At 44.2% G+C, this 288,358-nt stretch overlaps 4 protein-coding genes, 2 long non-coding RNA genes and 1 pseudogene across 54 annotated transcripts; 4 read left to right on the top strand and 3 right to left on the bottom strand.

Annotated features, from left to right (window-relative positions):
- Positions 1-67,034: 67,034 nt before the first annotated feature.
- Positions 67,035-89,960, bottom strand: CASP3 (caspase 3). 10 transcript variants are annotated; one of them, XM_078366179.1, is made up of 9 exons: positions 89,018-89,094; positions 87,725-87,823; positions 79,994-80,102; positions 78,170-78,237; positions 74,811-74,935; positions 71,816-71,944; positions 71,372-71,547; positions 70,960-71,080; positions 67,035-68,828 (listed from the first exon to the last, which is right to left on the bottom strand). In XM_078366179.1, exons 3-9 carry the CDS (start codon positions 79,997-79,999, stop codon positions 68,599-68,601), a joined length of 855 nt encoding a protein of 284 aa, XP_078222305.1. In that variant the 5' UTR covers positions 80,000-80,102; positions 87,725-87,823; positions 89,018-89,094; the 3' UTR covers positions 67,035-68,598. The 10 variants fall into 10 exon arrangements, with proteins under 10 accessions (XP_078222305.1, XP_008990637.2, XP_002745227.3 ...); XM_008992389.5 differs by lacking the exon at positions 79,994-80,102; XM_002745181.6 differs by lacking the exon at positions 87,725-87,823.
- On the top strand, positions 89,715-134,733 carry PRIMPOL (primase and DNA directed polymerase). Of its 20 annotated transcripts, none has more exons than XM_078366171.1 (16): positions 89,715-89,778; positions 89,949-90,196; positions 91,961-92,052; positions 96,784-97,019; positions 98,900-98,997; positions 101,070-101,186; positions 102,013-102,160; positions 107,821-108,108; positions 112,802-112,964; positions 117,430-117,518; positions 120,292-120,378; positions 120,456-120,564; positions 120,716-120,763; positions 131,715-131,797; positions 131,882-131,928; positions 134,334-134,733. In XM_078366171.1, the coding sequence occupies exons 8-16, from the start codon at positions 107,961-107,963 to the stop codon at positions 134,580-134,582; spliced, it is 1,023 nt and encodes a 340-aa protein (XP_078222297.1). In that variant the 5' UTR covers positions 89,715-89,778; positions 89,949-90,196; positions 91,961-92,052; positions 96,784-97,019; positions 98,900-98,997; positions 101,070-101,186; positions 102,013-102,160; positions 107,821-107,960; the 3' UTR covers positions 134,583-134,733. The 20 variants fall into 20 exon arrangements, with proteins under 20 accessions (XP_078222297.1, XP_035148430.3, XP_078222294.1 ...); XM_035292539.3 differs by having other exon boundaries at positions 100,978-101,107; XM_078366168.1 differs by lacking the exon at positions 91,961-92,052 and having other exon boundaries at positions 101,070-101,107.
- Positions 134,734-134,792: 59 nt separating this feature from the next.
- CENPU (centromere protein U) lies at positions 134,793-174,598 on the bottom strand. Of its 2 annotated transcripts, XM_035292544.3 has the most exons (13): positions 174,475-174,598; positions 171,450-171,495; positions 169,448-169,565; positions 167,914-168,019; positions 159,700-159,760; positions 158,963-159,199; positions 154,925-154,994; positions 148,245-148,350; positions 141,929-142,007; positions 141,338-141,385; positions 140,076-140,137; positions 137,613-137,769; positions 134,793-135,202 (listed from the first exon to the last, which is right to left on the bottom strand). In XM_035292544.3, the coding sequence occupies exons 1-13, from the start codon at positions 174,528-174,530 to the stop codon at positions 135,089-135,091; spliced, it is 1,260 nt and encodes a 419-aa protein (XP_035148435.1). In that variant the 5' UTR covers positions 174,531-174,598; the 3' UTR covers positions 134,793-135,088. The 2 variants fall into 2 exon arrangements, 1 of the variants encoding a protein (XP_035148435.1); XR_013532765.1 differs by lacking the exon at positions 140,076-140,137.
- On the top strand, positions 139,903-151,885 carry LOC118152132 (uncharacterized). The gene is made up of 4 exons (XR_008479951.2): positions 139,903-140,041; positions 143,934-144,040; positions 149,011-149,108; positions 151,758-151,885. It is a non-coding gene; the product is annotated as an uncharacterized LOC118152132 (long non-coding RNA).
- Positions 174,599-188,831: 14,233 nt separating the features above from the next.
- On the bottom strand, positions 188,832-261,725 carry ACSL1 (acyl-CoA synthetase long chain family member 1). 20 transcript variants are annotated; one of them, XM_054252641.2, is made up of 22 exons: positions 260,890-260,942; positions 257,559-257,699; positions 237,641-237,867; positions 221,842-221,956; positions 217,412-217,476; positions 213,884-213,985; positions 210,527-210,626; positions 210,129-210,307; positions 206,935-206,967; positions 206,753-206,804; positions 206,178-206,251; positions 203,907-203,984; positions 201,822-201,956; positions 200,027-200,161; positions 199,310-199,405; positions 197,963-198,035; positions 195,839-195,927; positions 195,091-195,207; positions 193,101-193,244; positions 191,028-191,129; positions 190,844-190,915; positions 188,832-190,488 (listed from the first exon to the last, which is right to left on the bottom strand). In XM_054252641.2, exons 3-22 carry the CDS (start codon positions 237,833-237,835, stop codon positions 190,348-190,350), a joined length of 2,097 nt encoding a protein of 698 aa, XP_054108616.1. In that variant the 5' UTR covers positions 237,836-237,867; positions 257,559-257,699; positions 260,890-260,942; the 3' UTR covers positions 188,832-190,347. The 20 variants fall into 20 exon arrangements, with proteins under 20 accessions (XP_054108616.1, XP_035148220.2, XP_035148219.2 ...); XM_035292329.3 differs by lacking the exons at positions 257,559-257,699; positions 260,890-260,942 and adding an exon at positions 261,685-261,725; XM_035292328.3 differs by lacking the exons at positions 203,907-203,984; positions 257,559-257,699; positions 260,890-260,942 and adding exons at positions 203,761-203,838; positions 261,685-261,725.
- LOC100386846 (ring finger protein 181 pseudogene) lies at positions 225,171-225,744 on the top strand (annotated as a pseudogene).
- LOC128931528 (uncharacterized) lies at positions 241,317-257,146 on the top strand. The gene is made up of 2 exons (XR_008479952.2): positions 241,317-241,365; positions 252,215-257,146. It is a non-coding gene; the product is annotated as an uncharacterized LOC128931528 (long non-coding RNA).
- Positions 261,726-288,358: the final 26,633 nt, after the last annotated feature.

Raw genomic sequence — 288,358 nt, 5'->3', positions numbered from 1 at the left:
TCTGTTGCCATGCTGGAGTGCAGTGGTGCAATCTCGGCTCACTGCAACCTCCACCTCCCGGATTCAAGCAATTCCCCCTCCTTAGCCTCTGAGTAGCTGGAATTACAAGCGCCCGCCACCATGCCCAGCTAATTTTTGTATTTTTAGAAGAGATGGGGTTTCACCATGTTCATATTTCTCAAACTCCTGACTTCGTGATCCACCCACCTCAGACTCTCAAAGTGCTGGAATTACAGGCGTGAGCCACTGCACCTAGCCAATTTTGTTTGTATTTTATTGTAGAGATAGGGTTTCACCATGTTGCACAGGCTATTCTCCAACTTCCAGGCTCAAGCAATCTGCCTGCCTCAGTTTCCCAACGTGATGAGATTGCAGGCCTGAGTCACCATGTTCAGCTCAACAAATGTTTTAAATCAAAATCATATCAAGTATCTTAGACTACAATGGAATCAAGCTAGAAATCAAGAAAAAAGAGAAACTTCAGAAACTGTGCTGAAGATCAGAGAACCATTAAGAAAAAATTTTAAAAATTTCTTGAAACAAATGAAAATATAAACAACATTCCAAACCCTGTGGCATACAGCAACAGCAAAGCTAAGAGGGAAGTTTATACCAAGAAATGGCCACATCAGAAAAGCAGAAAAATGTCAAATACACAACCTGATGATGCATCTCAAGGAACTAGAACAGCAAGAACAAATCAAACCCAAAATTAGTAGAAGGAAAGAAATGATACATATCACAGCAGAAATAGAAGGTTGAAGATTATATGGCATATATAAAGTCAATAAATTTAACAAGAAGCCCTTTTTCCTTTGCATTAAACAGAAGGATCTCACAAGAGAGGAAGCCTACTACTTAAATAGAACGTAGTTAAACCAGTTATTGGGACTGTGCTTTAACCTAATTAATCAACTCCTTTAGGGGAGGGGAGGAGTGGATTCTAATGAGACAACCACTTGGGAATTTAAATCTACAATCGAAGAATATATAGTTGGAGCCAAAAGATGAGGTTATTAATCAGAGAACTTGGATAAAACCCAGGAAATTCAGAGAAGGGAAAGCTGGAATTTTCTAAAAGTTAGGTTTAAACAGGCAAATATGGAGTCCAGCATAGAACAACTTTTTTGTGATTTTGTATTACTTCAATTATTTAAGATTTGACTGTGAGTGTATTTATATTATTGATATTATCTTTATACTATTATTTGGTTTATATGGATGTATTGGAATATTATATTGATTAAGATAATGCTACATAATAAATAACAAAGAAATAAAATGGTAACAGTCAATTCTCAATTATCTGTACCAAGTAGGGGAGGGGAAGTCTGAGTACAAATCATTAAGAACAATTAATCCCTCTGGGGGAGGGGGGGCAGCGCTGGCCTATGCTTTAGTTGAAATGGCACTTCAATCCTGACCCAGCTGTCAGCCAGGCATCTGAACTGCTGAGATAGTTTATATCACAAATAAAATATCTAGTGAAAAAGGAACTTCACGTAAAAACAGTTACGTTTTGACTATATCAACAGCAAAGTTTTTGGTCTAATATAAATACTACTATTATGGTCAAGTGTGTTGGCTCATGTGTGTCATCCCAGCACTTTGGGAAGCCAAGGCAGGCAGATTGCTTGAGGCCAGGAGTTCGAGACCAGCCTGGCCAATATAGCGAAACTCCGTCTCTATTAAGTAGAAAAATTAATCCGGGGATGGTGGTGCAGGCCTGCAATCCCGGCTTCTTGGAAGGCCGAGGCACGGGAACTGCTTGAACCTGGTGGAGGTTGCAGTGAGCAGAGATCAGACCACTGAACTCCAGCCTAGGCAATAGAGCAAGACTGTCTCAAAAAATGCCTACTGCTGTGGTGCTTTTGCCTTTGAAAAGTTCAGCAGACACGGGTGAAATGCGTACTACGGGAAGGGGTTGTGTGCTGAGTGCCAGGTAAATGCAACTACCAACCAGTGCAGCTCAGACCTCATGAGTGAGGCACCACTGTACAGGGTTGAAACCCTCCTGTGCGTTGATTTCCCATCCAGTGGATACTTAGAAGACAAGTATTATCTTGTTCACATTTCATTTTTGAAGGTGTCATCTCCTCAGAAATGGCATGGATCACAAAAAAATGACCAGGGGATGGTCTCTGCCTTTGGGAGCCCATCATCCACTAATATATATTCTGATTATCATAATGATGCTATTGAGCAAATTAGGAATGATTTTTCAAATTTAACAGAAGAGGAAACCGAGGCACAAAGAGGTTAAATAATTTTATCATTTCCAGTGTAACTAAATTATCTTTAATAACTTACTGTAGCTCGGCTGGGCACGGTGGCTCAAGCCTATAATCCCAGCACTTTGGGAGGCTGAGGCGGGTGGATCTCGAGGTCAAGAGATCGAGACCATCCTGGTTAACATGGTGAAACCCCGACTCTACTAAAAATACAAAAATTAGCTGGGCATGGTGGCTCGTGCCTGTAATCCAAGCTACTCGGGAGGCTGAGGCAGGAGAATTGCTTGAACCCAGGAGGCGGAGGTTGCGGTGAGCCGAGATCGCGCCATTGCACTCCAGCCTGGGTAACAAGAGCGAAACTCCATCTCAAAAAAAAAAAAAAACATACTTTAGCTCAGTTCTACTCACTGAAATCTAGTGTTCCTTTCTTCCACTAAACTAGTCAGTGTCTTAACCTCATGGTGTCTCAAGAAATCAAAGCACTTTGATTACATTACCTGATCCTTTTTTGCTGTGCCTAGTTAAATTGTATCTCTGTGTTGGAGTGTTTCAAAACTAATTTTGCACTGAGAAGTTTACTTCAGTGTGTTTTATAACAGTGAACTCTGCTTAAATGATTTCCACTTAACCAACACTCCCAGTTGACCTATACTACCCATAACGTCAGTAATATTTCTGACTAGTGCCATTGGCTCATGGAGGCTTTTCTCCAATAGGCCGACTTCCTTTTTCTTCCATTAGTTGAGATGTTAGTTTTCCAGAGTCAGTTGTTGTCTTCAAACCCACTGGCACCATTTGGACTTACTGTTAACATGTAATGTAATTAAGCTTCCAGAGAGACAATGAGAGATGAGTCCAGAAGCAAAGAGACTCGCTGTTTCAATGATAATCAGACTGAGCGCTTTGAGGAAAGGCAAGAGAGTTAACGGACTGAGAAATGCTGTTTGATTAGACGAGACACAGAATACTTTTCAAATACATTCAGGTTTTTGATCTTTAAAGAAACAGACCCTGGAATTTGGAGATGATACATATAGGGATGATTTATGCAAGAAAGACTTGATAGAGCCAGGCGTGGTGGCTCACACCTGTAATCCAGCACTTTGGGAAGCCGAAGTGGGCGGATCACCTGAGGTCGGGAGTTCGAGACCAGCCTGGCCAACATGGTAAAACCCTGTCTCTACTAAAAATATACCACAAAAATATTAGCCAGGCACGGTGTCAGGCACCTGTAATCCCAGCTACTTGGGAGGCTGAGGCAGGAAAATTGCTTGAACCTGGGAGGCAGAAGATTCAGTGAGCCGAGATCACACCATTGCACTCCAGCCTGGAGTGCACAAGAGTGAAATTCCATCTCAAAAAAAAAAAAAAAAAAGACTTCATAGAAATGAGGTCAACAGATCTATACAAAGAGCAAAGACCTTGGCCCTACCATTAAAAGATGGATAAATGAGCATATTTTTATTTTCAGTTACAATGTTTAACATGTTTTCTATTTTTTAACTCTCCACTTAGACTAACTTTTATAATTATACAACTACCTAGGAATGTCAGTCACATCAGTTAAGAGAGCTTCTGCTATATTCTTTGACACAATTGAAAATAATCTTCAGGATTTTAAAATTTAGGATTGAAATTCCCTCTGGATTAGACAGTGAAGCTGATTATTATTTTGGATGATTTGCTTAATTTTTGATTCTGTAGTTGACTATGCAAAAATTTTTTCCAGGATAAATTCTAAGTTAACGATTTTTTAAAAAAAACCAATCCTACTTTTTGAAATCCTGAGACACTATCACACCTCCTTAAAAGAGCATTTGTGGTAGAAATGGACACATTAATAAACTGAGAGACAACCTTAATTCAGATGAAACACTAGCTTTATTTCCACAATGCACCAATTATTAAATATATGAAGTTTGATTTCATAAGCCTGAGTTTTAAACCTACTGCAGATTAGGCCATTAAGAGGAGCTGATGGGTTCTATATGTATGAAGACCCATTGAAGTTGACCGAACTGAGATATATATTAAGTAGCCAAGAAACTCAACCTCACTAGCAATCTCTTAAAAATGCAAACCAAAACAACAACAGGAAATGCCGTGCTTTGCCTATCTAAAAGAATATAATATTTGTATTGGTTAGGATGTGGAGAAGTGGGTATAGTGGAAAGGATTATTGGTATTGTTTTAAAGGAGATTTGGCATGATAGTAAAATTATAAATACTCTTCAAGTCCAAATTTCTGCTTCTTTTTTTTTTTTAAGACGGAGTTTCGCTCTTGTTACCCGGGCTGGAGTGCAATGGCGCGATCTCGGCTCACCGCAACCTCCGCCTCCTGGGTTCAGGCAATTCTCCTGCCTCAGCCTCCCGAGTAGCTGGGATTACAGGCACGCGCCACCACGCCCAGCTAATTTTTGTATTTTTAGTAGAGACGGGGTTTCACCTTGTTGACCACGATGGTCTCGATCTCTTGACCTCGTGATCCACCCGCCTCGGCCTCCCAAAGTGCTGGGATTATAGGTGTGAGCCACCGTGCCCGGCCTAATTTCTGCTTCTTGTTATTTATCCTAGAGAAACATTCGTACATGTGGCGAAGAGGCATGTAAAAGGACATTCATTGCTTTATAATTGCAATCATGAAAGATCAAAACCAATCTAAAAATCAGCAAAGAAGAGAACAATGACAAGAGAATTCCGACTTATCTGTAGGATGAAATACGTTGCAGCAGTTAAAGAGAACAAGATAAATCTCATATGAAAAGCTCTCAAGGACATACAATTTAGTGGGTGAGGGGAGGAGTAAACTATGGGATAGAAATACGTCATATGATATGGTTTATGTATGATCAAAAACATTAATGCATAAAATGCATTGTAAGGGTCTGCAGAATCCACCTGAAATGAATGTGTCTGCCTCCAGAGGGAAAGACTGGGATTGAGGCGGTGGTCAAGATGGGTTTCGCTTACCTTACAGTTTTAACTGAAAACGCATTCACATATTACTCGTACATTTAAAATATGTATAAAATAAAAAGCATGAAGAAAAAAAGCCAAAGTTCTCAAACAGGTTAAACACAAAAGGAAAAACATAAATGGCAAAAGAAAAAGTGAGAAAAAGTTTCAAAACTATTTTTGAAGAAAAATTTTCAAGGATTATTAATAGCTCTCTCCTTGGATAATGAAGCTACGAATTTTTTTAACTTCTCATTGTACTCTTCCATATTTTTTAAGTTTTTTACAATGGAAATACATATAATAAATGTTTAAAAGGCTAAGAAATGGCTAGTAAATCCTAACTAGCACGTTGCCACCTTTAATTCTTTTTTTTTTTTTTCCGAGACAGAGTCTCACTCTGTCGCCAGGCTGGAGTGCAGGGATGTGATCTCGACTCACTGCCACCTCCAACTCCCGGGTTCAAGCGATTCTCTTGCCTCAGCCTCCCAGTAGCTGGAACTACAGGCGCATGCCATCATGCCCAGCTAATTTTTCGTATGTTTAGTAGAGACAGGGTTTCACCGTGTTAGCCAGGATGGTCTCCATCTCCTGACCTCATGATCCATCCGCCCTGGCCTCCCAAAGTGTGGGGATTACCGGCGTGAGCCACCGCGCCCGGCCACCACCTTTAATTCTTGTTCTGACAGAGAGAATATAGTCCATTTGGAGTATGTGGAAATTTCTGATAAATCCCCGTGGAAAGTGACATTTGAGGTGAGTGGCCTGTCTGAGGTCATGTGACAGACCACCACACGGATGTGTTAGAAACCAGTTCTAAAACATTTTACGTTTTAATTCTTTTTTTTAAAGCCCCGATTTGTAGTGCTTGCTGATTTCCATAGTGTTATAATTTGAATTGTGTCCTCAAAAAGATATGTTGAAATCCTAACTCCCAGAAGCTCAGAATGTGGCCTTATTTGGAAATAGGGTCATTGCAGATATAATTAGTTAAAATGAGGTCATGCTGAAGTGGGATGGACCCTTAATTCAATACAACTAGTGTCCTTATAAGGGAGGAGAAGAGACACAGACAGACACACCCACCAAGAATGCCACATGACTCTGGAGGCAGGGATTGGAGAAACGCATCGCAAGCCAAGGAGTGCCAGGATTGGCGCCCCCGCCCGAAGCTAGGAAGAGGCAAAGAAGACTTCGGCCCAGAATCTCACAGGAAGTAGATCCCTGCTGCCCTTCGTTCCAGATTTCTGGCCTCCAGAACGAGAAGAGAATACATTTCTGTTGTTTGAAGACACACAGTTCGTGGTACTTTGCCATGGTAGCCTAAGAAACTAATACACGTGGTATAAATAGAGGTTGAGTATCTCTGATCCAAACATCCAAAATCCAAAATGTTCCAGAACCTGAAACTTTTAGAGTGCCAACGTGACACAAGTGGAAAATCTCACAGCCGACCTCATGGGCTGGGTCAAAATGCAGTTGATGCGCAAGAGCAAAGATGGAGAATCAACCTGGGCGTTCATCAGTGGAGGACTGAACGAAGAAAATGTGGTGTATCCTCCATGGAATACTACTCAGACATTAAAAAAAGAATAAAATTATGTCTTTTGCAGCAACATAGATGGAACTGGAGGCTGCTATCTTAAGTGAAATATAACAGAAACAGAAAGTCAAATATCACATGTTCTCACTTCTAAGTATGAGCCAAATAATGTTTACAGATGGGCATAGAGAGCGGGATAATAGACATAGGAGACTCAAAAAGGTAGGAGGGTGGGAGGGGGTGAGAGGTGAAGAATTAATTACCTATTAGGGGCCGGGCGCGGCAGCTCACGCCTGTAATCCCAGCACTTTGGGAGGCCGAGGTGGGTGGATCACGAGGTCAACAGATCTAGACCATCCTGGTCAACATGGTGAAAACCCGTCTCTACTAAAAATACAAAAAATTAGCTGGGCATGGCGGCACATGCCTGTAATCCCAGCTACTCTCAGGAGGCTGAGGCAGGAGAATTGCTTGAACCCAGGAGGCGGAGGTTGCAGTGAGCCGAGATCACGCCATTGCACTCCAGCCTGGGTAACAAGAGCGAAACTCCGACTCAAAAAAAAAAAGACCTATTAGGGACAACATGCACCCTTCGAGTGAGGATTTCACTGTAAGCCCAGACTTCACTGCTATGCTATATAGCCACGTAAGGTAACTACAGTTGTAACCTCCAAATCTATAAAAGTAATTTTTAAAAAACTTTGTTTCACCAGGTGCAGTGGCTCATGCCTGTAATCCCAGCACCTTGAGAGGCCAAGGTGGGTGGATCACCTGAGGTCGGGAGTTCAAGACCAGCCTGACCAACATGGAGAAACCCTGGCTCTACTAAAAAATACAAAATTAGCCAGGTGTGATGGTGCATGCCTGTAATCCCAGCTACTCAAGAGGCTGAGACAGGAGAATCACTTAAACCAGGGAGGCAGAGTTTGCAGTGAGCCGAGATCACACCATTGCACTCCAGCCTGGGCAACAAGAGCGACACTCCATCTCAAAAAAAAAACAAAAACAAAAAACAAAACTTTGTTTCATGCATGAAATTACTAAAAAAAATTATATAAAATGAAGCTTGAGTCTCTGTTTAGAAGGTGTAAATGAAACATAAACGAATTCGTGTTTAGACATGATCTCTCATTATGCATATGCAAATATTCCAACGTCCAAAATCCCAAACACTTCTGGTCCCAAGCATTTCAGATAGGGGATGCTCAACCCATCCATCACCAAGTGACACGACTTCCCTGAAGGCAGGGTTGGGTTGGTGCATATGCGTCTATTCTCATGAGCCAGGGCGAGCTGGCTGCAGCACAGTGAGGAGCAGAAGACTGCTAATCTAAGGCATGGAGAGTTCTGAGTTTGTCCAGAGAAGAATCTGACACAGGTTTGACTGAAAACCGTGGGTACAGAATTATCATCAATGGAGACTGTCTTATTTTGTATGCATTTTACCTTTTAAAATCTCCATGTTGGATTCCAGGAATATATTAACCTAATTCGGTTCTAGAGACACAAATGAGATCATGAACACAAACATGCCAGATGACTACTCAGGATCAACAAAACTGTGAGGAAATACAGTTCCAGTCGCTGTGCTGAGACTAATTCCATGTGTATTTACACCGTTCCAGTTGGGAGTTTTAAAGCCACTCAGCATTGAAATAGCCTGGATCAAGACAGACAGACACACACACAATGAAACTGCACACAGAGTGGCGTCAGGACCCTGCAGTCTGTCTCCTGAACCTCTCCTCTCGTTCCCATCTACCAGGGAGTATTGGGCTTTGAAGTCAGTCACACCTGGGTTCAAATTCCAGCTCTGCCACTTACAGTCTTTGTAGCTTGGACAAATTGCTTAAGCTCTAAAGCCTCAGTTTCCTCATCTGTGTAAAGGTGTTAAGAAGACTTAGCTCCCAGGGCAATTATGAGGATTCATAGCATTGACATAATCCCTGGCGTGTGATAAACACTCAATAGACAGTAATCAGGTTGTGGTGGCCACTCCCTGGCGTGGAGCATTGAATCAGGAGGCTGAGGGCAGTGTGCAGAGTCCAGCAGCAGAAGCCTCTTGGCCAAGCCTGACTGCAGAGACAGCAGAGAAGGAGCGAGGGAGGTGCTGTGGTGCTATGTACCCCAGGTCTCTGCTGAGTGCGCCTTGAACTGGGGGAACTCCTGCCTCCTCTCTGTCTGGTGTGAACTCTGCTTCCGCCCAAGGAATTTGAGGCCTGAACTCACCCATGGTTTATTCACTCTTGACCAAAGCAAACATACAGTGTTGAGAAGAAGCGACACTGAAAGATCAGGACAGAACACAGAGCATTTCTGAGGAAGCTGGCGGCGCCCCCTGTTTTGACAGGCTCTGGAGGCCTGGCTTTGCCTAGCCCCGGGGGCAAGCACAGTACTCTAGGAAGTAGTCCCCCGGTGGGGCTGTTGGCAGCAGGGCGTGGACATCTGATTACCAGGGAAGTGCAGAGTTCATTTTATCTGATTACCGGGGAACCGCCTGAGAGGCTTCATCTGTCATAATTCTAAACATTGCTGAGGAGACTTTCTCTTTGCACTTTGAAGGGTAAAGGCCAGAGGATGCTGGTTGCTGGGAGTGGTGAGGGGAACGCAGGCATATATTTTTGTCTAATTTTGTATACACTTGAAAATCTCCATAATAAAAAGCAGCACCAAAGCCAGGAGCGTTGTTTGCACCTGTGGTCCCAGCCGCTCCAGAGTCTGAGCCAGGAGGACGGCTTGAACCCAGGAGTTCCAGACCAGCCTGGGCGCCATCGTGAGACCACCACCTCTAAAAACCAACGACAAACAAAAAACCAGAAAAACCAAAACGAATAATTCAAAAAAAACCCAAAAATTTCAAAAACAGCTCACAACCAGGAATGACCCCCGCCAGCCATGTCTTTTGAGAGTCCAACGCCACCTCACAATACACATAACGGTGAGAGTCTGTATCAAGGGTGTTTCTCGGTGCAGGAAGATGCCGTACAGAAGGAAGTGTGCAGGCGTCGCTCCGGGTCTCTCCAAGCTCCAGGGTTTGTAAATAGCAAAGAGTGCTCTTTAGACTGACACCTCCGGTTGCATGCCGTCTCTGAAATGGCTCGGTAGTTTTTCAGGGAAGTGTCCCCTCCTTTGAAAGGAATACCAGTTCCTTTATGACCAGGACCATCTCCCCGTTGCACCCGCCCACCTCCTATGTGCCGGTCTTCTCCCTCCAGCCCTAGGGAACAATGTGGCTTTTCCTGGCATTTGCGCTACCTCTCTTTCCTGGGTCCAGGCATTTCCACTTCCTGGAAGGCTCCCCTCCCCACTCCCACACCCCTGCCCATCACCTACTCATCCTGCAAATGTAACCTGAAGCCTTGTCTCTTGTGCAAAATCTCCAGACCGCCTCAGCAGACCTCCTTCCAGGATCCTGTTGCAGGACTGTCCCTTACTTCCGCTAAAGACAGGGTCCTGGCTGGGGGCGGTGGCTCACACGTGTAATCCTAGCACTTTGGGAGGCCGAGGTGGGCAGATCATGAAGTCAGGAGTTCGAGACCAGCCTGACCAACGTGGTAAAACCCTGTCTCTACTAAAAATACAAAAATTAGCCAGGCATGGTGGCGGGCGCCTGTAATCCAAGCTACTCAGGAGGCTGAGGCAGGAGAATTGCTTGAACCCAGGAGGTGGAGGTTGCAGTGAGCCGAGATCATGCCACTGCACTCCAGCCTGGGCGACAGAGTGAAACTCCATCTCAAAAAACAAAAAAAAAAAGATGGGGTCCTTGTCCGTTCCACGGCCATGAAAATTTAGGCTCACAGATGGTTTGAAGGGTGAGTAAAGCAGGGTTTTATTGGGCGAAAAAGAAAAAAAGGAGGAAAAGGGACCCTCTGCAAAGCCAGAGTCGCTGCTCCTGCCTTTCCTGTCTAGCAATTAGAATCCCAGTTTCCACCCAGAAAGAGGTGGGGCCGGGCTCCTCCCCGCTGTGAACGCAAGAACCTGCAGAGGGTCCACCCCGGCGCACAGGCAGATTGGAGTTGCAGGGACTCCCTCCCACCTTGCTGTCTCATTCCCACTGTACATAATCATGACCTCTCATTGTTTCTATTTTTCCCTCCAAGAGACGCGAGCCTCTTAAATGCAGGAGTGATTTGGTTTCTCTTTTTGTCTTCCCAGAGCACAGCATGCAGTTGATTTCTTTTTTCCTTAGACAGCTCTGTTGCTCAGGCTGGAGTACAGTGACACAATCTTGGTTCACTGCAGCCTCCACCTCCAGGCTCAAGAGATCCTCCCACCTCAGCCTCCCAAGTAGCTGGGACTACAGGCACGCACCACCACCCCTGGCTAATTTTTGTATTTTTAATAGAGGTGGGGTTTCGTCACGTTGCTGAAGCTGACTTTGAACTCCCGACCTCGTGATCCACTCGTCTCAGCCTCTGAAAGTGCTGGGATTACAGGCATGAGCCACCACACCCAGCCAAAAACAAAGATAAGTGAATTAATAGTCTGAAGCATTGCAAAATATTGCTGAGAATACAGTTCATTAGCACCATCACTGGAGAAGACAAAATAAATCCTGGTATTATTAAGAATATCATAGCTCTGTCTAACACATACACAGAAAACTCATTCTATCAGAAATGAAATTATACTAATACTATTGACAATCACTTTCATAGCTGTCATCGTAAACTCAAAGACAAGAAATAAATTCATCACCGGAAAACATAGAACAAGTACTTAGCCTATTGTTGAGGAGGCTGTAGTTACCTTTTACCGAACGGCACCTCAGTTTTCAGGAGAAAGTTTGAAACAGCCGCTGGAAGGGCAGCTTTAACTTGAACGGTTTTATTTCTAGGGTTGTCGTGTTATAAAAGCTATTCTCACACAGCTAAGCTGTTGGAAAGACACCAGGTTTTGTGAAAGTTTTTCATTAAGGGTTTCATGTTGTCCTCATAAGCTGCTGTAACACTGATTCAGCGGAGAAATTAATAAAACTCCCTTCTTTAAAGTCCTAAGCCAGAAAGTATTTGTTCACATTGTTACCAGGAATGAATGGAGATGGATGGACCACCCAAAGATTCTCCTATTCCAGGGTAATCTTCAAAGAGAAAACGTTTATCTCACTGTGTTTCTTGCTTACCCGGGTCAAGAGTTACTGATACTAAGACATCAAACTGCACAGAGATTGGACCTAGAGCAGCAGGAGGTCGTATATAAAACACAGATACTACAGGGAATTGGGAGACAGAGCAGAAAAATGATTCATCTGTATCAGGTGTGGTCTGCACGTTGTAGGAGGTAGAATGTAGCTCGTGGAAAGAGGAAGAGAATTAGAAAAAAAGTAATGCTCCTTCAAGTTTATTTTCTGAACTAGCCAAAAAGTCACACATGAATATTCACAGTGGATAGAATGATCAGAGCAGAAATATCACTTTTGGCACAGTTACTGGGATTGAGGGGGAATTCATTTTAGCTTTAATTTTAGAATAGATTTAATTACTTTTATTTTAATTAATTCTTTTAAAGCTTTTAATTTTAAAGTAGCTTTTAATTTTTATTGTGGCAAAATTAATTTTGCATAGCATAAAATTTGCCATTCAACCATTTTTTTTTTTTTTTGAGAAGGAGTTTCGCTCTTGTTACCCAGGTTGGAGTGCAATGGCGCGATCCCGGCTCACCACAACCTCCGCCTCCTGGGTTCAGGCAATTCTCCTGCCTCAGCCTCCTGAGTAGCTGGGATTACAGGCACGTGCCACCAAGCCCAGCTAATTTTTGTATCTTTAGTAGAGACGGGGTTTCACCATGTTGACCAGGATGGTCTCAATCTCTTGACTTCGTGATCCACCCACCTCGGCCTCCCAAAGTGCTGGGATTACAGGCGTGAGCCACCGCGCCCGGCCACCATTTAACCATTTTTAAGTGTGTAGTTCAATGTCACTGAACACAGTCACCTGATTCCACAACCATCACCACCATCTGTCATCTCTAGAGCTTTTTCCTTGTCTACTTCCCAAACTGAAACTCTGCAGGCATTAAACAACAGCTCTTCAGTACTCTTTCCTCCCAGTACCTGGGAACCATCATTCTACTTTCGGTTTCTCTGAATCTGACATCCTAGATTCCTCATAGAAGTGGAATCATGCAGTGTTTGTTTTTTGTATTCAGCTTCTTTCACTTAGTATTATGTCAGCGTTCATCCATGTTGTAGCATGCATCAGAATGTCCCTTTTAAGGCTAAGTAATAGTCCACTGTATGTCTGTACCACATTTTGTTTATCCATTCCTCTGTCAATGAATGCTTCCACTTTTTGGCTTGGTGGATGATGCTGCTGTGCACGTGAATTGGCAGATATCGGTGGAAGTCCCTGCTTTCAATTCTTGTGGGCTAAACCCAGAAGTGGACTTGCTGACTCACACGGTGCTCTGTGCTCCGTTTTTCTTTTAGGGACCACCATACTCTTTTCCATCATGAACATACCATTGTAGAGTCCACCAGCAATACACAAGTGTTCCGATTTGGCTACGTCCTCGCCAACACTTATAATTTCCTGTTTTTTTTGCTAATTGCCATCTTAACAAATATGAACCACCATCTTATTGTGGTTTTGATTTGCATTTCCTTAGAAATCAGTGATGTTGAGTGTCTTTCATGTGCTTGATGGCCATTTGTACATCTTCTTTGGGAAAATGTCTGTGTAAGTCCTTTGCCTATTTTTTAGTTGGGTTGCTTATTGTTGAGTTGTAGAAATTCTTTATATATTCTGGATCAAATATCCAGATAGATCAAATATCCCTTATCAAATGCATTATTTGAAGTACTATTTTTCATTCTGCAGGTTGTCCTTTGATTGCACAAAAGTTTTACATTTTGATGAAGTCCAGTTGACTCGTTTGTTTCTTTTGTTGCCCACGCTTCTGGTGTCAGAAAGCTCTTAGTTTATCATTTTAAATATATCATGTCTCCTGCCTCATATGTACCACTGGACAAGGTCCCTTTTATGTGCTCAGCTTCTGTCAGAAGTAAATGTATTTTGAAGTGGAGAACAAAGATAATTGCAAAATTGGCATGGAGAACTCAGGTAATCATGAGAGTTCCAGATACAAAGAGAGAGGCTTCAATATGCCAGCAGTTCTCTACCAATCTGTCCTGGAAGTCTTCTTTTTTTTGAGACGGAGTTTCGCGCTTGTTACCCAGGCTGGAGTGCAATGGCGCGATCTCGGCTCACGGCAACCTCCGCCTCCTGGGTTCAGGCGATTCTCCTGCCTCGGCCTCCTGGGAAGTCTTCTTTTAGGGTTACCTAAATAATGCAGGGGATGGATGCAAGACACATGAGTGTTGCAGGAGCATGTCAACCAGGTCCAGAGAAGAGGACAAATAAAATGAGATAAGAATATTAGGGAAGTCCCTGTTCAGAAGGTTGCCTACGGAGGTACAAGGGACAGTTTTACTTTGCTGAGGGAAACGGTGTGGTAAGAACCGTTGGCAGGAAGACCCCCCCACTTACCCTGACACTGAGAAAAGGTGTGAAATAACCTAATGGGAAACTATTAGGCCAAGATGGCTCCAAGGGCCTGTGTTCCCACACAGATAAAATGAAAGAAGCTTAGCCCATCACAAGTGACCAGCTGAGTGTTACCTCTGTAATGAGAGACCTTCCACCAGGTTAGTTCCAATAATGCAACTGCCCACATTTTTGCCAGTCAAATAGTTTCTCTACTTTACTCCGACATTCTCTCTATAAAAGCCTTCAAACTCCGCCAGGGGATCCACCAGCCACTTTCAGTTTGGAGCTGCCTGATCCATGAATCTCTGTTTGCTCAAATAAACTCTTTGAAATTTTAATATGCTTAAGTTTATCTTTTTTGTTTTTGTTTTTAAAAATTGAGATGGGATCTTCCTATGCTGCCTAGGCTGGTCTTGAACTCCTGAGCTCAAGGGATCCTCCTGCCTCAGCCTCTTGAGTAGCTGGGACATGTGCCTCCACACCCATGTTAAATTTATATTTAGGCTGGGTGCAGTGGCTCACGCCTGTAATCCCAGCACTTTGGGAGGCCGAGGCGGGTGGATCATGAGATCAAGACCACCTGGAGGATCGAGACCAACCTGGTCAACATGGTGAAACCCCGACTCTACTAAAGATACAAAAAATCAGCTGGGCATGGTGGCGCGTGCCTGTAATCCCAGCTACTCAGGAGGCTGAGGCAGGAGAATTGCCTGAACCCAGGAGGCGGAGGTTGCAGTGAGCCGAGATTGCGCCATTGCACTCCAGCCTGGGTAACGAGAGCGAAACTCCATCTGAAAAAAAAAAAAGAAAAAAAAAGAAAAAAAGAAATTCAAGTGAACTTCACGTTAGTTTACCCTCTGCTGATCAGGGAAAGTTGCTCTAAGTACAAGTTCAAGACAGGCACTCACACCTTCCTACCAACTCCTCCAGAGATTCAACAGGACAAATCTTGCCCTCTTGGGGCCTAGGACAGAGCAAGGCCTCCTCCTGTGGTTGGGTCACTTAATTTCTTCCCAGGTCTATTCCCTCCCTATATGAAGACACAGATGCTGGATAGACACTCGTCAAAGACACGTCTCCTCTAGTGTCTGGTCCCTTCACTACGGATCTCCCGGTCATTTCTGCTGTCCAGACTACCCCCTCTCTGAGCTGACCTTGGAGAAGTGAAGGCTGCTTCCAAGGTGCCTAGACTTTTTGCTGCTTCACAATCACGCAGTTTCACCTGGGATAGGAGATGGCAGGAAAATCATCCATGATGACTGTTCCCCTCTGAGGGTCTCCAGATAATTTGATCCTTGCCTCCCAAGGCTTTATTACCTGGCCAGTCTCCTGGAGAGATGAGAAATATTTCCACTGAGGACAAGACCCACTGCCTGACATCAGCTTAGTGCAAGTTAAGTCTCCAACCTGGTTGAGAAGGGCCACTGCCTGACATGAGCTTAGTGCAAGTTAAGTCTCCAACCTGGTTGAGAAGGGCCATCTACCTTCTGCTCAGACCTGCTGCTCATGGGTTGGGTGCTCATGACAGGCACACAAGTCTTCCACTCCAAAGCCCAGATCAGGAGAGGCAGCTTCACCAGGGGAGGGCGCCAGACTCTGTGATGTGCCGGCAACTGGAATGCAGCCGCCTGGGCCGAAGTGGTGGTGATGAGGACGCTGAGTGGCAGGGAGAGTGATACCCTTGGTATGAAAAGCATTCGTCATGGTATTTAAGTGACAACACCTTGAAGCCATGAAATTTACTAAAATCAATCTGTTGTAGATTATCTGTGATTTGTAATTTTGTAATTTGATTTTTGCTTTTTCCTTCTAGCAAAACTTCCTTGTAGCCAGCATGATTGGAACTGAGGGAGGTAGTGCCACCCTAGGAAACCATACAAGTTTCCAGTTGAGAGTTTCGGCCAAATTTTCATAAATTAGCTATATGAGCCTTTATAAAGGGTCAAAATCCAAACCTCTGACCTGTCTTCTCCTGACCCCGTGTCTCTCCCACCTGATTCTTCCCCAGAGCTCTTCTATTCTATAAAATTTCAACTAGTGTCTGCTTTTCTTTAATCAGAGTCCAGGCCTGTGGAGAGGGCAATAATACAGCATGAGAAGGGAGAAGAGCGTGAAGTTTGGCTGTATGGTTACAGAAACAATACTATGTCACATTGCATGCGAGTGAGTCTACAGGAATTGGTGCTGCATTTGCAATAATTTTAGGAAGGAAAAAAATAAGTATGTACTATGATTTTTATTTTACAGATAGAAAACCTAAGATGTGTATTTTTTTTCCTCAAAGTCACACTGTTAAATTGAGGCCAGGTACAGTGGCTCACGCCTGTAATCCCAGCACTTTGGGAGGCCGAGGTGGGTGGATTGCCTGAGGTCAGGAATTGGAGACCATTCTAGCCAACATGGTGAAACTCCATCTCTACTAAAAATACAAAAAAAAAAAAAAAATTGCCTGGCATGGTGGTGCACACCTGTAATCCCAGCCCCTTGGGAGGCTGAGGCAGGAGAATCGCTTGAACCCAGGAGGCAGAGGTTGTAGTGAGCCAAGATCATGCCATTGCACTCCAGCCTGGGCGACAGAACAAAACGAAACAAATTGAGCAGTATAATATTAGATATTTGGGGGAAGAATGTGTAGAATAAACAAACTGTTCATGGAACTTGAGTCTTCTGACTTCCAGATCAGATTCCATTAAAAACACTATTCCTTCTACATAGTCCTCAGTCTTTGTGTCAAAATGGAGATGCACTAGCCTGGGCAACATAAGAAGACTCCGTCTCTACAAAAAAAAAAAAAATATATATATATATATATTTTATTATTTATGTATATATATGTATGTATATGTATATATATATATTTATTTATTTATATTTATTTTTTTTATTTTTATTTTTTTAATTAGCCAGGCATGGTGGTGGTCAGGCTGGTCTTAAACTCTTGAGCTCAAGGGATCCTCCTGTTTCAGCCTCCTGAGTAGCTGGGACTACAGACATATGCCTCCACACCCAGCTTATATTTATCTTTAGACAAGAATTTGACCCCTTTCTGTAATTTACTTGAGATAACATATGAACCCTAAGTAATATTGCAGGTTCATTTTAGACTGTCTAACACTCTGGTCTCTGGACCTATAGTCCCAGCTACTCAGGAGGCTGAGGCAGGAAGATCACTTGAGCCTGGGACATCCAGTTTGCAGTGAGCCATGATCATGCCACTACACTCCAGCCTGGGTAACAGAGCGAGACTCTGTCTCAAAAACAAAAAAAAAAAAGTAGATGCAGCTGGAGTCTAAATACACTAATTGCTAATCTGTGCTGTAGGCAGATTTATGATTCATTCATCTTTGAAAATCTTATCTACTTGTTTAAGTCAGTTGATTTCCCTGAAACCTGATACTGGTCACCTAATACCCACAGTTGCCATTCAATATCTTTTTTTTTATCAAGAGATAGCAGAGAAAACGACCTTAGCAATTCAGGGTGGGTTTTATTTGCCCATACATAAACATTTACATCATACATTGTTTAATCTAAAAAACATTTGCCAAATAAAAAGCACACCATGCTCATGGATCAGCAGAATCAATATTGTTAAAATGGCCACACTGCCCAAAGCAATCTATAGATTCAATGCTATTCCTATCAAACTACCAACGTCATTTTTCAGAGTAGCAGAAACTATTCTAAAATTCATATGAAACCGAAAAAGAGCCCAAATAGCCAAAGCAATCCTAAGCAAAAAGAACAAAGCTGGAAGAATTATATTACTTGACTTCAAACTATACCATAAGCCTGCGGTACCCAAAACAGCACGGTACAGGTACAAACAGAGACCAATGGAACAGAATAAAGAGCCCAGAAATAAATCCACACACTTACAGTCATCTGATCTTTGACAAAGTCAACAAAAATAGGCATTGAGGAAAGGATCCCTGTTCAATAAATGGTGCTGGAATTACTGGCCAGCCATATGCAGAAGAATGAAACTTTTACTATATTAAAAAATTAACTCAAAATGGATTAAAGATTTCAATGTAAACCTCAAACTATAAGAATTCAAGAAAACCTAGGAAATGCCATTCTGGACATCAGCCTTACAAAAGAATTTATGACTAAGTCCTCAAAAGCAATTGCAACAAAACCAAAAATTGATAAGTGGGAGCTAATTACAACTTTCTGGGGCAGGGTACTGTCTCATGCTGTTTCCCAGGCTGAAGTGCAGTGATGCCATCTTGGCTCACTGCAACCTCTGCCTCACCCCCACTACAAGGGCATGCCACCACGCCTGGCTAATTTATTTCTTGTTTTTTTCTTCTTCTTTTTTTTTTTTTAAGAGATGAGTTTTCACCATATTGCCTAGGCTGGTCTCAGACTGCTGGACTCAAGCGATCCTGTCACCTCTGCCTTCCAATGTGCTGGGAATACAGACATGAGCCACCACGTTCAGCTAGGACCTAACTAAAGAGCTTCTGCACAGCAAGAGAAACTAGCAACAGAGTAAACAGACAACCTACACGATGGTACAAAATATTCAAAAACTATGCATCTGATGAAAGTCTAATATCCAAATCTATAAGGAACTAAATTCAATAAGCAAAAAACAATCCCATTAAAAAGTAGGCGAAAGACATGCAGAGACACTTCTTGAAAGAAGACATACGAGAAGCCAACAAACATGAAAATGCTCAACATCACCAGCCATCGGAGACAGGCAAATCAAAACTGCAGAGAGTGTGTGATGCAAAATCACACACCAGTCACGATGGCTATTATTAAAAAGTCAAAAAATAACAGAGGCTGGTGAGGCTGGAGAGAAAGAGGAATACTTATACGCTGCGGGTGGGAATTATAAATTGGTTCAGCCAGCGTGGAAAGCTGTTTTCAGACTTTCCAAAGAACTCAAAACAGAACTACCACTTGACTCAGCAATCCCATTACTGCATATATAGCTAAAAGAAAATAAACTATTCTCCAAAAAAGACATCTGCACTAATATGTTCATTGTAGCACTATTCAAATAGCGAAGACATGAAATCAACCTAAATGCCCATCAACAGTGGACTGGGAAAAGAAAATGTGGTACATATACACCATGGAATACTATGCAACCATGAAAAGAACTTTGGGAGGCCAAGGCAGGCAGATCATGAGGTCAGGAGTTTGAGACCAGCCTAGCCAACATAGTGAAACCCCGTCTCTACTAAAAATACAAAAAATTAGCTGGGTGTGGTGGCACACACCTGTAGTCCCAGCTACTTGGGAGGCTGAGGCAGGAGAATGGCTTGAACCCAGGAGGTCAAGGTTGCAGTGAGCAGAGATCACACCATTGCACTCCAGCCTCGGCAACAGAGCAAGACTCCGTCTCAAGAAAAAGAAAGAACAGAATCATGTCCTTTTTAGCAACATGGGTGTAGCTAGAGGACACCATCGTAAGCAAACTAACGAGGAACAGAAAACCAAATAGTGCATGTTCTCACTTATGAATGAATGAGTACTCATGGACATAAAGTTGGCAGCAATAGACACTGGGGACTACTGTGGGGGGGGCAGGGAAGGGGGAGGGGGTTGAAGAACTATGGGGTGCTATGCCCACTACCTGTGTGATGGGATCATTCGTACCCCAATTCTCAGCGTCACACAATATACCCATGTAATAAACCTGCACTGTACCTTCTGGAATCTAAAATTAACGTTGGAATTGCTTAGAATGTTAATTTCGTCTTATTTAAAAACAAAATAAATTTACTTCTTTCCAATTTCAATACACATCATACTGACATACATACTGTATTATCTGGTGAATTATATTGATTGAATTTCACTTTTTAAACTAACACTGAGTTACTGTGAAAAACTCCATTGAATCATAATGTATTATATTTTTAATATATTTTAATATAATTTGCAAAAATTCTGTTTTAAAATTACATCTGTGTTCCATAAAAAAAATGTAAAAAATTAAAAATGTTTGTATTATTCAAGTGAAGACTGTAGAGATCGTTTTGAACATCTGCTTAATCTCAACTCGCTTTAAATTCAGAAGTAGCAGCTCATAGCAATTGAATTTATTTCTACTTTATCAATCATACGGGTCACCTTGAAGAAGCTTCATCCCTATCATCCAGTTTAGACTGGATGTCACAAATCTCTACACTGAGTAGTGCAATACTCACTGTTCAGATAAAATCAAATTATCGTAATGTTATGACACTTCCGAATACAAAAAGCAAACCCGTGGATGTGAGATTAAGGAGGAGAGACAAGAATTCCTAGCACTATCTTTTAGGGCAGACATAGCGCAGCCAAGATGAGCAAAATGAAATGGAAACCATATGGTAGAAGGGACTTGAGAATCACACAGATTGGATTTTCTTTTCTTTTCTTTTCTTTTTTTTTTTTGAAACATAGTTTCACTGTTGTTACCCAGGATGGAGTGCAATGGCGCGATCTCAGCTCACTGCAACCTCCGCCTCCTGGGTTCAGGCAATTCTCCTGCCTCAGCCTCCTGAGTAGCTGGGATTACAGGCACGCACCACCGTGCCCAGCTAATTTTTTGTATTTTTAGTAGAGACGGGGTTTCACCATGTTGACCAGGATGGTCTCGATCTTTTGACCTCGTGATCCACCCGCCTCGGCCTCCCAAAGTGCTGGGATTACAGGCTTGAGCCACCGCGCCCGGCCATCAGATTGGATTTTCAGTCCAACTCTTACATATACAAGCTGCCTGACTCTGGGTAGATTGCATATTCTCTTAGAGTTTCAATTTCCTCGTCTGTACAATGGAGGTTAATGCCAGCGTGTTATGGCTGACATGCAGATGAAAGAGAACCACACTAGGCCGGGCGCCGGTGCTCACGCCTGTAATCCCAGCACTTTGGGAGGCCGAGGCGGGTGGATCACGAGGTCAAGAGATCGAGACCATCCTGGTCAACATGGTGAAACCCCGTCTCTACTAAAAAAGAAATACAAAAAATTAGCTGGGCATGGTGGTGCGTGCCTGTAATCCCAGCTACTCAGGAGGCTGAGGCGGGAGAATTGTCTGAACCCAGGAGGCGGAGGTTGCGGTGAGCCGAGATCGCGCCATTCATTGCACTCCAGCCTGGGTAACAAGAGCGAAACTATGTTTCCAAAAAAAAAAAGAACCACCCCTTGGGAGGCCGATGGGCAGATCACCTGAGGTTGGAAGTTTGAGACCAGTCTGGCCAACATGGTGAAACACCATCTCTACTAAAAATACAAAAATGTTGGTGCCCGTCTGTAGTCCCAGCTACTCGGGAGGCTGGTGGTGTAAGAGAACTGTTTGAACCCATCAAGCAGAGGTTGCAGTGAGCTGAGATCAGGCCGCTGCTCTCCAGCCTGGGTCACAGACCAGGACTCCATCTCAAAAAAAAGTTATTTTTACATTATTGTAGTCAATTAAGTGTCTAAAATGTAAAGTACATACCTTACTTTGAAAATACCTGATTGCCAAAAAATGCTACCCATCATCTGGGCCTTCAGCAAATCATCATTGTTTTGCTGGTGGATGCTCTTGCCTCGGTGTCAATGGCTACTGACTGCTGGGAGTGCTGGTCGCCAAGGCTGCAGTGGGTGTGGCAATTTCCTTCAGTAAGATGATAATGCAGTTTGCCGAACTGATCAACTTTTCCTTTCACAAAACATTTCACTGTAGCGTCCTGTGCTGTTTGACAGCATCTTACCCACAGTGGAATTTATACCGAAATTGGAATCAGTCCTCTCAAGCCCTGCCACTGCTGTATCAGCTAAGTTTGTGGAATATTCTAAGTCCTCTGTTGTTCTGTCAACAATGCTCACAACATCTTCACCAGGAGTAGATTCCATCTCAAGAAACACTTTCTTTGCTCATTCATAAGCAACTCCTCACCCATTAAAATTGCAGCAATTTGGCCCTGTGCGGTGGCTCATGCCTACAATCCCAGCACTTTGGGAGGCCGAGGTGGGCAGATCACCTGAGATCAGGAGTTCGAGACCAGCCTGACCAACATGGAGAAACCCTGTCTCTACTAAAAATACAAAATTACCTGGGTGTGGTGGCGCGTGCCTGGAATCCCAGCTAATCAGGAGGCTGAGGCAGGAGAATTGCTTGAACCCGGGAGGCAGAGATTGCAGTGAGCTGAGATCACGCCATTGCACTGCAACCTGGTGACAAGAGTAAAACTCTGTCTCAAAAAAGAAGGAAAAAAAAAGATTGCAGCAATTCACTGCCGTCTTCAGGCTCCACTTTTAATTCCAGTTCTCTTGCTGTCTCTACCACAACTCTGGTTACTTCCTCTGCTGAGCTCTTGGACCCCTCAAAGTCATTTATGAAGACTGGAATTGATTTCTTCCAAACTCCTATTAATGCTGCTTTTTTTTTTTTAAAGAAAAGAGAAAATTTTGTCAAGGCCCACCCAGGTGCCAGACCCACTCCCACCAAAGAAAAGAGGTCAGGAGACACGGTGCAGCACACTACAGGCAGTGTCCAGGGCCACACAGCAATAAGGACCTCCAATGACACTTCAGATCTGAAAAAAAAAAAAAAAGAATAAAAATTCATTAAAGTGTTAGGTCTGTACTATAAAAACTTGCAAAAGTTTTATAGGAAAATCATATTTAGGCTGAGCATGGTCGCTCACACCTGTAATCTTAGCACTTTGGGAGACCAAGGCAGGTGGCTTGGTTGACCCCAGAAGTTTCAGACCAGCCTGGGCAACATGGCAAAACGCCATCTCTACTAAAAACACAAAAATTAGCTGGTCGTGGTGGTGCGCACCTGTAATCTCAGCTACTCAGGAAGCTGAGACACGATAATTGCTTGAACCGAGAGGTGGAAGTTGCAGTGAGCTGAGACTGCATCACTGCGTTTCAGTCTGGGTGACACAGCAAGACTCTGTGTCAAAAAAAAAAAAAAAAAAAAAAAAACAAGATTAGCATTGACTTCACTTTCACCTTAGTTATTTTTTTCTATTAATACAGCCACCCAAGTAAAAAAAAAAAATCTTGTTGAATTAGCTCAATGGTGGAATGGAGATGATGAAGATAAGAACAGTGAATAGAAATGACTCAGTCTGAACAGAAGGGCATAGGCTGAGAAAAATGAATAGAGTCTCAGGATCCCTTGAAATAACAAAAGTTCTAGTGTTCATTTCATTGGAGTCATACAAAGAGAAAAAACATAATGAGACGCTGAAAAAAGCATTTGAAGAAATAACAGCTGAACACATCCCAAGTTTGGTGAAAGATGTAAGTCTTCAGAATCAAGAAGATCTGAGTGAACTCCAAGTTAAATAAATCGAAAGCTACCCCACCAAGACGCATCACAATCGAACTTACGAAAGCAAAAGGCAAAGACAACAACCTTATAGCAATCAGCAAGAAATGAAATGTTTCCTGCAGGGGAACACCAACCCAAATAACAACAGATTCCTCACCCAACATCAGAGGCCGGGGGGGCGACATGACATTTTTCAAGTGCTGAAGGAAAACATCAACTGTGCATTCTATATCCAGAGAAAATACTCTTTGGAAAGGAAGGGGAAATAAATGAGAACGTCCTCATACCAACGAAAACAAAGAGAATTTGTCACTAACACACCTACCACTGAAGAATACCTGAAGTAAGGTTTCCAGACAGAAAGGAAATGGTAACAGAAGGCGGCCTAGAAATTCAGAGGAAGAGAGCATGGAATGGGTAAAAATAAAGATTAATACAATAGACTCTCCTTCTTATGAATTTCTCTATTTGACAAAGCAAAAACTGTAACAGCATATGTTGGAGTGCTCAATGTAAAAAAAGAAATATTTGATCTTGGTCAACATGGTGAGACCCCGTCTCTACTAAAAATACAAAAAATTAGCTGGGCACGGTGACGCGTGCCTGTAATCCCAGCTACTCAGGAGGCTGAGGCAGGAGAATTGCCTGAACCCAGGAGGCAGAGGTTGCGGTGAGCCGAGATCGCGCCATTGCACTCCAGCCTGGGTAACAAGAGCGAAACTCCGTCTCAAAAAAAAGAGAAATATTTGAAACAATTATATGTAAAAGGTAGAGAGGATAAAGACCTAAAGGAAAGTGAGTTTTCAATGCTTCACTGCAAGCTGTTAAATGTTGATAGCACCAGGCCAAGTGATAGCTACACACTGTAACACCTGAGCAACCAGCAAGAGAACTGTGTCACGTGATATACTCAAATACAGTGTGAATTAACCCAGACGGAATTTTGTTTTTTATTTTTAAGATGGAGTCTTGCTCTGTCACCTAGGCTGGAGTGTGCAGTAGTGTGAGCTCAGCTCACTGCAACCTCTGCCTCCCAGGTTCAGGCGATTCTCTTGCCTCAGCCTCCAGACCAGCTGGGACTACAGGCACATGCCACCATGCCCAGCTAATTTTTGTATTTTCTAGTAGAGACAGGGTTTCACTGTGTTAGTCAGGATGGTCTCCATCTCCTGACCTCGTGATCTGCCTGCCTTGGCCTCCCAAAGTGCTGGGATTACAGACATGAGCCACCGTGCCCAGCCAAGATGGAATTTTTTTTGAGACGGAGTTTCGCTCTTGTTACCCAGGTTGGAGTGCAATGGCACGATCTCGGCTCACCGCAATCTCCGCCTCCTGGGTTCAGGCAATTCTCCTGCCTCAGCCTCCTGAGTAGCTGGAATTACAGGCATGCGCCACCATGCCCAGCTAATTTTTTGTATTTTTAGTAGAGACGGGGTTTGACCATGTTGACCAGGATGGTCTCGATCTCTGGACCTCGTGATCCACCCGCCTCGGCCTCCCGAAGTGCTGGGATTACATTACAGGAGTGAGCCACCATGCCCGGCCCAAGATGGAATTTTCCAGCCCAAAATGGAATTTTAAAAGTGATCAAGTACCCCATGGAAGACTAGAAGAGGGAAACAGAAAACGAGCAGAAAACATAATAAAACGGCAGAATGAAGCTCTTCCACATTAAGAAACACTTTAAAGGCACATGGTCTAAGTACATCAATTTTACCTTTGATGTAAAGGACGGAGACGGCAGTTTAAAGAGAGTAAAACATAACCCAACTGCACAGCATCTCCAAGAACCTCACGTCAAACACAGCATAGCTAAGTTGACAGTAAAAAAAAGAAAGAAAGAAAGAAAGAAAGAAAAGAAAAAGATATATCGTGCTAACATCAGTAATAAAAAAGCAAGAGTGGTTGTATTGATAACAGATAAAATAGATTTCCAAAAAAAGTTAATTAGGACATTACATAACGCAATGAGATACATTACACAGTAATTTAAAAATCATGATTACGGAGACACATTACATAATGATTTAAAAATTATCAGGAAGACACAGAGATACTAAATGTGTCCAACAGCAAAGCTTCAAAATGCAGCAAACGCAAATTAATGTTTCTTATGCAAATGAGCACCACAGTAGTGTCATTTACACAGGATTATTTTAGTCTATCCATCCTTCATCATCTGTTTTTTGTTTTTGTTTTTGAGATGGAGTCTCATTCTGTGGTCCAGGCTGGAGTGCAATGGTGTGATCTCAGCTCACTGCAACCTCTACCTCCTGGGTTCCTGCCTCACCCTCCTGAGTAGCTGGGATTACAGGCACCCACCACCATGCCAGCTTAGAGAAAGGGTTTTACCATGTTGGCTAGACTGGTCTCAAACTCCTGACTTCAGGAGGTAATCTGCCTGCCTTGGCCTCCAAAGTACTGGGATTCAGGGGTGGGCCACCGTGCCTGGCCCATCTGTCTATTTTCCCATCCTTCTATCTGTCTGTACATGTGCCCAGAGGAGAGAGAATGGCATGATATTTTCCTGTATTGATGACAGTTATTTCTAGATCATGGAGGTGGGAATGTTTGCTGATCATCTTCTTTGTTCTTTGTTATACCGATTTATTTTTTTTTAACAAGAATTTTTATAACAATAAAGTCATAAAAATAGGTAACTAAAATAAAGTAAGATAATCTAAAAATAATTGAGTTGAATATTTAAACTTTAATTGACATTTCAAAGTAGATTCTTTTTTGTTTGTTTCTTTGAGACAGAATCTCGCTTGTAGCCCAAGCTGGAGGGCAGTGGCACGATCTCAGCTCACTGCAACCTCTGCCTCCTGGGTTCAATCAATTTTCTGCCTCGGCCTCCCAAGTAGCGGGGATTATGAGTGCTGCCACAATGCCTGGCTAATTTTTTTTGTATTTTTAGTACAGATGGGGTTTCACCATCTCGGCCAGGCTGGCCTTGAACTCCTGACCTCATGATCCACTGAAGTTGGCCTCCCAAAGTGCTGGGATTACATGCATGAGTCACTACACCACATTCAAATTAGATTCTAAGTAGATTTAGAACAGCATCTCATAGAAACAGATGTACTCAATTATGTTAAGTATGTGGTTTCATTTAAGCAATATTTTTGCAATGGGACACAAATCGAACCAGATTTTAACAATGTATAATACTTATTTATTAATTCAGTTATAATTACAATACTCTCAACTCCTGATCTGAATAAAGAAGAGCATCCAATCTCTGTTCTGGGGCACCATGCATTATTGTGTGGAAATACCAATGCCCTCAGCCATGGGGTAGGCGCAGTGGAAGTGGAATGGAGCCCCTTGTCACAAAAGCTATTGTCCATTGACTCCCAACTGCTATAGAAATATTATTTTTGGCTGGGTGTGGTGCCTCATGCCTGTAATCCCAGCACTTTTGGAGGCTAAGGTAGGTGGATTACAAAGTCAGGAGTTTGAGACCAGCCTGGCCAATATGGTGAAACCCTGTCTCTACTAAAAATACAAAAATTAGCTGGCCATGGTGGCACGTGCCTGTAGTCCCAGCTCCTTGGGAAGCCAAAGCAGGAGAATCGCTTGAACCCAGGAGCCAGAGGTTGCACTGAGCTGAGATTGTACCACTGCACTCCAGCCTGGGCAACAGGGGGAGACTCCATCTCAAAAAAAGAATAAATAATTATATAAAAAGTGAAAAGATAAACTATCCAGCCTGGGTAACAAGAGCGAAACTCCGTCGCAAAAAAAAAAAAAAAAAATAGTAACCCAACAGAAAGTAGGAAAAAGACACTAATATGGAATTCACAAAAAGAAAACAATCCCAAAAATATAAAAATTTTCTCACCCTCATTAGTAATCAGGAAAATGCACAAGATACCACATATGTATTCTCTCCACAAATATTAAGAAGTTTGACAATACCAAATGTATTAGTGCATTTTCACACTGCTGATAAAGACATACCCAAGACTGGGAAGAAAAAGAGTCTTAATTGGACTTATGGTTCCACATGGCTGAGGAGGCCTCAGAGTCATGGCAGAGGGCGAAAGGCACTTCTTACATGGTGGCAGCAAGAGAAAATCAGAAAGCAGCAAAACTGGAAACCCCTGATGAACTCATCAGATCTTATGAGACTTATTCATTATCACAAGATTCGCATGGGAAAGACCAGCCCCCATGACTCAACTACCTCTCCCTGGGTCCCTCCCCCAACACGGGAGAATTCTGAGAGATACAATTCGAGTTGAGATGTGGGTACGGACACAGCCAAACCATTTTATTCCGCCCCTGTCCCCTCCAAATGCGATGTCCTCATACTTCAGGGCCGGTCGTGCCTTCCCGACAGCCTCCCAAAGTCTTAACTCATTTCAGCATTAATGCAAATGTCCACTGTCCAAAGTCTCATCTGAGACAAGGCAAGTCTCTTCTGACTGTAAGCCTATAAAATCAAAAGCAAGCTAGTTACTTCCTAGATACAATGGGGCTAAAGGTAATTTGATTAAACACAGCTGTTCCAAATGGGAGAAATGGGCCAAAACAAAGGGGTTACAGGGCCCATGCAAGTCCAAAATCCAGTGGTGCAGTCAAATTTTAAAGCTCCAAAATGATCTCTTGACTCCATCGTTCACATCCAGGTCAGGCTGATGCAAGAGGTGGGCTCCCATGGCCTTGGGTACTTCTGCCCCTGTAGCTTTGCAGCGTACAGCCCCCTCCTGCCTGCTTTCATGGGCTGACGTTGAGCGTCTGCAGCTTTTCCAGGCTCACAGTGCAAGCTGTTGGTGAATCTACCATCCTGGGGTCTGGAGAACAGTGGCCCTCTTCTCACAGCTCCACTAGGCAGTGCCACACGCCTATAATCCCAGCACTTTGGGAGGCCAAGGCAGGTGGATCACGAGGTCAAGAGATGGAGACCATCCTGGTCAACAAGGTGAACCCCCATCTCTACTAAAAATACAAAAATTAGCTGGGCATGGTGGCGTGTGCCTGTAATACCAGCTACTCGGGAGGCTGAGGCAGGAGAATTGCTTGAACCCAGAAGGCGGAGGTTGTGCTGAGCCGAGATCGCGCCATTGCACTCCAGCCTGGGTAACAAGAGCAAAACTCCGTCTCAAAAAAAAAGAAATTGAATATAAGGTGCTATGGTCGGAATGTGCTCCCCTAAAATCAATCACCAATGTCACAGTATTAGGAAGTAGGGCCTTTAGGAAGTGATTTAGTCATGAGGGGAGACTCTTCACAAATGTGTTAAGGTTTCTTACACAAGTGTCAGAGAGAGTGGGCCTCCCCTGTTGGCCCTTCCACCTTCTGCCATATGAGGACACGGCGCATCCCCTCCTGAAGACACTCTGCTCAAGGCGCCATCTTGGATGCAGAGACCAGACAGCAATCCTACTGGCACCTTGACCCTGGACTTTCAGCCTATGAAATTGTGAGAAATACATTTCTGTTCTTTAGAAATTGCCCAGTCTAGGGCCGGGTGCGGTGGCTCATGCTTGTAATCCCAGCACTTTGGGAGGCCGAGGCGGGTGGATCACGAGGTCAACAGATCAAGACCATCCTGATCAACATGGTGAAACCCCGTCTCTACTAATAATACAAAAAATCAGGTGGGCATGGTGGCACGTGCCTGTAATCCCAGCTACTCAGGAGGCTGAGGCAGGAGAATTGCCTGAACCCAGGAGGTGGAGGTTGTGGTGAGCCGAGATCGCGCCATTGCACTCCAGCCTGGGTACAAAAGTGAAACTCCGTCTCAAAAAAAAAAAAAGAAATTGCCCAGTCTAGTGCATCTTGTTATATAGTAGCACAAACACTCTAAGACATGGTGCTTCTTGTCATTTTCTTCTTATACAGTTTTCTTTGTTGTCTCTTGAGCAGTGTGGCATTTTAAATTTGATTCTTCAGGATATCTCTTACTTTTGGTTTTTCACATTTCTGTTCCTCGTGTATTCTTAAATACGTATTTCTCACCACTTGTTAGCATCCAGTTCAGGAAGTCCAGAATACATTCTTTTAAGGATTCAGTTTCTACGACGACGTGATGTTAATGCGTCCTGTATATCAGGTACTTCCTTTCCATTTGTAACTGCCATCTGGAAGCACAGTGGCCTCACAGTCTACACGTGTGGGGTTGGTTTTTCATCTCTGTGGGGTGTGGTTAAATCCTGGTTTCTATTCACACAGACTCACTGATGGCTTGGCACGCTGGGCTATCTGTTGCTAGCTATCTCTGTATTTTTCCCTGCTGTTAGAGAGGGAAAGTACAGACTGTGAATTTGGACCGGCTGTCATGCCCACAACATGTGGGGAGCTTGGTTGTTTTTTTAACCTTTAGGTGCTTAACCGTCACACGTAGCGGCTCAGGTGAAAGGCACTTGTAGTGTGGGGACTTTCCCTGGTGCTCTCTGGCGCAGGAGAGCAGCCTCATGTCGACGCATCAACAGAATAATGAAAGGAACACAGGTTTACTGTATCTTTAAGTTCCTGAAGACAAAACCACAGTGATAGCACCTAGGTTAAGGCCGTGTATTCAGAGAGGGTCAGCCTTGGTCTTTGAGAGTGAGTCTCCTTTACCCTCCTGTCAAGACTCATTGACTAGACAGGAAAGTTCAGGTGGAAGACGCAGTGAACAGCAGACACGGTGGCGGGTGCTCACTGCCACGCACTGCCATGCCTGCCATGGTCACAGACCTGTCTTCTTGCTGACAACAGGTAGGGTGATAAACATCTTCTTGGAGAGTTTCTTGATTCTTCCCAGTTGTGGCAGGCTGGACTGACTTAGAGGAGCTCAGGAAGATCACTGAATGACAGAGCAACACGGTTGAACTGCACTCCTCAGCAGGCCTGGGTTAGAGCAGCAGGTCTATCATCGACCACTCCTGGGACATTGCATAATGCCCCTAATGATTTGACATTTTGTGGAGAGTGGGTTGCTAATCCCTGTGTCCACGGACAGAAAGAGGCATAAAGAGCAAAAGGTTATAAAATAAGTGGGATAACATCTGCTTATTGTGGGAGGTAGGAGTTTAAGATATGAGAATTTAGCTGTATGTGGTAGCTCATGCCTGTAATCCCAGTACTTGGAGAGACCAAGGTGGGAGGATCGCTTGAGCCCAGAAGTTTGAGATGAGGCAGGAAGTGAGTCCCCATCCATACAAAAATGCTTGTAAAGAACAGTAGTTAAGTGTGGTGGCACATGCCTGTAGTCCCAGCCACTTGGGAGGCTGAGGCAGGAAGATCACTTGAGACTGGGAGATTGAGGCTGCAGTGAGCTGTGATCACATCACTGCACTGTAGCCTGGGCGACAGAGAGAGACCCTGTCTCAAAAAAAAAAAGAACTTAGTACTTGACACGAGGTACGAAGCCATCTTAGCAGTGAGGTTTAAACAATGTTTTCCACTGATGGACCCCATGAAACCAAGTCACTTCCTGAGTATGCAGACACATGGGCAGAGCCTCTCTTGAGTTGTGAATGAAGTGTCACGTCACATCCCATCTGTATTCTAATCCAGGGCTCTCCAGTCCCCAGGCCACAAACTGGTACTGGTCCACGGCCTGTTAGAAACTGGGCTGCACAGCTGGAGGTGAGTGGCGGGAAAGCAAAGCTTCTTCTGTATTTACAGCTGCCGTCCATAGCTCACATTATCACCTGAGCTCCATCTCCTGTCACACCAACAGCAGCATGAGATTCTCATAGGAACTCAAACCCTATTGTGAACTGTGCATGGGAAGGATCTGGGTTGTACACTCCTTATAAGAATCTAATGCCTGAGGATCTGAGGTGGAACAGTTTCATCCTGAAACCATCCCCTACCCTTCCATCCCCCTGTGGAAAACTTGTCTTCCACAAAACTGGTCCGTGGCCGGGTGCGGTGGTTCACGCCTGTAATCCCAGCACTTTGGGAGGCTGAGGTGAGTGAATCATAAGGTCAAGAGATCGAGACCGTCCTGGTCAACATGGTGAAACCCCGTCTCTACTAAAAATACAAAAAATTAGCTGGGCACGGTGGCATGTGCCAGTAATCCCAGCTACTTGGGAGGCTGAGGCAGGAGAATCACCTGAATCCAGGAGGCGGAGGTTGCAGTGAGCTGAGATCACGCCATTGCACTCCAGCCTGGGTAACAAGAGCGAAACTCCGTCTCAAAAAAAAAAAAAAAAAGAAAAAAAGTTTGGGGACTGCTGTTTTAATCCATAATATGCCATTATGATCCAACACAATACCATTTAGCTCCTGTATACTCTACCAAAAGTATCTAGAAGCCCATAGTCCTAAAAATTAATATTTCATGCAGGGAGTGTGCCAGTCTTTTAAAGCTATAAATTTCATATTCATAAGCTATGGGCAGGACTGGCCTAAGCACATACCATGGTAAGTTTATTTCTCCAAATGCCATTTTGATATTTTCCTGGATGACGTGAGTAGTGGAAGCATTGTCGATGCTACAGGGCTTTAAAATCCCTGTTCGTGGCCAGGTGCGGTGGCTCACGCCTGTATTCCCAGCACTTTGGGAGGCCGAGGCGATGGATCACCTGAGGTCAGGAGTTTGTGACCAGCATGGCCAGCATGGTGAAAGCCCATCTCTACCAAAAAACACAAAAATTAGCTAGGCATGGTGGCAAGCACCTGTAATCCCAGCTACTCGGGAGGCTGAGGCAGGAGAATCACTTGAGCCCAGGGGAAGGAGGTTGTAGTGAGCCAAGATCACGGCACTGCACTCCAGCCTGGGCAACAAGAGTGAAACTCAGTCTCTAAATAAATAAATAAACAAACAAGCCCCGTTTACTTCATCCTATAAAGAGCCCCCTCTTTTGACACAGGGTCTCTGGAGTCGCCGGCAATCCTCTAGGCAAGCACCATCATGTCCAGCCTATTCACTCTTTTTTTTTTTTTTTTTACTTTCTTTTCTTTTTACTGACCTATTTACTTTTAATAACAAAGTATTTCAAATACAGAACAGTCTTCCTGGCGTTAACGACAGGTGTTTGTGTCTGAGTTGCTTCTATCCATCCCAAAAAGATACAATTATTAAGCACACATTTGTAAGGATAACATTCTTACTTGAGTCGGCTAAGTCTGAATAACTAGAAATATCCCTTAAGGAGAAAGATGAGCTGCATTCTCTGTCTTTAAAGTTTCTCCCGTTCCGCGGGTCTGAAAAGCAGGGCAGTTGTCCCAGTACCATTGGGCCACAGCTGAAAAGCTGTGGAGCTTCTTAATCACGTGTAATTATTCTCAGAATCCATCTTCGTTCCTGTGTGCCAGGCCACAACTTAAATTAGTAAGAAGCACAAGTAAAGCCTTTGGCAGTGCCAAGTGGCCTTCTAAGTAGTGCCAAGGAGAATCTGGATACTAAGTTAGCCTGACAGTTTGCTAAGTATGTTTCCCCCTGAATTTGGGGTTGCTTATTTTTTTTCTCTAAGTCTAGGGACCAATCTGAGACTGTGGAACAGTAAAGCCTTTAATATAGAGCTAGCAATAGAGTCATAACAGAAGAACTCTTATCAGGGCCATTTGGATAGATTAGCTCCCCCAGAAAAAGCCACGGTTACTGTTTTATTATTGTCATTAGCCATAAATGACCCCAAAGCATAGCCTGTGCCACTGAAAATGTTCAGTGTTTCTTAGGAAAAACAGTTCCCACTTGAGGAAGAACAGGCTCCATTGCTTGGGGTGCCTCTGCTGAGAGCGCGGAAGTGGAGCCAGGGGTTTATTCTTTGTGTGGTGTTTGGCTGGAGTAGAGTAGTTATTGTCTAAAAGTTTTCCGTCGTGCCAGGCTGCCGATTCCCTAGTCCTTGGCTAGACACAGCAGGCTTTCTCTGGAGTTTGTTTTTGTAATCCACGCCGTTGGCGTTTCTGGGTTGCCAGCTTCTCCAGTGTCCAACCCAAGACACATGAGACAAAAAGGAAACTCAGGGACGCACTGACTGCCATGCCATTCCCTGGGTTCCTAGTTCCCTGTACAACCTTCCTCCTTCCGTCCACTGTCAGAGCCTTCTCACATTTCTCTTACAAATAACGTGTAGGCTTTCTAGCTACATTCAGCGGAAGGAATCGCGAAAAAAAGCACATATTTCATTTTGGTCCTTGTAGTATTTTTATATCAATTAAATAGGAATTTCACTGGAGGTGGGAAACACAGCATCAATTTCAGTTCTATCTAGAGACTCACTCCTGTACTTTGGGAGGCCGAGGTGGGTGGATCACAAGGTCAAGAGATCGAGACCATCCTGGTCAACATGGTGAAACTCCGTCTCTACTAAAAATACAAAAAATTAGCTGGGCATGGTGGCACGTGCCTGTAATCCCAGCTACTCAGGAGGCTGAGGCAGGAGAATTGCCTCTTACTTTGGCTTGGTTTTTTCCCTCCCTCATATCAATGAACTTCTAAATAAACAGATGAGTAGAGTATGTCTTCTTGGGTCTCTTTCATTCAGCCACATGGTTCCAATATCCATCCACGCTCTGTGTATTAGTATTTTATCCTTTCGATTGGTGAATGCTATTTCATTGTATGACTAGACCTCAATTTGTCCATTCTCCCGTGAATGGACATTGGTGGTGTTTTCCTTTTGTGCTGTTATGAATGAAGGTGCTTTAAACGTTCATGTTCAAGTCTATTTTCATTTCTGTTGAATAGCTCGGAGTAGAATGGGCGGCTCATCCAGTAAGTGTGTGTTTCACTTTAAAAGAAACAGCCGAACGGAATTCCCAAGTGGCTGCCCAATTTTGCATTCTCAACAACAGTGCCTGAGCATTCTGATGACTTTGTATCCTTGGGGTCTGGCTCTGGTCCCAGCACTGCTGAGAATCCGTCTGAAGCCAGCCAGGTTTCAGTGCTCAGCTCAGCCAGAGGCACCGCTTACTAAAATGCGAGCACACTAACACCATCTCACTCTCCTATCCCCATGCACTGGAGGCCTGGAGTAGGACAGGCTATGGGATCTGCTCTGCCATGCAAAGAGCCACTCTTCCCACTGACTTTTAAAATCTCAGTTTTTAATCCCACAATTCTTTCTCAAGTCTAGCCCTACTTAGTCAGTGAGGTGGAGTTTTCCCTAAGAGAAAACTCATGTTACCAAATTTCATTAAAAAGCTTAGCCTAAAAGAGATATAGACATCCTTGGGAGGGGTGAGGGTAGTGAAGAAAAGCAGAGCCGTCAGATGTCAGTAATCTGGACACAGAATAATGAGCAAGATCATTTTGTAGCCGTTTTAATTCAAATAGACCTTGAGAGGCTTTGTAAGTTACTTACCTTCAAAATGTGGTGTACCCCATGGAGCTTATTAAGATAAATACAAAATTTATTTTTCTATTACAAATTAAAAACATGGAGCTAGGTGCAGTGGTTAACACCTGTAATCCTAGCCTTTTGAAGGCTGAGGCAGAAGGATCACTTTAGCACAGGATGTCAAGACCAGGGGCAACATAGCGAGATACCATCTCTACAAGTAATTAAAAAAAAAAAAAAAAAAAGCCTGGCGGCCAGGCATGGTGGCTCATACCTGTAATTCCATCACTCTCTTTTTTCTTTTTTTAATTTTTATTGTTTTTTTTAAAGACAGGGTTTCACCATGTTGGTCAGGCTGGTCTTGAACTCCCGACCTTAGGTGATCCACGTGCCTTGGCCTCCAAAGTGCTTGGATTACAGGCGTGAGCCACCATGCCTGGCCTATTCCAGCACTCTCAAAGACCAAGGTCAGTGGGTCATGATGTTAGAAGTTCGAGATCAGCCTGGCCAACATGGTGAAACTCCATCTCTACTAAAAATACAAAAATTAGCTGGGCGTGGTGGTGCATGCCTATAATCCCAGCCACTCAGGAAGCTGAGGCAGGAGAATTGCTTGAACCTGGGAGACAGAAGTTGCAATGAGCTTAGATCTTGCCACTATACTCCAGCCTGGGTGACAGAGCAAGACTGTGTTTCAAAAAAAAAAAAAAAACAAACAATAGCTAGGCATGGTGGCAGGTTCCTGTAGTTCCAGCTATTCGGGAGGCTGAGGCAGGAAGATTACCTGAGTCTGGGAGGTTGAGGCCTCAGTGAGCTGTGATTGCATTGCTAGACTCCAGCCTGGGTGACAGAAGGACACCCTGCCTCAAAAAAAGAAAAAAATAAAAGGTTTTTAAAGATTTTATACTAAAGACATTCTTTACGATTCAATTAATTAATTCAACTTCAAGTAATTTGAAAGCAGTTCTCACCAATGTCTCTTCACAGCCGTAGACATTCAGGAATTTAAATGTCATGTGGAAAATGTCCCAGCCATCCACCCTGGCTGGTCTGTTTCCCATTTTCTAGCTCTTGCCCAGTTCCTAGGAATCTTAATGAATTGATACTTCTCTCCTCTGACAGCCAGGCCCAACCAGCCCATGGAAATCTTAGTCAAGACCATACTACAAGAGACCCAGAGCAGGAGGTACATGAGCTTGGTCCTGTCTGGGCCTCAATTTCCCCATATTTGGATTGAGGGTATTTCCAATATTTTTTTTTTTTTTGAGACGGAGTTTTGCTCTTGTTACCCAGGCTGGAGTGCAATGGCGCGATCTCGGCTCACCGCAACCTCCGCCTTCTGGGTTCAAGTAATTCTCCTGCCTCAGCCTCCCAAGTAGCTGGGACTACAGGCACGCACCACTGTGCCCAGCTAATTTTTGTATTTTTAGTAGAGACAGGGTTTCACCATGTTGACCAGGATGGTCTCGATCTCTTGACCTTGTGATCCACCCGCCTCAGCCTCCCAAAGTGCTGGGATTATAGGCGTGAGCCACCGCGCCCGGCCTGGGTATTTCCAAGATTAGATCTCAAGCCCTGTGCCCCATGTCCCTTCGGCTGCATATTACCACTTAAGATGTTCTGTAGGGCAGACAGAAGGGAAGGGTTCTGGGATGGTGAGATGCTTTCTCAGGGCATCACATTTCCCAGGAAGACAATGTTCTTGGAGCGTGTGACATCTATTATTTTTGCCAGAATTTTGTAGAAAACGTAAATCTGGGAAGAAGAAAATTCACTGGTGAATTTCCAAGTGAATCAGGAACTGATTCCCAGGCATCTTCCCAGCACTCCTCCCTCACACATCCTTGAGGCTTGGCCCCCAGTCTTCTTGTGCGTGGCTAAGCAAATCTGAGAGGCAGAATTCAGAGATGGCACCCAAATCCCTGCCCCCAGTGGGCATTCCTGGTGTATCTGCATTCCCCTGCAAGTGAGCGGGACGTGTCAGTATGATGGGGTCTCAATCCCATGATTAGGGTATTCTGAATGGCAAAAATGAAGAGATTTTGCAGATGGAACTAAGGTCTCTAATCAATTGACTTTGAGTTAATTTTTTTAAAAGGAAGTTATCTTAAATGAGCTTGTCCTGGTCAGGTGAGCTTTTTAACAGAGTCCAGGCCTTCCTGGAAGAAAGCAGGTGTTTGAAGTGAGGAAGATCCTCCTGCTGAGCTTTGAAAAGCAAATTGTCTCGTTGTGAACTACCCGTGCGGGGCCAGGTGGCAAGGGTGAGGGTGACCTGCAGATGCTACAGTGGGCCCTGTCCAACAGCCAGAAAAGAGGAACTTCAGTCCCACACTCCAAGAAATTGAATTCTGCCAACAACCTTTATGAGCTTGGAAACAGTTTCTTTTGGAGTCAAACCTTCAAATAAGAACACAGTCCCAGGGCCAGGCACAGTGGCTCAAGCCCTGTAGAATATGTCAGTCTGGCAAGAAGAAATTCATTTGGTAAATTTCCATGTGGATCAAGAGCTGATTCACCGGCTTTTGGGAGGCAGAAGTGAGAGGATTACTTGAGGCCAGGAGTTCAAGACCAGCCTGGACAACACAGCGTAACTCCTTCTCTGCAACACACACACACAGCCCAGCCAGAACCTTGATTTCAGCCTGGCGAGATTCTGAGGAGAGGAGCCAATTAAACTGCACCTGGACTTCAGGCCACAGAAACGGTCAGAGGCTAAATCTGTGTTATTTTAAGTGTGTGGGGTAAATCGTCCGCCATTACTAGAATGAAACACAGCAGGGATCTTTCACGGCCAGCACTCCCCCAGCCTTGATCTCGCCACTCTAGCACGTAGGAGGGCAGGGAATCCAACCTCTCATGAGCTCTAAGAATCTGAGGGACACCATGGAGGATCCCTCGGGAAGTAAAAGAGCCTTACAGCAGGACCGAACTGATTGCCTAGGATGTCCTAAACCATGTACTTCATTCACAACTGCTCTGCAAGGATGGAAATGATGTTATTTATGGTAATCATTTTAGAAGGAAGGAACCTGAGGTTGACTAAAATGCCCGAGGTCACGTAACTATGTGCTTACAATAATGTAAGCTAGAGAAAAGAAAATATTAAGCAAATCACAAGAAAGAGAAAATATGTTTACTATCCATTAACTGGAAGTCAATCATCTTAAAGGTCTTCATCCTTGTCACTTCATATTGAGTAGGGTGAGGAGTAGGAGGAAGACGAGGGACTGATCTTGCTGTCTTGGGGGTGGCAGAGGCAGAAGGAAATCCATGCACAAGTAGACCCGTGCAGTTCAAACCCATGTTGCTTAAGGCTGTAGCTTAGTGCCGTGGTTTGAGTATGTCCCTGCCAAAACTCATGTTGAAATCTGATTCCCAACGTGGTGGTGTTGGAAAGTGGGGAAGTGTTTGGGTTGCAGGGGTAGATCCCTCATGAATAGATAATGCCTTCTCTTGGAATAAGTGAGTTTTCACTCTTGTGGGGCTGAGTGAGTTTCTGAGAGTCAGATTGTTATAACGTGAACTCCACCTCTCATGCCTGTCTCTTTTGCTCAGGCCATGAGTTGATCAACATGAGGTCCTCACCTGATGTGCTGCTCAGTCTTGGACTTCCTAGCCTCCAGAATCATGAGCCAAATAAATTACTTTTCTTTCTTCCTTCCTTCCATCCTTCCTTTCCTTCCTTTTTTCCTTTCCTTTCTTTCTTTCCTTCCTTCCTGCCTGCCTTCCTTCTTTCTTTTTCCTTCTTTCTTCCTTCCTTCCTTCATTCCTTTCTTTCACTCTCTCTCTCTTTCTTTCTTTCTTCTTTTGATGGAGTCTCTCTGCTGTCACCCAAGCTGGAGTGCAATGGTACTATCTCAGCTCACTGTAACCTCTGCCTCCTGGGTTCCAGCAATTCTCCTGCCTCAGCCTCCCGAGTAGCTGAGATTACAGACACCTACCACCACACCTGGCTAATTTTTGTATTTTTACTAGAAATGGGGTTTCACCATGTTGGCCAGGCTGGTCTCAAACTCCCAACCTTAGGTAATCAACCTGCCTTGGCCTCCCAAAGTGCTGGAATTACAGGTAAGAGCCACCACACCCAGCCAATTTGTTTTCTTTATAAATTACCCAGTGTTAGATATTCTGTTATAGCAACACAAAGCAAATTAACACAATAGCTTTCCCACTGTATCCTGGGACATGGTTACCTGTTGAGTCTGACCCACAGAGTTGACCGAGTGATGGATGAAAGACGTACCCTGACGCAGGCTTGCCAGTCAGCGTGGCCGGAGGACCTCTGCCAGAGTCAGCAGTGGCTTCACGGAGCTGGTGATGCCCGCATTTATTTAGTACAGATTAAATGGCAGAGGTCTCGAGTAAATACCATTAACATTGCTGACCCCTGAGTAGAGAGCAGTTCTCCCATGAATATTCAAAGGTCTGTCTTAATAAACAAGCTATTTAGATAAACTCCTCTACATTCCCTTGTTATTTCCTTTTTGCTGTCAGCTCAAGCTAAGAGGATTCGGCTGCCTTCAGCCATAACCTCCTTTCGAGGCTTTTGCAAAATCTCCTGGCCTTCTAAGAAGGTCTGTGTCTATTCATAATTTCTCCCACCATCCTGACTGATCTCCTACATCTCCCCCTTTTCTGTTTTTTGCCTCAGGTTTTGACTGAAGAGTACAGATGTGTCAGGCACAGCAGCACTAAGTTATGTTCTGGCTTTGCATCCTAGAATTGGCAAATAGCATAAGACGAACGCGAGGATAATCAGTAACATCCTAAATCTGCCTTTTCTTCCGCCTGTTACTTGGCCAGACACTTCCCTCCCAGCCTCTAATGATGCAACGGCTTGGCTAGGAGAAATTAACACCCCCCCAGTGCGGTTCCTCTGTAATGGCACACATTGGACTGAGGTGCCAAGCAACGCTACGTGTCACTCCTTGCAGGTTGTCTCCTTGGTTACTTTTGCTGGCATAGTTCTAACGCTGACCTCTTTGTTACAACTAGAAAATACGCTGCTTTAACCCCCCTCTGTCAACAGTTGAGCTAGTGGTGTCCAGGCAGTGGACTGAAACAGCACACCAAGACAAAAGTGACAATCGAGGCTTTAGTCACCTCCTGCAGTGGCACGAGCAAGAGGCAAGTAGCGAGAGTGTCGCCTCCTCCACATTTTATTTTTCCCCCCAGAATAGCACCAGAAGGAGGTCAGATGGATCAGCACAAGTATCGGGTCATCTCACCACTGAGGGAACCCAGCAAAAGTCTCCTGCAGGTTTGTTGAGCAGGAAAAGGAGGGTGAAGGGCTGGGTGTGTGAAAATGCTGAATGCTGAGTCAGAGTGATGAAAATCGTCTTCAAGGCCCCCAATAGCGTGGTCTCGGCAGGGGCCCCGAGAAAGACCTCAGCTCACAGTCTGCAGATAAGGAAGCCTCTGAGTGGTGTGCTTGAGCTAGGAATGCGGACACAGGCAGGGTCGGCTGGCCCGGGGACCCAGACTGTGGGCCAAGTGTACGGTGAGGAGGGCAGCTCTCCCTGCCCAGGCCTACCAGGAAAAGTCTTCAGAATTGCGTAGGGTTGAGCCTGAAAGATCACATATAAGATTTTGGCTTCCTGGCCTTTTGGCCAGATGCCTTACTCCTCAGCTTGACTCTCCTGGGTTGTAGACCCCAAGATGTAATTGGATGTGGAAAGCTACTTATGTCACTATACAAAGGGATTCAGAATGTCTTACTGAGTATCATTCTGAAACCGCCTTTACAAAAATTATACCCGAGAAGATTATGACAGTGAAAGAGGTCTGAACTAACGACTTCATCTTGCTTCTGACCTCCAGGCTGCCCTTGTTCATTCCTGGACATAGGCCGGACTGACTTTGAGAAGACTTTGGGTTATGGTTTGACTTTGAAGCAAAAATATAACAGCCCTTTCGCCCCTTCTTGCCTGGGGACTAAACTGTCTTTATAGGACTGATGCATTAGACACAAGATTAGAAATATGGTTCAGGAGCCACTGTTGAAAAGCCTGGGGCCGGTTCTTAAGATGTTTTGCAGACCCTGCATTCCAGGGCACCAAGTGGCACCGCCCAGATCAATAAACTGGCTCATCGGGTCTTGTGGCCACCTTCCAGGAACCGACTCAGTGCAAGAGGACAGCTTGGACGCCCTATGACTTCATTTCTGAGCCAACCCATCTGAGCCAACCCATCAGCACTCCCCAATTTCCAATTCCTACCCACAGAACTATCCTTACAAACTCTGATCCCCGAATTTTTGGGGAGGCTGATTTGAGTAATAATAAAACTCTGGTCTCCCATACAGCCAGCTCTGTGTGAATTAAACTCTTTCTCAGTTGCAATTCCCGTCTTGATAAATCAGTTCTGTCTAGGCAGTGGCCAAGGCGAACCAGTGGGGTGGTTACAATTCTGTATCCTAGACACACATTTACTCATCTGTTGATTTTTTCCACAGATACTTCCTACAATAGAAGTGTTTTCCATAGGATCTTGATCTTTTTTACAAATATGATTTTTTTTTTTTCCTTAAAAAGCAAGCCAGGTGTGGTGGCGCATGCCTGTAATCCCAGCACTTTGGGAGGCCAAACAGGCTGATCACAAGGTCGGGAGTTTGAGACCAGTCTAGCCAATATGGTGAAACCCTGTCTCATCTCTATTAAAAATACAAAAAAATTAGCCAGGCGTGGTGGCGTGTGCCTGTAATCCCAGCTACTCAGGAGACTGAGGCAGGAGAATTGCTCAAACCCGAGAGGCAGAGGTTGCAGTGAGCTGAGATCATGCCTCTGCACTCCAGCCTGGGCAATAGAGCGAGACTCCGTCTCAAACAACAACAGGAAAAACACCACACTATGAAGTTGGTATACCGCTTCTCTCTAAGGCATTCAATCTGTTTTGCAGTGTTAGCAATGGATACGAATGTTCAAAAGGGAGGCATGAAACTAATGTCCACCAAAAATAAGACGCTGAGCCCTCCTGGCTGACTGAACAGGAGGGAGACAGGCAGGTTGGTTTCCTGTTTTAAGATGGTCTGGAGGAAAAGCAAAAGGAGCCCCTCACTCATGCTGTAGCTATCTAACTCAGCCAATCAGCAGCTAAAGACCCAAGAAGCCATTAACTGCAAGTTGGTATTTCAGGGGCCTGGGGACTTTCCCAGAGCCCTATATGTAAAGTTAGACTTAAACTCCAGACTAGTTACCCCTTTTTCATTGCAGTGCTAAAACGCACGCCCAGGGATGGAGACTTAAAATGCTAATGCTACATACAGCGTATAAAGAAACAGGTTGAATTGCTGTGTGTTAGAAAAACCCCTTCTGTAGACGCCAGGATGTAACCCTTCCTTTTACGACGGCCCTATAAAACTAACCCGCACAGTACTCTCAGGGAACAGCACATTCTTTGTTCTTTCTTGAGCACAGGCTAAAATAAACTTTATTCGGGAGGCCTAGGCAGGCAGATCACCTGAGGTCAGAAGTTTGAGACCAGCCTGGCCAACATGGCAAAACCCTGTCTACTAAAAATATAAAAAATTTGCCAGGCGTGGTGGCAGGTGCCTGTAATCCCAGCTACTTGAGAGGCTGAGGCAGGAGAATCGCTTGAATCCAGGAGGCAGAGGTTGCAGTGAGCTGAGATTGCACCACCAATCTCCAGCCTGGGCAACAGAGTGAGACTCCATCTCAAAATAAGTAAGTAAAGTTTCTCTTTGCTGCTCTGTCTGGTGATCGCTCTTGATTTCTATCCTGGGACGTTACAAGAACCCACGGCATTGTGAAGAGTTTGACCTGGAAAAGCAAGACATCTGGAAGCACAGGCTTACAGGTCATAGGGGAATTCAACGATTTTCTGGCTAGCAATTGGTTGAAAGTGTGTGCCTGTAATCCCAGCTACTCGGGAGGCTGAGGCAGGAGAATTGCCTGAACCCAGGAGGCGGAGGTTGCGGTGAGCCGAGATCGCGCCATTGCACTCCAGCCTGGGTAACGAGAGCGAAACTCCGTCTCAAAAAAAAAAAAAAAAAAAACAGACTTGAAGTCAGTAGAAAGAAATACTTGAGTTAAGGTGAGGTGAGTAAGGTGAGTTGCGGAAGCCACACTTCTTATGTAGATGAAGCCTCCAGGTAGCAGCCTTCAGAGAAGACAACAAATGTCTCTTTTCAGAACTTAAAAGGTGTCAAACTCTTAATCTCCCCTAGATCTGCACAGGTCCAGGCTGCGTTAACAGAGATTCTCTGCAGATACAAATTTCCCTCACAAAGACGGCTTTCCAGCACCATTTCAAAATATGTCAAAGAAATATATTTAGGGGTAAACTATTTTTATTTCCTTCAGGGTCTGCTATCTGCCATGTGATGCTAACCAGAGTCAGGTTGAAACTTGGAATCTTCTTGCCCCAAGAGTCTGTTCTGTCAGTCTTATGATCTGTATTTTCATGTTAATGCTGGTCAGTTGTGCCTAAACTCCAAAGATGGGGGAGGGGTGGGGGGGGTTACAGTGAGGCTTGTCTGACCTCCCTTTCCTTCATGGCCACTGGGAATTCAGTGTTTCAGTTTTCTCTGGGGTCTCATTGGCCCAGAGGGAATACATTTGTTACCAGTGCCCCCTGAGTTTGAGTCTGCCTTTGCAAAAACCATAATTGAGAAAATTCTGACAGTGAAAGAGATCAGATCTTGCTTCTAATGTCAAAACTGCCTTTGTTTATTTGGGGCGTAGGCTGAACTAACTTTGAGAGAAACTTACTTGATAGTTTAACTTTGAAATAAAGATGATAATAGCCCTTTCCCAAAACAAACCCTTTCTGCCTGGGAACCAGACTGTCTTTGCAGTAGCAACAAGTTAGCCACCAGATTAGAAATTAGGGTTTAGGAGGCATGCAGCTGGAGGTTGTAAGATTCTGAACCTCCCCCCAAATTCCTCCTGGGGATAAACGTCACCACTGTTAAACATAAGATCAGTGCTTGGAATATTTTGTAGACCCTGCATCAGTGGATCCGCTGGCACGACCCAGATAGATAAAGTGACTCACCTGATCATCTGACGCCCCACTCAGGAACTGACTCAGAGTAAGAGGAGAAGCTTCACTCCCTATGATTTCATCTCTGACCTGACCAATCAGCACTCTTCACTCTCTGACCCCTACCCACCAAATTGTCCCTAAAAACCCTGATCCATGAGTTTTCAAGGAGACTGATTCGAGTAACAATAAAACTCTGGTCTCTCCCACACCTGCTCCGTGTGAATTAAACTTCCTTGCAATTCCCCTTCCTTGATAAATCAGCTCTGTCTAGTCAGCAGGCGAGCGGAACCCGTGGGGAAATTGCAGGTTCAGGTAATCTCCAGGGACAGAAGGCAAGCGAGATCACCTGACATAGCAGCAAAGAGAAAGTTTGTTTTAGCTCGTGCTCAAGGGAGCAGCATTGAGAAAGTAAAAAGAATGGGCTGCTCCCTGAGAATGGTGTGTGGGTTAGTTTTACAGGGTCTTTGTAAAGGAAAGGGTTACATCGGGGCACATGTAGGAGGGGTTTTTCTCATGCTTGCACAGTGGTTCAACATGCTTCTTCATACATCACATGTAGCATTAGCATTTTAAATCTCCACCCCTGAGTATGATTTTTAGTATTAAAATGTTGGAGTATAACTTTACATGGAAGGCTCTGGGGAAGTCCCCAGCTCCCCTGAAATAAGAGTGTGCAGTTAATCACGTGGAGTCTTTTGCTGATTGGCTGAGAGTTAGATTAGCTACAGCTGAGTCAAGGTCTCCTTAGGCTTTTCCTCCAGACCAGCTTATAGTAGGAAGCCAACCTGCCTGCCCATCTCGAAACGGATGTACACTTCATATGTATTTGTTGAAAAACGTGCGCTTTGAATGAAGAGACCTTCTAAACAGGCTTTGTGTGAGCAACAGGGCTGTTTATTCACCTGGGTGCAGGTAGGCTAAGGCTGAAAAGGGCATTAGCAAAGGGCAGTGGGATAGGAGTTGGTTTTATAGGTTTGGGTAGTTTTTTGGGGGGCGGGGGTGGGTTTGGGTGACAGGTAATTACATTATCATAAGAACAGTTCAGATGGCAGGGTTGGCTGAGGGGCCTGTGGGAAGCTCGCTGGGCCATCTGGGACAACAGTGAATGCAGGCAGAGGGTGGGAGACTTCAGCCGAGGCAAGCAGGACTTCCGACTTCCAGGCTCAGGCTTGCACATGGAGAGCTGACAGTACTGATTTACATCTTTGCTTGTAGGTAACTCCTGTCTCCCTCACATGTATAAAACCAGACTGTAACCTGCCCACCTCAGGCACACTTTCTCCGGTCCTCATGACATCTCCCTGGGCCGTGGTCACTCCTAATGGCTCGGAGTAAACTCCATTAACCCTAAGGAATGAATTCCAAGCACAAACCTTTCACCCCAGATCTGTCTTTCTACCACTTCCTCCACCGTGGTGGCAGTCACTCCTCTCCACACCTGCCCTCTCTGTAAAAACCCAAGGAGGAAATCAGTGTTCCTTCCTAGAGCAAGGTGGAACCCAGGATCCCACGTGAATGTTAACAGCAACGCCTAAAAAGCTGAGCTACGCTGGCTTAGCTTGGCCCGGTCCTTGCGTAGTCTGTGAAGTAGGATGTGCCATCTCCTTAAGACCTTTATTCCCCAGGGCACTTGGGTCCAGTTTGATGGAGTTGAATGTAGCCCTCACACTGGCCTGCCTTGGGATTGACCAGAATCGTGTGTATTTGATTAGGCTTTTGAGACACTAAGGTTTCTTTTGCTTTCCTTTTTGACAGGGAAGTAGAGTTTAGGAGCTGAACAATCCATTATCTAGGGTAACGCAGAGGTTAGACTTCTAATGCTCTGGAATTTTCTTAGACTCAGTTTACTCCTGTTGACCTGAAATAAAGAGAAAGCCTCTTACCAGCTTGAGAAAGGAGAAACTCAAAAATATTTTCCCTCAACTTTCCCATCACACAGAATACTTCTGTGCCCAGATGTCTGAGGTTTCCCCACCCACCAGGCAATTCTACAGCAGCCAACAGCAGCTGAGTGTCCTGTGATTCAGTTGTGACACCATCCACCTGGAAATAGTGTCAGACCCCACAGGTCAAGTACTCCATCCAAACACTGTCCTCTCCCCACCCCACTTCGGATGGCAATCGGAAGCCTCAGATTGTTTTGACATGCTTCTGACTGACTCACTGTTAACTGGGATTTGTACATCCGAGTGTCTCACAGGACTCAGGGAAACACCTCCATTAACACATTCATTATAAAGAATATTACAAAGGGGCCAGGCAGAGTGGCTCATGCCTATAATCCTAGCACTTTGGGAGACTGAGGCAGGCAGATCACTTGAGGTCAAGAGTTTGAGACCAGCCTGGCCAAGATAGTGAAACCTCATGTCTACTAAAAATACAAAAACTCGGTGGGGCATGGTGGTGAACGCCTGTAATCCCAGCTACTTAGGAGGCTGAGACAGGAGAATGGCTTGAACCCGGGAGGCGGAGGCTACGGTGAGCTGAGATCCCACCACTGAACTTCAGCTTGGGCAACAAGAATGAAACTCTGTCTCAAAAAAAGAAAAAGAATATGACAAAGGGTACAGGTGAAGATATGCATAGGGCGAGGTCTGAGGAAATTGGGGGCAGCTTCCACGCCCTCCCTGGACACCACCCTACAGGAAACTCCATGTGTTCAGCTCTCCAGAAGCTCCTCAAACCCTGTCCTTTTGGGTTTCTATGGAAGCTTCATTGAGGAGGGACACCCTTAATCCTCTTAAGCTTCTAGGAGCCCTTCCCCCTAGACGTCTACACCGCATTTCAGTAGGAAAAGTAAAGGCTGGCAGACCCGGAGCCACCCCTACAGCAGTGCCCCTACAGCAGTACCAACTGCTGTAGTTCACAGGCGTGGTGTGGAGGAATCTTTCGGGAAGGCATTGTTTTTAAACACGATCAAACCCCCACCTGGTCACCTACCCCACGCCTACTTCATGTCGCAAGACCCTTTCGCATGTAATTTCTAGGACTGTTAGCCTTTAAAATGACAAGCGTTTTCTTTGTTGAGGAGCTCCTGTTGTCAGCGTATTTTCACCTGCTGCAGCTCCCGGCCGAATAAATCACCACTTCCTGCCCCGTTCAAAAAGACAGCACTTCGGAGTTCTAAGGATTTTAGCTGTATGCCAAGAGACCACGGAAGGCCAAATATATATTTTCCACGATCATGTTGGTGTTCCTTGTTTGTCTCACTCTGACGGACTCCTCAAGGGCCTGACAGGAGTCTTTCCACTGTGTAATCCCAGCACCTAGCACGGTCCCTCGCACACTAATTGTAAGCACTCTGTAAAAGCTGAATGAAAACTTTAGATGCCCCAGGGATTGTCTGTACGTTTAGGGCCAAACCCGCTACCACGGCTGCGACAGTAACACAGGATATCTCTCTCGAGGTGGCTTAGCATGGGGGCTGAGAGCACTGAGTCTACAGTAAGACTTTTGAGTTCAAATCCCGAGCCTGCCATTCCATAATACACTGTGACCCTGGTCAGGTTACTTCGGTTTCCCGCTCAGTGAATTGAGGAGATCTCTTAAGGTTGATAAGAGGATTATATGAGTTAATGTTTAGAAACCACTTAGCATAGAGGCTGGCCCAAAGCTGAGAGCTAAGTAAACAGAACAATTGACCTTCCTGCCATCCTTGATGGCACCAGACTGGGGATATTTATAATAACTGACATGGTTCTATCGTACTTTAACTGCTTAGACATCTTTCCTGCCGTCATCTTTCTAAAAATTCTCATGTCACTTCTACTTGAAGGAAGATTATTAAATGAAGTTTATGGGAGGTCACCACTTTGGACTGAGCTCCTGCACTAGGCCCACCAGACCAGATCAAAACAAACCAGTGTGGAGTTCCTCATGCTAGATGCCACGTAATCAGACTGAACTGTGAATGAGCCAGTTTTCAAAAAAAAACCAAGATTCACAGCAACCAATCAGAAGGGGCCTAGTTTACCTGAGCTAGCATGACAAGGAGTCCGTCTGTTTTAACTTTATAAGGAAAGTAACTTGAAATGACCAATCCAGGCTGGGCACAGTGGCTCAGGCCTGTAACCGCAGCGCTTTGGGATGCTGAGGTAGGCGAATCACCTAAGGTCCAGAGTTCAAGACTAGCCTGGCCAAACCCCATCTCTACCAAAAATACAAAAATTAGCTGTGTGTTGTGGTGGGCGCCTGTAATCCCAGCTACTTGGGAGGCTGAGGCAGGAGAATCGCTTGAACCCAAGAGGCAGAGGTTGCAGTGAGCCAAGATCATGCCACTGCACTCCAGCCTGGGTGACAAGAGTGAAACTCCAGCTCAAAAAAAAAAAAAGAAAAAAGAAATGACCAATCCACTGTTTTTTCCATTTCAGCCCTTTTTGCTTATAAAGCTGTAAATAAAAGGTCTCAATTGAGACAGGTCTCAATCAATGCAGAAAGTTTATTTTGCCAAGGTTTAGGATGTGCCTGTGGCACGGCCTCGGGTGGTCTGACAACATGTACTGAGGTGGTGGAGCACAGCCTGGTTTTATACATTTTGGGGAGATGTGAGACATCAGTCAATACATGTAAGAGGTACAGTGGTTTGGTCTGGAAAGCTGGGACAAATTGAAGCGGAGGCTTTCAGATCACAGGTAGATTTAAAGATCTTCTGATTGGGCATTGGTTGAAAGAGTTATTATCAATAGAAAGGGATGTCTGGGTTACAATAAGGGGTTGTGGAGACCAGGGTTTTATTATATAGATGAAGCCTCCAGGTGACAGGCTTCAGAGAGATTGTAAATGTTTCTTAGCAGATCTAAAAAGTCTATTCTATCTGTAATTTCAAAAGGGAGGAAAGTATGATAAGGCATATCTGGTTCCCTCTTCCCATCATGGCCTGAATTAGTTTTTCAGGTTAACTTTGGAATGCTCTTGCCAAGAGGAAGGGCCTACTCAGATAGTGGGAAGCTCAGCATTGTTTTGTTTTTGGTTTTTTTTTTTGGTTTACAAAGCCAACCTCTTCTGCTTAGCCCATCAGGGCACCTGTCTATTTTTACAGAGATGGAGTCTAATTCATGAATTGCTAATTAAGCCAATTAGATCTTTAAATTTATTATAATTTCGTCTTTTGAAAATATTATTGTTCCTATTTTAGGGAAGCAATAACTGGAGTTCAGACTTGGGAGGTGGCAGCTAGCTAGAGGATTCCAGAGCTCTTATTAGCCAAACTACACAAAACCCAATGGAGAAAAGGTAGATATGGGAAGTGGGGCAGGCTCCCATATCAGGGGAGGATTCTGAGTTGAAATGAACTGTGATTGCATTCTGCATTCTGTGAAAAATATTTATATATTTCTTTTTTTTTTTTTTTTTTGAGATGGAGTTTGACAGTTGTCACCCAGGCTGGAGTACAATGGCGTGATCTCAGCTCACTGCAACCTCCACCTCCTGGATTCAGGTGGTTCTCCTGCCTCAGCCCCCTGAGTAGGTGTGACTACAGGTACGTGCCACCACACTCAGCTAATTTTTGCTTTTTTTTTTTTTAATAGTAGAGATGGAAGTTTCAACATGTTGGCCAGGCTGGTCTTGAACTCCTGACCTCAGGTGATCCACCTGCCTTGGCCTCCCAAAGTGCTGGGATTACAGGCATGAGCCACCACACCTGGCCTGTGAAAATTATTTCTTAGTCATAATTTGCCTGTGAATTTCACATGCTGAAAAACAAGGTACCCAACAAACTCCAAAGAGAGTGCAGATGTTCTGGAACTTACTGGGTGCAATTTTAAATTATGCCCCTCTTCATGGAGGTTTCACAGTTGGTATCAGTGCAGTGACGTGAGGGACATTTACACAGGGCTTAAACACAGAGTAGATGGGCCTATGGCTCATAGATAAATGTTCACAATAAGCTTCCATCAGTGACTTGGTCGGCGGGGCGGTGGGGGGTGGACTTAGGAGAAATTTATGAAGAGAATCCACGGAAATCGTGTTAATATTTTAGTGGGACAGCTTTAGGGACAGAAACATATTAGAGTGGCCCTGAGTCTAGCCCATCTTCCTTCTCCACGAGCTGATTGAATAAATGAAATGTTACCAGAAAGGGGTCCTGATCCAGACCCCAGGAGCGGGTTCTTGGATCTCACGCAAGAAAGAATTCAGGGAGAGTTCATCAAATAAATCAAAGCAAGTTTATTAAGAAATGAAAGGAACAGAGATTGGCTACTCCACAGGCAGAGGAGCGGCTTGAGCTGCTTGACCAAGGATACTTACTGTCACTTCTTAATTCTATGCCAAACAAGAGGTGGCTTTTTCATGAATTTTCCAGGAACTGAGAGTTCCTCCTCTTTTTAGACAATACAGGTGACTTTCCGACATTGCCATGGCATTTGTAAACTGTCATGGCACTGGTGGGCGTGTCTTTTCGCATGCTAATGTATTATAACTAGTACATAACGAGCAATGAGGACGACCAGAGGTCATTCTCGTCATCATCTTGGTTTTAGTGGGTTTAGCCGGCTTCTTTACTGCATCCTGTTTTATCAGCAAGGTCTTTATAACCTGTATCTTGTGCCGCCCTCCTATCTCATCCTGTGACTTAGAACGCCTGACCTCTTGGCAATGCAGCCCAGAAGGTCTCAGCCTCATTTTACCCAACCTGTATTCCAGATGGAGTTTCTCTGGTTAAATACCTCTGAAAAAAAAAACACTGTTTTCGTTCAACCATTTCAACCTTTCGATCCCACTCTATTAGGATGTGTGAGGGGCTGGGCTGGGAAAGGGAGTGAAGAGGAATAAATCAACTTTCCAACTTTGTGTGATTTTTGTACTTACACTAGACATTCAAATAAAATATAAAGGATATTTAAATGGAGGGAACATCAGAGAGATATGTCTTGACAGTTCATAATGTCAATCTAAAGAAAAAAAACAGAAGCAGCATTAATATAGAGTTTATTTGGGCCAGGGTGGATGGCAGCTGCCCAAGACACACTTCCCATTTGCCCGGGAGAGTGCTTCATTCGGCCTTGGTTACAAGCAGGTTTTCAAAGGCAAAGGGGACAAGTAGTGGGCTGACACAAAGTCGTATGACAGGAATTCTCATTGGTTTACAGAAATAGCATTGATTAATGATTGGCTATACATTGTTAAGCTATGGGGAATGAGTTATAGTATTAAGTACATTATTATTAGGTTAATTTATATGTACTATGGCAACAGCAAGACGTTTCATGAGATGAATATAACGTAAGGGGGAAGTATGACATGATTGCTGGCTCATCTTAATGTCTCTCTGGGCCGGGTGCAGTAGCTCACTTCTGTTACCCCAGTAATTTGGGAGGCTGAGGTGGGCAGATCATCTGAGGTCAGGAGTTTGAGACCAGCCTAGCCAACATGGTGAAATCCCATCTCTACTAAAAATACAAAAATTATCCAGACATGGTGGTGCGTGCCTGTAATCCCAGCTACTTGAGAGGCTGAGACAGGAGAATCGCATGAATCTAGGAGGCAGAGGTTGCGGTGATCCGAGATTGTACCACTGCACTCCAGCCTGGGTGACAGAGCAAGATTCCATCTCAAATAAAAAAAGAAATGTCTTTCTGGGCCTGATCATTTTAAAGGACTCACCTTCCTCAGATAAAAGTTATTTTCATCAGATATGGTGGCTCACACCTGTAATGCCAGCACTTTGGGAGGCCAAGGCAGACAGATCACAAGGTCAGGAGATCGAGACCATCCTGGCCAACATGGTGAAACACCATTTGTACTAAAAATACAAAAATCAGCTGGGCATGGTGATGCATGCCTGTAGTTTCAGCTACTCAGGAGGCTGAGGCAGGATAATCACTTGAACCCAGGAGGCGGAGGTTGCAGTGAGCCGAGATCATGCCACTGCATTCCAGCCTCATGACAGACCAAGACTCTGTCCCCCCCCAAAAAAAAAGTTATTTTCTTTTCTCATTTCTAAAGACAAGATTAAAAAAAAAATTTCAGGCTACCAAGTTGATTAACAGAGATAAAGTGTTAGAAAGTAAAATAGAAAGAACAAATCTGTCCATTACAAGCAGATGCTTCTTATTTATTTACTTACTTCCTTTTTTACATGAGACAGAGTCTTGCTCTGAGCCCAGGCTGGAATGCAGTCATGCAATCACAGCTCACTGCAGCCCTCAAGGGATCCTCCTACCTCAGACTCCCAAGTAGCTGGGATTATAGGCACCACCTGGCTGATTTTGAAATTTCTTTTGTAGATATAGGGTTTTGCTGTGTTGGCCAGCCCAGTCTCAAATTCCTGGTGTTATATGTAAATTTTCAGAGCCACAAAAGAAATAGCACTCAAATATAAATTTTCTCAGCAAGGCAATTTTTACTTCTATAGAAGGGTGCATCTCATGGGTGGAGCAATGGCAAGTGCACACCCAAACAGGGAAGGAGAAGGGGAAGGGGTTCTTATCCCTGACACAGGTAGTCTCTACTGCTGTGTCATTCCCCTATTGGCTAGGGTTGGACTGCACAGTCTAAGCTAATTTTGATTTGCTATTTTAAAGGGAGCATGGGTATGAGACAGAGTAGTGTTGTGACAGCTTGGGAGAAGGACGGTTACAGAACAGGTAACTAAAGGTCACTTAGGGGTCAAAGCAGGTGACCAGGGGAACAGATGTGAACTACTAATTAGAACTGGTGGGAAAGTTGTTTACTAAAACTAGGAGTTGAGACCTAGGAATTCTCTAAAAAAAACAACCAACCAACCAAAACAAAACAAAACAAAAATAGTGTAAGGGGCTAAGAGAACCAGGAAGTTAGATTTTAAAATAGGTAACAAAGAATAGGGGAGCCGAATGTGCTGATACACTGGCTCTTTGGAGAGGATCTCAGAACTCATTGTACTTGACCATTTACAGGCCAAAACCTTTGAAGAGAAATTTATTATGTCCTACACTGGGCTCAAGCAATTCTGCCTTTATTTTGGGACTCGCCCCTGCGAGAGGCTAACAACTTGGCCTCCCCCATTACGTGAGCTTGACTCCTTACACATTTTCCCTGGCTGGAGGCTGTCCAGCTATGAGTGGGAGGAAATTAAGAAGAGAATGAAAGAGGAAATTGAGAATGATTAAGCAGGACACTATCCTCAGCCTTCTTGGCCATGAGATAATGGCCAGGTGAACGCTGAAGTGAGTTAATTGGGTATTGTGTTCCCCTTTCTGGCTCCTGATCTAAGACTTTGTTTACCAGGCATTGTTTCAGCCTAGTGACCTCCCCTGGGGTCCTTGTCTCTCGCAGATGCACGGTTTACTGCTGAGCTTGTGACTTCTAGTTAATTAAAGATTGTTATCCAAGTTACTGATTGTTCTGACAATATCGATAATCAGCATCACCTATTTCCCATTGATCTTTTAAATTAGTATTTGTTCCCTTTTGACAGTTCCTCAGAATCATCCCCCAAGGAATTTTCTGTTCCTTTTATTGTTTGAGTAATGACCTGCATTGAGGTAATGATGTTAGAGAAAAAAGTATATAAGGAAACCGACTGCACAAATAAAATCGCTGTATGGGCATAGCCCATCCAGTCCTCCAGACCCCTCCTCTTTCTGTCTCCTTTCTTTTCCGTGCACGCCCTCTTCCAGGTTTGGGACCCCCTCGCTGGACGAGATTCCCAGTCTCGCGTTCAGTTCACAACATGCCTTGACCTCCCAAAGTGTTGGGATTGCAGGTGTGAGCCACTGTGCCCAACAACAGCATACTTTAAAATATGTACATTATCTAATTTTTGTATCAGCCTGGTTTAGGGTAAAGGGATTGTGGGGGCCAAGGGGAAACTTTCCCTTTGCCCACTGAAGGTTCACTGGAAATCAATGAACAAAAGGCAGATTAATAGGAAAAAAGGTATATAAATATATTAATATGTATGGGAGTCTCACAAAATATAAAAACTCAAAGAAATGACCAGATGGTTACCTTTTTATTTATTTATTTATTTATTTTTGAAAGGGGGTCTTACTCTGTCACCCAGGCTGGAGTGCAATGGCTTGATCTCAGGTCCCTACAACCTCTGCCTCCAGGGTTCAAGCAATTCTCTGCCTCAGCCTCCCAAGTAGCTGAGATTACAGGCACCCACTACCACACCTGGCTAATTTTTTTTTTTTTTTTTTTAGAGATGGGGTTTCACCATCTTGGCCAGGCTGGTCTTGAACTCCTGACCCCATGATCCACCTGCCTCAGCCTCCCAAAGTGCTGGCATTACAGACATGAGCCACCATGCCTGGCCAGTTGACCTTTTTTATACTGTCTTGAGGTTACAGAGTGAATGGGGCCTCAGATCATGGCCAAAAACAAGTTATGGTGGTAGATGAGTTTATAATGGCAAAACGGGTTGCGGGAGGGAGAGAAGCAGAGGCCTGGCCTGCAAAGGTGGTCTTGTTATGTAGACGAAACCTTGCAGGTGGCAATCCTCAGAGAGAGTAGCTGGTAAATGTTTCTTTCAAATCTTTAAAGGTGTCACTCTCAGTTCATCTTTTCTAGATCTAGATAAGGGAGGGACTCAAAGCCTGACTGTATCGCTGCATATTCTCTTTGCAGAGGCAAATCTCTCCCACCAGAGGCCTTCCCAGGGCTGCCCATGCCTGCAGGCCCTCTGAAGAACCATCTCAAAATATGTCAAAGAAGGGTATTTTGGGGTGAAATAATTTGGTTTCTCTTAGGATAATGAGTTAGACCACAGGTGATAAGCACACGCCAGACAAATCTGAACCGCTTCTCATTTCAAGGTCTCAAGTTCATAGCAGCGGGCAGCAGCCATGGGGGGCAGGCAAGAAATGGGGAGGGCAGGTAGAAATTCAGTGAGATTTTGGTGCCCGCTGCTTTTCTCTCTCACCTTCTGCTGTAACGTAACTAATTCTCACAGACTTATAAACAATAGAAACTCTCAACAGAAACCACTTGCCAATTTTATTTCTCACTCCTTTCTGTTTGAACTGCCTCAGCAACGATCACTCTGGAGGCAAATGTTCGAAACAGACACAGCTGTGTTGGCTGGAAGCAGGGAGTTATTTCTATATGGTGCTTTTGACTATTTCTATATGGTGCTAAGTTCTGGTTATTTGGAAACAAAAAACATATTTTTAGCTTTGGAGTAGAATCATCAGTTAATTTTGAAAGCCTTAAAAATGGGCAAGGACCTTGAAGAACTTAAAGGTCAAAAAATAAAATACTATCGTCTACTGAAGCATGCTGACATTTATAAACCCGGAAAGGAGACCTTGCTTTCTCCTGACGGCTGCTGTCTGCAGTCAGCCATTCTGACGGGCTGAAAAGCATAGCCTCTGGCCAGAAGCTAGAAACAGGCACTTCAAAGGAGGGGTAAAGGGAACAGGAATTTATGTTGAGCAGGTTGGCAAGTATACATATTCAGCAGGTTAGAGGAGGAGCTATGAATATTCATGAAGAGGAGACTTGTGAATGTATAGTAGGCTAACGTGTGCAACATGTGTCCCATTTCCCTTAGGGTGGAGACTTAACATTTTAATGCATTAAATTAGGCCTTACACATCAAAAGGCTGGTGTGTGGGGGTCTCTTCTCAGGAGGGAACGCTGGTTAATTGCTATGCGGAAGGTGCACAAGGGAGGGAAAGCCTCAGGCAGTTGTTATCAGCAGTGGAATCTTTTGAAAGAGCTGGTTTTGGCTGCCAGAGGCTCACACCTGTAATCCTAGCACTTTGAAGGCCAAGGCTGGCGGATTGCCTGAGCTCAGGAATTTGAGACCAGCCTGGGCAACACGGTGAAACCCTGTTGCTGCTAAAATACAAAAAGCAATTAGCCACCAGAGCGTGGTGGTGTGCGCCTGTAGTCCCAGCTACTCAGGAGGCTGAGGCAGGAGAATTGCATGAACCTGGGAGGCAGAGGTTGCAGTGAGCTGAGATTGCACCACTGTTCTCCAGACCGGGTGACAGAGCAAGACTTTGAGAAAAGAGAGGAGAGGTGGGGAGAGAAGGGGTGCGGAGGGGAGGGGAAAGGAAGAGGGGAGCGGAAAAGGGGGGAGGGGAGAAAAGGGGTGGGGAGGGGAGGGGAAAGGAGGAGGGGAGGAGAGGAAGGGGAGAGAAGGGGTGAAGAGGGGAGGGGAGGGGTGGGGAAAGGAGGAGGGGAGGGAAGGGAGGGGAAGAGAAGGGTGAGCGGGTCTGTTTAGAGCTCAGGGAAGAAAGCCTAAGGGCGGTTATTGAGGTGGAGACGTGCAGCAAGGTGTGTGACCTCCCATCCCCTCACAGCCTAGAACTTAGTTTTCAAGGTTCCTTGGGAGTCCTCTTGACCAAAATGGTGTTAACCCAGAAAATCTGAGACAGGTCTCAGTTCGTTTAGAAAGTTTACTTTTTCAAGGTTGGGACACACCCGTGACACAGCCTCAGGAAGCCCTGACAACATGTGTCCAAGGTGCCCCAAATCTAAAAGTTGAAATTATATTTTAAAAATATGAAAAATTATATATATATGTGGTTTTTGTCCCTGTTCCTGGCACCGAGCTCCCCTGGTCACCCGCTCTGACCTGTTCCATAACTGTCCTTCCCACCAAACTACCCACTGCACCACTCCGACTCCTACCCCGCTCTCTTTAAAATAGCCAATCGGAATTAGCTTAGACTGTGCAGTCTAACCCTAGTCAATAGGGGAACAACACAGCAGTAGGGCTACTTGCAAGAGGAATAAGAACCCCTTCCCCTCCCTGGTCCAGGTGTGTGCTCGCCATTGCTCCATCTGTGAGATGCAACCTTCTATAGAAGTAAATTGCCTTGCTGAGAAAATTTATATTTGAGTGCTACTTCTTTTGTGGCACCATTACAGGTAACACCTAAGTGATGGGAGTCTTTTTCTTTTTTTTAAATTAGGCAACTCGACAACCATTTTTATTGTTGAAAAAGAATTACATTTTGTGTGAGGAAAGTTTCTTTATTTCTTTTTTATTTTTTTTTTTATTTTGCTATTGCATTTTAGGTTTTAGGGTACATGTGAAGAACATGCAAGATTGTTGCATAGGTACACATGTGGCAGTGTGATTTGCTGCCTTCCTCCCCATCACCTATGTTTGGCATTTCTCCCCATGCTATCTTTCCCCAACTCCCCACCCCCCGCTGTCCCTTCCCTATTTCTCCCTGACAGACCCCAGTGTGTGATGCTCCCCTCCCTGTGTCCATGTGTTCTCATTGTTCAACACCCGCCTATGAGTGAGAACATGCGATGTTTGATTTTCTGTTCTTGTGTCAGTTTGCTGAGAATGATGGTTTCCAGGTTCATCCATGTCCCTACAAAGGACACGAACTCATCGTTTTTGATGGCTGCATGATATTCCATGGTGTATATGTACCACATTTTCCCTGTCCAGTCTATCATCGATGGGCATTTGGGTTGGTTCCATGTCTTTGCTATTGTAAACTGTGCTGCAGTGAACATTTGTGTGCATGTGTCCTTATAGTAGAATGATTTATAGTCCTTTGGATATATACCCAGTAATGGGATTGCTGGGTCAAATGGAATTTCGATTTCTAGGTCCTTGAGGAATCGCCACACTGTCTTCCACAATGGTTGAACTAATTTACACTCCCACCAACAGTGTAAAAGTGTTCCTATTTCTCCACATCCTCTCCAGCATCTGTTGTCTCCAGATTTTTTAATGATCGCCATTTTAACTGGCATGAGATGGTATCTCAGTGTAGTTTTGATTGGCATCTCTCTGATGACCAGTGATGATGAGCATTTTTTCATATGTTTGTTGGCCTCATGTATGTCTTCTTTTGTAAAGTGTCTGTTCATATCATTTGCCCACTTTTGAATGGGCTTGTTTGTTTTTTTCTTGTAAATCTGTTTCAGTGCTTTGTAGATTCTGGATATCGTTCCTTTGTCAGATGGGTAAACTGCAACATTTTTTTCCCATTCTGTTAGTTGCTGATTCACTCTAATGACAGTTTCTTTTGCTGTGAAGAAGCTGTGGAGCTTGATTAGGTCCCATTTGTCTATTTTGGCTTTTGTTGCCAATGCTTTTGGTGTTTTGGTCATGAAGTCCTTGCCTACTCCTATGTCCTGAATGGTTTTGCCTAGATTTTCTTCTAGGGTTTTTATGGTGTCAGGTCTTATGTTTAAGTCTTTAATCCATCTGGAGTTAATTTTAGTGTAAGGTGTCAGGAAGGAGTCCAGTTTCTGCTTTCTGCACATGGCTAGCCAGTTTTCCCAACACCATTTATTAAACAGGGAATCCTTTCCCCATTGCTTGTTTCTGTCAGGTGGTTGTGGATCAGAAGGTTGTAGATGTGTGGTGTTGCCTCTGAGGCCTCTGTTCTGTTCCATTGGTCTACATCATGTTTTGGTACCAGTACCATGCTGTTTTGATTACTGTAGCCTTGTGGTATAGTTTGAAGTCTGGTAGTATGATGCCTCCTGCTTTGTTCTTTTTGCTTAGAATTGACTTGGACCTATGAGGGCTCTCTTTTGGTTCCATATGAAGTTTAAGGTGGTTTTTCCCAGTTCTGCAAAGGTCATTAGTAGCTTGATGGGGATAGCATTGAATCTGTAAATTACTTTGGGCAGTATGGCCATTTTCACGATATTGATTCTTCCTAACCATGAACATGGAATGTTTCTCCATCTGTTTGTGTCCTCTCTTATTTTGTTGAGCAGTGGGTTGTAGTTCTCCTTGAAGAGGACCTTTACATTCTTTGTTAGTTGTATTCCTAGGTATTTTATTCTCTTTGTAGTAATTGTGAATGGCAGTTCGTTCTTGATTTGGCTCTCTTTAAGTCTGTTATTGGTGTATAGGAATGCTTGTGATTTTTGCACATTGATTTTGTATCCTGAGACTTCGCTGAAGTTGCTTATCAGTTTCAGGAGATTTTGGGCTGAGGTGATGGGATCTTCTAGATATACAATCATGTCATCTGCACATAGAGACAATTTGGCTTCCACCTTTCCTATTTGAATACCCTTTATTTCTTTTTCTTGCCTGATTGCTCTGGCTAGAACTTGCAGTACTATATTGAATAGGAGTGGTGAGAGAAGGCATCCTTGTCTAGTGCCAGATTTCAAAGGGAATGCTTTCAGTTTTTGCCCATTCAGTATGATATTGGCTGTTGGTTTGTCGTAAATAGCTTTTATTATTTTGAGATACGTTCCGCCAATACCTAGTTTATTGAGGGTTTTTAGCATAAAGGGCTGTTGAATTTTGTCAAACGCCTTCTCTGCAGCAATTGAGGTAATCATGTCGTTCTTGTCTTTGGTTCTGTTTATGTGGTGAATTACATTTATAGACTTGCGTATGTTGAACCAGCCTTGCATGCCTGGGATGAATCCTACTTGATCATGGTGGATAAGCTTTTTGATGTGCTGTTGCAATCAGTTTGCCAGCATTTTATTGAAGATTTTTGCATCTATGTTCACAAGGCCGGTGGACACTGCCCCTCCCCCTCCTAGGGACTGGGGGTGGGAGCGCGGGGGGCCTCCCACTTATTCTACACCTCTCATGTCTCTTCACCGTGCCAGACTAGAGTCAAGCTCAACAGGGTCGTCTTTCCCCACTGATTCCGCCAAGCCCGTTCCCTTGGCTGTGGTTTCGCTGGATAGTAGGTAGGGACAGTGGGAATCTCGTTCATCCATTCACGCGCGTCACTAATTAGATGACGAGGCATTTGGCTACCTTAAGAGAGTCATAGTTACTCCCGCCATTTCCCCGCGTGTCAGTGAATTTCTTCACCTTGACTTTCAGAGCACTGGGCAGAAATCACATCACGTCAACACCCGCCACGGGCCTTTGTGAGGGCATCTTTATTTTTTTTTGACACAGAGTCTCTCTCTGTTGCCCAGGCTGGAGCACAGTGGTGCAATCTCGGCTCACTGCAACCTCTGCCTCCCAGGTTCAAGCAGTTCTCCTGCCTCAGCCTCCTGAGTAGCTGGATTACAGGTCCCTGCCACAATGCCTGGCTAATGTGGTTTTTATCTTTAGTAGAGACAGGGTGGCACTGTGTTGTCCAGGCTGGTCTTGAACTCCTGACCTCAAGTGATTTGCCCGCCTCAGCCCCCCAAAGTGCTGGAGTTACAGGCGTGAGCCACTGCACAGTGCCTGATAGGAGTCTTTTGTTATTCATAATGACTTTCTTTTGATCACACCTATGTTTATGCTAATAAGGTGATGTAGACTGTGGCCCCTAGATACTGAGGATGGGGCTTGTCACCAGAAAGACTAAATACTTTTTTTTTTTTTTGAGATGGAGTTTTGCTCCTATTACCCAGGCTGGAGTGCAATAGCGTGATCTCGGCAACCTCTGCCTCCTGGGTTCAGGCAATTCTCCTGCCTCAGCCTCCTGAGTAGCTGGGATTACAGGCACGTGCCCCCATGCCCAGCTAATTTTTTGTATTTTTAGTAGAGACGGGGTTTCACCATGTTGACCAGGTTGGTCTTGATCTCTTGACCTTGTGATCCACCCGCCTCGGCCTCCCAAAGTGCTGGATTACAGGCGTGAGTCACCATGCCCGGCCCAAAGACTAAATACTTAAATGGTTGTGTGACATGGTAAAAGCCCCATAAAACTGCATTCCTCAACCATACCTTGGCTTTCTGTTGAAACTGCTCTCTGTAACCCTGATGTGACAGGCAAGCAGTCCAAACCCACGCCATCTTGGCCCCTGAGACTTGTCATAAGTAACTAAGGTCTGTAATTTCCACCCTACCCAGGCAGTGTGTTAACTAACGCTTATCTTGACTTCTGTGAACCACTTAAGTAATAATCGGAATGTCCGAAGCCGCTCACCCTCACCTCCTGCCCAGGAGGTGGTTTACAGAATGCCCAAAGTCCACTGGCCCTCGGAATTTCCAAAGCCCCTCGCCCCCACCCCCACCCAGGTGGTGTTTTATGGGCATAAAAGGTCTTGACACCCTCGTTTCGGGGCCACGGGTTGGAGACACGTGAGCCCTCCGTGGCCGCCGGCGATAAAGATCCTGCAGCTTGGCACACTTTTGTCTGGGTGACTTTCTATGCTTGCTCTGGTACGACAGCTGGACTTTCACTCTGCCCCAACCTCTTTGTCTTATGCAAGAAAAGGGGAAAGCTGGAGATAGAGCTGTATAGAAACTCTTCACCAAAGAGACTCAGAGAGCTCCCAGGCTGGTGAACACATTGGCACTGGGAGGCTGGTGCCCGGGAGGTAGCAGAGCCACTCTGTGCCCCTCCCCCACACCTGTCCTCTGCCTCTCTTCCATTTGGCTATTCCCTACTTGTATTTTTTATTTTATTTTATTCTTTTTTTTAAGATAGAGTCTCAGTCTGTTACCCAGGCTGGAGTGCAATGGCACAGTCTCAGCTCACTGCAACCTCTGCCTCCCGGGTTCAAGTGATTTCCCTGCCTCAGCCTCCTGAGTAGCTGAGATTATAGGTGCGTGCCACCACACCCAGCTAATTTTTTGTATTTTTGGTAACAACGAGGTTTCACCATGTTCACCAGGCTGGTCTCCAACTCCTGACCTCGTGATCCACCACCTTGGCCTCCCAAATGCTGGGATTACAGGCGTGTGCCATGGTGCCCAGCCTGGTTGTATTATTTATTGTGAGTTGGTAAATGTAAGTAAAGTGTGTTCCTCAGTTCTGTGACTCATTCTAACACACTATGAAACCTGAGGGGCAAGTCATGATGAAGGCATCCCCACTGCATCGACAAGAATGAAATGGTTATAATTCAGCATCTATCAGGCTGCGTTCTGGCCCCTTCCTCATTGCTTAAATTCTCAAAGCACCTGACACTGACCATTTGTATTCCCCTTATCCCTATAGAAAGGATCTCTGACATTAAATCAAAAGGCTTTTTTGAGGATTGCTTGAGATGTTTTTTCAGATCCTGAATTCCAGCAAAGCAGCTAAAGTCAACCACTTTGAAGCCCCCCACAGAGGAACCAAAGCAGTGTGAGAATACAGCATCTTCCTCTTCCTGTCCCGTGGCTTCACACTGCGCCACTCAGCCAATCCAGCATCGCCACACTTCGGCCCGCGCCCCACACTCCCTTGGGGGATGGATTTGAGGGTTCCTCCTGTCTTCTTGTTTGGTGGCCCCACAATCATACCTCTTTCTCTGCGCAACCCGATGTCTCGGTGTACTGCCTTGATGCCTGCGTCGGGCGGTGGACCTGTTAGGGTTATAGCAGGAATCCCTAAGTTACAGCCAGTGGGTCAGAAGTGCAGGCGGCCAGGCCTTGCAACGAGTATCTGAAGTTGTGGGGGTCTTGTGGGGATGAGCCCTTAACCTGGGGGGGTCTGTGCTACCTCCAGGTGGACAGTGTTAGAACTAAATGTAGGACATCCAGTTGGCGTCTGGAGAATCAGAGAATTGGTTATTGGTGTTGAGAAAATATTCCAGACACCTTGAAAGTAGGAGAGAGGCAGATGAAGGTTTGAAGTCCAAACCCAAGTTGAAGAGAATTAAAACCGCTGGCCAGTGCTGTCTTCTCACTTGGTTCATGGGTAAGAGAGAAAGAACTGTGAAACAGACATCAGCAGCGTTTCTTCAAGTGTGCCCTAGGAACAACGGCATGGGGATCACCTGAAGTGCTTGTGAGACCCTGGCAAACATTCTCTCCCTCGCCTGTCTCAGCAGGCACCTCTCAACTCTTCTCAACAAGGCTGTGACTCTGACCTTCCTTGTTCACCTTTGCCTTGTCCAGCTTTAGCCAGAAGCCTGCGAAGTCAGTTTAGCCAGAATGCCCCAACCTTGATATCTGATTGCGTTCCTCATTCTCCACCAGTGCCTAGGTGACATCTCCTCGCTCTAGACTGCCTTCAGCAAGAATCCCGTTTGGTCGATTTAGCTGGAATCCCCCCATAGCCCTGATGTTTCCCCCGAACCTCCCGCCACCCCCACCAACTCCTCAGCTGTAAATTCCCACATTTCCTTGTTGTATTTGCAGCAGAGCCTAATTTCTTGCCCCGACTGAATGCAAAACCCCATGTGGCATTCCCTACAGCTATGGCGATAGTCTCCCTGACCAATGTCTGCGTGGCCTCCTTTATCACGTGTCCTGAGCAATTTGTTTCTTTAATAACACGAAGATTCCTGGATCTCTGCATCTCTTTAACATGAAGAACCAGAATCTCAGAGCATGAAGACTTGGCACTGTCATTTTTAACATGATGACTATGACGTATGCTAAAGTTTGAGAACTCCGGTCTGTCAAAATGAAGAGTTGTTGCCACGTGTGGTGGCTCACACCTGTAATCCTAGCACTTTGGGAGAAGGAGGAGGACACCTTGAGACTAGGAGTTTGAAACTAGCTTGGGCAACATAGCGAGATCCCATGTCTACAAAAAATTTTTAAAAAATTGGTGGCTGGGCGCAATGGCTCATGCCTGTAATCCCAGCACTTTGGGAGGCTGAGGCAAATGGATCACCTGAGGTCAGGAGTTCGAGACCAGCCTGACAAATGTGGTGAAACCCCACCTCTACTAAAAATACAAAAATTAGCCAGGCATGGTGGTGTGTGCCTGTAGTCCCAGCTACTCAGGAGGCTGAGGCAGGAGAATCGCTTGAACTTGGGAGGTGGAGGTTGCAGTGAGCCAAGATTGTGCCACTGCACTCCAGTCTGGGCAACAGAAGGGAAACTCTGTCTAAAAAAATAAAAATTAAAATTGGCAGGGTGTAGTAGCACACACCTATAGTGCCAGCTACTCGGGAGGCTAAGGTGGGAGGGTCACCTGAGTTTGGGAGGTTGAGGCTACAGTGAGCTGTGATTGCACCCCTATAGTCTAGCCTGGGCAACAGCAAGATCCCGTCTCAAAAAAAAACTTATGAACAGTCTCTACACACTCAAAATGCCTTTTACTTTTACATACAATATTAGAGCTGCAAGGGCGTGAGTCTTCAAACGTGGACGACAGAAATTGTAATTTGGCTGAGATCACTTGATCAGTGGCCTGACAGACCGGAATCCAAATATCCCTCGGCCACACACCCACATGCACGCTACATTTAACTTGAATCTTTACCCATTATTTCTTATTGTCTATGCAAGGGAGCCACAGACTTTCACACGTGAACATTCACTTCTTCTTGCTCAAAATCAACTGAAATTTAGACAAATCTGAAGAGAAGTGACTTAAATTGGAGTATTTTACCTACGGAAAGTTCTGACATCTTGCCGATAACGATGACATCATAATGAGCACAACAAACATGTTTTGTGAAAAGGTTTCTAAGGGACAGCCCAGTGTCATTTCTAGTCATGGCTGTTTCTCACTGCCCACGTCTCACCAAGGAGGGAGGTTTTTTGAGTTCATTTCAGGTGGTAAGTACTATGTTATTTTCATGGATTAGAGTATTGCTTCCCAAATGCAATTTCGAACTGCATAAGGTTAGATCCTGAGGAATGTGTATGTGTGCGCATGTGTGATAAGCCTTTCCTTGGAAGTATTATCCTTTAACCTGGGATTATGTCCCTACTTCGGGGTTGAGAGGGAAATGATGAGGTTGGAGTTAAAATGTCTTTCTTGGGCCGGGCGTAGTGGCTCAAGCCTGTAATCCCAGCACTTTGGGAGGCCGAGGCGGGTGGATCACGAGGTCAAGAGATCGAGACCATCCTGGTCAACATGCTGAAACCCCGTCTCTACTAAAAATACAAAAAATTAGCTGGGCATGGTGGCACGTGCCTGTAATCCCAGCTACTCGGGAGGCTGAGGCAGGAGAGTTGCCTGAACCCGGGAGGCGGAGGTTGCGGTGAGCCGAGATCGCGCCATTGCACTCCAGCCTGGGTAACAAGAGCGAAATTCCGTCTCAAAAAAAAAAAAAAAAGTCTTTCTTGTTATGAATAATGGGTGATAACTCTAAAAAACGTTACCTGGCAAAAATGAATGATGGATTTTTTTCAAATCCATAAAATGGGAAGTTTGTAAACACAACTAAGTTATCTTATTACTCTGTTCCCACATAGTGAAGCTCATTTTAGCATGAGATCAGTGTTCATACAGCAGAGCACACACCCAACATCCTCGCCCTTAGTTCCACATTTCCACAATGGTCTCTTGCATGCCACTTCATTCTTCTTAGTCTCACCATTTTCATGACCAGATTTGTGGCCCCTCCAACTCAGACAACCTGTTTCTGACCACAGCCTCCATCATTCAGTGCTGGTGTTCCAGTCCTCCCACAACAGCGGATCTTCACGTCCATCAGGGCCTCAGGCCATGGATCACACGTCTTATTCCCTATTAGTCCCTTTTCATTTCTGTCTCCCCAGCTTAGAGTCTGAGTTTACCAATTCAGAAAGTTATTTTGCAGTACCCCAAAATGTGTGCCTCCTCTGCCTTTTTAAAATAAATGTGGGCAAAAGCCCAAAGTGTTACTGGGTAGATTCACACAGCAGCGCAGCCTGGAACACTGCACATTGCTAATGGTTGGTTTCAACTGGGCACCTACACATGGCCCAGCGACCTTTCTAATTTCTGGTCAACTCCCACTCCTGACAATGATTGTTTCAAGCCTCTTCTAGCCCTCGATCTCACTATCATTTCCCTAACTTTTAACAGAGTTCTTGTCTTCTGCTTCACAGAAAATGTAGAAGTTACAGTAAGGGAACTTCCTGCCACAAAAACTACAAATTTAAGTTCATTCACACCCACCCTCTCATACTTTCCCATTTAAAAAAAAAAAAAAAAAAAAAGTTTCTTTGCCTCTTCACACCCCACCCCCGGCTATGCTCGGATTTACTGCCTGGGGCTCTTAGGAACCTTACACTGTCAGTTACCTTTGCCTCTAGTGTCTTCAGTCTTTCTCTTAACTGGATACCCACCATCAGCATTAAACCTCCTCAAATCTTTCTCACTTAAAAACCCCAAATCTTTTAACTCACCTTCCCCTCCAGCTCCAACTTTCTCTTGTGTGGAAGCTGCAGTGTATTTAACCTGTCTCCTTCACAGTTGAGTTGCTGTCATTTTCTAACACCGAAACAATGTTGTGATGAAAAGCTCGTATGTAATTTTGTACACACATAGATGTATGGGTAGGCTGGATTCTAAGAAATGGGACTGCTACTTCAAAGAACAAATAATTTCATAGGTATTGTCAGATTCCCTCCATAGGGAATTTCACCACATTGCACTTCCACCAGTGGGAGAGGATACATTTCCCACATCTTGCCAACAGAGTATGTTCCCAAACTGGGGTTTCTGCCTGTCTGACAGACGACAGATGATACCTTAATGTGCATTTCTCCTATTATGATGCAGATCAAGCTCCTTATTGAATTTCAGGGACATTTGGATTTTCCTTTTTTTTTTTGAGACGGAGTTTCACTCTTGTTACCCAGGCTGGAGTGTGATGGTGTGATCTCAGCTCACCATAACCTCAGCCTCCTGGGTTCAGGCAATTCTCCTGCCTCAGCCTCCTGAGTAGCTGGGATTACAGGCACACGCCACCATGCCCAGCTAATTTTTTGTATTTTTAAGTAGAGACAGGATTTCACCATGTTGACCAGGATGGTCTCGATCTCTTGACCTCGTGATCCACTCGCCTCGGCCTCCCAAAGTGCTGGGATTACAGGCTTGAGCCACCGCGCCTGGCCTTGGATTTTCTTTTTCTGTGAACTGTCTGTTCATGTCCTTGGCTCATTTTCCTGTTGGGTTGCTGGTCTTTTCCTTTGTAGTATGACACTGCTTTACGTAGCAAGGAGACAAGAATAAGCCAGATTTTCCTCAATGCTTTATAGAACCACTGCTTTCTTACGGGCTTAAAGAACTCATTCATGCCACTCTTGATTCCTCGGAAATGAGGTCCCTTTTCCTAATTAGGACAATTTTGTTTCTGATTTAAAAGTAATATATGCTCCTTATGGAAATACTGGAAGAAATTTACAACTACCCACAACCCCACTTTCCTATATTCCTTTTCTAAGCATATGAAGTAAAAAGACAGCAGATTCCTCTGTCAAACTCCCGGTGCCCAGAGGAGGCCATCAGTAAAAATCAACCGCTTGCTGCGTATCTCCTTAGGCTGCTCTTCCCATTAGACACATTTAAAATATACCTCCTTGAAGAAGTTTCAAATTCACAAATATGGTCACATTTAAGGCCTGAGATGTATGGACACAAAGTATCTTCCTGGCACTGTGGTCATTTCAGGGTCAGGACCTTCTGTGAGGACCTGGGAAGCATTAGGGATCTGTCTGCCCCGTTCAGTCACTGCTGCCTCCTCAAAACACCCGGCAAGGGTTCTGGTGCCTCCTCTTTGACTCTTCCAGATCAAGCTTCTGGTGAAAAACACTTTAATTTCCAACTAGTAGCACAACATCAAAAACAACAGAACAAAAAACTCAAAACACATCGGTTATTTTAAGTTTGAATCTATATTTTGAAAAAAAAGGAAAATTTGTACAAAGTTGTCACACAGGAAAACACTTTAAGATATCATTACCTGCTACGTGTATTTACAAAAGTTACAAATTTAGTTAAAAAAAAAAACCCTGTCATTAACAAATGCGAATTCATTTTTTGAGCAACAAGAAATCTCCTGTGAAATGTCAGACTGAAAGCAGGTGAGACTCGGTGTAGTGAGGGCTCAGCACCTGCTGAGTGGGGAGGCCTAGAGTCTGCCTCCCGGGCTGGGTGCGCAGCTCTGGCCTCTGGCTGGAAGCCATCTAGAGTCCTATATGCCACTGTCGTTTTCTTTCAGTAAACAGTATAAAACATTACTATTTTCCTTTGATTGTAAACATCAACAGAATATAACATGCTTAAGAATTTTACTACAAAGAGTGCTAAGAGTTTTATTGTGACTCACCACCTTTACATTTCCATTTCAGAAGTTTCTGATTTGGTTCACTTTCTTACTTGGCAGTGGGGCCCTGGCGGCAACTTCCAGACACACCAGTGTATTAAGAAGCGAGCTGCAGGCCCTTCCTGAAACCATGGTCTATGGTTCTGCCTGCATGGAACAGGCTGTGCTGTGTCTCCGCTCAGGCTCAAACCATCTGCTCTCACGTTACAGACAGCTCATCCCATGCATTGATTGCTTTCCTCACATTCTACTTTTTATTATGTAAGCTGTATTTTCATATGTTCCTATATAATTTATTCACATGATCAGGCTGGTAATCAACAGTTTGGGGTTCTTATACAATAGCTCTTCAGATCTATTGCTGGTATGTGAAGCTCAACTGATTTGCGTAGGGACAAATCAGAAGGTATTTCTGCTGGTGGATCAGCTGCATTGTAGCACCTCACAGTTAAAACTCCACCCCTACAAATGTTATGTTTTAGCCTTGAGAGTCAACCTAGCTTCCTCACACTTTCTCTCACATAAAATACTTAGTGTCTTTCTCAATATTAAACAGCATTATTAATTTTTTTTTACAACAAAGGTGTTTAGGACAAAAATTACAAAACCATTATCCCAGGTAAATGGTTTAAAAAGGCAGTTGACTCACATTTGCATATCAATTCTAAAGAAAAGTTCGCGCTTTTGAGCACGCCCACAGATGACTAAGTTCTTCCACATCATTTCTACAGTGTGACAAAACCAGATTACACAGTCTTAAGTGGGAGGAATATCCTAAAAATTCATGACTTCAATTACTTCTTCACAATTCCTTGAAAATGCGTAGCATAGCATCACTATAACTTGCTAGTCATGGAAGCTACAAATCAACAACCATTGCCTTTCATATTGACTGCACCGGTATCCATTTTTATTTACTTCTAATTCAATTCAGTTGCAACTACCTGATTGTACGTTTGAGGTAGCTTCATAGTGGATCTACCTGATGGAAGGAGTATGTCTCAAAGTACCCTCTGCAGCATGAGAGCAGGTTAAAATGAGAGAGGAAGACAGCAGCAGGTATACTGTCTTCTCACTTGTCATACAAACTAAAAAAAAGCACCAGCCAACCATTTCTTTACTGATAAAAATACAGTTCTTTCGTGAGCATGGAAACAATACATGGAATCTGTTTCTTTGCATGAAAAGTAGCATCAAAGGAAGAGGACTCAAATTCTGTTGCCACCTTTCGGTTAACCCGGGTCAGGATGTGCATGAACTCAAGCTTGTTGGCATACAGCTTCAGCATGGCACAAAGCGACTGGATGAACCAGGAGCCGTCCCTTGAATTTCGCCAGGAATAATAACCTACAAGGCAAAATACAACCAAAATACCATGGATAGTTGATTGTAGTTGATTCTATAAATTATTACGTAGTCAAAAAAGGCAAAAATAAGCACAAACTCATTAACAATACAAAGAAAAAAGACACCTTTGGTTTCAGAAGCAATGATGTGGAAGAAGGAAGAACGTGTGCTATGCACACACTCACACCCCTGCTTTTGGCAAAGAAAGGGACTGCAGACTAGCTTCACGAACACTGAATTATTGCAAGTTTTACATTCTGGACTCCCCTTTCAATAGGCAAGAACAGCAAACACGCAACAGATAAGAGGCAAACGTGGAGCTCTATAAAGAGGATTATAAGTAACAGTGTTCCGATCACATTTCACCTGATTTTAATACTGACTTAGCCAAGAAATAAATTGCTTTGAGTGTCCTATTTGTCTACAGAGCATCTGAATAAAGTATAATACACATATTCCAAAGGTCCAAAAAGGGAAAAGAGTGTATTTATCATACTTTTCTTTTTCAGGTTAACTGTTGGACCCATTGCTTTTAACTTAGAGGTACTTTGCTGAGGAAGAGGCCTAGGGGATAGAGGAAACCACACTGTGCACATATTAAAATGCGACACTGCATAAAAATACATTTAGTTGGCTGGGCACGGTGGCTCATGCCTGTAATCCCAGCACTTTGGAAGGCCGAGGCAAGCAGATCACCTTAGGTCAGAAGTTCGAGACCAGCCTGACCAACATGGAAAAACCCCACCTCTACTAAAAATACAAAATTAGCCAGGTGTGGTGGCACATGCCTGTAATCCCAGTTAGTAAGGAGGCTGAGGCAGGAGAATTGCTTGAACCCAGGAGGCAGAGGTTGCAGTGATATGAGATAGCGGCATTGCACTCCGGCCAGGGCAAGAAGAGCAAAACTCCGTTTCAGAAAACAAAACAAAACAAAACATTTCCCATTTCCTTCAGGTGTCACGCCCTCTGGCACCCTGAGTAGTTGTATAAGTAAATGGTGGCATAATCAACAAATATTTCTTTTTTTTTGAGGAGTTTCGCTCTTGTTACCCAGGCTGGAGTGCAATGGCGCGATCTCGGCTCACTGCAACCTCCGCCTCCTGGGTTCAGGCAATTCTCCTGCCTCAGCCTCCCGAGTAGCTGGGATTACAGGCACGCGCTACCATGCCCAGCTCATTTTTTTTGTATTTTTAGTAGAGACGGGGTTTCACCATGTTGACCAGGATGGCCTCGATCTCTTGACCTCTTGATCCACCCGCCTCAGCCTCCCAAAGTGCTGGGATTACAGGCTTGAGCCCCTGCGCCTGGCCCTCAACAAATATTTCTTTAGATGACGACAGGTACAGCAGAACTGTAAACAGTGGAGATTAGCAGCATATTCATATGTCATTTCTTACCTTCTTTGTTATCTCCCACTCCACATCTATCCTCTCATATACTAGTCATGTTTATCTTTTTTATTTACTACCTTTCAAATAATTCCTGAGAAACATACTTCTCTTCTTCTTTAAAATGCAGGGAAGCTCTGTTTTGGCCTCTGTTGCCATGTAATATTCTACCTGGTAAAAAGTCCAATGAATGACATTGCTCTAGTCTACTCTATGTATGCATATTTTCTTTTCTTTTTTGAGAAGGAGCCTCGCTCTGTCACCCAGGCTGGAGTGCAGTGGCACGATGTTGGCTCACTGCAACCTCTACCTCCCAGGTTCAAGTGTTTCTCCTGCCTCAGCCTCCCGAGTAGCTGGGATTACAGGCACGCGCCACCACACTCTGCTACATTTTTTATATTATTAGTAGAGACAGGGTTTCACATTGTTGGTCAGGCTGGTTTTGAACTCTTGACCTCAAGTGATCCACCCGCCTTGGCCTCCCAAAGCAGTAGAATTACAGGCATGAGCCACTGCACCCAGCTATTTATGCATATTTTCTAGCCAAACTTTTGGCTAAAGACAACTTTTGGAGACTTCTCTTTGATGAAGGTACCCTAAAATATAGACAAGTTTGTATCTTTAGGGATATCAAAATCTTGACAGTCTCTGAAACACACTCTTCACTGTATAATTTTATGATTAGTCACAGTAAAATTCATTTGAAATCCACATGTAACATTCATTATGTGCAAGGTTCTCACCAGGTGCTGTGGAGTATGCATACAAGAAGTCGGCCTCCACTGGTATTTTATGACACGCCATGTCATCATCAACACCGCTGTCCGTCTCAATGCCACAGTCCAGTTCTGTGCCACGGCAGGCCTGGGCATTAGAAAATAAATATTTATTATAAAAATTTGTGTGTGCACATATAACTTATTTCTAAGAAATTGAAACACTATGTAAAAATGGATGTTAATTATGTTGTCTTTTTGATATGTAAGTATAAAATTAAAATTTACTCCGTATCTTTTAAGTGGTAGTTTAAGTAAATGAAAAGTAACGATAGTTTCTTAGCTTCAGGAAAAAAACCACACATCCTTTGGCTAATTTACAATTGAGAAAATTAGCCCCTGATTAATCTTCAATCACCAAATCACTCAGTTACGTTACCTGAATAATGAAAAGTTTGGGTTTTCCAGTTAGACTTCTACAACAATCCCCTCTGAAAAAGCTTGTTATTTTTTTCAGGTCAACAGGTCCATTGGTTCCAAAAATTATTCCTTCTTCACCATGGCTCAGAAGCACACAAACGAAACTGCTCCTTTTGCTGTGATCTTCTTTAGAAACTGAAAAGACATTTGCACATAAAAGGAAAAAAATCCATGACTTCATTCAACAACTTCAGATATACTGTATGGGAACATGATGAAGAGACAGAGTAAAACTAAGAGATCATCTTAACCGAACCTGGGCTCAGCAACGTATCTGAAACTATTTTAGGAAGTGGGCATAAGTAACTTTTTTAAAACTTCTTACTAAAATAGGTAAGATTAGAATTATGTATCATATAATTCCACAATTCTCATATTTTAGAAGTTCACCCTTGTTTCCTACCATTACGCATCAGTTCCACAATCTCTTCGCGTGTGAGATCGTTTTTATTCCTGACTTCATATTTCAAGTTCATGAAAGTTTCCCTGAGGTTTGCTGCATCCACATCTGTACCAGACCGAGATGCCATTCCTTGGAACAGAAAGAAGCGCTTTTAATTATACTGAAAACAAAGAATAACTACTTTGACATGAAATGAGCTACTCAGCAATTCAAAAGTCCACAATAAATTCTTCCTTTCAAATGAAAGAGAATTCTAACTATTTTGATCATGGTGACATAAAATCTCTTCAATTTTGTAGTAAGACACTTGAAACCATAACCTTATTAGTGTTATAGCCAAGATATCTTTCATAGCTGTTTAGGTAGTAAAAAACAGAAACAACGTACATGTCTAACAATAGGGGTTTGGTTAGACACATTATACTCACTTATATAATGCGATATACTATGTTGTCATTTTCAAACATAAAATTTTGCCATGGGGAAATCATCATTGTTTAAAAAAATAAAACTAGAAAACAATACGATCCTATAATACATACATTTATCTATCACACTCAGAAGAACTGCGTTTCTGACTCTAGCTTCCCAACGGTTTGGAGATAGCATTATAACATTCACAGTGTCTTCAAGGAAAACCCCCAAACGTTGTTACTGCTCATCAGATATTCTGCAGTGGGTAATCTTTAATCCTTCCCGTCACCGTAAGAGCTGTATGATTACCGGTTTCACGTGTGCAGATGTGGGACATGCAGTAAAGTTAACAAACTAGCCCAGAGTGACAGAGTGGTGCTGGGCCTCTATCCAGGGCTCCTGGCCTTCCTACCACTCCTTTAAAGAACCTTCCACATTCATGTACAGATTGACTGCATGACGCACTGAGACTTCAAAACGCTGAAATGTTGGTGGGAAACACACCTCAGAATTGAGTAAATTTGAGGTGTATGAAGACTAGATACAAAAAGTCTATACACATCTCCAAAATGTTGTTGATTATCTCAGCTGTGTGACAAGGTCACTGGCTTCTGGTGCTGGTGTGTTGGCTGCCTTTTTAAAAACTTTTTTTGTTTTTTAGACATGGTCATGCTCTGTGGGCCAGAGTACAGTTCACTGCAGCCTCGACCTCCCGGATCCAAGCTGTCTTCCCACCTCAGCCTCCCGAGTAGTCGGGATCACAGTTGCGCACTACCACACCCTGCTAAGATTTTTCTATTTTTTGTAGAGATGGGATTTCCCTGTGTTGCTCAGACTGATCTTGGACTTTGGTGCTCAAGGATCCTCCAGCCTTGGCCTCCCAAAATGTTGGGATTACAGGCATGAGCTATGGTACCTGGCCCAATCCCAGCCTGCCAGAGATCTCATGAGAACCTGACTTTACATTGCAAACTAGGAAAGGAACTCACTGAGGGCAAAACCCAGATTGCTGGTCTAAATACGTGGGGGAGGTGGTGGTGGTAGAGAAATGATATGCCTGTTTTTGGTTTTTTAAACAATGGATCCAAATGCGAAATTCTACAGGAAGAAGGTATCCTAACTAGATAAACGTAAGGCAGAATTATCTAGAACTAAATTTTCACATATGTATAAAGCAAAAGTAAACAAGGTGTTGTGTTTTTTAAGTTTGCGGTTGAAGGCGGCATCTCAACTTGTAGCCGAAAGCAATACAAGTTCCATTTAGAGCTCCATTATCTCATCACTCCTTACAACTAACCTGACACAGGCCCTGCTGTCTTCCCAGTGTAATCTGGCTTCCTTTCATTTCCACCACGACTCTGAAAGGTACTGTCCTAAATTAGATCTACTATAGCTTCTCTAACTAAAAATTAACTCTAATATGATTAATATGCCAATTCAAAGAATTGTCACGGCATCAATTTAAAAGGGAAACAGCCATAAGGGTCATTTATATAGTAAGTTATGCAAATTAAGTGAATGGTGTATTTTGGGGATGCGGTATTATATAATCGTTATAACAGATATAAAAATTATGCAGCAATATAAAAAATGCTATTACTTTAAGTGAAACAAGCAGAATACAACATTGCTTACATGTTATAAATAAAATCAAGCTTTAAAAAAACTGTCAAGTAAAAATATCAATACACCAAATGTTAATTAGCTTTTTTGGCATTGTGAAGGATTTTATTATCTATATTTCTAAAAAATATATAATTCTCAAATGTAGTACCACATTCGAGTACAGAAACCAAGAGGGGGCTCTATCTGGTGGTCAGGCCATGGTATGTTTAAAGAGAGCAGGTCAGTGGTAGAGACAAAATAGAAAAAGACTCTAGAAGGACTGGAACAAGTGAAGAGTACAAGCTTAAACTACATGTTTTCAAAATTTAAGCAAGAAGGGAAGAAGATAAATATCAAAGGAATTAAAAGGAACAGGATAAAAGAAAGATCTTTCTAAGATGGGCAATCTCTGTCAGCTTCGTAGGGTAAGAGAAGACAGGCAATAGAGCCCATGAAGATACAAGGAGGTGAAGCAGAACAGGAGATGCATTCAGAGCTCGGGCTTTGGAGTGACGCAGACTGAGCTCTGCCACCAGGCTACCTGCTCTGACTGTGCAAGGTTTAAAAACCTCTCAGAATGGAATTGTTTCTTTCCGGTTGTCATACAATTAAAGAAGGCAATGCTTGTGATATGTCTTGAAATTTCTGGGGAAAAAATAAATACTACTACTCAACTGTTTTTTGAAAACCTTCCGTTGGAATCAAAGAGGGAGCAGAAAGGCGAAAAAGCAGCAAAGACTGTGGAGAAGTCAGGACAGAAGAAGCATACAGACAGGAAACCAGCTGACGGGAGAGGAGACAGTTCACAGTGTCACAGTGCATCACACGGCCTGAGCGTGCTGCCCGGTCTCTACTTCACAGCTAGTCTGTGTCATAGTTTAATGACTAATAATACCGCAATACTGCTTTCAATATTATAGCAAATGTAAATGGCACAAATATTTAAAAAAGATTAAACATAATGTAAGATACATACCAGTGCTTTTATGAAAGTTCTTATTATTAATTATTAGACATAAACCCATTTCAGGATAATCCATTTTATAACTGCTGTCCAGGGATATACCAGAGTCCACTGATTTGCTTCCATGTATGATCTTTCTGTTTAAAAATCAAATAATAGCTTTACAAAGGTAGAAATGACCATGCTTTCTGTTTACATTAGTGCAATTTCTATAACTCACAGTAACAGTGAACACTTGTTGAGTGCTATAAACCAGACTGTCTCCATTACAATTTCACATCAACACATGTTCCACATGAGCAAATGACCTGCCATGAGGCTAAGAAATGTGCCAAGATTGTGCCACAGCCAAGAAGGAAGGGAAGTATCTGCTGGACTTCCGAGTTCAGGCTTTTAGCTTCCATGTTTTACATTTTCCTCTAAATTCTTAAAAATTTCACCAAATACCTTTATAATTTAAAAATTACTTATCAATTTGTGAAATATTTTATTCTTGGAGGTAAGAGTAAAATCTTAAAAGTTACCCTGAAATGATGGGAAATCAACAAAATGTAAATATAACTCAAAGCACCATATTTATCACAATAGTTTCTTAAATCCCATGAGCTAAACAAATTAGTCATTTATTAATATATAAAAACATTATTGTAAATAATTGAAAATATCTGTAAGTCACTTATCTAAGAAGAACCTCTGCTATCTAGATAAGGGGGGCAGTAAACTTTTTTTTTGAGATGGAGTCTCACTCTGAAGCACAGGCTGGAGTGTGGTGGCGTGATCTCGGCTCACTGCAACCTCCACCTCACGTGTCCAGTTCAAGCAAATCTTCTATCTCAGCCTCCCAAGGAGCTGGGATTACAGGTATGAGCTACCATGCCTGGCTAATTTTTGTATTTTTTAGTAGAGATGGAGTTTCACCATGTTGGCCAGTCTGGTCATGAACTCCTGACCTTGTGATCTGCCCAGCTCGGATTACCAAAGTGCTGGGATTACAGACGTTAGCCATTGTGCCCGGCCAGTAAACTTTTTTTTAAATGGGTTAAATATTAAGTATTTTAGGCTTGTGGGCCATCTGGTCTCTGTTATAGCTACTAAATTCTATTTTCTTTTTTTCCTGAGACATGGTGTAGCTCTGTCGCCCTCGCTGGAGTGCAGTGGTGCCATCATAGCTCACTGCAGCCTTGAACTCTTCCCTTCCTCAGAGTTTCAAGTAGCTAGGACTACAGACAGGCAGTCCCCACCATGCCCAGCTAATTTCTGTATTTTATTTTTGTAGAAACAGGATCCCGCTACATTGCCCAGGCTGGTCTTGAACTCTTGGCCTCAAGTGATCCTCCTGCCTTGGCCTCCCAAAGTGCTGAGATTACAGTTGTGAGCCACTGTACCTGGCCATAGCTATACAATTCTGCTGGTGAAACTGACCTAGGACAATATGTAAGGGAATGGGTGTGCCTATATTCCAATAAAACTTGATAAAAGCAGGCCTCAAGCTTGATCCCTGATCTAGACCAAGAGTCAGGAAAAAACAGGTCTAGGAACAGCCAAATACTAATCCTTACAGTCCATATACCCATGCACTTAACCGTAGAGTATCTCCATTATACACAATTCTAAAAATACTCTTGGAAAAAGATTAAATGTAGTCAATTAAAAGAGTCAAGTTTAGGAAAGAGTTATTATTTTTAACTAGAGGTGAAGAGCCTCACATTTACAGATTAAATTTAAATCCTGAAAGTGTGACTTGACCTTTAAGTCACACAGATAATGGATCATGGAACTATGATTCCCAGATCCTGACACCCGTTTCCTACTCGGTACTTTACAAGCACATGGTAGCTAGTCCAAGAGGAGATGCTCCTGATAAAGGCACTGGCTCAAAAAGCCGGGACTGCCGAGGGCAACTTGTCACAGGATCAAAACAACCCTAACCTATCTGGGGCTCTCTCATAACTTGTTATTGAAGTGATGTTCTGTATGACATGAAAAGGTAGTGCTAGGCAGGGTGGTTCATGCCTGTAATCCCAGCACTTTGGGAGGCCAAGGCGGGTGGATCAAGAGGTCAAGAGATCGAGACCATCCTGGTCAACATGGGAAACCCCGTCTCTACTAAAAATATAAAAAATTAGCTGGGTATGGTGGCGCGTGCCTGTAATCCCAGCTACTCAGGAGGCTGAGACAGGAGAATTGCCTGAACCCAGGAGGCGGAGGTTGCGGTGAGCCGAGATTGTGCCATTGCACTCCAGCCTGGGCAACAAGAGCGAAACTCCGTCTCCAAAAAAATAAAGGACTTTTTAAAAAAAGAGACAGGGTCTTACTCTGTTGCCCAGGCTAGAGTGCAGTGGTGCAATTATAGTTCACTATAACCTCTGGTGCATAGCTACGACGGCCTATAAGCGCACGCACTACGGTGGACTAATTGTTTTTATTTTTTTAGAGACAGGGTCTCATTATGTTGCCCTGGTTGGTTTCAAACTCTCACCTCAAATGATCTTCCTGCCACATCTCCCAAGTAGCTGGGATTATAGGAGCAAGCCCCTACACTGGCTAAAATGATTTAAATCAAGATAACGACTTTCTAAAATGGGATTGCATTTCAAAAGTTTTCTTTCTAGAAAAATTCCTTTGCTAAACAAAAATTGTGAATCTTTACTGGTAACTTGTTAATAGTGTTTCTGTAATAATGTTGTTTAGTAATAAAATTAGTTTGTAATTTCAAGGGCAGCCGAGAATAATAATACTGGGTTTCAGAAATAAACTTTCAGAATTTAAAGTATCATAAGAGTGCCCAAATAAATAATAACAAACATGAATTAAAGAGAATTTGAGTTTTATCTTTTTCCATCTGCTAGTTATTGGAAGCATTTAAGCAGAATATTCCAAAAAGACAAAGGAAAAAAAGGGTAAAATTCATCCATAACTAGGCAATTCCTCCCGGAACTGAAAATTAGCATTGCATTTTAGTCTTAAAAACTCATAAACAAGAGGTCAAAAAACTCTTCCCAAACCCAAAACCTCTAATCCTAATCCTATGGAGTGATTTGGGAGGGGAGAAAGCACCCAGACTTGGGAGTTCTGCCTCTCCTGTGGTATCCTTCTGGTTCCAGAACCATGTTTCTGACCACGGTAATAGGCCTTTCCTTTCATCTTCCCTTCAGTTTTTTGAAAGTTTTAGCTCCATTTTAAAGATGAGGTTGAGAAAAGAAAAGTGAGTTTATGCAAAGCCACACAGCTATCTGAGGCAGGACGTCGGCTTGGTCTCTCCGGCCTGAAACAGAGACCACTCTCGTTCTGAGTGTCCCATTCCTCAAGGTTTGCTGTTCTACAAACCCCCATCTTTCTCTGACTATGAAGAATCCCACTGAAATACTCACAGTTCCGAATTTTTAATGGATTTTGAATCCACTGAGTTTTCAGTGTTCTCCATGGATACCTTTATTAACTAGAATATAAAGAAAATAGAAGTTAATAAAAAAAATCAGTCACAGAACCACTGTATTATCTTAATTATCTCCATGATTATTTTCCAAATTAATACCTCATTTTCACGTCTACTGTTAAAGGTTTCTGTGAGTCAGTTCTGGGGATAGTGATGTTTTTGCAATGGTACATACAATTTAGCCTCTCTCTTTCCAACTGAGCTGTAAATTATATATAGTGAGTTACATAAAGCATATAGATAGAAAGTGTACATCTAGATGTTTTATATTTATATATCTGTATCAGATCAAGATATAGATTACAGTTTATTTCTTTTGTAAGACAACACATTGGGTCATTTCTAGGAATTGCAACTCAACGCAGTTACCAAAAATAAAAAACTTCCCACCACAATGGTACAACTCACACCATACAATTCTACAATGCTTAGATTCCCAAGATACAGTATCAAGATGTTCCAAATCTCCATTAATCCTTATTCTTTGTTTTTTTTTTTTCATTTTGAGACAGGGTATCACTCTGTCACCCAGGCAGGAGGGCAGTGACACAATGAGCTTCGACCTCCTGGACTCAAATTCTCCTGCTTCAGCCTCCCGAGTAGCTGGGATTACAGGCGTGCACCACCATGTCCAGCTAATTTTTGTATTTTTTGTAGACGTAGGGTCTTGCCGTGTTGCCCAGGCTGGTCTTGAACTCCTGGCTTCAAGCAATCCGTCCAACCAGGGCTCCTAAAGGGCTAGGATGAAGGCAAGAGCCACCACGTCCAGCTTAGTTTTTATTCTTAAACTGGATTTTGGAAGCAAAGCTTCTCATTTAGGGTAGTAAAATGGCCCAGGAAACCTTAAAGTAAAGACTACAGTTCCTGCTTTCATTCTCCATCACACAGTTATATCTCACAAGGTGAACCCGTTCTCATAAGCAAAGCAACTGCCACTTACTGAGCCCTTCATATTTACCAGGTACTTTGCAAGGCATTCATTTTTAATCTTTTCAAAATTCTAAAAGTCAGGAAACCCAACCCTGGTGGGTAAGTGACTTCGTCGATAGTCACAATCTAAGTGACAGGGCCCTCTTCCCACTCTGCTATGCTGCCTCTGAAGAAGCCAGCTCCTTACTACTTTTCTATAGTTCTACCAGCTAGTCTCTGGCTTTCAGAAGCAAAGGTACTTTCCATGGCAATCCACCTCCCTAAACAGAGAAAAACAAGAACAAAGGCAAAACAGAAAAAAAAAACAAAAAATCTTGACTGACCTTCTCCAGACTCTAGAAACCTTGGCAATGTCAAATATTCCTGTCCAAATACAGCTTTCACCTCACTCCTATGATACAGTCAGAAACACCAAAATAACACACAACCCTACAACAGAATTGCTCACCCACAAAAGCCCTTCTAGAAAGTCCTAGGTGACTTCCCCCACTTTTTAAGTTTTAATCTTTAAAACTGTGGTAAAATATACATAAAAGTCACCATTTTTGAGTTTTAATCTTTAAAACTGTGGTAAAATATACATAAAAGTCACCATTTTTGAGTGTACACTTCAGTGGCATTGAGTGCAGTCAGATCGTTGGAATGCATCACGGAACTTTTTTATCTTCCTAAACTGTACCAAGGTCCCCACTTTCAAGGTCACTTGGAAAACATTTCTTCCCTTCTATTAAGGTAAAGCTAAGCTCCTTTCTCCCCTTCCCCGAGTTTTGTGTGCACCCGTGCTGGGGAAAGGTGAAGAAATTAAACAGAGGAGACCCAGTGTCATCACCTCCATTTAACCACAGGAGAGGGTGGTGTTGGACCTTGTCCAATAGCCAGTCTATGTTCCACATTTCTATGAAGACTGCTTTTCTACCGTCTCACTTCCTGTAGGCTTTCTGGAAAACCAAGGGAAGATGTGAGTACAACTGTTATAAATCGTCTTTTAGTTCGTCAGGAGGCAAATTCTTTGTGCCAGATGTTCTCCTGGGAAATGCGATAGAGTGGAAGACAAGACAAAGTTCCTATCTTCCAGAAGCCCTTTCTTTAGATAGAAGAATTATACGGTAGCATACCTGTGGGATGGGGGTGGGAGGGTACCTCCCAAGCCCGCCAGTGGATGCTTGAAACTGAATACAGTACTGAACCCCATATACAGTACGTTCTTTCCTATACATACATACCTGTGTTAAAGTTTAGTTTATCAATTGGGCGCAGAAAGAGATTAACAACAATAACTAATGAGGGTTAACTGAACATAAGCATTGCCATACCACGACAGTTGATACCAGACAGCTACTAAGTGACCTGCCATTAGTCACTCAGTGCATATTACATATTAGTATGTCTTTACATAGTAACATATTTATTAATAGTGGCTGTCTCTGGGTGTTGGCATTACTGACAACTTATTACTCCTTAACATTCTTCTATATCTGCTAATTTTTCTACAACATCTGCATTTTTTAAAGTGAAAAAACAGTGACAAATATTATTTTATAAAATAATGTCGACAAAGGTCAGGATTGTTCTAGTCATCTTCAACTCCTGGCCCTGTTTCAAGAGTGACAAAAACGGGGGTATTCTCCTATCAAAGCAGCCACCCTTCCTAGCCTATATAATGCTCAGCGCCATGTCCCCATCTCTCTGCCTTTCTCTTTTTCTTCCGTATGTACAATAAACATGTATTCGATACAAGGAAATCTCAAACGTCCCTAAATCATAAGTGTCGTAGAGACCAACTTGCCCTGTGCACATCAATTCGAAGTGCACAGACCACAGCCAAAATAATTAGCTGCCTGTGGTTGAGAAACAAAGCGTGGTTAACTTGATTAACTGAGAGAAGAGTACGGGGGGCCAGCAAGCGTGGAAACACAGGTGAACTCGCAGTCGTTTATTGATCCTGCGTCATAATCCACGGTATCTTTGTTTCAAGACGTCATGGCCAATCTACAGAAAGTCTAAAGTGAGGCTGGGTGCGGTGGCTCAGGCCTGTCATCCCAGCACTTTGGGAGGCCGAGGTGGGCAGATCACAAGGTCAAAAGTTTAAGACCAGCCTGGCCAACATTGGGAAACCCTGTCTCTACTAAAAACACAAAAATTAGCTAGGCGTGGTGGTATGCGCCTGTAATCCCAGCTACTTGGGAGGCTGAGGCAGGAGAATTGCTTGAAGCTGGGAGGCAAGGTTTGCAGTGAGCCGAGATGGCGCCATTGCACTCCAGCCTGGGAGACAGAGCAAGACTTCGTCTCAAAAAAAGAGAAAGTCTAAAGTAAAAATCCAGTGGGCCTCATCAAAGATACATAGATGGCAAATAATGGGAAATGCGAATTAAAGCAGCAATGAGATATCACTACACACCTAGCAGAATGGCCAAAATGCAGAACACCAGCAACACCAAGTACTGGTGAGGATGTGGAGCAGCAGGCATTCTCAATCACTGCTCGTGGAAATCCAAAATGGTACAGCCAACTTGGAAGACAGTTTGGCAGCTTCCTACAAAACTAAACATATTCTCACCATATGATCCAGCCATATGGTAAATACGCTCTTTGGTATTTACCCAAAGGAGTTGAAAACTTATGTTCACACAAAAGCCTGCTCACAGATGTTTATAACAGTTTTATTCATAACTGTCAAAACTAGAAGCAGCTAAGATATCCTTCAGTAGGTGAATGAATAAACAAACCGTGGTATATCCAGAGAACAGAATATTATTCAGCGCTAAAAACAAATGAGCTAGCAAAGCCACGAGAAGACACGCAGGACGCTTTAAATGCATTATTACTGAATGAAAGAAGCCGGTCTGAAAAGGCTATGGATACTGTTTGATCCCAACTATCTGACGATCGGGAAAAGGCAAAACTATGGCGACAGTAAAGATCAGTGTTTGCCAGTGGCGAGGAGGGAGGGAGACAGCAGAGAGAATTTTTTTTTTTTTTGAGATGGAGTTTTAGTCTTGTTGCCCAGGCTGGAGTGCAGTGGCACAATCTCGGCTCACTGCAACCTCTGCCTTCTGATTTCAAGTGATTCTCCTGCCTCAGCCTCCTGAGTAGCTACGATTATAGGCGCCAGCCACCAGGCCCAGCTAATTTCTGTATTTTTAATAGAGATAGGGTTTCACCATGTTGGCCAGGTCAACTCCTGAGCTCGTGATCTGCCTGCCTCAGCCCCCGAAAGTGCTGGGATTACAGGTGTGAGCCACTGTGCCTGGCCAGCACATAGAATTTTTAAGGCAGTGAAACTACTGTGTGACACTAAAATGGTGGATACCAAGTCAATGTAAATTTGTCCAAACTCATAGGATAAACAGCATCAACAGTGAACTTTATTGTGAACGGTGGAGTTTGGGTGAGGATGATGTGTCACTGTAGGTTCCTCTGTAAGAATCTACCCCTCTGGTGCAGGATGTTGGTAATGGGGGAGGCTATGCATGTGTGGGGGCAGGTGGGATAAAAAGACTTAAAAGCTTCTGAAGCTGAACCTGGAGCTCCTGGCAGTATCCTTTCTAACCTCCCGTCTGCCTCAAATTGGCTCTCTGAATGCATTTGCCAAATGCAGGGTTCACAGTCTGTGCTCAGGAACCCCTAAATGCTGATCAGCTTCCACAGACAACCACGGCCCTAAAGATCTCTTTTGAATCCTTCTGCAAAACAGTCTAGTAACTCTTATACTGAAATACTGATTTTTAATCAACTTGTGTCTTTTGCCAGCAATGAAACTGTGGAATAAAATTATTCTCTCCTTTTGACTGGTAATGGAAACTTTAGATAGTGACCAGCTTTTCAAAGTCCTATAATATTTACTTCTTGGCTCAGACCAATATAAGACCTCCTGTAAATATTAGGTGACTTTACTTAAAAGTCATTTTCTTTCTATACATCGAGTCAATTAAGCCAAAAATTCAGAGAGACCAATCAATATAAATAATCATAAATTAGTCATTTCTGATGTTAGACACAACAAATAATTTTGTTTTAGTAAGAGAATCATTGGCTGAAAGAAGAAAACAAATTCTTCTACAACAGGATTTAAAATATTGTCTATCTGAAAAGAATTTCTCAGGAACAAATACTATGGTGTACTTCATTAACTTCATCATTATCTGAACAGTACTGCCTCAGTTATCAGTTTATTCTAAACATTTATATGATGAAAATGAAATCCTTACAGCAGCAGACACGTGCACATTTGCTCATCCGCTTGTCATCATCTGCTGTTTCCACACGAAAGCACCAAATTCACACTCCCAGGAGCAGAGCTTTGGTTCCCGCAAAACTCAAGTGCTGCTTAGCATGACCTCACCTCCATTAGCTAATGCCCGGCTGAGTACAAATCATTCTGAGGATGGTGAGCTCATCTAAGGATAGAAGATCTTACCCTGAGGGAAATATTCACTGCCTTAAATGAAAACAGGAATTTAGGTTCTTATAACCTTTTTATTTGACAAAACATAAATGGGAATAGCAGTTTAAAAAATGTATCCTGGCATAGCAATGGATTTAACACAAACTGTTTCCTACTGGGTTGATTAATTAATTCTTAATCAATTATTTTCATCAATTCAGGACGCTGTTGATAAGAAAGGAAATTTCTGAACACACATGTTTATGGCAAAGTTCTCAGCAGACCAACTGACATTACACGGAAACCTGGGACTCGGGTCTCAGGATCACTTTGCTGATTCCTGGATCCCTAACACTTGCACCAACGCTATTAAGTCAGGCTTTCAAACACTAAAAAGTGTCAGTATAAATTGATTTCACTCTAAACAGATATTTAGACATTTCAAGCTGTGTTTTCCTACACAAGTAAAAAACTGGAATGTTCTCCCTATTTACATGGTGGCTAGCCAACTCCTCATGATAATAATGAAGCAAAGCAGAACACACCATCTACAGCATTAAGGCAGAGAAATAAAAGTTAATTTCTAAAGTGAAAGTTTTATATTAAGCTACAAAGCATCAACAGTTTGAAAGAACCTGTTATTAAAGAGTGAATGTGTGAAAGTGTGGTAGGAATTCAGAAGGGGATGTTAAATTAGGATTGCCAGGTTTAGAGATTCTTAATCAGCTCATTGTTACTGGTTATTAGGCTGTTGCTGCTTCCTACCCTACAGGGAAACTCTGAGGTAAGAAATAAAATCTGCTCTCTGCCCTAAGGGTTTTTAATTCTCAAAGTGAGACCTACAAACCAACTCAGTTAATTTCTGAATCAGGTCCATGAATATAAATGCTTTTAAGAAACATTTACGGGCCGGGCCCAGTAGCTCAAGCCTGTAATCCCAGCACTTTGGGAGGCCGAGGCGGGTGGATCACGAGGTCAAGAGATCGAAACCATCCTGGTCAACATGGTGAAACCCCCTCTCTACTAAAAATACAAAAAATCAGCTGGGCATGGTGGCACATGCCTGTAATCCCAGCTACTCAGGAGGCTGAGGCAGGAGAATTGCCTGAACCCAGGAGGTGGAGGTTGTGGTGAGCCGAGATCGCACCATTGCACTCCAGCCTGGGTAACAAGTGCGAAACTCCATTTCAAAAAAGAAAGAAAAAGAAACATTTACTAGTAAAGATTTACGAAAACAGAAGCCAAAGGAAGAACAGTGCTGCATGTGACGGGAGAGGTGTGTGTAAAGCGCTGTGTGACGACTGTCCCTCTTACTGCTGGATCATTCAGACTAGGTACTAAACTCAAAGTACAAGCTATTTTTCGTGAGTCCTCCCAATGACACTCTGAGGCATCAGGATCCCCACTGCAGAGGTCAGGTGACTGAGGCTAAGAGAAGTTAATGAACTTTAGAGTGGCACAGCCAGGATTCAAACTAGGATCTTCCCAACTCAAGAGGGCAGACTCCGACTATTCTATAGACAGTTTAGTACTATGTAGGAGTGATAATGCTTAATTTCAGGGAAGGAAACCCCAAAATCTCAGAAGCTTTAAATAAGACAAAAAACGTAAATAATATGATAGAAAGTTACTGCAGAGATAGCAAAATGCACTGAATTCTAATGAATGAAAAAAATGGCAAAAATGATTATGGCATTTCTGATACCACTAGGTAGTTTACTTCTATTTTTCCTTTCTTTCTTCTTTTTAAATTTAACAAACCTTGCATGTGGCATTCAATTTACTTCTAAAGTGAAATAGGCCAGACACAGTGGCTCACACCTGTAATCCCAGCACTTCAGGAGGCAAAGGTGGGACGACTGCTTGAGGTCATGTGTTTGAGACCAGTCTGGGCAACACAGAGAGACCCCATCTCTACAAAAAAGTAAAAACAAGTAGATTGGCATTGTGGTATACACCTGTAGTCCGAGCTACTCAGGAGGCTGAGGCAAGAGGATCGCTTGAGCATAGGAGTTGGAGGCTGCAGTGAGCTATGATTGCACCACCGCACTTGAGCCTCTAAAAATAATAAAAGTTAAATTACTGTTTTTATGTTCAGCTTTCAGTATAAGTCATTAAGACATATTTCCTGTAACTCTTGTTTTTCCCCACAAGAAAAGTGAAGCCTGTCCAGTAGGACTTCTGGGGAAACTACACTTTTGTCAAACAACTTGAAAAATATCGGGCTTATATTTATCACCTGTCAGAGAGGACAGTCTCAAAAGCAGTCATATTCCCAGATTTAGCAAATGAAACAAAGAACATCTGTTTCACAACAGTTTGGACATGAAAAGACTTCAGTTGTAATGTACCAGAGGTTTTATCAAAATCTTTTCCCATCTGGTCTCTGAATTCATTTTGGTACATATAAGAATTATCAAACTGGCTATTGTCATTGGGCCTGGTGCAGCCAATCTTTTAATATTTATTGTGTAGTTAAGGTAAAGATATGAGAACGGGAACGCAAAATCAAATACAGAATAAATCTAAATAAGTTCCACTGTACTATACAAACAAATAAACCATCCTTTCCTTTTCTCTGGCATGGGCCAAGTGACCAGGAAGGCAGTATAGAGCACTCCCCACTATTAAAAGCCTATGATACCAGACAGAAAGAATGGCACTTACTATATGCAAAAGATCTGTCTTCCCTTTGTCAAATGAAGTCCTTTTGGATGGCCAAAAGGAGAAAATGGCAAAGCCTTCGCAGATCTGAATAATCTGTATGATTATAAGTGTAAACGGAGGATCTCGGATGCCTTTTTATAAAAATTATAGATAACTTTAAAGCCTCAACACTCCCACCAAGAACCACTAGCCTGCAGAATCAGATTCAGGTTTAAAACCACTTGAAGAAATAAATCCTGCTGTCTGGAAGATAGAAACTGCCAAAAGTCAGATTCAGTAGCATTCATTCATTTGATATTTGGACCATAACAATTTACTGAACACCAGCTGTGTGCAGAGTACTATACTAGACCCTGAGCATATCAAGCAGTGGAAGAGACAAACCCCATTTGTCTGCAGCGCTTATACCAATGCTCGCTGGTATTCAAAGGTGACTGAACAAGGCAGATGCCAGATGGTGTCCAATTACATATCAGGTAGCTCTATCTCATTATTGTAATGCAAAGAAGCTCTACAGGCAACATGTGAAGGCAAGAACGCAACATGCAGAGAAAGAGCATCACATAAATCTAAGAATTCCCACATCGTTTTTTGGGCCCGAACACCAGTGTTTCCTGTTTTTGGGGTAGAGCTTAAAGATCCAGTAGTAGGCACGAGAAGCAATGTAATATATCATCCACACCAATAAAGACTGCTTTGTAGGGGTATGAAGCAGTGGGAGATTGTGCTAAACTAGGTTTGAAAGCACTACAGTAAAGCAGCATTATAATTGCCTCTATCAGATGCCAGTCTCTTCAAATGGCAAGAGGCAAGGCCTTTTTTCAGGATAGCAAAGCAAATCTGATTTACCTAGGTACAATGTCTAACTAATGTCCGTTTCTTTGAACAGGTTTTACTGCCATACTCCAATAAACTGTTCGTCCATTCATTAAAAAACATTTCCACTTTCAAAAACCTTCTTTTGCAAAAAGGCAAAGCAAAACCAGAGTTCAAGCATCGGGCTGTGATAGAGATGATTTAGGCTTTACGTTTCATTTGCGGAGATCATGTCACCACAGCATGCACATTCACAGTGGCTGAGCCCATTTTGATAGAGTGTGGTCTAAGCACCCTGCCTGGCCCTCCTTCTGCTATCCTGCAGGGTTACACTGTTACAACGACTCCATATGTCGCCTCTACCATTTCTTTTCTAATTATAATTTGCTAAACAATCCTAAACCCGGTCTACTTTCTCTAGATAGGGCATAATAGTAAAAACACAAATGGATGGGCATTCACGGTGCTGTGCCATGCCCCACATTTGGGGAAAGACACTAAGGCACACCCAGATAAACCAAGTCTGTCCCTCGGCGTTTGCTTACAAATGCAGCAGGGAAGACAGTAAACAAGCAACTGCAAAGGATATGACACATCTCTCCTAGGAAAGGCTGGCTGCAGAAAGAACACGTTACAGAAAGATTTAACCCTGAACTGTCTAATGAAAACAGAAATCCAAGTAGGAGCTCTTACTTCCGAGCAAACGTGATGGAGGGAGAAAGGGAATGCAGAGGCGTCGCAGGTAGAGCTGGGTATGAAGATCAGCACTGCTGCGCAGAAAGTGAACCGGTGCTAAAGATAAGGCGGGGAGGGTGCTCGCAACACGTGCCGGGGTTTGTTAGCCATGTTAACTGCTGGGTTTAACTTAAGGGCAAAGCACGAGCTTTCTAGACTTTCATTCACTAAGATCCCTCAGCCTGTGCTGAAATAAATAGACTGCAAAGGTCTCTTCCCTGGTCTCCCCACTTCCAGACCCGCCTGCAAAGGAGGTCAGGCTGAAATCAGAAATGGAGAGATGTGGACAGATCTGGCAGGCATTCACAAGGTCGACAAGGCTTGGTGACTAAGTGGGAAAGAAGTAGGTGGGCGAGAGGGGGCTGAGAAGGATGTTTTCTACCTTCCTGCTTGGGTGCCACTTACTGAGAATGGGGGAAAGAGGCAGGTGCAGAGCACCCCCATTGAAACCCAGAAGGCCGAGGATGAGCAGGGCTCGCTAACTCCTCGCGGCCTGGGATTTCAAGGCGACACCACCCGACTGTGGCCAAGGATACACAGCGACAGGTATGAGCTGCGAGCACTCACGAAACTCCGCAGGGCCGAAAAGGAATTGGAGTTTCAACCCCGCAGCTACCTCCATGGAAGAGCTAAACCACAGTCAACCCGGGATAATCCAGGCCCCAGGCATGGAAGGCAGCAGAGACCGAACCCTCGTCCAAAACTGGGAGGATGAGCCCCGGGGGCCAGTAGCTCAGTCCGCACCCGGCCGCCCCGGCCCTCGTAGCGCCGCCTCCCGGGCCACTCCTCCGCCGGCGGTAGCGCTGTCCCTTCTCCTGCCGCCTGGCCCGGCCTCCGGCTCCTGGCCCAATCGCTAGGCCTCCTGCGCTCAGAGCTCGGTGTCTCGTGCCCGACCTCCCGGCCCCGCGCTCGGTTCCTCCCGCTGCCTGGCATCCCCGGCCCCGGCTCGGTTCCCCGGCCCCGCTTCCCGCTGCCTCGGATCCCCGGCCCGGCCTCCCGCTGCCTCGGATCCCCGGCCCGGCCTCCCGCTGCCTGGCTTCCCCCGCCCCGGGCCAGGTCTCCGGCACCGCGGGCTTCAGTGCTCGCCTCCGCCCCGGGTGAGGTGGCAAAACAGAGGCTCCGCCACCCAGACCGTGCCCATCTCAGTCTCCCGGCACAGCTGCCGAGCCGGGCGGGTCCCCGGGAGGACGCAGGGGGAGGACGCAGGGGGCAGGCGCAGGACTGACGGCCCGGGGCGAGGGCGGCACTCACCGCACCACGTCCTCAAACCTTCCACAGCCGCCAAACAGAAACAGCCACCCGCCGGGCTCCGCGTCCGCTCGGCTTCCGCAGCCCGCTGCCCGGAGTCGTGAGCCCCAGTGACAGCCCCGCCCCCGGCCCGCCCCTCTCGGCCCCGCGCGTCCCCGAGCTCCCGCCTCTGGGGCGCGTCCCCGAGCTCCCGCCTCTGGGGCGCGTCCCCGAGCTCCCGCCTCTGGGGCGCGTCCCCGAGCTCCCGCCAGCCCGCCTCGCCTGCCCGCCAGCTGGCGGCGCCCCGCCCCGGCCCCGCTCCTGCGCCGCGCCCCGCCCCCGCCCCCCAAGCGCCCGTCCCCAAGCGCCCCGCCCTGACCCCGCTCCCGCCCCCGCCCCCCAAGCGCCGGTCCCCAAGCGCCCGTCCCCAAGCGCCCCGCCCTGACCCCGCTCCCGCCCCCCAAGCGCCGGTCCCCAAGCGCCCCGCCCCGCCCCCGCTCCCGCGCCGCGCCCCTCCCCCGCCCCCCAAGCGCCCGTCCCCAAGCGCCCCGCCCTGACCCCGCTCCCGCCCCCGCCCCCGCCCCCGCCCCCCAAGCGCCGGTCCCCAAGCGCCCTGCCCTGACCCCGCTCCCGCGCCCCCGCCCTCGCCCTCACGCTCCGGTCGCGTCCCGAGGCCCCGCCCAGACCCCGCCCCCAAGGCCCTGCCCGGCGCCCCCGCTCCGGATTTGAAATCCTGGTCTTCCTGAGAGCCCGCGGGCTTCTGCTCCCAGCGCGGGATTCTGGAGGTAAATTGAGGGAAACCTGGAAACTGCGCCGGGCCCAAGGGGTGGTACCTAGAAGGGAGACGAGGCCAGGCCTGCTGCCCAGTGAGCTCCGGGAAGCACGGGAGCACGCCGAGAGGCCCACCGGTAATGTCTCTCTCCGATGACCTGAGGCCTTTCCTTGTTACCCCCAGGTCCCTCTTCCTGAATCCTTAACCTCCCGTCACCGGAAATAAGCAGGTCCACGCATGTGTGTTTCCACCATGCCAGGCTTCTGTTGACGCTCTTTCAATCTCAAAAGCCACGAGCTGCGTGGAGTTCCCACGGACTCGGTTCTCAGCACTTCTGGTCACTGGGTAGTCGGCCTGGACCGGCAGGCTCCAGCCACTCCCCCTGCAGGTAGAGCTGCAGACGGTCACACTCTACACCGAAGTGCCACAAGGTAAGCCTCCCGCAGCACACAAAGTAGCATTTAACCCCAGGACAAACAGACGAACGAAGCAGGCCAGGGAGGACAAGAGAAAAAGAGGCCTGGATTGGGCCGAGAGGTCCTTCTGAAAATGACTGGAGCTACCGAAGGCCTCTTTTTGTGTTTTTCTTTTCCTTTTTTTTTTTTTTGAGATGGAGTCTCCTTGTTGCCCAGGCTGGAGTGCAGTGGCGTGATCTCGGCTCACTGCAACCTCCGCCTCCCGGGTTCACGTGATTCTCCTGCCTCGGCCTCCCGAGCAGCTGGGATTACAGGCGCGCGCCACCTGGCCCGGCTGATTTTGTATTTTTAGTAGAGACGGGGTTTCACCTTGTTGGTCAGGCTGGTCTCGAACTCCCAACCGCAAATGATCCGCCCTCCTTGGCCTCCCAAGGTGCTGGTATCAGGGGCGTAAGCCACCGCACCGCGCCAGGCCTCGTCTTTTGTAGCCAGAGTCCTGTGGTGAGAGCCGATAGTAGAAGAGGGTGCTTGTTCGTGTCCTTACCTGGTTGGGTGCGGTCTATTTTTTTATTTATTAAACGAAATATAGTATCCTTGTTGGCAAATGCCTTATGAAATATGAGTCTTTCCCTAAGATGGAGTTATTAACAGTTATTAGTTATTAATAGTCAGGGGTGTGCTATACACTACCCTACCGACCCCATTCCTATTTTGGGTCATGAACACATTTTAGACCCTGAAGCAAACGGAATTGTTTTTGCAGAAGAATTCATCAACACACGTGAGCTCGGCATTCTGCGTCAGATTTCAAAAGGTTCTTGACATTCTGAAGTCAGGTCAGGGATAGGCTGTTCCTAACACTTGTGCCTATTCGAGTATAGGGACTGTATTCTGCACAGACATATACTCTGTTTTTTACATGGTGACCACTTGCTGAGAGTTTATTGCATGCTCTTACATTTTCATAATGCATTTGCTTGTTTTCGTCCTTTCAGCAATCCCTGGGGGTAGGAATTCCAGTCCCTGCTTGGGTTTAGAGTTGTTGAGTAGTTTGCTCTTGCTAAAAAGAGAGTCACAGGCGTTAAAAAGAGAGTCACAGGCGTTAAACTCACATCCTACAAATAAGACTTAAGCCTTTCTTTATCCCTCCCGAATTGAGCGAACACTAATATTTGACAGTCCTTTTTCTGCCTCTGTAAAACTGAGAAATAGGACCCACTCCCAACCCTAACAGCGGCTCTGCGGGGCAGGAATTTGCAAATTACTGGGGACCAGTGTGGTTGAACTAGTCCTTACCCCATTTCGATGCCCAAACCCCTTCCTGTGCTAAACTTTCTTCCCAAAATGAGCAAGCATCAGCAGCAATTTTCTGGTTTCTTTAAGTTACACTAATTTAGTCTACAGACCTTTTTTTTTTTGAAACGGTGTTTCCCTCTTGTTGCCCAGGCTGGAGTGCAGTAGCGTAACCTTAGCTCACTGCAACCTCCACCTCCCAGGTTCAAGCAATTCTCCTGCCTTGGCCTCCCGAGTAGCTGGACTTACAGGTGCCTGCCACTATGTTCAGCTAATTTTTGCGTTTTTAGTAGAGATAGGGTTTAACTATGTTGGGCAGGCTGGTCTCCAACTTGTGACCTCAGGTGATCCAACCACCTCGGCCTCCCATGGTGCTGGGATTACAGGCGTGAGCCACTGCTCGGGGTCAAACATATTAATTACAGCAAAACAGTAGGCTGGAGCAGACAATGTCTTCTGGTTAAACACAGTAATTTCTCTTTACAGAGGTATCGCAGAGGTGACAACTTGATCTAGGCCTGGAAGGGAAATAATTTGGGAAAGGAGATGTGGGGCATTCCAGGTGAAGGGCATTCCAGGTGAGAGAAATGTGTGCCCGGGGGGTTTCTGGAGTGGTTCAGGAGAAGGAGAGTTCATTGTCAGTTCATTTGGTGAGGTGGTGGAAGAGTAAGAAATGAAATAGGTAAATAATTTAGGGCCAGATTTTGGGGGGGAGTTTAGATTTCATGAGGTTAGTTACCTGTGTGAGTTGAATGTTGCTATGAGTCATTATCCCTGATGAAAATGGTTTTAAGGGCGATTGGTCTGGCAGTTACGTTGTCTGGATGGGAGAGCCTGTGGGGAGGGCAGAAAGGAACTGGAGCAGCACAATATATCGCTGTGTGTTTTCTTACCCCTTACAAGAGAATTTTGGGAAATTTAAAATGACTTCCTTCTGCTCAAGCATAGAAAAGCAAAGTGACTGAAGTGGGAGAAAAAAGAAGATCCGGTCCCTTCATTTCTTAAGGTGTTTTTCATCCAGAAAGTGAGCCGACAGAGTAATATTTCTGTAAATGCTTTTCGATTACATACTTTATAATAAATACTTTAGCATGAATGCATTCCAAGAGGCTAGAAAAGGGATTATATTAAGAAAACACTGTAAAACCCCGAAGTATTACTAAATAGTAGAAAACACAAAATACTCATGAATGTAATTTCAGGATAGAGAGAGAAGTCGGAATGGGGAAGAGGAATTGACCAGTGACGAGAAAAAAAGAAAAAGAAAAAAGGAGGGAGGAAGGATGGAAGGGGGAAAGGATGAGAGGAAGTGGGGAAGGAAGGGAGGAAGGAAAGAAGGAGAGAGAAAGAGAAAGAAACTGGGAGGGCCGGGCATGGTGGCTCACGCCTGTAATCCCAGCACTTTGGGAGGCTGAGGCAGGAAGATCACCTGAGGTCAGGAATTCGAGATCAGCCTGACTAATATGATGAAACCCCGTCTCTACTAAAAATACAAAACTAGCTGGGCGTGGTGACGGGCGCCTGTAATCCCAGCTGCTTGGGGCTGAGAGCGGAGAATCGCTTGAACCTGGAAGGTAAAGGTTGCAGTGAGCCGAGACTGCACCACTGCACTCCAGCCTGGGCAACAAGAGCAAAACTCCATCTCTAAAAAAAGAGAAAAGAAAAGAAACTGGGAGGACTAGGCTAGGAAGAACCATGGTCAGGCCAGCTGCAGGTCCTCCCCAAACCAGTAAACATGAAGCATGTGCCCCTCCTTCAGCTTCTCCTGGGATCCAGGCCATCAAGTGTCCCAGCTGGGCAAGTCTGGGCAGAAATGCAGGGCAGCTGGGGCTGCTTAGGTCTGTGCCATCTCTCCTCTTCCATCCCTGTTGTCTCTTCTCCCACTGTAGTTACCTGAAAAGGACTAACATAGCCTTTAGATTTCTAGTCGACCACCTTCAGTTGAAAAATCGGTATCAAACGTGCTTAATAATCAAACATGGTTAAAAAACACTGTGAAATGTTAAGAAGTAAATAATAGAAACTCTTTGAGCCCAATCTTTTAAAATACAATAAATGTTTTCCTTTGGAACTTGGAAACTATTACCAAAAATAATTCAGTCCCTGGGTGGAAAGGAGCTTTGATAGACAATTATGTAAAAGACAACACTCTTTCACCACTGGGAATTAAAAGCATTTCTAATATGGTGACACATTCCCCCAGAGGGGAGGGATGAGGAAAGCGATAGTCTCAAACCAGAATGCCAGATGCCTTCCTGTTCTCCATTTCATTTGCTTTTTGTAATTCAACCCTCCTGCTGGTCTAAACAAAGCCCCAGTTGTCTTCTGATGCTCACCCAGCTGTTAAAATTTTCAAGCTGTGTAGACATGAAGGCGCATGATATATACTGAACTTGTCTTTCTTCCTCTGTTGACGCTCCTGGTTTCCCCAGTTCAGTGAGTCTTAAACTGGGTTTTCACTGTGATTCCATGATGTTCATGTATGACATACTCCCATGGCCCTACCAAGATTTTTACAAAATCAAAACCATTTTTCCTGATAAAATTTCAGTGTCCGTAAGTATGAACACCCACATAGTCATCCGTAGTCAGTTACTCGTTAGATACTAGCTGGATGCAGATGTGATTCATTCTGGATTTATTTTCTTCACTAATAATCAATGGACTTTGTTAAAAGTTAGTTTCGTATTAGAAAGCCAGTTTCTCAATTAGGTTTATCTAAGTGTAGTAGATGTTTATCTGCATGTGCAGCAGATCAAAGTAATGGAATACTCAGAATCTAGCAGTAAGGAGCCATATCACTTTGTATTGACAAGTTGAAGCAGTTTTTTAAAAAACTGCTTCATATCAATCTAGTGAATTGATAGTTTTCCTAAGCATATCTGTTATGAAGTATACATGAATATATTTAGAATTATATTTCTGTTTCCTAGTTTATAATTTTTATGTGGATTAGGTATAACTGAGAGAATAATCTTTCTTAGGTCTGTTATGATTGATGTCAAATTTGAAATCTGTGGATAATACGCCTTTTTTTTTCTAACAAGGTCATGATGTTCTATCCTCTCTCTCTCTCTCTCTCTCTCTCTCTCTCTCTCTTTTTTTTGAGACGGAGTTTCGCTCTTGTTATCCAGGCTGGAGTGCAATGGCGCCATCTCGGCTCACCGCAACTTCCGCCTCCTGGGTTCAAGCAATTCTCCTGCCTCAGCCTCCTGAGTAGCTGGGATTACAGGCACGCGCCACCATGCCCAGCTCATTTTTGTATTTTTAATAGAGACGGGGTTTCACCATGTTGACCAGGATGGTCTCGATCTCTTGACCTCGTGATCCACCCGCCTCGGCCTCCCAAAGTACTGGGATTACAGGCGTGAGCCACCGCGCCCCGCCTTTTTTTTTTTTTTTTTGAGACAGAGTCTTGCTCTTCATCCAGGCTGGAGTGCAGTGGCGCGATCTTAGCTCACTGCAACCTCCGCCTCCCAGGTTCAAGCAGTTCTCCTGTGTCAGCCCCCTGAGTAATTGGGACTACAGGTGACCACCACCATGCCCGGCTAACTTTTATATTTTTAGTAGAGATGGGGTTTACTATATTGGTCAGGCTGGTCTTGAACTCCTGACCTCAGGTGATCCACCTGGCCTGGCCTCCCAAAGTGCTAGAATTACAGGCATGAGCCACTTAGCCCAGCCTACCCTCTCTTAATCTTTTAGGGAGATTCTGGTTTTCCTTCCATGGAGTATTCATTTGCCAATAAGTTTGTGTTGCTACAAAGTTTTCTGCTAAAATTCAAGACAATGTTTATCAACTTAATAAGCACAAACATGTTACCAAAGGCAAATAGGATTTTACCCTTAAATGATTTAGTACATATTATTATTTCACTTAAAAAACACCCTAATATGTCTATTTCCACATAGGTAAATTATGACAAAGATGATATTAATGAAGAGAGGAACTATTTCTGTGTCAAAAGCAGTCCCAAACTTACTGGTGTGAAAAAGACAAAACCAAATTTATTTTTTCTCATAGGTCTGTAGGTTGGCTGGGCAATTTGGTAGGTTTCTCTGGGACTCAGGCTTACTAAAGTGTTGAATTCAGATGATGGCTGTATGTCCAGAATGGCCCAACTCACCTATTGGACCGCTTATGCCGGCTGTCAGCCGCAATTCCTTTGTCCTTTTCCATGTGGCCTTTTATCCTCTACGAGGCTAGAGTGATGGCATGGCAATCTCAGGGCAGGACTCAAGGATAACCAAGTCTGCTGCAAAGGCACTTGTTAAACTTCTGCTTGCCTCACTTTTGTCAACGTGATGTTGGCCCAAGATAAGTCATATGGCCAAGCTGAGAGTCAGTGTGAGAGAAAGTTTAGGTACCATGTCTTCATGGGAAGGATGGTGAGGGGTTTGGGCTGATTTGGCTGTTTTTGATCTGCAGGGTAAGCTTCCCCACTCTTCTTCTAAAAAAACCTATTCTTCTTCTTTTGTAAATGAATTATCATCCCAATTGGAAAAGCATTGCCTGGCCCTGACTTTGGCATGGCTGACATGGAGGTATTATATAGAAAGAAAAATCATCCATTACTGCAGACATCCAAAACTAGCCAATATTGTAATTTGCATTCATATTTTAAACTAAAAGTTGTGTTGAGAGAGAAGAGGTGAAATGGACAGAAACAGAGGAAAAGGGAACTAAGAGCTTTACATTAGTATCTAGAAATGAATTTTACACTAAGAAATAATAGCACAAGAATGGTGGACAAGGTCATAGCACGTGATATACAATAAAGTGGTTATAATAAAAGCCGAAATGGGCCAGGCGTGGTGGCTCACGTCTGTAATCCCAGCACTTTGGGAGGCTGAGGCGGGTGGATCACCTGAGGTCCAGAGTTCAAGACTGGCCTGACCAATGTGGTGAAACCCTGTCTCAAAAACAAACAAACCCATAATGATACAAAAAGTACATCTATTTACATGAGGCTTTGTAATTTAGAGAACATTGGCATGTGTCTTTAATCACATTTATCTTCACAGTAAGTGTATGAAGTACTCAAGATGATATTGATTCCCATTTTTCCGTTGATTAAACTAAGATTCAGAGCTTCATTAACCTGTCCAAGGTCCTGATACCATTAAATGAAGAACCAGGATCTACGAATTCTGATAACCAGCCTTGCTCTCGTTCTGTGGTAAAACCTCATGCAAAGAATAAACAAGGAAATAAGTGTCAGGAAATGAGTTTGGAAACTTTATCAAACAAAATATATTCTAAGCAAAGAAATTAATGGCCTTTTTTTGTTTATTGTTTGTTTTAATAGTAATTGATAGAAATATAACGTGGGATAGGATTTATTCTCTCCATACTTCTGAACCAATGAACAGAAAATGGGAAGCAAGACTGAAGCAAATTGAAGAACGAGCATCTCATTATGAGAGGAAACCACTGTCCTCAGTGTATAGGCCAAGATTGTCCAAGCCAGAAGAACCACCCTCCATTTGGAAACTATTTCATCGACAAACTCAAGCTTTTAATTTTGTTAAAAGCTGTAAAGAGGTAATTTCCTCCTCCTCTTCCTCCTCTTCTTCTTTCTTCTTCTTCATTATAATTTCAGTTCTTTAAAAAAAAATCTATTATTTGTCTTCATTTCAGGCCATGTATTATTCTACCAAGAGAATTTAATGGCAATGTTAATGTCACCTGATTTAGGAAAACTATCCCTGTGAATCATTAACCATTTAATTTATATTAGTAATGAAAAAGAGTGACACATCCAGTGCCAATTAGGTTTTTAAAATTGTAATGACATTTAAATGAAGCTTTATGCTTAGAGGGAGGGGAACCATATTTATTTCAACACATTAAGCAAGTGGGAGAAAGAAGTGTCAGCCTTTCAAAGAATGTGATGTTCAAAAATAAAAACCACTAAATCAAGCAAGCGTATTACACATTCTTTTTTTCTTTAATTCTGTGAAGAATATAAAGAAATATGAAGGCCGGGCGCGGTGGCTCCCCCCTGTAATCCCAGCACTTTGGGAGGCCGAGGAGGGCAGATCACAAGGTCAAGAGATCCCGACCATCCTGGCCAACATGGTGAAACCCTGTCCCTACTAAAAATACAAAAATTAGCTGGGCATGATGGTGCGTGCCTGTAGTCCCAGCCACTTGGGAGGCTGAGGCAGGACAATCGCTTGAACCCGGTAAGTGGAGGTTGCAGTGAGCCGAGATGGTGCCGCTGCCCTCCAGCCTGGGCAACAGAGAGAGGCTCCATCTCAAAAAAATAAAAAAGAAATACGAAAGGAAAGATCAGATGCATGTATGATAGCGTAAATGTACTGAGTCTGGTCACTGATGCTGTGTCAGAGCTCCGAGTGCTGGAGTTCTAGGACTCTCATTAGTGAGGATGTACTTACTCAAATCTCACCAGAATGGTTTAAGAAATGCCTTTCTTAGTCATTTTGTGTAAACCTAATTCAAGCAGAAGAAATTAAAATACTGACAGATTCATTTAAACTGGAATTTTAAAAATATATAGATGGGGTGTATGCTTTCAGGACTTGCTAATCATCAGTCTGTAACATTTACTTCAAAAATGTTTTTATCGGGGTTAAACAACTGAGTCCTATGATGTTCCACACATGAAAAGAAAAACAGGCTCAGCAGCTACCTTTAGCTAAGAGGAAACAAAAGAACTGGTGCATATGTTCCTCTACTAGAGGAAACTTTATGGCAGGAGGCATGAACAATTATATTGAAACCACTACCACAGTATTAAACCTTTAAAAAAGTTGTTCTGACTGGGCACAGTGGCTCACGCCTGTACTCTTAGCACTTTGGGAGGCTGAGGCAGGTGGATCACTTGAGGTCAGGAGTTTGAGACCAGCCTGGCCAACATGGTGAAACCTTATCTTTACTAAAAATATAAAAAAATTAGTCAGGTGTGGTGGCAGGCACCTGGAATCCCAGCTACTTGGGAGGCTGAGGCAGGAGAATCACTTGATGGAGGTGGGGGTTGCAGTGAGCCAAGATTGCAGCACTGCACTCTAGCCTGGGCGACAGAGTGAGAGACTGTCTCAAAAAAAAAAAGGTTCTACATACATTTTTACAGATACTAGGGAATTTACTAATTAATTGTTTAATTTCATAAACCAAGAAATAAAACTATCATAGGGAGTCAAACTAGAGTAATATTTTTCAGAGTATTTTTTTCTGCTTTTTTTCTCTGGTCTGCCCATTCTGATTGTTTTCACCTTTTATATGAATGACTAAAAATAGGAATAAATAATTAGATTTTGAATGGCATAAACCTGGTGATTATTTGTCTTGTTTGTAATAATGTAGATGTTCAAATTCCTCTTTGTAAGCATTCAGCAGCGACAGTTGAATTTAGGTTTGCATTTTGTGAACTTTTCTGAATTCTTTTTTGATTTATGTAGGATGTTCATGTATTTGCTTTGGAATGCAAAGTGGGAGATGGACAGCGTATTTACCTTGTGACAACCTATGCTGAACTTTGGTTTCACTATAAATCCAGGTAGGTAGCATGCAGCAGAACTGCACACTAAGCTAGAGTTCCATTTCCTTTGCCTGGTAATTTTGCTGAAATTAGTTCAGGCTGAATTGGCTTCCACAGTTCTTGACCACACGGTTAGTTGCTCCTTTGCTGTTAGAATTGAATTCTGGAGTTTTCTTGTCATAACAATGCTGGAGTATCTCACCAGGTGCTGGGAGAAAATAATCACATACACAAATATATATGTGTACCTAAAGGGAGTTTTGAAATTTCTCTTTTGCAAACAGGTATTAAATTATACCATTAATCATAAAGGACTATTTATGTTATTGACCTAGTAATAAGGAAATATCTGCTTTATCTTGACTTTATTATTACTATTTTAAATTGTTATTAGCGTTATTTATTTATTTTTTATTTTTTTGAGATGGAGTTTTACTCTTGTTGCCCAGACTCGAGTGCAATGGCACAGTCTCTGCCCACTGCAACCACCACTTCCCAGGTTCGAGTGATTCTCCTGCCTCAGCCTCCCAAGTAGCTGGGATAACAGGCACCTGCCACCATGCCTGGCTCATTTTTATATTTTTGGTAGAGACGGGGTTTCACCATGTTGTCCAGGCTGGTCTTGAACTCCTGGCCTCAGGTGATCCACCCACCTAGGCCTCCCAAAGTGCTGGGATTACAGGCATGAGCCACTGCACCCAGACTGTTAGCTTTATTTTAACTGAGTGATCTATTCAAGTATTTCTCGGGCTTGTGTAATATATAGAAAAGGAGAGTAAATTGTTATGCATGCCCTATATTGACTTAAAATACTTTTATTCAGATGTTGCTAAGTAGCTTCAAATATGATACTGAGTTTATTTATGTTTATATACATGCAACACCAATTAGAGTTGAATTAAAATCATTAAGAACGTGATAGATGTCTTGCTGAAACTCAGTCTCATCTTGCAATGTAAATATGGTACTGACTGCTACAGGGTACACACCGTGTGGTGTGTGTGTGTGTGTGTGTGTGTTCAGTTCCTCCACTACCTGTGCCCCCTGATGATATAATTTTCCCATAACTTCTCCCTCTTCAAATTACTACAAGCCCTTAATTTGTATAGGATGCCATCTGAATGTCACTTACCCCAAATTACCTTTTGCAAATTAAGTTAGCATCTCTTCCTGTTTTACCCCTGTCAGAGTCATTCCTCTTAATACAGCAAGAATGTAACTAAAAACTTGAGCATTGAGAGCTTATCAAAGTGATTCAGAATTTTTTTAAACAATTTTTAAAAGACTATCTTCCATTGAAAACACAGAATTTAAAAATTCTCATGGAAAATTCATGGAATCCCAAGAATATGGAATCCTGAAAAGAACATTCTTTTTTCAAAGAATGCTCATGGTTGACACTAAAAACAAATATAGAGGTGTTTGTTACACAGTATCAAAATCATCTGCGAATAAATAATACTGTAAGATGGACTGCATTTTCCAGTTAAATAATGTTACAGGATATAATTGTTACATTTTGCTTGATGGAAACCCTTGACACTATGAGCCCTAAACCTATGGTGAACAGTTGACTTTTTCATGTTCTTATTTCACACTTGTATGTAGTGAAAGCACAGTTAACACGGTACTTGCAAGAGATAAACTTCCGTGATTGCACAGGTATAAGATATGGGTGTGGTGGCTCATGCCTGTAATCCCAGCGCTTTGGAAGGCTGAGGCAGGTGGATCACTTGAGGCCAGGAGTTGAAGACCCGCCTGGCCAACATGACATAAACCCTGTCTCTATTAAAAATGCAAAATTTAGCCGGACGTGGTGGCGCATGCCTGTAGTTCCAGCTACTTGAGAGGCTGAGGCAGGAGAATCGCTTGAATCCGGGAAGAGGAGGCTGCAGTGAACTGCAGTCCCACCTGGGCAACAGAGCTGACTTGGTCTCAGTCAGTCAGTTAATAAAGGTCTAAGATATCAATCTAACAATGTTGAATTATTCAATTTAGAAAAAATCTCTTACACTGTTATGAAGTTATTCCTGAAAATGCTGTGTGCAAGCTTTATTTTGACTTGGAATTTAACAAACCTGCCAATCCAGGAGCTGACGGGAAAAAGATGGTTGCATTACTCATCGAGGTAAATGGCAGACGCAGTTATGCTTGTTTCTCCTCTCTTCATTGGCTTATTCCTTCAGTGAAGTCAGCCTACGTAACACGTATGTTCTGTATCTGTTCTTTTTCTTGCTACTCTTCCTTTTGACTTTGATGTTTTAATATTACTTCTATGAGTAAACTGAAAAGAAAGGAAAGTTTATGTTCATATGGTTTGCTGTATTACTGTCGGATAAAAAATGCTTTGAAAAAGATGTCAGTTTGGAAATTTTCCATATTTTAAAATTATATATTAATTATCTGACTTCCATTATAAATAGCTGACTTTGGTAAAAGCCAGGAAAAGTAATCTTTACTGTAAAAATTGGGTACTGAGGTGAATTTCAAGAAAACTGACTACAAATAGTATCAGAATTTTCGAGCTTGCAGGAATTTTGGAAATTATTTTATCTTGTCCCTTTCTAAATGAGGAAATTAAGGCCTGCTTTTTAAAAATCATGGAGTTGTATTCAAAACCCTTATGTTCTTATTTCTCTTAAAATTTTGTGCGTACTTACCAAGTTTTGTGGTCATTAACTTATCCTAAAAAATGCAATGTGGGCCGGCTGCAGTGGCTCATGCCTGCAATCCCAGCACTTTGGGAAGCCAAGGTGGGAGGATCACTTGAGGCTAGCAGTTCGAGACCAGCCTGGCTAACTTGATGAAACCCTGTCTGTACTAAAAATACAAAAATTAGCTGGGCATGGTGGTGCCTGCCTGTAGTCCCAGCTACTTGGGAGGCTGAGGCACAAGGATTGCTTGAACCCAGGAGGCAGAAATTGCAGTGAGCCAAGATCACACCATTGCAATCCAGCCTAGGCAACAGAGTGAGACCCTGCCTCAAAAAAAAAAAAAAAAAAAAATTATTTGCATTTTACTTGTGTTTTTCAGTATGTGTGTAAAGCGCTTCAAGAGTTATACGGTGTTAATTGCTCAGCTGAAGATGTTTTGAACTTGGATTCTAGCACTGATGAAAAATTCAGCCGGCACTTAATATTTCAGCTCCGTGATGTGGCATTTAAAGATAACATTCATGTTGGTAAGTACACTGCTTTTTAAAAATCTTGGAGTTGTATTCAAAACTCGTATGTTCTTATTTCTCTTAAAATGTTGTGCATACTCACCAAGTTTTAGGGTCATTAACTTATCCTAAAAAATGCAATGTGATTCTTCATGTTTTCAAGATGTTCCCTTAGCTCTAGACCTACCTATCTGTTCTAGGCACACAACCTATTCAGGACATCTTTGGCATTGGTCCCTCTCATCATAGATACTGGGATATCCATCCATGTCCGGAACCGGTTTCTGCTCCAGCAGGGTTTATTTCAGCTTCCTGGAAAGTTCATGAGAGGTCTTTCCATGTCAAGCCTCATCTGCAGTGTCTTGTATCTGGATTTCTGACCTTCGCTTCAGCCTTGCTTTGGCACTTCAGTCCCAGGTTGTATCACAGGAGGCTTGTTTATTGTTCCAGGCTGAGCTTCAGGGTTGGGAGAATCCTAGATGTACAAGTCTGAAAGTGAAACCAGACCATTTGTCTCAGGCCTGGGCATTTAGAGATACAGGCCAAGTTGTCAAACAAAGTCGGTTCAAAGGAGAAACACGTAGGCAGAATGGGAACACTAAAATGAAGGTCTGAATAGAAGCCGAATCCCGAGTGCTTATCAAAGCAGGGGTAGGGCAAGGGTACTTGACTGAAGCTCAGGTAACAAGGAATTCGGTTCAGAGCTGCTGGTGCCTTAGAGTTCCGCATCCACCTAGAGTAAAAGCCATGGGCATAGTCACTAAAGCACTGGCATCAAAGTCGGGAACCCGATTGCTGGATTAGGGGAATGTGGCCACAGAGACCTGGCATACTGTGTTCACAAGGCTCTAGTCACCTGCCTGTTTCTTGTTAGCTCAGCTGGATGTTCCTTCTCAGTCTCTCCCCCTCATTCTGTGACGGACACACTCACCTGTACAAACCCAAAGAATGGACTTAGAGGCAGGAAGAACAGTGAAGTGAGACTTGTAGTAATGATTGGGTGTCTGGTAGGCAGGCACAGCTGGCACAGTTACAGCATGTCATTTATCTCCTAGCTCACAAGTCCCTCCCCCACCTCCTCATTGGTCGAGTGCTGTAGGGTTACGTTGCCTAAGTTTCATTATGCCCCTTATAAGGTTACACCCCATCTCCATCCCCACTTAAGTTTCTATTTCACAATAACAGAACCTCTTCCTTTTTATGGGCGGACCCCCCCCCCCCCACATTCTGTTCACTTATTGTGACTTTCTAGGTGCATGAGCTGTGTGGTTTGTTACCTTTGCAGGCTGCCTGTGAATACTTCATCTATCATGCCTTGAAAATAGACCGTTTAAAACGTTTCTCACAGTTGGTAATGGTAGATTAGAGATTAGTAATGGTAGAGTCTGTCTTTGACCCTCTTCCCACTCTGTCCTCACCCTCGATGATCAGCCACCTTCACGGCTTTGGTGCGCATCTGTGTTATGGCTCTCAAATCTTCATCTTCAGCCCAGATTGTTCTAGATGCCCGACCCATCCAGTCAACTGCCTCCAGAAACTCCCCGTGCAGAGTTCCTCATCCTTCCCCAGAGCCTCATCTTCTCTGTGATGTTCTTGTCAGTGAGTGGTGTCACAGTTACCCAGGTAGACATGGTGGTGTCATCCAGGCCCTCTCTGTGCCTCTAACCCTGCTGAGCCAGTCAGCTGGCTAGAGTGAGCTGACTCTGCTCCCTGTGCGCCTCAAACCCCGCAGTGATTATTCCCTGCCTTTGGGCAAAAGCGTGGATGCCTTAGCCTGCAAGGGGGCCCGCTGTGCGTCAGACTTATCTCCTGGCACCCTGCTCCTTGCATTCAGCTCCTGTCCTGGGCCCCATTTCCTCTAGTCCTTGCGCCTTTGAACTTTCTGGTGCTGCTATCTAAATTGTGTGCCTCCACATTGGCCTGGCCTGTTAAGACTCTGTGTAGACATCAAGCCGTGTGAAGAGCTATCTCTGTCACATCTCAAAGCCTAAGCCTTACATAGGTTAGTGTACCTCTGGGTTGCAGAGAACATCCAGGGCTTATTGTGTCAAAGCACTGACCACTTCCCGAGGTCATTTCCTGTTTTCTTTGTCACCTCCTCTCTTCTACTTAATGTTTCTCTAGGGCAGGGACTATTTCTTATTCACTCTTATATTTCCAGAGCTTAGCACATAATAAATATATCATTATCAATAATATTACTAATATTGTCACTATAAGAATAACAGTAGTAATAATAAATGCAAGTCAGCAGCCTCATCTCCCGCCACCCTGCCCTTTTCGTTCAGCTCCTGGCACGGGCCACATTTTCTCTAGTGTTTGGGCCTTCGCACTTTCTGAGGCTGCTGTGTAAATCGACGTGCCTGCAGATTCACCTGGTCTGTTCACCCGGTCCTCCTTACCACTCATGCATTCATTCAGAAGGTATTAATAAATACCTTTAGGGACTTGTCCCAGGGCTGCACAACAAGGCTTTTAGGCAGTTACATGGGCCGGGTGCGGTGCTAACCCCTTAATTTCATTTTCTCGTGTACTCCTTACAGCTGCTCCAAAAGGCAGGTGCTGCTATCCCTGTTAAGCAGCTGGGGAATGTGAAGGTTTAGATTTGACGAAGGTCACAGCACTGGCAGGTGGCAAAGCCGTACCTGCAGCTGAGCTGTCTCTGACTCCAGCCCCTAGCTGCCTTTCTTCCATCTACGGCCTTCACGCTCAGTGCGTCTGGAATAAGTCCCTTCTGAATGAATGCATGAATAGTGAGGAGATGCTCCTGTCAGGGTGTGGAGACAGGGACCAAAGAAGCTATTTCTTTGCTTGCTGTTTACTGGCCATTGTCTGCTCTATGACTACTGGCTACAGGCCGAAAGCTAAGAATCTCTTGGTCAGGAAGAAGAGGAGAATAGAAACTTGTGAGGTAGCAGCAGTTTCTGCTACAGGTATCTTCTGAAAGCAGATGGCATTCATCTGGGCTTTGAATATTTCATTGTATAGTCAAAGGTCAGAAAGGCTTTACCAGCAGAAGCAAAACTATGGAGATAAGAGTACATGCTAATCTGGGGACAGTGAATGGTCTAGTGTGGCTAGAGAGATGTGATCAGGCCTTGTACCTGAGCTGTCACCTCAGACCCTTTCCCTGAGAATTAGGAACTGCCAGAGCCAGAGGTGCAGAGAATATGAAGCAATTCACAATTTTTCCTTGTTTTCTTCCCTCACTGTATCTTTTGATGACATTTCTAGTTGCTGTTGTCAGCCTTTCAGAAAAGAGAATTCAGTTAAATCTAAGAGATCATAGATCTTGATCTGCCTAAAATACTCATTTGCCAGTCTGCTGTCGTACCTGAAATTTCTGTGACTGACTAGTCTTTTGAGTTATTCCCAGCAAATAAGATAGTTCCTGTCCTCGTGGGGGTTGGGGGCAATAAAAAGCTGGACAGGAAGTAGGAAGCGGTGTGGTTTGCTGGGGCCAGTGTGTTAGTGTTGATGCTGGTGACCGTCGTCATGTCGTGGTCCTGGCCATGGCCGCTCCGTGCCAGGGTTCCAGGACCTGTGGCCTCCCCAGCACTGCCATTGCCACCGCTCCTGCAAACACGCACTCTCTTCCATCATTATCCAGAGTCAAGTAGCTGCAGTGTGAAGTTTTCCGGAAAATTAGCTTTATCAGGTTATGTTCCTATTGCTTTGTTGTCCTTTGATGTGTCGTAATTTCTTTTCATGTGGTGTTTACTTTTTCCTCCCTCATTCCAGAAGTAATCCATGCCTATACGGACATATCACTGCAAGGACCAAATGCTTTTGCTTTGGTTTTGACATTTAGTGCTTTATAAGAAATTGGATTTGTTTCTTTGAGTAGGGAAGTCATTTTTTTGTGTGTGTGAGACAGAGTCTCACTCTGTCACCCAGGCTGGAGTGCAGTGGCATGATCTCGGCTCACTGCAACCGCCACCTCCCAGGTTCCAGCAATTCCCGTGCCTCAGCCTCCAAGTAGCTGGGACTACAGGTGCCCAGCACTATGCCCAGCTAATTTTTGTATTTTTGGTAGAGATGAGGTTTTGCCATGTTGGCCAGGCGGATCTCGAACTCCTGACCTCAAGTGATCCATCCAGCTCAGCCTCCCAAAGTGCTGAGATTACAGGCGTGAGCGACCGCATCTGGCTGAGTAGGGAAGTAACTAAATCTAATGTGAAGAAGGAAAATTTTGAATTTAGAGCATGCATTTGTTATAATGTAAGGGTCAAGCCTTTCCGGTAAATAAAGTGAAGAATGAATCTAAACAGTAACAGTTCCACAGGTTACAGTTAATTTTTTCTTGTAGTATTGCATTTCTTGAGTATTATTATACATGAAGCAACTTAATAGCCAAATTATTATTTGATTCTATGGTATAAGTAATATGTGCAACTTTGAGGAAGTTTTGGATTCTGGATTTTATAACCCACTTTTTTTTTTTTTTTTTTTGAGACGGAGTTTCGCTCTTGTTACCCAGGCTGGAGTGCAATGGCGCGATCTCGGCTCACTGCAACCTCCGCCTCCTGGGTTCAGGCCATTCTCCTGCCTCAGCCTCCCGAGTAGCTGGCATTACAGGCACACACCACCATGCCCAGCTAATTTTTTGTATCTTTAGTAGAGACAGGGTTTCACCATGTTGACCAGGATGGTCTCGATCTCTTGACCTCGTGATCCACCCGCCTTGGCCTCCCAAAGTGCTGGGATCACAGGCGTGAGCCACCGCGCTGGCCTATAACCCACTTTTTGTGGTACAGATAGGACTTCTCTTACTCCGAGTTCTTAGAATAAATGTTGAAGTATAGTAATTGTAGTGAATTGCTTTGGTTGTGGACGTTAGCTCCGAGGCTGTAGTTCATTTTGTGCCCAGTTTGAGGCAGAGGTAGGAGCAGCAGCCTTGGGGCTGACAGCTGTGACAGCCAGGGTTTGCTGAGCATGTCGTGGAAGTGAAAGGAGAGAAAGTAAGCTTGTGAGAAGCTTACCAGCACCCTGACTCCCCAGGATTTCCTCAGTGCTTCTGTTAGCTCGGTAGCAATTTCCTCATACAAACCTTCATTCTTCATTATTATTAGTAGTATTTTTACAATCCCTTAAGGGCACCAGAGCCCTTCATTCTTTAATCATTGAATGTGAAGATAAGTCCTCTCAGGATGTATTAATAAGTAGCAGTTTCTTGGTGATGGCCTGTTAGGCTCAGGCCCATGCCAGCAGCATTGACACATGTTCTCAAATTAACTGTCCCTTCTAAAATGATTTGTTTACCTCTGACACCAGACTCCCAAGTCAGTGGAATTGAAAAGGTAAAAGAGAGCCGGGTGCGGTGGCTCACGCCTGTGATCCCAGCACTTTGGGAGGCCAAGGTGGGTGGATCATGAGGTCAAGAGACTGGGACCATCCTGGTCAACATGGTGAAACCCCGTCTCTACTACAAATACAAAAAATTAGCTGGGCATGGTGGCGCGTGCCTGTAATCCCAGCTACTCAGGAGGCTGAGGCAGGAGAATTGCCTGAACCCAGGAGGCGGAGGTTGCGGTGAGCCGAGATCACGCCATTGCACTCCAGCCTGGGTAACAAGAGCGAAACTCCGTCTCAAAAAAAAAAAAAAAAAAAAAAAAAAAAAAAGAGATACGGTGTGTGGAAAGAAGGATCAGGTGGATCCGAATACCTTTTCTCCTCAGGTAACTTTTTGAGAAAGATTTTGCAGCCTGCTTTTGACTTGCTCGGCAGTGAAGATGATGATAGTGCTCCAGAGACGAGAGGCCACGGATTTCCCCATTTTTCTGAAGCATCTACAAAACCAGGATTTTCTTTGAACAAAATGTTCACAGAAAAGGCTGTAGAAGAAAGCTGGACATTGAATTCAAAGAAACTGGAGAGGCCGGGGTCAGCTGAGCAAACCAGTCCCGACCTTTCGTCTCTAGTTGTGAAGAATAAGCTGGGAGAGAAGCATCTGTTTGTAGATCTGGGTGAGTCACGTCGACAGCTGTCTCTCTCAGACGGTCCTGGTGCTTTCCTGCGGGACAGGTCGGTGCCCACTCATCACTGTGCTCGGGGTTCTCACTTCCTTCACTGCCCAAGTCACCCTCAGGAGGCGACCAGGGAGCTCAGGTGCTGGGAATCCATGAGGTTTTTCTCCAGAGGCCTAGAGGGGTCCAGGCCGACCTGGGCTCCAGCAGAAGGTGGTGTGACTGGCTTCTGCTCTGCACGTCCGGAGGATTCCTGTCAAGGGAGTTTTACAGGGGACAGTTGGACTGGTTTCCTGCAGGACTGCTGAGAGCTTAAGTCAGAGTGCAGAAATCTAAAAACCAGACCCAACACAGCAGTACTCACGTGGTGCAGTAAGGCTGTGTGTTTTCCTCGCTGAAGGTGTCCGTGGTAGTGGCAGGGTGCATTTCATCAGCTTTCTTGCTGTGTTCAAACCAGTGATTCCTCAGCCCGCTGTGTCTTTGCTCTGGCAGTGTGGGTTAGTTCTGCTGTATTTTTACCTTGCAGTTGGAGTCATATACAGGTGACTCTTCAGCTGGTCTCAGAGCATGAGACTGTCAGAAGCCCTGGGCTGACAGGACTTGAGCATGATTCAAGAGGCCAGTCGAGACCCTGAACACAGCAGCTCCAGGTTGAAGAGCTGCACCTCATTGTTATACGGAGGCTCTCGCTGGTGATTTGAAAAGCCATGACAGCGGCATTTCTGCTGTTGGCTTTGAACACCTCAAAGAGCTTCAGTGTGTAAAGGTTGAGGGAAAGGGCGTATAGGTTACAGGTCAGATTCCTAGGCCAACAGTGGAACTGAGATTAGGGAAGTGTTCCTGCTGTACTGTGTGTCTCTCTAGTACCTCTGCAATCAAGCACCCGATTTGGGAAAGAGACCAGTGCATGGTAGAGCAGTCACATGAGGAGAGGTGGATTCTTCCAAGCTTAGCGTTTAACATATCAGATGGGCGCCACACTGTCTCCTAGAGTTTTATACGTTAGATAGACCCCACACTGTCTCCTAGAGTGTTATATATTAGATAGACCCCACACTGTCTCCTAGAGTGTTATATATTAGATAGACCCCACACTGTCTCCTAGAGTGTTATATATTAGATAGACCCCACACTGTCTCCTAGAGTGTTATATATTAGATAGACCCCACACTGTCTCATAGAGTTTTATATATTAGATAGACCCCACACTGTCTCATAGAGTTTTATATATTAGATAGACCCCACACTGTCTCAGAGTGTTATGTATTAGATAGACCCCACACTGTCTCCTAGAGTGTTATATATTAGATAGACCCCACACTGTCTCATAGAGTGTTATATATTAGATAGACCCCACACTGTCTCCTAGAGTGTTATATATTAGATAGACCCCACACTGTCGCATAAAGTGTTATATATTAGATAGACCCCACACTGTCTCAGAGTGTTATATATTAGATAGACCCCACACTGTCTCCTAGAGTGTTATATATTAGATAGACCCCACACTGTCTCATAGAGTGTTATATATTAGATAGACCCACACTGTCTCATAGAGTGTTATATATTAGATAGACCCCACACTGTCTCCTAGAGTGTTATATATTAGATAGACCCCACACTGTCTCATAGAGTTTTATATATTAGATAGACCCCACACTGTCTCATAGAGTTTTATATATTAGATAGACCCCACACTGTCTCAGAGTGTTATATATTAGATAGACCCCACACTGTCGCATAGAGTTTTATATATTAGATAGACCCCACACAGTCTCATAGAGTGTTATATATTAGATAGACCCCACACTGTCTCATAGAGTGTTATATATTAGATAGACCCCACACTGTCTCATAGAGTGTTATGTATTAGATAGACCCCACACTGTCTCATAGAGTGTTATGTATTAGATAGACCCCACACTGTCTCATAGTGTTATATATTAGATAGACCCCACACTGTCTCATAGAGTGTTATGTATTAGATAGACCCCACACTGTCTCATAGAGTGTTATATATTAGATAGACCCCACACTGTCTCATAGAGTGTTATGTATTAGATAGACCCCACACAGTCTCATAGGGTGTTATATATTAGATAGACCCCACACTGTCTCATAGAGTTTTATATATTAGATAGTCTCCACACTGTCTGAGTGTTATATATTAGATAGACCCCACACTGTCTCAGAGTGTTATATATTAGATAGACCCCACACTGTCTCATAGAGTGTTATATATTAGATAGACCCCACACTGTCTCATAGAGTGTTATATATTAGATAGACCCCACAGTCTCATAGAGTGTTATGTATTAGATAGACCCCACACTGTCTCAGAGTGTTATATATTAGATAGACCCCACACTGTCTCCTAGAGTGTTATATATTAGATAGACCCCACACTGTCGCATAGAGTTTTATATATTAGATAGACCCCACACAGTCTCATAGAGTGTTATATATTAGATAGACCCCACACTGTCTCATAATGTTATGTATTAGATAGACCCACACTGTCTCAGAGTGTTATATATTAGATAGACCCCACACTGTCTCACAGAGTGTTATATATTAGATAGACCCACACTGTCTCACAGAGTGTTATATATTAGATAGACCCCACGCTGTCTCCTAGAGTGTTATATATTAGATAGACCCCACACTGTCGCATAGAGTTTTATATATTAGATAGACCCCACACAGTCTCATAGAGTGTTATATATTAGATAGACCCCACACTGTCTCATAATGTTATGTATTAGATAGACCCACACTGTCTCAGAGTGTTATATATTAGATAGACCCCACACTGTCTCACAGAGTGTTATATATTAGATAGACCCACACTGTCTCACAGAGTGTTATATATTAGATAGACCCCACGCTGTCTCCTAGAGTGTTATATATTAGATAGACCCCACACTGTCGCATAGAGTGTTATATATTAGATAGACCCCACACTGTCTCAGAGTGTTATATATTAGATAGACCCCACACTGTCTCATAGAGTGTTATATATTAGATAGACCCCACACTGTCTCATAGAGTGTTATATATTAGATAGACCCCACAGTCTCATAGAGTGTTATGTATTAGATAGACCCCACACTGTCTCAGAGTGTTATATATTAGATAGACCCCACACTGTCTCCTAGAGTGTTATATATTAGATAGACCCCACACTGTCGCATAGAGTTTTATATATTAGATAGACCCCACACAGTCTCATAGAGTGTTATATATTAGATAGACCCCACACTGTCTCATAATGTTATGTATTAGATAGACCCACACTGTCTCAGAGTGTTATATATTAGATAGACCCCACACTGTCTCACAGAGTGTTATGTATTAGATAGACCCACACTGTCTCACAGAGTGTTATATATTAGATAGACCCCACGCTGTCTCATAGAGTTTTATATATTAGACCCCACACTGTCACATAGGGTTTTATATGTTAGATAGACCCCACGCTGTCTCATAGAGTTTTATATATTAGATAGACCCCACACAGTCTCATAGGGTGTTATATATTAGATAGACCCCACAGTGTGTCATAGAATTTTATATATTAGGTAGACACCACACTATCTCATAGAGTTTTATATATTTATTAGATAGACCCTACGCTGTCTCATAGAGTTTTGCATGTTAGATAGACCCCACACTGTCACTTACAGCGTTATGTATTAGGCATCACCATGTCTCATAGAGTTTTGTTGTAATCTTCAGTCTTCACATCCGGGAAAAACAGTTCCTCCAAGTTTGTTTTTTGAAATTTCTTGGTTTTTCTCACAACCTCTGCTCTCTAGGTTCAAGTGATTCTCCTTCATCAGTCTCCTGAGTAGGTGCGATTACAGGCATGTGCCACCACACCTGGCTAATTTTGTCCTCTTAGTAGAGACGAGGTTTATCCATTTTGGTCAGGCTGGTCTTGAACTCCTGACTTCAGGTGGTCTTCCTGCCTCAGTCTCCCGAGGAGCTTGAATTACAGTCATGCGCCACCACACCCTGCCAGTTTTGGATTTTTAGTAGAGAGGAGGTATCTCCATGGTTGTCAGGCTGCTCTCGAATCCTGACCTCAGGTGATCTGCCTGTCTCGGCCTCCCCAAGTGCTGGGATTACAGGCAGGAGCCAGCATGCCTGGCTAGAATTTTTATTTGGATTACCTTGAATCTATAGATCAACTTGGGAAGAATTGACATTTTCTATAATATTGAGTCTTCCAATGTATGCACATGGGAAACTTGTCTGTTTACATAGGTATTCTGTAATTTCTGTCAGTAATGTTTTACAGTTTACTGAATAGAAATCTTACTCATATTTTGTTAGATTCATTCTACAGATTTGTTTGTTTTTGATATTTCCTTTTTCTCTGTGATTTTGCACTCACTGTCTTGGAAGCTTTCTCTGTTTGTAACACCTCTGTCCATCTTTTCTATTTGTTTTCAATCGCAGAATTGCTGCAAAATAATCTAATTTGTTGTTTCAGGATGTGGCATTCTTCCATGCTGACTGCAATTTATTTTCATTTACATTGTGGGTTCATTTTGTTTATTTGTCTATAGCTATATATAGAAAATAATTATTTCTTTTATTAATGCTATATAAAATTTTAATACTTGCTGACTATAAAACTAATCACAGAAACCATACTTTCATGTTATTTTATTAATTTTTGATGTAGGAGTTTATACAAGAAATAGAAACTTTCGGCTGTATAAATCATCAAAAATAGGAAAGTGTGTGGCTTTGGAGGTCGCTGAGGAAAACGGATTTTTTCCCACACAGTCAGAAGACGTTTCTGAAGAATATCAGTATTTTCTTTCCTCTTTGGTCAGCAACGTCAGGTGTGTAGTCGCGGCATCAGACCGTTTTGTACTCATGAATATTAAAACAGTGAGTCGCATTGTACGTTACTGAAATGTCATCATCTAAATTCCTCTACCTTAAGAAAAAGTCAGTTCTTACAGTTCTAAGTTAACACTTCTCTTTTCTCCATTAACTGAAAGATAATAGTAAAACATATTTCTGAGCCACTTAATTTTCCCTTTATGTCTTTTCAGGATTATACTTAGTATGTTTTCCAATTTTTCTAAAATGATTATCTCTCCTATAAAGAAGAAAACAGTACTACTCGTATTGCATTTGGAAATATAATTACTGTTAAAATGTCTCATTTTCTTTTCATGTATGCATGAAATTATGTGCAAATTTTGTGTACATATATATAATTTGCATAGCTCCTTTATTCAAAACATATTCTCCAGATTATTATTTAAATGATTGTCATTTATTTTTTCTGCTTGGTGTTATGAATATTTGTTAAGAATTTGCCAACAATTAATTATAAATAAAACTTCTAATGCCCATATAAATTTTAATTCTATTGACACTCTGGAATTTATTGTGAGTTCCACTATTGAACCTTTAGCTTTCCGTGTTTTGATCATTTTGTAAAACTTTTGAAGTTGGCTGGGCTCCGTGGCATGTGCCTTTAGTCCCAGCTACTCAGGAGGCTGAGGTAGGAGGATCACTTGAGCCCAGGAGTTCAAGGCTGCAGTGAGTTATGATTGTACCACTGCACTCCAGCCTGGGTGACAGGGTGAGACCCCATTGCTAAAAACTAAGATAAATAAAGAAATAAAAATAAAATCTGTGAAAGTCACCTTTCAGCAGAAGTACGGTCAACCCTCCTCTGATGTTGGTAAGTTGTTGGAAACTGAACTTTAAAGGAAGTGATGTGTAACGAACCCAGTTGTTTCTTCTCGTCAGAGTTGTAAGGCAGCGGTACCGGCGTCACGGCCAGGGGTCTGTGGTTAGGAGCGGGACCCGCGGCAGGAGGTGAGCAGGAGGCGAGCGAGATTACCACCTTCCCTCCTGAGCTCTGCCCCCTGTCAGAGCCACAGTGGCATTCGGTTCTTTCAGGAGTGCAAAGCCTGTTGTGAACTGCTCATGGGAGGGATCTAGGTTGCACACTCCTTATGGGAATCCAATGCCTGATCATCTGAGGTGGAACAGTTTCATCCTGAAACCATCATCCCACCTCCCTCCTGCCTCCCTGCACCATGGAAAACTTGTCTTCCAGGAAACCGTTCCCTGGTGCCAGAAAGGTTGGGGACTGCCATTATAACAGAAAACATTATTCAGAGACATGCTCTGTGTCATGTCTCTTTAAGTTGCAGTTTCCAAGAATCTGTCCATGGCATTAAGTGAGGACTTACTGTATTTGCCTTCATTCCCCATTTTTCTAGGCTGGCAATTTTCAGCCCAAAATGTGGTTAAGGTTCAGACTGAATTAACGTCAACTTGCCATAAATCTTTTCCTTTTGCATTTCTTAAATATAATTTTTTTTCTTGAGACAGTCTTGCTCTGCCACCCGGTGACAAGGCACGAACTTGGCTCACTGCAACCTCTGCCTCCCAGGTTCAAGCCATTCTCCTGCCTCAGCCTCCCGAGTAGCTGGGACTACAGGTGCATGCCCCCACACCCAAATCATTTTTATATTTTTAGTAGAGATGGGGTTTCAGCATGTTGGCCAGGCTGGTCTTAAACTCCTGACCTCAAGTGATCCACCTGCTTTCGCCTCCCAAAGCGCTGGGATTACAGGCGTGAGCTACCATGCCTGGCCACCTAAATATAATTTTAAGGAAAAATTCTCTAGAAGTTAATTTTACTAATTGTTTAACATACATTGCTGTAGGGTAGTTGTATCAGGTTCTACAGTTAACAGCCGTGACCCAGGAGGGTAGATGGAGTGCTTTTCTTCATATATTATATATATATGTATATTTGTGCTCTTTGAGCTCTTTTGATAACGTGTCTCAGAAGTAAGGTCTGAGTTTCCTACTTTTAAATGGAAATGATACACCTATCTTACGGAGTTGTCCAGAGGATCTGAAAAGTTAAAACTGTGTGCAGAAAACATTGACAGCAGTGCTCCGTGCGTGGCATCTACTCAGTAATGTCGGTAACAGGGGCAGTATCTGAGATTCTGGAAGTGCCACAGTAGGAGTGTGAAAATTGTATAATTCCTGCCACCCTCTGTCGGCACCAGAGTAAGGTCAGTTTCTGCCACGTATGGAAAAGTGCAGAAAGCAACACTGTCAGTTCTGGCTGGTATGGGAAAAGCAATGCAGCCCGAAGTGCAGGTCACCCCCAGTTACCAGTCCTGCTTCCTTAGCAGTTTGCCTAGCACCTTACAGAGGTGGACGGTTCTCTGCTGAATACAGCTGTCTTGTCTTTCGTGTATTCCAGGTAAATGCCGGGTATTTTACTTCCTGAGATAAAAGCCAAGTCCTTTATGGTTATGAATGTACCTTTTCTTTTTGCTCATTTTCATCTGTTTTTCGCTTTGCTCTCACCCCTCCTCTTCATTTCTTCCTGTAAGTCACACCTCTAAAATTGTAACAAAAACTTCAAAGGCTCTTTATGTTTGGTGAATAGAGTTATGTAGTCGTCCCCTGGTGTCTGTGGGTGTTTTATTCCAAGACCCCTGTGGATACAAAAATCCATGGATATGAAAGAGTGTACTGTTATTTTCACATAACCCACACATCCTCCATATACAGTGCTTCAAATCCTTCCGTATTACCTATACCTAAAACAGTGCACATGCTATATAAATAGGTCTTACCATATTGTTTTGAATTTGTATTATTTTCATTGTTGTATTATTTTTATTTATTTACTTATTTTTTTGAGATGGAGTCTTGCTCTGTCCACCCAGGCTGGAGTGTAGTGGTGCGACCTCGGCTCACTCCAACCTCCACCTCCCGGGTTCAAGCAGTTCTCCTGCCTCAGCTTCCTGTGTAGCTGGGATTATAGGTGCCCACCACCATGCCTGGCTAATTTTTATGTTTTTAGTAGAGATAGGGTTTCACCATGTTGGCCAGGCTGGTCTCAAACTCCTGACCTCAAGTGATCTGCCCGTCTCAGCCTCCTAAAGTGCTAGGATTATAGGTGTGAGCCAATGCACCTGTCCTATTTTATTTCATTTTATTTTTTTAAATATGCTTTTGGACGGGCACAGGGGCTCATGCCTGTAATCTCAGCACTTTGGGAGGCTGAGGCAGGCGGATCACCTGTGGTCATGAGTTTGAGACCAGCCTGACCAACATGGAGAAACCCCATCTCTACTAAATACAAAATTAGCCAGGTGTGGTGGCAGGTGCGTGCATTTCTAGCTACTCGGGAGGCTGAGGCAGGAGAACTGCTTGAACCCAGGAGGCGGAGGTTACAGTGACCCAAAATGTGCCATCGCATTCCAGCCTGGGTAACAAGAGCGAAACTCTGTCTCAAAAAACCATGCTTTTGATCTGTGGTTAGTTGAATCCACAAATGTGAAACCGTGGACACACGGCTTCAGCAATGCTAGAGTCCCCTGATCCATTCTGTAGTTAAGGATAATGTAAATAATCAGCAACCTACTCTTTAAAAAAAATGCTTTCTTTAATAAACAAATCATATTGTTTTTATATGTGTAGTGTTTGTGGTTTTGTGGGCAAATGTGGCATATATGTCCTAGAACATTATCTGCCAAACAAAGTATTTCAGTGTGAACTATTTGGAATTCAGCAGAATGAAGTATTTCAGTGTGAACTATTTGGAATTCAGCGGAATGAAGTATTTCAGTGTGAACTATTTGGGATTCAGTGGAATATGGTATTTCAGTGTGAACTATTTGGAATTCAGTGGAACGAAGTATTTCAGTGTGAACTATTTGGAATTCAGTGGAATACGGTATTTCAGTGTGAACTATTTGGAATTCATTGGAACACGGTATTTCAGTGTGAACTCTTTGGGATTCAGTGGAATACGGTATTTCAGTGTGAACTATTTGGAATTCAGTGGAACGAAGTATTTCAGTGTGAACTATTTGGAATTCAGTGGAATACAGTATTTCAGTGTGAACTATTTGGGATTCAGTGGAATGAAGTATTTCAGTGTAAACTATTTGGGATTCAGTGGAATACAGTACTTCAGTGTGAATTATTTGGAATTCAGTGGAATGAAGTATTTCAGTGTGAACTATTTGGGATTCAGTGGAATACGGTATTTCAGTGTGAACTATTTGGGATTCAGTGGAATACGGTATTTCAGTGTGAACTATTTGGGATTCAGTGGAACACGGTATTTCAGTGTGAACTATTTGGGATTCAGTGGAACACGGTATTTCAGTGTGAACTATTTGGGATTCAGTGGAATACGGTATTTCAGTGTGAACTATTTGGGATTCAGTGTTCTTTCTGTAGCCAGGCCTCGCTAGTTCTAGTGTAATGGTACTTTGTTTCTTTTACCTGTTTCTTCTTCAGGTTCTCAGATACTTTAAGAATTCTTACATGTGACCCATCTCAGAACAAACAAAAAGGAGTTGGATATTTTAACAGTATCAGCACTTCAGGTAAATTTTTTGATGTTTGTTTTTCTTTTTGAGACAGGGTCTCTCTTTGTCACCCAGGCTGGAGTACAGTGGTGCGATCTTGCTTACTGCAGCCTCCTCCCAGACTCAAGTCATCCTCCTGCCTCAGCCTCCAAAGTAGCCTCGACTACAGGCATGCACCACCACACCCAGCTAATTTTTGTATTTTTAGTTGAGATGAGATTTCAACATGTTGCCCAGACTGGTCTCCAACCCTTGGGCTCGAGTGCTGTGTCTGCCTCAGCCTCCCAGAATGCTGGGATTACAGGCGCAAGCCACTGGCACCCAGCTACTGCAGGTAGTTTTTAAAAAATAATTTCCAATCAAAATGTAAGATACAGAATCTGTTTTGCCTTTAACACTTTAAATCTTAATTCATAACCACTGATCTTTCACAAACTATGGCTGGCCAGGCACATGGCTCACAACTGTAATTCCAGCACCTTGGGAGGCCGAGGCAGGAGGATCGCTTGACCCTAAGAGTTAGAGACAATCCTGATCAAATTAGGAAGACTGTATCTCTACAGAAAATACAAAAATTAGCCAGCAGTTGTGGTGCATGCCTGTAGTCGCAACCACTTAGGAGGCTGAGGCAGGAGGATCTCTTGAGCCCAGGAGGTCGAAGCTACAGTGAGTCTCGATGGTACCATTGCACCCCAGCCTGGGCAGCAGAATCAGACCCTGTCTCAACCAGTCAGTCATCAATCAATCTACTTCTAGCTTTTTATGTCAAATGAGAAGAGTATGAAAAAGATGTTTATTAAAGTATTATTCACTAATTTTCATTTTACGGTGTTTTTCAAAAAAATACAAAAATAATGTAGGCTATTTGTATTAAAAAAACATATAAGAAAGTAAAAACTAAAAGTATTTTTACACCCTTCTGTCCACAGTCAAAGGCAGATAACCACTGCGGTCGTTTCCTGTTTATCCTGGAAGAGCTTGTCCTGTATTTCCAATGTAGAGAGGTCGTCTCAGTCTTTTAATGGCTGCGTGGTTTTTCACGGTCCAGCTCTATCATAACTTACCCGTTTTTCTACTGAAGAACGTATAGTTTCTTCTCAAGATTTCTTACATAAAGCCTCCAGTAAACATTTTTATACACATATTTTAGTATATTGCTATTTAAAATAGTGAAAAACTGAAGCACTCTAAATGTACAACAAAACTGGATAGGTTCTATATACGAAATCCTCTAGCTGTTCAGTTTAAATTGATAAAGTCTTTTCAATGTGGAAAACACCCATTTGTAATGTTAAAAGAAAAAAACAGTCTCAGAAATTATGTGGATGGTGTGATTAAAAGCTAACTTTAAAATATGGATAATATTTTCTTAGGTTTTGTATCTTTATCGTATCTTTTATATCTTTCTAGACTCTAAATCATATCTTGATTTAGTCTCTTCCTCACATTTCCACATTAATGTATTTTCCAATATTTATCCATTTATATATATTATTTTAGTAAGTGAAACATAGACTTCATTTAAAGCAAACTAGATTTTTGTCCCTAAAAGTTAAATGATACTTAAAATAGGTCATTCTAAATTATTACAGTAGGTTTTTAGATCGGAAATATAATTGGATTGTTAGTACTTTCCAGCTAAAGACCGCAGGGCACACACCTGTAGCTAGTCAGCTGAGCGTATTGCCAGGGCAGCAATGGCAGGCACACAGCACGGGGAACCTCAGTACAGTGGGGCATCTCGGGAAGAGGAGCTTGGAAAGGACTGCTGGGGTTGGATTTGGGCTTGGAATGGGTGGTTTGGGGGCGTATACCAGGAAGCCTGGGGTTTGTTCTGAGTTGGGTGTTGTCAGGGACAATTCTAGGATTGGTTCTCTTAGTAAAGCGTAACTGAAAGGAAATCAGACTAGAAATTAACACTGTAATTGGTTTAAAAAGAAAACAAATGCAGCAGTCACTCATATTAACCGGTAGTGTGGGTGTTTGGTCATTTCTGTGGTTTGGAACATGTTCCTGTTTTGTCTGTGTTCGGACATGATTACAGAGTGGTTATCTTTTGCCGAGTCCTCATGACCACAGGGTCTTATCTGTTGTTGAAGTTCTAGGAGATTGCCTTTGTTCGCAGAAGAAGGCCCAGGCCGAGGTAGGTGTGCTGGGCTAGCACAGGGTGCACCAACGCCTGGCTGATGGAGCTAGGCCTGCTGTGGACGTGAGGGGCTGTCGTTCTCTTTGCCAGAATGAAGACAGCAGTTGAAATTATTTCAAATGCTTTTTATGAAATTAGTTAACATTGGCTGGGCACGGTGCCTCACGCCTGTAATCCCAACACTTTGGGAGGCTGAGGCAGGATCATGAGGTCAAGAGATCGAGGCCACCCTGGCCAACATGCAGAAACCCCATCTCTACTAAAAATGCAAAAATTAGCTGGGTGTGGTGGCACACACCTGTGGTTCCACCTACTCAGGAGACTGAGGCAGGAGAATTACTTGAACCCAGGAGGCGGAAGTTGCAGTGAGCTGAGATCACGTCCCTGCTCTCCAGCCTGGGCAACAAGAGTGAAACTCCATCTAAAAAAAAAAAAAAAAATTAGTTAACATTTGACCTATTGAAAGGTTTGAATTTTACCTGCATCCTTGTAGGGTAACAAACATGAATTGACTGAAATTGCAAAAAATGGGGGAAAGCTGAGAGCTTGCAAAACCTGTAATTGTACTCAACAACATTTAATCAAAATTTAACTTTCAAATTTCAGCTGTTGTAATTTAAAAAAACATTCTCTCTGTTGCCGTAGAAACCATGGAAGGTTTCCAGTGTTCACCCTACCCTGAAGTTGATCGTTTTGTTCTTTCTTTGGTGAATAAAGATGGCATTGAAGGAGGTAAAGTTAATCTCATTCTTTATTAACTGTTACATGATAGAGTGATGGAACCTTTAGAAACATTATTTGCGTTTTAGGAATTCGGCGTTGGAACTACTTTTTCCCAGAAGAATTATTGGTTTATGATATTTGTAAATATCGTTGGTGTGAAAACATCGGAAGACCCCATAAGAGTAATAATATCATGTAAGTAATATCATTAATGATTTGTTTTTATTTACCCAATAGTATATTTTAAATGTTTGTAACTTTTTTTTTCTTGAGATGAAGTCTCACTCTGTCACCCAGGCTGGAGGGCAGTGGTGCGATCTCGTCTCACTGAAACCTCCGCCTCCAGGTTCAAGTCATTCTCCTGCCTCAGCTTCCCGGGTAGCTGGGACTACAGGTGCGCACCACCATGCCTAGCTAGTTTTTTGTATTTTTAGTAGAGACTGGATTTCACGGTGTTAGACAGGATGGTCTCAAACTCCTGACCTGATCAGCTCGCTTCAGCCTCCCCAAGTGCTGGGATTACAGGCCTGAGCCACTGCACCTGACCTATTAACTTTTAAATAAACTTGAGAATATGAAAATTATTTTGTTTTAAAAATAAATTTAGTTGTAGTAAATTTCCTTTTTTTTTTTGAGTCAAAGTCCTGCTCTGTTGCCCAGGCTGGAGTGCACTGGCGTGATCGTAGCTCACTGCAACCACGGTCTCTGAAGTTCAGGCAGTTCTCCTGCCTCAGCCTCCCGAGTAGCTGGGATTACAGGCACGTGCCACCACGCCCGGCTAGTTTTTGTATTTTTAGTAGAGATGGGGCTTCATTATGTGGGGCAGGCTGGTCTCGAACTCCTGACCTCATAATCCGCCTGCCTCAGTCTCCTAACGTGCTGGGATTGCAGACATGAGCTGCCGCGCCCAGCTGTCGTATTGAATTTTTATCTGTTGGATATGGCTAGCATTTTATAATACTTGATTTAAATGCTGTGATTATTGCATTGCTTCTGGCACGTCAGCTCTATGTGTACTTTATTTGCTGAGATAACCCTGTGTACTTTATTTGCTGAGATAACCCCTTAGTGTATCTGGAGAGGATGGGTGGGGTTGATAGGACTGGGAGAAGGCCGTGGGGGGAGCAGTGGGGGTGGGAAGCATGCCTCTCCTTCCTGTTCACACTGGCCCTTGCCACCTAATGGATTCTATGTTGAAAGTGGGCAGGTTTGGGCAAGAAGGGATCTCCTCAGTTAGTAGCAAGAGCTGGAGCTAGGACTGTGTTCAGTTGTTCAAGACACAGCATGGCATTGAGGGTATAGTATTTACTGAATGCCTGCTGTATATGCCAGGCCCTGTTTTAGAGATTTTCTTTAAAATGCCCATAACAAGAGGGGGAAAGTAAAGGATGAAGTAAAACCAGAAGTAGAATTTTAAATAATAAAAGGATGTGGTGAGAATAGAAACAGCCACCCAGTAGTTGTCAGTTATGATGTGAGAAAGTCTGCTGTTTTCTTCTTTTTTTTTTCTTTAGTGAGGTCTTAGGTAGGAGCTGTTTTCTGTTTCATGCCAAAGCAACTCCCGTATCATCAAGCACACTCGGCCTATGTGCGCGAAGTGGGAGACTATTGGGAAGCTGAAACACCTTGGGTAGCACGGTCCAGTGCATACTCGATATACTTAGATAAATTCAGTTTTTAAAAATGCTTGTGAAAAGTATATGCTCAGTACACAAAGCTATGACAGAAGACATGAAGAGATCACCCATAGTGCCGCAGCCTGGGGGTAACTGCGGTTATCAGTTTGAGTATCTTCTATTTTTTTTTTTTTTTTTTGAGACGGAGTTTCGCTGTTGTTACCCAGGCTGGAGTGCAATGGCACGATCTCGGCTCACCGCAACCTCTGCCTCCTGGGTTCAGGCAATTCTTCTGCCTCAGCCTCCTGAGTAGCTGGGATTACAGGCACGCGCCACCATGCCCAGCTAATTTTTTTGTATTTTTAGTAGAGTCGGGGTTTCACCATATTGACCAGGATGGTCTCGATCTCTTGACCTCGTGATCCACCCGCCTCGGCCTCCCAAAGTACTGGGATTACAAATGCGTGCTCCTACTCTGGCTAATCCTTGTATTTTTAGTAGGGATGGGGTTTCACCATGTTGGCCAGGCGGGTCTGGAACTCCTGACCTCCAGTGATCCACTTGCTGCAGCCTCCCAAAGTGCTGGGATTACAGGTGTGAGCCACACCTGGCTGAACACACTTTTGTTCGCATTTTCAAGATTAAAATATCTGCCGTATCTGCCATCCATCTTCAGAACCAGAACCTGATCAATCCTCAGAAGCACCTGTGGGCCCCGCCTCAAATTCCGTCTCTCCCTGACCCTCAGAGATTGGAGCCATGATTCCAGATTTTGTGTTCATCTTTTTCTTGCTTTTATGATTTTTCCCATACACGTTCATATCTCTAAGCAATATACTGTTTTCCTTTGCTTGTTTTTTAAAAAAAGGTCTTTTCACTTGCCTTGTGGTAGCATATCTGTGATGTTCACCCATGTTGCAGCAGGTAGCTTTTGCTTCTTTGTGTCATTATTGTACAGCATGCCATGTATATAAACATAAACGTGTCAGTTTATCTGTTTTCCCACAGTGGACATTTGGCTTGCGGTTTTGAAGCTGGGAACCTTCTTGTACATATGACCTCGTACACACGTGCAAGAGTTTCTCTAAGTGGACTTGCTGTGCATGCAATATGCACATATTTAACTTTATTAGATCATAAATTGTTATTCCAAATGGATGTGTCAGTTTATAGTGCTGCCAGCAGTGTTTTGAGATTTTCTACTGCTCCATATTCTCACCAACACTTTAGTGTCCGACCTACCCTCTGCGGGAAGACTGGGCTCATTGGGAAAGAAACCGGACCGCAGGCTAGAGGAAATTCCTTAAGTTCAGGCTTTATTGAGAGGAAAGAGCCTCCGGGCGGGCCAGCTGGGAGGAAGAGGAGAATGGCCGCGCCGCTCAGAGGGGCAGGGTTATTTATAGGGGGCTGAAGGGCTGGGGGTGGGGAAGCCAAAAGCCAAGGTGGTGGGCAACTGTTGGTCAGTTTGAACTGCTGGGCGGGAAGCTGGGCAGCGGGAAGCTGGGCAGCATGAGGGCTAGGGCCGGTATGTAAAGTGAGAGATAAGGGAGCCTCTTTGTGGGGGAGGGAAAGAGAGAGAGAGAGAGAGAGCGTTTGCGGTAGGGGCAGAGTTTTCCAAACATTCCCGACTCCTTAAAGAAAAGAAAAAGAGGGGGTCAGGGGCGTCGGTTGTCTCTCTGGCTACTTCCTGCTGACAAGGGTCGACGGGGGGGTTCTGAAGAGGTTTCTTTTCCTAAGGAGCCTGGATGGTCGGGGAGAGGTCTATTTCTTGCACTCGTTCAGGGTAGGGTTGGAGCAGCATCTGGTGGATGGTGACTCCAGTCAGTTCTTGAAAGAGCCGCTGTAGGAACTGTAGAAAGCAAGGAGCAATAAGTAAGATTAGGCAAACAGCTACTAGGGGCCCAAGCAATGGGGACAAGAGGGTATACATAGAGGAAGACCACCACGCCGTGGCTTCAGCCGAGAACTTCTGACTCTAGAGGTTAGTTTTGAGTTTCTGGAGGCTCTCGATTCGGGTTTCTACTAGGCCGGATTCATTGATGTAGTAACAGCACTCTTCCTGTAGGAAGATACAGGTCCCTCCTCGTTCAGCAGTGAGCAGGTCCAGGGCTCTTCGGTTCTGCAAGGCAACTTGGGCAACTGAGGTGATCTGTCATTGGAGTGATGCTAAAGACTCAGTAGAGTCATTAATAGCCACTTGGAGTTGTGAGGTCAGTCGGGCTATGGCCAGGTGAGAGTGGACTAGTGCCCCTCCTCCTAATCCTGCTGCAAGTGCTGAACCAGCAAGGGAGACACCAACGGCAATGGGTAGGAAGGCAGCTCATCGGGTGCGGCGATGGGGAGTTTGCAGCATCTGGAATTCGGCTGGGGAATATATAGTGAGTCGAGGGACTAGGGTTACCGGGAGGACTTTCTGTGTATTTTCAGATGGCTGGGTGGGTTGGGGAAGAGAAGCGTTGGCGTGTTCTCGGAGAAGGCTGCGAAGGAGAGTAAAGTAGGGGAGGTAGCTGTCTAGAGGAGTAGTCTCTGGCGGTGGGGGAGTTGAAAGTAGGAAGGGGCAACCATACAGCAGCTCAAATGGGCTAAGCTGTGATGGGCCCCGGGGTCCTGCTCTTACCCTGGTGAGGGTGATAGGAATTAAGGTTACCCAGGATTGGCGGAGCTCAAGCATGAGCTTAGTCAGATGCTCCTTTATTAGGCCATTGGCCCGTTCTACCTTACCAGAGGACTGGGGATGGTAGGCGGCATGTAGCTTCTACTGAATTCCTAGAGAGGTAGAAACGGCATTAGTGACTTTGGAGATAAAGGCTAGGCCGTTGTCTGACTGTATGGTAGCCGGGAGTCCAAAGCGTGGGATGATGTCTTGAATGAGATGAGTGGCTACTGTCCCGGCAGACTCAGAGGCTGTGGGGTAAGCTTCAATCCAGCCTGAAAAAGTGTCAACAATGGTTAGCAGATACCGGTACTGTTTGTGCTTTGGCATATGGGTGAAATCAATTTGCCAGTCTTGGCCAGGTAGGAACCCGCGTAGCTGATGAAGCTGGCGCCGGGGATGACAGGAACCCTGGGAATTAGTTTTCATGCAGACAGTACATGAGGACTGATCTTCCTATATGGTACTGAGGAGGCGGTGGGGGTGAAAAAGTGGGTGGAGGAACTGGTATAAGGCTTTAGGCCCAATGTAGAGTAAATTGTGGATGTCTTGGATTATCTGGTACCTTTGCTTTTCAGGGAGGATGAGGAGGTTATGCTTGAAGGCCCAGTCATCCTTGAACCGTACCCCGGGGGTAGACTGGAGGGCCTGGAGTTCCGAGGCAGAGTATTGAGGGCTAGGAGAAAAAGGCTATGTGGGCTGGCGGTGGGGAAGGTTATGACGGCCTTCAGCTTTGAAAGGATGTCTCGCCCCAGAAGGGGAACTGGGCAGGTGGGGATTACTAAAAAGGAGTGGGTGAATGGAGTGGAGTTATATGAGCACATGAGTGGTGGGGTTTGGTAGGGGATACTCGGGGTCCCATCGATTCCCATGACTAAGACCTGGGAAGGGGTGAGATGGCCAGAATAAGAAGGAAGTGCGGAGTAGGTAGCCCCCATGTCTTGTGACCCTAGGCTCGGCGAGGGTAACCGGAGTCGGAAAGCCAGGGCCCCGCTAGTCATCTAGCAGCCCTAGTAGACTGGGGAACGGAGCTCCCTCGGAGGTCGGCTCCTGGCAAGCAGGCTCCTCCCTACTGAGGGTGACTGCCGGCTGCGTAACGCCAGTGTGTCTGTTTTGAGGAACCGGCACCCTGGGGAAGCTGGGGCAGTCTGACTTCCAGTGTCCCGGGAGCCGACAGATAGGGCAAGGCTTAGTTGGTGGCCATGGTTGTGGACAGGCTCGGGACCAGTGTCCTTCCTTTCCACATTTGAAACATGCCCCTGGAGGGGCATGGGTTTCGGCCTTGGGCTTCTGGTTCCCTGCCGGCCTTAGAGCCGCCACTAGGGCTTGGGTCTGGAGGGCAGCCTTCTGCTTCATGCGAGTTTGGTGGGCAGCCTCAGCCGCATCTTCCCTGGCATTGAATACTTTAAAGGCCATTTTTACCAGGTCTTGGATGGGAGTCTCTGGCCCCTCTTCTGCTTTCTTTAGTTTCTTTCTTATGTCGGGTGCTGATTGGGAGATAAAATGGGAGGCTAATACAGTGGCCCCATTTTGGGAGGCTGGATCTAGTCGAGTGTACCGGACTAGGGCTTCTTATGTTTGAGTGAGGTATTGGAATTCTTTAATATAGGTGGACGGGTTGGCTGAGAAGGATCCTAAACGTTTCTCAATTTGGGACAGGTCTTGGAGTGAGAAAGGAACATGGACCCTGATTAAACCTTCTGCGCCTGCTACTTCTCGGAGTGGGGCCAGGATAGCTGGCTGGTGGGAGCGGGTGTGGGCCGCCACCGGAGAGGCAAGAGGAAGTGCGGCCTCTGAGGGAGGGGGCTTGGAGGGAGTAGAGGGAGAGCGAGGCATGGCCTCTGAGGTAGGAGGTGCAGAGGGAGTGGGGGAAGGGCGTGCCGTTGATGGCGAGTGGTTGCTGAGATTGGCAGGAGAGGACAGATGTTCAGGCAGATCCTCCGGTGAGGAGTAGGGAGGGGGAGAGGTAGTGGAGGAAGATTTACGGGGGGTTCGAGATAAGAGGATTTGGTAGGTGGAGCAGGAAGAACATAGGTTGGGGTGGGTACGGAGGTCCCAAAAAGCCTGGACGTAAGGAATTTCATTGTCCTTGCCCGCACGGCGACAAAAATCGTCGAGATCTCGGAGGGTGTTGAAATCAAAAGTGCCAGTCGGGGGCCAATGTGACTGGTTACTGAGTTTGTATTGGGGCCAAGCCACGTGGGACAGGAAAATAAGCTTTTTCTTTCTGAGGGTTTGGGAATATCCCAATTTGGTAAAATTTCGCAGCAAGCACCCGAGGGGGGTGCTCAGAGGTATTTTGGACTCCGAATTTCCCATGGCAGGCGCAGCTACAGACTCTCCGGCGCGGATGGGCAGATGCAACGAAAAGGCGTCCCCGTTCGTTGCAAATTCCCCGGAGTACAATTAAGTACGGAAAGGGAAGCGGTCAGAGGGGCGTCCCCCGTCTGGCGGCTGTCCCTCGGAAGGCTCCTGGAGCCGGAATGGAAGACTACCTTGGCTCGGCCGAGACTAGGCAAGGAGTCCGTGCGGAACGCTGGAGAGGGAGCAACTGCACCGTGCCGTAGGAAGAGGAGACGGGAAGCGGGGGAAGGCAAAGCAAGAAAAACTTGGCTTACCTTAATCGGAACGTGGAGGTGGCAGGGCCAGTGTTGGGTAGGTAGGGGAGGGGGGCCGTGGCCAGGCCAATGGCTCCAGCTCCCGTCCCGGGTTTCTGGCACCATTTGTCCGACCTACCCTCTGCAGGAAGACTGAGCTCATTGGGAAAGAAACCGGACCGCAGGCTAGAGGAAATTCCTTAAGTTCAGGCTTTATTGAGAGGAAAGAGCCTCCGGGCGGGCCAGCTGGGAGGAAGAGGAGAATGGCCGCGCCGCTCAGAGGGGCAGGGTTATTTATAGGGGGCTGAAGGGCTGGGGGTGGGGAAGCCAAAAGCCGAGGTGGTGGGCAACTGTTGGTCAGTTTGAACTGCTGGGCGGGAAGCTGGGCAGCGGGAAGCTGGGCAGCATGAGGGCTAGGGCCGGTATGTAAAGTGAGAGATAAGGGAGCCTCTTTGTGGGGGAGGGAAAGAGAGAGAGAGAGAGAGAGCGCGTTTGCGGTAGGGGCAGAGTTTTCCAAACATTTAGTATTGTTAGGATTAAAAAATTGGTTTTGCTCATCCGGCAGGTATAAAACAATATGGTGGTTTTCATGGGAATCTCACTGATTACTAATGAAGTTAAGGATTGGGTAATCGAATTACATTCACACAAATCAGAAATCTTGCCCGGGATCAAGCTTAACTAATAACGTAAGGACTCAAGGACTGAAAAGGCACAAATGGGGCAGAGCGAGGCCTGGGCATCTGGCCTGGCTCCCCTAGCCCTTCCTGCCCTCTCTGACTCAGGCAGAAACCGGAGGCAGAAGTAGCAATCCCTGCACACAGCAGGAAGCCCCAAGGTTATGAATTATCTCATTTTACACTCACGTTGCATAGCTGGGTGACATTTCTGGAAACCATGCCTCATAATCCATAGATTCCAGGCTTATTTACCAAATGCAATTCTAAAGTCAGAAACATCCTACAAAGAGCATTCTGTAGGTAAGGACTGACCTAGCATTTGCTCCAGAAGTTACCAGATTTTCTTGGTTCATGGCTCCCCTGGTGTCTTCGGTTTTTCACATTTTCTCTGAGGCCAAAATAAGTACCCGAGTTCTGTTAATGAATTAGTTACTTTCAAACAACTTGATAAGTATTTATATCCTAACAATTTAGTAGCAGTTTGAATAATAGTATCCATAAACTTAAAAAAAAAAAAACCTTTTTATCTCATTCTTAAATACTGTTACTTATTAATGGGATGTATACACTTTTTTTTTTTTTCATTGTTTTGAGACAGGATCTTACCCTGTCGCCCAGGCTTGAGTACAGTGGCACAACCCAGGCTTGAGTGCAGTGGCACAACCCAGGCTTGAGTGCAGAGTGCAGTGGCTCACTGCAGCCTCCATCTCCTGGGCTGGGGCGATCCTCCATCATCTCCTGGGCTGGGGCGATCCTCCATCATCTCCTGGGCTGGGGCGATCCTCCATCATCTCCTGGGCTGGGGCGATCCTCCATCATCTCCTGGGCTGGGGCGATCCTCCATCATCTCCTGGGCTGGGGCGATCCTCCATCATCTCCTGGGCTGGGGCGATCCTCCATCATCTCCTGGGCTGGGGCGATCCTCCATCATCTCCTGGGCTGGGGCGATCCTCCATCATCTCCTGGGCTGGGGCGATCCTCCATCATCTCCTGGGCTGGGGCGATCCTCCCTCATCTCCTGGGCTGGGGCGATCCTCCATCATCTCCTGGGCTGGGGCGATCCTCCATCATCTCCTGGGCTGGGGCGATCCTCCATCATCTCCTGGGCTGGGGCGATCCTCCATCATCTCCTGGGCTGGGGCGATCCTCCATCTCCTGGGCTGGAGCGATCCTCCTGCTTCAGCCTCTCAGTTTGGACTGCAGGTGTGCCACCATCTCTGGCTGATTTTTTAATTTTTTGTAGATGGGGCCTCCCTGTGTTGCCCAGTTTGGTCTTGAACTCTTGCCCTCAAGCTATCCTCCTGCCGCAGCCTCCCAAAATGCTGGGATTACAGGTGTGAGCCACCTCGTCAGGCCTATGTATGCCTTCTTAAAAGATTAGACGCCACCATTCCCAACTAATATCTTGTTCTCCATTGATGTTAATGGCACTTTTTATTACAAACACACCCCCAAAGCGCAGCTCTACGAAGATGGAACATAAATGAAAGAAATGAAGTACAGCGTCAGTTGAACATGTGAACTGCAAGCAAGGCGTTTTCTGACTGCTCAACAAGTGTCACGTTTCACTGTGTGTTTTAGAAACGTTCCAATATCCTCCAGTGCCCGGGGCACAGCATTAGCTCGTCAGTTGGGAAATTTGTTGCTAGAATGTTTAAGGACACACTAAAGTCACCTGCCTTTTTTTTTTGCTCCTGGGTACATGTCCCTTACCACCTCCCCACCCCACACCTCACTGACCACCCACCTCAGGGAATGTTAGCCATCTTCTTTCCTTTTCTGTGAAATGTGGAAAAATTTTAAAGTAATCAAATTTTTAAGAATTTTAGTGATTATAGGATTGTTTAGGTTTTCTGTTGCTTAAGTTTGCTTAGTTTATTTTTATCTAGTACTTTATCTATTTTACAAAATTTAAAGTTACTGGCAAAAATTGTTCACAATATTTTTGTATATGCCGCATTTAATTTCTAGAAACGTTTGTGTCTTTGCCTTGTGGTAAAATGGCAATTTTACTCTAATTTCATTTTCTTCAAATGTAGGCCTTGTTGATTCTTTTTACTTTTTGCTCTTTATGACTTCCTTTTATTGTATGTATTTATTTTTTTGAGATGGAGTTCCACACTGCTGCATGGGCTGGAGTGCAGTGGCGTGATCTTGGCTCACTGCAACCTCTGCCTCCTGGGTTCAAGCAATTCTCCTGCTTCAGCTTCCCACGTAGCTGGGATCGCAGGTGCCCGCCACCATGACTGGCTCGTTTTTTGTATTTTTAGTAGAGATGGGGTTTCACTATGTTGGTCAGGCTGGTCTCAAATGCCTGACCTTGTGATCCTCCCGCCTTGGCCTCCCAAAGTTCTGGGATTACAGGTGTGAGCCACCACACCTGGTCACCTGCCTTTTATTAGGGTTTATTCAGTTGCTTATTTTCCACTTTACTTAATCCATGTATCTTTAGCCATTCTTTCATAACACAAGCTTTTTTGTTGTTGTTGTTTTTTTTGACGGAGTCTTGCTCTGTCACCAGGCTGGAGTGCCGCGGCCCGACCTCGGCTCACTGCAGTCTCCGCCTCCCGAGTTCAAGCGATTCTCCTGCCTTAGCCTCCTGAGTAGCTGAGATTACAGGCGCGCACCACCACACCCAGCTAATTTTTGTATTTTTTAGTAGAGATGGGGTTTCACAGTGTTGGCCAGGATGGTCTCGATCTCTTGACCTTGTGATCCACCTGCTTTGGCCTCCAAAGTGCTGGGATTACAGGCGTGAGCCACCATACCTGGCCCATAACACAAGCTTTTAAGATTGTCCTCTAAAGGTCACTTTAACTGCATTTCATGTATTTTAATATGTACACTTCCAGTCCATTCATGTCTAAGCATTTTCTAATTACCACTATTTTTCCTTGAGCCATTGGTTATTTCAAAATGTTTTTAATTTCCAAATTAATGTATTTCTATTAGCTTTTTTTTTTTTTTTTGAGACAGAGTTTCTCTCTGTTACCCAGGCTGGAGTGCAATGGTGCAGTCTCGGCTCACCGCAACCTCCGCCTCCTGGGTTCAGGCAATTCTCCTGCCTCAGCCTCCTGAGTAGCTGGGACTACAGGCACGCGCCACCATGCCCAGCTCATTTTTTTTCAGGGTTTCACCATGTTGACCAGGATGGTCTCGATCTCTTGACCTCGCGATCCACCCGCCTCGGCCTCCCAAAGTGCTGGGATTACAGGCTTGAGCCACCCCGCCCGGCCTCTATTAGCTTTTTATTTCTAAATTTTGCTTTATGCTCAGAGAATGTGTTCTGTATGAACCAATAATCTTGATAAAATTCACTTTATAGTTAGCATGGAATTGATGTTATAAAGAGCTCCTTCATATATACCTATTAGATCAAACTTCTTGTCATTCATGTTTTCTGTATCCTTATTGGACCTTTTTTGTGGTTATTTGGTCTATAAATTACTGAGAATATTTTTTTTATAAACCTTGATTCATGGTAGATTTGCTTATCATTATAGTCTTGTCCATTTTTGCTCACGTATTTTGCAGCTGTATCATTTGGTGAATATAGGTTGAAAATTGTTCTGTCTTCCTGGGGGAGCTTTTGTCAGTATCTACTTTTTGCCCTGCAGTTCATTTTGGGTGATTTTTGGCAACCATCATTTTGATTGGTATGTATCTATTTCCATGCTTTTCCTTTTTTCCTCTATCTTTTAAGTCTTAGGCATTTACGTGGAACAGCATGCAGCTGGATTTTGTTTTCTGCCCAGTCTCGATATTAATACTAGTTTTTCTGTTTTTTTTAAACATAAAGGATTCTGGTTGATCTGAAAAACGAAGTTTGGTATCAAAAATGTCATGACCCTGTGTGTAAAGCAGAAAACTTCAAATCTGACTGTGAGTTACTAATTTTTATCTTTACCACAAAGTAAAAATTATATAGGTGTAATATGTAATAGTTTTGCTATCTTTCTGATTCAGGTTTCCCATTACCTGCTGAAGTATGTCTCCTGTTTCTTTTCAAAGAGGTAAGTGCAGACTTTAGTGTCTTCCTCCTAACCAGGAAGTTCTTGGTACAGTAGTATACATGAGCCACGAGTAGTGTCCAAATAGCTTTGAAAAACATCTGGTACCTGGTGTTCACTTACGACTGTATTATAGAAATATATTGTAGTCAATTTCCCATCTCAGCACAGATCTCATAATATGCATCTTTTCACTGCTGCTTGAGATGTACAGTTTAATCTGTCCCAGACATTTAAGAAGTTTCCCATGTTTTGCTTTTGAAAGAAACAAAATACCCATCTTTGTGTTTCTTTGAACATCTGTATCTATAGGATGAATTTCTAGAAGTAGAATTGTGTCAAAGGACATATTCAGTTTTAATTTTGGTAGATATTACCAGATTGCCAAACCAGCATTTTTCTCTTAAAGATTTTTTATTTACCCAAATAATTAGCATGCATTGTGGAATGAATTGAAAATACATAAAATTAGTTGGATGCGGGGGCTCATGCCTGTAATCCCAGCACTTTGGGAGGCCGAGGAGGGTAGATCTCTTGAGGTCATGAGTTTGAGAACAGCCCGGCCAACATGGTGAAACCCTATCTCTACTGAAAATACAAAAATTAGCCAGGTGTGGTGGAGTGTGCCTATTATCCCAGCTACTTTGGAGGCTGAGGCAGGAGAATCCCTTGAACCCAGGAGGCAGAGGTTGCAGTGAGCTACATAAAATTCTCAAATACTCAAAAAGCAAGAGGAAAGAATCTTCCTCACTCATTTGACCAGAGATATCGGATATGTGTTTCGACATGTACCTTCCAGAACTGATGTATGCTCATGTTTTTTTTGAAGTGGTAGCACACATACTATCTCATACTTGTTAAGTGGAAGAAAAACTATCACAAATATTTTCAGTAGTACCCTTACCAAATTGCTCTCTATAAGAATTACAGCATATTAGACTTCCACAGATTGATGAAAGCGCCTATTACTCACTTTGCAACAGTGCTTGTTTGCCTCAAATCAGTACTAATCTGATAGGCAAAAAGCAGTTGTTTTACCTCAGTTGTTTTAATTTGCATTTAATGAACTCTTTTCAGATTCACTGTTTATTTAATGAAGTGCCTGTACCTATCCTCTGTCCATTTTTCTGTAACTTTTTTGCAATAACTTAAGTACTCTTTTTGACATACTTTTTGTACTTTTAAATTCTAGTTGTTTTTTTGGTCACATCTATCAGCTTTTTCCTTCACATTACCTGCTACAAGCAGAAGTGATTGATTGGGTTTATATTCTAGAAAACTCAATCTGGTATCTGCTGTCTTAAAACATGTCTCTTGAAAAAACTCTGTTTGAAATGGTGGAAATCCCGTTCTTGGTCTGCAAGAGCTAGACATAAAATAACTGATAGCCAGATTCCCTGGTAAAATACCAGGTTAAAATGTTTTGAAACAACCAAGAACAAAGTAAATTCTAAAAAATAAACTTTGTTGCCAAGAGGAGGATGATTGCATCATCCTTGTTGGTCTGGATTGTGATTTACATATTCACAATTGCAGTACATTTTTAAGCTATTTTTTCTGCTTATCCACTTAAAACCTCAAAATGCCAAGTTGAAAGTAACTTTGGTGTAATGTATTACCACTGCTTGGACATAACCTTTTAAAATAATGAAAGATAAAGAATAGAATGAACACCCATGTAGCTGTCACTTAGTTTTCAGTTAACATTTTGCCTTTCCTGCTTCACTTATTTAAAAAATACTTTAAACTAAATTACCAGTTGGTGTTATTTATCTGCTTTTCTGTGTTGCAGTGATTATCTTATTTCATTGGTCACCTGAACCTACAGAAATGTACAACAGGGAACTCTGCCGTCTGTCCTCCATGGGGCTCCATATGTCGCATTTGATTACATTCGCTTTCTCCCTCTACTGTATACGTATGCATTCTTATTTCTGATGACTCTTATTAAACTGTAGACATCAGAACTTTTCAATTCCTAATATTTAAGTATGTAGCTAAAGGAATTTTTATAGTATTTTAATGAGGGGGTGTCATGTTGCCCAGGCTAGTCTCAAACTCCTGGCCTCAAGCAGTCCTCTTGTCTCAGCCTCCCAAGTAGCTGCGATTACAGCATGTACCACTAAACTGATTAAAATTATTTAGTGGGAGATCAACTAAATGTCCATCCTGAAGACATTCTATGGCAAAATAATTGATGGAATTTCAAATTTGCTGTTTCAAGTTTGTCTAAGCTTAAGCGCAGCAACGTTTCAATCAGTGCACTCATTCCCACGGTGAGGTATCAGACAGCATTCCTCCAGCATAGTCACTTCATACCTTACTTCAACAGAGAGTAAATGGTCAAATCACATGCTGAGTAAGTATTTTCATATCCCACTCGCTCACCTTTCTCCACTGAAATAAAGGAAGAAGAGTTTACAACAGATGAAACTAGGAGCAGTGAAACCCAGAATCCTCATAAGCCATCACCTAGCAAGCTGTCAAGAGGTGCATCTGCGGACACAGACTGGAATAATGGCATTGATGATGCGTATTTTTTAGAAGCTACTGAAGATGCTGAATTAGCTGAAGCGGCAGAGAACAGTCTTCTCAGTTACAATAGTGAAGTGGATGAAATTCCTGATGAACTAATTATAGAAATATTACAAGAGTAACTAATTCACTCTGGACACTTGTCACCAGGCTATAATTTGCCTGATATGTCAGATTTGATAAATATATTGTTAAACCTGTTTACATAAACTAAGTTTTATCACTGTTTTCCAATTTTTGTTTTTTACTTCTATAAACCAATTTCACTGAAAATTAGTTTTGGGGTACTTGAATTCAGTAAAAATCCCCTTATAAATCAAAATTAGTCTGTGTTCACATCAACTTAATTTTACAAGTTTATTGCAACTCATATCTGGGGCTGATGAGACAAGGTGTCAACATCTTAAAATTTATTACTAAAGATATTAACCAGAAAAGATTATGGCCTATGAAACTATTGATGCCATTTAACATTGTTCACAACCATTTAATTTGAGTAACAAATTTTAGATTTTAGTAAGTGGGCGTTAACTGCTGTGCAAAACTATTTATTTAATAAAGTACAGTTTCAGAAGGTAACAGCATGAGACTAGTCTTCCTATAGGCACGTTTTAGCAGACTGCTCTTCTCATTCCTGGTCAAGGAGCTTCTCTAACTGATGGTTGATATTTTGCAGATGGCTTTCGGCTCCCAAAAGTGTTCTTGCTTTAAATAACAGAGCTGGAAGGCTGGATGAATCATACTGTTGAAAGAAAATAATTTATATAATTAGCAATATCAAAACTTACAACCTTGTCCCTACATAGCTCAATCTTATGACCAATGCAAATTCTGATAGAGCTTTCCATTTACTCCTCCTTTCATTTTTAACTAGGACCACTAAGAAAATTGGTTTTCATCCATTTCCTTAGAACATAATTGATCACAAAGTTGTTAGGAGCTGCTCTGCAAAGCTTGAACTGATCTCATCGCAGATGATTCAAAGAACTGTGTTATCTCTATTACTGAAGACAGGAAATCATGCCTGGGCCATGTCAAGACTTTGATTTGGGCAAGTCTGCTTGTGCTGTGTGGGGTCTGCTCACAGAAAACTGTAAGATATGTTTTGCTTTAACTGAAAGAACTAATGGAATGAAAACACCAGACCCATAAAAGCTTTTAAGGAAAAAAAAAAAAATCTATCATCTAGAGAGATTATTTATTGGGAAAATCAATTAAATGTCTCAAAGGTTGCCAATCCAAATGTTTTTGTTTTTTGTTTTTTTTTTTGAGGCGGACTTTCACTGTTGTTACCCAGGCTGGAGTGCAATGGCACCGCAACCTCCACCTTCTGGGTTCAAGCAATTCTCCTGCCTCAGCCTACCGAGTAGCTGGGACTACAGGTGCGCACCACCATGCCCAGCTAATTTTTGTATTTTTAGTAGAGACGAGGTTTCACCTTGTTGACCAGGATGGTCTCGATCTCTTGACCTTGTGATCCACCCGCCTCGGCCTCCCCAAGTGCTGGGATTATAGGCGTGAGCCACCACACCCAGCCTCAATTCGAATGTTCTTAATGATTAACCCAACATAAAATAGAACACAATATCTAACTCATGATTTCAAAATAATTCAAGTCAAACTTCCAGTTGTAAATTGTATCTAAGGGTGCATGATTAATTTCTCCTTAGAGAATTTTATCATACTTTGAGAGTTTCCTGTTTAATATCATGTTTTCAAGATGACAGCAGAAAAGCTGTCACACCATGACTCCCATACACGATACTGGAATTTTATACAAATATTTGACAAGCTAATGTGTTCAAGCTCTCCCAGGCACCTGCTCTAGGGAGAGATAAAGGTCAGTAACTCATATTTGTCACTAAGTGTTTAGAGGTAAGACATATACCCAAATATCTACCATCAATAAGGCAAAAAGGCCACGTCATCCAGTGGTGTGATCCAGACAAGGCAGAGATACTAAACCTCGCTTTTAACCAAAGTATTATGTTCAAGCTGAATCAATGCTACAGGTGACTTCCCCAGATTGAGTAACCAAACTCCAAATCAAACTGTGGACTAGTTAGGTAATTAAATACCTTTAAAAGCATTCTATTTCCAGATCTCTAATATGTAATTTTTAGGCTCAGGAAAATTAACTTAGATAATTGTCAAAACTTTAACACTGAATTTAGAAGAATACAAATCTGGTTATAAAATAAATGTATACATTACCATTAATTATATCTACATATTTTATATAAAATCCTATTAGGGTATACAAATTTTTTTCTAGAACTTAAACATTTCTATTAATCTGAGGTGGATGGGATAACAGTAGCAAAATCTGCAGTAAAAATCCAGAAGCAACTATAAAATGTATTGATAAATCTGTTTTCCTACTATGTTCTTTTTTAATGTTTCTTAATTTTTTGAGATAAGGTCTTGTTCTGTCACCCAGGCTGGAGTGCAGTGGTGCGATCACAGCTCAGTGCAGCCTGGACCTCCAGGCTCAAGTGATCTTCCCACCTCAGCCTCCAGAGTAGCTGGGACTACAGGCATGCACCACCACCTGGCTAGTTTTTGTATTTTTAGTACATACAGGGTTTCGCCATCACCCAAGGCTGGTCTTGAACTCCTGGGCTCAAGGGATCTACCTGCCTTAGCTTCCTGAAGTCCTAGGAGTACAGGTGTGAACCACCACGCCCAGCCTGTTACTTAGCTTCTAAAATCATACCTACCAGTTATACGGGAAAATGGCTTGTTTTTCACGTACAAAAGATGCTGCGAACATAGGCTAGACAAAATAGAACTGGCTGGTCTTTCAAACATGGCTGAGTGGTCTTACAGGAATGAAAATTGTAAAAAAGCAGAATGTGATTTTTCAGTTGAGATTTACACATAGGATATAAACTTCCCTTGATGAAATTCAGCTGTCTGAGTGAAAATACCTTACACAAAAAATCAGCGATTCTAGACATTACTCCTCCAGCCTTAAGTAGCTAAGAAAAGTGCTGATATAATGAAGTTTCACTGGCTTATAGTGATACTATTTTAGGTAGACTAATTCTGTATCTCCATTTGTCTTTCCCCAAAGCTTCTGATACTCGAGCATGCAAATACCCTCCCACAATCATCTTCCGAAGCACGATAAAAAGTAAAATTGGAGTTACCATTTCCTTTACATTTGGTTCTTTCGCTTGAACATCTGAATAATCTTGATAGAGCTGTTTTAAATTAGTTAAGAAATATGCTGCGTGCCTAAGGGAAGACTTTCTCTCTTTAAGTTCATCATATTTGGTTTGTAGTTTTCTCAGCTGTGGCTCCATCCTAAAACAAAAATAAGTGACATATAATAAAATGTACCAGCCTATCGTGTTTGAAACTGAGGATACAGGTACGCTGAGGGAATATGAAGAACCAGGGTTGGCCAACTAGATGACTAAGATTCTGGGTTTCAGTTTAAAACACAGGAAAAAAATAATCTCTGAAATACAATGCACAATGAATAATTAGCAGTGACATCCACAGAAGAGTATGCCTTATAAATGCGAAATTCATCAAGCCACTCAAGTCTTGGGAACTACTGGATCAAGTGTATGCTTGGCTAATATTCAGAGGCTCGAGCCAGAGAAGCCAGACACTACAGTTTAACACAGAAACCGTGGACAAAAAGCTTTCCCAGTGTTCCTTCCTCTTATCAAATTTGTCCACTTTCTAACATCTAATAAAACCAGTGGAAGACTCTCAGTGCCTGCATGAAGAATGTGTGACCTTGGGCAAACTGCTTCATCTCTCAGTGGGTGAGTTTCTTCACCTATAAAATAAAAAGGGATAACTTGGGTTTTATGGACCAACAAAAAAAGGAGGGGCAAAGGCTGCCAATTTTGCATTTTGCCAAAAAAGACAGAAAACAAAACTATTCTCTAATTTCATAAAAGAAAAGTCTTCCTTAATGATTCTTTACATTGAACGAATGGAGCACTGGGGAAAACACTACTGAGCTGGCAGCCATGGCCAGGAGGACTGGATTTAGAGTCAGTCAGCTAACGGTGAATCCTGGTTCCCCCACTTCCTAGAGCTGCGCCCATGGGCAAGTTACCTCCCTGTGCCTTAGGTTTTCATATGGCAAGTTATGATATACCATAGTTTTTCTTATTATGCCTTTTCACAGTACATTTCTCAACTTCTAAAATTCTATCTAGAAAAGAAACAAAAGTCAGTCTCAGCAGACAAGTCTCAGTAGTCTCACACTGAAGACAAGTGTAACCAGGCATGGCCCTGACTGTAGCTATAACCGCTTATCTCATAGGACTGTGATTATGATGAGTTAGCAAAGAAAGCATTTAGGAAAGTGCCCTGCCACATAGGAAGACTGTAAATGTCAGCTTTCCTTATTACCTTTAGTTTTCTTATTTTGGCCTGGGTCAATGAAAACCTTATTACAGGCCAGCACCTGTCCAGAGACTTGATTTAGAAACCAACAGATTAACAACCGTTTTCTCCCCATTAAACTCCTGTTGCAGTCTTTTTGTTTTTGAGACACGGTTTCACTCTGTCGCCCAGGCATGATCTCGGCTCATTGCAACCTCTGCCTCCCCCATTCAGGCAATTCTCGTGCCTCAACCTCCTGAGTAGCTGGGATTACAGGCGCAAGCCACCACGCCTGGCTAATTTTTCTATTTTTAGTTGAGACGGGGTTTCGCTATGTTGGCCAGGCTGGTCTCAAACTCCTAACCTCAAGTGATTTGCCTACCTCAGCCTCCCAAAGTGCTGGGATTATAGGCATGAGCCACGATGCCTGGCCTGGCACTCTTTTTTTAAACTTAGTTTTGACTAAGTTTTTAAAGTTTCAACTTTTAATTATACACGTTCTTTCGGACAGTATTACTTTCTTTCACAAGTATTTTAAAGCTCAGGAAAAGAGCACATCTGGCACTGCTTTACTACTCTAGCTCTCAAAACAGCCCTGGCCTCAAAACATACTTGTGGTCTGACAGCTGATGTGTGCTCCCGTCTTCCTAATCAGAAAATGGGGGCAGCCCTGGCCTGCAGGGCCCGGTAAAGTCACCTGGCCCACACTTAGGATTTGATTCACATGCGTTCCACTCCAAGGCATACCCTCCAACAATATCAACAATTGTCAACACTTAAACAGCACTTGCTGTGTGTGCCTGTCCCTATGAAGCACTTTCTATATATGTACTCATTAAACTTCCACAACACTCTATGAAGTATGACCATTATTATGACTATATGCAAAAGAGGGAACTAAGCACTGGGAAGTTAAGGAACTTGGTCAAGGTTGCACAGCCCGTAAGTGGCAGAGCTTGGGTTCAACCCAAGCATTCAATGAGTAGATTCTAGAATTCAACCCAGGCAGCTGAATTCTAGAATCTACGCATTCCATCTCTTAAGGCCAGAGCTGAGAAATCTGTGGAGATAGATCAGTGTGGCATTCTCCTTTGCTAAAGGGTTAGGCAAGTAGGCAGCATACCCTACCTTCACTGAGTATCCAAGCGCGAAGATAACCTGGGGCTTTAATATAACACAGCAGCAACTGTCACTCCCCAAAGGACACACTGTAATTACATCCTGTTAGGTAAGTGCTCAAACAAGATTTGACAGTATCTTACCGAAGCAGTTCATCCTGGACTTCAATCATACGCTGCCTTTTCTTTTCGATATCTGAAATCATCTAAGTAACACAATCATTTGTGTTAAAATTAATTTTGTAACTGTTTGAGCATTGCCACATACACTGCCAGGTAATGAAGTCCAGTGGAAAACAAGACAGACCCAATTCTTACCATCATAGACTTTGGTCTAATGGGGAAGACAGACATTATTACATACAAACAGTACGTGATTACAACTTGTGATATTTGCTATAAAGGAAAAGATGAGAAAACTCTGGAAAAGAAAAGCAGGGGCATCTTCAGAATGACTGGAGAAAGCAGGAGTCAGGTCTTTACTGGACCCTGTGACCTGTAAAGTAAGGTTTTATCTAGGCGCACTAGGAAACTATCAAAGCAGGGGAGTGCTGTGATCCACTCTATTTTAAAAGGAGCATTTCAATATATTTTATCTCAGCCATTTAGTCACTTTTAGTGATTGCCTAATACTCCATTGTTACACATTCATAATGTTCCCATTTCATAATGAGCAATGCAGCAATGACCAGTAAGAATTTAAAACTGAAAAGAAAAACAGAAACACCCCAAAGCTTGTAATCAATGGAAGGAAAATGTATGTATTTCAAGTCCATTTCTATTTTAATTGTAGAGGTAGACTTCCACTCCTGGATTCATCTCTGATGCTTGGAAGTCATTTGGTCCAACCATTTACAGGTCAGCAAAGGAGGCTCTTGTGCTTATCGCCCACTGCAGACCCAGGGGTGTATAGCCTATAGGAGGCAGAGCACTGACACAGCAGAGCCAGGACTAGACATGAGGTCTCCTGACCCCTAACCCAGTATTCTTCCCATGCTGTCCTTCTACCTGTGACAATTCTTTATTCTAAAGGGCTGTGCTTTTTGACATTCAAAAAAGCAATAAATATATGTTAATATATATCCATATAAGTGGTCATTTTGGACTTGGTAGTCATTTTTAAGCTGACTTTGGGACATTAATACAAAGCTTAAATTTCTGTCTTTAATTATAAAAACAATTACTTTGACAACTTTAGGAATCAGAAGTGATCAGGATCCCCATTCCTTACCTTGCATTAATAATACCAACCAAATCAACCACAAGATCAAGCAAATAAAAGCCTAACAAGGTTATGAAATCTATTCACACTCCAAAGACTGTAAACTCATAGTCAAGTCTTCACGTAACTACTCTACATCAGTATTGTATTTGACTCTATGACTCTCATCACATAAATAATTTACCTTAGCGTTCTTCCTTTTCAGAGTTCTCAACGTCTGGCTTTCATTAAGCTACACAGAACAAAAAATACATATGTGCATTATTTTCCAAAAGTAAATTAGTTTCACATGTATCACATTTAGTTTAAAAACAGTTATGTGGAATATGGGTAGTTCTAATGAGTTTAAAACCATACTGTCAGCAAATGCAAACTTTTCTTTTTTCTTCTTTGAGACGGATTTTCGCTCTTGTTACCCAGGCTGCAGTGCAATGGCGAGATCTCGGCTCATCGCAACCTCCGCCTCCTGGGTTCAGGCAATTCTCCTGCCTCAGCCTCCCGAGTAGCTGGGATTATAGGCATGCGCCACCATGCCCAGCTAATTTCTTTGTATTTTTAGTAGAGACAGGGTTTCACCATGTTGACCAGGATGGTCTCGATCTCTTGACCTCGTGATCCGCCCGCCTCGGCCTCCCAAGTGCTGGGATTACAGGCATGAGCCACCGCGCCCGGCCTGGAATGCAAGCTTTTCTAAGACAACAATATGCTGCTTAAGCATTAGTGAAAAACAAAAAACAAAAACCTTAAACCAACAAATGTATGTCAGGGAACTTACCAATTTGGTGAACTGTTCTTTAACATTATAATAAAATTTGTTCATGGCTGCCTTACAAATTTTAGATTCTATTCTTTTTCTGTAGAGGAATTAAAAAAAAGTCTAAGTACCATAATTGATTTTGTCAGGCGTTTCATTTGCTTAGCATATAAACAAACATACACATACAATTTGGCCCATACTTTTTAATTTTAAAAATCTCTTCTTTTTAAATTTCAGTTTTTATTTTAGATTCAGGGGTTTGTTATATGGGTATACTGCATGACACTGAAATTTGAGGTACAACTGACCCCATCACTTAGGTAGCAAGCTTAGTACCCAACAAGTTGTTTTTCAGCTCCTGAATCCCTCTCTTTCCTTGAGGAGTCCCCAGAGTCTACTGCCATCTTTATGTTCATGTTCACCCACTTATAAGCAAGAATACGCAGTATCTGGTTTTCTGTTCCTGCTATAATTCACTTAGGATAATGACCTTCAGCTGCATCCACATTGCTGCAAAGAACATGATTTTGTTCTTTTTTTATGGCTGTGTAGTATTCCATGGTCTATACATATCATATTTCCTTTATCCAACCCACAGCTGATGGGCACCTCGGCTGATTCAGTCTTTGCCATCATGGATAGTGCTGCACTGAACATATGAGAGCACCATTCTAAATTACTAAGATGGCAATTGTTTAGCCTGCAGCATTTTCTCAGGCTGAAAAAATACTGGACACATGTTATCAGCAAAACAAAAAGAACAAAAATACTTTTCCCTAAGCCCTCTGGTATTGGGTCATCTTAATTCCCTGATACTGACCAACCGCACAGGTGATACCAAGTAAGGTAGAAATGCTTATGGCTAGACTAATTCCAGTCCTTCTTACTACCTGACAGACCCAGCAGACTTTATTCCCTCCCTCTTTGCCTGTTAGCAAGAGGAAGAGCAACTGTGTAACACATTTGGATTGGCCAAAAGTAGCCATAAATCAGGTGTTTAGTTCTTCAGAAACTTTAAGCTGACACAAACTGCTCCAGGTCCCTGTCATTGGGGAGAAGAGATCTGGTGGCCAGGCTGATTCTCTTGGCTTGGCTCACTCACCCATTACGATGGTTATTATTAACAAACAAACAAACAAAACAGCAAGTGTTGGTGAGAAAGTACAGAAATAGGAACGCTTGTGTTGCTGGTGGAAATGTAAAATTATATAGTCACTGTGGAAAACAGTATTGGCAGTTTCTAAAAAAAAAAAAATTAAACATAGAATTACCATATGATCCAGCAATTCCTTTTCTAGGTATATACACAGAACTGAAAGCATGGGCTTAAATATCAATTGTAAAGCAGCATTATTCACAATAGCCCAAAGGTGAAAACAACTAAGTGCCCACTGACAGATGAATGGATACAGAAATGTGTTAAGGCTGGGCACAGTGGCTCATGCCTATAATCCCAGCACTTTGGGAGGCGGAGGTGGGCAGATCATGAGTTCAGGAGTTCAAGATCATCCTGGCCAACATAGTGAAACCCCGTCTCTACTAAAAATACAAAAATTAGCCGGGCGTGGTGGCATGTGCCTGTAGTCCCAGCTACTCAGGGAGGCTGAGGTGGGACAAACACTTGAACCCGGGAGTCGGAGGTTGCAGTGAGCCAAGACCACACCATTGCACTCCAGCCTGGTGAGAATCCATCTCAAAAACAAAAAACGACAAAAAGAAAATGTGTTAAAATAATGACTGCATAACAATGTCTCAGCCAACAGTGGATGGCACATACACTGTACCTAGTGACACCACTGCTGGCATAATGTCAGCACAATGCATTACTCACATACTTGTGGTGATGCTGGTGTAAACAAACCTACAGTGTTGCCTAGTTGTGTAGGAGTACAGCGCATATAATTACACATACTACATAATCCTTGATGATAAATGAATATGTTATTTGCACTATAATATAGTACACTTGTTGTACTGTACTTTTAATCATTACTTTATAATGTACTTCTCCTTAAAAAAAAAGTAAACTGTGAAGCAGGTCTTTGAGAAGTATCCCAGAAGAAAGCACTGTCAACACAGAAGATGCTGACTCCATGTGCCAAAGACCTTCCAGTGGGACGCGGCATGGAGGTAGGAGAATGCTGCCTAGGCCTAGGCTAATGCGTGTGTGTTTAGTGTTTAACAAAAACGTTATAGTAGTTAAAAGAATAAACTTTCTAACTAATAGAATAAGGATATAAAGAAAAAAAATATACAGCTGTATAATGTGCTTTTAAGCTAAGTGCTATTGCAAGAGTCAAAAATTAAAAATTTAAAGTTCATAAAGTAAAAAAGTTATAGTAAACTGTTTACTAAAGAAAAAAGTTTTTAAGTTTAGTGCAGCCCAAGTGTACAGTGTTTATAAAGTCTACAGGCGTGTAACAAGAATGTCCTCGGCCTTCACATTCACTCACTGACACCCAGAGCTACTTCCAGTCCTGGAAGCTCCATTCGGGTTAAGTGCCCCATACAGGTGTAACATTTTTAATTTTTTAATTTAATTTTGAGATAAGGTCTCACTCTGTCACCCAACCTGGACTGAGTGGTGTGATCATGGCTCAATGCAGCCTCAAACTCTTGGGCTGCAGTGATCCTCCTGCCGCAGCCTCCTTTGTAGCTGGGACTACAGGCACGTGCCACCACAGCTGCTTAATTTTTAAGTTTAAGCCCCATCAAAAAAAATAATTTCTAATGTAATATATTGATTTGATAATGTAATATCAAATCATGATTTTCAGATGTTAAAATATTTTAAAAATATGCCAGTCATGGTGGCACATCCTGTAATCTCAACTACTCTGGAGGCTGAGGTGGGAGGATCCCCTGAACACAGAGTTGGAGACCAGACTGGGCAACACAGTGAGACCCCATCTAAAGAAAGCTTTTTTAAACTAAGCAAAACGGATCTGCATATGGCTTTTTCAATCACAAAGGTGATGGTCTACACAAGACAGCTCTTCCAAATTCCAGCAACATAAAAGTCTGGCAAAATTTAATTAATTGAATCAGCTATAGAATATTCTAAGAGTTTGTAATGTTGCATTTCATGGCATACTTCCCTACTTATACATAATCTGCTTATCATCACTTTCTACTGATGTAACAGTGAAGCTATTCAGGTGTGAGTGCTAGGTACAGGATATTAAAAACAGACCTTTAAATAGTATTTGACTTAATTTCGAAAGAGTGAAGTGTTTCATGTAGCTTAGAACACCATATTGTCAAGGAAACAAAATGAGATTAGTGATTCCCCAGAATTTGGTATGACAAAAACATAAGGTTGTACTGCAATGTGAAAAGTCTAAGAAAAATACTATGCCTCTTCTAAATCATTTCTTATATCAAGAACTTACTACCAGTTACGTACAATGCCATTTTCCTCCTAAAACTTCAGGAGTCTGTAATAAGCTTCCTATAATAGATTTGTGAATGGGAAAAGGTTAACACAAGCAAGATGGTCTTGAGTGTGTTAAGAGAACTGCACTACTTTTAACAGGAAACTGGGTTTGGAATATGCAATACAGGAGAGTAAAACAGGCACTTCCCACAATGGTAACGATCAGTTCACATGACAGGCTGGCTCCTTTCCCCAAGCTAACCCAGAACTAGAGGCAACACCACCGAGAAAATGGAGAAAGCTGTGAAAACCCTGAGGGGGAGGTCATGCAGAGAGGAGGACTGCTGTGAGGAGTGGCACTGTGGCCAGGGCAGGGACAGAGAGCTGAAGGAAGCGGATTACTGCCTCTTCCCATCATCAATCTCATCAATAGTGCACCTGATCCACCCCCACTCCCCTGCCCCTGCAGCAACTCAGACCTCTATCAGTGTGTCCTCAAGACTGAAACTGGGGTTGGGCTTGTGGGGCCTGTAGAAAAACAAGGAAGGCTGACTGACTTTGGGCAGCTGTTTCCTCACCCTTCCCTGGCCAAACCCCCATGCTGGAGAATAATGACTCACAGAGTCCATCTTTTCTTCCTATTGCTCCTCTTTGGAGGGCAAGGGGTGAAGTGCTGACCTGACAGGCTGCTTTGTGAGATGAGTCGCTGACACTGCCTAATAGGGCTTCCACCTCCTACACTCACTGGCACTAACAGGGACTGAGGTTTGACCTTCTTCAATCCACACTGTCTGACAGAAGCTGACAGCCCAGGGGAAAATAAGCTCAGAGGCTGGAATAACAAGACACTGGAGGAACCCAATTATTTCAAAAAGAAAACACATATCAGAAACCTTAACAGAAGCAGATATTTTATAATAGTTGATCCAGCAATTTTAAATTAGCACAACAGATATTCTAAGGAAGATATAAGCAGCATAAAACATGAATATAAGAAGACACAAAAAAGCACCAGAAATAGCCAGGTGTGGGTGGCTCACACCTGTAATCCCAGCTGTTTGAGTGGCTGAGACAGGTAAATCACTTGAACCTGGGACCATCTGGTAGGTGGAGGTTGCAGGGAGCCAAGATCACGCCACTGTACTCCAGTCTGGGTGACAATGAGACTCCAATAAAAAAAAAAAAAAAAAATCCCAAAAAACAAAAGAAGAAATATTAATGTCAAAGCTAAGTTCAATAAAGAACTCAACAGATGAGACAAATGGCAGAAGAGATATTTCTGAGAATTAGCAAATCTAATTTCTTAGATTGAGGAAATCTCCCAGTGAATGAAGCAAAGGATAATAATTAGAGAACAAAAAAGAAAATCAAAATTGTTTTAAATTCTTAGAATTAAAAAATGTAATGTGTTCAATAGAATAAAAAAATAAAAAACAGGCCAGGCATGGCAGCTCATGTCTGTAATCCTGGCTAACACAGTGAAATCCCATCTCTACTAAAAATACAAAAAATCAGCCAGGCATGGTGACTCTCACCTGTAGTCTTAGCTACTCTGGAGGCTGAGGCTGGAGAATTGCTTGAACCCGGGAGGCAGAGGTTTCAGTGAGCCAAGACTGCACCTCTGCACTCCAGCCTGGGCGACAGAGCAAGACTCCATCCCAAAAATAAAATAAAAGTAAAAATTAAAAAAAAACCTTGGAATGAAAAGGTCAGGTCCAATACAGTGAAATTTAAGAATATCAAAGAAAAAAAAAAGCTGAACAGTTTAGAGAGCTAAAGAACAGACCACATATAAAGAAGAATTAGACAGACATCAAATTTTCCAAAAGCAACACTTGATGTAAAAAAATACAAAGTTTCCAAAGCATTTAAGAAAATAATTTAAAACCTCAAATATTATATCCAGCTAAGCTGTCATTCAAATTCAAGGATATAATCAAAATAATCAGAGGGTTTAGAAGTTTTGCAACATAAAGAGCCACATTGAAGTGTTGGATAAAGTATTTAAATAAGAGAAAATGCACAGCTATAAGATGTTGCAAGAAAATATATAAAAGTGATCAAATACCTAAGTAAATTTTGTTATTGTCTTAAAAACAGAGACACACACACAGGACAAAAGTGGAAATTTTATCTACCTTAATCTAGAATTAAAGGTGGGAGGTTATAAACACAATTTTTTGTAAAGTTAAAAAAATTCTGATCAAAAAGTAGAATAAAAAAGTTAAGTGAAAACATACCAACATATTGTTCAAGATACAGCGATAATTACAATAAATGTTAATGGACTAAACTCAACAGCTGAAATTCAAAGACTGATATACTGGCTTTAAAAAGACTAATAAGGAAAATAAAAATTGAAGGTCACAGAAAGGTCGAAAGTAAAAGAAATTAAAAAGAATGTAAAATCTGACAAGTGCTAGCAAAAGAAAATGATGATGCATATTAGTATCAAGTAGAGTAAATTTTCAGACAGACAAAGTATGGTTAGGAATAGGGTGGGTGACCAGATAAAACATTCAATCTGCAAAACAGAGCAATTTTAAACATGTTTTTCCTGATAGTCTCTAAATATATATGGCACAAATGAATAGAAGTACCAAGAAAAACTAAACATAGATCCAATAATTAGAGATTCTACAAAGATCATGTACAAGGTCATGAAGAAAGCCTCAAAATTAAGAAAAACAAATAGGTATCACCAGGCCACAATCTCTGACCACAACATATTTAAGACAGAAAGTTAATACAAAAATTTAAATTTAAAAGTCTACATATGTGGGCATATAAAAATATATAAATTCTCCAAAGAATTAAAGAAAAAATTATAATAAAATGTAAAAATATCTAAAACAATGACAATGAAAATAAGTATGTAACAAAAACAGTAGGATGAGCAAAAATGGTGCTTCAAGGGAAATTTATTAGGTAAATATACCACATCATCAAAAGACTTACGCATACTCCTGATGGATTTTCCCAAATTCAGGCAAAACAACATTCATCTCCAAGATGTCACTGGTTTTCTTTCCGTCTAGACACATGTGCTCAGTGTTGGCAGTATCTAGAATATTAAGATAACATGCTGGTTATTCATAATTTGGCTACAGGTCCAGAGTTCTGAAAAACAGTCCTACTGAATTGTAAAAGATAACTACAGCTGAAGAATCAGAAAAGGAGCCGTACTCACTTCTTATCCCTGTGCATAGTCTTGCAAACCCCTTCATACATTTTCACTCTAACTGCTGTCTTGCTGGTTTTCCTATTTCTGCTAAAGCAACCAAAAGCATTGCTGCCTTTTAATCACCTCTGTCTTTATTTAGTAGTCTGCTGTTATTTAACGTATCTGGGGATAAGCTCTTCACTGTTAGTGCATTTTCTGAATTTTAATCCATTGGATAGGCCACTCATAAGATACAGCAAGGTTACTATTTAAATAATTGTAGTAATATACAGTAATATGCCAGACAGGAATCTGAAGACCTTGGTTTTAGTTTGAGCTTCTTTCTTACTAGTCAGAAGATCTCAGGAAAGTCATTTAACCTTCCAGGGGCCACTTCCTCAATGATAAATGGAAGAAATAAAACAATACTCTTTTATTTTGAGACTCAAGCAAGAAAGTATCTGTGAATGTGTTTACATAATCTATAAGTTACATCTGTAAGGTGTTATTATCAATTTCCAAAGCATATCCCAATTTTTTCTTTTTTAAAAAAATTTTTAGGCCGGGCGTGGTGGCTCACGCCTGTAATCCCAGCACGTTGGGAGACCGAGGTGGGTGGATCACGAGGTCAAGAGATCAAGACCATCCTGGTCAACAAGGTAAAACCCCGTCTCTACTAAAAATACAAAAATTTAGCTGGGCACGGTGGTGTGTGCCTGTAGTTCCAGCTACTCGGGAGGCTGAGGCAGGAGAATTGCTTGAACCCAGGAAGCGGAGGTTGCGGTGAGCCGAGATCGCGCAATTGCACTCCAGCCTGGGTAACAAAAGAAACTCCGTCTCAAAAAAAAAAAAAATTTTTTTTTTTGAGACAGTGTCTTACTCTGTTGCCCAAGCTGCAGTGCAGCAGCACAATCACCACTCATTACAGCCTCAAAGCCTAGGCTTAAGTAATCCTCCCACCTCTGCTTCCCAAGCAGCTGGTACTACAGCTGTATGCCACTACACCTGGCTATTTTTGAAAATTTTTGTGTAAAGGTGGGGTCCCATTATGTTGCCCAGGCTGGTCTTGAACTCCTGGGCTCAAGCAATCCTCTGTCCTCAGCCTCCCAAAGTGCTGGGAATACAGGTGCACCCACTATGAGCAGCCCCCAATTTTCTGTATAATGTTAACATCAGCCATTGGCAGGATAGTCTACTCTTCTTCCATAGCTAACTCCTTGTTTAATACTGCAATACTGACAAACATACTGGGAGTTTGTCTCCAGATTCACAATAACCTGAGCACAGCTCCTGGCTGTGGTGGATTAATGACAGTCACCAATTCTTTGCCACTCTTCCCTATTTCCGTTCCCTTGAATCTAAGATAGTCCCATGATTGGCTTAATGAACAGAACATGAAGAAGTAAAAGGCCAGGTCTCAGGGGATCTGCAGTTTCTGCTTTTCAGCTCCTGCAATGCTCCCTCTTGTATGTCAACTGTCACATACAATTCTGACTACCAAAGAACAGGCAAGCCCAAGCTAGCCACTGAAAAAGAGGGCACATACAGGAGGAACAAGACACCAGACACATGAACACAGACATCTTAGACCTTCCACCCTAGCTCAGCCACTAAACAAACAAAATTGACCAAAGCAAAACTGAAAGCAAATAAAACGATGGCTGTTGTCAATCAGGGGCTGACAAACTTCTGTGAAATGCCAGACAGTAACTACCGTTGGCTTCACGGGCCAACTGCTCAACTCTGCCATTGCAGTGTGAAGGTAGCCACAGACAATCCACGGAAGAGAGAATCTGGCTGTGATCCAATAAAAGTTCATTTTCAAAAACAGGCAATGGACTAAATCTGAACTGTAGATATGTATGTATTTTTTGAGACAGAGTTTCACTCTTATTGCCCAGGCTAGAGTGCAATGGCACCATCTTGGCTCACAGCAAACTCTGCCTCCCAGGTTCAAGTGATTCTTTTGCCTCACACTCCTGAGTAGCTGGGATTACAGGCACGTGCCACCATGCCCAGCTAATTTTTGTTATTTTTAGTAGAGATGGGATTTCACCATATTGGTCAGGCTGGTTTCAAACTCCTGATCTCAAGTGATCCACCCTCCTTGGCCTCTCAAAGTGCTGGGGTTACAAGGGTGAACCACCACGCCCCACCCAACTCAGACATAAGTTTTCTAAGTTTTAAATTGCTAAGTTTTACGGTAGTTTGTTTGGCATTAATACATACCCAAAACACTGGCTGAACCCAGTTATGATAAGTTTTTTAACCTAAGTCTCAACTTTCTCACCTGTAAAAATGGGGGAAATAATAGTATCTATACTTCGTAGGCCTACTGTAAATATTCAGTATAATGGCTGGCACATAAATACTTTGTCTTTGTTGCTATTAATTTCTAAAACAGAAACTGGTAGGAAGAGAAGTTAGTAAAAGGTATTCTGATAATGTTTCCAGGCCAGACCCGTAACACTGCTAGCCACAATTCAGCCACCACTCCCAATATACACAAATCCCTACTCACCTAAACTCAGGACCCCATCATTTTTAGAAAAACCAGTAATCTGCAAAAAGTGGTTCTGCTTTAATAAAAGACACAGTATCTAAAAATCTTATTAGTCTAAATAAAGTTCTCCCCAAGCTCTCAGGACTAACAATTTTTTTTAAGTTTAATTAAGAAACACTGGCAGGGCGTGGTGGCTCACACCTGTAATCCCAGCACTTTGTGAGGCTGAGGCAGGTGGATCACCTGAGGTCAAGAGTTCAAGACCAGCCTGACCAACCTGGTGAAACCTCTTCTCTACTAAAAATACAAAATTAGCCAGGCATAGCAGTGCATGCCTGTAATCCCAGCTACTTGGGAGGCTGAGGCAGGAGAATCGCTTGAACCTGGGAGGTGAAGGTTGCAGTGAGCCAAGACTGTACCATCATACTCCAGCCTGGGCAACAAGAGTGAAACTCTATCTTTATTTTGGCATCAAAATTGATTTATGATGAGTTATTTTATACATATGAGAACATGTATAAGTGTGTAATATAAAAATGCCTAATAAAAGGGATGCCCATAGGACCACAGTATAGCTGAAGAGAGCATTGGCCAGGCGTGGTGGCTCACACCTGTAATCCCAGCACTTTGGGAGGCTGAGGCAGGTGGGTCACTGGAGGTAATGAGTTCAAGACCAGCTTGGCCAACATGGCGAAACCTGTCTCTACTAAGAAGAAAAAATAAAAAATTAGCCAGGCTTGGTGGCAAGCGCCTGTAATCCCAGCTCTCAGGAGGCTGAGGCAGAAGAATCGTTTGAACCTTGCAGGTAGAGGTTGCACCGAGCAGAGATCACACCATTGCACTCCAGTCTGGGCAACAAGAGCAAAACTGTCTCAAAAAAGAAGAGAGAGAGACAGCATTAACAAGACTCTGGAAGCACTCTGCGTACCGCTGACTCCAATGTTTTCTGAACTGTGTGTTTATATTACTATTCATTATAATTCTATTGCACAGGAATATATTGCTAAACAATGTAGAGTTTAGTTTTGCATGTTCTGGATCTTTTAATAATTGCTTATGCACCAGCAAAAGTTTTGCTTTTGTATTCCATTCCATAAATATACTGCAATTTATCTATCAATTCTAATGCAGTAAGTTGTTTGCTGTATTTTGCTAGCATGAAAGACAATGTTAAGAGTACTTGTATACATGATTCACAGCCATGTTCAAGAATTCCTCTAGTAAATATACTCACCAGCAACTGCTAGGTTTCAAAGTCTGAATGTTTTTCAACTTTGCCAGAGAATAGTCAAAATTATTCTCAAAGTGCTTATATCTCTTTATATCTGCAGTGGTTAAGAATCTCCACTGACAACATCTTCATTAAATACGGACTTGAGACTAAAATACTTGCCGAATTAGAAGGTGTAAAAGGGTGTCTCATTGTCGCTGTAAATTTAAATTTCTGTGACTAAGAACAGACTCCCCTCAAATGTTTATTTTACTGTTCCGTCTTCTGTAAAAATGTTGGTGTCATCTGCCCCTTTTTCTGAGTTGTCTTTTTATGGATACTCCTGTATTTTCTCTAAAAATTGTCCAATTTTCCCTGTGATATTTAAGCCTTCAATTCAGAACTTCTTTTTAGTGTGTTCAAGTCAGAGGCAGTCTCATTTTTCTATGTTTTCCCTATAGAACCACCTTTCCTACTGACCAGCAACAATAATTCTGTCATGCCTTCATCAAGTTTCCATAAATGCAGGGTCTCTTTTCTGGTCTATCTTTTGGTGCCAGTGTCCCTAAGATTAGAATTAAATGTCTATTAGATCAGGAGTCCCCAAGCCCCTGGCCACATACTGGTATCAGTTTGTGGCCTGTTAGGAACTGGGCCGCACAGCAGGAGGTGAGTGGCAGGGTAAGGGGGATGAGTGAGCATTACCAGCTGAGCTTTGCCTCCTGTCAGATTCTTTTAAGAGCGCAAACCTTATTGTGAATTGCACATTTGAGGGATCTAGGTTGTGAGCTCCTTTTGGGAATCTAACTAATCATGCCTGATCCAAGATAGAACAGTTTCATCCCAAAACCATCCCCAACCCCCATCCACGGAAAAATTGTCTTTCCATGACACCAGTCCCTGGTACCAAAAAGGTTGGGGACTGCTGTGTTAGACTTGCCCATAAAGCTATATAGAACTGAGGGTTTTTTGTTAGTTTAATAAAAAAATGTTAAACTAGTGTTTGAATTTGATAGTTACAGGATTATTTTAGTTTTCTTCTTCAAAATCCAGCTTCAGTAGCTTTGCATTTTTCTAGATATTTATGTGTTGCAATATAGGAGAGGGATGGTATCTCCTTTTCATCTATTTTGGAAGGGGGTTGGATTCATTTTTAAAATTTGTTTTTAATCGACACATAGTAATTGTACATATTTATGGGAACAGTGTGATGTTTCAAAACATATATGTATTGTGTAAAAATCAAAGTAGGGTATTCAGCATATCCATCACCTTATACATTTATCATTTGTTCGTGGCAAGAAGACTAAATATCCTCTCTTCTAGCTATTTTGAAATGTGTCACATTGTTAACCACAGTCACCCTACTGTGCAACGGAACAGGTGAACTTACACCTCCAATCTAATTGTAACTCTGTACCCACTGACTAGCCTCTCCCTATCCCCTGCTCCCCATTAGCCTATTTTAAATTTATTCAAATGAAATTGTTCATTATATTCTTAGTAACATTTTTAACTGTGGAGCTTCTGGTAGGAGTATAAAATTATATTATACAACCACCTTGGGAATGCAGTTTGCAAAGTTTAGCAGTTTCTTGTAAAATTAAACATATGCCTACCCTATAACTCAGCAACTTCACTCGTTTTTATATACCCAAAAGAAATGAAAACATATTTTCGCAAAAAATGTGTATAGTATGTTCACTGGCTGGGCACGGTGGCTCACGCCTGTAATCCCAGTACGTTGGGAGGTCAAGGAGGGTGGATCACGAGGTCAGGAGATCAATACCAGCCTGACCAACATGGTGAAACCCCGTCTCTACTAAAATACAAAAAATTAGCCAGGGTGATGGCATGCACCTATAGTCCCAGCTACTCGGAAGGCTGGGGCACAGGAATTGCTTGAATCCAGGAGGCGGAGGCTGCAGTGAGCTGAGATCATGCTACTACACTCCAGCCTGGCAACAGAGCAAGACCATGACTCAAAAAAAAAAAAGTTCACAGCAGCTTTATTCAAATAGCCAAAACCTGAAAACAACTCAGCTGTCCCTCAGTAAGAGACTGGATCAACTGTGGTATAATCACACAATGGAATGAGCTCAGCACTAAAAATGACACCAAACAACAGGGATGGACTGCAAAAAGACTACACTGAGTGAAAGAAGCCTTACACAAAGGAGTACACATTATGTGATTCCATCTATAAGAAGTCCCAGAACAGGCAAAACTAATCGACGGCAGAAAAAGTGTCCTTGAAGCTACTGCCTCTGGAGACATGGTGTGGGGACTGACATGAAAGAGGCATGGGGGAACTTTCTGGAGTAAAGCCTTTACATGTTGACAGTGGCTTGAGTTACACAGGTGTTTGCATTTCCCAAAACCCAGCGACTGTACACTCAAGAGCAGGGCATTTTATTGTACTGTATATACATTTTACATTCAAAGAAAAAACTGTCAACAATGAACTCCAGTTAACCATGTGCATACTGATGAATTGCAGAGGAAGTACTGATGTCTACATTATTTTAAAATGCCTTAAAAACTGGACCAATGGATTATTTAATACTTGCTTTACTACCTATCTAATAAAGTAAATAATAAAATGTTAACTACAAAATCTAGGGAGTATATGTATTCTACAAATATTTTTCACCTTAATTCTATGTTGAAAATTTTATGTACTTTAATAAATTAAGAATAGGGTCTTATTTCTCTTATGAAATTCCTGAATGAGTGACAAAGTATAAAGCATCATTTTCTACCTGAATCTATGGCTTCACGTCCTGATTTCTTCCTTTTGTCATAAGACTTCTTCCCTTTTTTCTGAGTTTTCTGCAAACAAACAAACAAAAAACAAAAAAACCCCACAGCATTTAATAAGAAAAGTTTTCTTTGTCTTAAATCATAAGGATTAACACTATTAGCAAACTGTCATTCAGTATTTTAGCCGAGCACAGTGGCTCATGCCTGTAATCCCAGTATTTCAGGAGCCTGAGGTGGACAGACCACTTGAGGTCTGGAGTTCCAGACCAGCCTGGCCAACGTGGTAAAACCCCGTCTCTACTAAAAATAATACAAAAATTGTATTATTTTCGTAATAATAATAATGATTACATGGGCATGGTGATGCGTGCCTGTAATCCCAGCTAGTGGGGGTTAGCAGAGACAGGAGAATCACTTGAACTCAGGGGAGTCAGAGGTTGCAGTGAGCTGACACTGTACCACTGCACTCCAGCCTGGGCACAGAGCAAGACTCCATCTCCAGAAGAAAAAAAAAATAAACTACAATTCTCATTTAGTTCTAAAATAGATTCATTATATAAATTATCTACATTAATATATGGAAGCATTGCAAACAAACTGTCACAAAATACGAAAAAATAAAACTGATAATAGATGTTGCCTTGATAGAAAAACTGAACTTTAATTACTTAAGACAACATGTGGAATCAGCTCAAATTTCTGCTCTCAGCTGTGGTAAAGTAACAGCTTCCAAACTAGCTCTCTTGCCATAAACAACCATAAAAAATGGGGGAATAGGGGTGGCAATTCAATTCAGGTACTGGACAATAGGCAACACACAAGACTGAGTTCCTAGAGAAAGGGAAGGTGAACCCCATGACTGCCATCCCCAATCCACACAGTTTCTAGATGGGGCATAGTGAGCTAAAGTCTAAGCAGGGCATGACAATCCTACCCAGCTGAGAGGCACTTGGAATAAGCTGCTCAGACGAGAGCACAGGCACCTGTGGCGCAGGGTGGCGCGGGGTGGCGGGGGGGCTCCTAAAAGTACTTGTCGGAGTACTGCCCATGTGCTGCGTGAGACCACACAAAGCCTACCAGAAAGCACTATCGTGGGGTTAACAATATAATCGATAACAAAGGACAAACAGCACTGGGGTCATCATGGGACAAAGTAAATATACCTGTGAAAGAGACAACTCACGGCTCATCAGAAACCATGAAGACCAGAAGACAACAGAATGGCATAAAGAGCTGGGGAATAAATCTGTCAACTCAGAATTCCATAGCCAGTGAAATATCCTTTAAAAACAGAGTTAAAATAAAAACACTTCCAGATAAACAAAATCAGAGAATTTGTCACCAGCAGACCTGCCATGAAAGAAATGCTAGAAGATATACTGTAAGCCGACGGGAAAAGATACCAATCAGTGAAATGGAAAAAGGAACAGATAAAAGACTACAGAACTGCTGCTGCTCATACTTTTCTTAAAACAAAAACAAAAACAAAAAACAACTCTTTCAGCCAGGTGCGGTGGCTCATGCCTGTAATCTTGGTACTTTGGGAGGCCAAGGCGGGCAAATCACAACAGATGGAGACCATCCTGGTCAACATGGTGAAATTCCATCTCTACTAAAAATACAAAAATAACTGGGCATGGTTGTGCACGCCTATAGTCCCAGCTACTCAGGAGGCTAAGGCAGGAGAATTGCTTGAACCTGGGAGGCAGAGGTTGCAGTAAGCCGAGATCACGCCACTGCACTCCAGCCTGGTGACAGAGCAAGATTCTGTCTCAAAAAAAAAAAAAAATTCTTTCAAGCAGAAATGACTATATAAAGTTAGATTAATAACACAGAAGTAAAACATGACAAAACAGCACAGAGGATGGGGATGGATACATGGAATACATAATATTGTTACATAATTACATTTATGTAGTGGGAGGAAGGTAGTTGTCAAGTAGAATGTATGAGGTGATAACACACTGATTTTAAATAGACTTTGCTAATTTAAGGAATTTTTTTAACCTAGGAGCAACCACTGGAAAAAATTTAAAAAGGTATAGCTAAGAAGCCCACAGAGAAAATAAAATGAAATACAAAAATAATATTCAACTACTCCAAAATGAGCAAGAGATAAAACAGAATCAAATGGAAAACAGTATGGTACATGTGAAAGTCGCCAAGTTTAAAATTACATCAAAAGTCAATGGACTTTCAGCACAAGTTAAAACACCTCCTCTATGTAACTGATAAATCAAACAGACCATCCCCCCTCATCAAAAACAGAAAAACAGTAAGGAGACAAAATCTCTGAACTATACTATCAATCAGCTTGGCCTCAATTGACATTTACAGAACACACAGCTGCAAATTCCAGTGCACATGGGATGTTCACCAAGACAGATCAGCAATAGAAATCATGTTTTGCTTCCATTTGTGTAAAGACAGGAAATAAAAATAATATGTTTACATTTGTTTACATATACAAAAGGAAACTTGAAGGATATATAAGAAACTATAAGGTTACCTGTGTGTATGTTTAGCAGGTGGAAAGGTGAAGAAGATAGGGTAGCAGGGACACCTGATTATATTTTGAAAAAGTTTCAAAACATTAAGCTCAAATGAATTAACAATCACATATTAAAAACTTGACCAAAAGACATTACATGTCAAGAATTTTAGAACCAATAAGACGACCCAGAATTCTTTTTTTTTGAGATGGAGTCTCACTCTGTTGCTGAGTATATTGGCATGCTGGTCTTGGCTCACTGCAACCTCCACCTCCTGGTTCAAGTGATTCTCCTGCCTTACCCTCCCAAGTAATGAACTACAGGCACCCGCCGCCATACTGGCTAATTTTTGTATTTTCAACACATTGGCCAGGCTGGTCTCGATTTTCTGACCTTGTGATCTGCCTGCTTTAGCCTCCCAAAGTGCTGGGATTACAGGCATGAGCCACTGCACCCTGCTATTTTTTTTAAGACAGAGTCTCGCTCTGTCATCCAGGATGGAGGGCAGTGGTGTGATCTGGGCTCACTGCAACCTCCAACTCCCAGGTTGAAGCGATTCTCCTGCCTCAGCCTCCTGAGTAGCTGCAACTACTGGCACCACCATGCCTGGCTAATTTCTATATTTTTAGTAGAAACGGGGTTTCACCATGTTGTGCAGACTGGTCTGGAACTCCTGACCTTAAGTGATCCAACTAATACCTTGGCCTCCCAAAGTGCTGGGATAACAAGCATGAGCCACTGGGCCCAGCCAAGATCCAGAATTCTTACCAGCAATTTTTTTCTAAGGAAATGATCCAAGGAATACACAAATATTTAGCTACAACAAAATCCATCAAAGCACTTATAATTTTTAAAATAGCAATTCAGAGATTACTAAACTATGCCATATCCATGAATGGAATGTTATACATTCATTAAAACAGTATTGTTGAATACTTAATGACAAGTATATGATTTCACTTAGGGTAATAAAAGCTCACTGAAAGGACTGAACAGCATAGACCAAAAAACATGGTGGTTATTTTGGGTTATGGTATTACAGGCAATTTTATCTTCTTTTCTATACCTTCTAGATTTTTTTTTTTTTTTTTTTTTTTTTGGAGACAGAGTCTTGCTCTGTCGCCCAGGCTGGAGTGCAATGGCGCAATCTCGGCTCACTGAAACCTCTGCCTCCCGAGCTCAAGCGATTCTCCTGCCTCAGCCTCCCAAGTAGCTGGGATTACAGGCACATACAACTGCACCCAACTGATTTTAGTATTTTTAGTAGAGACAGGGTTTCACCATGTTGCCCAGGCTGGTCTTGAACTCCTGACCTCAGGTGATCTACCCACCTCGGCCTCCCAAAGGTGCTGGGATTACAGGCATGAGCCACCATAACCAGCCATACCTTTTTGATTTTCCAAAACATTTTTATTACATTAAATACAAAATTTATCTTTGAAAAGATCTGAAGGAAAGAGAAAATGTTTCATTTCTTCCCTAAAATTTTTCAATAAACTTTTTTTGCTCTCCAAGGGGATGGCAGACACTCTTAGACACTCTTACCGACTGACTTTCCATTGCCAAGTTCTCTTTTTCAACAGAAGGCTGGGCACTAAGGGGTCCTATCTTTCTAGAAGTGACCGACTCCATTGGCTTCTCTAAAAGATCTGAAGATGCTGTAGTTGGAACAGCCTCATGTCGCTGTGTACTTATTTTCTCTGCTGATTTAACTTTTCTTCTTACAACAATTCCTTCAGTGCTTTCAGAGTCATCACTAATAGGCTTGAGCTTTCTTCCTGACTGTGTGAAAGAAAAAAGCAGCAGAACTTACACAGAAAATATAAATGCTTATAATTCTTACTGTAATAATAGAAAACTAGCCCACGTTTCTCACTTCTAAACTTCAAAACTGAACATAATAGGAAGATGGTAACATAACTAGTGGATAGAACAGGAAACCAAAATGAAAGGTTACAATAAACACTCCCAACAATTTACTTTGCCTTTTTAAATCACAACCTAAACCCGGTACAAAAATGCTATGAAAATTGACAAGGTACATAAAGATGTGAGACCTCTTTAATGAAAAACACTTCGGATACAAACATATTTTGCTTTTTACTATAAAAGTATCTTCTAAAAATAGTACTTCATAAAAAATGTTGCTTTGGAATATTTTCTCTATTTGCATCCAATCTAAACAGGAAATGAAATATTTTACAGAACAGTTGCTCTATTTGCATCCAATCAAACTATAACATATTACAAATTAAGGTAGAAGAGAGAATACTCCTACATACCTTTTTTGCACTAATTTTCACAGATTCATTTTCACTTGTTTCATTTCCAGAAGTGTCTGAACTGTAAAAAGTACAAGCCATCAATATCTTGCACACATTCCATTTATATTCACGTCTTCTTTAAATTTGCTCATCCAACATGAAAACAGACTTAATAAGGCGATATCCTACACGTCACATACAAGCCTGCCACCTTCCCAGATTTAGTGGCTGTCTCCCACATCTTCCCACACCCAGGCCACGTGAATTTCTCCCAGGCAAGCAAGTAACCTGTTCCATCACTGCAGCAGCTTGTGGTCACATCTGAGAACTGCACTTTTCTCCAAGTTACTAGTCCCACGCATATGGTCCATCATTTGTACTAAAAGCTAATCCACTAGGCCCATCCTTAGGTGATAGTAAAGGGAACACCTTCTTTTATCCTTTTTCTCACACCCCCCCACACCCTGCTACTGAGACGAAGTCGTGCTTTGTCACCCAGGCTGGAGTACAATGGTACAATCTTGGCTCACTGCAACCTTCGCATACTGGGTTTAAGCAATTCTCCTGCCTCAGCCTCCCAAGTATCTGGGATTACAGATGCATGCCACCATGCCCAGCTAATTTTTGTATTTGTAGTAGAATCAGGGTTTCACCATGTTGGTCTCAAACTCCTGACCTCGTGATCCACCTGCCTTGGCCTCCCAAAGTGCTGGGATTACAAGTATGAAAAGGAAAAACAGCCCTAACTCCTGATGGGAGACGAAAATTCATCTTTTTATTCTGTTTAATACAACACATTTATTTAACACCAACCTCAAAATGCAAAGGGCAGTGAATAAAATTACTTTAACATTGAGAGGCTTTCCTTTGAAGGGTTCACTGTCTAGTAGGAAGGCCAAAGATAGTGAAGAGTGATGTTCTGGCAAGCATCTGACAGAGAAGATGACCTGGAGATACAACTGAGGTATTAGGAAAGGCATCATGGTTACAACACTTGCGCTGACTGGTAAAAAAAAAACTTTTTCAGAAAAACAAGTATGGAGAAGAGCATTTAAAGCAGATGGAACCGCTAATGTAAAAGCATAGTGGTGTAAAACAGCCTGGCATGTTCAAGAAACGTGCAACTGAGCACAGATAGAATGTATTTTCTAAGAGAAGATAACGAATGCTAGAGAAGGCGTCAAAGGCTATGACTGACAGGCTGCAGGGCACCCACAGAGGCATGCTGCATGGGTTTCCTATGTTCACAGCAGCCTCCAGCTGCAGTGCCTTCTGGATCCACTGCAGCATTTGGGCAGGGCTACAGCTGTGGGCAATCTCCAGCCAACAAGCAAGCACAGCAAGGGTCTGGGGCCTGGCTGTTTCTGCCCAATACAGGCCAGGCCTCCTTTAGCAGACATGGCTCCTCCAGAGCTCTGCAGTGGGTGGGCAGAACCACAGGCACTGCATGCAGCTTGAGGCCATCGCTGCCCAATCCTGCTTCTTCCAACTTTATTCACCCTTCACAGGTACCACTAATAAACCCCTTCCATTCCTAACTGCCTCAGTGTCTACTCACCCAAAGATCCAAACTGGCACACGGGCCCTCTCTGCCATGCATACAGGCAAAGGGGAGCCCTAACAGGAGGGGGGCATAGGAGTAAGACAAGACTGGTGTTTTTAAAAGATCCCTCTGAAAGGTGTATGGGAGGGTAGGCCAGAGGGAAACGGCACAAGAAACAAGGAGACCAGACAGGAAACTACCACAGGAGTGCTGGTAAGAGTGAAGCTCCTATACCACGGCAGCCACAGGGAGGTGGCAGGGGTGTGGAGAGGAAAAATAGATTCTCAAGGCAGTCACAGGCCAGAAAAATAGGACTGAGAAGACAGAACATACAGGGATTGATTCCCAGATTGCTGGATTGGAGGGGACTGGGTGAATGGCAAGACCTAGATAATACCAAGAGTTCACTGACACTAGATGAGAAGGAAAAGGATGAAACTCCGTTTGAACTTTGTTGAGTGTGAGGTGCCTATGGGCATCTAAAGCAATATGGCCAATGTGCAAGACATCTTGGAACTCAGGAGAGGGGCTAGACAAGAGACAAACTTGAGAAACAGTGGCATACAGACAGTTAGAACTATGAGCATGAAGTGGGGTTAATGGGGAAGAGAGGGCTGAGAGCAGAATAACCTACACATAAAGAAAAAACCAGGAGATGAAACAACCAGGAGCAAGATGGCTGAACAGAGGGTTCCAATTGTTCCCTGCAGGAACACCAAGTTTAACAACTATCTACACAAAGGGAGCACCTTCACAGGAAACAAAAGTCAGCTGAGCACTCACGGTGCCTGGTTTTGACCTCCTATCGCTGAAAGAGGCCCTGAAGAGGATAGGACAGAGTCTTTAGCCGCTGTTACCACCCCTTCCCCATCTCCCAACAGTGGCTGGGTGGCACAGAGAATCTGTGCTCTTGGGAGGAGAGTGTAGTGATTGTGAAGCTTTGCTTTGAATTTTGTGTTGTCCTGTAACAGTGGAAAGCAGAAAGAGGCTGAACTAAAGTGATGCCCAACCATGGAGAGAGCATTTGGATTGGTCCTGGTGTGAGGGGAATCACCCATCTTAGCAGTGAGAGCTTGAGCTCTGACAAGCCTTGTTACTGTAGGCTGAGGCTCTCTGGAGCCCTAGGTGAGCTTGATGGCAACTTCCAGTACTCAGCTGGGCTTGGAGCCAGTGGACTATGTGGGCATGCGACCTTCTGAGACACCAACCAGTGTGGCTAAGGATGTGCTGGCATCACCCCTGCCCCAGGCTCAGGCAGCACAGACCATGGCTCCAAAAGAGACCCCTTTCTTCTACTTGAGGAGAGGAGAGGGAAGAGTGGAGAAGACTTTGTTTTGCATGTTGGATGTCAGCTCGGCCACAGTAGCACAGGCACCAGTCAGGGTCATGAGGCCCCCAATGCAGATCACAACACCTAAGTCCTTTCAATTATCTGGAAAACCTTCCCAAAAAGGATGGATCCAAACAAGCCCAGACTCCAATGACTACCATAAATACCTGAGTCTTCAATGCCCAGACACTGATGAACATCCATAAGCATCAAGACCATCCAACAGAACATGACCTCATCAAACAAACTAAATAAGGCACCAGGGACCAATCCTGGAGAAACAGGACATATGCGACCTTTCAGAGACAGAAGTCAAAATAGCTGTTTTGAGGAAACTCAAAGAAATTCAAGATAACACAGAGAAGGAATTCAGAATTCTATCAGATACCTTAAAGGAATTGAAATAATTTTTAAAAATCAAGCAGAAATTCAGGAGTTGAAAAAATGTAACTGACATACTAAACAATGCATCAAAGTCTTTTAACAGCAGACTCTATCAAGCAAAGGAATGAATTGGTGACCTTGAAGACAAGTTATTTGAAAATACGGTCAGAGGAAACAAAAGAAAAAAGAAAAAAACAGTCATGAAGCATGCCTACAAGGTCTAGAAAATAGCTTCAAAAGAGCAAATCAAAGAGTTATTGGCCTGAAAGGAAAGGTAGAGAAATGGGGTAGAAAATTTGTTCAAAAAGGTAACAGAGAACTCCCTAAATCAAGAGAATGGTATCAATATCCAGGTACAAGAAGGTTACAGAACCAGCATCAAGCAGCTTCAACCCAAAGACGACTACCTCAAGGCATGTGATAATTAAATACCCAGAGGTCAAAAATAAAGACTCTAAAAGCAGGCTGGTCCCATGGTAGTAGGTTATCAGAACTTATTAACATTAGTGTCACTGAAGTTGGTATACAACCCCCCACTGCTGAAATTGACTGGCTTAAAAAAACAAAAAGAATCAAAAAGCAGCAAGTACAAAGAAATAACCTAAAATAAAGTTCCAGTACATCTGGCAGTAGAAACCTTACAGGCCAGGAGAAAGTGGCATGACATATTTAAAGTGCTGAAGGAAAAAAACTTTTACCCTAGAAAAGTGTATCTCGTGAAATATCCTTCAAACATGAAGAAGAAACAAAAGCTGAGAAATTTTATCAACTCCAGACCTGTCCCAAAAGAAATGCTAAAGGGAGTACTTCAAGCAGAAAGAAAAGGACATTAATGAGCAGTATGAAATCATCTGAAGGCATAAAACTCACTGGTAATATAAGTACACAGAAAAAAGATAATAACACTGTTAACTGATGTGTATAAACTACACTTACTTTAAGTAGGAAGACTAAAAGATGAAACACTCAAAAATAGTAACTTTTCAAAACATAAACAGTATAATAAGATATAGGCATAATAATGGGTTATAAAACAGTACTTGGTAGCTTCATGGTAACCTCAAAAAAAAATACAACAAATACACAAAAAGAGCAAGAAATACTCCCAGAGAAAATCACGTTTACTAAAAGGAACACAGGAACAAAGAAAAGAAAGAGGACCACAAAACAATCAGAAAACAAACAACAAAACGGCAGAAGTCCCTAATTTTTTTTTTTTTTTTTTTTTGAGACGGAGTTTCTCTCTTGTTACCCAGGCTGGAGTGCAATGGCGCGATCTCGGCTCACCGCAACCTCCGCCTCCTGGGTTCAGGCAATTCTCCTGCCTCAGCCTCCCGGGTAGCTAAGATTACAGGCACACGCCACCATGCCCAGCTAATTTTTTGTATTTTTAATAGAGACGGGGTTTCACCATGTTGACCAGGATGGTCTCGATCTCTTGACCTCGTGATCCACCCACCTCGGCCTCCCAAAGTGCTGGGATTACAGGCTTGAGCCACCGCGCCCGGCCCAGAAGTCCCTAATTAACAATAACATTGGCTGGGCGCGGTGGCTCACGCCTATAATCCCAGCACTTTGGGAGGCCGAGGCAGGTGGATCACGAGATCGAGACCATCCTGGTCAACATGGTGAAACCCCATCTCTACTAAAAATACAAAGAAATTAGCTGGGCATAGTGGTGCGTGCCTGTAATCCCAGCTACTTGGGAGGCTGAGGCAGGAGAATTGCCTGAACCCAGGAGACGGAGGTTGCGGTGAGCGGAGATCGCGCCATTTGCACTCCAGCCTAGGTAACAAGAGCAAAACTCTCTCTCTCAAACAAAAAAAAAAACAACAACAGTAACATTGAATGTAAATGGACAAAACTATCCAATCAAAAGGCATACAGTGGCTGAGTGAATTAAAAACAAAACAAAACACAAGACCCAATGATTTGTTGCCTACAAAAAACACATTTCATCTATAAAGATACAGACTGAAAATAAAAGTATGGAAAAAGATATTCCATGCCAATGGAAACCAAAAAAAAAAGAACAGGAGTACCTATACTTATTTCAGACAAATTAGATTTTAAGACAAAAACTTTTCTTTAAGAAGACACAAAAAAGGTCAACATATAATGATGAATGGTTCAATTCAGCAAGAGAATATAAAATTTTAAATATACATGCACCGAACACTGGAACACCCAGATAGATGAAGCTAATAGTATTAGAGCTAAAAAGAGACTCCAGTACAACAGCTGGAGACTTCAACACCCCACCTTTAGTACCAGAGAGATCTTCCAGACAGAAGATCAATAAAGAAACATCAGACTTAATCTGCACTGTAGACCAAGTGGACTTAATAAATATTTACAGAACATTTCATCCAACAGCTGCAGAATACACATTATTTTCCTGAGCACATGGATCATTCTCAAGTACAGACCATATGGTAAGTCACAAAACAAGTCTTAAAACATTTTTTGAAAACCGAAATATCTTCTCTGCAGAATAAAACCAGAAATCAATACCAAGAGGAATTTTGGAAGTTATACAAACACACAGAAATTAAACAATACATTCCTTAAGGACCAGTGGGTCAATGAAGAGATTAAGAAGCTGAAAAATTTCTTCAGACAAATGGTAATGTAAACACAACATACCAAAACCTGTGGGATATCACAAAAGTAATATTGAGAGGAAATTTTATAGCTATAAGCACCTACATCAAAAAAGAAAAACTTTTATAACCTAAAGATGCATCTTAAAGAACTAGAAAAGCAAGAGAAAACCAAACTGAAATAGAAGATCAGATTTTATAAATTTAACTCAACCAATGAAGATAGCAACTTTGCTTCTAACTTAACAAGCAGCTCTTCAAAAGTCATTATTACAAAAACAAACAATAGCCAATAAACCTGTAAAAAACAATCAGGAAGCAACCAGCACTACCAAATACTTTGTTATTATTACAAAGCCTCAGCAATAATGAAGAGTAACAATGGTGCATGAGGAGACAAAAAAACCACTGACATTAAAGACAGAGGCTAAAATGGACCCCTATACAGACAGAATGTAATATATAACATGAGAGATGTCTCAACAAGTGATGTACACGAACAAAGGGTCATCTTTTTGTTTGATAACTCTGACTGAGAGAACTGAGTAGTCATGTGGAAAAAAGGAGAAAAGGTGTATTTATACCTCACAAGAATAAAAAACATCAAGGATTTTAATATAAAAATAAATCATACAAGTTCTAGAAAAAACACAAAAGGAGATGCCTAACTATGACTCAAAATCCCTGAACCCTAAAAGAAAAGAGTTAATAAATATATCATTGCATCTACATAAAACTAAACATTTTCTATGTGGTTAAAACAACAATAGTAACAACAACAAAAAACCATTAGGTGTTTTGTCAAGACAGATGAACAAACTAGTAAAAAAAATCTATAACATAGGGCTAATCTCACTAATGTTTAAATGAAGTCATGAAGAAAATGACCAACATCAATTAGAAAATAAGAAAAAATGATACAAACAGTTTTGCAGAAAGAAATTCAAGAGCTTTCGAGTCATTGCTGCTCAATTACTCCTAAGAATACAAATTAGAACTAGGCTGGGATAGCATTTTTGACCTATCACATTGGCAAAAATCCAAGTTTCATCTCACTTTGGTGGCAATAACTATAAAAATGACAAACATATTTCATTTGACCCAGAATTTCACTTTTATGACTATATCCTATAGATACACAGGCACGAGTGTGAAACAGCACTCCCAGTGGTACTGGGAGTGAGAGCAGACTGAAAACAGTCCCACTGCCCATCCATACAGGACTGGGTAATCACACCAAGGAACACCTATGTTGTCGAAAGGGTAGAAGAATGAGAAAGCTCCGTGCATGTGTATTGAAGATCTATTAAGTGAAAAGGTTGCAAGCTATGCTGCCTTTTGCACACAAAAAAGGATTAAAATCTGTATTCACATTTACTTTTATATGCACCAAGAATTTCTGGAAGGACATATGTGAAATTAATAAGGGAGAGGGAAGAAGTGGGTTCTAGGAGTTAGGTGGATAACAGACGTGATATGAAGACTTATTATAAACCTTTTCATATTTTTTAAACCATGTGAATGTGTTCCCTATTCGAAATATTCCTAAAAATTACATTCACCACTGTTTAAAGTGGAGTGCACGTTTTCCAAATATATGACTTTTACTGATTTTCAACAACATGTAAAAAAACTGGAGTCTTCAAAATAACTAAGTGCTATAAAACTTCCCTACTGCAGACAACCTCAAAATGACTTCCTAAGATTTCTGCCCAACTGGGCTGTTTAATAACTGCAGTTTTGATGCTTGCTAGATACATTTAGTAACTGGAACTTACCTACCCAACAGAGGTCCCTAAGTCAAAGAGCTACTCTACTAATTTATAATTAGTACTACAGTAACTGAAGAGTTCTGTAGAACTCAAATTATATAATTTGCTCTCAAGTTGTCTCTATCAAATCATTTTTATAGAGAGTTTCCTGACCTATACCTTCACATAAATCTGAAAGACTCAAACCAATGCGCCTCTGGGACAATGCATCCGAAACAAACTTTGTATTGCTTTGCAATTATCATCCACCATATACAAGGAAACATCTCATTTGTGATAATTACAGAATCTGTAAATGAAAGGGACCTCTCAAAAGCACTTAAAATTCGATGCTCATAAAATCTTTCCCTACTTTCTTGACTCAAAGCTAAACTTTCTTCACAGGCATGATTTCTAGGATAAGGTATGAATTATGTCAGTTATCACAGCTATTATAATTATTATAAGTAATGTCAATTATTAATAAAGTTTTTATTTCCCAGTTCTCTTGAGAAAAAGTGTAACAAGTTGGCTCAAAGGATCTTATTAGCTTCTATCTTAAAGAGTTTCTCAGAAATCCTATTAAACATGAATAAACAATTGCTTGAAATACACCAGTACCTTCTTTTTGCTTCTTTTCCTGGAGAAGTTGAAGGAATATGTAGGCCACAATGTTTGGAGAATTCTTCCTCATCAGCATATATAGCTGTACTGTGTAAAGGAGGATCTTCCAAAAGGCAAAAAAGAAGCACAACTTTAAAACTCTGGCTATTTGGGTGGTATTGAAGTTTATTCCCTTACAATGGAATACAAAACAATCTTTGTTTAACTGACTTACAAAATCAAAATCAATTACACAGGCCACTTCCCAAATGTTTTTGATCTCACAACTCCACTCCCACCATGAGCCCAAGAGAAGTGAAAAAAGTCCACACAAAAACTCATACATATATGTTCACAGCAGTATTCATAGAGGCCAAAAAATAGAAATCACCAAAATGTAACTGATAAGTAGATAACAAGCTGTTGCATATCCAAACAATGGAGTATCACCGAGCTATGAAAACTTGTAGAACAAAATAGATACACACTACAACATGGACAAACCCTGAAAACACAAGTCACAAAGGACCAAGAGTCTAGGATTCCACTGATATGTCCAGAAATAGCAAATCCGTAGAGACAAGAAGGAGATTCATGGCTCCAGAGGCTTCAAGGAAGGGGGAATAATAGGGAGTGACTGCTCAGGGGTACAGGGTTCTCTGCAGGGTGACAGTAATTTTCTGGAATTAGATAATGCTGACGGTTGTAGAACCTTGTGAATAAACTAAAACCCAGTGACATGTTCACTTTAATTAAATGGGTGAATTTTATGGTATGTGAATTCATTTCCATTTTTTAAATTAGGGACTTTAGGTTAAGATCTTTTAGATTTAGATTTTAGATAAACAGAACATTTTTATCAAGTCATAATAAAAGACATATTCTGGCAAATGTATTTCACCTTATAAAATGTATATTTTCTTTTAACAAAAAATTAAACCAAAGTCTTCAAAATTCTCTTAAAACTTATTCCAGCAAAAATGCTTGGCCACTGCAGTTCTGCATGTGGGTGCACGTGGCAATTTCTCTGTCATTTCTGTCCTCTGGAGTGTCCACTGACACACAGTGACAGAAGCAGCCCATCCTGACAACTCATACACTCCTGGCCAGCCAGGTACCGACCTTTTACCCTGCACTCCCAGGAACACAAGTGAAGCTCTCCCACTGGTTCTCCTGAATCATCCCATGCCCCCATGAAATTAGGACAAGGGAAAATTACCCATACTCTTCTCTCTAAATCAGTGGCTCTATCATATGGTAGAGTGAAGCAAGAAATGTATTCTATGTTCCTCTTGTTACAGAGCACTATAGTAGGTGTCCTAATGTGACTGGATTGTTAAGGAATGCTACTAGAAGAGTGCCTCTTTGATAATGTTCTTAGTTTCAATCTATTTAGAAGTGAGAAAAATTAATTCAAATTATCAAGTACTCCCCAAAGAACATATTTCATGCAGACAACTGATTTTTATATTTGAATATACTTCTATTTTTTATTATGTCTGGCCTAAACATTGTTTAGAGTTACGTTAGGATAAAGATTTAAAATACTAACCAAAGGTCTCATTAGGTTCTTCATCTTTCTCATTTTCACCTGGCCTGCCAACGCTTGAAACATCAGAATTAGCAGGAAAATCAAACACATCAACAGGCTTGTACTTTTGACCAGCTTTCTAAAAGTGAATAAAGTCGAAGTCATTGAGATGGCTCTCACAAAGAACATCACAAGGCTGAATTACGCAGCAAGGATATTTTTGTAATCACTGCTGCCTAAGGAAGCAATCCTTATGCATGGGGTGATGGACAGACTACCTACCCTGATTGGGTCATAGACAACATAGTTATGTATGGCAAGATCAAACTGTACCCCACAAATGTGTACAATTACTATGTTTCAGTTAAAATAAAGAAGCAACCAAACATAACACTTTTTGGGGACATAGACTCTATTGATAACCTAAGGCATGGATAGACAAACTTTTTCTATAAAGGACCAGAAAGTAAATATTTCAGGCTTTGCTGGCCATAAGGTTTCTGTTTTGAGTACTAACTCAGCCACTGCCGCATGAATGCAGACGGCAACAACACAGAAAAGAACGAGCATGGCTGTGTTCCAATAAAATTTGACTTCTGAACGCTTCAATTTGAATTTCATATCACGTTGATGGGTTATCAGATAGTCTTTTCATTTTATTTCAACCATTAAAAAATGTAAAAACCATTCTCAGCTTGCAGGGATATATAAAAACAGTTGGCAGGCTAGATTTAGCCTATAGGCTAGTTTGCCTAAACCTCTGACCTAGGGAAAGTGATGGGTCCTGCCTCCAGAAATCCGCCCATATACCCAAAAGTCCATAAACAGTTTTAAGGGTACACATGGGTAAAAACTCCTGACTAAAGGAGAGACACCAGGGTTTACAGTTTAATATAGTGACAAGCCCATGAAGTCTGCTACCTCAAATCTAATGAGGTATGAAAACATAGAATGAAAAAAACTTTCCGGAATAAAAACGTTCTGGAAAACGTGGAAGGGTACTATTAGCAGATACGAAAATAAGAAAATTCTGGAAGATATAAAGGAGGTCAAATAAAATTGGCAAACAAAACAAAAATTTGACCATTCAGATGCCCCCGCAAGTGAAAGGCTTATTCTTGGGGGTGAAATGCTGAGAGAGCTGGCAGGTCTTCCAGCCTCTCCCAAGGAATAGGGCTCCACCACATGTAAAGCACTGCCTTGCAGAGGGAAGGACAGGTAAGCTGAATCCATTCCAGATACTTTGGGCTTTCAGCTAAGTCTGGAGCTTAGAGAAACCCCTGCAAGGCACCCTGGACTTTGGCTACCAATGGCAAGGGCAGGCAGGACAGCTGAGAGAAATCTACCCAAAGGACCAATGAAGTAATGCTGGGGTGGGAGCAGAGGGCTGAGCAAAATCCTGCAGGGGAATCCCAAGGTTTCCCAGAGGGGAAAAGAGCTATCCTCTGCAGGAAGGGCTTAAGCACCATGGAGGACAGAGAAAGTCCAGGACAGAATGAGCAGAAGGAACTCCTTCCAGGGTGCCTGGCACTGTCACACACTGTTAATGTGAGATTACAATGCCAACCACGCAAGCCACTGGAAAAGAATTTGGAATGAGCTATAACGAGCATTACAGAAATGTACACACCTTTAACATACATTCTAAGACTCTATTAGAAAGAAAACTAAACCTGTAATGTGAACTAAGTACCACAAAATCATAAATAAGTCTTTTAAAACCACAATGAGAAATGACTTTAGGTGAAAAAAGCAAGATATAGAGCACTGTACAATTTTTATATGAAGTCAATTACCTAAACGAAAATAAAACCAACCTAGGCTTAGAAAAAAAGGAAATTCTAAAACATTAACAAAAGTCATTTTCTTTGCTATACTGGAAAAAGTTTGAGGAAAATGAACACTTTTCACTACAATAAACATTGAACTTGCCAAATGAGGTCTACAAAACTCTGAGGTACCCACAAAATGTTAATTTGTACTGTCAATTTTAAGGAAATCACAACACAAAACGATAACTCACATCTTTCATGGAATGTGTTCTTTCTAAGATGTTCGACTGTCTTGCACTATTAAAGAGCAAAAAAACACAAGAGTTAGAAAACAGTTAAAATAACCAAGGAAACAGCATAGTTATAACCCTTTCCATGCATTTTTACCAAAAGAAAAAAGAACAAAAACAAAAAACCAGAACCCATATTCCATCATTTTTATAGGTCAAATCATATCACCAATTTATAAAATAACATACTTCCCCCCTCAGGGACATGGAAAGTTGGAATTCTGCAGTTACCTTTTTCCCTGAGGCCTTAATCAATCAGCAATGATTGACTTTCTCTGCAGAGCTGAACAAAGGGGTGGTAGGCTAACACTAAACTCCGACACCTGCTCCATCTTGTGCCTGGCTCTTGCACATTCTTTTCTCATTTAATTCTAAGAGTCCTATAAGGCAGAAGTGAATCAATCCCGTTACAGATGTATGCTTGCCCACAGCAACACCAGGCAAGGAAGGAGACAAGCCCACACTGAAATTTACATTAGTTCAAATCCAGGGCCTGCCCTCGACATCCCTTCACACTTAGTTGGGCCATAGCTTAAAATGATAGAGTTGTATATATATATATCTTCACCAATCTTCAAGGAAACAGATGTAACAATGGTGACTAGAATTTAAAAAGGGAAATAACATGGCAGGAACAATATATTACATAATATTATTACTAACAATATTGCCAGGAGTGAGTATGTACAGAGCATCCTCCATGGACCAGGCATTGTGCAAGCGTACGGGGATACTATGGGATAATACAGTACAATAATCCCGACTTTAAAATATGCCATGCTGATTGCAGCCGTATTTTTCTCATTTGCAGATAGCAAAGTCAGCTTACTGAGCCTGAACCAATGTTTGAGTAACCTGTTAATAGAATTACAAGCAGACAAGTTGTAAACATAGTACAAGGACCTTCTTCATGTCCTCTATCCAGGTTCACTCACTGCTTACATTTCGTCTCTTTTGTGCTGTGTGTGTAACTGGAGACACTGTGCACCTCCACCCACTAAGTACTACAATTATGTCTTTCCTAAGCAGGCATTATCCTACATATTCATGGTAGAATTTCTAAAATCAAGAAATTTAACACTGACACCATGATCTAATCTAGTGCATACTCAAATCACATCAATTGTCCTGTAATGTCCTTTAAGACTGCCAGGCCAGCATTTTTAAAAAACCAAAAGAAAGGGAAGAAAATGAAACATTGCACTGAATATACTATGTCCATAAGCCTCTTATGTGTCAATGTGTGCACGCGTGTATTAAGTGTGATGTAAAAGAACATCACTGTGAATCAGTTTTTAAAAATAGTTGGAGAAGTGTTTAGAGCTGGTGGTTCCCTGACTTGAGTAGCATCGCAGTCCTCAGAAGGGCTCGTTAAACAGGTTGCTAGGCACACCCCCGGGGTGTCTGATTCAGTACCTCTGGGGTGTGGCCTGAGATTCTGCATTTCTAACAAGTTAATGATTTGTTTATTTGATTCATGAAATCTAAGGAAGAATAGCAATTTTATACATGACTCTGGGGTTCGGAAAAGTACTTATCAAGGGTTACACAGCCGAGTAACAGAAACACAGTTACACACCAGACCACATAAACTTCTTAACGTAAACTCTTTGAGCTGTCTTGTCCTTTCTGGGGATGGGGTAGGGGAGCGGGGGGTGGTTCAAGGTTCCTCCTTGCTTTAGGCTGGAGTCCACGTGGGGCTTCCGAGAGACAGAAACCTCTGTGACAACCCATAGGTAAAATTTAAGAGCCAGGAGCAGTGGCTCACGCCTGTAATCCCAGTACTTCCGGAGGCCGAGGCGGGCGGATCACTAGGTCAGGAGAGCGAAACCATCCTGGCCAACGTGGTGAAGCCCCGTCTCTACTAAAAATACAAAAATTAGCTGGACGTGGTGCGCATGCCTGTAATCCCAGCTACTCGGGAGGCGGAGGCAGAAGAATCGCATGAACCAGGGAGTCGGAGGTTGCGGTGAGTCAAGATCGTGTCACTGCACTCCAGCTTGGCGACAGAGCAAGACTCCATCTCAAAAAAATGAAAAAGAAAAAAAGCCGTCTGTTACATGTGTATGAGTGTGTTTTGGAAGGAGGCATGAACAAATTCCACGAGTCTCAAACCCAAAAACGTTAAAAAAAAAAAAAAAAAGGACAACAAAACCCACTACCCTTTCAGATAAACTTGAACCCTTTTCAGCTGGCATTCTTTCCGAATCCTCTTCTCCCTGGCGGAGTCTCCAGTTCTTCTCCCCCGGCCACAGGAGTCCGGACTCGGTTTCCCCACCTCCCTGCGGTGTCCTGCTCCAGCTCTGCACCCTAACCCCGCATCTACCAGCGCCTCCTCCTCCAGGCAGTCTCCCCAGGCCCAGCGGGAACCGTGCTCTTCAGAGCGTCCCGGGGTGCGGTCCCGTGCACCGTCCGCAGCAAGCGCGGACGGCCATTCGCCAACCAATCAGCGAGCGGCATTTTGGAGCGCGGGTTCGCAGCCGAGCGACCGAACACTCGCTGTTTTTGGTAAACACACAGTGCTCCGCCCACCCCGGAGAAGGGCGAGCGGCAGCCCGGTCCTCCCGCCGCGGGCGTGCTCCGGTCTCGGGCCTGAGGCCTGCAGTACGGAAACACCAGGGTCTTCGAGAGAAGAAAGCCGACCCCAGTCAGAGTAAACTTCGCTAACAACGTCCGGCAAACGCAGGCGCTGTGTCCTGAGCCGGCACCGAGAGGCTCACTGCTTCGGACGGCACTGTCCCCCGCAAAGCCGACCCTGGCTAACGGCTCCCCTCCCCGCCAGGCAGTGCTAGCCCCGACCCGCCCGTGCGGGGGGGATCACTGTCATCCCCACTAGACTGACGAGGAAGCCTGGGCCCCGGGTGACAGCTGACTCCGGCGGGCTCCAGTGCGGAGCCCGAACAGCGCCGGGACCTAAACCGCGACAGGCGAGGAAGCAGTTCAAGCCGGTCTCCCGTCTCGCGCTGCGGAGGTCGGCAACACTTACCCCTCAGGCTTGGGAGGCCGCGACCGCCGCCGCCGCCGCCGCCCCCGCGGAGCCATGGCGCCGCTCTCCACGCCCTCGCCACTGACTGCAATCGCTCTCCTCGAATGGAGGCACCCGCGAGACTGAAAGCTCCCGCCAAGCCCCGCGACGCTCCGAGCAGCCAATCCGAGCCGAGCACGTGCGCATGCGCCGGACTTTCTGAGCGGGCCCCGGGCTCCACCCCGGCCTGGAACGTGAGGGAAAACCGGGCCTGGTTATAACAGTGCAACGGAGCTGGAGTCCATGCCGCAGAATCAGTTGCCTAAGGTCCGCCGTGACAAAAGTTTTTCCGGGGTTTCCCTCCCACCCGCACCGCCAGTTTTTCTGCCTGAAAGCCACGGAGCCGCGTGGGCCCGCCCCTTATGGGGCGGGGAAAGAGGAGGAGCTAGCGTCGTGGTCGCAGGGGTTGCTGCTGCTGAGGCCGCAGTCGTCCTGCCGGGCGGGATTTGGCTTCCAGGCCCTGCTGCTTTTATCAGCTGTCTGAGCTTATGTTACTTTACTTCTATGCCAGTACTTTCATTTGTCAATGGTCCCCGTTCCTTTTGGAGCTAATATTCTCTCCTTCTTTTGTTTCTGTTTAAAATGTATACTGAAGGCCGGGCGTGGTGGCTCAAGCCTGTAATCCCAGCATTTTGGGAGGTCGAGGCGGGTGGATTGCCTGAGATCAGGAGTTCGAGACCAGCCTGGCCAACATGGTGAAACCCCGTCTCTATTAAAAAAAAAAAAAAAAAAGAATTTTGTAATCCCAGCCCTTTGGGAGGCCGAGGCGGGTGGATCACGAGGTCAAGAGATCGAGACCATCCTGGTCAACATGGTGAAACCCCGTCTCTACTAAAAATACAAAAAATCAGCTGGGCGTGGTGGCGCATGCCCGTAATCCCAGCTACTCAGGAGGCTGAGGCAGGAGAATTGCCTGGACCCAGGAGGCGGAGGTTGCGGTGAGCCGGGATCGTGCCATTGCACTCCAGCCTGGGTAACAAGAGCGAAACTCCGTCTCAAAAAAAAAAAAAAAAAAAAAAATGTTTACTGAAAAAGAATGAAATCGAATCCTTACACCGCATATAAAAATTAACACAAAATGGATCAAAAACCTAAATATAAAGGCTAAAATTATAAAACTCTTAGAAGAAAACAGGGCAAAAGCTTCATGACATTGCACTTGGCATTATTTCTTGGATATGATACCAAAAGCAGTTTGGGATGATGAAAACGTTCTGGAAGTGGTGGTGGGTGGACGCACAAGGTGAAGGTACTTGGTGCCACAGAACTGTAAATTCAAAAACGGTTAAAATGCCAAATTTAGTTATGAATATTTTACGACGAAAAAATGTTACCTTTCATGTGTATGAAAGACTAAGATGTGTAATGTAAGGATAGAAACAAACATCCGTGTGACCAGCACTGCATTGGGGCTATGAATCATTATATATAACTCTTCGGTACCCCTCTGAATGGCACCTTCCTCCTCCAAAGAATAACCACTCTTCTGATTTTATGTGTATCATTCTTATGCTTTTCTACTTTGATATATCCCCTAAATAATGTATTGATTATTGTATGTTTCTAGACTTTTTATATTTGGTAGGTATTCTTCAAGTGCCTTTTCTTACTAAAGCTATTAATTTATTTTTTATTTTTCCATAAGTTATTGGGGTGCAGGAGGCATTTGGTTACATGAATAAGTTTTTTTTTTTTGAGACAGAGTCTTGCTCTGTTGCCAGGCGCCAGCCTAGAGGGCAGTGGTGCAATCTCAGCTCACTGCAACCTCTGCCTCCCGAGTTCAAGCAATTCTCCTGCTTCAGCCTCCTGCGTAGCTGGGACTACAGGTGCATGTCATCAGGCCCACCTAATTTTTGTATTTTAGTAGAAACAGGGTTTCACTACGTTGGCCAGGATGGTCTCGATCTCTTGACCTTGTGATCCACCCACCTTGGCCTCCCAAAGTGCTGGGATTACAGGCGTGAGCCACTGCGACTGGCCTACATGAGTAAGTTCTTTAGTGGTGACTTTTGAGATCCTGGTGTACCCATCACCCGAAAAGAATACACTGTAGTAGTATATATGTTGTCTTTCATCCCTCACCCCTCTTCCACTCTTTCCGCGGAGTCCCCAAAGTCCATTGTATTATTTTTATGCCTTTGAGCCCTTATAAAAGCTATTACTGTTAGATGTGTCCACACTGTACCTACATCCGATGTAGCTGCAGTTCATGTTCAGTCTTTGGAATGAATAAGTAAATATGCCATATATTTTTTTTTTTTTTTTGAAACAGAGTTTCGCTCTTGTTACCCAGGCTGGAGTGCAATGGCGCGATCTCGGCTCACCGCAACCTCCGCCTCCTGGGTTCAGGCAATTCTCCTCCCTCAGCCTCCCGAGTAGGTGGGATTACAGGCACGCGCCACCATGCCCAGCTAATTTTTTGTATTTTTAGTAGAGACGGGGTTTCACCATGTTGACCAGGATGGTCTCGATGTCTTGACCTCGTGATCCACCCACCTCGGCCTCCCAAAGTGCTGGGATTACAGGCGTGAGCCACCGCGCCCGGCCCTCATATTTCATTTTGTGTGTGATCTTGTGTGTGGATACATCAGTTGTTTGTAGGACTGTGCTGTTATCAACAGTGCAGCACTGAACATTCTTGCAGGAGGCTTGCAAAGGACGTAAGAGTTTCTCTAGGGATAGATTCAGTAGGGATATTCCTGCTACATAGGATATAGACGTTTTCAGCTTTCCATGATAATGCAGTGTTTACACGTTGTAGATGATACAGTTTTCACCCCCCACCCCCACTGGCTCCACATACTATCAATACTCAACATTTTAAAGACTTTTACATTATTTATCTATCCAGTGACTTAAAATGGGTTTCCATATGGGTATCCTGTTGGGTTTTGGTTTGCATTTCTCATAAGTTGATCAACTTTTTATTGTTTATAGGTCATTCCTATTTCCTCCTCAGTGAAATGCTTGTTTACCTGGAAATCATGTGGGCAACTGCCATAGAGGGGAATCACCTGTAAGGTATTGAAGGTAGTTCCTTGTGGGTGGGTAGAAATAGGTTCCTGGAGCCACTAAACGTAGCTGCCCTGAGGAGAGTGAAAAGCTCCATTTCCTGAAGGGGTTCAGCACTCTGGGTGGGAATAACAAAAGCTCAACCCAAATACCTTTAAATCATGAAAGCAAGTCAGGAGCATGCACCACTGAAAAGTGCGGAGGCAGAACGAGCGTCCAGCTGAGTCGGATGGAAAGGTTTGAGGAGCCAGCAGGGCCCTGTGTCCTTTTGCTTGCCCACCTCGTACATTGACTTTTCCTCGGCTGGGTCTTCTCTTTTCCCACCCTTCCTTCCGGATTTACCAAGCACTTCTGATGCAGGCGTTGTCTTAAGTGGTCATGTAATCCTCTCAATCACCCTATGCAGTGGGCACTGTAACCCCGCGTCTCCGCGGAGGATCCCAGGGAGCAGTCCCACTGACAGGAAGCAGTGCTGCCCGTGTGAGCTCCTGGGAGCCTGGTCCAGAGCTTGAAACCCGGCAGCCTTTCCAAGTCTGTCTGAATTCTACCGTTCAGAGAAAGAGACTTCCTATCTCCCAGCCTTCCCAGAAAAAGGGCTGCCACACCTACCTGCATTAGGGTTCTCCAGAGAAGCAGAACCAATGTACATATGGGGACAGCGGGGAGAGATTTTAAGAACTGGTTCATGTGAATGTGGAGGCCGGCCAGTCTGAAATCTCTAGGAACAGGCCCATAGGCTGGAAATTCAGGTAAGTTACGTTGCCATCATGTGTCCAAAATCCACAAAGCAGGCCAAGCAGCCTGGAAACTCAGGCAGTGTCTGTGTTGCACGATTGAGGAGAATTCCTTCTTCAGGAAACCTCAGTCTTAAGGCCTTCAACAGATCGTGTGAGTCCCACCCACTTTATGGAGGGTAATGTGCTTCAGTGCAAGCCTACTGATTTAAACAGTAATCACGCCTAAAAAAAATGCCTTCCTGGCAATCCCTAGACTGGCATTTAAGCAAACAATTGGGCACCATAGCATAGCCAAGTTGATACCTCACAGTAAGCATCACACTGCCCCTGAACCAATCCCTGTGGCCAGGGAAACAGAATATACTCATTAGCTTCCTGGGACCACCTGGATTCCCGCTGGAACTGGAGTGGCAGGTAGGGGGCTATAAATTGGGAAGGGGGGACATGGATGCCGCAAAGACAGATAAATCCATGACGGAAACTTGCCCAGGGTGTTAGAGCTGGAATTACAGTGCACTTCTGCCTTTGCTCCATGCTGCTTCTCCAGTTAGACTGAGCCTAGAGCAGTGACTGTCTGCTTGGGTGAGGGGAGGGCAGAGGGAAAGAGGGAGACCAGGACGCCTGGGGCAGGGTAACCTGATAAAGCCAGGGGATGCTATCACAGGAAGGAGACTCCCAGGGTGCTCTGGGCAGAGGTGGCGTGAGAGTCCTACCTGCGATTCTGACCCAGAATAGCCATCCCAGAGTTTCTGTCGTGATTTGTGTCATTGAGGATGGAAGCCCCAGCATCTCTGTGAGCTTCTAGATATGGAGAGCCAGGTAGGGAGCCTGGTTTGGGGTGGCAGGAAGAGAACACAAAGGCTCATCAAAAGGCTCGATAAAAAATGTGGGGCTAGAGGCTGGCCATAGGGGAGAAGGATCTGTAGAGGGGAGAGGAGGTGCCCAGCAGATTCGAGCCGATCAATAAACTCCCCACAAGGAGAATGGCGGGTAACTGTAGGGAAGCCATGGCCCGTATTTTTCATTATAAGATGGTGCCCGTGTTGTGCTGGTCTCTTTCCACCAGTGAACCGTTAGTAAAGTTTGCTAAACTCCACAGCCTTGTGCTTCTAAGGGGCAGTGAGGAAGGAAGGATCCTTACAGAGGGCAGGAGAGGGCCTCTCCACCCAGGAATGTCAGGCAGCCAGCAGATGACGCTCAGGCAGTTGTTAAACTGTTTCTCTAAAATAGTAATTGGTCACAGCCAGTACCAGGGAAACTCAGTTTCCCAATAGAAAACATCTGAAGCTGGTGATGAGCAGCTTCCTGATAAGATCTCAGGATCTGGGTGAGTGAGCTCAAGCATACGCACTGAGGCAAAATGATGGAGTTTAATTAGTAGATGGGAGAACACCTCAAGTGAGCATATGCACAACTTCAGTAAACACACTGCGTTTGTGGCCCCTCCCAAGTGCTGGCAGGCCACAGCGCATCAGGACAGCCCACCCATGGGAACAATCGGGAGAGGTGACACCACCCCCTCCCCCTCAAAGGATGCTAACATACGAGACCCCGAGCCGAAGGTCTCACAGCACACTTGAATCTCTCATGTCCCCACTCGGCCCTCTTCCAAGTGTACTTTTCTTCCTTTTGTTTGTGCTCTAAAAGTTTTTAATAAACTTTCACTCGGGCTCTAAAAGTTGGCTCTGTCTCTCACTCTGCCTTATGCTCCTTGGTCAAATTCCTCTGAGGAAGCAAGAACTGAGGTTGCTGCAGACCTGTGTGAATTCGCTGCTGTTAAGAAGACAGTCAGGGTGGGGTGGAGCATGCTTGTTGGGAGGGACGGGCTAGAAACACAGGAGTAGAGGTAGGGTGGTCAGGGTCCTAGAGGTGACCTGGAGCAATGTGAGCAACTGCAAGGAACTTCACAGACACCAGAGGACCAGAGGCTCAGGATGCTGGAGGACACCTTGGCGGCGGGTCCTTAAGTTATATTATATGCTTTCATATTTAGGAGATGGAAAAAAACTATTGCTTTTATTATGCAAACTACAGAAAATAAAGAACCACAAAACATTTGGGAGGCTTGGGATATACTGAGCGCTTGGGCCTGGACACTTCCTTGTGGAAATACGTCTTCCCTGTGGTGGGGGTTGACATACATATGAGTTCCACGTTTTGGGATTGCTAGTTTGATTTTGATTGATTGATTGGATTGGTTGAGACAAGGGTCTCTCTTTGTTGTCCAGGCTGGAGTGCTGTGGTGATCTCATAGCTCACTACAGTCTCACATTCCTGGGCTTAAGCAATCCTCCTGCCTCAGCCTCCCGAGTAGCTGGGACTACAGGCACACCCACCAGGCCTTGCTAAATTTTTTTTTTGTGTGTGAGATAAGTTTCACTGGTTGCCCAGACTAGGGTATAATGTCACAATCTCGGCTCACCGCAACCTCTGCCTCCTGGGTTCAAGTGATTCTCCTGCCTTAGCCTCCCAAGTAGCTGGGGTTACAAGCATATGCGCTGCCATGTTTCGCTAATTTTGTATTTTTAGTAGAGACAAGGTTTCTCCATGTTGGTCAGGCTGGTCTCAAACTCCCAACCTCAGGTGATCCACCGGCCTCGGCCTCCCAAAGTGCTGGGATTACAGGTGTGAGCCACTGCATCCAGCCTAATTTTTCTATTTTTCGTAGAGACAGGGTTTTGCCATGTTGCCCAGGCTGGTCTCAAACTCCTGAGCTCAAGAGATCTGCCCACCTCTGCCTCCCAAAGTGCTGGGATGACAGGCGTTGGCCACCACGCCCGGCCTCATTAGTTTGATTTTTATTTAAGTGAGAGTATTATTTTCTATCTTACAGGATTATTATGAAGAGAAGAATATAGAAGCCCCTTGATACACAGAGGCGGTGCCATTTCTTACTGGACTCTGCTTTTCTCTAGGGAGCTTTTCTGCTGAGTTTTCTGTTCATCACTGGGTCCACCAGGGGGCAGATGAAGGAAGGGCCTGGAGACTTGGCGATGTCGGAGCACAGAGCTCCTCACTTTCAGACATAAATATTGCTTCAAAGTCAGCCGAAGATGAACAGACATTTTAACTGCCCTTGCTTAACCCATCTCCCCTTTCTTCCACAATTCATCCAATCCGTTCCTGTCAATTTCCCCTAAGGCAGAGCATGATTTTCTATGCTGGAGAGGAAAGGAACTGATGTCTCAAACTTTCCCACTTTCTTAGATAATCTCCTTGAGCACTTTCTAATTAGTGAGTACACAGGAATATCTCAGGCAGCTTGAGTTTAATGAAGCTGTTATCTGTTTTAAGCAGACCCATCGCTCAACCTCTGTAACTATGACACCGCAAAACGGTCTTAACACGTCCCAGGAGGGCAGGGGTTGGGCAGCAGAAGAGGACACTTTCTCTTGGATGTTCCCTTTGAGAAAAGAGGGAATATGTATTTTGACTATACGTGGTTCCATGGCAAAAAAAAAAAAAAGAAAAGAAAAAAAGTAAAAGAAAGAGGAAATAAAATCCGGAAAGGAAGTGCTCCTAGGCTTTTACAGTAAGAGGGCAAAAAGATTTTTTGTAGCAAACCACAATGACATTGGATCCCTTCCTATGTCATGGTTTTCAACATTTCCTGGGTGCGTTATCCGCTGCTGAACTTATTTGCTGCATAACTAATGCTGTTTCACTTTTTCCAGACCTAACTGGCACTGCTCCTACCCAAGCTGCGATCACACGGCTAAAAAGGTCTGGCCAGTGTATCGTGACCGTGCCATGTCACATGCTTCAGATTCCATTCTCAGCTCCCCCAAGGGCCAGGAGAGGCTGGTGCTGGGATCCTGGCAGGGGCATGCTAGCAAAATTCAGGATTTCTTTAGCCAAGGAGTGGCAGACTTCCAACCTGCATAAGAAATAATTTAATAACTGAACCAGATGTAAAAGAAACCAAGTGAGCATATAACCTGAGAAAAAGTGTTTTAAGGAAATAGGAAAGAAAAATAAGAAAAGAAATAAAATGTCTACTGTAGAGTCTCGTGTTCAGAACTCTCCCTCAAGCTGTGGTTGGAAAAGAATTTTCTGAAACAAGTTTTCATCTCTGGAATGAACTTGCTCACTCCGACACACTTTAGTTGCCCTGGAAATACCCACAGCTGGGAGGCTGACCTTGCTCAGCCAGTGTCCTGACCTCAGGAACCCTTATGCTCAGGCAAGAATGGAGTCAGCAGATGGTAGCTGGCAGACATGCTTCCCAGGTGACGCAGAATTGTTCTTCTAGAACCTGCTCTAGAGCAAAACCTCTGGCTGCAGCCCCGCACCTCACAGACCAGCTCTCACCCCTTTGACCTTGTGGTTGAGCATAAAGATCATTATCACCCAGGCCACAACATGCTCTTTATTTCCTGGGCTTAGAGAATCCCTTAGAAGGCTTCTAAGGGACGTGCCATCTCCAATCCCGTGGGAGCAGCCGGCCAGGGTGAGACTGTGCTCTGGCGAGGGAGGCCAGTCTGTGCAAAGGCTTTGCAGTGAGCAAAAGCAGGATGTGCTTTGGAACAGAGCTGGGGAAGTGGCACGAAGCGAGGCCAGGGAGGCAAGCAGGGGCCCTCTGGTCCCTCACTCCTCAGAGTGCAGCACAAAGACTGGCAGCACTGGTGTTAGGGAAGCTTGTTAGAAATGCAGAATTGCAGATTTATTGAATCCAAATCTTCCATGTTAAGATCCCCAGGTGGCTGGACAAGGTGATTCGTGCCTATAATCCCAGCACTTTAGGAGGCTGAGGCAGGAGGATCACTTGAGCTCAGGAGTTTGAGATCAGCTTGGGCAATATGGTGAGACTCTGTTTCTACAAAAAATCAACAAATTAGCTGGGGATGTGTGGTCCCAGCTACTTGGGAGGCTAAGGCAAGAGCATCCTTAAGCCTGGGGTGTCAAGGCTGCAGTGAGCTGTGATCACACCACATACTCCAGCCTGGGCAACGGAGCAAGACTCTGTCTCAAAAAATCCTCAGGTGATTGGATGCATAGTGGATTTCAAGAAGCCCTCCTTGCTCCATTAAGCAGTTCAGACTAGAGAACAATAGGAAGCCTCTGGACAGTGAAGCAGGAGAATCACATGGTAAGAGTTGTCATGTAGAAAAACCTTTTCTTGCTGCAGAATGTGTAAGGTAGCCGGGACCAATCTAGGCAGCAATGTGGGCGAACTAAGAGGCTGGTGCAATGATCCTGGCGAGACGGGGCCTCTGCCCTAAGGAGCGGGAGTGGGACATTGGGAGAGGGGGCCATATCTGGTAGCCAATATGAGACAGCAGTGGCAGGAACGGTGGCTGAGGCTGCCTGGAGTGGCCTTGGAGCTTCTCTCAAATGCGTGGCCCACTGACAGCTGGGCCCGGGTGGGGCCCAGGCGCTGGCGGCAGCACAGCAGGGTGGGGAAAGCAGTATCAGTGGGTGTGGGAACCCAAGAGCCTCCAAAACCAGAGTCCCTCTGTGTCTGCACACGTCTCCTGGTGCAGAATGTGAGCAAACTGGTTTTCACATACGCTCAGTGTCTCCCATTCAATGCACGGTGCTTCACTGTTCCTGCAGCTTGGCTCGAGTCGGTACTTCTGTTGCTCACCCTCCAATGTGAACAGGCCCCATGCAAAGCAGGAAGGCTGCCCAGAGTTCTTGGGAAATACTGCAGCTTTATTATTCAGCAAGGACAATTTTGGTCAGAGAAATCTGACAGTCAAAACCACTTCCTTTACCTGATAAAAGTCTCAATAAAAAAGAGTGACTAAGAACTTCCATGCAAAATATGTTTATGAAAAGTCCTGTTTTAGGCCGAGAATAGAATCCCTCTGCAGCTGAAGAACACTGCTTGGAAACACGTTCCTTCAGCAAGACTTCCGCCTTTGGAGCAAGTCAACCATGCAAAGGAGTTGAGTCCAAAAGAAAACTCTAGATCTGTTTATGCCAAACATTGAATAATAAATAAGATGGGAAAATTTCCCTAATTACCCTTGCTGAGTAAAGAAGTGAATTTCATATGAACCAGCACATCCCGAGGTGTCCACTGCAGGGTGCAGTGGTGAAGAGTCCGCCAGGGTAGGGCACTGGGTTGGGGAGTCCCTTCTGCAGGCTCCAGAATAAGCTGGAGTGGAGGATTCTCAGCACTGGGCACCAGCACTGCTCTGCTGACAAGAGTTGGAAGTATTGTCTCTGTCCTGAGAGTTCCCTCCAGTCAGACTCGGGGCTGCAATCACTTTCCATAATAAAAGAGGGGGCTGGAGGCTGAGGAAGGGGAGGGATGCTGTGGGTCTGACCAGCAGTCTAACTGAGCCATGGCCCTGGCCCGTTCTGGTGCTACTGGGACCTTCTGCTCTTCATCCACCTGCTGTGTACCAATGGGGGACAGAGTGCCAGGCTTCTCTTCTGCCTAGGCTGCTTGAAAGGAAATGGCAACTAGAAATATCGACGAAGACATAAAAAGGAAATTCCAGAGTCCCGGGCATTTATCTTTCTTTACCTGATGGCATGACTAAGCTGGAACCATAAACAGGTATAATTACAACGGAAAGTTTAGCTGAGGATTGGTAACTTAAGAAAACTTACTCAACAGCAATTAGGCACTCAGGAAGCTCAAGGCATTGGGCTTTGCATCAGAGGGGAAGGAACAGCAAAAAGGTTATTCAAGCACTCAGAGGCCTTGCGAGTCAGAAACTCCAGCTCCACTTCCTAAGACATCTGCACTTGGACAAAATAGCTGATCCCTCCAAGTCATTTCTCATCCATAACAGGGAGGTAATGCTTAACTGAAAAAACAGAAGTATCCAGAGAGTTCCCTCATCTTTCCACCCCAGGCACCACGGGTCTACTCTACAACTAACCCACATTGCCAAGTCTTCCCCTGTGGTATTGGAAGAGGAATGGCCAATCTTGCCATTAACCTTCAGTTCTAACCCTCCCCACTTTTCAGGCTAGCCCTTTCCTAGATCATTCTTTCTCTGTTGCTCATGATGCTTTAGACACGTGGGCTTCCTTTCAGTTCCTTGAATAGATTAAGCTTTTTCTCACCCCAGAGCCTTTGCACCCACTACTTTTTTGTTGGAAAATGTTTCCCCCAGAGGTTTGCAAGGCTTTCTGTTCATTCTTTGGGTTATCACCCCAAATGTCACTTCCTCAGAGACCTTTTCCTGATAACATTTAAAAATGGGCACTGTCAGTACAACTGCTTTCTTCAAAGCGTCCATCACAATCTGCATTATTCGTTTTCCTGTCAGTTACCTCTCTCCCCCGCTTAGGAAGTAAGCCTCCCGAGGGCAAGGATCCTGTCTGCCGCACCCGAGGGCAAGGATCCTGTCTGCCGCACTGACTGCTGTACCTCCACAGCATACGGTGGTTCCTGGCACTTAGCTGACGGGAAATACATCATTATGGACTGATCACCCACCTAACTGGGGTTTTAAATGAGAGCATAAGTAAAGAGTACAGCATAGCATACTGCCCGTTAGCAAATCCACAATACCTGTGGCTATTATCTCCATGGGCTGGTGATTCTTGGAAGTTCTAGGGAATCACGTGAACCTACCAAACGTCTGTGACTCATGCATATTTTCTTCCTAACACAGAATATCTGTTTTTTGAGACAGGTTATTGCACTGTTACCCAGGCTGGAGTGCAGTGGCAGATCATAGCTCACTGTACCCTCGACCACCTGGGCTCAAGGAATCCACCCACCTCAGCCTCCCAAGTAGCTGGGACTACAGGTGACCACCACCATGCCTAATTGTTTTATTTTCTGTAGAGATGAGGTCTCGTTGTATTGCCCAGCCTGGTCTCAAATTCCTGAGGGCAAGCAGTCCTCCTGCCTCGGCTTCCCAAAGTGCTGGGATTACAGGCCTGTGCCACTGCACCTCGTGAGTGGTGTCTCTATTAAGTTTTCCATCCTTGATGGATTTGGGGTTTCATTTTTGATAAGTCATAAAACCAGAATAAAACTCTGGGAAGTTGCATTAAGCTCGGCTGGGGCAAGGAAAAGCCATTAGATGGGAATCAAAACCATTTGTACTGAAGCTTGAGGTAGAGCTGTTGGCACCAAGCAGTCCAGGCCTTGTCAGGAAGTTCAGTGCCAAAAATAGACAAGAAGGACAGCAATCCACAGCATGAGGTTCAGAGTTCAGTCTCTGGAGGCAGATGGCTGAGGACAGCAATCCACAGCATGAGGTTCAGAGTTCAGTCTCTGGCTCAAAAGTTTGTAAGTATAAAATGGGTAATCTATGTAAAATATTCCTGGTGTGCAGCAACACATTTAAATTATTCCAGTAATCTACAAACAGGGAGTGGGACAAAAGTATTTAACTAGCACATGCCAAACAGATTAAAAATAAATTGCTTTCTGAGTTTACATGTAAAAATAAGGGTATGGGAGAGATGGGGTCTGGGAGGGTCCCTGGTGAGCTCTGAGGGGAGCAGGGGTGCTCTTGCCAGGCCCCCACCTCCCCTTGGGCCTCCTGATTCAGGCTCTACTGGAGATTTCAGCTCTCAGGGAAGTTCCGGAAGGAAGTGGTATTAGCACGCCAGGGGCCAGGATGGAAGCAAGGACTGCCACACAGCCAGGCAAACAACCGTCTTGGAATCAATCATACTTTCTCTTTTCTGTTCTGGCTGGAGAGAGACCACCAGGCTTTTGAGTTGGTTTTGATTTTGGGGAAGAAGCACCATCACATCTCTAGTGCTGCTGAGGAGGCACTGAACCCAAGCAGGGCAGTGAAAATTAAGAATTAAAAATAGTGTTTAGGGATTAATATCTAGAATATATAGAGAACTCCTACAGTTCAATAACATAAAAACCCCAAGCAACTGAGTTTTTAAAAATGGGCAGAGGATTTGAATAGACATTTCTCCAAAGAAGACAGACCCAATGGTAATCAAGTATGTGAAAAGATGCTCATCAGGGAAATGCAAATCCAAACCATCAGGACACAACACTGCACACTCAGGATGGCTCCTACTGACAGTAACAGAAAACAGGTGTTAGTGAGGATGTGGGGAAACCGGAACCTCGGGCTCTCCTGGTGGAAATGTCAAATGATATAGTTGGTGTGGAAAACAATATGGCATTTTCTAAGAAAAAAAATTAAACAGAATTACCATATGATGCAGCAATTCTACTTCAGGGTATATGCACAAAAGAACTGAAAGCAGGGACTCCAACCAAACGGTACATTAGTGTTCCCAGCAGCATATTCACAACAGCCAGAGGGTAAGAACAAGTGTCTATGGATGGATGAGGGGATAAATGAAACGTGGCGTATACAGACAATGGAATCGTATGCAGCCTTGCAAAGGAAGGAAATGCTGACATGCTACAACATGGGTGAGCCTTGCGGACACTGTGCTGAATGAAATAACCAGTCACAAAAGACGTATGATTCCACTTACAAGAGATACCTAGAGTAGCTGATTTAATACAAACAGAAAGTGTGGTGGCTGCCAGGTTAGTGGGAGGGGAGGATGGGGAGTTGTCATTTAACGGGTACAGTTTGGCAAGATGAAGAGCTTCTGCAGCTGGATGGTACTGACGACACACAGCAGCACGGACGTCCAGAATGCCAGTGAACTGTACACTGAAAAATGGTGACGATGCTAACTTTATGTGTATTTCGCCGTGATTTGAAAACAGCCTAGTGTTTATTATCAACCTCACTGCAAGAGGAGCTTTGTGCACAGTTTCAAGTATTTGTTCAAAAGGTCTATTTAATGAACATCTATTAGTTTCTAAGCCCCATGTTCAGTGCTAAGGGAGCAGGAGGAAAAGCAAGGTCTTAAGAACCTCACAGTTCATCAGGAGAGAAGAGGAGGAAGGGAAGCTGAGAAAAGACATGAGAAAGATCTTCATTTAAAACAGTTCTTTTAAGAGGCAGGCTGGACTCGTCTTGGGCTCAAGGGATCCTCCTGCCTCAGCCTCCCACGTAGCTGTGACTACAGGTGCATGGCCCTGCCCCAGCTAAGATAAAGATCGTAATAAAAGTGGAAGGATGGACTGGAAGCTCCACCACAGAGAGTATGTGCACAGGGCTCGATGTGCACATCATCACGCCAAACACAGAATGTAAGCGAGGAAACTAGATTTAAACACAACAGCCTTGGCAGAAATTGCGGGGTTGATTCATTAAATACCTGTGGAAAAGAAAATTTTTAAAATAGTAACAGAAGGAATAGGGTAGAGATAGAGGAAACGAAACAGGAAAAAGTTGGCTGCCATAAAGTGACATCTAAAGTAGTTCTACAGTAAGAGAATGACTGAAACTGCTAAAATGAAATCGTGGAATTAAACGCACCGCAGAATCACCAGTTGCAGCCAGCGCTGCCTGAAACGTATTTTCCAGCAAGGAAGCTGCATTTTCAGGACCTTCTCTGTTATTCACAGTCAGGACTTTTGCCACACACACCTGGTGGGAGGCTAGTGTCTGAGGACAGCTGAGTTAGAAGAGAGTGGCCTAAGAAGAAAAGGAGACAGCTGGAAGGATGCCAGGCCGAGGCCATTCTTGCTCTATGTATACATTACAGGCTGGTCCGAATAGTAAGCGTGACATTACAAAAGATGCTTCACCCACCTGAAATGCAGAAATATTTATTTTGGTTTCCTTCGTTGTTTTTGGAAATTCTGTTTTGGTTTATTAAAAACATAGAAATAGCTAACACTTAAAGCAAACATTCAAAACCCCAAGGTGACAAATTACTGACTTTTTGTGCAATGAAGAATCCATATATGAAGTGAGGCTACCAAATAGTGTTACGACAATGGCAGTTCTTTAGTGCAAGCCCTGCTGTGCCTGTGTACAATACATGTACCCACACATACCCCCAAACAGCTGTTTTCAATGTACAAATGACAGCTTAATTCAGTCAAATGTGGCAAAGACTCACAATAAAGTGAAATGCTGTTAATTTCCCAAATTAACTTAAAAAAATCCCTTGAGAAGTTAATCCCAGGAAATGAACTTTCCAGATTTCTACATCTTAGAATTTTGGCTTGTCACACACATTCCATAGAAATCAGGTAGCATTATAAGAACATTTGTTTATTATTGTCCATTTCACTAAGTACCCAAGTATAGTTACTCCCTTAATATCTTTAAAGAAATGCTTGCCTGAGAGTTGATTTTTTAGGGAAAAAGGCAAGTTAATCCCAACGTGATCTTTTGATATGAAAACCACATTAAAAATCCGTTGGCCATTACACAGAGTGAGTGGTTCAGTGAAGATAAAGTAGACGGTTATTGAGGCGTCACAGTTGAGCATGACTGATCCAGGTAACTTTCTTGAAATGCTTGTCTTCACTGTAGAATCTAAGGCAGATTTTTAAATAACCCCTGAAAAAGGTGGAGCGGGGGAATCAGGCCTGCGGAACAGAGTCCAAGAGCATCCTGCCACGAATGGGAATCCATGCGCTCTGGTGAGCACCCGTTGGCCAGAGGCTCCATATCTGCATGGTTCTGAGCTGCATCTGCCCTTCTGCTTACTGTAAACCTCATGCTCCAACGGAAACCACAGGGACTGGAGAGGAACATGAATTTCATAACCCTTATGAATCAGAAGGGTTTCATGAGTGCCTGTGAGAAGGGACAGTAGCAGGGATTTTAAAAAATCTCTGGTCCGCTTGTGAGGACAGCCAGGACAGGTGTTCTTATTTTTAAAGGGCACACTTCCCTCCGGTGCACTGTTCTCTTCAGAGCAGCAGACAGCCGCAGAATTTGCAGCAAGTAGCAGACATCTCAGAGATAGCAAAGTCCTAACCCCTTGCTTAGAAAAACAGGGAGACAGAAGATTTAAAACCCACCTTTTTAACTGAGGAAGTCTCAAATAACTGAGCACATTTATAGTTTCCCCTTTACAATTGTTAAGGCTCACTTTGGAAAGTGTGTATGACCATAGACATGGTCTGCAACATGAGGTGACTAAGGCAGTGTCCGCTTCCTCTACACTCCCACGAGAAGAACCCCGAACAGACAAGTCAAACACGAGCGCTTCCTTCCCTACGCTGCTGTATTCAAGATTACCAACATGAAGGCCGTCAGCAGGAGAAGAGATCGCGGAGCTGTGCCATTTCCTCTGCCCTTTCTTCTTCACACTAAACCTTGATAGTGGAGTAAAGTTCATCTATCTGCGACCTGAAATAGTTCCGCAGCTCTGGCCTTTTCGCCTTCATTGTTGGAGTCAGAAGGCCATTGTCGATAGAAAACAATTCAGGGTGCAGTGCGATGCCTTTGACCTGCCAATAGACAAGGCAGTTAAGGAGAAAAGAGGACACAGGCCACCAGTCTAAAAAGCACGTCAGCCTGGGAGAAGGCCACCCAGTCCATCCTCTCATTTCAGCCACGCTGAACTTTCTCAGCAAAGGATGGGCATCCTATTCTTAGGACAGGGTTCCAGATCATATTCTGATGTCCAGGAAAAGACAGCACATGCTCTTGACTTAACACCCTCTCCCCTGTCAAACCACTCCGTTTTTCATTCCTCATGTATGTCCTTAGGTCACCCCATATGCTTATATAATCTACCTGTAAAAAATCCTCAAGTGGAAAATTTGTTTTAAAGGAATTCATGCACTCAGAGGAAGGGCATACCTGTTCAAATGGTTTTAGACCAGAATCCTTCCCAAGTCTCACCATGTCTTCAAGGATAGCTTTCTTGACATCCTAATAGGGTGGGAAAAATAAATTACTTCCTCTGTTGGAAGTCCCTGAATATCCACAGGTACGTTTAATGCCAAGTTAAGATGAGGACAGACGGGACCCTTCAGAACCTCACCTTATTTCTGCACAGTTCCTCAAAGGACCCATCCAATCCTCTCTTCCGGGCCCAGGAACATAATGTCTCGATATCTGGTACCACAATTGCAATGAGAAATGCCTTTAACACAGACAAGTGAGTTATTACATAGCTTGATCCAAATGCTCTAAAATAGTGGCTCTTTACTTTTCTGTCTTAGGACCCCTGGGAGAAGATGATGTAAGTTATGACTCATCTCTTCAGAACATACTACTCTCCTCCCCCAGGAGTTCACTAAACGCAACTTAAGAACTCCTGGCTCTAAAATGTGGATGGCATCAGAAATTTTGCAATTATTATTATTATTATTATTATTATTTTTTTTTTGAGATAGAGTTTCACTCTTGCTGCCCAGGCTGGAGTGCAATGGTGTGATCTTGGCTCACTGCAACCTCTGCCTCCTGGGTTCAAGGGATTCTCCTGCCTCAGCCTCCCGAGTAGCTGGGACTACAGGCACGCGCCACCACACCCAGCTAATTTTGCATTTTTTAGTAGGGATGGGGTTTTTCCATGTTGGTGAGGCCAGTCTTGAACTCCTGACCTCAGGTGATCCATCCACCTTGGCTTCCCAAAGTGCTGGAGTTACAGGCATGAGCCACAGCATGCAGCGACAATTAATGTTTTTTTCAAAAAAAAAAAACCACTGGAAAAAAAAAAATCTAACAAACTTCTAATTTGTATTTACATTTGTATACTTATTTTTTAAAAGCAGGGCCAAATAAATAAGGTGATGGATAACAGATAACTGCTTTAAAAAACAGGAAAAATGGGAGCTTGGCTCATGCCTGTAATCCTAGCACTTTAGGAAGCCAAGGCAGGAGAATCACTTGAGGCCAGGAGTTTGAGACCAGCCCGAGCAACACAGTGAGACTCTATTTCGACAAAAAATTTAAAAATCAGCTGGCTGTGGTAGCTGGCACCTGTAATCCCAGCTGCTTGGGAGGCTGAGGTATGAGGATCCCCTTCTCCTGGAGTTTGAAGCTGTAGTAAGCTACGATTGTGCCACTGCACTCCAGCCTGGACAACAGAGTGAGACCCTATCTCTAAGAAAATAAATAAGTTTTACATAGATTCGTTTTTATTAAAAAAAACTCTAATATCCCATCCTTTATAATCTATTAACAATCAAATTAAAATCAAAAGAATGAGAAGATTCTAAAACAAAGGAAAATAGGTACAATCTCAAAGAAAAAAAAGTGCATTCTCTTAAAAGAAAATATCCATCTGGCTGGGTGCGGTGGCTAACGCTTGTAATCCCAGCACTTTGGTAGGCTGAGGCAAGTGGATCACATGGTCAAAAGTTCAAGACCAGCCTGGCCAAGATGGTAAAACTCTGTTTCTACTAAAAATACAAAAAATTAGCCGGGCATGGTGGCAGGCACCTGTAATCCCAGCTACTTGGGAGACTGAGGCAAAGAACTGCTTGAACCCAGGAGGTGGAGGTTGCAGTGAGCCAAGCTCGCACCACTGCAATCCACTCCATCTCAAAAAAAAAAAAAGGCATATATATATATGTCCTTCTAAAATTTCAAAAGGTTAATTTTCAGGAAACCAGATCCTCTCTTCCTTGGCATCATCGGTCCAACATTTTGGCAAATACCATACATATTTCACTGAGATACTAATTTTGATTTTCAACTTGGGAGTATTCTTGGTTCACAACCACCATTCGCTCAAAAATTACAAAGCATATCATAAATAGGCTGGGTTTAACATGTTAGAACATTTTAAACTTTCTCATAATCCATGTCAATATTTTCCTTCATAATTAGAAACAGATATTACCCACCCCACTTAGTATGCTTATCCAACCTCCCCTGGTACATCAGACCTCTAAGTAAAATAAAAATGTGGAAACTCAAGAGAACAAATTTTTCCAAGTAGGAAATGCCAAGCAGAAAAACTAGTTACAGGTCAATGATATTCTAGCATATTAGACACGAAGGCCAATTTATAGGCATCTCAAACTTTCAATCACATTTTTAAAGCCCCTGGAGTACCAGGCCCCGGCAATGTCTATGCAGCAGTGTTCATGACCTGGAAAGCACATACCTGCAAGCTCTCTCCGTGGACAAACACCTGAGCAACAGGCTCACTTCGCAGGTAGATATTTTCAATCTTTTCAGGTGCTATGTACTCTCCTTGTGCCAGCTTAAATATGTGCTTTTTCCTGTCAATAATCTTCAAGGTGCCATTCTGTTGATCAGAAGGGAGGGGGCTATGAATGGCCTGACAGGTGGTTTCCAACCAGGATGGATCCCAACACAGTGAAAAGTATTTAATGCACACTATTAATTCTAATAACATCCCACAGAGGTCAGTTATGATCCCATTTTACAGAGAGGGAAACTAAGGCTTAGAGAGACTGAGGAACTTGTCCAAAGCTATTCAGCCAAGAGCAGAGATAGAGAAGAGCTCATTCAGCGTCACCACTTGGCACCACTGACTGGTCAGCACTAGCAAGGATCTGCTCGCCCATTTAGCCTCCTGTCTGAATTATGTGCATACACATCTGGCTCACCAAGTGAGTCAAGTTCCTTAACAGCAGGAACACAGACTCTTCCCTCCAAAGTGCTCTGCACAGAGTAAGAGTTCAAAAAATGTTTCCTACACAAAGGCCAAATTCCCGTTTTCTTCCTCGATATCTGGAGGGGTGCTCTTGGCCCTTCAGGAAGAGTCAGTCAGCTGTAGAAGTGCTCTAGCATCTCTGGACCAGAGCAGCCACATCCCAGTGGTGCCGTGAGGAAAACCCTAGTCCCACTTTCACCCCCATCCCCACCCAGGGCCACTCTCATGGTTCCATAAGGCACCTGTAGGAAGGTGTCTAAGGTTCTCTTCTCCCACGCTAGTTCTCCATTTTCAGAAAAAGCAAACCAAGGTCCAGGGAGATTATGGGGTGTGCTCGTGAGCACCACAGTAGAATTAGAACTGATATTTAATCTCTCTTGAACCTGAAGAGGGGGACTTAATTTAGCTTTAAATAGCTTGGGTATTTCAAAATCTGAAGTAATTTTGGGAGGCATTTTTCTAATCAATATAAATTCCAGAGAAACAAGCACCTAAAATCTACAAGAATCTGCCAATACACAACAATAAAAATTACATGTGTCATTTTAGTGTTTGCAGTCAGTCTAGTAATAACTTAAAAACAGCAGGTAATTGGTCAAACCAACAGATGGGACACGTGAGGCTTCTTGTACAAGCTTCTCATTCCTAAGATGGACTCTTCAGAATTTTTCTACAGTAAATGATTCTGAGACTAACTAAATTCAAGGAGTTCATCTGATCTGTGAAACATCTTATTTTTAATGAGATGACAAACCTAAGAAACACATTCATTCCCAGATTCCTGCCCATCCGACATTCCTAGGAGACTACCACAACTTCCCCAGATCTTATTTAACTGAGGGCCCAACATCACGACTCAGTATGGATATTTAAAAAAGCCATTCTCTCTTTGTATTCCAGTTGAGAAGCAACAACCAGAACTGATGTTATGCATCAAAACAGGCCGAGTGTGGTGGCTCACATCTATAATCCCAGCACTTAGGGAGGCTGAGGTGGGCGGATCACCTGAGGTCAGGAGTTCGAGACCAGACTGGCCAACATGATGAAACCCCATCTCTACCAAAAATATAAAAATTAGCCAGGTGTGGTTGTGGGTGTCTATAATCCCAGCTACTGGGAAGGCTGAGGCAGGAGAATCACTTGAACCCGGGAGGTGGAGGTTGCAGTGAGCTGAGATCGCATCATTGCACTCCAGCCTGGGCAACAAGAGCAAAACTCCGTCTCAAAAACAGAAACAAAAGCATCGAAACAAAACATATTTGCTAAAATTAAAGTGAAAATCCAACCAAGGATGCTAAGTGTAAACCTGTCCCCAGCAGGAAACGGGACAGTCTCCATCACACCACTCAACAAGGAGGAAGGGAAAGAGAAAATTCAGGGTGCCACTGCCACGTGGCAGCTATACAGCAGACAAGGTATCTTCTTCCCTACAGTGGCACAAAACTGTTTGTGAGGAGAGGAGGCAGCAACTTACTGGTAACCATTTTCCAATGTCCCCTGTGTGTAACCAGCCGTCTTTGTCCAAAGCTTCTGCTGTTTTTGCTGGGTCCTTCAAGTAGCCCTGAAATACATTTGGGCCTTTCACACACACCTAAAGAAAAGATCATCAATGAACAGGATTTACTGGGGTTTCTCCAAAGAAAGCCAGTGTGTGTATGTGTGAGTCTGCCCCAACCTCTAGCTGGAAGCCCTAAATTCCAGGATCCAGAGGGAGTTTCCAGACCTCCGCTGGGATCTTCGAGGGATCTCCAGTGCCCCTATATCCCTTCCTGAATTACCTCAGCTGTGGTCAATTTGTCAGGCTAATGCTTGCCCTTGGTTCTGGCTCAAAGCTGTTGGAAAGTCCCACAGGGGCTTTTAAGTAAAATCACTTTTAAGTAACTAGCCTTCCCATCCAGTAGCCAGTAGCTCACTAATAGGTACCCAGGGCAAGTAACAGGCAGGAGCTAGGTCCCAGAACTGAAGCCGCTGAGCCTTTCTTTGCAGGCTCTCGAGCCCAAATCCCTATGAAGCCTGGTAGAGGAAGGCAGGTGTCAGTGTCCCTCCTGCCCACTCCCTGAGAACTGAACATAAATGTACCCTCAGAAGGAAGCCTGACAGACTCCAAGATCACTGAAGTCAAGCTCAATGGCTGCACTGAGCTGCTGGGAAGTGCCACTGCATCCGCAATGGCCAGCGATCACAGGAAATGGCAGCAAGGGAAAATGACAGGTGTCACTCACCTCGCCCTCGCCCTTGGCAGCTATGTAATTCATTTCTTCCACATCAACAAGTTTTATCAAATTGCAAGGCATCGGGGCCCCAACATGACCTGTATATTAAATAAGCAAATAGTCATTCTTAAGGGGACTACCGATAACCTCGAGTCAAATTATTTTGAAAGCAAACAGGATTTCACATAAGAAAAAAAGCTGGGATAAGCTTCTGAGTTCTGCAGTTATAGCCACGGCCCTAGTACAATTTAAGAGAGTCTAGCTCAGACTGCACAGGAACATATTCAGTCTCTTCAGGACCTTTCCCAAGTGTGCTTGTCTGAGTTATTTACGAGTGATTTGGGGTCTTTGTGAGGTTTCTGGGAACACCGGGAAGCAGGTGCTCAGACCTTCAGCTGGCTCTGCCCTCCCGTCGCCCACACCGGTGACCGGCACTCATCTCACAGGGACTTCTGCCCTCCCGTCGCCCACACCGGTGACCGGCACTCATCTCACAGGGACTTCTGCCCTCCCGTCGCCCACACCGGTGACCGGCACTCATCTCACAGGGACTTCTGCCCTCCCGTCGCCCACACCGGTGACCGGCACTCATCTCACAGGGACTTCTGCCCTCCCGTCGCCCACACCGGTGACCGGCACTCATCTCACAGGGACTTCTGCCCTCCCGTCGCCCACACCGGTGACCGGCACTCATCTCACAGGGACTTCTGCCCTCCCGTCGCCCACACCGGTGACCGGCACTCATCTCACAGGGACTTCTGCCCTCCCGTCGCCCACACCGGTGACCGGCACTCATCTCACAGGGACTTCTGCCCTCCCGTCGCCCACACCGGTGACCGGCACTGATCTCACAGGGACTTCTGCCCTCCCGTCGCCCACACCGGTGACTAGCACTCATCTCACAGGGACTTCTCAGTGTCCCTGCTCTCTGTAAGAAGAGAGAACATATGCAGCTTTGGCAAACCTCATGCCCCACTAGGTTCTGATCAACACGGCCTTTATTCCCTTACGTATGAAGAAGCTGTCTTACGGTTTTTACTAAGACGGGACAGTGCTCATTTCCACAGCTAAACTTAACTCTCTTGCCAAAGGCTGTTAACACTGGGTTGTCTTTTCCAAAAGCAGCAACCACAGACATTAGGTATGTTTTAAGAGCATCACAAATAATTATTCCTGTGTTTTAATAATTTGAGCTTCTAGAGATCAGTATTCCAAATTCTCTGCCTGTTAAGGAAACTGAGGTTAAAAATTAAACAAATACCATAAAGAAGTTTCACAGACTGTGTCAATTCCAGTAGCAGTATGCTGCCAGCCAGTGCTAGGTTCTAGAATCTACATTACTAGATGGTGCTAAGACTTGTAATTCTCCAAATAAGCCCGAGAAGCGTGTTTATCACAGTGTAGAATTTACTACTCGGGTGACACAGAGGAAGCACAGAAGTTCTGCAGTCAGGCTGGGGTGGAAATCCTGGCTCCAAAGCACAATGCTGTGTGAATTCTCATACATTATTTATGTGTCACTTAAGCAACCATCTATAATTCCCTCTGAGAAGTACCAGTGCTTATCTCACAGGGACACTGTTGGGATTACACTGCTATTCGGTACCCCCTGAACACCCATCGTAGAGGCTCATTCATGACAGGTGCTCAGTGATTCCTGTCTGTCCTCCTCCTTTTTCCTTTTGAGAAAAGACTCTTTGAGAAAAAGGACGTGTATCTATTCCTGTTGGTAGCCCACCACCTAGCATAGCACACAGCACAAATTTAATAATTATTTGTCGTTTAAAATGACCAGCAAATAACGAGACCCTACTCAACTACTAGGAAGCTCTATTGGGCCAGACATGCTCAATCCGGAACACAGGCCCCCTCTCAGATATCACTGGTAGAGCCTAGGCAAGTCTCTGCTGCCACCAGCTTTATGGCCAGATACCCAACACCACCCCCTAGTCACCAGAGGCGCCTTCCCCACAGTGCCCTGACACAGAGTGTTTGCCTCCAGCCCTAATGATCAGAGACACAGCACTTTTGTTTAAGATGGTTAATGAACCAATCAGTGATTAACCCAATTCCAGACACACCAATAACCCAGTATGAACCACAAAATTCCAAAAAGGAGCCTCCCCGTCATACCTGCGGTCCAGTCTCCAGGCATGGTCAGGCAGCACCCGGCAGTGCACTCGGTCTGTCCGTAGCCTTCATAAAACTGGGGCACCAAGAGACGGGACGTTATTAAGGAGAGCACAGTCACACCTTTGCTGGAAGTGCACAATGAAGTCTCACTAACTCCCAAGTCATGGCTGACTTGTGGTGAAATTTCATTTCAAGTGGTCTGTTCAGTAAGTTCACTCAGTGGTCCGGTATGCTTTACGACAGCACACACACACACCCTCGCCCCTCTGCCAACACCAGCCGCCACCCAGCTGCACCTTCTACTTAACTTCCTGTGGCCAAGCAAGGGAGAAGCCCTAGGTGACTGGTCACCACCCAAGAGCAGTGAACTCGCTTGGTCAATTCACAGGACGTGTACCCCACACACATCCTGTCGCCAAATCCTCCTTTCCCCCTTTAGTCCAGGTTCTCAGCATGGTGTGCGGGTAAGCTCATCACCTGTGACCCATTCCATGCCTGCATGCCTGCTTCCAATGGTGTGTCTTATGTCTGACCCTAGAGAAAATTCAACAAATGGCAGGCACACACATTCGCCTGTCTCGGGTAAAAAAAATATGTATGCTTGCTTCTCCATATATATCTATATATATCTCTTCCAAACAAAAATAAGACACACACGCAAAGTGGGGGGTGGGAAGGATTGGGGTGATATTGGTCAAAGGACACGAAGTCCCCATCAAGAGGAATGGGTTTAAGAGCTCCACAGCAAAGGGACTACAGCTAACAACAATGAATCTATACTTGTAAACTGCACAGAGGGTAGATTCCAAGTGTTCTCACCACAGACAAAAAACGTTTGTGAGATGGCTGGGTGCAGTGGCTCGTGCCTGCAATCCCAGCACTTTGGGAGGCCGAGGCAGGTGGATCATGAAGTCAGGAGTTCAAGACCAGCCTAGCCAAGATGGTGAAACCCCGTTTCTACTAAAATTACAAAAAATTAGTTGGGTGTGGTGGCGCACGCCTGTAATCCCAGCTACTCGGGAGGCTGAGGTGGAAAACTGCTTTAACTCAGAAAGCGGAGGTTGCAGTGAGCCAAGACTGTGCCACTGCACTCCAACCTGGGCGACAGGGCAAGACTCCATCTCAAAAGAAAAAAGAAAAAGTATGGAGGTAAGACACATGTTAATTAGCTTTATTTAGCCATTCCACAACGTTTACATACATCAAAACATCATGTACACCACAAATATAGATACTCTCGTCAACTAAAAAAGAAGATACACACACACAGAATACAAACGACATTGGTGCAGAAGCAGACTGGGCGTCCTAGTCTGGGAGAATCAGGTACCATAAAATCCACCTCACCTGACAGCCCAGGGCTGCTCTGAGGAACGTCAGCACAGTGGCAGACACTGGTGCGGCTCCTGTGACCATCAGCCGAACTCTTCCGCCCAGGCTCGACTTGCAAGGCAGGGAGAGTGGGAGAAGGTGAGGGTTACACATCTGGAAGTCGGTGGCCTCTCAGCCAAAAAGGCCTACCTGGGGCCCTGTTCCCTAACCCACAGCCCCTCTGCAGGCCACAGGGAGAACTCATGGCGCTCACAATGGCAACACAGGGCACAGTTCATCTCCTTCTGTGACTGCCCTGTTTCCTTCCAGTGTGTATGGAAGTCAGTCCCACCTCTGCAGAAGCTATTTCAGGGAATCAGAACAAGACTGGGGGATCTGTGGCAACCACCCCAATTCCGGCCTTCTGCAGGGCATAATATTATTAACCATTATCACTCACGCTTAAAAAATTACCTTAAGCGTGACATACTTGTTCCAGAAAAATGAAACAAAATGAAGAATTAGAAAGGCTGCACTACCCTGAATCCTTTCCCCCTAGATGGTTGCAATACTCTTTATCTTAGAAACTGAGGCCTACTTAATGGCTTTGCCTTAGTTTCTAAACATGTGCCAGAAGTAATACAAACATGTCATTCTCTCCCTTACCTTCATCTCTCTAATAAAAAAGCCTCCTAGAACTGTTGAAAGCTCAGCTGGTTTCCGCGAGAACAGCAGCTGTGAGTCACGTGTTACCTGTATTTTGCGGAAGATCAGCTTGTCCCACAGGCTGTTGTTTCTGATGATACCGCTGCGAAGTTCGGCTTCTTTCCTCTTGGAGGCGAAGTCCAAGAGCCATCGCTTCAGTGTGGTGTTTGCTTGTCCAAAAATCTAATAAGGCAAGACGTGAGAAGGTTTTCACACCTATTAGGATGGCCAGAGACCAAAAGCATGGAGAAATCAGAACCCTCATGCCACTGGGGAACACAAAATGCCACAGCTGCTCTAGAAGACAGCCTGGTCCTCTAACGGTCACGCATGCTTGGCACAGGACCAGCAATTCCACACCTCGGTACACACCCAGGAGCAACGAAAACATACCCCAAATGCCCCTCAAGTAGAAATGCATGGGCCAGGTGTCGTGGCTCACATCTGTAATCCCAGCACTTTGGGAGGCCGAAGTAGAAATGCATGGGCCAGGTGTCGTGGCTCACACCTGTAATCCCAGCACTTTGGGAGGCCGAAGTAGGCGGTTCTCCTGAGCTCAGGAGTTTGAGTCCGGTGTGGCCAAGATGATGAAACCCTGTCTCTACAAAAAATGCAAAAATTAGCCAGGCACGGTGGCGTATGCCTGTGGTCCCAGCTACTCAGGAGGCTGAGGTGGAAGGATTGCTTGAGCACTGGAAGTGCATGCTGCAGTGAGCCATGATCACACCACTGCACTCCAGCCTGGACAACGGAACAAGAGCCCGTCTCAAAAAAAAAAGGAGGAGGAATGGATAAAGTAAATGTGTTCTATCCATACAGTGGAATACTATTTTGCCATTAAAAGGAATGGTGCTAACACGTGCTACACGAATGCTAGTGAAAGAAGCCAGTCACAAAGAAGCAATACGGCATGATTCAATCCATGGAAAAGTCCAGAATAGAGAAATACACAGATTTAGAACACAGATGAGCAGACACTTAAGGATGGAGGGGGTCTGGGGATGACAGCTAAAGATTAGGTAAGGGATTCTCTTGGAGGTGATAAAAATGTTCTGAAATTGACTCTCGTGATGGCTGCAGAACTCTATAACAATACTCAAAACCTTTGAATGATACACTTTAAATCAGCAAATTATTCAGAGTGTGTACTATATGTCAACAGAGTTGTTCTTATAAAAATATTCTAAGAAAAACATTAAAAACGTACGAAGGCTCTGAGAGATGACAGAAGCCCTGCGTCAAAATAAAGAGTATTAACACTGCCCAGTGAAAACTTGTTCAAGAGACTGCTCGTGCCCACGCGCCTGGCCCTGGCTGTGTGGTCCACGCGATGGTACCCCCCCAGAGGAGCTAGTGTTCTCCTGGGCTCTGCTGTGGCTTAGTCACTTCTTTCAGTGTGGCCAAGTAAGTCCTGTTTTACATTCCCATGCAAGGAGCTTTACGGTTAAGAAAACCATTTCGTAGGCACTATCCTATGTGATCCCGTCAGTAACTTCTGAGACCAACAGTGGGAGAGGAGAGGTAACAGTCCATGTTACACACGACGAGGCAGAGGCTCAAAGCGTTTATTGTAAAAATAAAATGACCCCCCACCTTACACTTGTCTTGTGACTATTGTGACTATGATTTACAAAGTGTGTTCATGCGCTTTCTCTTATAATCCTTGTTAACATCTCCGAGAGGTAAATGTGTTCTAACTTTACAGATGAGTAAACTGAAGTTCTGCAAGATTAAGAGGATTGTCCAGGGTCCTACCGACGGCACATGGCACAGCCCAATTCAAACCCAAGCCCCTGCTTCCAAGTCAGTGCTCGGTCCCGAGACTCTGTGGTTTGGAACTCACTCGGTCAAACATCCGGTTCAGCAGTCTCGGAACCACAGGGAAGACGGTGGGCTGAAGAACCTTGAGGTCATCCATAAGCAGCCTGATATCTCCTTGGAAAAATCCGATTTTAGCTCCGTGACACAGCATTACACACTACAGGGGTAATGGAAACAACAAACATTTTATCATCACAGCAGGGTTTACACAACATACGGACAACACACAAGACTTTAGCATTTCAGGCCAGTTTCCAGAAATCTTAAATTTCCTAAATATATAGATAACTTTTTAAACACCATGCATTTACTAGTCATTGTACAACATGGAAACGTGGTATTTCTCTTGGTCATCCTGAAGATACAGGAGTTAGTAAAAAAACAGGCTATGTTGTTTTTAGTGATGATCACAGAGATTCTACTCTCTTGGTGTGGTGATAAGTATTTGCTGAATGAATGATGTGGTATTATGTACTCTGAATTTTAGTGTCTGGGCACAGTGGTTCATGCCTGTAATCCCAGCACTTTGGGAGGCTGAGGCAGGCAGATCACTTAAGGTCAGGCATTCCAGATCAGCCTGGCCATGCTATGGTGAAACCCCATCTCTACTAAAAATACAAAAATTAGCTGTACTTGGTGGCAGGTGGCTGTAGCCCAGTGACTCGAAAGGCTGAGGCTGCAGAATCGCTTGAACCCAGAAGGCAGAGGTTGCAGTGAGCCAAGATCGTGCCACTGCACTCCAGCCTGGGCAACAAGAGGGAGGCCCTGTCTCATATATATAGCATTCTAGAAACTTTACTTTTCATTTATTCTCAAAATAAAAATGTAACTCCATGCCTACAGTCCAAGTTTATTAAAGCCTCGCTTTCTTTTGTCTGAATCTAACTAGAAGTTTCTGAAAGACCACTAAGTATGAAGTTGTGATGCCAGAGTATCTAACACCAGAGCGGCTTACCATCCAGCTGGAATACACTGTGTGATTTTTTTCCTGTCTAGTACAAACCGTACTGGCAAGCCATATGGACTTAACTTAAATAGTTTGCCTATTTTAAACTTAAAAAAAAATTCAAAAGATGACTCAAAGCAAAGTACAAGCATTCTCTGACATAAAAGCAGAAACCACAAGAAAGGTACACTATGGTTCACTGTTTAACAATTACAGCTCAGAAGGCTCTTGTTCAGTGTGGCCTGCCTTCTAGGTACACCTCTAAAACAGTTAGGTACGGCAACTCATTTGAGATTGCTTCATAAACCCAGAAGATCCTGAGGTGCACAGGAAGTAGAAGGAACAGGTGGCAGACGGGATCTAACTGCCTTCGATCCTTTGGGGTGAGTAAATCCTGCAGGGCAGCAGTCATCCAAAGCTTCGTGTCCAATACAGCGGTGGGCACACAGTTGGCACTCAGTAACTACTCACTAAATGAATGAATGGTGCCCATTGTTTTTTCCTATAGTATAAAATCCATAAAAAAGGTGGTTCTTGGTCAGTTTTAAAATTAGTCACACAGTTGAGTACAGGGAGCCTAGGCAAAGGTCAACTCAAAGATCATCTTCTTTTTCCAAGGGCACTTAGAATATTGGTGAAAAAAATTAGTCTCTGTTTCTTCAGGTCAATAATTTGATATATGTAAAAAAAAGAAAAAATTAGTTTCATGCCAACTTGTGCATTATGAACAAGCACACTAAAAAATAGAGACTTCTTACAGAACGGAAGCCTCAGCGGGCTTTGTTGAACTGAATTAATAATGACAGACTTTTAGAGGTGATCTTTCTGGACTCATGTCCATATTAGTCTCCTTCAAAAGTCTGAGCTCCTAATTTTAAAATGCATGATTAAGTTCAAGTATCCTATTCAAACTCAGAAAAATAATTTACATTCTCTCAAATAATCCGCACCATTTCTAAAACAGGGCTGAGCAAAGAATTCTCTATAGGGATGACAGTCTGTACGTTACACTTACCAGCATGAGCTGCTCATACATGTGTGCAAGTGGTAAAAACGAAATGTGTGTGTCACTGGCATTCAAGGCAAGTACTTTCTGTAAAACACAACAACTTAGCAGAACATACACAAGCAAAAGCAAGGAAAACAAAACTAAATGCCTACCTCTACAACTCTCTCAAACATATGGGCGAGAGGCAAGAAAGATATCAAAATATCATCTGGGCGAGGAATGACTGTATTCTGTAAGCAGACACCAGCAAGGCAGAAAAGCATTAAGACTTCCAGGAATTTCCCTTTTATTTCAGAGCACATAGTACCTCAACACTAAGGAGGAACAGCTTTTGCTTATGGTCTGAAATTTTTTCTCACTAAATAATAAAATGAAAAGCAAGGGGCATGGTGGCTCATGCCTGTAATCCCAGCACTTTGGAAGGCAGGTGGATCACTTGAAGTCAAGAGTTCAAGACCAGCCTGGCCAACATGGTGAAACTCCTTCTCTACTAAAAATACAAAAATTAGCCAGACGTGATGGTGCATGCCTGTCATTCCAGCTACTCAGGAGGCTGAGGCAGGAGAATCACTTGAAACCAGCAAGTGGAGATTGCAGTGAGCCGAGATTGCGCCACTCTCAAATTAAAAAAAAAGAAAAAAGAAAGAAAAGCAATACTTTAATTATTCAAATAAAGTGGAAGTCACTCCTAATAAAGTAAATCCACTTCAGGACTTCAGTCAAAACAAGGAAAATTTTGCCCAAATTGGAAGGTTAAGGGATTATGTGCTCTAATCAGTTAGTATTTCATCATTACAGTATCCCAACACCCAGCAAGTTCAATTATACCTTAAGAAATATAGGACCCATTTCAACATAAAATTCCGTATTATGTTGGAAAGGAAAGGAGGAGAGAAGATAAAAGAAGGTAGATTTCCAAGGTACTTAGAGGATTTTGAGTTTGATCAACATTTTTACCTTAAAGCCCTGTTTCACTCCATGAAAAATACCACAATTTGTTTAATGCAACCTCAGATCTGGCACCCAGGAATCCGCTATCCTATAAAATGCTGATCATGATGGGTCCACAGGCAGATTAAATTTGGACATCTGGTTTCCGTCACAATGGGCCTTACGTAGGGCAGGCACAGTGAGGGTTTGTATAGAATATTCATGTTATTAACATAAATAATTCTGGCCAAAACAGGAGGTGTCCAATAGCAGCTTCTGTCACACCAACTAAGAAATGAGGGCACTGTTGCTACCTAGGGGATGATGTACCAAGTTCTGAGCCATGTCCTTTCCCTTCCTAAAGCTGGGTCACCCTTAATAATAATGTGACAATGGATGAAAGCATCAGTCCTGAGCAAACACAGCAGCCCCTGAAACACTGGATGTGGGCTGAGCATGCTATAATCTTAGCTTGATTTTATTCAAGTCTGACAGGCATCCCAACTAGCACTTCTCAGGATGAAATTGTTATATTAATATGAGAAATGAGACTCCATACGATCTATACTTTTCCATTTTCTAATTTAGTCCAAAATATTGTCCATTATCATGATTAGACATTTTACAAAGCTGAGAAGATACTGATATTGTAATTGATTTGATATTATAATTGACTTTAAACAAAGTTCTGTAACCCTTTGCCTCAATGAGCCACCAATGCATTTTAAGTTTTCTTTGAAGGCCAATTAGGACATTAAAATTTTACTTTGGTAAGGTACTAAATGTTGAACTCTGTTTAGAAAGTATACACCTTTCAAAAGAGTATTTGGAAAGTGTGAGCCAAGTAAAATAAGTAGTAAGCTCCCTCAAAGATCAGTTTTCTGCAGCCACCAAACACGTCCATTTCCCAAAGCCATGAAGCTCGGGCTCCTGCTATAAAAGTTAGAGCTACAGAATACTCCCAAACAGACTGCAAAAGCCAATTATGTTAAATGTGAAAAGAGTATGAGGAAAAGGCATTATATTGTTCAAACCTGCCTTTTAAGGGCCAGGCGCAGTGGCTCAAGCCTGTAATCCCAGCACTTTGGGAGGCCGAGGCGGGTGGATCACGAGGTCAAAAGATCGAGACCATCCTGGTCAACATGGTGAAACCCCGTCTCTACTAAAAATACAAAAAATTAGCTGGGCACGGTAGCGCGTGCCTGTAATCCCAGCTTCTCGGGAGGCTGAGGCAGGAGAATTGCCTGATCCCAGGAGGCGGAAGTTGTGGTGAGCCGAGATCGCGCCATTGCACCCCAGCCTGGGTAACAAGAGCGAAACTCCGTCTCAAAAAAAAAAAGGCAAGTTTGGAATAGGCTCTTGGTGTTAGGGACTGAATCATGTCACCTCCCTTCTAAATTCCTGTGTTAAAGTCCTAACTCCCAATGCAGCACTTTCTCTCTCAGGACTAATGTTAACCAATGAAGAAAGATGACAAGATCCCCAAAAGTTACCTCTGTCATTTTCACAAAAGCTGAACAATCGCTCACTACGTTTCGATGAGTGATCAGTGCTCCTTTGGGGTTGCCTGTGGAGCACATATGAAGCAGAACAAAGTGAGAGTAAGGAATGACAGAAATGAAGGAGGCCCAGAAACTCCAAATAAATAGGGCCTCAGACACCTCTCCTGGTAGATACATCGTGAAAGCCAAGTGTCGAACAACACTAAATTCCTGTGCGACCTGCAACGCTTCCACTGACTCATCTTTAAAACCCTTCATTAATACAGGCAAATTTTAAAGGCTATACATAGTAATAAGAGAAGAAAAACCAGAAATTTTCTTCCTGGGAGCCATCAATATAAGCTGTCCTAGCAAGACAGGTGAATCTAATAAATGCTTGAGGCATTATCTGGCACTGCTGGACTGTGAGAAGACCGTACGGAGCAACATGACGACAGCGCTCGGACTACTTCCTTCTCTTCTGCTTTCGGTCCATCTACCATTAGCTGGTGAGTCATCCAGAAGAGGTGGGGAGAGCACAGACCACCGGCTGCCACACGCAGAAGCAATTCCATCTCAACACTTACCTGTAGTCCCACTTGTGAAACAAACTACTGCAAGATCTTCAGGTGCAGGAGGCTAAAGAAGATTTAAAAAAAAAAAGCTGGTATAAATCAGACCAGAAAAGAGAACTATAAGCCACAAAGTCCCGGGATACATATTGAAAACTACAAAGAGGACAGAGCAGGGTCTGACACAGTGTGCTTACCTTGGGCTTCTGTCTGTTGGCTCTTCCCAGATCCTTAATTAGGAAAGAAAAAAAAAATCTTAAATGAAAATGTTTTCCAACTGTAACGGATAAGGTCATATCAAGCCAGTTAAAGCTGCCTTTACTGTGGGGTTCACTCACAGCTGGCTCGAAAACAGCATAATTTTCTAATCAAAGAAACTACAGTAGCCTTAATTAACCAAAACCAAAATATTTATTCATCCTGAGAAGCCATTTTCCAGTTACCTTCTCTCTTACACAAAACTACATAAATGGTATTAGGACTGGCCTTTAAAATAGAAAGTATTAAAAAATAGCAGTCAAAGTCTTTTTTTTTTTTTGAGATGGAGTCTCACTCTGCCCCCACCCCCCGCCAGGCTGGAGTCAGTGGCACAATCTCAGCTCACTGCAACCTCTGCCTCCCGGGTTCAAGCAATTCTCCTGCCTCAGCGTCCCGAGTGGATGGGATTACAGGCACCCACCACCATGTCCAGCTAACTTTTTTTGTACTTTTAGTAGAGATGGGGTTTCACAGTGTTAGCCAAGAAGGTCTCCATCTTCTGACCCTGTGATCCACCTGCCCCTTCCTCCCAAAGTGCTGGAATTACAAGTGTGAGCCACCACTCCCCGCCAGCAGTCAAAGTCTTTACAATGCATTTCTGGTCCCCACTTCCATTTCTTAGTAGGGCCTTCAACAAAACCCTGTTCTTAATCATAACTAGATAATGCAGATACTCCATACGATCCTCCAAACAGAGCACAGCACTACCTCATCACCCAGCTCCGCACAACTGACATCTGCAACCTGGGGAGAAAAATCAATCTCTGCTAGATGGAAATGCTAGCCATTTTGGAGAGGCTCAAATATCTCCCCATGTAGAGTTGAAATAGAATTTGGGAGTCTCCAACTATAAAATAGGCCACAGCAGAACCTCTAGGACTACTTCCTGAATGGACTTAAAGGTTAAGAATGACACACTCGTTGCCCAGGGCAGCATTTCCCAGCAGTGTGCTTTCAGTCACTACCACTGATGGAATTCTCTTTACTGCATTAGAGCCACTTTAATATCTATTAATTTTAGTAAATGAACTATTCATATTCTTTTCCTATTAAATTGGAACAGCTTGAGTGAGCATATGGAATGAATGTGCCATTGAACATGTTCAATTCGGATGGAAATTAGATGGGTGTACTCAGCGCTCAGTGAGATTCTGCCCAGCATATATTAAGTTTTTTATCTTAATCACATTTTAAATGACATAAGTGACAGATCACTGATTAAGAACAGGAAGAAATACGTCCAATTAGAAGTCAATTAAAAGCTAGAGCAATGATAATTCTATTTTTTTCAAAATAACCTTTATTAGCTCCAGATTTCTATTCGTCTATTGAAAATTCTTACATAACTTCTGAAGATGTCCAATTCTTCAAAAACTGATGTTAAATAAACCATTTACACAGAGTTTGGCTCTTAATTTATTGGGAACAAACATCATCCAAATTAGTGCTCTATTGTCATGGAAGTTTTCACAGCCTTACATGTGTGTTATGTTATCATTTAGGAAAAATACTGCAATTATTTTAAAAAACTTGTCATTTTTATGTTCTAAGAAAAAAAAACCCATAAACAAAAACTGAATTCTAGTTAATGATAAACACACTGAAGTATTTAGGAGTAAAAAAATCTGCTACTTACTGAAAATGCATCAAAAAACCAAGATGAATGGAAGGAGAGAGTGATAGGTTGATACATGATAAAGCAAATATACTGAAATGTCAGTTGGCGGTGGGCACACAGCATCTGCTAAGAAATTCTTTCGACTATTTGTATGTTTAAAATTTTCATGATTATTAAAAAGTGCAAACATTCCAAATACCAATGATTCTATTTTTGATCCCTTAAAAAATACATTAATATAAAGTCAACCACAAGATCAACCATAATGCTAATTTTAAATTCATTTCTTCAGACCTTCGTCTTTTGCTCAGAATATTTTTAAAAACTAAGTATGAATCATATTAAGCAGGTAAAACAATGTCTTCCATAAATTCTTACTTTAATATAAACTTTATATTATAATCTTCAATCATCTAAATAATTTTTAAATCTTAACATTACTGCTTTATCATACAGCAGTCAAAAAAAAAACCAGAAAAATTCCTGCATCTGTGAGGAGGGAGGGGAATAAAAGGGAAGGCAGGGAAAGAGACTGCATTAGAGTAAAAGGGGGTTCGAAATGAAAAAACAGAAGAGGGGAAACACTAGGTAACCAGCCAGCTGAGACCCCAATTCAACAAGAAAGCACACAGGTCAGCACTTGCGGAATCATGTTCGATGCTACTGAGAGTCAGGCAGGTCCACACACATGCACAGAGAGAAGGTTCTGTTAGAACACACGAGCTTCCCCGTGCCTACAGGTTCCTCAGGAAAGGTTCTACAGATCCTTACTATAGCCTCCAATTCTTTGTAGGAGGAGGAAAACCACACATAAAAATTTAAAATCCTTTCAGAAAAAGATTTCTAACATCTTTAGAAAGAGAACGATTGGCTCTGTTTTCCTGTGACTTGCTATGATACGTATATAAAAAGAGCTTCCTCTGGCCATGTTCCTTGGATGGAACTCTAATCCAAGTCCAGCTGACGGGGACCAGCGTCTTCAATCATCTGATGTCAGCACCCACACTGAGCATGCCCCACACTCATTCTCCTGGAATGTCTGCTTTTAAAGTTGGTTAGTGTGACTCTTAAAAGATTCAATATGAAAATAAACCAAATCAAACATGTATGTTGGAAATTCACCAGGGCTCTCTAAGAGCCACCCAGGAAAAGAATGATGAGGCTGATTTCTATACTCGGCTTGGCAATAGAGACAAATCAATAAGCAGAAGGCATTAAAGCCCAAAGAAGACACAGAAACTGGAAGTTCCACCTGCCTGAAGCTGAAATTCCCACTTCCACAGCCTGTCAGTGCTCTGGGATAAATACATGACTGCTGAAAGCACTTGGGTAAGGTGTGATGTGTTAACACTGGGCATGGACGTAGAACCCTTTCTCCAGTTATGAGACAGAAATTTCTGCTCTTTCCTGGGTCACTGATGGGGACTGCATGATGGCACAAGGTAGCACTGGACAGACTGTGTGAGCCAACGTGGCTCCAGGGGAAGTCCTAGGGAAGGAGGCAGGGGAACTCACCTCCATTGCCTTCATGCTGATGACTTCCACCCCACACTTCTTGCCTCGTTCCACCAGTTCACTGCCATAGGCATCCATGAGAACTATGATTTTAAGGCCTGGTGTTAACTTATTTTCTACGCCCTCTAGTAAGAGTTTGGCCTTCTCTGGCTTGTCAACAAAAACTAGAGAGAGTTCAGCTGTAAATGAAGAGATACAATGAAGAATAAGCTCTAACATGTCAAAAGTTTGACTCTGTTATATCTGGCACAAGGATACTTGAAGTACAACATTCTTTGAATAAAAAGGTAGACACACATTTAAATGTAAAATCCTTGTCAAATCAAATGTAAGCAAATGTAAAGTCACTGAATCTAACCAATGACTAGGCCAATAATCCAGGCAAAAAAAAGCCGTACCTTTGTTGAGTATGTACGTGATGGCTTCGGATCCAAGGGTATCATAAAGTGGAACGATCACCATCGAATAAGCAAAGCATCCTTGTTCAATAATCACCCACTACACAAACAGTAAAGGTCAGGGAGAGAAAACAAAACGTCATCACAGAATCAATAAGAAAAACGACACTCAAGAGAGATTCAAAGTGAAAACGTTTGATGCAGCAAAACTAACATTTGGGTATCTACTACTCTGTGCCAGGTGCTATGAGGGATTCACAATGAGAACAAAACACTTATCCCCTTCTTAAGAAGAAATTAGGATCGGGCATACTAGCTCACACCGGTAATCCCAGCACTTCAGGAGGTCAAGGTCGGGGGAATCAGCTTAGCCCAAGAGTTCAAGACCAGCCTGGGCAACATGGCAAAACTCCGCTTCTACAAAAGTTAGCTGGGCATGGTGGCACACACCTGTAGTCCCAGCTACTTGGCAGGCTGAGGCGGGAGGACTGCTTGAACCCAGGAGGTTGAGGTTGCAGTGAGTTGTGATCACACCACTGCACTCCAGCCTGGGTGACGGAGTGAGAGCCTGTATGTATGCATGTACAAAGAGAGCTTAAGGGAGGGAGGGAAGGAAGGAAAGAGAGAGAGTAACAAAGAGACAGAAAGAGGAGTGAGGAAGGGAGGGAGGAATTAAAATCTGCCTGAAGAATTGAGGCAAATATGTGAAAAGATAATTAACAATGTCAGTGACTGACTCAGAGATAAGTGAGCCCACCATGGGCCAAGGTGGCTGCAGATGCTACTGTGAGGGTGTACCTGAGATTGCCTTTGGACAGACAGAGGAAAAGAAAGAGAGAGAGAGAGAGAGAGAGAGAGAGAGAGAGAGAGAGAGAGAGAGAGAGACAGAGGGAGGCAGGGAGATGCTAACAGAGGGGACAGCAGGATCGAAAGCAGGGGCAGGGGGTGGTGAGAGCGATCTGACTGGCACAGACAGTTCTGGGTGGAGAGCAGGAGCAGCCACTGATGATTTCTCAGCAAAACAGTGGCTTGGGGCTTGAGGAAGATCCCTCTGGCAGCAGGACCCTGTATGGCCTGGAATAGATAAGGAGTACCTTGTCTAACAGTGAAACTGTTTTGATCAAGTCCCTGTAGAAAAGTGAAGGAAAAAAGTGAGACAACTGGCCACATCGCCACGTGGAAGATGCAGTAAGATGTGTCTGAAGGCACTGGCCACACAGCCACTGCCCTACTACTGGACAAAGGTGAAAGACCACTCTTTCACCATCATTCCCAAGGGCCCCCCACTCCCTCCGGCTACACTTTTCTAATGAAGTCATCTGCAGAACTCCAACACGTAGGACACATAAAGGCACAGCTGGGGGAAGGGGGCACAACCTGCTCACATCCAGTTGGCCTGGAATTGGGCTTCTGAGTTTTGGTGTTTTCCCAGAAGGAATTTTCAGCCACCAACATGGAGATCAGGTCCAGGCTCCTTGGGTACATGTGGCACATAAGGAAAGCGCTCTTTCCTGCCACTCCACCACATGAAAATGTCCCGCTCCCAGACACAGATGTGAACGTGGGCATTCTCTTTGCCTCCCCACGCCTATTTCCTTCAAGATTCTACTCAGGTGCCACCTCCAGGAAGCCCTCCTTGACTGAGCTTCTATAATCCTTCTGCTCTGTGTCCACACTTACCACATGACAGAGAAAGCACCAGTGTTTAGGTCTGTATTTCCTTATGTGGTACCTCACGAAGAGGGACTGAGTCACTGTATTTTGGCACCCCCACACAGTGTCTGACTATATATAACAGGTGCTCAGCAAACATTTGTTGAACGAACTCATACACATATGAAGGAACCTACTTCTTGAAGTAAGAGATTCATTTTGCAGTACTAGAATCATGATAAAATTCCACCAAAACAAACATTTTGATGTCATTTGGGATTAAAAAAAAAAAAAAAAACTACATTCTACAAGCCCACCCACAGTCCAGCTGTGGAGAGTGCTGTTTTCCCCTTGAAAGGTGACAAAACTCTAAGAAGCCATCCTTATTTATTTAAAAAAAAAACTCAGTAGCACAGCGACTGAGCCAGCATGTCTTCTGGACACAAGTAGGTATTAAGAATAAATTCGATTTCTTCAAGCCAGGTGCCTGCATTTTTCCAAGACTGCTAGACCTGCTACCGTTGAGTCACGCTAAAAGAGCTGCTCATTTAAACTCACTCTGATATGTCTGGCTGTGTCCCCACCCAAATCTCTACTTGAATTGTATCTCCCAGAATTCCCACATGTTGTGGGAGGAACCCAGGGGAAGGTTATCGAATCATGGGGCTGGCCTTTCCTGTGCTATTCTTGTGATAGTGAGTAAGTATCAGGAGATCTGATGAGTTTATCAGGGGTTCCCACTTTTGCTTCTTCCTCGTGCCGCTGCCACGTAAGAAGTATCTTTTGTCCCCCGCCATTCTGAGGCCTCCCCAGCCATGTGGAACTATAAGTCCAATTAAACCTCTTTTTCCTCCCAGTCTCGGGTATGTCTTTATCAGCAGCCTGAAAACGGACTGACACACTTTCACACAGTGGTTTATAGAAACCGTGCTGGGCCTAGACCGCCAATGAGAGACTGCCCAAATGAAGGCTGGTGAGTGGGGAGTACTGTCCCATTGCCCACGGTATTTTAAACTCTAGAAACCAACCAGAGGGAAAGCCTCATAGCTTTCAGAAAGGAAACCAAGGAGACTGCAAATTACTTTAATAACTTATTAATGCCACTTTTCTAACCACATAGGTGACTTTTTTTTTTTTTGAGACAAAGTTTTGCTCATGTTGCCCAGGCTGGAGGGCAACGGCATGATCTCAGCTCGCTGCAACCTCCACCTCCTGGGTTCAAGCGATTCTCCTGCCTCAGCCTCCTGAGTAGCTGAGATTACAGGCACCTGTGACCATGCGCAACTAATTTTTTGTATTTTTAGCAGAGATGGCTCTGCATTCCTGACCTCAGGTGATCTGCCCACCTCAGCCTCCCAAAGTGCTGGGATTACAGGCGTGAGCCACTGTGTCGGGCGCCACAGAGGTGACTCTTAAAGTAAAATGACTTCTTTGTTATCTGTTCTAAGGATTTTGTCTGGGAACCTGGTTAAAAAAAAACTAAAATAATCCCCCCCAAAAAGTAATTTTTTGTTTTCTCTTAAAGGCAATTAAATGGTCCTGGTTCAGGTTTTCATATGTGCAATTTTCTAAGGTATAACACAAGGTATTTCTAAGGTATTTTTAGTAGAAATCAGACTACAAAATCTGGTCTCTAGCAGAAGTTAGGCCCTTGGATCTGAGAATTCTCAAAGTCATGTACAGCAAGTACCTACTGGCTCCTACCTCCGGTCTATTTTGAGCAAAGATGCCAACAAACTGATCCGGGGCGGCCTTGAAGCCCTTCTGGAGCAGCGCTGAGCCTATGCACTCCGACAATTCTGCAACCTAAAACCGAGAGGAAAAGTCAGAAACGGCACTGGGCCCCAACTCCAGAACCAAAGCTGACGGATGACAGACTTGCACCTCAGCCAGCAAGCAACACTGCGTACAGACGGGGAGATGCCACGTGCACATATGCCTTTACTGATGGATTTTTTATTTTTTTTGTAAAACACAAGGTTTTATTCACAAGAAATCAGAATTAAGAGAAGGGTTCCTTCTGCAAAGCAAATTAATCTTACCCCAACCGCGACAGGTCATGGAGAATTATATGGTAGGGCTTCTTAGGCATTATTTTTCTATTTTAGTTTTATAAAATTATAAAATTAATAGAGACATGAGTTTTTTTTTAATTTATAAAGCAGCCAAAACTCGTTTATTTGGTACAAACACAAAAACAGCAACTTTTTTGAGAGACCTATAAAAAAATATGAGCAAGCTCTTATCATTTAGTTCTACAGTTCCATTCTTGAGAATGTATTCTTAGGAAACAATTCAGTCTCAGGAGAAGGTTTTTAAAAGCTTACATATAGGCCTGGCATGGTGGCCCATGACTATAATCCCAGCACTTTAGGAGGCCAAGGCGGGCAGATGACTTGAGGGAGCTCGAGACTAGCCGGGCCAACATGGTAAAACCCCATCTCTACTAAAAATACAAAAATTAGCTAGGCGTGGTGCTGGGCACCTGTAATCCCAGCTACCTGGGAGGCTGAAGCGGGAGAATCACTTGAACCCGGCAGGCAGAGTGTGCAGTGTACTGAGCTCACACCACTGCACTCCAGCCTGGGTGACAGAGCAAGACCCCAATCCAAAAAAAAAAAAAAAAAAGCCTACATATAAACATATGCAAAGATTTCAAAATTATTCCATCGAAAATCTCTAGGGTAAAAAACCTAATCATCCAATGGCTGCACAATTACGTAAATGATGGTAAATTACTAAGCAAATGCTACATAGTAAATATTATAATTATGAAGACTGCACCGAACTTAGGACAATATTAGTGATAAGCAACACTGTAAATATAAGAATGCACATTATAATAACTAAGTAAAAATTGGTAGCTTTGCAATATTTGGCACAGTTATCCTATCCTCTCCCCTTCCCTACCCCAAATAAATTAAAATTTTAAAGAAATCTTAAACTTTGCAGTTCTTTTTTTTTTTTTGAGACAAGAGTCTCTGTTGCCCAGGCTGGAGTGCAGTGTGCAGTGGTATGATCTTGACCCACTGCAACCTCCGCCTCCAGGGTTCAAGCATTCTCCCTGCCTCAGCCTTCCAAGTAGCTGAGATTACAGGCACCTGCCACCATGCCCAGATAATTTTTGTATTTTTCAGTAAAGACAGGGTTTCCCCATGTTGGCCAGGCTGCTCTTGATCCCAACCTCAGGTAATCTGCCCACCTTGGCCTTCCAAAGTGCTAAGATTATAGGTGTGAGTCACTGTGCCCCACCTGGAGTTAATTTTTTTATTCTCTGTTGGCAAATTCTAAGAGCACTCTTAAAGCACACCCATACCCGCAGGAAATAAGGCCACACCTGCCCCTGGCCTGAAATCCTATTGGTTCTGGGCACTGGCATCATCCTGGCTCTGCCTATGGGGATCAGACTGATTCTGGTAAGGTGACAATAGGATGACACAAACAGGCTCATTACCCTCTCCTCCACAGGGGAGTTCGAAAGTCTTGGTTGCATTTAAGGAATTGGAACCTGAGAAATGCCTGCAATTGGATGCTATATAGCTGGTAAATATTATTGAATAATACGTGCACATTTATCTTCTAGAAAGACAGGTCATACATTCTAAAAAAAAGAAAAACCCTTTAAGGCATTCCTCGCCACTAAAAGGTCATATTCATTGGATGACTGAAAAAAAAAAAAAGATTTGAATGTGCAAATCCAAGTTGGCTTCAGTTTTGTATCTTCACCCACTTCCAAATGAAGCATGCAAGTCACAGATTCACACCTTCAGAACCCCCGGTGATTTTCAATCTGCCTTGAAAACGCCAATCTGCAATGGAAGGTTCTCTCTTCTAGCCAATAAACAACAGAAGTAACCCAGGAGGCACGGAGGGTTCCATGAGGCCTCAGGACCATCATGCAGTGCTATGTGTTCAACACACACAAGCTGTTCTTACACTTGTGAAAATGAGGGATCCCTGAAACTACATTTGTGCAGGAAACTACTATTTGGCTCAAACGGGAAATCCTTCCAGTATTGTGAGCTACCGATCCTAGCTCCTCCTACAGGGGAGGTGTGAGAAGTCACAGACCAACACCTCTCAAGCAAAGCCTTCTGCATCCTGTCGACCCCAGAGGATGGCTGGGGAGAAATCATGCACTTAGGTCTGAGAAGAACCAACAAGCACTACTGCCGGAGTGTGGCTCTGCGTCTGCAGAGAACGATCCCTTCCGCAGATGCACCCCAAACACAACAGCTCCTGAACCGCCCTTCACACAAAACCCAGATGGAGGAAGTGCATTTTTATTCATGAATCCGCAAGACTACCTGCCTTAGAGCAGGAGAGGGGGAGCCAGCGGCAGGAGCCTTTACTGGACAGCTGTGTGGAAGCAGCAGGCAGCAAAACAGAGCTGGCATGTCTGGGGCGCCCGCCTGTCCCAGGATGCCACGTGGACTGGGGAAGAGCCGTGGCATCTACATTAATTGTAATCATGATAAAAATAAGAATAAACAGCAACATCTTCCTGCACTGCTACTGCCACTTACGAACAGCTGTTTCAACAGTTGTAGCCATCGACGGTGGGGACTAGAGACTGACAAGGGACACCACACTCAGATAGATCCCAGCTTCCTTTGTGCTCCTGCAGTAACACAAGTGTCTTCCCCAACATCTGTGCTCCTCCCTATGGCTGTCCTGGGGGTAAGTGTCACATGGGTGGTGAGATGGCCAAAGACAGCTTTGAAGGTCAGCGGGACATACTAGGAGAGCCCACACAAGAGGCTACAGGCCCTGCTTCTGGTCCTGGTTCTGCCACTAACCAGCTATGACCTTGGGTGAGTCACCTCTCTTCCTGGGACAGGCTCTCGTCATCTGTAAAATGAGGACATGTTTCCATGTTCCAGCTTCTGTGTTCTTCCGGTACTCCTTAGGTGGAGAGGAATAATCCCATCCTCCCAGGGGGACCGGGAGAGGAGCAGTTTCTAGAATTTTATCTTAAATATTATACTCGACTTCACAATGTATCCACAACAGCTTTGAAATACAGTGCTTTGAACTACTAGTTAAATTCCTTAACTCATTCTCCCTAAACCTTTGGGTCAGGCTTCTCCTCGGACGCCCCATGCTTACGGCAATGCTCTGAGCTGGTCCGGCACAAACGCTTTGTAGAAACCTTCCGGCCCCGAGCACTCACGTACGGAAGCATCCCTGCAAGCGAGAGTAGCCCACAGAGCCTGTTTCATACAAACTCACCTGCTTGTATGAAAGCCATTCATAGGGTTGGTCTGGTTTCCGAGAGCCTAAACAGGGGCCATTATCTAAAAAAGAGAAGGAACAATGGATGGGCTGAACGCACGTAAAGTTTCCTAGATTTTAATTTGTAACCCAACCCTATTCTACTAAATATCAGGTAGACTCGACTTTAGTTCTCAGATAAGAAAGGGTGACTTCAGATTGGAAATGTTTTCTCCCCCAGTTTTGGCCTGATTTTTTATTTTCTTGTTTATTTCTGTTTTGTTTAAGTGGGGCAGGAGAGGGGGACAAAGGGAAGGAAAGGCAAAATCCAACTCATAAGGACACTTAATTTGTGAATTCCTCTTTAACACCCTACTGGTTTAGACTAGGAGTCAGCAGACGGTGGCAGAGATCCTGCTGTAGCAGAAATGAGATACCTTTTCAGAAGAGGCATTCATCAACACTTTTCAAGAAGTCTGTGAGCATTCTAACTCAGAATATGCAAAGGAAAATATAATTCTTTATGTGTCCAAATTCTGATGACCAAAGGTATCAAGAATTACCTGGAATCCTAGTTACATGGGTAAAGTCATGACTGCAGAAAAACCAAACCAAAGAAAAGACGCAAAATGAGGGGACGTGAAGGGCGTTTGTGAAGCCAAAGTTACGAAGTACCAGGATGCGTCCAGATTCCCATTCAGGTTTCCAAGAAGCAAAAGGGGACCAAAATGCATCTGGCTTTGGCGTGTTAGGTTTGAGTATTCGTGAGGGGGCTCTGATTTGATGTGAGGACCTGAGGAAGTAGGACGGGAGGCCGGGCTGGCCCCATCACACAGATCAGGCCCTGGAGAACAGCAGTGCTGCACATGCAGATTCCGGAGTCAGCCACACGGCTGGGGAGGACACAGCCCAGACACACCCATTTCTCTGCCATCCCTAGAAACCGTCCTGATGAAAACGAAGAGTTCTTCCCGGACCCTCTCCAACTTACAGAGACTGTAAAAAAACAGGGCCGTACAAGATGAGTCCAATCAGGTCTTGTTTCCAGGAAAAAAATTGCATTAGCTGTATGCAACGATGCAATTTTATTTCTCGAAAACAGAGACGGGCACACTACAGCCAAGGGCCAAATCAGGCCCAGCGCCTGTTTCTGTAAATGCAGCGACAGTGGCACACAGCCACACTCATTCATTTCTGTTCTGTGTGACGCTGCAGTTGAATAGTGGCAACCAAGACCGTATGGTACCAAAGCCAAAATCGTTTACTATCAGGCTTTTTACAGAAAATGTACGCCAACTCCAGCTCTAGAACCACGGTCATTAAGCCTCAGGCTGACCAGGGGAACTTAATACTATACCTAGGCTCTATGATGCCCAGGCTTCAGCATTATTTACTCAGTTGGACAGGGATGGGGCCTAGGCCTCAGTATTTTTCAGAAGCTCCCTGATGGCACAAAAGAGCAGCTAGAGATGAGAGTCACTGAGAAGCAGGGAACTCCATCTTTATAAACGGCCTCCTCGGTGCAGTTTCAAAGTACTAGGTTTAAAAACTCTAGGCGGGCTTCTTCTATCATTCCACAAACTTCTGCTCCTTATTCAAATGCTGGGTTTCGCTCTTTTGTAGAAGTTTAACTCTATAGTAGCCTAAGAAATAAAAGCTTAGAATAAAATGCTCCTCTGGGAAAAAAAAAAAAAAAGCAAACCGAGACCTGCACAGCAGCTCTTTAGTGAGTCTAGACCAAGAAGACCGGACTACTCTCCCTCACCTTCTCTGACACACCCATAGAAGGACTTTCATTTTCCAGGGAGAGCAAGTGACCAAAGAGAAGTTATGTAACTTGTCTTCGGATCAGAAGAGAGTCAAAAGCATAATGTACATCACCATGCTCCTGGATAAACATATATACATTTACATGTATGTGGCAGGTCCTCAACTAACGGCATATCACGCATGTCAGATGTGGTTCTCCCCACATCTGGTGGTTTTTCTTGGGAGCTCTGGTCCGTCCCACATCCCAAAGCTGTGCCTGTGAGGTGAACTGGTGCATCCCCAGGGTCCTAGTGAGAGTGGGTGAGTGGGAGAGTGTGAGCGGCTGTGAGTATGAGTCGCCCTATGTCGAGAGGGTGTCCCGGCCAGGGCAGCTCCCACCTGACACCCTGGGCTGCCCAGATGGGCTCCAGTCACCCATGACCCTGAACCGGAATAAACAGGTAAACACTTATCTTGTTTTTATTAATTGTTCCTAAATGTATGCATCGCTCACATTTATTTCAATGTTTAATGTAAGAAGTGTGGTCTTTAGAAGTCTGCTGATGTTTTTTCTGACTAGAGATATGCTGTGGGAATTTAACTCTTGTTCGCATCAATTAGCCTACGGGAAAGTCGGTTTTATTATACTCGTTTTCAAGTTGCAGTTTCCAGGAACCTACCAAAGACATTAACTGAGGACTTACCATATACATGCTCTGTGATGTTGAAAAAGCACACACACACACACACACACACTTTTTCACGTGCCATGTGTTAGGCTGATCCGTCTGATGGATATTAACTACCACAGACAAACCCTGACCTTGACACCAACTTTGAAAATGTTTGTAAATTAAATAATACACAAGTAAGCTTGCTTTTCCTTTGTAATGGGGCTGGATGCACCTGCTATGGCAACACTGGGACGAACACGCTGCGCTGAGACATCCAATGTTACCAGTGTCAAGTAAGAAACAATAGCAACTTCCCGAGTGCATATTACATGCAGCATATCATGAGGGATAGAGCCAGCAATACCAGCTGACACCCTGGGCTGCCCAGACGGGCTCCACTCACCCATGACCCTGAACCGGAATAAAGAGGTAAACACTTATCTTGTTTTTAATAATCGTTCCTAAATGTATGCATCGCTTATATACATCTCCTGACCATAAAGAGATTACAATCTAGCTAGCAGTGGCCCAAATTAAAGATAAACATCAGAAGATTTAAATAACAAAGCATGGATTCCACAACCATTTTCAGAGACGAACCTGGTATAAGCAAAAACAAAGTGACTAGAATAGAAAGAGGACTTGGAAAACCAGAGGGTACCCCTCCCTTCACTGAGGATGCGTTAGTGGGGTGCCCACCATATGCCAGCCACTGTCTGTGCTGTGAAGTGAGATAACTGACAGCCACCCTGTTCTCAAGGAGCTCAGGCTGGGGGTTAGGGGGCAGAATGCCAGGTGAACACCTCTGTGCCATCAGGGGTTATGCAGAAAGAATATAAGGGGCTGGGAGGGAAAAGGGAAGAAATGTCTCACTAGGAGGCAGGGGCTGAAAACGATAGACTAGGAAGGTTTCAGAGAAAAGGTAAAATGCAGTGAGAATTTTAAAAGATTAATAAGAATACATCAAGCACCCAGGCTGGGGGTAGAAAGAGGCTTTATGATCAAGAACAAAGGTGCACAAGGCTGGGCGTGGTGGCTCAGTGCTTTGGGAGGCGGAGGCAGGAGGACCGTGTGAGACCAGAAGTTTGAGTCAAGCCTGGGCAACAAAGCAAGACCCCGTTTCTAAAAAACAACAACAAAAAACTGCACAAATGCTCCGGGCTGGGAGAGAGCAGAGGTAGTGGTGGCTCTGCAGGAAATTCAGTGTGACCCGAGGGCCACGTACAGGACGCCTGAGAGGGACAGTATGACCCGAGGGCCATATACAGGACGCCTGGGAGGGACAGTATGACCCGAGGGCCATGTACAGGATGCCTGGGAGGGACAGTGTGACCCGAGGGCCACGTACAGGACTCCTGGGAGGGTCAGTGTGACCCGAGGGCCACGTACAGGACGCCTTGGAGGGACAGTATGACCCGAGAGCCACGTACAGGACGCCTGGCAGGGACAGTATGACCTGAGGGCCATGTACAGGACGCGGGGGAGGGACCGTGTGACCCGAGGGCCATGTACAGGACGCCTGGGAGGGACGGGCTGGAAAGGAGGTGTGCTGGGTATCACAGGGTTTCTTACCACACAGTTAGTAATGAAGGGTAATCCCATGAGCCAACATTTCACAAGTGTCTCTAACAGAATACTGCCATACTGGGATGTCAGTATTTCTTTATCAAAATAGGGTCTCATGGTCAAGTAAGCATGAAAAATGCTGGATTGGGCCCAGTTTAACAGACATCTGAACTGCAGGAAACGTCAGAGCCCATCGTGCACTCGTGTAACATGTGACTTATCATAAAATACGGGACATGATGCTCACGTATTTGACCATGGAGCCCCTGGGGTCACAGGGACTATGTAGAGGGTCCAGTGGGCTTTGGGATTGACTCTGGGGAAGTTACAGAGGAGACAGAGAGGCCTGAGCAATACTAAGGAGGTGAAAGACAGGAGCAAATGTGTATTTCTGAAAGGCCACTATTTCTTCCTGAAAAACGGCAAGGAGTAGCCACGCAGATGCAGGAAAATGCTTACTTGACACATGTATTCCCCTCTGGAAACCTTCGTATAATGTTGTGACATCCTCATAGAAACACACCAAGGGCTCATCGCTGTCAAGTAGCGTGGATCTTCGAGCACCACCACTACCCTATCAAAAAAGAAAAGGGAGCATGTTAGAAGAAAGTGTTAAAAATAAAGATCCTTCGTGGTGCGATGATAAACGCATGCACTGTGGAACGGCTCAATCGAGCTAAGGTACATATCCACTCCTTACCTCCTTATCACTTATTTGTAGTGAGAGCACTTAAAATCTACTGTCTTAGTAATTTCAGATATATAGTCCATTGTTATTAACTATAGTCACCAACTAATAGTGAACATATAGTCACCATCTTTATTAAAAATAGATGTCCTGAGCTTGTTCCTATCATATACCGTAAATACATGAAATTTGTTTTTCCATTAAAAAAATAAAATGTTTAAAAATGAAATACGAAGTCTAACATACAGTTATGTTATATATATGTTATGTATGTTGTATAGATGCACCCCTCCAGGGGCTGCCTGGGGAACGGCTGCTCGGTGTCTGCTGAATGACTGAAGCACAAGATGCGCTGATGTAAATCAATCACTCACCTGGAGGTGAGCACAGGCTTCAGGGAAACACGCCTAAGGCAACAGGGCTGTCGCAAACGAAAAGAGGTTCACAGACCTGCACGTGCTGGACCTGCCGGATAAGGCCAAAGAGAGCCACAGGAGAACCGGAAACCGCCACTACACACACTGCCAGTTCTCAAGCCACCACCACCCACAGCACAGAGCACTGACCCTGTTCAGCCCCGGTGGAAATGAACCTCACTTGCTTATACTTCTAAAATGTTACCTATATTCTTTTGAGACTATTTCCACTGTTTTATCTCCTCACCAGCCACAATATAATCGCTGGAAACTTCACTTCCTTGCACAGCATCTCTAGCAGTTAAAATCATCAGCTGCAAAACATACGAATGTGCAGAGACAGGTTTTTACTAGTTCTACTTCCAGCATGACAGGCATGCAGATGTGACAACGCTGTGCGCCGTTCTCTAAGCCGCCTTCATCTGCTGGCTTCCTAAGTATACTCCTGACCACGGGTAAGGCGGCAGGGCCTAGCTTCCCACAGTAACAGCCGTAGTCTCTAGAGGTGGCAGGTCTCCACTGTGAGCTGCTGAGTCCTTTGGGGCCAATGGACACTGGAACGCATCCAGACATCCACAGAAAGCCAAAAAGCACTCTTTAGCGACCGATGAATAAAAGCACAATGACTATGATGTTAGAGCCCATCTTTTTTGTTTTTTTTTAAATTTCAGAGAGGGGTCTTCACTTTTGCAACAGTCTGGAAACCCTTGGAGAAATTAGACTGTGATATGAGAACTTCTGGTACCAACAGGAAAGAGCTGTCCAAAAGTGGACGAGATCGTTTCTGGCTTAAGAATACAGGAGACACCAAAAACAAGGGAGAAAACCTAAGTCTCAGAGCAGACAGTCTGGGCAGGCAGCACTGAGGACGAAATGAATGGGTGTCAGGGAGGTAGTGACACGGAGACCCCTGAGAAGGTGCTGACTGCCTGATCTGTTTCCAGGGGCTCTTCTATTTTTGTTAGGATGATCCACTCCTCTTCCTACAAGCTCTTTTGCTTTTTGTCCCTCCTTAAGTTATAATGTATATACTGTTTAAAAAACATTTAAAACCGGGCATGATGGCTCATGCCTGTAATCCCAGCACTTTGGGAGGCCGAGGCAGGCAGATCATGAGGTCAGGAGATTGAGACCATCCTGGCCAACAGAGTGAAGTCCTGTCTCTACTAAAAATACAAAAAAAATAACCAGGGCATGGTGGTGTACACCTGTAGTCCCAGCTACTCGGGAGGCTGAGGCAGGAGAATCGCTTAAACACAGGAGGCAGAGGTTGCAGTGAGTCGATATTGAGCCACTGCACTCCAGCTTGGTAACAGAGCGAGACTCCGTCTCGAAAAACAAAAACAAAAAACAAACATTTAAGTGATACAGAAGAATATCAAGGAAAAATGATTACTATTAATAGTCTGGTAAGTTCCTGCCAGTGTTTTTTCTATGCTTATACATTTATAGACATTCTGTCAATATCTACTGTGTGCTACATATGAGTAGCTCTTGATCCAAAACTGCAAACAGTTTTCTGTAGTAAATATGACCCAATCATATCTTTTAATCATCATGCTGTCTTCTCTCTCGGCAGAAACTTCCTAATACCTACAGCCATGGTTCCAAACATTCTTATTAAGCTACTTCATAAAGCAAAAAAGTGATTCTTTGTGTGCCTACGAATGGAAGAACATCTTCACTGTAGTGCCTTGCACTACTTAATCGCTGAGTCTGCTTTCTTTTCTGTAAAATGAGACATCATGAGTCTACTTACAGGGTTATTTTTTGTTAAAGAACTTTCCTGTAAAATACGATGGCGTAGAATATTACTCGTGCACCCAGTAGCATGCTCTAACTATAGTACAAGGCCTCCGTCACCTCGATCTTGACGCCAACAAATAGGCTGAAGTTCAGAAGGAATTCTGTGGCTTTGTAGTGAGTATCACAAGCCTCCTCAACCCATGAAGCCACCAAAAACACCTAGTGCACCAAGGCTAAGGTAGAAAGAGAAAGGAGGAAAGGACAAAACAATAGAAAATAGGGAAAGTGAGAGGGAGTGAAAGAAATAAGAAAAGTACCATAGATGCACAGTGAAGCGTGGTTGTCTCAGCATGGCCTAGAGATGCCAGGCCTAGGAGGCCTTGCTGCACAGGGAGGTCCTCACAATGCTCTGCTTAGGATGGTGCCTTCTACACCTCTTGACGCAACAGAAATGCATTCATGGTCTTTTTCAAGGCTATCTCTTCAGAAGCAACACCACTTTCTGCACTCAGCAGAGGAGCACACCCCTAGCTGTGAATGGGCAGATGGGGATAAGGTGAACAAGACACAAGCTTGTTCTGAAGGAGCCCAAGTCTCATCTCTAAGTGACCAGAGGGACTCCAGGGAACACTGGCCGAGCAGAAGAGTTCAGGCAGAGTCAGGACGAGCAGAAAGAAGCAGCAGGACTGAAATCTTAGGTGCACAGGCGCATCCGAGAGCCAAGCTTCTCAAAGTGTGGTCTGGGGAACACCTGGCACTTGTTAAGAAAGCAAATCAGACCAGACCTGTTGAATCAGAAACTCTGGGGGTGCAACCCAGCAATGCTTTAAGAAGCTCTCCGAGGGATGCTAAGGTTCGAGATGCACCTTCCTAGAGACAGCGAGGTCTCCAACAGGGAAGTGGTAGAGATGGGCTAATGGGTTAGAAAGAAATCTACAGGTCAGACGGCTGGGCAGCCATGGCGTCCTATTTCGACGAACACGACTGTGAGCCGTTAGACCCCGAGCAGGAGACTCGAACCAACATGCTGCTGGAGCTCCCAAGGTCACTTTTCAATAGGATGGAATTTGAAGACTTGGGGTTGGTAGTAGATTGGGACCACCACCTGCCTCCACCAGCTGCCAAGACTGTGGTTGAGAACCTCCCCAGGACGGTCATCAGAGGCTCTCAGGCTGAGCTCCAGTGCCCCGTGTGTCTTTTGGAATTTGAGGAGGAGGAGACTGCCATTGAGATGCCTTGCCATCACCTTTTCCATTCCAGCTGCATTCTGCCCTGGCTAAGCAAGACAAATTCCTGTCCTTTGTGCCGCCATGAGCTGCCCACTGATAATGACACCTATGAAGAGCACAGACGAGATAAGGCTCGAAAACAGCAGCAGCAGCAATGACTGGAGAACCTCCATGGAGCCATGTACACGTGAGGAGGCTGGGGCTGAGCGCCGGCCCTCTGCATCTTCCCTAAAACCTTGAATCCTCATTAAAGGTTTCTGTACTCACAAAAAAAAAAAAAAAAAAGAAAAAGAAAGAAATCTACAAGAGGCGGTGTGTGGAACAGGAGGGAGGGGAGAGACTGGAGAGAAGCCAACTCCTACAGACCTGGCTAGCTCCGTGGCGGTGCGGAGCAGAGAAGGACCAAGACACTGGGCGTGCTGCAGCACTCATGAACGGGATTTGACAGGCAATGAGGTGTAGGTGAAAAGAAGGAAAACTGTTCCCTCTAATCAAACCGAAGACTGGGCACTGGGGTAGGCTTCAGAAAAGAGGCTGGGTTTAGCTTTGGACATCCGGAGACCACATCCCTTCATGACAGGCCCACTGCCCTGGTCAGCTTCCCAGATTTCATTCTGAGAACCACTGCTCTACAGGACCACTTTATAACAAACTTAGCTAAATAATTAGGGTTGGGTTTTTGGTGGGGTATAATGTTTTGGAATCCGAGAAACACGGAGGCAAACCAGCTAAATCGAAGTAAAAGAAGTGAATAATATCCCCAATAAAGCAGCCTCCTGACACTGTAGCCTGGGGCACGGTATTTATTATTACACTAATTACCAATTAGAATAATGAGAACAGCTTGAAAATGAAGCAGTAAATGAGACATCTGCCAAAAGGAGACACTAAGTGAAGGCTCGATGATACTGGATAAAAGGTCATACTGTCACTCAGTTGTCAGATATAACCGTAATTTCAAGAAAGGAGGTTGAATAAGAAGGAAAAGGGCACAAAACATTAATATCTGTACTTCCAAATCCACAGCTCTATGAAAGGACCACACATTCCAATAATTAATCTTTTTTTTTCCGAAACAGGGTCGTGTTCTGTTGCCTAGGCCGGAGTTCAGTGCCATCGTCAGGGCTGACTGCAGTCTCAACCGTCTGGGCTCAAGCAGTCCTCCCACTTAACCTCCTGAGTAGCTGAAACCACAGACACATGCCACCTCACTTGGCTCATTTTTTTTATTATTTGTAGAGACGAGGTTTTCCTATGTTTCCCAGGTGGTCTCAAACTCCTGGGCTCACGTGATCCTTCTGCCTCAGCCTCCTAAAGTATTGGGATTTACAGGCATGAGCCACTGCACCCCAGCAAGTGTTACCATTCTTTGAACAAAAATGCTATATTTAAAACTGAGTGTCAGCAACCTTAGTTATATCTACATAAGCAAGGGGTTGCAAGCTGAGTGCTGGGAAGCACAGCTGTAACAAGTGGAGCCCAAAACGTCTGTAGGTTTTGCAAGACAGTCACTTCAAAAGCTGGAGATTTAAATACTGTATTATGTACGTCCACGTGGCTATTTCTAGGAACGCCTATTTAAATATAAAAAAAACAGCTTAAACGTGGCCATTATGGCCTCCGACATAACCTACTGATGGGGGGAGAGGGAGCAGTGTGTGTGGGAGTCGCTTGGGCTCAAGCAACAGAGTAAGCAAAGCAGATAACCCCAACTGAATGTGCAACACATCAGTCACGAGCCAGTGAGTCAACAGCCATCACGGATCTTTTATTTCTTCTGCTACAGACCTCCTTAAAGCGGTTATATAGTTTTCCCAGTTTTAAAAAAAAAAAAAAGGATGATGAGTCAAACCCACTACAGTGAAATCCTGGTCACTAGTATATTCCGCAACATCTCTACCAGCTAAGGTTCCTCCCGAGGTTAGTGCCCCACAGGGGCTGAATTAGGAAACAAGTCCAAGTTCCCCTTGGGGGCAGGAAGGGCAGAAAACCCTGAAACCGTGAATATCTGCATATCAAAGGTTCCCAAGGCCAGAACTCTCACCAGTATTTAACTAATAGGAATACAATGGCCAGCTATTTTGTGCTATTCCCCTACTTAAATGCAAAAGCAAATTACGTCCTTGAGGATTTCTTAGGGGTAGAGATTCCAAGCTTTACCAATCATGGTCTCCTAAGTCTGCATCTCCAAATGGGCACTACAGGGCATAGCAGTTAAATGCCCCTGTGCTCTTACTGTTTATGCAACAGAGGGATAGGGAGGTGGATGCAGAGCAAAAGGGAGAAGGGAGGGGAGAGTGAGAGAGAAGAGGGAAAGGAAGAGAAGGGGGAGAGGCAGAGCCAAGTAACTTCTAAAGAGATTGCCATGGCTTGCTCACGCCTGTAATCCCAGCACTTTGGGAGGCCGAGATGGGTGGATCACGAGGTCAAGAGATCGGGACCATCCTGGTCAACGAGGTGAAACCCCATCTCTACTAAAAATACAAAAATTAGCTGGGCATGGTGGTGCGCGCCTGTAGTCCCAGCTACTCAGGAGGCTGAGGCAGGAGAATTGCTTGAACCCAGGAGGCGGAGGTTGCGTTGAGCCAAGATCGCGCCATTGCACTCCAGCCTGGGTAACAAGAGCGAAACTCCGTCTCAAAAAAAAAAAAAGAGATTGCCGAAGACGTGGCCGGGTTCTAATGTGGGATCCATCTCTAGGATGCAAAGGAGCATGAAGAACCATAGTCTGGGGGTAAAAATGATTCCTTTTAGTTCCTTCTAATAACCTACCACGTGGTCTATACAGCTGTTCCCCTCTGTGGATATCCAAATCCACAGGGCACAGTACTGGCATGTAACCTATGCACATCCTTCCGTATACTCTAAATAGTCTCTAGATTACTCACAGTACCCAATATTTACCAATATGATGTAAATAAGTAGATGTTATACTATGCTGTTTAGGGAATAATGGCAAGGAAAAAATGTCTGCCTGTGTTCAATACAGACAAAAACACCCATTTATTGCCACAGAATATTTTTAATCCATGGATGCAGAGCGGCAACTGTATTCTTCCCAGCATTTACATTTTACATGCATCTTAGGCTGCTCAGAACACCGTCATGTGCTGCTTTCTGTAAACAGACACAAAACTACTTTTCCATCAGGTGACCTTTCAGAGAGGAACTCTGGCCATCAATTCTCGTATATAGCTAACTACATCTCTGATATATTACACTAGGCCTTTTAAAGGCCAGCCTCTGGGCAACTCCCCCTCCGTGATAATTTATAAATGACAATGGACAGATATTTTTTAAATTCCAGATACCCCCCCCCAACACAGTGAACTGTAAATGTCACAAGGTAACAACGAGGCCTCATGCTCACTATTCATGCCCACTATTTTTAACTAGCTGACTTCCCAAGATCCTTTCCTCCCAGCAGAAAGGGCAGGACTCTCCTGACATAGTGCAGGAAAGATGGAAAGGCGAGGGAACGTTTACAGAGCCTGCCAAAGGCCTCTCCAGATGAGGAAGCTCACATTCGGGGGGCCGCCTCCATTCTCAGTCCCATGTCCACCACATAGTGGAGCAGAGGTTTGAACCCAACTCAAGGAGACATCCAGATACATTGAGGTTTGCTCTACGGTTCACGGCCAGGTCCCAAACAGGCACACAGGGCCTTGATTCGTGTGTGGAGACGCCCTTCATCCTTGAGGAGGCGGGGTACAGATCACATGTGCCTGGCTGGGTTTTCTGATTCTTCAACACTTGCCTCTAACCCTCAGAACCTTTCTTCTTTTCATTCCTAGTTCATCTCCAGTTCCCAACTTCCTGGCTCCCCACTATCCCAATCAGAGGATTTGCTGAAGAGGGACAGGGTAGGGATAGGAGGCTGACATGGTACTCTGCAAAATATCTCATCACCAGACAAAAAATCAGCTGACCACAAGAGGGAAAGTATTACCCTCCCACCTCGATGAAAGGGAAGAAAATCTGAAGTCAAACATTGAAATTCCTACAAATACACTCATTCCAGAAAACAGGACTGCCAGTAGCATTTTGACATGCCAACCATTTGAATATACAAGGCGTTCTGCTTCACTTCTGCCCAGTCACAGGAGCCGCATTCCCATCTACCATCCGTCGGTTTTTGGACACTGGTTGCTGAAGGGATTTTGTCAGGAAACACAGCCTATGCTGGTCATTTTCATTTGGCACCAGTTGGCTCCACTTGGGGGAGGCTCTTTTTAAAAGTGAGCAAATATGACAGCACGCGTTTCTGTCATTTATGTGTATATATGTTCTTTGTTTAATGAAGCCTGTGAGAAGTGGCATCATTTGTACAAAATCAAATTGTGTTTTCGGGCCTGCTTTATTGTATTCCCTATATACTCGTAGGACCTTTGGCTTTTTCTTCCTGGGTAAAAGGAGCCCGGAAATAGTTTTTCAAAGATAACAATCAACCTCTTTCTCTCCTTGAATTCCTAAGCCAGGCACTCAATACTCCTGTGGCCTGGTCTTGGCATAAAGATCAGAAACTCTGCCTTCAGTTCTCATCCTGCAGGGTGCCCCACCCGACCACCATTGCTCATTACCAGTGCTGACAGTTTTCCTACCTAAGTCAGCCACCTAAAAATGTCTCTGAGTCAGCAGACAGGTCTTACAGTCTCTTAGAGAGCAACTCAGTTGTTTCCTATAATGTGAGTTTTATAAGAAAAAGTAAGTTAGCAAGATTTGTTCATAATTTGTTATTAAGAAGCTCATGAAGTTTTAGAAAAGGGGCTAAAGTTACCTCAAGGCATGAAAATGCTGATTTTGCACCCTACCCTGCCAGAATAACATTTCTGAACAAAAACAGCTCCCTAAGCGTCCTCTCCACCCACCCATGTGGTTAATACCGAGTCAACTTAACTGGATCGAAGGATACGAAGTATTGATCCTGGGTGTTTCTGTGAGGGTGTGGCCAAAGGAGTCAGTGGCTGGGAAAGGCAGACCCACCCTTACTCTGGGAGGCTACAATCTAATCAGCTGCCAGCACAGCCAGAACAGAAACCAGGCAGAAGAATGTGCAGACTAGACTGGCCTAGCCTCCCAGCCTACATCTCTCTCTCGTGCTGGATGCTTCCTGCCCTTGCACATCAGACTCCGCATTCTTCACCACTGGGACTCGGACTGGCCTCCTTTCTCCTCGGCTTGCAGATGGCCTACTGTGGGATCTTGTGATCATGTGAGTTAATAATCCTTAATAAACTCAAACATCTATACACACACACACACACATATAGATACATATCCATCCTATTAGTGCCGTCCCTCTAGAGAACCCTGACTAATATACCACCCCACTGCCCCAATGGCCAGGGTCGCCTGCCGCAAATGTCCTCAAATGCTGGAATACTTTTCAGGAATTCCCTGAGTACCAAGTCAGCACAGTTGCTAGGGGAAGAATTAAAAGGGGAAATCTCGGCTCCCATCTTCATTTGACCACTTGCACAATTACATTGCTATCAAAACCACGGAAAAACAGGCCATGGGGAATAGTGACCTGGAATCTACAACCACACACGGTAAGTAAATGGAAGTTAATGCCTAAAACCAGCCAAGATTCACATAAGGATGAGGGACAAAGATGAAACCAGAGCACTGGATCAGGAGATTCCTCTGAAGTCTCACACACGCTTCTAGTTAAACACACATCAGATAACTGATTTGTGTTCCAAAGCTTCCCAGAGATGAGAGTTACTTTACATTTACAAATGACTGCAGAACAGTATTTATTAGGTCATATTTACAAGTAACTGCAGAAACAACCAGATGCTACTACTGTCCCTAATACTTCTCCCTTCCTCTCCGTGTTTACCTGCTACCCCCCGCCTGCTTCAAATTCATTCATCTATCACCCCGTCTTGCAGCTGAGTGTGACGCTCCTTCTACAGACCCACCAGGCTGGTGTCAGTGAGGGTGAGTGACATCACCATCCACCCCAACCCAGCTGCCCTTCCTGCACAGCTCCCTTCCTGCCCTCTCCCGGCAGTTTCCACTTAGGCTTGTCCCCACACGTCTGCCTCACAGACACGTGTAATCCTGCCCAGATCAACAACAGCTCCCGCTCAGAGTGGGCCCAGCCACTCAAGTCCAGAAGGGAGCCTTGCCACCCTTAGTGTTTCCACTGGCATGACCCCTATAGGCCTGAACTTCTCCACAAGTCTGGTGTGAGTCTTCATAAAAACTTACCAATCAATGAGCTGTTCTCTTCTCCTGCAAAAATTGCTTCTCCCAGTTTGCAAGTGGGCCTTTACACGCATACAGGTGTGAGAAGTATGATTATGTGAAATGAGGGATTCCACCAGCCACATGGGGAAATCCTACTCAGTAATATGCGCCATATACACCCTCTAAACATGGATGAAGGACTCCAGTCCTTGTCGCAGTGTGCATGTGAGCTGGGAGGTCTGTGGTTTGTTCTTGAAGGCCATGACACTGAGGGCTGTGTGGGCCGTGACTTTTGAACTGTACAACCGTGCTGTTGACTGGGCACTGCTTCCACGGCCTGGATATGCCACCCTTAGTTTGCTTCTTCCAAAGCCGATGCTCTATGGCACGAAAACAAGTCACTTGCATTCATTGCTCTTAGTCTCAAGATGGCTCTCACCTCTGCCAAGGACAGGGGGTCTGGCCTGGGGCTCCCTGAAGGCAGCATCCTGCTCTGCCCTGGTACTTTGCATATCGTGCAGGAGAAACTCAAGTCCTTGCTGAATGAATACAGATCTGACAGCTATTCTCTGTGACCTGCGGAGAATTAAACCCAAAGTGTCGCATCCTCTGTAGCAGGCTTTAAGAAGCACAGGATTCAAATGCTAAAGCAAGTTCCTAACCATACATATATGCCAACATATGGATACATACATTTCAGTCTCTCACGAAAAGGGCTACCGGCCAGCATGTGACCTGGAGATCATGAGATCAATGGCGTGAAATTTAGTCATCTAAGTAGGAAACAGGATCAGGAACCAGTTCTGTGTACTGAAGGATACACTCAAGGAACCAGTTCTGTGTATTGAAGGATACACTCGAGGAAGAGGATCAGGAACCGGTTCTGGGTATTAAAAGATAAGCATCCAGGCTGGAACCAAGGTCTCTTAACAGTCTAAACAGTGAATCTGTGGTCGACTAACTGGGTTAGTCACCGGAAGTAAACCTTCATCCAGGTTCTGATACTCTTAAAATTAAGTCTTAGAAATGACTTGAAGGCATAAACTTGCTGAAATTTACTCCCTTCTCTAATATTTAAAAACAAACAACAAATATCACAGGTTTTTGTTTAAGTAAATTATAATCTTGTAGTAGTTGTCAAAAATCTTTCTGAACTAATTTGACAAGTCAGTCGTCTCATGCCACCATGCCACCTCTCTCATAAGAAGAGGAACTCAGATACTCCCTCTGGAGGGTCTCCATGCCACTGGCTTAGAAGGAGTAGAAAAAGGGCAGATGCATGGGGCTTATCAGTAATGGCTTCCTCCGGCACACAGGACCACACAGCAGCCATTCCCATTCCCAGGTGACCCCAGAGCCCAGTATCCAAAATCCCAGTGGCTCGCCTCAGTCCAGCGAACTGCTCCCACAGGAAGCACCCTTTGCGGATGCCTCCAATCCAGAGGGGGCCAGGTTGGCTGTGCTGGCGCAGTGCTGAACGTGAGACATCTCAGACAGCCTGAGCTTCTGTGAATGTCGTAGGGTCCACATGAACCAGGAGCAGCAGGTGTTGCACAGGACTTGCCTGCACTACTTCCTCCTTCAGCGATCACAAAGGTTCTCATCTATAGTCATAAAGGTTCATGTCCTGAATCTCTCAAACTCTGATACGTGGACCTGAAACCCTATCAACACCAAGTTCTGCTCTGACTCCACCTATGTCTGAGCTGGTTCAGGGACAGAGGATGAGGGCAGGGCAGAACCACTCAGGTTTTCACAGTCCTGTGCTCCTTTCATACCAGTCCTCACCACAACCTGATTCTCTTTTTATTTTTTGAGATGGAGTCTTGCTCTGTCGCGCAAGTTGGAACACAGTTACATGATCTCAGCTCACAACAACTTCCGCCTCCCAGGTTCAAGCAATTCCCCTGTCACAACCTCCCAAATAGCTGGGACTACAGGTGCACGCCACCACACCTGGCTAATTTTTGTATTTTTAGTAGAGATGGGGTTTCACCATATTGGTCAGGCTGGTCTTGAACTCCTGACCTCAGGTGATCCACCCACCTCAGCCTCCCAAAGTGCTGGGATTATAGGCGTGAGCCACTGTGCCCAGCCCACTAAGCCCACTACCCAATTCTTGACAATTTCTGATCTGATACCCAACAGAACCTAGACTCTGTTTTTATTTTATCTGTCCCTTTTGCTCCTTCCATTTCCATGACTACCTTTAGACTCATTTGCCTGTATATCCATTTTCAAGAGAGCCTGCTCTAGGTGAGGTGCTATACCTCACACCTGTAATCCCAGCATTTTGGGAGGCCAAGGTGGGAGGACTGCTCGAGCCTAGAAGTTTGAGACTAGCCTGGGCAATATAGCAAGACCTCATCTCTAAAAGAACTAATTATTTTAATTAGCCAGGCATGATGGTGCATGCCTATAGTTCTAGCTACTCTCGGAGGTAGAGGTGAGAAGACAGCTTGAGCCCAGGAGTTTGAGGCTGCAGTGAGCTATAACACCACGCACTCCAGTCTGGGCGACAGAGCCAGACCCCATCTCTAAACAAACGAACAAGACTGCTCCTGGGTTCAGAGGCTCAAGCCACGGACTCTTCAAATTGATCTGGACAGATCCCAAAACTTTCAATATCCTGGTTTACTGCCCCCTTCCCCAAAGCCCTAGTTAATAATATACAATTTTCTACTACTGTAATAAGGGCAGCATAACAGAGTTCTGGACCTTCGACTAACCGTTTGATACAATTTTACCACTTTGGACTCAGTTTTCTTGTGTATAAAATGTGAAGGTTAAAAGAGAAAGGGAAAAAACTAACATTTGCTGTATACTTATTGTGAGCCAAGCAGACATTGCATAACTACTCAGTCCTCTTAGCAACAATGAAGGGGAAAAGGTACTGTCACTTCTGTTTTCCGCATAAGGGATCTGCAGGTCAGAAAAGCCTGGTGAACTTGCCCAAGGCTGCCTGGTGTAAGCTGGAGTCCAGTCCCACACCTGCCCCATCCCTCTTCTCCCTGGTCCCTTTCCACTCCAACATGCTCCTGTACTTGCTTAACTGCAACCACATGTGTCTAGGCTCTGGCCACTCCCAAAAGGGTCCCAGTCCCTCCAGTGAAGATTGTTTTCACTAGGGGACCATTGGCTTCAGACTCAGACAGCAGGCTAAAGCATTTCGCCAGGCTGAACCGGAACATCAACTGACACCGGAAATCTTGCATCATGTGTGACAGTGATGTAAAAACAAACCAAAGCCACACAATCTGCTTCCATCCACTGCTCAAAGTCACAAAACAGCAGGAGGAAAATCCTGCAGAAGATGGAAGTTCTTCCTTGGCACGCAGGGAGGCCCCGTTATGGCTGTGAGCTGCCACTCCAGGCACAGGGACGTGGTTCTCCAGACAGGGCCCTGATCAGTCCAGGCTCCAAAACTTAGGAAACACTTTTTGGTTTCTGTTCCTAACCCAGCTTGTCTGCCCCGTTCTCTAATTTAGATCTTCATTCGAGGTCCTAAATTCACCAGCATGAGTGCTAACGTCCTCTATTTTTCTGAGACAGGGTCTTGCTCTGCTGCCCAGGCTGGATTGAGCGGCAGAGTTATAGCTCACTGCAGCCTCGAATCAAGGCTCAAACAATTCGTCCACTTCAGTCTCCTGAGTAGCTGAGACTACAGGCATGAGCGACCACCCCAACTAATTAAAATAAAATTTATAGAGATGAGGCCTTGCTATGTTGCCCAGGCTGGTCTCAAACCCCGGGCCTCAAGAAATCCTCTCACCTTGGCCTCCCAAAGTGCTGGAAGTACAGTCAGGGGCCACGGCATCCAGCCCTACAATACTGATTTTGAAAAGGAAATTTCAAAAGGTGTAACTGACAAAGAACCTCTGTGCTACTGCCTTAAAAATCAGTAGCTGGGGAACAGCCAGCGTGGGTTGTGATGAGAAGTGGCTAAACCAAAAAGTGCGGATTCTTCTCACTTTATTGTCCATGTAAACTTTATTGGACGAGGAGGGTGATAAGAATTGTGCACATGAGAGCGGGATGTGGAGTGAGGGCGGGAAATGGTCAAGCCTGCTTACTTATTTGCAAAGTAGGCACAGAGCAACAATATTCCACACTCTGACTGCCAGCCCCTGTAGCACTCTAGATGCACAGGCTCTTCACCAGCACTCGTGAAATGACTCAAGCTCCTCTTTCCTTGTCCTAGAGGTCCGTAGGATGACGCTAGCTGTATCACAGCATCTGTAATTATTAAGCACCATCATTCCACGGCTACTTTTACATTTATATTTTTAACTTCTTTTTCTAAAAAGGTAAAGCAAGCTCAGTATCTATTTCTAAGCCGCATACATTCTGAAAATAAGAGCTAAATCAATTTCTATAAACAGAGAAAAATCAGGAAGCCTCTATACTGGGCAGTACAATTATAGATTTTCATTTTTTGCTGCATATCTGAAGTTTTAAATTGTTCTATAGAGGACATATGTAATTATTTTAATAAGGCGCAATGCCTTTACACTAAGCTAAAGTCTTAAAATCACATGTTAAGTGCCTTCACAATTTCTCATATAATAGGAATTACTCATTTCTTATAATTACTGCTAAATTATACATGTCTTAACGCCGCACTTGCCAACAACTCTTCATAGAGATGGCAGCGCTGCCGTGACACATCACGTGCTCTGCCAGGAGATAAGGAAAGCCAGAACCTCACACAAATCCCTTAAGGAAAGGGAGATTCCACTCATTACTGGTATGCGATTAGCTGAGGTGAAACATTAAGGTACCCTGACCTTCTAAATAGAAATCAAGTAGAAAGTTAACTTTTCTCAGCAGTAGTTCAGTCATTCTATATTTATATTTTGGCATGAATTAGACTGAATAATCTTTTATATATTTTAAGAGTTTCACATTCATGAATCCAAGAACTTGTCTAAAATAAAACAAAGACCTAGAATCCTCTAAATAACGAAACGCTGACTCCAGCCAGGACTTCATGTAGAAGGGCACACACTCCCCTTGCAGGGGTCAGCCCCGGAGGGTGGGGAAGGCCCTCCATCTCTTACATCTGGCAGCAGTAAATGGGAGGACCCTGTGTTTCACAACGTTCTTCTGCTGAACACGGGAAACACGGAAGGCTGACTGACTTGGGTAGGGGAAAGTAAGTGACCACAGAGAAGAGCAAAGAACAGTGAGGAGTAGAAGTACTAGTGAGCATGCGGCCTCCTCATCTTCATACCCCGCCTCTCTCACTAGGGAAGGCGGGGAGAGCAGGAGCACTAAGAAAGACTCTTCCTCAAAAGATCCTCAGATTTCCCTATGCCATCCCACCTATTAAGCCCTAATCACCTGCGTTCCGGTTTCATTTTCCTAACAAGAGTACACAGTCTCCAGTTTGCCAAAGTCACACACAACCACAGCACTCAGCAACCCAGCCAGACATGCCTCTTAAGCGTTGTCCTACCCTGAATTCCGCAGCCATGTTCTTCTGGCAAGTTCTTACTCCAGCCCTATTCTATCTGAAATCCCAAAGTCCCTTTCAGCAGCCTGAGGATGTGTTCTAAGTATGAGATGCACCATGAGTGCAAACACTCTTTTGCTAACATTTGTTTGATAACTCTCATTCCTGGCAGAATCTAACCCCCGTGAGAACAGGAGCCCTGTGCTGTCTTTTGCCTTGTGGAATCCTCTGGGCTGACCACAGTGGTAGAAACTCAATGCGATTTCCAGAATGAGCTTCCATGTGACCCGAGGTAGACGCCCAACTAACACCTCTCATCTGTCCTTGTGCCTATATTTTGCCCTGTACCTCTGTTTACTACCATCAATAATTTGTTTAGGACATTTCCATTTCTAAAGTGCCCTCACAAACAAATATTTGATTGTGATTGTGATTGTGATCTTGATCGAGATCACATTCAACAGGGCTTAACTCATCTGGAGAAATGCAGAGAAAACACATGAGACAGGCTGGGCCCTCCACTCACCGCCACTTCCACCGACTGCATGGAGAGGTCACATGGTGGCTTCAGGGCTCTGGGTCTCGTGGCGTACCAGAAAGTGGTGAGTGCCGCAAAGGCTCCGAAGCCCATGAGCGTGTTGGTGGGAAGAGTGCGCACGTACTGTCGGAAGTCAACCAGCTCTGGCATTCGAAAGTACCGGAACAGCTCGTGGGCTTGCATTGTCCTGTGCTGACGGTTCTCTAAGCTGAATTCTGTTGGAAGAGAAGAATGTCATGTTCATTCCAGGGAAGCAGGACTCCTCTCCAGAACTCCAGAATGCCCAAAGGCCAGCCATGTAACTGGGTAGGCGGCCGGCCGGTCCAGGCATTAAACCCAAAGTAGAATGGTCCAGGTCTTTTCCTGGCTGTCAAGTGCCACTTTTTAAAAAACACTTTAGGATTTCATTTTCATTCTATTTCTCCATTATCTTGTATTGAAAAAAAACCCATTATCTTCCTTTCATTAACCATATCAAAAATGTTTTACTCACAAAGAATTCTTCCCATAAAAACTCAAATAAATAGACTGAACTTTCTATTTTCTTCTTTGATATTATGTCTCTGCTTTCATCCACCTAATCAGAAACACCCGACTCTCATTATCAAGGCTAATGGGAATATGTGTGAAGGGAAAGAACGAGCCCAAACCCCCTAAGGGCCATGAGTTTCTATTTCTTCTAACAGATCTCAGAACAAGTTCCCACAGTGGTTAAACAGACCAATCGAAATTTCGCCTTCTTGTACTCTTCAAACCACAAAAGTGGCAATACCAATGCTGGGAAGTCCATCGTTGGCTATTCTGGTAAGATCAGTTTCTTTTACATTCCCCAAGACATTATATCAAAAAGAAACAAACAGATAAATTGATGTGCATAAATATTAAACTAACCACCAGATATCTAAACAGGGAATACAGCACAGTGTTTGAGAGAAAGTACAGAATAGTATTTACAATTCCAGATGCGGCCAGGTGCAGTGGCTCATGCCTGTAATTCCAACACTGTGGGAGGACGAGACGGGCGGATCACTTAAGGTCAGGAGTTGGAGATCAGCCTGACCAACATGGTGAAACCCCCTCTCTACAAAAAATGCAAAAATTAGCCAGCCGTGGTAGCAGGCACCTGTAATCCCAGCTACTCAGGAGGCTGAGGCAGGAGAATTGCGTGAACCCAGGAGATGGAGGTTGCAGTGAGCTGGGATCGCACTACTGTACTCCAGCTTGGGCAACAGAGTGAGACTCTGTCTCAAAAAAAAAAAGATCCTAGATGCTAGAGCCAAATTCTGCCTCTCCAGCCTATGAACTATACGATTTGGGACAAATGACCCCTCCTCTTTGTGCCTCAGTTTCCACATCTATAAATGGAGACAGAAATAGCACCTTATCTATCGCAGGGCTTTTCTGACTGCTAAAAGACTCATATAAAGAGGTCAGGATGATCTCGCACACACTAGAAAGTGCTCAAAAATGTTAGAGGTTATGATTCTTTCCTCTACCAATGCTCTGGGATTAGTCCTGAGTGCAGAACAATTAAGGCATGCAGTAAGAACACTGCCCACGAGGAGTGTTCAGACAAAATGAAGAAGCCAAGACACGCAGAAGAAAATTACAGTAACCTGACACATATGTACCAAAGCCCCAAACAGAATGTCACAGACAATTCATGTATTAAAAAGGTGCAGTCCAGATAATAAATAATTTTAATTAAAAAATTACTGATGAACAAATGCTCTAAAGTTTGACAGCAAAGGGAAGAAAATAATAGTAAATGATCTGAAAGACTTTTCTCAAAAACGCCCTGCCAAGGCAACAAGTGTTAACATTGTAACTATTAGTATACATGTTATTTGTGAGCCACTTACTAAATATTGTTTTTAATAGCTAAGTAACAAAACTGAAAATATTTTTCTTTGTTAAAATATATAAATTTTCTGCTAAAATTTAAATTTAAATGAAATTGAATTTTAAATTTAATGGCTCCTGTTTTACAGGCCATTAATACTATTGAAACCAACATAATGCATTTGCTCTGCTCATTCAATCTCTGCTACAATGAATCCGTGTAAGTGTACACACACACACACACGCACAATTTCAAGGTTTACCATGACAGCAAAGAAAGAAGTGATAAGCAGATTTCTTCAGGCCATCATTTTGGAGAGAAGGCACCAGCACTTACAAAACCACTCACCATCTGTGCTACCAACAGCTGAGTGCTAGGTGATACCCCACTGCAGACACAGAAGAGGGTGGTGAGCCTGGGGGCGGGGTGGGGTTAGCAAGGCTCAGCCGGGCTCCCCTGGCCTATCAAGGTCTCTCAGGGCATGAGTCACATGCCGAGACCCACGCTGCTGCCCACTGGGCTAAAGGTAACTAGCAGGCAAAATCCATACTTGACTTCTCAGAAGAGCAGAGGGTGGAGGATGGGCCAATGGGCAGCCAGCAGCCGAGTCACCCCACTGCTCCACCCATGGGCAGGGACAGGCATCAGTGCGTGCTGCTGCCAAGACCAGTTCTGAAAACAGACACTGTTTTCTTTCTGCTCAGCTTCCCAATAAGAGACAATGGGCATATATTTTTTAAAACACTGAAACGAAAGATTGGATGCCAGGTGGTGCGTCTAACCAAGGTAAGGCATACCAAGAAAGAAACAGACTGCCTGGAACATGCTGACAGCAAATTTATTCTAGATGAATACACAGGAATTGAGTTACTCCCATCACTCTGCATATCTGAGCGCCCAGCGTGAGCCAGGCTTTGGCGAGGCCCTGTAAAGACAGTGCTGATGACCTGGTCTAGGCTTTCAATGGGTTAACCTTCTAGCAGGGAAAAGACAAAATTAAACAGGCAATGTCTGCAAGGCACTGGGGAAGGCCTTTCTGAGGAAGGGATGTACACCAGGTGGGAGAAGCAGACAAATCAAGTCCATGTCCTATTGACACTGAGTGGTCAGATTTCATTAACAGTATTGCAACTCAGCCTTCGGAATACAATGCGCAAACTTGCCTTGCCCTCAAATCCTTCCACCTCGAGTTGTCTTCATCACCCTGCAGCACTCGCCCCTTACACACACTCCCATGCCTTTCTCTCTTCTCTCCCCAAAACTCCTACAGTAACTCCCATATGACCAAGACTGTGTGAACTTGAAGGCGATGTTCAACAGAATCACATCCCTGAGTGAGAATATTAAATAATTCCTCTATAAACAAACACACACAGACACAGGTGATTAATTTGTTTATTTTAAGCATCAGCAGTAGCCATGCTATAAACTGCATTATATCAAGAAAGTCTAAGAAAGAACACTTTTTTAAAAACTTCAGGAAATTATAAATTTAGTAGCATGTATGCAAGAGCATTTCATTAGATACTAATCTGTAATACTAAGGGTGTGAATCCAGCCAAATTTCTATATTTAGTGGGTAATAATGACAAACGACAGCAGTTTAATTCATGCCTCTTAGATGGCAGCCAGGTAACAAGCTGTAAACCAACCTCACTGAGCAAACTGATAAACACTACACACAGGAAAACTGTAGTCTATGCACAAAAAGTGAAGACAATAGCTCATTTAGATCTGTGCGAAGAACAGCTCTTCCCCACGACACTGACAGCATTATAAGTCTTTTCCCTTCTATTTAATGCTATGAAGGAAAAGGCAGTTGGGGTATTTAGACTGGAGGCAGACCTACATCCGAAGAGAATCAGGCACAGTAAGTAGCCTCTCAATGCTGTATTGAACATAAGCATTAGGCTAAGGGGTCTCTAAGAAGGATTAAGACTTACACCCTTGCTAACAGTGTTCTGGTTTGAATATTTCTTTATTCTTTCAAAATCAAATCTCCACATAAATATCTAAGGAAATTTATAGACCGGGCATATAAATCATGCTGCTGTTTGCCAAAAATATGATTCGATTGGCTTAAAGGCTTAAGAAGCCAGTATTTCCCAGCCAGGAACACGCGAGGCTTACTGCCAGCCGGCTTCTCCTTCCTCCACAGCCACTCCCGTGCACCCTCCTCCCCACACACAGAAAATGGGTTTGCTCAGCTGGGTTTTCTGAATTTCCTATAAAGCTGAACCACAGAATGACAGGGAAGGTAACAACGGCCGAGGCCTACCGAGCGTAGGCACTTTACACTGGCACAAGCCCAGTGCAAAGAGCCAGCGCGGAAGATTCCTTTAAATAGACCTGAGTAGAGACAGGCATGGAGAGACAGGGTGACAGAAACTGAACGGCATGACTATCAGAAAACAGAAATCCTGGTACCCATCTACCCAGACTTTGGATAGAAGAAGTAAAAATGCAATTAGCGTTGACTTAGTGTTTTGGAAAGGCTTTCATATCCAACGTCTTATCTGAACACCACAAAAGCAAACTGATAAGGAAGAAGCCAAGGCCAGAGACTGATAAGCCTTCCCCAAGATGTTAGTCAAGAACGGGACACCAACCAATGTGACTTTAAATCCAACCTATGCTAATAATTCTTAACTATGCTAAGTCACTGACCCCATCTCCCGAGAATACACAATATTATCACAAGTCCCCTTCAGCCCAACCCAGGTTAGGAACCATGAGGTCAGGTTTCTAAAGTCTTTCCAGTTCTCATACTCCCAGGTATTATGAGAGCTCCGTGTTGAAATCCATCTAAATGCTCAACGTCTTACATAAATGTTAGCATTTATCCCATCACCCTAGCCTCTGAACACGTGGGTTCAAGGCCCACTATACACAAAGGTTCACCTCTTCACCATTTTATTTGTACCATGAAAATAGTGGCGCAGGGCCAGAGGTGACTCACAGGGACATCGTTCTCTTGGGGACACACATACCACACACACATACAGCCCCGGCAATTCTGCAAACTTTTACTTACATTAACATTGTATTCTTTTCACATCATTTAGAAACCAAAATGCGGGTGATCTGAATGTCCCTCTCCTTCTAAAGTTCCTCAGCTTTCATCAAGATGAATAATGGCAGTTTGATGGAATAGTTCACTAGGAATGCAGTCCTCAAACAAACCCACATAAATAGCACCCTTGCCCAGCAATGGCAAATTAAGAAAGCCTGACATCTTTCCTTAATGCGGCAACCCAAGCTGGCGAGATGCTGCCATTCCGTGCCCCGCCTCCTCCCCTTGTACAATAGGTTATTTACAGAGGCAGAAAGCGCCCCCTTTGTCCTTCACTAGCTGGGCAGAGCTCAGGCTTCAGGGAGAAACAAGAGAGCAGCAGCCAGGCCATTTGCTGTTCTTTCAAAGCAGCACTCCAAACCCGCTGGATTCGTGCTCCTTAACCCTGACTTGGCAAATTCCCTAAAGTTAGATTTGCTTAAGCCATTGCCTCTTGAACCAAAAGAGCAGCCAGGCTGTCCCTAGAGAGGGAGGTTACAGCAGCTCAAAAGAGAAGCCAGTCTCCCAGCTAGAGAGGAAAGCAGAAGCCACTGTCCAAAATCCCACAGATCCCTGACTGTGGTCACTGCCCACTCTGAGCATGAGGAGAAGGGTCTGGGGTAACTTTGGGATCCCATGCAGAAAACACGCAAGTGGTTCCACAGGCGTTGGCTATTCCCACCCACCGCCTTGGGGCTTTCTCTTCCCAATTAAGTATAATAAATCGTAAACCCACTTAATTTTCATTAAAGTGATCTTATAGATTACCAATGGAATTTCCAAAAGATTTAAAAAGGAGAAACAAAGCAGATGCCTTGATTTTATAAATCTGATTTATTGAAAGATTCAAGTCCAACTTAAACCACGCCCTGCCCATCCCCTTAAAGTTATCAGAGAGAGTGACACACAAAGCTTTTAAGAGCAAGTGTAAAGCGACACTAACTTTTAACCAGCAATATGAGACCATACCTCACCCGTTCACATCGATCACATGTATCATATATGTGCCCCAACATAAAGAGATCTCAAACACGATGTGTCCAATTCGAACAGATAAATGTTTAGGATGCGGGGTCAAATACAGCAGTTTCTATAATCATTAAATTACACATATATTCAAGTCATACGAAGAACTAAATTACTTTAGAAACACTGTTTCAAATTCAGATTTCATTAATATGTTATTTGAATTCTTTCAACATGCATCTCCAAATAGGGTTTGGGGCATCGCTAAAGCCACTTGTTGAGTCCCCTAAGATTTCTGAGGTGTGTCTTCACATTTTCCTCTTCCATTGAAGTTGCTGAAGGTGAAGCAGTTTTTGAAGTCGTATATGTGCTACTAGTGATAAAATTCTCGCAAGTCACAACACATTTGAATGACAGAACAGTAGAAATTTTGTCCTGTGGATCCACATTCATCTAACTAAAACTTCACACTTTATTGCTTTTTAAATGCACTTTTTACAATAACAGCCAACTTTTGCTTTTGTAAGGTCAAACTCTAAAAAGTAATTACCCAGCTAGCATTCAATTTGCCTTAGCAAAAGTCTAATTCAGCTAGTTGACCTTTAGAAGGACCTAAGACTAGGACTGGCAGAGATGGTTTCAGGACAAGGTACCTTCTCTCCCTGATTCTGTCCAAAATACAGGGGCTGAGAGAGCACCCCGTAATACAACAGCCTTGGTAAGACTTTAATAGGAAGACTGAAGGAGAATTTGGGGGACACTTCCATCTTTTATTGGGGCAGAAGAATTTTTCGTATTCAGATGGGGGTACAAACTAAGGAAAAACTTTCAGACCCCACTCATGAGGCTTGGAATTAAAAGACATACCATAAATGTATACACAAAATAGTAGAGAAAGCAGCAGTAAGTACGAGAGGAATTCTGAAACAGAGCGTTGGCTCTCAGGGAGAGCTGCATGGAGAAGGCACAGCTGAGCTAATGATCAAATGAGTATCATCTAGGAAAAGGAGCTATCCTTCAGGCTACGGGAACAGACAAAAGGCTACCACAAGTGCCCCCTGACCCCAGGGCTCACATTTTTGCACATTAATCTGGAACAAACAACAGGGCTCAAGCGGATAGGAGAGGGGAAGGAAGACTTCCCAGAAATTGGCTTAGCTATGATTTAGGAGCCACTGTGGCTTAAGCACTCGCCAGGTGTCAGGTGCTGTGCTAAGTGACCGTGCAAAGCACTAAATGCGTTCTCATCACAGTCCCTACTGCACGGGGTTGTTACTGCCTACAGCTCAAAGACCAGGAAACTGTGTAGCAGTCAAATGCCCTGCCCTTCTTCCACATGAGAACAGGACGAGCGCCTGGGTCTGAAGCCAAAGCACATGGACCTCAAGCACCAAGCACATCAGCCCAGGCATGCGTGGGTGTTCAAGTCTAGACATAGGGAACAGGTGACACCGATGATGACAAGCCACAACGCACAATGCTTTAAAAGCCCGGGATTCGAACCCAGATTTCCATCAGCAGATGAATGGATCAACAAAATATGGTCTATACAAACAATGGAATATTTTCCAACCTTCAGAAAGAAGGAAATTTAGATACATGCCACAACATGGATGAAGCACAGGACAAATATTGCATGATCTCTATGAGGCACCTGCAATCAGCAAATTCACAGAGACAGAAAGCAGGAGAAAGGTTACTGGGGGCTGGGCAGGGGGAGGAGGAACGAGTGTTATTGCTTAACGGGTACAGACTTTCAGTTCAGGATGACGAAAATTCTGGAACTAGATGGTGGTGATGGTTATACAACACCGTGAATGTACTTCACACTTAAAAAGGGTTAGAATGGCAACTTGTACGTTACATATGTTTTACCACAATAAAAAATGTTTAATTATTCTAAGTAGAAACAAGTAGAAAAGAGAGAGGTAATTTTGAGCCTGAGAATGAATGGCAAAACACTAAAGAGACACTGGGAGGGGAGACAGAAGGGTGATTTGTAAGCAACAGGTCCAACTTACCAGGGTCCTCCGGGCCCTCCTTCATGTGTGAGGAGGCAGCCCTTCCATAGCCACCCCTAAACCGGTCCTTCCTTTGAAATGCAGGAAGTCTTTATTTGTCCCTCTGGGGGGTACTTAGCACCTCCTGTCTTACACTTACAGTGAGTGGTACTTAGTACCTATGCACATGCTTCTCCCTCTCCCTGGCCAGAGCCTCCTCCCATCTATCTTTACATGCCCTTGGTGCTTAACACAGTCCCAGGACAGGTGCTTAACAAGCATCTACTGAGTCATAATTGACCCTCTGTGATTCTCACTGTTTCTCTATGGCAAGTCCCTGGAGGATATATTTATAGAACGGTGATTCTCAAAAAAAGAAAGGGGGTATTGAAAGTATTTTCCAACTTCAGTAGTCTCCTTCTTCTACCCCCCACAGAGTTGCTGTGAGTCAGTGCACCAGAAAGGAGTACAGAACATCTCCTGGCTGACTTGGGGGAAAAAAGAAAAGGGTGCAAGCCACTGATTTAAAGCCTACATAAAAATATTCTCTTGCTCTTATTTTCATCATGTTTTATGGTTCTCAAATTGTTTCACTGATATATAATGTCAGCCCAAGACCACTGTCAACTTAAGGGCAAGTGTCTTTAGAAGACACTGAGACACATATTTGAACAGATGACTGATGATGCAATCAAAACAAATCATGGCTGCCCATGGGGAAGGGACAAGTTCAAATAAGTATTTTTCTTAGGTAGAACAGCAAATTTCAGAAGGTCTTAAGCCCAGAGCCCCATACCCGGGCTGGACTCCAACTTCTGTGGGTTTCATATGACAGAAAAGAGAATCTTCCAATCCAGGGGAACAAACAAGACTCAAGCACAAAATCCAGAGTCCCACGTGAGGACTCTGCTGAGGAGGGTGCTCCCAGAAACACAGAGCTAGTGGGCGGCCATCTGAGATATGAGGAATGCTGACAACCAGACCTGCCCAACGTTCTCCAGAGCAAAACCAACAAACAAAAACAATAACAACAAAAACCATGTAGCTCTCCTCCCTTCTCTCCTCACACACAGCTACAAAGACCTGTCATGCGCATCTACTCGAGAAAATGATGATTATAGTCAGGGCACGCCCCATGAAGATATCCAGGTCATGTCCAGCCTTTGTGTCTCGGAAGTACATATTTAAGAGGGCAAGTTTCCATTCGAAAAAATTCCTAGAAGCAAGATTAGTCCACTTGTCTTCCAATACTGATTGAATATGGCTAAGCAATTGCTGTAGATATGTCCCAACGACACAGGGAAGTTTACTGGTAAGAGCTAGAGAAGGCAGCAGGCTTGGGCAGAGAGCCTCAGCCAATAGCTTTGTGGCAGCAGATGGAGACAAGAACTGCTTGTTGGGCTGACCCAACCCTTCTGCAAAGAGCAAGACAGAAAAGGCTTGTGTACATGAAACTTCTCACTGATAAACTGGATCAATAAGGCACATTATTTCAGTTGACGTTCAGCACAGGAAGAGCTGGATTTATGTCTGTATGACTGCATGTTGGAGAACATGATACCACGTTCTAAGGGTATTAGGTAAGACAAACAGAGCCTGTTACTAAAAGAAGGAAATAAAAGGCTTTCTGCCACTGAAATAATCCAGAAAAGACTTCACCTTACTGGACTCAGCTGAATCACAAAGTAAGCTCTGAAGCAAGGGCCTGCACCATAAGGGAGGACAACTTAACAGTAGAGAGGAGCACATGTCCTTTCACAACAGCCAGAGCTGGCCCCAAGCTAGGAAGGCACTCTCCTCCCACAAGGGCCAGGGATGGAGAGGAAGGTCCATCTGGTTGAGAAACTGCATGCAGAGGAGGTACCTAGATCCTGGGGTCCTCTCAGGTGCTTTGCTCAAAGTCAGGATCTTCCCATCTTCCTGTGTGACTATGGATATAAACAGAATGTGAACATGGAAAGAATCCTGGACCAGATGCAAAAAGATCACATTCTAGGTACTGGCTATGCCTCAGATGAGCTGCAAAGTTTGAGCCAGCTCCTCTCCTGATGTGGGCTTCAGGGGAGAATAAAGAAGAGCGAGGGAACAGGAAAGCTATGCCTCCTTCCATCGTGAATAGCATGGTGGCTTCTCCAAGACTATGTAAGAGAAGAGAAAAGATGGGCAGGCGATCCTGGGGTTTGCCTCAGCCTTCCCAGTAGCTGGGACTACAGGTGTGCGCCACCATGTCCAGCTAATTTTTTTGCATTTTTAGTAGAGACGGGGTTTCACCATGTTGGCCAGGATGGTCTCGATCTCTTGACCTTGTGATCCATCCACCTCGGCCTCCCAAAGTGCTGGGATCACAGGGGTGAGCCACCGTGCCCGGCCTAGCTGTATTTTTTAGAGTTCCTCACGATAAAGAAGCTATAGCTGAGTCAGGTCAGTTCACGCCTTCTTGTATTTATGTATTTCCCACCTGCTCCACAAAGATCTAGGGTAGTAACCTGTCCTGAGAACAGAATGACAGATAGGATATAAACTGTAGGGCATGTTGGGAGCCAGATGTAGGGCTGATGGCCCCACAGGGTCGTGGGGTGAGCCTTATGCTGTGCTGAGGCGCAGGATCCAAGAAATAAAGAGACAGGACACAGAAGTACAAGGAAAACGCAGCTGGGCTCGGGGGGCCACGCCACCTATGAGCGGAGTCAGGCGAGGCCCCAAATGTCCAGAAGCATGAGTATTTATTGTGTATAGATTAGGGGGCAGGGCAGTGAGTGAAATCACCTTTAAGGATAGTGATAGGGTCGTGAGCAATAAAACATGAAGTCCATCCCCATTAGGTCACCTAGGCCAGGAGGTGGACAGTGCACAGCAAGGCGCCCATTCCCATGAAGGCAAGGGCCGTGTGCAGTAAGGGGTTCACCCCCATTAGGTCACCGAGGTTTGAAGGTGGGCCGTGCGCAGTGTACAATACTTCTATCTATGGTCAAACTACTTCTAAGAAGATTTATAGGAGGATGCTTTAAGTCACATAGCAGTGACAGAGCTGTCAGGGTTACTGTTACCTTCTGGCAGCTTCCAATGGGTTCTATGGGAAGATGCTTTTCAAGCAGCACAGTAGCAAGAGCTGATAAGGTTCACAGTCACCAAGGTGGATTGCCGTTCTGAGGGCAGCCTTCCACAAGAACTGGAGCAAGGTCCTACAACTCCCTTATAGGAGTGGCCCTCGCCCCAAGCCTGCCATACAGCGGGTATCTTTACGATACTGAATGCTGCTGCCTGGGCCATGGATTCTTGTCCTGGCATAACTGTTTTTCCCTTAAATCATGCTCTGCACGGTGTCTGCTCTAGGGGATTCCTCTGATTATAAGCTGCTTATTCCTTAAATCATGCTCTGCACAGTGTCCACTCTAGGCATTCTTCCGAATGAACCAAGATATGATTATAGATATATATTTAGGGAAATATTCTTTAGGCACTCATACTATCAACTATTATATGATTATATATAGAAGATTATATAAAGGGATTCATCAAGCCCTAATTCTATAAACTAATATATGATTATATAAAGGATTATATAAAAGGAAATAGCTGAGGGGTAACACTATAAAGTGAGATATTCCTCAAGCCCCAACTGTGCCAGGGTTCTGCTTAGCTCTCATTCCTCGGTGCCTATATGGGGGGTTATGCACAATAAAGCCCTCCTGGAAAATACGTATCTAAGCTTGCAAGGGACCTGGCTCTGCTATGTGAGCCACCGACCTGCTATGTGAACCACTCCCACTTAAGTGCTTCTTTGAAAAAGGGGTCACAATACAAAAAAAGAAGCAACACTCTGAACATCACAGGAGGATGAAGAACTCTAGTCCCAGGCAAACAGAAAGCCTGAGGATAAAGCACTTACAATGTTTTCTTTGCTTCCAGCAAGTTTAGGATATCACTGAAGACAAACACACCTGCAAGAGTTAACAGACCTAAAGAAGACAGATCTGATACCGCGGCAGAAATAAGCGCTAGGGGCCCGGTGCTGCAGGAATCTAGAGGAGGAGAGAACAGTACGTATGCACCGGGATCAAAGCGAGGGCTGTCCAGAGAGCTGAGGGTGGAACCAGGCCAGGTCTGAACAGGCAGAGACAGGAGGGGCAGGAGACACACCAGTAGGAGCCAGACAGTGCTGCAGCACAGAGGCAGGGAGGAGGCCCTGCAGGGGCAGCAGGTGGGCTGGGGACTCACAGCAGCGTTGTAAAGCGATGGCCAGGAGCCTCTGCCTCTCTCTCCCATGACAGCATTCTTGTCAACAAGCTGAGTAAGAAACAGCTGGCTGCAGGAGGCTCGCCCTCGCCCAGCTGGTGTTTAGTTCACAGAGCCCTCCTGTCCCCGCCAGGACCCAGGCCTGGGGTGAGAGACCGGGAAGAACAAGACCCAGTCCTTGTCTTCAAGGAGTCCATACCACCCCACAGCTCGCAGAGGTCACAGCGATCACATATCAGTGACCTGGATAAGAGGGCTAAAGAGGGCGCAGGTTAGATAGAGTTACTTACACCTCTTAAAATAGATCAAGGTTTCAGAGAGACTGATAACCAGAGAAATGGCGTAGCAGGACATGGGTGAGAAGACAGAACACAAAGACCTCTCTGCCCAGGGAGAGGAAGACCAGCCTCTCACAAGTTTAGAGAAATCCAATTCTGAGTTGAGTTTTTACATATTTCAACAGGTACCTACTATTAATTTAAAAATCAGAGATGAGGCCGGGTGTGGTGGCTCACGACTGTAATCCCAACACTTTGGGAGGCTGAGTGGAGTGGATCATCTGAGGTCAGGAGTTCGAGACCAGCCTGGCCAACATGGCGAAACCCCATCTCTTCTAAAAATACAAAAATTAGCCAGGCGTTAAGGTACACACCTGTAGTCCCAGCTACTGGGAGGCTGAGGCAGAAGAGTCACTTGAACCTGGGAGGCGGAGGTTGCAGTGAGCCAAGATTGCACCACTGTATTCCAGCCTGGGTAACAGAGCAAGACTCGTCTCACAAAAAAAAAAAAAAAAAAAAAGAAAAGAAAAGAAAACAACAAGGAGAGATGAATGGAATCTACAAGATAATTATAGGCTGTGAGGTTCCCGAGGACTGGGCACAGCCTGCAAAACACATGGGACCCCGTTCTGACCTCTAAATTGTGCCTGTTACCTGGAAGACCTCGGTGGTGTTGGAGGGGCGACAAGTGAAATAGAGAAAAGTTTCACCAGGATTTAGCTCATAATATGGGGAAGAAGAGAGGTCCTGGTGACAACCACGAGACATGAGCTAAAGTTACACAGAGAGCTCAGGTAACTATATAAGGAGGTGACTGGCCCTGGGGAAGCCCAAATCAAAACCAAGCTAACAAGCTGCAGAAGATTAGAGAACAGTGACCAGTGTTTAAAAGACAAAGAAAAAGAGCCTGGCCAGTTCAGCCATTACCTGCGTGGAATAGGTGAGACTACTTTGAGGTCTCTGTATTCCCTTTACGTTTCACTTAAAATTTATCAGGAAAATTCAGATCTACTCAAAAGTAGACATCGTAGTATAACAAAACTATATTTTATGTACCCATGACTCCAGCTTCAATAATGATCAACATTTTGCTAATACTGCTTCATTATATCCACTTTTTAAAAAATTACTTTAAGGTACATCCCAACACCCTGTCTCTCAGGTGACATTTCGGAGGCCTCCAGGGCTCTACGGCTCTACGGTGTGGGGATATCATGTGCAGGACAGTAAAACTGACCGGCACACAGGCTGCATCTTGCCAACCACCCAAAGATTCCAACAAAAGGAGTCAACCTGAATATTGACTTAAGGCATCCAACTCAGCATAGTATTTGTCATGCAAGAAACAGGCCAATGTATTCAATCTGCAAATATTCAGAATGCGTAAGACAGCTCAGCCTCAGGGGACATAAGAGCAAACAAAAGAGAAAAAATAAAAGGCCATCCCAAAGAGGCTTCCACGTTGCTAAGTTTGGGGACCAAAGACAAAACATATTGTGGAGTAACCTGACTCTCCTGAAGTCACAGGTATATTTAAGATGAATCACAACCTAGCCAGAGAGCTGTTTCTATTCCCCAGTTTTTTTTGGGTCGGGGGTGGGAGACATTCTCGTTCTGTTTTCCAGGCTGGAGAGCAGTGGTGCAATCTCGGCTCACTGCAACCTCCACCTCGTGGGTTCAAGCAATTCTCTGCTTCAACTCCTGAGTAGCAGGGATTACAGGCAGCCACCACCATGCCCGGCTAATTTTTGTATTTTTAGTAGAGATGGGGTTTCACCATCTTGGCCAGTCTGGTCTTGAACTCCTGAACTCGTGATCCTCCCACCTCAGCCTCCCAAAGAGCTGTGATTACAGTGGTGTGTGAGCCACTGCACCCGGTCTCTATTCCCTTTTAAGGACAAACTGAGTTCTCTCCTTTTTAAAAAATGGCATTCAGAGGTCTCTACAATACTGGTGCTAGAGAAGACCGCCTTCTCTGGCTCTCTAAACTCTGGATGACGTACCCCAGTCAGTAACAAATAAACGCACCTCTCACATGTAAATGCTTTTATCCATAAACTATACATACACATTCTGCAAATATTTTCTGAACATTAGAAAACACACAAATACGAATTTAAAAGATGGCCAGAGAAGTAACTATCCACAGAAATTATAATGTTTCTGTTCTATTCTAAACTCTAATAGATGTTCCAGCCACGCGCTATGGGCAGACACCCCACTCTGGAGAGTCCTTCAATCTCCTGAGCAGCCCTGCAGCCTCTCTGGTGGCTAACCTGGCCAGCATCTCCATCTGCTCCCCGCCATGGACAATGAATGAAACTGCTAATGGAAGCACCCTGAGACGCATGCCACGCCTGGGAGGCAGAGGGACAGTGCCTGACAAAGCCTGCAAAAAGGGACTGTCACATCAAGAAGGGAGTGAAGCAGTGACGGAGAGAAGCATGCCAGAATGGGGAGGACGCTGCTGGTGACCATCACCTGGCCTGCGTGAGAGGCCGGGTAGACTGAGCTGGCCTTTCAGGAGGACGGAGACTCGAGGCCAAGGCCCGTGCCAGGCTCCATGGCTGGCCTCCTCTGAAGGTCTGTCCTGGACACCCTGCAGCTTCAGCTTTCACCCCAGGGACAAGGATCTTTGCCCTGCCTGAACTGGAGTTTGACTCTGACTCATGTCAGGAGAGAAAAGCACAGACTGGCTCTGTCTTCAGAGTCCATCCTGGGACTCTGGGCTGCTAAGCCACGCTCTCAAGAACTCAGTTCCGTCCACTGTGAGGGGCCTGGCTGGGCTGCTTGACAGACAAGGACCCCGCCAGCTCCCCATCCTGGGATGCCTCAGAAGCTTGCCTGAGGCACAATGGAGGTAATTGACCATTTCACTAGTGGCACAGAAACAAGGGGCAATGTGAACACAGGAATACCAGGTAAACTAAGACTACAGTACAGTTATGTAAGATTAGCTGGGGCTCAACACTAATCTCCTCCCCTCCCACACCCTGCAAAGACCACAGCCACCTGCTTCTCCAACACAACTGAAACTACACGGAAAGAAACGCCTCAGAAGTCCTCCTAAACTTAAACTTTCACCCGAGTGAAAGCACAGGCTTAGGTCTAGATACTTTCAATGCCTTGATCTTAGCTATAAGATCTAAATTTTGGCCAGGTGCGGTGGCTCACGCTTGTAATCCCAGCACTTTGGGAGGCCGAAGCAGGTGGATCACTGGAGGTTGGGAGTTCAAGACCAGCCCGACCAACATGAAGAAACCCTGTCTCTACTAAAAATATAAAACTAGCCAGGTGTGGTGGCATATGTCTGTAATCCCAGCTACTTGGGAGACTGAGGCAGGATAATCGCTTGAACCTGGGAGGCAGAGGTTGCAGTGAGCCAAGATCACACCATTGCACTCCAGCTTGGGCAACAAGAGCAAAACTGTCTCAAAAAAAAAAAAAAAAATCTAAGTTTTGCACAGTATCACAATAGACAAACCTGGAATAGTAAAACATGACAACGTATATTCTCATCAGGGACCACCTTCTATGGGACATCTGACCATTGGAACCTGCCCTACCCTCAATCCATCATCAGATAACCTTACCTGCTTAATAGCTATAAGGCCCTGTGTTAAATGCTGCTAAAAATACAGAAATGACAATGACTAGGTCTCCCCGGTGCCCAGAGCTTAGAGTGTGGCTGCCGTGCCTATCTGAGAAAGCCAGATATGCGCTCATAAAAAGCTGCATGCCGGACAGAGGCTGGGATGCTCGTCAAAATATTTAACAGCCTGTACGGCCAGGCACCAACCAGTCAGAAAAGACACAGGCCAGTGCACCAGAACGGGGCTCAGAAGTTCCTCTGCTGCCCCAGGTACTAACCCGTTAGTTTCTGAATTAAGGGTGGGGCACCTGGGGTAGCAGCTATTCTCTACCTAGGATGGGAGCATTTCGACTTTTTAACCACCAGTATGGTCGCTGATGCATTCCAACTGAATGACAGCGTAGCTGAGGAAGGGGAAAGTCACTCTGGGAAAAGTGCCTCTGAGGAGCAGGGCTCTGTGGGACAATGGCACTCCAAATAGGCCGAGTTGGGCATTGTACCATTTAGATGTACATTTTTTTTGGAGACAGATTCTCACTCTATACCCCAGGCTGGAGTGCAGTGGTGCCATCTCAGCTCACTACAACCTCTGCCTCCGGGGCTCAGGTGATTCTCCTGCCTCAGCCTCCTGAGTAGCTGTGATTACAGGCGTGCACCAGCACAGCCAGCTAAGTTCTATACTTTTAGTGGAGTCAGGGTTTCACCATGTTGGCCAGGCTGGTCTCGAAGTCCTGACCTCAGGTAAGCCACCCACCTCGGCCTCCCAAAGAGCTGCAATGATGTGAGCTACCACACCTGGCCTAGATGTACTCAACACAAACTTTATCCCAACAAAAGCACAGGCTTGGGTCAAGAGATTTTCAATGTCGTGATCTTAGTTGTAAGATCAAGGATACCATCAGACCAGGACACCGGAAGTCAGTCGGGCGGTTGACAGCACCCATGTTCAATTTCTTGGGTATACAGACCCATTAACCCTGTGCCACCAGAGCTCGCTGTATGTGAAGCCTCAGCATACGGTGGTTTAGGGAGGTGTAGAGACAGCAGGTAGGAACCAAGCTGCAGAAGCATCTGAGAGGCAAGGTGAATAAAGACCTGGGGCCTTACGGAGGGGAGCCTGGAAGGCCTCTGCTCAGGACGGATTTGATCAGAGCCATGCTTTAGAAAAAGCAACCCTCCCCCTCTGCACCCTCCCCCACTTCCTAACAAGGGCCTTCACTGTTTAAATTGCAGGTGACCATTCTGGATCAGAATGGCAATACTGAGAAGGCAAGGAGGAAATGCGTGTGCGTTGGGCAATACTGCACAGAGTAGGAATAAGCAGAACTGCTGACCGAATGGACTTCTAGGCAGAAATCAAGGGTGACACAGAGGTCTGGCCACTCTCTGAACAGGCACAGGGCCCAGAAACAAAGTCCACATGTGTGCCATGGCCAGAGGGGCAGCCAGGCTGTGTCACCTTGGCCAAGTCACCCCTCTCCCTGCCCTGCAATCACTGCACAGGTGCAACGAATGAGTAAGGCTTATTTCAGTGTTGCTCTGAAGTCCCTCAGAGGTGGCAAGGGAGACAGAGGAAGCCCTTCAACCACTGCAGTCCTGCTTTTATGCATTTCATCTCTCAGCATTCTGCCTAAAATCCCACTGGGAAAAAGAGACCCATAACTACTAGGCAACGCTACTGTGCCTTCGAACCCTGAAAAGTCACAATTTTATTCTCTTGTCTATTGAAAGTGCTGAATATCATCTAGAATACACTGGGAAGGTCTGTTTCTGATCAAAAGTACCCCAAGATACACAGCAGAAAGCAAACCTATGTGCACAGTGAGGCCAGTCTCCTACATTAGTGAGCGCTGCTCCACCATCTGCTGAGCCTGGGTCCCGTTCCCAGCTGGAATGTGCTCTCTTTCCCCAGCAAACTGGATGCATTAATCACATATCTGAATTGTTCTCCAGCCTTACAAGACCAACGTCTAGGGCAGGTAAAGCCTTTTATTTTTTAATTCTCTAGAAAGTCACAGCTACATAGCAAGTGATCTTATCACTCTCTGAGCCAAGCCGAATCAAAATCTGTGGTCTCTTTCAGCACTCTAGTGGTATAAAGAGATAATTCAAGGCAGAATGTAAATGAGATGGGGGGAAATCAAGGAGCAGTGACACTGAAGCAGACCCAGCTCTGTCCTTCCTGTCTTACTGACATCTGCATAGGCTGGAACTTACTTTAATTTTTTTAGTAGACGGAGTCTCACTCTGTCTCCCAGACTGGATCGCTGCAACCTTTGCCTCCCCAGTTCAAGTGACCCTCCTGCCTCAGCTGGGACTACAGGCACGTGCCACCAAGCCTGGTTAATTTTTGTATTGAGACGGGGTTTCACCATGTTGGCCAGGCTGCTCTGGAACTCCTGACCTCAGGTAATCCACCCACCTTGGCCTCCCAAAGTGGTGGGATTACAGGCGTGAGCCACTGCGCCAGGCCTAATCTGGAACTTTCTAGGCCCTCCTGGACTGAGAAACTTCTAGCTCTGGAGGGGCAGTAGAGCCAAGGAATTGGGAGCACTGACCCTGAAGCCAGACTGCCTACGTTGAAATTCTGGTTTGAGCAACTTAATCTGTGCACCTGTCCCTTTATCTTGCATACAGTAAGGACGGCAGCAGGACCGACCACACAGGGTTGCTGGGGGTACTAATGAGCTAACACATCCGAAGCCTAGCAGCGCCTGGCTCTGTCGGCTGCTATCATTACTGCTCCGTTCCTAAGCCTGGCCGTGTCCAGGCTATGGCCACCACCTCGGTCAGTTACCACAGGTCTGCTTTGTGGTACACACCTGAGCCTGGAGGGAGAAACTAGCTCCTGAAGCGCTTTCTCAGGACTCCGCGTAACAAAGGAATAAACAGTATTCCGAGTATTTCGGTCCTCCTTATAGGGACATTTCTCCCACAGCACACCTCAGTGGAAAGAGCCCATTTCTACAGGAGCCAGAGCTGTGCTAATGGATAGATTCTACATTTATCGGAAGTCCGCTCCAGAATGAGGAAATGGTTTACAAGCAGGCCACGTTTCCTTCTCTGATGCCCTAACTTCTTTCCATTTATCTTCCAAACCATGAAATCCCTATTTCAACCGCTTCTGAGTAGAATACACGAATCCAAAAGTCCATTAAACCTATTCATTCGTAAAAACACTTTTCAAATTATTGTTAATTTCAAGAGTTTTAAAGCAGAACATGCTTCTCTTTTTAAAAAAAAAAAAAAAAAAGATGTATTTAAACATGTAATAAAGGTTGGTAAACTGTTCTGAAAATTATCCAGTAGGGAAAAGTAACTAATACGGCCCATACAGCATATAACGCAGTCTTCTTCAGAACTTATTTTTGAAGAATATGTAACAACGTGGAAAAAAGCCCACAATATAGCTTAGGTGATTAAAGTTAATTGTCAAAATTTTATTCTTTAACTAACAATGTATGCTTAAAATTTGTTTATTGTATAGGGAAGAAAAGACTGGAAGGAAATATATCAAAATGTTAAAAGAATTTAATCTCTGTTAGAGCTTCATTTTTCCTATGTCCCAAATTTTCTCCAATAAGCATGTATGACTCTTAAAATAGGAAAATTAATATAGCTTTTCTACAGCAAGTGGTTTTGGTTTGATATTACACAGCTTTCAGACTTTTATTTAAAACTTGAAGACCAGCAAATAATTCATAAAGAGAATCAGCCCAGGCACCTATATGGAGCCACTCATTTTCAGATTTGATTTTATTGTTTTCACTTTTTTTGTAAAGGTGAGGTCTTGCTATGTTGCCCAGGCTCAGTGGCTCATGCCTGTAATCCCAACACTTTGGGGATGCCAAGGAGGGCAAATCACTTGAGCCCGGGAGTTCAAGATCAGCTTGGACAATATGGTAAAACCCCCTCTCTACGAAAAAATACAAAAATTACCTGGGCATGGTGGTGTGCACCTGTGGTCTAAGCTACCAGAGAGGCTGAGGTGGGAGGATCACCTGAGCCCAGGAAGGTGGAGGCTGCAATGGGCCGTGATCATGCCTGCACTCCAGCCTGGGAAACAGAGTGAGATCTTTTCTGGGAAAAAAGGAAAAAAAAAAAAAAAGAGAAAGTGAAAATGTCATGATGTAAAAAATGAACATAACTTAGACCCCCTGATAGTTTTCTCTTCTTGCCGTTATATATAACCCAAGGCTGACCACCAACTGAAATTTCTTATGCATTGACATTCAGCATTTGATGTAAAATGACAATCTCAGAGTTGCTGCCCCAAATCCTGGTAAAACTGCCCCGCCTTCTCTATTCACAAAGGCCAGCTGCTCCTTTACAAGTTCTCAGAAGCCCCTTGAAGTAACAGCATGTTGAAATGCAAACTCAGCTTCCTGCAGCTTCAGATCAGCTCTGGTCACTGAGAACTCTTCTCCAGGCACCAGTGTCAAAGGCACTTCATGACCGTCACGTGTTTGTCTAACTACCAAGTTGGACTGCCAACCTTCACTAAAAACTCTGGTCCTCTATCTACCTCCTGTCTGCCACTGTCTGTCAGAGAGAAAGGCTTTAAAGGTTTTCAGATACCAACAGCTTTGAGCTGCCTTAAAGGAATTCTTCTCCATTTTGTAACACAGGAGCCTCATGCATTGCATCATCTAAACAAAACTGTCCACAAAACATTATTAATGGATTCTAATTTAACAGAGCTTGGTTCCAAGAGACAGGAAACACAAAGGAATAATGGGCATCTATTTTAAATGGCAAACTTACACAATAAATTCAATTGATCTTAAAACTGAAACATTCCTCTAAGATTACTGACTATAAATATGTAGAAATCACTATTCTATAGTCTTGCTCTTTCCAGAAAAGTGAAACTGGAAGGAAGAGAGGAGGAGAAATACCCAGCTATAATAACAAGACAACCTGATCTTTTCTCAAAAGCCTCCCCAAACACACAACCATTTTCCACAAAACAGTTACATCAAAAAAGATGTAGCAAGACCTAGACGTTAAGCACGCTAGAAGGCAGGGACAGTTTACCAGCATTTGCCACAGCAACTCTGAGACGGTCATTTTACATCAAAGGCTTAATGTCAATGTGTTAAGTAATTTCAGCTTGTAGTAAGCCTTGGGTTATACACAATGGCAACAAGAGAAAATTATCACATAATCTGAGTTATGTTCACTTTTCCGCGTACACCACGGCATGCTGGTACACTTTCAGTTAGCCTAAACTTCGCCGAAAACTAGAGGTGGCTATGAAAACTCTACCTCATGGTATAAATAGATACCTTTCCCTACAGGTATGGGTCACATGTATCTACCTCCCAAATGCCAAAAACTTGAAAGCCCTGATTTCTTTTTAGTCAGGCTGCCTGCAATAATAATAAAAATACTGCCAAAATAGGAACAACAGAGACAGGAAGGAAATATGTCAAAATGCTTATAATTATGGGGGAAGGGTAATCGGTCTTTTTTTTTTTTTTTTTGAGACAGTTTCCCTCTGTTGCCCAGGCTGGAGTGCAATGGCTCAATTTTGGCTCATCACAACCTCTGCCTCCTGAGTTCAAGCGATTCTCATGCCTCAGCCTCACCAGTAGCTGGAACTACAGGTGCGTGCCACCAAGCCCGGCTATTTATTTTTATTTTTAGTAGAGACAGGGTTTCACCATGTTGGTCAGGCTGGTCTCGAACTCCTGACCTCAGTGATCCGCGCACCTTGGCCTCCCAAAGTGCTGGGATTATAGGCGTGAGCCACCACCCTGGGCTGGGTAATTGTTTTAAAAAAATTATTCCGTTTACAGTAAATTCAGAAAACAGAAGTCTTTAATATGTTTGCTATTTTAAAGGGGAGAGGTGTGAGCTGTGCTGAAAGCAAGTTTCTTTTTCTAGTCATAAAATTTTGGCTCGTGAAAGATTTGAGTCTAATGCAGTTTGTTCACAAATATAAGGAGAGGGTCTCAGATTAGGGAGGTGTTTCCCGAATTGAGTCGGAACAAGAAAGTGAGTCTCCCCAGACTGCTCCTGTTTCCACTATATCACACTGCACTGTCTGGCTCCAATCTGATGGCAAGCAATGGTTCCTTAAAAAGCTCCATCTTCTCAGGCCTACCCAGAACAGACCTACAACTCAAAACTTTTACGTTTTAGCCAAACTAACCTTCCTCGTCCACTTGAAAAACAAAAACAAAAAACCAAAACAGAATCAACCAGAAGGTTTGGGTTGATTCTTTTGCTTGTATGAAGCCAATCATTGTTTTCTTTGGGATAATCACAGGTTAAGTTGTAAAATGTGTGGCAGAAACTGCAAGATTTAACCAGTTTCTCTCAACACTAATCGAAGGTCAAGAAATAATAAAAAGCAGAGCAGTGAGAGTCGCGGGACTTCAGATATGCCTGCACGAAGAAGCTTAAAAGTCTTAGCCAGGACACTAGAGGACGCTTTTAGAACGGCCACTCTTAATTACGTTCCATAACCTTGAAACTGGACGGAGTTGGGGGAAATTCCACACCCTCACACGGACTGATTGGGGGAACGCCTGTCCCCAGACTCGAATCCACGTGTCCATTCAAGTCATCTACCGCCACTCTCCATCTACGCTGCCAGGTGACAGACATCATCTTGGCTTCCCAAATTCAAAAAATGCCAGCGCTCCTTAAATCAATGACCCCACGGCCAAGCGCAGAGGCCACGGGCACTCCTCGGGAGACACCGCAAGAATGTCTGCCTCTGGCAGCGGCCTCTGAGCTGCCAGTGGCCCTCGTGCCAGCGCGCGGCGTGGATCCCGCATCTCAGTGGGCGCCAATGCAGTCCCGCCCCATGCGCGGTCCGAGCGCCAGCGAGCCCGGCCTCTGGGGCAGGTGGAGACTGCGGCCGAGGGCACTGTCAGCAGCCGGGCGGGGCCCCCTCCTCCCGACCGAAGCGCCGCGTCCGGCTGCTCCGCCACGCTGGTCCCCGCTGCCGCACACACAGCGGTCGGTACCGCGCGCGTCCCCCGCTGCGCACCAGCACCGCGCCCGCGCCTCCCGCAGCTCAAACACAGGAAGCCGCGGCGGCTCAGGCGCCCTGGAGGCCTCCGGCTGCCGAGGGAAGCGGGGCCGCGGGCAAGAGGCCGGAAAGGCGGCGCGGCCCCAAGAGCCTGAGGCGGCTCACGCGCCTCCGCGGCGGCCGCTGCTCGGGCTCGACCCTGCGGGGCAACCTTAGCCCGCGCCTCTGCCGGGCCGGGGCACCGCTGCTGGAGCAGACGCGGCTCAGCACGGCGGGCGCACTCACCTCCTCCGCGGCCTGGCCGCTCCGCCGCCGGCTGTCACTGCAGCCCACTACCTGGCCCGCGCCGGCTCCGGATGCTATTTAATGCGCCGCCGCCGCCGCCGCCGCCACCCGCTGGCTGCGCCCCCGCCGGCGCTGCGGCTGAGCCAGGAGGCTGCTGGTGCTCTCGCCGGCCCCGCCCTCCAGCGGCCCCGCCCCGCCCCCTCAGTCCCCGCCCCCTCATGCCCCGCCCTCCAGCGGGCCCGCCACGTCCGAGCCACGCCCCGCCGCGCCCCTGCCACCCTCCAGTCTGGGCGCGCGTGGCTGCCGGGTGGCTGGCGGGCTAGAGGTGGCGGCGGGCGAACACGGCTGGAATCGCCCAGACTGCCCCGGATTTCATAAGGAATCTGAGGAAGGATAAAGGGTATATTGGGCCGCCTCAGCTCAGACGCCCCGCGGACCCTGGGCCCCGCGATGCCGGAGGGGCGGCCGGCGCCCTCCGGATCCTGCACCCTCCGCGCGTGTCGCGCTGGCCTCTGAGCAGGCCGGGCTTCTGCTGCGAGGGACCTGGCGGCTAGGGCCTTCCTCTCCGTTTCTCCTTGATGCTGACGTGCGCGGCCCCTTGGAGCCCTTTTTCACCGCGGCCCCACAGTGTTTCGCTACGCTGCCTGGCCAGAAAACCCTTTCTGTCGGGTGTCTGCCGAGCCTGGTGTGGGTGGCGCCCGCAGCTTGCCCGGGTGCAGGGGAGCGGAGGGCCGACTGCGCGCTGCACCGGGGCGACCACCTGCTGTGCGAGTCTGAGCGCTTCCGCGTCCCTACCATGCCCATCTGGGGTCTTCAGAAGCCAACACGATGGTTTCAGGCTCATATCCCCAAGGCTGCTCTTGTAGCACCTGGGGCCTACCAGGAAGCTCAACCTCTAACAACAGTTGTCCCGGTTACCGTGGGGTTTGCGCCTAGCATTGGCTGGAGGGCTGTTTGAAGAGTGATTGTTGTCATAAATGCCTTTGTGAATAACAGATACTGTTTACACAGTGCTTGATGCCCGGCAGTGCTACAGACACTGCATACACATTGTTCTGCTTAATTTTCATAACCCGGTGGGATAGGTACTGTCACTACTGCCCTTTCACAGAAGAGGAAGCTGGGGCACGAGGTTAAACGCTATTGAGGGCAGTCCCACACTTGGCACTCAGGCAGGCTGCCCCCTGAGTATGGGCACAACCACTGCAGGACTATGCCTGGGCTGCAGGCCGGAGAAACTGACCATGGGTTCACTCCAGGCCTCCGGCACCCTGCAGTTCACTCCCACAAACAGCTTAGGATTTTCCCTGGGTGTCTTTCACAGTGTGCAGGGCACAGCAGTGCAGTGAGGTGAGGCCAACGCACCCACCAGCAGCATCTCTAACAGCTCGGTTCATCTAGATCTGTATCTTCCAGATCTAGAAAAAATTGACTCTACATTCGTTCTCACTGGTTCACGCTTGGCTACTCCTTGGTTTCTCTGCCTAGGCCTCGCCTCCCCACCCGTGATTTCGTCATCTTCGCCTCTCCTTTTTCCTCTTACTTCTCCAACCAGTCCTTCAGCCCCAGAGCCTCTGCATGCACCTCCCTAGTTCTGTGGTCTATTTTTTTCAAGGGCTGCTGGAATGAGGTACCACGCACTAAGTGGCTTCAACACCCAAAATGCATTGTCTCTCCTGGTTCTGGAGACTAGAAATACAAAATCATGGCATGGGCAGGGCTGGCTGCCTCTGAGGGCCATGAAAGGGCATCTGTGCCAGGCCTCTGTGGCTTGCAAATGGCCATCTTCTCCCTTTGTCTCTTCACACCATCTTCCCTGTGGTGTGTGTGTGCAAATTCCTTCTTTCTGTAAGGACACCAGTCATACTGGTCTAGGGCCCTCTCTAATCGCCTCACTTTAACTTGATTACCCCTGTAATCAAGAGGCAATCTCCAAGTAAGGTCACATTCTAAGATACCTGAATGGCCAGGCACAGCGGCTCATGCCTATAATTCCAGCACTTTGGGAGGCTGAGGCAGGCAGATCAACTGAGGTCAGGAATTCAAGACCAGCCTGGCCAACATGGTGAAATCCTGTCTCTACTAAAAATGCAAAAATTAACGGGGCATGGTGGCGCATGCCTATAATCCCAGCTATTCAGGGGGCTGAGGCAGAAGTATCGCTTGAACCCAGGGAGGCAGTTGCAGTGAGCCGAGATCACGCCACTGCACTCCAGCCTGAGAGACAGAGCAAGACTCTGTCTCAAAAAACAAACAAACAAAAAAAACCTGAACATACGAACTTCGGTAATGGGGGGTGACAATTCAACCATAACATGTGGACGGGACGGTTGTCACTGGCTGTCTCGCCTTCTCTCCAACTGGGTGCCTCTCCCTGGGCTCTAGCCCTTAATGCAGGTGATTTCCAACTGAAGGCTGGGAAAGGCACACAACCAGAATCAGACCTGAGTTCCCACTCCCTCTGGCAAGAGCTTTTGTGTGACACTGGGAAGCAACTTCATTCATTAGAACCTCAGATTTCTCCTCAGGTTATAACGGGGTTTGGCTGAATAGTCTCTCATCTCTCAGCACGAACACTTAAAAAAAAACAAAAACTTTTAATCTAATCACTTCCAAAAGCTCTACGATGTATGGAGTTGTCTTGTGGCCTTGCGATAGGGACTGATGGGAGGCAGTATTGCACAGTGGTTAAGAACACGGGCTTTGGGGTGGGCGAATCTGCATAAAGCCTCATTGCATCCTCTGTAAAATGGGAAAAATACCTACCTCAGACAGGTGTCATAGATTGACAGCCATGCCCATGATGTTCTCATTAAATGAATGAGACTCTACAGTTGGGAGTTCCATTTTGTGACTTAGGTAAGAAACCAGTCTTTTTTTTTTTTTTTTAAATGAAAGACGATAGTTTGTTTTTAAAATTGGAGGAAACTCACACCTGTAGCCCTAGCACTTTGGGAGGCAAATGTAGGAGGATTGCTTGAGCCCAGGAGTTCAAGACCAGCCTGGGCAGCATAGTGAGGCCCTGTCTCTAACAAAACGTTTTTAAAAATCGTACCACACTGATCACAGCAACCACCATCCATGTGATGATGGCTTCTGTCTTGGCTATTGATGCTGCAGTGTTGCTGTATACTGAAATGTTTCAATGGAGCCAAGAATAGTAAAGAATAAAGATCCCAGATGAAAATAAACACTAATAATCCTGCTGTCCTCTCGCACAGAATTAATTTAAACTCCATTGAATCAGTAGCATTATAATGTTATGTAGCTATGAGGAATGGAATTCTTTTAGAAGTAGGCGGCATGCACTTATGCTTCCTTGTGCTTACTTCTTTAAGAAACCAGTCTTAACCCTTGTTTCTACTTTCTTTTGTTTCAAACACCTCTCTAGCCAAGGGATTAAGAGCCAATTGGATATTGTAGTGGAGCAAATTTCCTAATGGAAATTTGAGTCTTTCTTTGGTTGCTCCAGCCCTTGTAACATTTTGGCCTCATTAAAATATTGTGGCTATTTCTGGCTAGATCCACATTGACATCTGCCTAACACTGATGGATCAATCTCCTAGAGAAGCTAAAGAGTTGGGCCAGGTGCAGTGGCACCTGCCTGTAATCCTAGCATGCTGAGAGGCCAAGGTCAGCAGATCGCTTTAGCCCAGGAGTTCAAAACCAGCCTGGGCAACAGAGCAAGACCCTGTCTCTACAAAAAATACAAAAATAAGCCTGGCATGGTGGTGTGCACCTATAGCCTGCAGTTCCAACTACATGGGAGGCTGAGGTGGGAGGATCTCTTGAGCCCAGGAGGTCGAGACTGCAGTGAACCGTGATTGCACCATTGCACTTTGGCGTGGGCAACAGAGCAAGACCCTGTCAAAAACAACAACAACAACAACAACAAGAGTCCAATTCCCTCTGGGACAAGCTGACTGGTATGTTTGCAGTGCCCTTGTCTCAGAAGTTCCCACTTGTGATTGGGAGCTACAAAGCTGCTATTATTACTGATCTTCTGCATCTTTTCTTTTGAGCATGGCTATCTGAAGTATATCCACATCAATTAACAGTGGCCGATGTGCTTTTAATTACAGACTTTGGTAGTTGGCTGGCTAAAGGAAGATTGGCATCAGTCATTGAGTGCTTGTTCTTCAATCCGTTTTTGGGCTGCAACTATATTAGACATTCATCCATGTCCCCCATGAAACAGTAAGGGCCTGGAGGGAGGCAGTGTGCCCTGTGAATCCTCATGAACCATCCTGGTCTTTCTTACTCCCCTGCAAGTCCTCTGCATTGACACAGATTAGGTATTCAATTGTTGAGTTGGACACATTTTTCTAACTACTCAGATGTATGTGATCAATGGCAACCAAGGGTGGAGCCATGTTTGGAGCCTTAAACTTACACTATTTAGGAAACCCCTTTATGAAAATTACAGATACAAAGTTGTATACAAAAGTGAATGTTTCCTTTAGAATTAGAACAGAAATCACAGTAAAATAGAAATTTTAAAAGTTTGGGTTTTCTAGGGCCTCTAGCAGTAGGGAAGGGAAAAAATGTTCCCCACCTAATTGCAACCATAAATTTCACAAAATCCAGAAAAAAAGTAACCTAAACATTTTATTAATTTTTTCCTACCTCTCTAATAATGTTTTTTTCCTATGTTTTGGTCTGCATACTCATGAATGTTTTCTTCATGTGACACTTTTAATAAACTTTATAGAACAGTTTTTGATTTATAGAAAAATTGTCAAGTTCCCACAAAACCTCCACCCAATTTCCACAGATTGGCATCTTAGATGAACATTTGTGATGATGCTTGAGCCAATATTGACACGTTATTATTACTAAAGCCCATCCATTGTTCAGATTTCAACTGTTTTTACCCAGTGTCCCAGGATCCCAACCTGGATATGGCATTGCATTTACTTGTCACATTTCCTTAGGTTCTTCTCAACGGTGACAGTTTCTTAGACTGTTCTTGTTTCCTAGGATTGTGACAGTTTTGAGGCATACTGGTCAGTGTTTTGCAAAACGTACTTCTATTGGGAGTTTTCTGATGTTTTTCACACAATTAGACTGGGGTTATAGGTTTTTGGGAGGAAGACCACATATGACATTTTTATAGTATAATTTTCAACATGTGGAAAGAAAATTTAGACTTTCCTCTGCTGCGATTGATGGGCTTTTCTTACACTGGCAGTTTTTATTCAATGTTGATGAGTACCAAGTTCATTGCTCTTCATTTTAAACGAATGCCGATGGGAAGAATTTTCAGTGGTAAATCTACCGGCTATGTCCATTTCACTCTGTGTTTCTCTTCCCCTGCCCATGTACCTCCAGAGGACTTAGGAGAGGTTGAGTTGATAGGGAGATATGACCTCTGGCCTTGAACCTCCTGCGGGGATGCTAGATGAGTTGACAGAGAGGGTGGAGAAGTAACCCTGAAGGCATCCCTGTGAGAGAAAGCTAGAGACATACGTGCAAGTCACTGTGAATTCCATAAACAAATCTCCCAGACCCAAAGAGATGTATGTTCAGCTCCAGCTCCTCTTAGCTGGGTTCCAAAATGTCCCTGGCCACTTCAGCACCACCATGGGTTAAGGTGGTAACAGGAGAGACTTGGCATAGAGTGCACCGACTGTGTCAACTAATTGCAGCTACCTTGTCTTACTTTTGCAAATTTTGTGGAAACATTTAACCACGTGACTAGGTTTCCAGAGCCCCTCCCAAGGTCTCACAAGGGGCTTCTGTAAGTGAGAAGCCCTGAAAATTAAGCTATGTTAGCCTCGCGATAAATCTACTCCAGCGGGCAATGCCTTTTGCACCATTATTGTGCCGCTGTTTGGATTTGCTCATACACCTCTCGTGGGCTTTAGTGGTAGTGAAGAAGGGGCGTTTCCACCAGGCTGACACTTTGCTAACACGACTGATAATTATCCCGTGATCTTCAGTGGCCCCAAAGAAGCCATGGTCCCTTTCTCCACACCGCTTCTAGTTTTAACCTGCACTTGATCCAGTGGCTTCATCCACTCCATGAGAGAGAACTGTCCACAGCTGCTTAGGCCCCAGCTGCCTGGGGTTTCCGCATCTCTTTTCTGGGTCAGAGGTCACCAGCTCTCCCAGAGTCATTGCTGAGGCCCCCTCCTGGCATTGCAGCTCTCCCCCAGCACAGAGCTGATGTCCCAGGGCTTCCAGACCCCACCCTGCGTCTCCTCTATTTTTTTTTTTTTTGAAGTGTTAACTGTTTCTTGAAGTGTTGACGAAGATTTTACGTAGTCAATATCCAAAAGAAACGATAAATACTTCATCTTTCCCACTCAACTGGCCACTTAGTCTCAACCGGTAAAATTCAACCTCTGTAAGAGTTTCTAAGATACTCTTCATAACCTGGCCCTGCCTTCCCCACCAACCAGTTCACGTCCTTTCCCTTTCCAGCTATCTGTAGGTCAAGAGCCAAAAGTCTGGAGTCACACTGCTTGGACACAATTCCACCACTTACTAGTTCAGACCCAAGCCAGTAACCCTCAAATACCTATCTTTCTTATTTGCTGAGTGATTGCAATCCTGTATTGCATCAAATCCACATCACCAATTGTAAGATGCACTGTTTATGTAGCCCTGCTAAAAACATGTCTGCTCATTTTAATTGCAAAACATTGTCCATTGGAAGATGCACCCTCTATCAATTAGCTTTTGTTGTATGACAAATCACACTAAAACTTAGGGGCTTAACACCACAGTCATTGGTTAGCTCATCATTCTGTGGGCTGGCACTTGGGCTAGGTTCAGCTGGGCGGTTCCTCTGCTCGTCTCTCCTGAGCTCCGTCCTGCAGCCACCAACAGCTGGTGGACCATCTGGGGCCAGATACTCTGGGATGGCCTCATTTACATGTTTGATGGTTGGTAGTCTATTTGCTGAGGCTCCTTAGTTCTTCACATGGCCACCCTACAAGCTAGCTCAGGTGTGTTCAAACAGTGGCGGCAGGGCTCCAAGAACAGCAAAAGGGACAAGCCTCAGGGGACAAGCGCTTTTCACACCCCCTTGCATCATGTTTGTGATCCAGGCAGTCTGGCTCCAGACCCTTGGCTCTTAACCTGCAGAGTTCCCTCTTGCTGGAGCGGGGAATGACAGCAGGGATGAATTCTGCTGGCCAAAGCAACCCGCATGACCAAGTCAAGACTCAGTATGGGAAAGAAATGCTGAAGCACGTAGGTAAAAGGAGGAGAATTATGCTGGCTGTTTCACAATCTATCCACATCCCGATCGTGTAGGTGATATAGTCGGAAACATATGTACCGAGGGTACACAGAATGTAGTAGCGGTGCTCACCTCAGAGGGCTGCTCTGCCAGCCAGGGTCAGCAGTACCCCTGAGTACAGTGCTTGGCCCCAGCGAATGTTCTGTACATATCACATTTGTGTCTGTGCTTCTTTCTACCAGAAAGCTGGTAAATTCATGTTCATCCTCCCAAACCTAACTCGGACGTCACTCCCCCCAGGACACACACTGTTGCTCTCAGGGCTGTGCCCCCCTGTACTTTACACACATTGCCTTTGTTGTGACAGGTTGTCATTCCTGTGTTTCCATGGGCCTGGCTTTGGGCTCTTTGGTAGCAGATATTCTGTGTCTAGACACCTTCCTTCCCCCAGCAATACAGTGCCTGGCACTTGATGTGTATTTATTTCATTGAAGTGACATGTCACTTCCAACAGAACTGCTTCTCATTCCTCTGGCTATCATCTTCCTTTCCTCTGGGGGTGCTCTCACAGCACCCTATCATCTTTCTAGTGTGGGACTTGTCACATTGAGCTGTGATGACTCGTTTGCATAACATGCACACAGATATAATTTTCCTTATTTCTTTATATTAAACAGAGCTCCCCAGTACCACGACTAGTGGTAGCAGCAAATACTCTATAAAACCTGTTACATTTTATTTATTTAAGTATTTATTTTTGAGATCAAATCTCACTCTGTCACCCAGGCTGGAGTAAAGTGATGCAGTCTCGGCTCACTGCAACCTCTGCCTCCCGGTTTGAGTGATTCTCATGCCTCAGCTTCCTGAGTAGCTGGGATTACAGGCACCTGCTACCATGCTCAACTAAGTTTTGTTTTGTTTTTTTAAGACGAAGTTTTGCTCTTGTTGCCCACTTTTTTTTTTTTTTTTGGAGAACATCAGACTCGTGTTTATTAGAGAGGAAGGGAGGGAGCACAAAGGGAGGTCTCCTTGCCCTTGTTCTTCTTAACACAGCTCAGAGTCCCCAAGCCTCGGCCCTTCCAGGTAGGGGTGGGAGGTGGGCTAGCAAAGGCCCTAGTTCTAGCAGCAAGCCAAGACCAACGGCTGTGCCTGCTTCATCACAGAGGCCCAGGACCCAATCCGTTTCTCCAACCCTTGCCCTCCAGCAGTTCAGACGTCAATGGGCTCCCGACCTCGGTTCTGCCTCTTCACCACAAACACCCTCTGTCCTGACACGGTCACCAGCAGCGTGTGTTCTCCAAAGACCACACAGTTGCATAGGTACACACATGGCAGTGTGTTTTGTTTGCTTTCACCCCTTCACCCACATTTGGCGTTTCTCCCCAGGCTATCCCTCCCCACCTCCCCCTCCCACTGGCCCTCCCCTTTTCCCCCCAATAGACCCCAGTGTGTAGTGCTCCCCTCTCTGTGTCCATGTGTTCTCATTTTTCATCACCCGCCTATGAGTGAGAATATGCGGTGTTTCATTTTCTGTTCTTGTGTCAGTTTGCTGAGAATGATGTTCTCCAGATTCATCCATGTCCCTACAAAGGACACAAACTCATCATTTCTGATTGCTGCATAATATTCCATGGTGTATATGTGCCACATTTTCCCAATCCAGTCTATCATCAATGGTCATTTGGGTTGATTCCAGGTCTTTGCTATTGTAAACAGTGCTGCAATAAACATTCGTGTGCATGTGTCCTTATAGTAGAATGATTTATAGTCCTTTGGGTATATACCCAGTAATGGGATTGCTGGGTCAAATGGAATTTCTATTTCTAAGGCCTTGAGGAATCGCCACACTGTCTTCCACAATAGTTGGACTAATTTACACTCCCACAAACAGTGTAAAAGTGTTCCTATTTCTCCACATCCTCTCCAGCATCTGTTGTCTCCAGATAATTTTCATGTTTTTAGGAGAGATGGAGTTTCACCATATTAATCAGACTAGATGGTCTTGAACTCTTGACCTTGGGTGAACCACCTGCCTTGGCCTCCCAAAGTGCTAGGATCATAGCATCAACCATCACACCCAGCCAAATTTTTGTATTTTTTAATAGAGAGAGACAGGTTTTCACCATGTTGGCCAGGGTGGTCTCGAACTCCTGACCTCGGGTGATCTGCCCGCGTCAGCCTTCCAAAGTGCTGGGATTACAGGCATGAGCCACTGCACTTTAATATTTAGAGTGCTTTAATGAGCCACTCTAAATTTAATACCTATTAAATTTAGAAAACAGAGTTTTCAATCTCTGTCTTACACCCAAGAAGGCCTGTGGCCCAGAGGTCCGGAGTAAAATTAGATTTAGTATTTAATCTATCAACGGTTGTTCCTTACTGCATCCCTAGGGTATGAACTCTGCTGGCCTTTATCTCCTTTCCATATCAAAACCCAGTGACATCACCGCAACAGAGAGAATCACTGAAGGCCCCATCCATATCCCCATGGCCTCTCTGACACCCACCCCCACCCCAACACACTCAACATGTGCACAAACATCAGTATTTTAAGGTTATGTGAGTAGAGTGTGCCTGTAAATACCATAGGCAGTGGACAGGACTTGGATCAGGCCATTCATCACCCGATGATGTCCTGCGGGGGCAGGGCCCCAGGACTCCCTCGAGTTGGCATATCGGCTCGGAAGGGTGCTGCAGCTGTGAGTGGAGCAGCATAGCACTGGCCTCCACTTCCATTTGCACCCTCTCCTTCTCCCCTGCAGCAGGCCGGCGCCAGCCCAGAGCCTGCATACTGTGAGCTCACATCTCAGCATTTTGAAGGCCATGCGCCACCTTGGGAATGCAATCAAGGATACAGGGCCTCCTCACAAACATTTCCCACATGCTTTCAATGGGCCCCCTGGGGTCCCCAGTTAAAAGCCCACGGGGGAGGAGAATTGCTTGACCCCAGGAGGCGGAGGTTGCGGTGAGCCGAGTTCGCGCCATTGCACTCCAGCCTGGGTAACAAGAGCAAAACTCCATCTCAAAAAACAAAAAAAAAGCCCACGGGCGAATAGAAAGGGCGGTGGATTTGTAGTTGCAGAAATCTAAGTTCAAGGTCTGATTCTACCTCTTACTAATTCTGTGGCTGATCTTTCTGAGCCTCAATTTCTACATCTGAAAATGAGGTATAATAATAGCCAGCACTGTGGGTTGTAAGGGGCCTGCTATGTGGTAGGTCCTCAGTTTTCTCTTCCCCGTCTCAGCCTTCTAGATGCGTGGTTACCATTAGTGCCTGGAGCTAACAGGTGGCAGTTTAATTCCAAGTTCATGTCTTCATGTACTCACGTCAAACCGTTTACCGAGCATTTATTTGTGCTAACCACAGTGGTAGTGCTGGAGTGTGCAAGTGTGTGTTTATACCTGGCTGTGAATGGTATACAGAGTTGAACACAGTGTGAGACCTCAGGGAGCTTGTAGTACGATGACCCAGTGCCCATCCGTCCACAGAATGCAATCTTGCCTAAAATGCTTATCGTAAAATGTTTTACCTGATTAACCTACTAAAAAGACATTTTATTTTTGCGACCTCCAGCTCTTTGCTATGGGATCAGTCCGTACTGTGTTTGACACCCGTATATCTCTGTGAAAACACATTCTCCTCCTTGACTATGTCAAACTCAAGGCCAACAGCCTCCATTAGGGATATTTGTGTGCAGTCACAATCCATGTCTTTGACCTGAATGTGTTGAATGTTGAGATTCTGACATGAGTTCAGTATGGTAAATACCAGTGTTCTCACTGACTGAATAGAATTGATTATAATATTGCACTCTACACAGCTAAGGATTATTAACTTTTGGGGGAATGATTTTGTATCATGGTTAAAAATCTATTTTTAAGATGCTTGTCAGGCTGTTCTTTTCAGCATCCAGCATATTTTTTTTTCTTAAGACAGAGTTTCTCTCTGTCTCCCAGGCAAGCGTACAGTGGCGTGATCTCAGCTCACTGCAACCTCCGCCTCCCGGGTTCAAGCAATTCTCCTGCCTCAACCTCCTGAGTAGCTGGGATTACAGGTGTGTGCCACCGCCTTATAATATTTTTTCAGTGGGAGAGGCACTGTGCTAGGATCGGGCAGTGCAACCATGAACTGGCCATGCCTTCAGGAGCTTAAACCCATTCTAAGGTGCTTAGAAGATGTCAAAAGTATCCTTTTATTTTGTTTTATTTTTGAGACAGAGTCTCGCTCTGTCACTCAGGCTGGAGTGCAATGGCCCAGTCTCGGTTCACCGTAACCTCCACCTCTCACATTCGAGCAGTTCTCCTGCCTCAGCCTCCCATGCAGCTGAGAGTACAAGCATGTTCCAGTATACCTGGCTAATTTTGTGGCGTGAGCCACTGCATCTGGCCACAAGATGTCGATTGTATGTTTATTCATCAATCTTATTTTCTGTGTCTCCATAACTTGCCAGCTCTCCTGAAGTCACACGTGAAGCTTTCGCTCAAGATGTTGGCTTTGCCCTTGCTATCACCTTATACAGCTAAATCTTCCTTAGCCTGTAAGATTCAGCTTAAATACCAACCAGTTCCTTGAGGAAGTCTCTAATACCCCAGACTGGGGGAAATCTCTGCTGCTCTATGTCACTCACCCATTTATCCATTCATTTGTCTATTCAGCCATCCCTCCCTCCACCGATCACCTTCACTGATCTTTTCCCCTTCAATCAGTACCAGGCCTGTCCTGGGTACTGTAGGAAGCAGTAGCCATTTGGCTATCTTAAAGGTGATGATAAGCAGTCTTGTGGCCTTGTTATCTCTCCACATCCTGCCCCACTTATCTCTCCACATCCTGCCCCACTTATCTCTTCTCCATTTTCTTCTTAATCAGGAGGCCAGTCTGTGCCTTATCTCCATGGTTACTCTCTGACTCGATTACCCCAAGTTTTCCCGCCTTTGCTTGCTTATAAGCTGCTGCTTTGTGCCTAATAAATGAGACTTGATCAGATCCCTTGACTTGTCTCCATTCTTCGCGTCTCCTGTCTCTCCCATAATCCCCACTTCCTCCCTAGGGTCCGCGTTGCTCGTCCCGCGGGTCGGGACAGGGTACCACTTGATGCCACAGTGGACAAAACACAATCATGCCTTTGAGTAAGTCAGAAAGAAACACCAAAGTCAGACCAGAAAATTGACCACTGAAGCACAGGAAAATATTACAGTGAATCATTTTGTCACGGGCCCTTGCTGTTTGTTCATTGACATATTAAGCACAATAAGTAATAACAAAAAGCGAAATATCAAATCCTCACTTTAAGCACGGCTCCTGTTTTACAGGTAGCGTTTGTAAATAATTTTTCTATGTATAGGATAGATGTTAAATATCAGCTTCTTAAAGATTTAATATGCAGTCTAAATGGTAGAAATTCAACTGGACAGTTTGTTATGATGACAACAACGAAATGGCAGTCTCATTTCCTCTATGTGGCCTTCACTGACACAGATTCCTCGAACAGTAAATTTCTTTTTTTGGAGATGGAGTTTCACTGTGCCTCTCAGGCTGGAGTGCATCAGTACAATCTCAGCTCACTGCAACCTCTGCCTCCTGGGTTCAAGCGACTTTCATGCCCCAGCCTCCTGAACAGCTGAGATTACAGGTACGTGCCACCATGCCCAGCTAACTTTTGTATTTTCAGTGGAGATGGGGTTTGCCCATGTTGGCCAGGCTAGTCTTCAACTGATCCACCCGCCTCGGCCTCCCAAAGTGCTGGGATTACAGGGGTGAGCCATCACACTCGGCCCTAACAATCAGTTTCTATGTAGGTAAAGTAATTAATCAATAATTGGTGTGAAACACGCTATCAGCTAAAATCTCAGGGAGAACCGTCCTCAAGGCGTTTTTATTATATAATTGTGGGGATAAGACTCAGAAATGGAAAAGTAATTTCATTTGTGAAATGCATTTTAAAAAAGACAGTAGAGGATCAGAACCAAACGAATGGCATATAGGAGGTCAATGATAAGAATTGAGAGACGTATTGAGGAGGGAGGCTGTGACTTGGTCCTTTCATGATGAGCAAACTTCAGAGGATAAATGTACGTGGAGGAGGAACTTCACATTGGGGAAATAACGAAATCAAAGGCCTTTTGAGAGCTGGTGAATGGCTGAAAATCACACAGAAGAGTGTGGAGTTCATTGGAATTTATGAAGTTGATGCTCAATTGTCTTGTTTGTCATTGTCCCCAGCACCTAGCGTATGGCCTGGTATAACTATGTGTTGGATGAATGGATTTTTTAAAAAATGAATGAATAAGCCATAGGAAAATACTGCAGATTCTGTTTTTTGTTTTTGTTTTTGTTTTTGTTTTGAGATGGAGTTTTGCTCTTGTTGCCCAGGCTAAAGTGCAGTGGTGCAATCTCGGCTCACTGCAACCTCCACCTCCCAGGTTCAAGCAATTCTTCTGCTCAACCTCCCGATTAGCTGGGACTACAGGTGCCCAGCTAATTTTTGTATTTTTTGTAGAGATGGGGTTTCTCCATGTTGGGCAGGCTGGTCTCGAACTCCTGATCTCAGGTGAGCTGCCCGCCTTGGCCTCCCAAAGTGCTGGGATTATAGGCATGAGCCACCGTGCCCAGCCAACTGCAGATTCTTATTTAGAATGACTTCTGGGAGATTAACCGGGCAGCAGTTAGCCAGTTAACAGGGAAGACAGTGAAGAAAGGACTACCTCCTGAGACAGTGGTGGTTGCATGAAGTATGGACATATAGATCTCCTCCTGGTGGGGCCAGCAGGTCTAGGAAACATTTGAAGGAATACACAAGAGTCAACAGTGGACTTGGGTGATCAGGCAGAAGGAGGACTCAGAGATGACCGGAGGAATGGCAGTGTGTTTGCGGGGCCTGTCAAGTTGTAAGAAAGGAGGATGTCTAAGGAGGATTGCCACAGGAGAAGGTGACATTTAGGGGCAGGAAAAGGGAGGGCATGAAGGTGAGCAGACCCTCATCTAATCGCAGAGATGAGCATCACAGTCGTCTGCTCTTGTGGCCAAGACCTCACATGAAACGTTCAGGCTCCAAGTCCTCCCTCTTCTTGTAAGCTGAGTCCATTTCCTCTGCAACTCTGTAGCAATGCAAACTCATTAAATCAGCAAATCGGGAAAGTGTGTCTGTGATGTGGTTCTACGATCTTTTGTTCCCCCTTCATTTTTCTGTGATCCTGCAGATGAAGGCTGTTTCTGGTTTTGTACGTTCTGAGTGGGGGCAAGGGTTCTCCTCTGCTTGCTTCTGAACTGGATAATGCTGTTGATGAGGTCCCCAAAGGCAGCAGGAAGAGAACTGGGGTGGAAAGTGGTGCTTGCTGTTGTTACTGTACCCACCCCCTGGGGAAGGTTATGTAGCTAATGAATGGTCTAGTCAAAGCCTGGGCACGCCTGTCTCTGGACCCCACATCTGTGGAGGCCTTTATAAGAGGGTAGATTTCTGTCTGGACCAGCCAAGTGAAGACTTGCCCGAAGACAGGTGTATATTTAGGTGACTGCCTCCAGCTGTTTCCCTCCCACAGTGGTGTCTCTGTGGAACTGCATCTGTTACACGAGGTTCAAAGTCATCTTACTGCACAATTCATAGCATCCATGCCCACCTAATGTTTTTGTATTTTAGTAGAGACAGGGTTTCACCATGTTGACCAGGCTAGTCTCGAACTCCTGACCTCAAGTGATCCACCCACCTCAGCCTCCCAGTGTGCTGGGATTACAGGCATGAGCAACAGGACTGTTTCTTGAATGGATGGAACTGGGTGGTGGTGGTCATGGGGGAGGAAGAGCAGGAAAATAGAGGACTCAAGAATGACTTCTAGGTATTAGCCTCGGAAAAAAAAAAAGATAGATCATGGTGCCATCTAAAAAAATTATTAGACAGGAGACAGTTTGTGGGGAAAATAAAAAATTCTGTTTTGGAGATGTGAAGTTTGAGACGTCTGTTACTCATCTAAGTGGAGTTTGCAAGTAGGCAGTCAGATGTACATCTCAGGGGCGTTCAGAGCTGAAGATTCAAATTTGGGAGATGGACTTTTGCAAATCTCCTCACTCCTTCTCAGAGGTTAGATGAAGATAAGGAGAGGACAGAACTCCTCGACTTACCGGAAATGAGTAATGGATGCTATTTGTCCCTGGTACTTTGCTTACTCCTCAAATACTCACGGAGTACTTTCAGTGTTAGGTACTGTGCTGACTTTTGTGGACTGGAGGACTGGAAACAGATACAGACACCGCTCTCACTGAGTTTGACATCCAAGGCTGTGCAGTAGAAATGAGCCTACTATGTAAGCTGAAATTTTCTAGTGGTCACGTTGAAAAGGTCAAAAGAAGGAGGTGCAGTTAATTTAAATAATCTATTGTATTTAAGCCAGTGTATTAAAAATTAGTATCACTTCAACATGTAATCAATATAAAATTACTGAGATATTTTATATTCTTTTTCTCAGACTGTCTTAAAAGTCTGTTGTCTCTTACGCATGGCACATGTCAAATCAGACGAGCCACATTTCGAGCGTTCAGTAGTCTGGATCTAGAGGATGTTGATGAACTTTGCTCCTTGATGTCTAAACCCCTCCCTTCTCTTCTGCCCATTGGTAATCTCCAGACCTTGGGGGATTGTCGGGAGCTCCACTGTGCTGTAAAATGGTGAGATGTAAACCCTGGGCACACAGCTCCAGAGCAGAAGTGCAGTCTACGTTGCCCAAAGTGCCAGCAACGGCAGCCTGATGATACAGGTGCCATCATCACACAGATCAGTATCCAGCTATCCCTAGACACACCTGCATTAATTAGTCACCACTGGAAAATAGCTACTGTGTTTTAAAACTGGGAGAATTGCCACCATGTACCATGTACCATGGTAAATATGTTTGCTAACAAGGTTAAAAAAAAGAAATGTTTTTCAGTAAAAACAACTTCAATCCAGGCGTCTCCCCGACAGCTTCCCCCGTCCTGTTTTCCTGGCACTGGGTGCTGGCTATTAGGCAGCATTTCTTCTCTGAATCCCACCACCTGGGCACAGGAGGGCTCAGAATGTGTTTGGTGAATGAATGCGTTCAAGAATGGGAGGCTTGCTCTGTGACTCACAGGAGGAGAATGTGTGGGATTTTTGACACTGGCTCCTTCTTCGAATGACAGGTACAATGATGAATGCCCTCTCTGACGTCTTCTCATCAGGGGAGCTCACTATGGGCGTTTGTTTCTTTAAGAAGTATGCATCATGGCTGGCCGGCTCCTCTCCATAACAAGCAGTTTAAAGGTGCACAAAAATGGGTCTAGAAGATAGCAGCTTTGGAAGCCGAGTCACTGGGCAGCAGGTCAGACAGGAATGGCCTTTCTTCCACTGCAACATGGGGCTTCATCAGAAGCATCACTGCTGGGGAACAACCACCTCCTCCTGACCAGCACAAGCTGCCCAGGCAGACATGCCCATAGCAGTGCCCATTTCCCTGTCTGACTTTCCACTGGAAGATCCCTCTGTGTCTCCAGACCGATCCAGGCCAATCTTGGCATGCATGTTGAAGTTTGCCTGACCTTTCTACGTTTTGCCTTCCTCTTTGCTAGAGAACCTGAGCACTAGTTTTTTGTGTGTGTTTTTTTGAGATAGGGCCTTGCTTTGTCACTGAGGTTGAAGAGCAGTGGTGTGACCATAGCTCACTCCTGGGCTCAAGTGATCCTCCGGCTTCAGCCTCTAGAGCAGCTGGGAGCGCAGTTCTGCAGCACCAGAGTCAGCTAATTGTTTTTTAAAAATTTTTTGTAGAGATGGGGGTCTTGCTGTCTTGCCCAGGTTGGTCTCCAACTCCTGAGCTCAAGTGATCCTCCTACCTCAGCCTCCCAAAGTTCTGGGATCACAGGTGTGAGCCACCGTATCTGGGCAGATTTTCCTTCAGGTTCCTGAGCTTAGAGAGACGGTTTGCCGGAGCATCTGCTGCAAAGTGTTGTATGTCAATTTTTGGTGCTGCAAAAGAAGTAGCATTCGAATATAAATTCTCTCAGCAAGGAAATTTGCTTCTATAGAAGGGTGCATCACACAGATGGAGCAATGTCGAGAGCACACCTGAACAAGGAAGGAGAAGGAGTTCTTATTCCTGACACAGGTAGCCCCTACTGCTCTGTCATTCCCCTATTGGCTACAGTTAGACAGCACAGTCTAAGCTAAATCTGATTGGCTATTTTAAGGAGAGCAGGTGTATGAGCCAGAGTGGTGGGGTGGGTAGTTTGGCAGGAAGACCAGTTACAGGACAGGTCAGAACAGGTGACCAGGGCAGGTGACCACAGCAGGTGACCACGATGAGTCAGGACGGAGCAGGGCACTGGGGGAATAGATGTGAACTACTGATTAGAACTGGTGAAAAAGGTTGTTTACTGAAACTACAAAGAAGTTAAACTTTAAAATGGGGAATTAAAGAATAAGAAACCTGAACATACTGACATACTAATTCTTTGAAGAGAAACTTGGAGTTCACTCTATCTAACAAAAGGAATGAGATAAACTGTGATCATCTATGTCCTCCAAGAAGCATAGGCCATAGATTTTATTGGGGAGCTGGAGAAAAGTGGGATCACCATTAGACTGCAATGCAAGTCTGACTCCAAATGAAGGAGGGAAAGGTTGTATGGAGGCCTCCTTGGCTCTAGGGAAAGTTCAGCAAGGTGGAAGAGGAGTGCTGAGACAAAGTTCTAGGCAGAGGAGCGTCATGTCACTCAGGAAGGGGCCTGCCTGGTGCCCCTGCCATGCCCCATCATGGGCAGGGAGCAGCCCATGGAAAGGGAGCCTCAGCACAAAGCAGGATGGATTCAGAGTATGGAGTGGCAGCTGGTGCCCTGGGCCAGATGTGCTCCCAGGTGGAGCTCTGTGAGGCAGTTTCTCACAACTGCTGTTGTCTAATGAAAAGACTTGTGGGTGCTGCTTGGCACATGGGTAGAGTAAGTGCCACATGATGCAGTGAAATGTGCCCTGGAATTGGCATCAAGGTTCCAGATCAAGTCCTTGATCTGTCGCTTATGATTAGTTTTGTTACCCTAGGTGAGTCACTAAATCTCTCAGAGCCTCGATTTCTTGATCTTAAAATAATACCTGTTTTATAGTGTGGTTGTAGAAATGATCTCTTGTGATAAGGAGTGCTTTGTATAATGTTGATACAAATGCACGTGTTGTAACAAAATCAGCAAAGCACAGCTATTGAAGACCAGTGACAGGAGCTCCGGAATTTTGCTATAAGCAGTCTGTGGCAATGACAGAGATTTGTCTGTCTCTGCGGTTATACTTGCACGAAACGCACCCCATGCCTGTGTACAAATGCTACAGGGCCTCAGTCACTTAGCAGATGTCAGTTGTCTCAACTATGTTCTGGGCAGGTATTTATAAAAATAAAAAACATGGAAAGAATTTCAGAAAGGCCCCCTTTTTTTTTTAAACAAAAGATGGCAATTCTGCAGCTGCTGAATAATTCAGTCGACAGTAACTCATGATGAATCAGCCGTAGCTTCTTACCGCTTCCCAGTGCTTTTATCCTTTTCTGCTTCTAAGATGAGGAAAACACTGTGATGACAGAGCCCAGCTGTTTTAGTTCCCGGAAGTCCCTTGGTTTTTTTTTTCTTTTGAGATGGAGTCTCGCTCTGTCACCCAGGATGGAGTGCAGTGGCAAATCTTGCCTCACCAAAACCTCCACCCTGGGGTTCAAGCAATTCTCCTGCCTTAGCCTCCCAGGTAGTGGGATACAGGCACCCACCACCATGCTCGGCTAATTTTGTATTTTTAGTAGAGATGGACTTTCTCCAGGTTAGCCAGGCTGGCCCTGAACTCCTGACCTCAAGTGATCCACCCACCTCGTCCCCCCAAAGTACTGGGAATACAGGCATGAGCCACTGCACCTGGCCTCTTGGTTTTTATGCTGGGAAATATTGAGATCTGAAAGGCTGTGGAGCAACCTGTTAGCAGTGATGGGGTGAGCTCACAGGCACAGGCAGTGGCTCCAAGCCCTCATCCAGAGACGCAGATCCCAGGGCAGATTCACTCATTTTGTCGCGCATTCTAGGGGACAGGGCGACGGTAGCTGGAAAAATAAACTGGAAAGACTGCATGGGTCAATTTCTAAATAGACGGAGGTTTCAGAACAAGGTAGAAAAACGGGTGGTAGTGGACGATCTAGTGTTGGAATCTTGGCATGGCCCTGGGGCTAAGAGCCAATGAAATTAGACGTGGGACCGGTGGGAACCGGGAGGGCGGAGACTGAGCCCGAGTTGGTGATTCACACCGTTGACAATGACTATGAGGAAACAGGTCACTCCACCTGAGGACATCCCTGAAGGAAGACGCCCACCCAGGTTACATGCCTCCCTGCTGATCTCAGTGAACTGTTCTGTTTGCTTTTCCCATCACGCAAGGATGAAAGGCAGTGAAGTCTTCTTCAAATCCAGCCCCAAAGCTGTGGCTCTCCCCACAAGTTGTCCTTCCTTTCTGGCGACCTCTTCTGCTCGATGGCCCTCCAGCAGCCTTAGTTCAAAGGACACGTGACTCCATCAGGAGGGGACAAACCAGTCACCATGCAGGAGCCTGACTAAGCCAGGGCCTCTGACAGCGTGGGCCTCAGACTACCCACATCAGTGTCACTTGTTGAGGAGGTGACTGTATCAGCGCACCCAGATTTGCTCGTTCGGGATGTCTGGATGTCCAGAACCTGCCTGCTCCTCTCCCGTCTTCCTCAAGTGATTATTTCGCACAAAAAAAAATGTGAGAATCGGCTGGTCGTGGTGGCTCACACCTGTAATCCCAGCACTTTAGGAGGCTGAGGTGGGTGGATCACCTGAGTTCAGGAGTTCGAGACCAGCCTGGGCAATATGATGAAACTCTGTCTCTACCAAAAACACAAAAATCAGCCAGGCATGGTGGCAGGCACCTATAATCTCAGCTACTCAGGAGGCTGAGGCAGAAGAATTGCTTGACCCCAGGGGGCGGAGGTTGCAGTGAGCCATGATTGTGCCACTGTACTACAGCCTGGGCAACAAGAGCGAGTGAAACTCCACCTCAAAAAAAAAAAAAGATAAACGTGAGACCCAATTATATGATCTCGAAGCTGCCAGATCAACAATACCATGACTTCACAATCTCAGTTAGAGGAAAAGAGATCTTACTTCTCAGTAATTTACAGATTTTGGTTTTCGTTTTGAGATGGAGTCTCACTCTGTCACCCAGGCTGCGGTGCAATGGCGTGTGGTCTCAGTTCACTGCAACCTCCGCCTCCCAGGTTCAAGCAACTCTGCCTCGCCCTCTTGAGTAGCTGGGATTACAGGTGTGCGCCACCACACCCAGATAATTTTTGTAGTTTTAGTAGAGATGGGGTTTCACTATGTTGGCCAGGCTGGTGTCAACCTCTTGGCCTCATGATCCGCCCACCTTGACCTCCCAAAGTGCTGGGATTACAGGCGTGAGCCACCGCACCCGGCCAGTAATTTATACTTTTAAAGGTTTAATCTTCTTTCTCCCCTGAGTATTATCTCTCCATTTTTAAGTCCCAACAAATTATTTATAAAAATAATGTATGAAGTTTATTATGTGCAAATTTATTTTGCATGGAGGAAAAATATAGGAGGCACCCTGCCCTTAAGGTGCTTCTGGGCTAGAAGAGGAGCAGAAAAGGTGTGGAACTAACTTTGCTGCAAGGCAGAGGGCACTCCCAGGACTGATAATCCAGGAAGTTTCCCTTCTGGGCCAGTTGGTTATATCCTAAATATCAATCCTGGCAATAAGTACCGTATAAATGATAGAATCAAAGGTCTCCAAGATTTCAGAGGAGGGAGATAGCAAAACTGGACTCAGGCAGTGAGAGGAACTTCAGAGAGGAAGTGACATGTGTGAGAGGCCTTTGAGGATAAGTCATATTTCAAGGGGCAAAAAACACTCTGGTGGAAGAGAAGGAGTGAGAAAAGACATAGGGTCGGGGAATTGCAAAGTGTATCGCAGCACAGGGGCAGGTTCATCTTGGCGTGAGTGGAGAGGGGTTTAGCTGGAAAGATGGGAGGGTGTATCCGTGATCAGTTGCTGCATAAATAAACCTCTTCGAAATCTAAAGACTTAAAACAACGATAGTGATTTCTTTGGCTCGTGAATCTACAGCTTGTCTGTGTTCCGCCCCGTGTCAGCTTGACGGGACCTGGAGAAACCGCTTTCAAATTGGCTCCCTCACATGGCTGGAAAGTTGGAGGTAGCTGTCTGTTCTTTGTATGGGCTTCTCCATGGCTTAAACTTCCTCACAACAGTCTGATTTCAAGAGCAGTATCCCAAGAGAGCCAGGTGAAAGCTGCGTTGCCATTTATGACATAGCTTTTGGTGTCCTAGTATCACTTCTGCTGCGGTCACAAGACTACATTCAAATTCAAAGAGCTTACCTCTCAGTGGAGGAGTGTCAAAGTCACCGGAAGAACAGAATGTGGGAAGGGAGATCTTCTTGTAGCCAGTTTTGGAAAATACATGTAAAACTCTAATGCATGAAATACACAGAAACTCTAATCAGGTATTAAATAAAAATATAAAGGTTCTTTTTTAAAAAACACACACAAATTTCATTATATATCACAACAACCTTTCAAATAGGCAAAGCAAATATTATTTGTATTTTGCAAATAAAGGAACACGACTCAGGGAGTTGGAGTAGAAAAGTGAATTTGCAATGAATTTAATGACCATTTCACTTTTAGAGCCCCTCAGGAGCAGAGACACCTTCTTCCGAGGCCCCAGAGGGGACCCAGAAATGTGTTTACATGGTCATATGTTTCGTCCATGTTCAGTGGTAAAGTATCTTTACTGCAACTGGTTAAGTCTGGTGCACCTTCACTTCAGCCTCCCCCACATCACATTTCCCCTGGGTCAGGTGTTACTGGGCACTTTGGAGATCCAGTTAAGGGGAAATTGAGTTAAGATGCATTGAGCTGTGGTGGAGTAAGTTAAAATGATGCGGCTTTCAGTAACTTCAACATACGGTTATGTTATTACTGGGCATTCCAGTGTAGAAATGACTTCCAGGACTACTCCTATGGCTTGGTGACTAACTCATCCAGAATTGTGACACTAAAGTTCAGGACCAGAGGTCATACTGTGGTATGACTGTATCTTCTAGTACCCAGAATTCACATGAAAATGTATGGGTAGTGGAGAAAAACAAGGTCTGAAAAGTAGTAGCTTCTAGATCAGAAGCTAGTCTGTGGAGAATTCTTCCAATCAGACATAAAATTATGAGGACAATATCTCTCTGTATTGTTCTGGCTTTTGAAATCTTTTGAATGTTTCACATATTCGAAGAATAAACAAAATGAATAAGGTACAGCAAGGTTACAGGATTAAGAGCAAATGTGCAAATATTAATTGTATTGTATACAGTAGCAATGGGCAAACCCAAAATGAAATTAGAAAGTAACTTCACTTAAGATAAAAAGACTAAAATACTTAGGAGTAAATTTAACAAAGAAGTATAAAACTTATACTGTGAAAATTACAAAGCTTTGTTGAAATAAATCTAAGAAGAAACTAAGTAAGTGTAAAAACAGTCTATGTTCATGGATTGGAAGATTTAATATACTTAAGACATCAGTATTAACAGAACAAGATGTATGTTAGACTTCAGTGGTTTTTTGACAGAGTCTCACTCTGTCACCAGGCTGGAGTGCAGTGGGGTGATCTTGGCTCACTGCAACCTCCATCTCCCAGGTTCAAGCTATTCTCCTGCCTCAACCTCCCTAACAGCTGGGACTACAGGCACGTGCCACCACACCTGGCTAATTTTTATATCTTTAGTAGAGACAGGGTTTCACCATGTTGGCCAGGCTGGTCTCAAACTCCTGACCTCAGGTGATCTGCCCACTTCAGCCTCCCAAACTGCTGGGATTATAGGCGTGAGCCACCAGGCCCGGCCACTTTGGCTTTTAAAAAATGGCCACCCGTGGGGCCCCTCCACTGGGAATCTTCTGGTCCGTGAGTGACGAAAATTCGTCTGAAAGTGTGGTGTCTTCTCGCCAGCGTGACTCTCGTGGCCAGCGCAGTGGTTTTGCCAGTGCCTGGGCACAGCAGCTCTTCATGCAGAGTAAACGGGAGGAGATTCCCGGGCAGAAGAGCACCATCAGTCTTATCGCTGCTGTTTTGGCCGGCGCAGTGGGTTGCTCGGATTCCAGTGCTGGGAATCAATAAACTGGGCGTCCACTCAGAAACCCAACTAGAAAGGCGGTAATTGTAAAGACGACAGATGGATAAATTCATAACAAAGGGAAGAAACCAGCCTAAAAAGGCTGAGAATACCCAAAATCAGAATCCCTCTCCCTCTACAGGGGATTACAGTTTCTCATCAGCAACGGAACAAGCCCTGATGGAAAAGGACTGTATGCCATTAACTGAAGTAGGCTTCAGAAGGTGGATGATAAGAAACTTCTGGGAGTTAAAAGAACTTGTTCTAACCCAATGTAAAGAAACTAAGAACTTTGAAAAAAGGTTTGACAAAATGCTAACAAGAATAGACAATATAGAGAGGAATGTAAAGAACTAACAGTTGAAAAACACAACACAAAAACTTAGCGAAATATGCACAAGTTTGAATAGCCGAATTGATCAAGCAGAAGAAAGGATATCAGAGGTCGAAGACCAACTTAATGAAATAAAACAAGAAGACAAGAATAGAGAAAAAAGGATAAAAAGGAATAAGCAAAGTCTCCAAGAAATATGGGACTATGTGAAAAGACCTATTTACGTTTGACAGGTGTACCTGAATACGATGAAGAGAATGAATTCAAGCTGGAAAAACTCTTCAGGATATTATTCAGGAAAACTTTCCAAATCTAGCAAAGCAGCACAATATTCAACCCCAGGTAATACAGAGAACACCACAAAGATATTCCTCAAGAAGAGCAACCCCAAGGCACATAATTGTTAGATTCACCAGGGTTGAAACGAAGAAGAAAATACTAAGGGCAGCCAGAGAGAAAGGTCAGGTTACCCACAAAGGCAAGCCTATCAGACTTACAGCAGATCTCTCAGCAGAAACACTACAAGCCAGAAGAGAGTGGGGGCCAATATTCAACATCCTCAAAGAACAGAACCTTCAGCCCAGAATTTCATATCCAGCCAAACTAAGCTTCACAATTGAAGGAAAAATAGTCTTTTATGAACAAGCAGGTACTCAGAGATTTTATTACCACCAGGCCTGCTTTACAAGAGCTTCTGAAAGAAGCATTATACATAGAAAGGAACAACCAGTATTAGCCTTTCTAAAAATATACCAAAAAGTAAAGAGCATCAACATAAAGAAGAATTTACATCAACGAATGGATAAAACAGCCAGTTAACATCAAAGGGCAGTAATCCTAAATTTAAATCGACTAAATCCCCCAATCAAAAGATACAGCCAAAACCCAACGGCATGTTACATCCAGACCCATTTCACATGCAGGGATACACAAAGACTCAAAACAAAGGGATGGAGAAAGATTTACCAACCAAATGGAGAGCAAAAATAAATAAATAGCAGGAGTTGCAATTCTTGCATCTGATAAAATAGATTTCAAAGCAACAAAGATATAGTGGTAAAAGGATCAATGCAACAATAAGAACTAACGATCCTAACACCCAGATACATAAGACCCATAAAGAGATTTAGACTCAACAAGACAGAAAATTAATAAGGATATCCAGGACTTGAACTCAGATCCGGAACAAGTAAACTCAATAAATATTTATAGAGCTCTCCATTTTAAATACACAAAATATACATTCTCCACCTGAAATAAACAAAATATTGATCAGCCATTATTAATACACATTTTTATAATAAAGCTACATTCCCATTTTCTCTCCCTCTTTTTCTTCCTCTCCTTCACTCCTTTTTCTTTCTTTCTTTCTAAAAAAAAGAAAAGAAAAAAATGGCCAAAAATGTGGCGGGATGGTTGATTATGGTTTATCCTTCCCAGGCCCACATGAACCGAACACTATGATGGGTCGTAATGGCAGGGAGAGGAATTTTGGATTCGACCTGCTCTGAATTGGAACCCTGGCTTTACTATTTACCAGTATATGTCTTTCCTCATTTTTTCTTGATGTTGCTGGTTCTGATTTTCTTCATTTGCTCCATAAGGATAATAAATAGCTGCTCCTCAGGGTTGCTGTGGGGATCAGAGACGATACAAGTAAAGGCCTGGCACTATTGGTCTCCTGAACCCACGTCCCTTTCTTCTTGTCCACGACCCATGCCGGTATTGGAAGGCGCAAGCGTTGACTCTGCAGGCCAGCCTCGCACCTGGGGATGCCTGGGAAAGGGACGTCACTGCCAGGTACCACTCCATCGCCTTCTTGCTGCCTTGAATTAGGGCATGAGCCTGCGTCACAGCAGCTGTCTTGTGACTGAGAGGTGGCAAGCAGCAGGAAGAGGCTAAGAGGGTCCTAGAGACACTGCTGAGCTGCTGAGGCACGGCGAGCAGCCACTTCTCCACGCTTCTTGCTATTTAACCGTTAAGCTGGTGCAAGTTGCTCTTCCGGTCAGAATGCATTCATAACTGAAACACTTTAACGTATCACTGCTACTATTAAATGCGGCATAAGCTTTCTATAGCTGCTACATGATCACACCTGCTGCAGTCTCAGACTGACCATGGCCAGCTAAACATGACAGCAAGTCCTGCTGCCAGCCTCTGCCTTCTAGTACTTGTGACGTTTGTTCAGAATCTAAATTCAGGACTCGCCCTGTTAAATGTTATCTCCTTAGCTTTTCCCCTTCTTTTAAGAGATTTACAATTCAAATTAGCATTTTAACATCGATCGATATATGGCTGTGGACCAGTCAGGAATCACTGCACCATCCCCCCGTTGGAAAGCACAGGAGCCTAGAATTGCATTTCATAATAAGCCTCTCCTATCCTGTCCCGCTCGTGCGCCAACATCTCCCTTCTCTCAGAAAGACCTCGTCTTATCCGAGGTGATGTTTGAGTCCAGAGTCCCTTTTACGGTACTGGGGAGCTTTTTGGTGGTAGGGTGGAGGGTGTGCAGTACAGACTAGTCGCCGAGAGTCACTGCAGTTATGTCTGCGTATCCTGTGCTGGGGAAGAGCGGGTGGGATTAATGCAAATCCCTGACTGGCTGCAGAGTCTCCCAGTGAGATGAGCAAGGGCGCTTCGAAGTCAGTGTTGAAACCCCAGAAGAGCTTGAAATGATGTACCCGCCCAAAGGCAGAAGGAAATGCAAGGAAAGGGGGAAAACATTATACTGTAAGTATTAAGAAAGAAGCTCTTTACGGGAACTCTCTGAAAGACTGGAATTCAGAGCCACTGCCAGCTGAGAAAGTTAACGATGACTGCAGCAGGTTTGCAGAAAGTGACAGGAAAGTGAGGCTAGTTAATTGCCACCATAACAGAAGAGCTTGTAGAGAGCAGGAATGGGATCACAATCATTATTAACGCATAAAAAAATTTACGTGTGCCATTTTCCATACGACGTTGTGCAGAAATGCTGCAGTCCAGAGTTACCTCCAATTAGACAGGCTGAATTAGGTACAGTTTCTAATCTGTAAGCGACAAGGTGATATAAAATGAAGCCGATCAGTCTAGTTTATTGGATAAAACCAACAGCAGAAGGGAAATAGGTAAACTACGCAGCGTGGTAACTATCTGCATTGCTCATTAGCAGACAATGTTTGTAGCTGGAGATAAAATGCATTAAGCACATTTGAGAAAGGAATAAATGGGAGGTGACCATGAAAGTCCTGTGCTTAACTGGGTGGGATTTAGAGAACTTCAACTAGACAGGCTTTGTGGAGAAAGGTTTGCACAAAGGCCACCCACCCGTCACCAGCACAGGATACACAGAGGTAACTGCAGGAAAGGTTAACTGAGATGTTAACCCTTGTTTTCTCCTTCAGGTCTCACTGTTGACACCCCGCTCATCAACCTGATCTGTGTCTGAACCCAGTCCCACCATTTTGGATGACGTAATGGCAGTTAAATAGCCTTGCTTTCCTTTCACTTTCTGCCAACCTGCTGCATCATCAGCTTTCTCAGTTGACAGTGGCTCTGAATTCCAGTGTTTCAGTTTAAAAGTGTGTGTCTAAGAATTACTTGCCAAGTGGGCTGAGTCAGGGAGTTTGTTCCTGGTGCATGCTCCAGGATACGCTGGGAAACAGTTGAGTACAACTCGTGATGGAATCATACAGCTCCAAGACACAGCTGGGTAGTCGGGTAACAGTTTGGTACAATCATGATGGAAGAGAGGAAGAAGCATTTTGAATGTGTTTAAGAGAAGT

This window comes from Callithrix jacchus, chromosome 3 (assembly GCF_049354715.1).
Source record: "Callithrix jacchus isolate 240 chromosome 3, calJac240_pri, whole genome shotgun sequence".
In the NCBI taxonomy this organism is placed as follows: Eukaryota; Metazoa; Chordata; class Mammalia; order Primates; family Cebidae; genus Callithrix; species Callithrix jacchus.
Note: the sequence above shows the minus strand (reverse complement) of the source record. Positions and strands in the feature narration are given on the sequence as shown.

Coding starts and splice junctions, on each gene's coding strand:
- CENPU (XM_035292544.3), bottom strand. CDS start 174,530: ATGGCTCCGCGGGGGCGGCGGCGGCGGCGGCGGTCGCGGCCTCCCAAG. Junction 142,008..148,244: donor AAAATCCATCAGGAGTATGC/GTAAGTCTTTTG, acceptor ATTCCTCTACAG/AAAAAGAATAGAATCTAAAA. Junction 135,203..137,612: donor AACCAAATGTAAAGGAAATG/GTAACTCCAATT, acceptor TTCTTTCAACAG/TATGATTCATCCAGCCTTCC.
- CASP3 (XM_078366177.1), bottom strand. CDS start 88,699: ATGCCAGGCAGCGGGAGGAACCGAGCGCGGGGCCGGGAGGTCGGGCAC. Junction 87,824..88,510: donor ACGAGGGCCGGGGCGGCCGG/GTGCGGACTGAG, acceptor CCTTATCTTTAG/CACCGGTTCACTTTCTGCGC. Junction 78,238..87,724: donor TCCATCACGTTTGCTCGGAA/GTAAGAGCTCCT, acceptor TTTATATTCTAG/TTAATAAAGGTATCCATGGA.
- ACSL1 (XM_035292329.3), bottom strand. CDS start 237,835: ATGCAAGCCCACGAGCTGTTCCGGTACTTTCGAATGCCAGAGCTGGTT. Junction 206,968..210,128: donor TCAGCATGAAGGCAATGGAG/GTGAGTTCCCCT, acceptor TTCCTAATTAAG/GATCTGGGAAGAGCCAACAG. Junction 206,252..206,752: donor TTTCACAAGTGGGACTACAG/GTAAGTGTTGAG, acceptor TGTGCTCCACAG/GCAACCCCAAAGGAGCACTG.
- PRIMPOL (XM_054252722.2), top strand. CDS start 96,840: ATGAACAGAAAATGGGAAGCAAGACTGAAGCAAATTGAAGAACGAGCA. Junction 101,108..102,012: donor TGGTTGCATTACTCATCGAG/GTAAATGGCAGA, acceptor TGTGTTTTTCAG/TATGTGTGTAAAGCGCTTCA. Junction 108,109..112,801: donor GCATCTGTTTGTAGATCTGG/GTGAGTCACGTC, acceptor TTTTTGATGTAG/GAGTTTATACAAGAAATAGA.